The sequence below is a fragment of the Ochotona princeps genome, chromosome 22 (genome assembly GCF_030435755.1).
Source record: "Ochotona princeps isolate mOchPri1 chromosome 22, mOchPri1.hap1, whole genome shotgun sequence".
NCBI classification, from domain to species: domain Eukaryota; kingdom Metazoa; phylum Chordata; class Mammalia; order Lagomorpha; family Ochotonidae; genus Ochotona; species Ochotona princeps.
Genome location: NC_080853.1, coordinates 21,924,421 through 22,210,148, shown reverse-complemented (window position 1 = coordinate 22,210,148; position 285,728 = coordinate 21,924,421). Strand labels below are relative to the sequence as shown.

Below are 285,728 nucleotides of genomic sequence, written 5' to 3'. Positions count from 1 at the left end.
GGTTCACTCTTCAAATGATCGAAACAGCCAGAACTGAGCTGATTTGTAGCCAGAAGCTTCTTCTGGGTCTCCCACATAGGTGCAGGGTCCCGAGAATTTGGGCCATCCTCAACTGCTTTCCCAGGCCACAGGCAGGGAGCTGGAAGTGGAGCAGCTGGGACAAGCACTGGCACCCAAATGGGATCCCAGCGGATGCAAGGCAAAGACTTTAGCCACTAGGTTATCATGCTGGGCACTGTCTGGGCATGTTTCAAAGTAGGATTTCTAGCCTTTGGAATAGGCCCCCAATGGTCAATATTGTCAAATTCTTTACCACTTTGTCAGCAGAACTCAAGTGGAGGCCAGCCCAGGTGGACCTGCCTTGGGTCTCTGTCACCTTTAGGACCCTCAGACTGAGGTGTGCAGGCGAGTCATGACGTGGGCTGACCCACTGTCTATATCTGGGCTGTGTGCGGGGCTGACCAAGGTCTGGGCCTCACAAACTTGGGGAACAACGGTGATCCATTGTCTCCTGAAAGCTCTGGACAACTGAATGGCTGAGCCACTCGTGCCAGAGTGAAGGCACCTGGTTACTGGGGTTACCCACGCTGAGTTCCGTCACTGTCCAGGAAGTGATGTCACTTCCTGACCCACTCAGCTGAGCCCCCTCCTTAGAGCAGCCCGCCCCTGAGGCCTGTGGAGCCCTCATGGTCCCTGTCACAGGTGCCATGCACTTGCCTGCACACAGTCACACCAGCGGCACACCCCAGCACTCCCAGTGCAGGTCTGGGACTCTGAGCCCACACTGGGAAGTGATAGTGTCAGACCCAGCCCCTCCTTCCTCCAGGCCTTTGTTGCTGGGCCACTTCTTGCACCTCTCAGGGCCACCCACATCTCCTCTGCTTGGAGGGCATCATACTAGTATCTGCTTTTGAGGGAGCCCCCAGATGTCTGCACCCAAAGCAGCTATGTGACCTTTGATCATACATATCAATGAGATTTGGGGTTGTAGACAAAAACCATGTCTGCAAGTATTGTAATTATTATCTGAGCATGTTTCTTTCATTTAAAAATAAATTTATTTTTTTTAATTATAAAGTCAGATTTATAGAGAGACAGAAGAATCTTCCATCCACTGGTTCACTCCCCAGGTGACCACAACGGCCAGAACTGAGCTGATCTGAAGCCAGGAGTCAGGAACTTCTTCTGGGTCTCCCACGCAGGTACAGGGCCCAAGAATTTGGGCCATCCTCGACTGTTTTCCCAGACCACAAGCAGAGAACTGGATGGGAAGTGGAGTGCCAGGACAGGAAACAGTGCCCATATAGGATATGGGCATTTGTAGAGGGAGATTTAGCCAATCAAGCCATTGCGCTGGACCCTGAAACAAGTTTTGTAGAAATATAGGACAGTTGGGCCCGGCGCAATAGCATAACAGTTAAGGTCCTTGCCTTAAATGCGCTGGGATCCCATATGGGCACCAGTCCTAATCCCTGCAGCTCCCTGCTTGTGGCCTGGGAAAGCAGTCGAGGACAGCCCAAAGCATTGGGTCCCTGCACCCACATGGGAGACTCAGAAAGAAATTCCTGGCTCCTGGCTTCGGATCAGCCATTGAGGTCACTTGGGTAGTGAATCATCGGACAGAAGATCCTCTCTGTCTCTCCTCCTCTCTGTATATCTGACTTTGCAATAAATAAAATTTTTTTAAAAAAGAAATATAGGACAGTGTTCAGGAGCCTCTTCTTCTCGGGTAAGCACCTCTGGAAGCAGCTCCCACAGACATGCTAGCAGGTGGAAAGCCTCACCTTCCAGAAGATTCTTTTATCTCTGGCTGATCATCCTGGCTCCCCTTGAGCCCGGTGAGTGTCTCCAAGAACTTTAGCAGAGCAAGGAGGAGGCCCTGCTGGGGATCTCTGGCCCGGTCTGAAGAAGACAGAATTGGTGCTGGGAAGGGAGGACATAAAGTGAATAAGAGGTCGCCCAGTTCCAGAAAGTCTTTGGCAAGAGCCGGGGCAGCTGGCTGCACCCTGCTGCAGGCCATTGTTTAGCAGAGGAAAACATGTGCCGCTGACCCTGAACCCCGGCACACAGCACCGCCCTTGCCACACACTCTCCTGTCTGCCCCACCTCCTGACCCGCTGTCTTCTGAGTTACAGAAGGAAAATGCTTGTCGTGATCTTGTATCGTCTCCTCAGCATATTTCTCCTTCATGGAACGCATTCCCAAAGCACAGTGAAATGCAATTGACCAATAAAGCTGGATTGTTCTTTGGCCCACGTCCAGGGTGTGGGGAGCGGGTGGGGAGGAATAGAAGAGTGTCACAAGAGAGAGGCCGCCTGGGGCCGACATGGCCGCCTCACCAGACTGAGTGATGGAGAACAACCCTTCAGGCTCCTGCTGCCTGGGTGCCCAGGCCCTTCCTCCTCCTCTCCCTGCTGGGGTCCTATGGCTGACTTCCAGTGAGGGCAGTGCAGGGCACCTCCTGGCCAGAGGTGGTACCATCATTCCTACTTCTGGATTTCCTATCCACTTTAGGGGCAGGATCAGGGCAGCAGCTGAGCTGAGCATGATGGAATTCGGGAGACGTTTTCTGAACCTCAGACAAACCACTCGAGCTTTGGACCACGGGAAATCAAACGCCGATGGACATGGCCTTCATGCTGTGAAAATCCTACCCCTTGCCCAAGGACATACGTGGTCAAAGGTCACAGTGTTGGTCCCAGACAGAGCATTCACCACCCACTGGCAAGCCCATTTCAAGGGGGCCACAAAGGGTGCTCGCAAACCAGGGCCAGGACACACAGAGTGACCTGACTCAAGCTGTTACCCCTGCACTGTCCACCAGCCTCAGCACTGCCCTGTCACTACTCTCCCTCCACCCAGGAGCCCCAGGCTCAGACCACGGGCCTCTGTGCCACCCACTGCCCACTTCCAGAGGGCACCTTCAGCCTCCTGGCTTCATGTACCACCCTATGCTGACCTTTTCTGAATGGCTTTGTCTTCCCCTCAACTGTGCACCTGAACAACTGTGCACCTGCTGCTCGGAGACTTCACTTGGGGGTCAGTGAGCTGCACTGGCTCATCACGGGAGGGACTAGTGACTCCTCCCCATACCACTAATTCAGTCTCCCTACAACTGTTCCACTTCAGTAAATGGCAGCTCTGTCTTGGCCGAAGCTTGTAGTCTTCTGGAATCTCTTTCTCTGACATCCCACATTCAACATCTGCAAACATCTCCCATCACAGCCATTTGCCCCATCCTCATCCTCACCTGCCTGGGTCCACTCTACATGTCCTGACCAGTCCCTTGCCTGGGAGTCCAGTCCACTCCCAATAGCTCAAGCAGTTCTTTGAATCCTGAGCCGGGGGTGCCATTCAACCTAGCATTTAAGATGTCCGTATTCCACATCAGAGGGCCTGGGTTCCAAACCCAGCTCTAGCTTCTCATTCTAGCTCTTTGCTAATATAGGCCTTGGGAGACAGCAGTGATAGCTCAAGTGACTGAGTCCCAGTTACCCAAAAGGGAGATCCTAGCCAAGCCCTGGTCATCACGGGTATTTGGGAAGTGATTCAACAGCTCACTCTCTCCTCATCCTCTCTCTCCCTCTCCTGCCCTCCACCCCATCACTCTCGCTTTTTAAGCAGAAGAAAATAAATGATCATTTAAAAGAAAATGCTGACAAGAGGTTCAGACCAACCACCCCCATGTATCTTTAAGCAAACAGGGATGGTTCCTAAAAGCATGCACTCAGAGAGGTGCCCTTAATAGGATTTTTATCCCAAGCTGCTGGCTGTCTTGGCAGGTACTGTGGTCTGCATCTGCAGTGTGGCAGGTGGGGCTCCACGAAGGTGCTTGGTATGTGTGTGTACTACAGGCTCTGCCTTCGTAGATAGACGCAAGCCACCTGGCAGGATTGGCTCTTGCAACCTGGATTAGTGGCTACAAGGGAAGATGACTCGGAACCATCTGCTACTTGTCTGCAGCAGACAAGTCCCTTGCCAGAAGACAAACAGATACCAACACCCTGCTCTTGGACTTCCTAGAAACCAAAACCAAGGACCAAAATATGTGTTATTCTTTATAGCTTGCCCGGTCCTGGGAATCCTGTTACAGATTGAGACATTGAATGCCGGGTATACTGGACAAAGACACAATCATTGACCCTCAGCCATAATGTAGCCTGCATCCAAACGCTGTCACCATTGTTGTAATAGCTGCACCTTTGCTACGCTTATGCACCCAGGGGTGATGGGGTCCAATCCATCTTTCCTGAATGACTTTTCCTGGATTGTGGGCCTGTGACAACTGGCCTTTCCCTGATACTGCACAGCAGAGCAGAGAACACATGCCCAGGTAGACACACGGACGCCTTCAGCCAGCATGGAACCCAGATGGCTGGGGCAGGAATGAACCATGGCAGAGCAACGTCAAGAGAAATAGGATGTGCTTCTGTACCTGGAACAAGAGCCAAGCCCCCTAGACCATGGCAGTGCTGGCTCCAGCAGGAGGATGTCTCCCAGTCCACCACACCTGCTGTCAGCTGGGACGCCACTCACGTTTTAACTTCTGTTTGACATTGGCTGACAGTTAGTGAACTGTTTGCTAATCCAGCAGCAGAAAACCTTGGAGGACAACTTTTCAAAGGAATGAAGGCCCACCAGGTAAGGGAATTCAAAGAGAAACAGATGGCATCCAACTGCCATTGTGCTCACTTTTGGAGTGCTCCAGTAGATGGATTTCTCTCATTTCCTATCCTTCCCCCCAAACTTTTTCAAGAAAAAGGAATACATCCTTTTTTTAAGAGGGTGCAGTACAATGGTTTGAAGGAGGAGGATTAGCCAATAACAATGGTCAGAGTTTGTCCAGTTCAAAGCTGGGCACCAGGAGCTTCTTCTTGGTCTCCCATGTGATGCACAAGTTTAAGGTCTTAGGCTGTCCTCCACTGCTTCCCCAGGCCATAAACAGGGAACTGGATCAGAAATGAAGCAGCTAGGCCATGAACCAGCACACAAATGGGATGCCAGCACGGTAAGGCAGAGCATTCGCCTATTGAGCCCACACTGGCCCCTGTTTGTCAGAGCCACATTCAGTTGATTGTATGAGGTCCAGCCACCCACACAGGCCCACTAATCTCAGTCACTCACAGGTGCACACCCAGACCCAGGTCACCCTGACCTCTTGGTTTGGTTTCCAGGCCCCTGGGACCTCAGGGAAAGCGCATGCCCTAAGCAGGGCACAGAGCACAGGTTGCCTTCACGTGTTGTGGCTCAGCACACAAACCCTAACTCCTCTCTCACCCCAGTGGGGCCGTGCCTGCTGATTCAGTCTCTAATGCAGCTCATCCATTGCATCTTCTCCCCCTTTCTACACTCATGACCTCCCCTGGCCATGTCAACCCTTGTTCTAAATCTCTTCACTCTCCACACTGCCCCTCCCCTCCAGCCTCCAGTCTCCCGCCCCCGTCCGCCAACCACACACACCCGCCCCTAGCCCATGGTCTTTGCAAGAGCTGCTTCCTTTTTCCCTAAAATGATCTCTCCCTTCTCATCTTGCAGGACTTGGTAATTAAGTCTTTACTCTTCAAGAGGCTTTTCATCATCAATCCTAAAAGTTAGCCTTCCCTTTCTGTAGACGTTCATGATTCATTGATTTACAGATGGGCCAGATACAGTTCTAGATCCTATCTCATTCTCTGCTTCTTTCACCACACTCAAGTGAGCCCCAAACATCATCGTTTCCTTTCCTTCTCTATTTATGTGCATTGCTTGTTTTCACCACCAGGGATGGAGTCACAACATCTATTTCATGCAACACATACTTGTAGCACTAGGTCAATGCCAAGTTAGTATCTGTTGGACACATAAATGGGGCAGCACCAGGACATCACAGGGTCTGTGTGTGTAATCCTTAACCTAGAAGATGATTAAGGATGCAAGCTGCTGTCATCCACATTGCTATTGTGTGTGATTTTTCAAAGACCTTCGTAGACAGGACAAAGATTCAGACACTTGTTAATAACAGGAAAAGAGCAACTTTTGCCCCAGAGACTCTGGGAAGCAGGGCCTTGCTCAGACTTTTGTAATTTGCCTCAGATCTTAAAAAAAAGAGCAGATGCATCCAGTCCACTGGGATTAGATGCCAGCTTGTGCTTTAGGGGTCCACACTGATGGTTGCCCTCACTCTTAGGAGGACCAAGGCAGGGAGAGGCAGCCATTCTACTTCCTGCCCTCACAGGAATATACCCCTGGTATTGTGGCTGCCCCAGATGTCCGTAGACTGACAGCCAGCTGCTGGTGATCTGTGTCACCAGGGCTCTGAGCTAACTATGTCCAGCTTCATCACTTTGGCTGCTTGAGGTCTGGGAAGGGAAGTGTGTTTTCTTTTATGTGTGTCTCTGGGCTGTAAGCTATGCCCAGCTTCATCACTTTGGCTACTTGAGGTCTGGGAAGGGAAGTGTGTTTTCTTTTATGTGTGTCTCTGGGTTGTAAGGCAAGTTGGAAAGACAACTCACCAAGTTTTCTCCAGAACACTGTCAGATTTTCAAAATAATCCTCAGCAGAGAAAGGGGCAGTGTAGGCTTCTCCATCTTTCATCTTTCAAAACAGAAACCATGATCAACATGGGCTATTGTAGAGTACCTGCATTCTGTCTATCAAATATTTCCTTATTGGTTTATTCCAGAAGTGAAGATGGTGGATCAAGCACTAATCTCAGAGCCCAAGAGATAGGAGTGACCATAACACTTGCCCTGCATGAATTTTCAGAGCAACAAGTAAAGAATCCCTAAAAGACAGTGGAAGATGGAGACAGAGATGCTCCTGTGCTCAGCTGGATGAGTGGGTGCAGGAGGCAACTGCATGGGTAGCAGGGAAGAGGGCTGTAGGCAGGGTGGGGTGAAGGGCAATGTCTGGTGCATGCTGGAGGGTGGCCTCTGGGTGCAGGTTGGGTGGGGGTGGAAGGTGACTCCTGGGTGCAAGCTAGAGGGTGATGAGATTCAGCAGACTACCCTGCCCTCTTTGCTTCAGGCAGCCACTGCTGTTGCATAAAAAACCCAAAACATTGGGACTGAAAATAACAACCCTTCCTCAAAAATCTCTGGTCTCCAAGGCAACACCCGTCTTCCCTGGGCTCCCTGGGTGGCTGTGTGCAACTGACAGTTGGGCTGGATAGTTTGGTGGACAGCTGGGACACCACCATCCTCCTGAAGGCTGGACCAGTCTTCCACCCACCACGGAGGTCTTGGAGGCAGGTGTTAGCCAAGACACCCCTTGGTGCTGTCATTCAGAGCCCCACACCCCACTGGGCTCCCACGTCAAAGCTACACCTGCCTCGGGAGTCTACTGAGGCATCTCCTTCCAACTCCAAAGAAAATAAGCATCTCCCTCTAGATTTCAGCCAGGCCCTTTGCTTCTGAGGAATGCAGTGGCTAACACACATGCGTCCCACCAGCTGCTGCTCAGTGAACACAGCCATAAGACATTGTGTTTTCCCAACCTCTCTCTAGGTTGAAGACCAGGTGACTCATTCCTGTTCAAGCAGATAATGGAGTCACACCCACCTGAGACCCCTCTGAGCCCTGATGGGCCCTAACAAACAGGATTGCTCTTGCTGGAGAGCACAATTCCTGCCTCCGCAGGATCCTTCACTGCCCTTGAACATTTCCACGCTCCACCTCCAGACCTGGTCCACGGGAGAAAGTGTTCAAGACATAGAGTTCTGACCAGTACAGAGCATGCGCTCCAGAGAGAACGTGCTCACCTGGAGAGAGGCAGTGTCAGCCCCACCTGCACGTTCTCATCCATTCCCCAGTCCTGCCAGCCCAGGGACATCAGCCCCCACTTCCCATGGAAGCTAGAACCCATCTCCCAGCAAGCCACAAAGAATAGGATCTGGTCCGCCATGGCTCCTTGGTTTCTGGCAGTATTTAATTGCCCAACAGCCCCAGGCCTCACCCCTGCCAGCTCACTCATCAACGTCCCCAACACACCCAAGCCCTGAGCACTGCCAAGTCCTCACAGGCCATTCTAGACAACCTGGAGCAGTCAGGAAGTTTACCTACTAGGCTGTAGGGTCAGAATCTCATAAGCGTGGGCAAAGGAGGGTTGAGGGCACAAAGCTACCAGGGCAGCCAGCACTGGAGGGAAATCGGAGCATCTTGGTCTTGTGTGCTGCTTCGGGCTCCTCTGATAGTCCAAGAGGCCCCAAAAACCTTGCCTGTTCAACAACATCCAAATGAAAACCTGGGGTTAAGCCAGGAGAATGACCCAGCAGTATCCAATCAGCCCCACTCAGTCCAACCAGCTCTCCTGCACTGTGCTTTCATAGTCAAATCAGAAGCAACACAGACTGGCCCAGTAAAATCTGTTCTCTGGGAATCAGGAGATGCACATTTGAGTCCTGGCCCTGCACCCTAACAATGACCAGGGGCTTCAGATGAAAGGAAGCAGTTGAAAGCAGAGAAAGGAAGAAGTTGTACCCCATAACCCTGAAGGTCCATCCCAACCTGAGATTATGGGCACTGGGTTCATTCAATTTCATAGACCCATGGTTCAGCGGAGCAACTGTCTACTGTTCAACCTGTCCCCGCAATGTCTCTAGGCTTCCAGACTCTCAGGGTACAAATCTGACCGAGTCCACTCCCCTACCACTCCGAGGAGATAGGTCTGGGTGAGCCCTCTGTCCCATGTCGGCAGTGCCCATGCAGTGCCAACCATGTCCTCATCTCTGCTGTGACTGTTCCCAGCTGACTTCCGCTATTCCTTAACCACCTGCCCCTCAGAAAGCAACCATTCTAGGCACATCCACTCCACACCCCCGTTCCCAAGACTGTACAGTTGCCACAGCAGGAATGGGTTGGGTGAGGTGCTGGCATCCCACATGGGTTCCACTTCAAGTCCCAGCTGCTCTACTTCCAATCCAGCTCCCTGTCAATGTGCCTGGAAAAGCAGGGAGGATGGCCCAAGTCATTAGGTCCCTACACTCAAGTGGGAGACTGTATGAAGCTCCCAGTTTCCAGTTTCATACCAGCCCAGATCCAGCCATTGCAGCCATTTGGGGAGTGAGCCAGCAGTGGGAAGATCTGTCTCTTCCTCTGCTTCTCTCTGTAACCCTGGCATTCAAATTTTAAAAAATCTCTTTTTCAAAAAGTAAAATAAAGTAAAAAACACACAACAAATGAGCATGACGATCGTAAGAAGGAAGGAAGGAACTCGCCTGCCAGGCAGCAGAATCGGGTGGGTGCCCAAATCTTTTGGCTCTTCCTCTGTTGTTTCCACTCTTCCCATGGCCAAAGCAGCACAGTGGGAGTCATTAGCTCAAGAAAGAGACATCATCTCTTTACCTCAAATCTGTCACCAGGTCAGTGCGACTGTGGGGAACTCATGGCCCAACCACGCCACTGCATTTCTCCAAGTAGTGTGCAAACATCCCCTCCGGGGTCCAGGCTGTGTATGCTCAACTGGAGATCGCACATCCCTCAGAGAAGTCTGGGAACAGCACTTGGCTCCAGACTTGGAGATCCCTGCAAAAACCCAGAGTGCCTGTGCAAGGGACCTGCTGCTTGCCTGAGAAGTGTTTGCAGCAAGGGATGGGGTAACATCCCCCTGCACTCCCACCCGTCCTGTTACTCCAGGACTGCGCTCACCAGGAAGCCATGAACCCATTGGCTGGGAGGCATGTTTAGCAAACTGTCAATTCTCTCCCAGTCTTCTTTATTTTGGTCTTCTGTGTTCCTCTAAATAAACAATAATTAAGCTTAACGATGAGAGAGGAGAAAGCCGGAATAAGCTTCCCCATGTTCTCCTTGCTGCCAGATCTTGCAGGCACAGAGCCAATGAGGCTGCCGGGTTTATTCATCTTCCCCTTTGCCAAGTGCACACGTAATCCCCTGGGGTGAGAAGCGGGTGTCAGGGACGGCTGCTCCACAGTCCCAGGAAGCCCACCCAGAGAGCAGGGCCAGAGTGGACAGATAACGGTCTCTGTTTAATGTTCCCACTAGCTCAAGCACACAGACACACTCTTGCCTGCTGACTGCAAGTGCTCTGACTTTGACCTTGCCAGGGAGTACCCATCCAGAAGGCACCAGAAGAAGGTGGGAGGAACATGGTCACCTGACAAAAACCCAAGAGCCGAAGCTCCACCAAGCACATGCAAAGGTGAAATCATGTGAAGGCCAATTGGATGCTGATGGGAAGTGAGAAAACCACGCGACATGGGTTAGGGTGCACTTGTGACACTAGCATGTGGATGCTGAATCGAGTCCTGATTGCCCTCTCTCAGTCTAGCTCCCTGCTAGATGCCAATGCAACTGGGAGACCGCATAGAGTTCTAGGCCCACTGAGGAAATCTTGGCCCAGCCCTGGCTGCAGATGCCATTTGGGGAAGTGAACTAGCAGGTGGAAGATCTGCTTCTCTCTTTCTAACTCTGCCTTTCAAAAATCCTAAACAAAAAGATCCTCGCCTTAGTTACATCTGTGAAGTCCCTTCTGCTGTGGAAGATGACATGGATTCAGGCTCGGCTTCTGTTCTGCCTCTACACAAGAATTGGCTGACCGCAGCAGACAGGACATATCTCTGATAAGGAGGGGGGTGGGAATCAGGGGCGTTGATGGGCGATCTCCTTCCTGACACCCTGTGCAGAGGGCTAGAACTGGAGGGCAGGTAGGTAAACCTTCAATCGTTCATTTGTTTGTTTGTTTGAAAAGCAGAGTTATAGATAACAGAGAGATGTTTCATCTGCTTCTTCACTCCCCTGATGGCCACAATGTCCAGGGTTAGGCAAGGCCAAAGCCAGAAGACAGGAGCTTTATCCGGGTTTCCCAGATGGGCAGGGTCCCTAGCACTTGAGCCATCTTCAGCAGATTTTTTTTTCCAGGTCATTAGCAGAGAACTGAAGATTGGAAGTGGAGCAGCTGGGACTCAAACCAGTGCCCATATGGGATACAGTGGTACAGTCAGCAGCTTTACCCACCACTCCACAGAGGGGTCAGAAGGCTCAGATGGGGTATGTGGCTCTGCGGTCAGGCAGTGTGGTGGAGAGAAATGACAAGGCAGGGTAGCTGTGGACTCTCCACACCTGCACCTGGATGGTGAATCAGGAGAACCTATCACCTCAGCTGTTGCAGGGAGCTTTTGAGAGCTCCAGAGATGAGTCCTGCCTCCCCCCGAATGGCCCTCACAACCTCAGAGGACTAGACGGGCAGGTTCTTGCCCTGTCTTCTGGGAAGAGAAGCTGTTGTTGAGGTAGACAGGGAGGAGCAGGGCCAGAAGACACCTGGAGTTTCTATGCATCCCAGGACTGGCAGGCATGCTGGAGCAGCCAGGGTCCACCCGCCCTTCATGGCCAGGTATCTCTCCATTGGCTATTTCCCATTCTCAGCAACCATAACTGGGCACCTTTGAAATGAGAATTATGAATTTAAATACAAGGTTTAGAGTCCCCAGGTGATGCCCAGCTCAACCCTGCCCACCACACACACACAGCCCTTATGCACACCAGCGGGAACTGTAGCCCAGTTGGGGTGCCCCAAGCAATCCCCACCGGCAGCATCCCCAGCCCTGGTTCCCACACATGACAGTGTGTGCAGCAAACTGGTCCAGACTGTCCAATCTCATCTTGGCATTCACATGCTGGTGCTATAGCCTGACTCAGCCTGGCCCAGCCTGCCCCAGTTCCTGCTCAGGTTGGTCAGTGCTGCAGCCTAACCCAGCCCAGCCAGCCCCCAGACCCAGCCATAATATGAACTGGATGGTGTTACAGCCCAACCCAGCCTGTCCTGCACCCCACCCTGGTTCTCACATCTGCCAGTGGGTGCTATGACCTGACCCTGCCTGGCCTTCCCCAAGACCTGGGCCACAGGTATGCTGGCAGGTCTGCAACCGGCCTGGGCTGTGCTGCTCCAAGCCTTGGTCTTGTGCTCATCTGTAGGGACTGCATCCTGATAGAGGAGTTCCCAAAGCTTCTCTCTCAAGTAACCTCCCAGTGGCAGGTTTCACACACAGTGGTGGATTCTTGGCCCAGTCTGACTTGGCCCACCTTCTGTCCTAGCAGGTATAGCGGCCTTGCCCCATTGGCCCATCCCAGTACCAAAGCCACCTCTTGTCCTTACTCATCTCTAAGTAGGCCCCAAATCCTTGCCCCTGTTGCCTTTTGTCACACCTGCTGTTAGAACTGTGCCAGTCACTCATGCACTCCTCCTTTGGTTGCAGGTCCTCAGACTATTGGAGCAGGGAAGGAGCCCCAGGGTCCTAGCTCCTGAAAGCTGCCAGCTCAGATCCCATCTTGGAGACCAACCCAACAGCTCTGTCTGCCAAGCCAACAGCACCCTCGTGTGGCGCACTCTTTGAACAGCAACTCAAGAGTCGCCAGTGGAACAGGGACAGCTTCCTACCGAGGAAGGATAATATTAACTTCACCTGCACCTGCAAGCCCCAGAGGCTGGCATCCCTTGCTCAGCAACAGCGGTTCTCAAAGTGTGTGTCAACCAGCAGCAGGGAGTGCTCTGGGAGCTAGTGAGCCATGCAGTCTCCTGAGATGCCGAGGCCAAGGTTTTGCCATGGGTGAGTTCACCAGGTCCTCCACAGCGGATCCACTGCCCAGCACTCAGGCGAGTATGAACACAGCCCTCAGTCCTGGGCACAGCTAGCTGTCAGTCAGCAAAACAGGCAGCTAAAAGCCCCAGCCTTCCCGACACCTGGAAAGTTCCTCTGCAGATGACTGGCACTTGTGTGCCAAGATTAAACCCTTGGACTCCTGCTTACTGGCTCAAGCTGGGAGCCCAGCAGTAAGTCCAAGACAGTCACCCCAGGAGCCCGTCACCCAAGGTGACCCCAAGAGCACCTTGCTATGGTGTGGAGACTCAGCCTGGACAAGGGGAGAAACCCGCTCAGGGTCAGGTGCTGTGGGCAGCTGGGTACAGGTCCTGGGGAGCCCCAGGGACTTAGGGACGCGGGGCACATCCAGAGATGCCTCCTATCCTTCTGAAGGGCAGCACCTGGGTGCTGATTCCAAGACTTCTCAGTCCATCGCCCCACCCCCAGCCCCAGTAACCTAGTGGCTAAAGTCCTTGCCTTGCATGTGCCAGAATCCCATATGGGCACTGGTTCACATCTCGGCTGCTTCACTTCCCTCCCAGCTCCCTGCTTGTGGCCTGGGAGAGCAGTAGAGAACGACCCAAAGCCTTGGAGAAGCAGGGTACCACCATGTGGTAGACCTGGAAGAAGCCTGACTCAGCTCTGGCCATTACAGCTACTTGGGGAGTGAATTAGTGGATGGACGATCCTTCTGTCTCTCCTCTATAAAACTGACTTCCCAGTAAAAATAGTTTTTTTAAAAGATTCATTCATTTGTATTCGAAAGGCAGAATTATGTATAGAGAATGATCTTTCATCTGCTGGTTCACTCCCAAAATAGCTGCCCATGGCAAGCCAGGAACTTCTGGGTGTCCATCCTCCCTGCCTTCCCAGGCCACAAGCAGGGGGCTGGATGGGAAGTGGAGCAGCCGGGACAGGAACCAGCGCCCATGCGGCATGTCGGTGTTTCAGGCAGGTGGAGATTTAGCGTGCTCTGCACCAGTGCCGGCCCTGCAGCTCACACCTGACTGCCTGAGATGCATGATTCCTCATTCAGAGCCTATGCACCAGTCGGCACCTCTCTCGGGTCACATTCTCCTGAGATGTCTCCATGTCTAGACAGTGCAGTCCTTCCCCCATCCCTCCCCTACCCCGGCTCAACCCAGCACCCGGTCCTGCCTGTAGAGTTGAAATCAAAATGGAGTAAACATGGCTCATTGCTAACTGCACTACTTCTCGTTTTTGTAACTTCTGCTTTGCTTGCTTGGCTAAGAAACTGTGTGAGCTTGCAGGCCTACGTGCCCTTTAGTGCCAACGGCACTCAATCCCCATGAATCAAGTCCCAAGCCTAATTAACCCAGAGATGACTCCAAGGCTGGAGTCTGGTTATCTCACAGGTGGCTTCAAGGCTGGAGTCCAGTTACCTTAATCACTAGACCAGAGAAGAACCAGGCAGAGGCTGCCCAGCCGAGATAGGCAGGGAATGTGTGGCCTTTCCTCCCTCACTTTACAAGCTATTGTAAATTGCCCCTTTGGAGCTGTTGTAAACTGCTCCTATAAAAACCCTGTGAATATGCCATTTGGGGCAACATTCCAGTAAGGGGTGTAGGTCCCGGTCCGCCGACCAGCCAGTAGGTCAGTTGCCTTGCCTCTCATTGTAATAAAACCTTGTTGTGACTGTCACTGGTGAATGTAACATTCTGTTTTAGCAGTCCAGTGGACACAACACTGCCCACAGAGCCTGCCGAGCCAGCCTGGAAGGGACAGCCCTTGTCCAGGAACAATGCCAGCAGGTAAGAGGGGCACCACTGTGGATCATCCCAGAAAGCAGGATGGCTGTAGGGGAGAAGGCAGGCTCTGAGTCAGACCCTGGAGATCAGGCAGGGACAGGGTGCTCAGAAAGAAGGAGCCCAATGGTTGCCTCACCTTGATAGGCCTGGTGGTACCCTGCTTCAAAGTGTCTGCAACAGCAAGGGGCAAACTTGGCTCAGCTCTCCCAGGTACCAGTCTAAAAGTAGGCCTTGTCAGTAGCAGGCCTGGGGCCAAGATCCCAGAAGGAACACATGAGAGTGAAGAAGCTTGCCCCTTCTCTTGCTGCAGGAAACTCAGCACCCTAATCCAGCAGGCACTCATGCTGCTCACAGACCTACGACTCGGGTTAGGCTCCTGCCTGCTCCATACCAGGCATGTCACGGGGGCCTGGAAGATCTGTGTCCAGGGGAGCTCACTCCCTCCACTGGGCCCTGAGCACTGGGCGGGGCTCAGCTGGGAGCCAGAGTAGGGGGAAGAGGGGCAGGTGGTTCCATTAACACAGGCCTCATCCATAGGCCTTTGGAATTCCGTTTCCAAAAACTGTGCTGAGGCGATCCGAAGCCAGGAGCCAGGAACCTCTTCCGGGTCTCCCACATGGCTGCAGGGTCCCAAGGCTTTGGTCCGTCCTCAACTGCTTTCCCAGGCCACAAGCAGGGAGCTGGATGGGAAGCGGGGCTGCCAGGATTAGAACTGGCACCCATATGGGATCCCAGCACATTCAAGAGGAGGACTTTAACCACTAGGCCACTGTGCTGCCCCCTCCTTTTTTTTACAGAAATATTTTATTTATTTGAAAGGCAGAGTCACAGAGAGAGAAATCTACCATCTGCTGGCTGCCCCCAAGTGGCCTCAATGGCTGAAACTGAGCCAGCCCAAAGCCAGGAACCAAGAGCTTCTTCTGGGTCTCCCACACAGGTATAGGGGCCCAGGCACTTGAACCATCCTCTGCTGCTCTTTCAAGCCTTAAGCAGGGAGCTGAATCAGAAGTGGAGAAGCCAGTCTTTGCCCCTGACGAGACCTTTGGTTTAGGCAAGGACTGCAGAGCGAAGTCAGCATGCCAGTGGCCCCGAACAGTGTTTGTCGCAAAAGTTACCTGACCTCATGGTATCCCTTCCAGAAGTCCTGCCTCGACCAGGAACTGGAGCTGATTGACAAGTATGGGCTCCGGAACCTGCATGAGGTCTGGAGGGTCAAGTTCACACTGGCCAAGATCTGCAAGGCTGCCCAGGAGCTGCTGACGCTGGATGGATGGACTTGCAGCAGCTATTTGAAGGCAGTGCCCGGCTGTGGCGGCTGGATGAGAGCAAGATGCAGCCAGATTACCTCCTGGGCCTGCAGACCGAGGACTTCCTGGAGAGGCGGCTGCTGACCCAGATCCAAGTCCATCCAGCACGCCGGTCAGTGCCGCATCAGGGTCCGCAAGCAGGCAGTGGACAGCCTGTCCTTCATCCCAGAAGCACACTGACTTAGCACTGGCTTGCCCAATGTGGTTGCCAACCAGGCAGCAGGAAGGGAAAGACTGCCAAGAAGGGCCAGGTTGGGGCCAGGGCAGGCAAGCCCTCCCCATCCCTCTGGGCTGCCAGGGGATGTTTTCCAGTCAGATAACAGAGCAGGAACTCACCACCACCACAAGAAAACAGGAAAAAAAGACGGAGGAAGAGGAGGAGGAGGAGGAGGACAAAGAAAAGCCAGCACCAGAACTAGCTGCCATACGGGATGCCGGCCTTGCGCAAGTGGCCTTTATGTGCTAGACCACAATGCTAACCTCTTCTAAGCAGGGTTGACTGGACTTTCGAAACTGGAAGTCCAAACTTGAAGGCCAGTTAGGCTCCCAAACCAGTCATCCCACAAGGGCCAGCTTTCTCTGTCCTTTCTGTCCATCTTTACAACAAAGCATACCCCATCCAGCTCCCTGCTTATAGCCTGGGAAAGCAGTGGAGGATGGCCCAAAGCCTTGGGACCCTGCACCTGACTGGGAGACTCAGAAGCTCCTGGCCCCTGGTTTCATGTTGGCTCAGCTCCATGCATTGGGGCCATCAGGGAAGTGAACCACCAGATAGAAGATCCTTCTCTCTTCTTTCCTTCCCTCTGTAAAAGCTGCCTTTCCAGTAAATATAAATAAATTTTTAAAAATACTAATAATAGGGCCCACCATGATAGCCTAGTGGTTAAAGTCCTTGCCTTGCATGCACTGAGATACCATATGGGCACTGGTTCTAATCTCAGCTGCCCCACTTCCCATCCAGCTCCCTGCTTGTGGCCTGGAAAAAAAGTCGAGGACGGCCCAAAGCCTTGGGACCCTGCAGCCATGTGGGAGGCCCAGAGGAAGGTTCTGGAACCTGGCTTTGTATTGACTCAGCTCCGGCCGTTGAGGCCACATGGGAAGTGAATCAATAGACAGAGGATCTTCCTCTCTGTCTCTCCTCCTCTCTGTATATCTGACTTTCCAATAAAAATAAATAAATCTTCAAATAATAATAATAACGGTGTTATTTCTTGGAGAAGAGGGAGTGGCTACTGGGAAGGGCTCAACTTAATTCACAAGTGGTAGAGGCATGGTGGAGACCGGGGCTGAATGAGGCCCAGCTGTGGGCCAGGCCGAGGGCAGCTGTTGCAGACACTCACCCGAGAGGCCTCTGCATCTCCCCAGCCTCGGCAGCCCACCGCATCAGGGTCTCACAACTCCCAGGCCTGGCAGTTCCTCGTGCAGGTTTGCATAACACTGGGACTCCAGCCTGCTTGCTTCATTTCCACCTCTCAGTCTCCTCTTCTTCCCGGGACCTTCATGGAGTCTGTGTAAAACAGAATGAGAGCTAAGTTAAAACAGATGAAAGAAAAAAATAAACAAAAGGCTAAGTTTAACAAGGGAGTAAACGATTTTTAAGTCCACGCATACTGAAGGGTTTTTACGAAGTTCAGGGAAGATTAGGATCATGGATAAACCAGGTGTGGATTTTAAAACTGAACCCAAATAACCTTATGTTTACATGCCATTTTTCTACTAAATTTTTTTTTAATATAAACTTTATTTTTTAGAATGATTACATGGTTGATTAGGGTGGGAAAGCTCAAGGTTTAGGGAAAATTGGGTGTACTTGTTGCTTCCAAATTTGCTATTTCTTCTTGTTGTTTCTGGGGGAAGGGGAGAGACAAAGGGGGAACCGCTCATGACTTTCCACATGTCCCAGTACCCAGGAATGAGGAACCACCACCTCATATCAACCCAGTCTACTAGCTTTTTGAAATAATAATAATAATCCTTGAAAATCAGGGTTGCAAGAGAGAAATCTTCCAGCTACTGGCTGTCTACCCAGCTGGCTACAGTGGCCAAGGCTGGGCCAGGCCGAAGCCAGGAGCCAGGTGCTGCATCCGGGCTCGCATACACTTGGGCCACCTTCCACTGCTTTTCCCAGGCCATCAGCAGGGAGCTGGATCAGCAGTGGAATAGCTTTGACAGTGAGTGGGCACCTTGCTAGGACGGCAGTGTCACAGTGATGGCTCAACTCACTACATCACGATGCCAGTGCTGCCACCATTTTGTTGTTGTTTAAATAATAAGTTCATTTTATTTGTGATGGTGTTTACATAGTTGAGAGGGATTCATGCCCATCAATTAGGGTAGGGAGAGACAAGAAATGGGGGAAAGTGAACGAAACAATGGCCTCCAATCTCCTTTTTAATTCCTGTATCTGGGGAAAATGGGGAGAGAAGGGGAGAGAGTCGTTCCCAGCATCCCAACTGCACCAGTACCCTAGAATGCGGGATGAACACCCGATATCATCCCAGGGTCCCTGGGTGGAATATGTTGCAAGAATACTGCTTAAGTGGTTTGGATAGTTCTAAGGTGCTAGTTCTAAGTTCGTTGCTCCAAGGTTGAGGAAATGCTCCCAAGGTCCATTGGCTGACATAGTTCACCTTAGTCTCAATTCGCACACTCACTGCCAAAGCTTGACCAAGCGAGTTGTCCAATTTGTTCTGCCCGCCATAGTACTAGACGTCCTCCGCAGGCCTCCATAAACTGGACATCATGTCCCCCATGAGCATCTAGGCATGCCATCTACTGCACAGGCCTCAGCAACCATGGAGACCTAGTTCTGACACATGCACTCCACATCCACCGTCATCTTCAACTACCTCTGTATGAAATCAGGAATAATGATACATCCTCCTAAAGCTAAGAGAAGGCATTCACACGGAAAATATGAGGAAACTTAGAGCTGAACAACATCCAACTTGCGGCCAACTTGTTCCCTTTTCCGTGCCAATAGGTTCTGCTGTCAGATTTGAACAGCCAACCATCATATAAGTTCTTCAGGGTTTTGAAAGCCACTTTTTTTAAAAAAAAATCTTTATTTATTGCAAAAATAATTACAGAAAGAGGGGGAGGGAGAGAGAGCTTCCATGCCCTGGCTCACTCCCCAGATGTCACAACAGGTGGGGTGAGACCGGCCAAAGCCAGGAGCCAAGAGTTTCATCCTGGTCTCTGTCCCACGTGCTTGCAGAGTCCAAGGCCATTTTCTGCTGCTTTCCCAGGTGTGTTAGCAGGAAGCAGGCTAAATAGGAAGTTCCATGGCCAGGACTCGAACCAGCACCCAAAATGCTGGTGCTGCAAGTGGCAGCTTAACGCACAGCACCACAACGCCAACACCTACAAAGCCACTTTAATGTGACTAGTCCCCCAAGGAGGTCCATTCACCCTTTCTACTCCAATTTATCTGAAAGATCTAAACTTGCCACGGACTTGACTGAAGAGGGTTGGGGGTGGCCTGTATGAAACAGCCCAGGCGGTTTCTGAACCTGTCTGAGGCCCAGCGGCGAGGACAGTAGATACCATGCCCAGGTCCCACACTGGTTCCAGCTTCCCACCAAGGCATACTCACTCTCTCTCTCTCTCTCTCCCTCTCTCTCTCTCTCTCTCACAGGTGTGGACCTGGCGGACTTCCACCACCATCCCTGTGTCTGGCATTCTTACTGAACGTCTGACTACGTCAGCCACAGCACTTTCCCGCGATTGCATCACGCCTTGAAATTGCGCCAATCTTTGACCTGGATTCATTCCAACACAGGTGAATGGGGCACCGCTCCAAGCAGGCGCCTGACGCCAAGCCTCTCCCCTCAGCCAATGGAGAGTGACTATAAGGGCGGGGCCTTGGAGGTCTTATCCAATCAGAGGTCCCACTTAATCAGTAACCTCAATGAAATTTCGAGCGTGAATGTGCCGAGGAATTCTGGGAAGGGGCCTTCCCGGAAGCCGCTTCTTCTTTGTGCCACACGTGGGCGGAGCTAGCCGTCACGCTCGCGGTCTGAGTGAGTGACCTCGCTGCCTGTCAAACGGGAGGCGGGAGTGGGCGTGGCCGAGGCGCTCGCGGCTGCGCAGAGACCCACGCACTCGGAGCGGGAATCCGCGGATGGCGTCCTAACGTCCATGGGCTCTGGGTCTCCGGCGACGCGGGCGGAGCTTCCCGGAAGAAAGGAGGCCGAGGGACGGCTCTCTGCGAAGGAGACCTCGTCCGAAGCGGAGGGAGGAGGGGCACGGAGCCTCGGCGGGCCCTCCTCGTGGCCTGCGGGGCTGCTCTGCTGCGCTGAGCCCGGACGTGGGCGTGCAGGTGGGTGCCGCTCCGACGTGGGGCGCGGGTGGACGCGAGGCCTTCCGGCCCCGGTGGTGGGCACCGCGGTCCGCGCGGGGCGTGCTGTGCGCCGGGGCCTTGGCCGCCGAGCGCGCGGGCCGGGCCGGGCCGGGGAGCAGCCGCTCGCAGGCCGACACGGTTGGTGCGAGGCCCCGGGGGGGGGGGACGGGCAGCGGGGCGTCCCCGCCGCTCGCTGCTCTTTGCGATCTGGCAGATGCGTGCGGTGGGTGGAGGCGGAAGGAGAGAGCGTTAGCATCGGAGATGGCTCTGGGACCGAGCGAGCAAGCCCTGGCGGAAGAGGACTGTCGGGAAGGAAATGGGGGCCCCCTACCCTCCCAGAAGGACCTCCATCCGGCTGCCTTTGGGCGCCCTGCGGCTTGTCCGCGGGTGTCGAGGATGGAGTGGAGAGCAGCGCCAAGCCGACACACTCCCCTCCGCGGAGATCGACTGTCCTGTTGGCTGGGCTGGTGGCTGGATCCTCTGGGAGGCGTCACCAAGGCCTGTGTCAGCCCTCGACCCGCCCCCCAACCCTGTATAGAATCTTCCGTCTATCTAAGAAGCTGATGATTGTTATTTTGTGGGGTTTTTTTTAACCATTTGTTTATTTGAAAGGCAAGATCATTCATCCCCAAACACCCTCGAAGGTAGGAGTCAAGAGCTTCCTCCCGTCTCCCACTTGGGTGCAGGGGCCCAGACATTTGAGTTATCCTCAGCTGTTTTCCCAGACCATTAGCAGGGAGCTGGATGGGAAGTGGCACAGCTGGGACTGGAACAGAACCTATAAGGGATGCTGGCACTGCCACGCAGGTTCGAGAAGCTGATCATTTTTGAGAGGGGTAGCAGGAACATGTCTTGTAGCACTGCAGGCTGTGCCGCAACTTGTGCCACCCCCGAACTGGGGTACCGGGGATGAGTCGCACCTTGTCTTCCCATGCAGCACTGTGTTCCTGGGAGGCAGCAGTTGATGGTCTCAGGACATGTGGGACCTGGCTTTAGGCTGGCTCTTCTCTGGCTGTTGGCACCGTGGGAGAAGTTAGGCCAGCTAATGGAAGAGAGATGAATTTCTTCTAAAGGCGAGGTCTCTTTTTTAGAATGAGGACCCAGCATTGTGATGCATCAGATGGAGCCACTGCCTGGAACACTGCCACCCGTAGGAGGGGCCTCCCCTTACAGCCCTGCTCCCTGCTAGTGAGCCTGAGAAGGCAGCATGCCCCTGCCAACACCTCTGTTTTGATAACATTGTTGTCTGCTGTTGATGGGAAAAAAAAGTAACAGGTATAACTGTTCCCTAGAAACAGTATTTGGCTTTTGGATGTTTTTTCTTTGTTTAAGGAAATGTGGCTTTTCAGCTACAGCTACTTCCTTGTGCTGGTCCCTTGTGGCTGCACGGGACTGGCCAGCTGGGTGTCAGTCAGGCGGCAGTCTGCTCTCTGCCTTGGCACTGGGCATTGTGGTGTTGGTTCTCTTAGGCTGTTGAGAAAGCAACTTCCCTCTGCCCCAGCTGACCTGTGGCTGAACACTGCCACCTCGGCCAGGCGCATGCACAGCCCAGATGGCTCTGCCACCATCAGGTGTGCACGCTGTTGGCCCAGGACTTGATGGGCACCTTGCCGCCCACTATGATGTCTGCATTCACACGTGATCTCTTCACCCTTCCTGTCCCACAGCCCCAGGAGCCCTGAACACAGGGGGTCGCCCTGGCAGGAGCCTGCACCCACAGCAACAATGGCATCCGTGGACTTCAAGACGTATGTGGACCAGGCGTGCAGGGCCGCCGAGGAGTTCGTCAACGTCTACTACAGCACCATGGACAAGCGGCGGCGCCTACTGTCCCGCCTATACATGGGCACCGCCACCATGGTGTGGAACGGCAATGCCGTCTCAGGACACGAGTCCCTGAGTGAGTTCTTTGAGATGCTACCTTCCAGCGAGTTCCAGATCAGCGTGGTGGACTGCCAGCCTGTGCATGATGAAGCCACGCCGAGCCAGACCACGGTGCTTGTGGTAATCTGCGGCACGGTCAAGTTCGAGGGCAATAAACAGAGGGACTTCAACCAGAACTTCATCCTCACCGCACAGGCCTCGCCTAGCAACACCGTGTGGAAGATAGCCAGTGACTGCTTCCGCTTCCAGGACTGGGCCAACTAGCGGGGGGGCCCAGCAGGCCCTCGGCTTTGGCCCCAGATCTCAGGAAGTGGGGGACCCCGGTTCCCAGCTGTGCCGAGGACCAGGTTGGCCTCTCCCGACGCCAGGAGCCTCTCCAGAGCGTGTTTTGACGGGTCCCTGTTGCCTTTTAAGCAAACTTTTCTATTTTTCTACTTGCTCAGTAGAGTTCCCAGTTCTGGAAGTGCTGACAACATAATATACACATCACTATTGTTCCTTTTACCTGATGTGTTGGCCTGAGTTTCGGGGCAAGGTGGGTGGGATAGAAGATGGCGCTGCATGTGGGCAGAGGCCTAAGCTGCTGGCCTCCCGCACCCCTCCTGGGCACACGGTGGCCCTGTACTATGGTGCCCGGCCCCCTGCACTGTGGAGGTGTCCTCTCTGAGGACAGAGCCCAGCCACAGCGTGTTTCCTGAGGCCCTTGCGGTCATGCACTTGGCAGGGCCTGGAGATCCCCAGGCAGGGGACCAGGCCCTACCTGAGCCCCTTACTGTTAACAGACAACAAGCTCACAAAGGAGGTGGCCGAACACACTGCTGAGGGGAGGACCCGCCGAGGATGGGGGGCTCGGGATTGGGCACTGCTGTTGCTGGTCCTGCAGACCAGCCCTCACAGCATCCACATGCAAAGGAGGAAAACAGAACCCCGTCCAAGGCTGCTTGAGAAAGTCCGTGAACCATGAGTGTGGCAGGAGGCCACCCCATGATGAGCCTGAATTGTTAGCTGTTTTCCCATCGAGAAAACCTCATCTTTGAATCCCATCTTTCCGTAACACTCTCAGGTGCCCTTCTAAGTGGTTCTGTCATTCTTGGACCAAAGGATAGTATATCGTGATCACGCAGCTTCCGCAGTTAATCTCTTCCTGTGTGCCAGGCGGTTAGAAGAGGCTGTGTGAAAAGGGAGGGGGTCGTGAAGTGTCCCAGGCAGCAGGCTTCCCGCCCCCCGAGGTGTGTTGGAGGGAGACGCCAATGAAGGGGCGTGGCTGGGCTCAGACAGTCCTTTGTCACCTCCTCTCTCTGCTGCTTGGATGCAGCTCACAACCCCCAAAGCCCTGACCCTGGTTCAGTCTCAGCCACGAGGAAAACCCAACAGGACCCTCAATAGGGGCAGGAATGCAAAGCCAGTGCATTCATTTGATCTGGCCCAGCCAAGGCAGCTGCAGCCAGGGTTTAATGTTCAAGAAGTCTCTACAGCTTGTCTATATATAGTCCATTTTGAACCATTTGCAAGTTGATCACTTTGACCCATTAATGATACTACAAATACCCACATGGCCCTTGGCAGAGAAAAAGATTCCTCAGGCCTGTGCTAGAATGAAAACCCTGTTGAACTCAGTAGGCCCCTAGATTCCTCCCTAGTGGCTGCAGTTCCTCTGGTCCAAGCCTTTGTGACTTAAGGAAGCAAAGCCTTCCTAGGCCATCTTGAGCTTAGAGTGGGTGTCACTGTGACAACTCTCCTGAGTAGGGACTGGACTTGGGGGACCGGTGGCTCCCCTGTAGCATGCTGGGAAACCTGAGAAGGCTCGCATGTTTGGCAACACCATGATTGAAAGGGTGACTTACAGTCATATCCCCACACAATCAACATTAGACCCATATACACCTGTGGTCCCCTAAGGTGGTCTCACCAGGACTGGTGGCCCCATCCTGATTTGTGTAAGGTGTTCAGCAGGTTCGCAACCTGATGAAACTACCTGCCAATGCATGTGAACCAAAAATCTCATGAACTGGCTGTTAATGCAGTCAGATGCAGGTTCAAAGCCACATCTAAGCAGTGGTCAGACACGCCCTGCAAGCTGGTGCAAGCAGCTCTGCTGAGGCATTAAGCCAGTAGGGCATTTGAAAAACTCCATGGAAAAACAGATTTGTCCTTCACCTTCATGCATGCCTGTGTGCGTGAGGGGCCAAAGTAAGGATCCTCTGACACCCTTGTCCACAGGAAGACACAAGGGGCTATGGGTGGGAAGGGAACTGTGTAGGATGATGGGAGGGGAATGCTGTGGGGCTAACACCCCACGCCCCCAGCCCAGAGACACCACCTCTCACCTCCAACCTGGTTGGTGGGCAGTGGTCTTCGGTTTAGCCCTTCCAAGCCTTTCACAGGGGCTCCCTGAGTGTTAAGAACCACAGTAGCCTGAGGAACTGTGGCCAGCAGGCTTGCCGGGCCTGCCATCCAGAGTCCTCAGCCACAGGAAGGTGTGGGTATGTGCTGTGTGTGCTGGGCTCCATCATACAGAAACTGCTAACTGGCCTGTCACCTGCCCACATCCTAGGAATCACCATCACAGCCTTGCTGTGTCCCATCTCGCACATCCCTCATTCACCCTCGCCCTAGACCCCAGCTCTTGTGCCCCTAGGCTTCTCACATCAGGGCACCCCCTCTTCTCTGTTCTATCAAGCCAAAGAAACCTCCTTCGTTCTGCCAGTGCCTGGCTGGCCTGTGCAGCCTGGGTTGGGCGTCATGTCAGAGCACCTGGGAAAGTAAGACAAATGAGACTGGAAGGAATCTGCTGTTGTCACATATTCTAAAAGTTTTTTTTAAAGATCTATTATTATTTGAAATGCAGATTTATAGAAAGAAGGAGAGAAAAGATTCCATCCACTGATCCACTCCTCAAATGGCCTCAATGCCTGGAGCTGAGCTGAGCTGATCAGGAGCCAAGTCTCCCAAGTGGGTGCAGGGACCCAAGACTTGGGCCATCCTCCAACTGCTTTCCCAGGCCACAAGCAGGGAGCTGGATTAGAAGTGCTTGAGGTAAAGGATTAGCCAGTTGAATCACCGCACCAACCCCAATTCATTTTATTTGAAAGGCATATAACTTTCAATTCCCCCCAACCCCCAGTACTTGCAGCTGCCAGGGCCAGGCCAGTCCGAAGTTACGTGCTGAAATCCACCCAAATGTCCCCTGTGGGTGGCAGAGGGCCACAGTCCTGGAGCATCACCCGCTGCCTTGCGGGGTGCAGAGATCAGAAGCAAAGCAGGCCCTGGCATGGGGCACTCTCGGAAACCTTATACAGAAAACTGTGCAACCCAGCCCGGCAAGGCAGCCTAGTGGCTAAAGTCCTCACCTTGCATGCGCCGGGATCCCATGTGGGCACCAGTTCATATCCTGGATGCTCTACTTCCCATCCTGCTCCCTTGTGGCCTGGGAAAGCAGTGAAAGACAGCTGAAAGCCTCAGGACCCCACACCCACGTGGGAGACCCAGAGGAGGCTCCTGGCTTTGGATTGGCTTAGCTCTGGCAGGTGAAGCCAGTTGGACAGTAAACCAGTGGATGCATGCTCTTTCTTCTCTCTGTAAATCTGAAAAAAAAAAAAAAAGGAAAGAAAGAAAACTGTAACAGCGTTTGGGTTGGCATTCTTGGGTGATAGGCCTCAGTATACTTTGTAACCAAAATCAATCCACCAGGCTGCCTGCAGATACATGGTTACATGTGCTGGAACTGCAACCTAGCACTTGGGCAAACACATTGTTTCAGAGTTCTGCTGTTCGCACATGTGCCCTTGAGAATGACCTTAAACGCTTTGCCTGGCTCTCCTTCCTCACCGCAGGACTCCCTCAACGTCCAAGGGGTCCCTTTGTGGCTCGTGTTCCCCAAGCCCCTTGCCCTGGTCGAACCAGGTCTCTGCCTGCAGGAGCTGTGGGGCAAAGCCTCGGACTGCCGCCACCCGCAGCTCTTGCCTCTACTGCACAAGCAAGCCTTTTGTAAAGCCCCTGCTCCTCCCACGGCGCGCAGTCTCCGGTCTTCCTGGGGCTTTCATTGACAATGTCATGGAGAGGATTAGGAATGTGATTCCAGATAAAGGATGGACACCCGCCTCCCGCCACCAATGGCCGACAACTGAGAGGTCTAGGGGGCGGAGAGATTGTCCGGGCGTGCCGCCATCAGCGCCCGCAGCAGCTCGCAGAACTTCCGCCTCGGGCCAAGTGCCCAAGTGGGGGAGTCGGCCGGCAGGGCGCAGCGGAGCACCGGGGACACCAAACCCGCTGGTCAGGCCGGAAAGGCCCGCCGGTCAAGCCCGAAAGGCCGCCCGGCCGGAAGCCCCGGGACGCGGCTGGCGTCACTGCCTCGGGGCCGCCATGGCTAATCGGAAGCCAGCAGACGGCCAGCGGCGCGAGACGCCGCCCAGCCTCCGTCTCCATGGAGTCCCGGAACCAGCCGTGTCCGCGGAGGCCGGACACCCACGTGACCTGGGTGGACGCGGGTGTCTGCGGTGGGCAAGGCGCTGGGGTTGCCTCGCCCCCTGTGCGTTTTGGATTTTGTAGGTTTCCTTCTAGTCTGTGGACACCCAGAATCTGGGTAGAATAGTGTTGCCCTTACATCTCCTGCAGGACAGCTAGAGCGCGGGGGCAGTCAGAACCGCCTGCCTTGCCCTGGTGTCCTGGGCTTCTCCCGGTTTCCAACCTCACGTGCGCCTGCACACTCTTGGAGGTGACCTTTAATAGTGGCAAAGATAGACAGACCACAGCCATGTGAAACACATGGTTTGAAATCCTGCCGTGAAAACTGATCCACTGATTTTTGAAAGGTGACATAAAAACATTTGTGGCCCACTTAAATTCATCCAGGTGTGTTTTAATTATTAATAAAATCTAGGCTTTTTTTTTTTTTCAAACTAAGGTGCCTTTGTGAAACATGTTTCTCATCTGTCATGACTTATAATACAGGCTTTGTCTTGAGGATGTTTTATTTCGGCTCCCCTGAACTGCGGACTATTGATGACAAACTGGCAAAGGAGTGGGCATTTGGCACAGCTGCAAGGTTGTCTGGGATGCCTTGGTGCCCAAGTTCCTACTCCAGTTTCCTGGAGGCAACAGATGATCATTCTAGTATGTAGGTCCCTTCACCTGCTACCTCTTTCTCGTCACATTTTCAGGTAGATTATCTGAAATGACGCAGTGAAATGAAAAAACTAGTGAGTGTTTTGTTGAACATGAAGACCCCATGTCTGTGAATTTCTTGCTTAAAATACTTCAGTCCATTTGGAGACTTGGGAAACTGTAGCCATTCTATGTGGCTGGTGGGGATATAAAATGGGACAGCTGCTGTGGGAAAGATTTGTTGGTTCCTTGAGGAAGTTAAGCAGAGAATTACCATGTGATCCAGCAATGCTACTTGTAGGTGCACACTCTGAAGAATTCAGAGCAGGAACTGGGTTACTTGCCCAAAAATACTCAAATGAGCAGTATTCACAATGACCAAACATGGAAACTGCCCCCAAGTAAATCAATCAGCAGATGAATAGATAAGCAAATGGGATACTGGCACACAATGTAATATTATTCATCCTTAAAAGAGACTGATTTTTTTTCTCTTTTACAAAAGTATCTAACTATATACAGTACTTTAATTTTTTTAAGTTTTCTTTTGATTTAACAGGCAGATTTACAGAGAAAAGGAGAGAGAGAGAGAAGGTCTTCCATCCACTGGTTCACTCCCAAAACTGCAGTAACAGCAAGAGCTGAGCCAATCTAAAGCCAGGAGCCAGGAGCCTCTTCTCAGTCTCCCACATGCGTATAAGATCCCAAGGCTTTGGGCCATCCCATCCTGCACTTCTTTCCCAAGCCACAGGCATGGAGCTGGATGGGAAGTGAAGCAGCTAGGACATGAACAGGCAACCAGATGGATGCCAGCAGCTGCATGGCAGAGGATTGTCCTTTCAAGCTATGGTGCTAGTTCTGGGACTGAAATTCTGATACACACTGAACCATGGATGACTCCTAAGAGCATTAGACTAATTGAATATTCAGAAAGAAAAGGCCACGTGTGGCAAGACAAAGTACATCAGTGGTTATCAGGGACGGCAGGCACAGGGGAAGGCGAGCAGTTCCCGCTTGATACGTCACATAGATCTGCTGGGGGGCCTGCCACAGCCTAAAGGCCAAATCCTCCCCTTGCATGCACCAGGATCCCATATAGGCACCAGTTAATGTCCCATTTGCTCCACTTCCTGTCCAGTTCACTGCCTGTGGTCTGGGAAAGCAACAGAGGATGGCCCAAGGCCTTGGGACCCTTCACCTGCAATGGAGACCTAGAAGAAGCTCCTGGCTCCTGGCTTCGGATCAGCTTTAATCTAGCTGTGTGGCCGCTTTGGGAGTGAACCAGCAGATGATGCATAAATCTGATCTGCCTTCCCAATATAAACAAATTAATATTTAAAAAATAGTTAAGGGCCCCGGCGCCGTGGCCTAGTGATTAAAGTCCTCACCTTGGGACCCAGTGGCGTGGCCTAGCAGTTAAAGTCCTCGCCTTGAACGCACCGGGATCCCATATGCACGCCGGTTCTTATCCCGGCAGCTCCACTTCCCATCCAGCTCCCTGCTTGTGGCCTGGGAAAGCAGCGAGGACGGCCCAATATTTTGGGATCCTGCACCCACGTGGGAGACCTGGAAGAGGTTCCTGGCTCCTGGCTCCAGATCAGCACAGCACCAGCCGTTGTGCTCACTTGGGAAGTGAATCATCGGATGGAAGATCTTCCTCTCTATCTTCCCTCCTCTCTGTATATCTGATTTTGTAATAAAAATAAATCTTTAAAAAAAAAATAAAGTCCTCACCTTGAATGTGCTGAATTCCCATATGGGCACCGGTTCTAAGCCCGGTAGCTCCACTTCCCATCCAGCTCCCTGCTTATGGCCTGGAAAAGCAGTTGAGGACGGCCCAAAGCCTTGGGACCCTGCACCCACGTGGGAGACCCGGAAGAAATTCCTGGCTCCTGGCTTCGGATCAGCGCAGCACCAGCTGTTGTGCTCACTTGGGGAGTGAATCATCAGATGGAAGATCTTCTTCTCTGTCTCTCCTGCTCTCTGTATATCTGATTTTGCAATAAAAATAAATCTTTTTAAAAAGCAGTTAAACCAGTACATTTTATGTTATGCATATTTTAGCAGGATTAAAAAAAAGATTCCATCTACAACTATGGTAAGAAGATTTAGGAAAATCATTTAGAGAACAGTATTTACAACTTCAAAAATATTTACTTATTTGAGATTTGCCATGTGCTGCTCCACTCCCCAAATGCCCACAATAGCCATGCCTGGGCAGGGGAGAGCCTGGAGCTGCAGCTTCATCTGGCTCTCGCATGTGGTTGGAGGAAACTGGTGCATGGGTTCCAAGATGCACTGCTGCCTCCCAGCACCTGCGCTGGCAGCAAGCCAGAGTCAGGAGCCACAGCCCTGTCACCCTCAGCCATGGGCTTTAAAGTGCTTCTCCAGCATTAGCGCTGTGAAACCAAAGTATGCAGTGGGAACTTTGCCTCTCCTGATTCAGTGTATGTGGCAATGTGGACTGAATTCGACCAGGGAGAGCAGGAAATATTGCACTTGGATCCCTGTAGATGCCTACAACCTGTATTTCCATCGTGTGCGATAGCAGCTCCCAAACCTCAAGTCGTCACAGACAGGACAACACCGAGAGGCAAGGGCACCATCGGGTCGGCAGAGGAGGGAGGGGCTTGCTTGGCGGAGCTGCAGTGGCTAGGGAGGCGCATGTTTGCACTGGAAGCAGCTAGCAACGCATAGCTGGGCACCTGATCCAGGAGACAGTCAAATGACTCATGCCCTCATCTAACAAGTGTGCCCGTGGACTTCGTCTGGTCCCACTGATGGAGGAGGATCAGAATGGGTGTGTGACTGGGCCATGTGACCACCATGGCCCCAGGCCAAACACAATGGCTCATGAAGAAGGTGCCAAAACTGCCTCTCCTTCTGTTGTGTTGCCTTTCAAGTAAATAATTTTTAAAAGGCCTGCTACTTGCTCACCCAAATTCTTGCTACTGGCTTTATACCTTTATTTTTTGTTTGTTTTTAGATTTTTGGAGGTGGATGGGAAGTGGGGTAGCCTAGACATGAACCAATGCTCATATGGGATACTGGCGCTTGCAACTGGAGGGTTAGTCAACTGAACCATCGCATCAGACCCTATACCTGTATTATTTACCTGTTAACCCTCTGCTACACTTCTCTTAGCTTCTTTCTCCTGCCTCCCATCCTGCTTGGCATTCGTGGCCAGTTCCTCTGCTCTTACTTGAACCCTGACTGGTCTACTACTGAGCAGGGGCTTTTATTTTCAGTGAATATAGTTTAATTTTTAGAAGTTTTACTGAGTTTTTTAAGGTTTATTTGTTTTTTGTTGGAAAGTCAGATTTGCACAAAGAGACAAAGAGTGTGCATCCATTCGTTCACCCCAAGTGGTCACAATGGCTGGAGCTGAGCCATCCGAAGCCAGGAGCCAGGAGCTTTTCCTGGTCTCCCACATGGGTGCAGGGTCCCAAGGCTTTGGGCCGTCCTCGACTGCTTTCCCAGGCCACAAGCAGGGAGCTGGATGGGAAGTGGAGCAGCGAGACACGAACTGGCATCCATATGGCATCGGGGCTCCTGGAGATTGAGAATTAGCCAATGGAGATATTGGGTCAGGCCTAATGACTTTTCTTCAGCGCTGCTAAGCTAGGCCTCAGAGGATTTGAAAAAAACATTTCAAAGCATGGAGCAAAGCTTCCTAAAAGGCCAAGTAAGGGGAGAGTCAGGAACACGAACGCATCTTAAATTCTGGCTGCCAACATTACCTGGGCACAAGAGGCCGAAGCTCGGCGTCCCCTGAGAAGAGTCAGCAGCGAAGACCCCCGCGTGGCCCACCCCGGCCGTCCGCCCTCGGGACACGGGTCCCCCGCGTGGCCCACCCCGGCCGCCCGCCCCGGGACACAGGGCCCCAGGTTCCCGCGCCGGAGCAGCACCTGCCACGGAAGACGGCGTCTGCAGACCCGCTCACGTGACCCCTTGCAGTCGGCCCCGCCCCCTGCCTCGCAGCGCTACTACCGCCTTCTGCGCAGGCGCAGCTCCGGCCCCGCGGCGCGTGACGCAATCCGGCACGGCTAGCGAGTCGAGCGGTCCCAGCAAACGTCAGGACACGTACCTCGGCACGAACCGCCTCCGCAGCTCGACGTGCGCGCGCAGCCCCGGCGGCAGCCCGAGCCACGAGGGGCGGGACCCGATGGGCGGATCCTGCGGGGCGGGACGGGGCCCACCGCGGCCAATCGGCGGCTCCCGCGCCTGGCGCCGCGCCGCGCCCCGCCCCGCCCCGCCGGCCGGTAGTCGCTGCGGGCCTGGTCCGGCGGGCGGCGTCTGCTGCGGGGCCGCTGGCTGCGGGGTGAGTTCGCGGCCTCCCGGGGCCCGGGAACGTCGCCGCCGCTCGCCCGGCCGCCCACAGGTCCCGGAAGTGCTGTGCTACCGCGGGGTCAGGGCCAGGCGGGGCCCGGGGGACAGGCCACCCCACGCGGCCCGGGATGCCTGGGCGTCGGCGAGGAGGGGCTTGGCTCGGGTTCTGAGGGGCCGAGGCTTCGTAGCCGTGGGCGGGGGTGCAAGGAGGGTGGCCTGGAGCCCGACCCCCACCGTCCTTGCAGAGGGCTACAGAGGGTGGCAGGCCGGGCGCCTGGAGCCCAGAGCTCGGGGGGCCGCGGCGTGAAGCTCTAGGGGGTCGCGGGGCGCCAAGTCCCCAGCGGGCGCCCGAACTGGGAAAGCGGCTCCATGGCGCCCCTGTGGGGACGCGCGTCCCCTCGAGGCCGGTGGGCGGGGACTTGAGCATAGGGCACCAGGTCCCCCATCCTTAAGTCTGGGTTCCACTTTGGCAGAATCCCCTTGGGGTGACATGGCTGGAGGGTGCTGGGACTGTTACAGGGGTCCTCCCGCTTGGCCACAGGTTCGTGTGGGGGTGGGAGGGAAGTCTCCGTGGTACTGGTCCTTTAGCAAACGGGACCACAGCTGCAAGTAGAAGGTTCGAGGAGGGTGGGCACTCCGCAAGCGTGGACTTCAAATTCCAGCTTGTGGAAGAAAGCACGGATTCAGGGGAACCTGCGGGAAACGAGGGGGCTTGGGGTGAAATGAGCATGCCTACAGCAGTTGCAAGGACTTCTGGAGTGGGGGTAGTGAGGACAGCTGTTTGCATTTGGGGAGGGGTTTGCAGTAGGGGCCCCTGGAGGCGTTTTACTTTAAGGCCAAAGTCCGAGTAGGGCCCAGGCTGCAGTCCCCAGGAAGCACTTGCCTGGAACCACATTAGGGTTTCTTGTGGGATGGGGAGTGTCACGGTTCTTGAGAGGCCACGCCAGCAACAGGCTGAAGAGGAGCACCCCAGGCCCACAGGAGGTCACCCTGGCTCCGTGGGACTCGAGTTATTGCCGTGGCGTTAAGGGTTCTGCACCCTGAAGTGAAGGGTGGTGATGGAGTTGCTGAGCCACTTTCCTTTGTTCCCTCGTGGAAAGCAGTAGTTGGGTTGTTGTTTTGCACAGGCAGACATGATTCTGTGATGTGAATGGTGCTGTGGCACCGTGGGTTAAATTGCCTCTGGTGGGGCTGGCATCCCTTCTCTGAGAGCTGGTTCCAGTCCTGGATTCTCTGCCGATGAGCCCCTGCTGGAGTGCTGGGCTCCTGGCCTTAGCCGGCCCCAGTTCTGGCTACTGTGCCCTTGTAGGGGAGCAAACCAGGGGGTGGAAGGCCTCTTTGTACAAATCTAAGGTTTATTCCAAGACAGTGGCTATCATGTTTCACTTTAATTATCTGGTTCCCTGGCCAAAGAATCAGACATTGTTGCCAAAGATTCTGTGGCAGCTTTAGGACAACTCTAAGTGAATTGATTAGAAAATGACCCTAGGTCTCGTGCTGTGGTGGGGTGGGGTTAAACCACTCCCTCGGGTGTTAGCGTAGCATCTATATGGTGCTGGTTCAAGTCCTGGCCGCTCCACCTGGGAATGCAGAACATGGCCCACGTAGGGAGTTCTAGCTGGAGTCCCAGGCTCTTGGTTTCTGTCTGCTTCTGCCTGTCAAATCAGTAGATCTTTATAAACAACATGACCTTGATAAGCAAATTATTGGTTTAATGTATTTCCCCTAATTACAGATTTGGTTATATTTATCATGGGAGGAAAACTTAGCAAGACTCTTATGTTCACACAGTGGCATACTCTGCACAAGCACTGTGAACCTCCTGGCCGTGTGCCGGGACTGGTTTGGCGATGTACTGGAGAAAAGTGCACCTATGATGGGCTAGCGTCCTCTAGGGAACAGACCAAACGAACGTCTCCTCAAACCTCAGCTCAGTGGCTTCGGGGGCGCCTGACGGGGCTGTTTGTGTCTTCCCAGGAGGAAGATGGAAAGTGGCGCTGTGCTGCTGGAGTCCAAGTCCTCGCCGCTGCACCTGCTGCGCGAGATGCACAAGCTCCGTCTCCTGGGCCACTTGTGCGACGTCACCGTCAGTGTGGAGTGCCAGGGCGTCCGCGAGGACTTCATGGCCCACAAGGCGGTGCTGGCAGCCACCAGCAAGTTCTTCAAGGACGTGTTTCTGAATGAGAAAAGTGCGGGCGCTGGCGCCAGGACCCAGGTCTGCTTGAGCGAGGTGCCGGTTGCAGACTTCGCCTCCTTCCTGGAGTTTGTCTATACTGCCAAGGTCCAGGTGGAAGAGGACCGGGTGCAGCGGATGCTGGAGGTGGCCGAGAAGCTCAAGTGCCTGGACCTCTCAGAAACCTGCTTCCAGCTCAAGAAGCAGATGCTGGAGTCCGTGCTCTTGGAGCTGCAGAATTTCTCAGAGTCCCAGGAGGCCGAGGTCAGCAGCAGCCCCTGCCTTGTCCCTGCTGGCTTGGAGCCCAGGGCAGGTGAAGTTGGCGGCGGGGAGGGTCCCCAAGCCAGCAGCCTGGTTGGGTCCTCAGAAGACCCCCCAGGTGACAGGCTGGGCAATGGCCTGCCCAGGAAGGCCAAGGAGAAACTAGACAAGAAGAAGGATGTTAAGCCGCCTTACCCGAAGATGAGAAGGGCCAGCGGGAGGCTGGCTGGGAGGAAGGTCTTTGTGGAAATCCCTAAGAAGAAATACACGAGAAGACTGCTGGAGCAGCAGACAGGGGCAGAGGAGGAAGAGGAGGAGAGCGCTGCAGAGCCCGGGTGCTCCCGGGGCCAGGGTGCCGAGAGCGCAGGAGTGAAGGCAGAGGTAGAGCCGGCGACACCGACGAAGCCCGAGCATCTGGCGGCTGGCAGGCAGTTGGTGGACCCGGTGCAAAAGGCAGCCGGGGAGGAGGATGACGAAGAGGATGAGGAGGAGGAAGAAGAGGAGGAGGGGAAGGAGAAAAAGAAGAGCAACTTCAAGTGTGGCATCTGCGAGAGGGCATTTCTGTACGAGAAGAGCTTCCTGAAGCACACGCGGCGCCACCACGGGGTGGCTGCCCAGGTGGTGTACCGCTGCGACACGTGCGGCCAGACCTTCGCCAACCGCTGCAACCTCAACAGCCACCAACGCCACGTGCACAGCAGCGAGCGGCACTTCCCCTGCGAGCTGTGCGGCAAGAAGTTCAAGCGCAAGAAGGACGTGAAGCGACACGTGGTGCAGGTGCACGAGGGCGGCGGCGAGCGCCACCGCTGCGGCCAGTGTGGCAAGGGCCTGAGCTCTAAGACGGCACTGCGGCTGCATGAGCGCACGCACACAGGTGACCGGCCCTACGGCTGCACCGAGTGCGGAGCCAAGTTCTCGCAGCCGTCAGCGCTCAAGACCCACATGAGGTGCGCGCTGGTGGGTGGCCGGCTTTCCAGGGAGGCACTGCGGGAAAGAGCCCTTGGGTGCCCCAGGAGCATTGTTCCCTGCAGCCCAGGGACACTGCTGGTGTGCAAGACCCACAGGCCCACTGCAGTTGAGGGTGAACCAACTCCGGGCTGTGGGAGACTGTCAATGGCACCTCAGGAGGCCTCAGGGCCCACCTCAGCTTGGGGACTGCCTCCTGCTGGTCACCATGGGCTCCCTCACCCCTCTCATTTCTTCACGCCTTAAGTTCGTGCAAGCAGTGATGGGTATTAACTCTTAATTCTAGGCAGGTCCCTGCAGCACGGTGCCCATGTCCACCACCGTGTATACACTTGAGCGTTGAGATGTTCAGCCCCGGAGTGCACAGTGAAGCCAGGCTGTAACTCCCATCCCAAGGCTGCAGCACAGAACTGGTGGGACATTGCTGATCCTGAGTGAGAATGGCAGGGAAGCCTGGGTAGAGCTGCCACTTCCCCAGGCAATGAGTTCTCACCTGTACCCTAAGGTGCCCTCTGGATGTTGGGGCAGAGTGGCCAGTGCCTGGGCTGTGAGCTCTCACCTGCACCCTAAGGTGCTCTGAATGTTCTTGTTTTCAGAATTCACACAGGGGAAAAACCTTTTGTCTGTGATGAGTGCGGTGCAAGATTCACGCAGAACCACATGCTGATCTACCACAAACGGTGCCACACAGGTATGGACTCCACGCCGTCGGTCCTGTGCCGGGGAAGGAGACCCGCCGTGAGCGGCAGCAGTGCACACCAATGCCGGCACTTTGCTTTTGCTCCTGCAAGCAGGCACAGATGGAGTGTGCCTGTGGCCTGCTGCAGCAAGCCACCAGGCAGAAGGGGACCAGGTGCCTGGGTCTTAGGTGTCGAGAAGTATGAAGCAGTTATGAACGTTTTAGCCAAAAATCTTACTGTCAAGTAAGATCTTACTGCCCAGTGAAAATCGTACGTCCAGACTTGGGTGAAAGCTCATAGCAGCACAATTCAGCATCCATTTACTCCCACCTCAGTGTTGAAAGCCAGCATGTTAGAGACCAGAAAAAAAAGCCATGTGCTAGAGGAAGGTGCTAGGATTATCTTGCTTCGTTGCCCAGATTTGGGGGATTTATTTATTTTTTTTATTTTATTTTTGTTTGAAAGGTAGTACCAGGGGCCCGGCGGCGTGGCATGGTGTCTAGGGTCCTCACCTTGAACGCGCGAGGATCCCATATGGGCGCCGGTTCTAATCCTGGCGGCTCCACTTCCCATCCAGCTCCCTGCTTGTGGCCTGGGAATGCAGTCGAGGACGGCCCAAAGCCTTGGGACCCTGCACCCACGTGGGGGACCCGGAAGAGGTTCCTGGCTCCCGGCTTCGGATCGGCACAGCATTGGCCGTTGCGCTCACTTGAGGAGTGAATCATCGGACAGAAGATCTTCCTCTCTGTCTCTCCTCCTCTCTGTATATCTGACTTTGTAATAAAAATAAATAAATCTTAAAAAAAAAAAAAAAGGCAGTACCAGAAAGGAGGAGAGAATTTTTCTGTGTACTGGTTGGCACACTCTTCAGATGGCTGCAGTGACCACAGCTGAGCCTATCCAAAGCCGGGAGCCTCCTCCAGGTCGTCTGCGTGGGTGTAGGGGCCCAAGAACTTGCTCCGCTGCTTTCCAAAGTCAAAAGCAGGGTGCTGGATCAGAGGTGGAATAACTGGGACCCAAACTGGCACTCAGAATGCTGGTGCCAAAGGCAGAAGCTTGGCCTCCTACACCACAGTACCGGCCCCGACATGATTCCTGTGTGGCCATGCACTGCCCTCCAGTCTCGGGTCAGTGATGAGGCATCTCACGACATGACCACAGTTCTCAACAAGCAGAACTGTGTCCCATGGAGGCATGCAGGCAAGGGCACCAGTAGGTCACACGGAGGGATTCAGCTGGGGCTGTCCATGTAAGCACAGATTCCATTGAAGCCAGTAAGGTGACTGATAGGAAACTGGGGTATGCCCCTGGTGGGACTGAAGCCGTAGGTTCTAGGAAGGCAGAGATCTGCTGTGCGTGTTGTCCCATCTTCATACCGGTAAGAGGTACTGCCTGGAGAGTCACACACCCCAAAGTGGAATTCCCCTTCTAGGAATTCTTTCAGACTCATAGAGGTGCTTCTTTGCACACAGAATTTGGCTTTGGGGGGTTAGGATGGGGGTGGGGGATGACTCCACTTCCAACATGCATGCTGGTCTCAGCCCTGCAGAGCTCCTCCCGGGTGCTTCCGTCATTCTGCACGTGTGGGACCTGGCAGGTGGGAAACTGCTGTGTGCTTTATGGTGTTGAGGCTGGCACCGCGCTGACCTTCACCTTGCCTTTCCCGTGCAGGTGAGAGGCCTTTCATGTGTGAGACGTGTGGCAAGAGCTTTGCCTCCAAGGAGTACCTGAAGCACCACAATAGGATCCACACGGGCTCGAAGCCCTTCAAATGTGAGGTGTGCTTCCGGACCTTTGCCCAGCGCAACTCCCTCTACCAGCACATCAAGGTGCACACAGGTACAGCTGCGGGGACCCAGACGAGGGTGGGTGGTGGGCTGGGCTGGCTGGGAAACTGGATTGTGTCATAGCAGCCTCTGTTTCTGAGTTTCTGGTTTTTGGCTCTCTGACATTGAAATGAGGAGTGCTTGCATATCTGCTGATGGAAAAGGCTGGCCAGTGTATGCACGATGTGAACAGTTATGACATGACTGTGAGCAGTCACAAAAATAATCATGTACATGCCCACACCACACACATGCAGATTGTTAGGAGGGGCCCTGCAGTGGCAAGACGCTGTGAAACAGCCGTCCACTGCCAATACAGTGCAAGCCACAGGTGTGTCTGTCTGTCCCCCAGCACAGCCTGCCTTCGGGTTAGATGAAGGGGCTTCCCGTGGCCAGCAGACAGCATTACTCCAGCAGGTGACAGACACCCACCCACTAACTGGCATTGTCCCTGTGTTCTGTCACAGGCGAGCGGCCCTACTGTTGCGACCAGTGTGGGAAGCAGTTCACCCAGCTCAACGCCCTGCAGCGTCATCACCGGATCCACACGGGCGAGAAGCCATTCATGTGCAATGCCTGTGGGCGGACATTCACGGACAAGTCTACGCTGCGACGGCACACTTCTGTAAGCAGTGGGACGTGGGCTCCAGGGACAGATGCAGACCCCCAGGGCCTTGAGCGGCTGTGGGACAGCAGCCATCTGCACAGAGGTCCCCTTGTGAGTGAGGGTGTGTGCAGGGGCAGGCAGGGAGCCAAGCTCAGTGACATGTCTTGTGTTTGATTTGTAGATACACGATAAGAATACTCCATGGAAGTCTTTCCTTGTCATTGTAGATGGCTCCCCCAAGAACGACGAGGGGCACAAGATGGAACAGCCAGATGAAGTGTACACGTCACCCAAGCTTTCTGATAAATTGCTGTCTTTTGCAGAAAGCAGCCACTTTCCCAGCCTGGCCACTGTGCCAGGCAGTGCCACAGCTGCACACGAAAACAGCACAGTGGACCCAACGTGCAAGTCCGACAACACTGTGGCGTCCCACGATGCCCTGCTGGCCACCACCATCAGTGAGCTCAGTGGGCTGACCCCACAGCCGGACACAGTGCCTGCACAGCTGCACTCACTGACCAACATAGAATGAGTCCAGAGTGGCACTGCTGAGACTCGGCGTGCATGCGGTGGCTGGACCAATCAAGTTAGAGCCAGGACCCAGGGACCAGGAGCAAAATCTGTCCCGGGCAAGGTGAGAGCCAGGCTAGCCCCAAGGAGAGCTCCCCAGTGGGTGTGACCGTGCATGTTCTCGTTTAAGGTGCCCTGGGCCATCCCGCTCTGCATGATCTTCACCCTGCTCGCCCACCGCACAAGACTCTCCCGTCACCTCACTTACCCAGTGTGGAGGCCACGCCCTGTCCCAACACGGGCTCCGGTCCAGCTCGGGGACGTGCTGTCGGCCTTCCCCACCCTTTCACCCTGCCTTACTTCCTCCTCTGTTTACTTCTCTGATACTTCTAATCGCCTCTATTTTTCTACCAAGCCAGTTTCAAAGGGGGACCACGTATTTTTCAGCAGTTTCTTCCCCTGCTTGAATGAAAGCCAATCAGATGAGCTGTAGGAACCCCCTTGGGATGGGATTGAGGCCATGGATCCCTGAACTCATTCCTCCCCCATCACCCCATCAGCAGGCACAAATAAAGGACTGGCAAAGTGAACCCTCACGGACCTGCCCAGTAGAATCCACCCATAGCACAGATGCAGCTGGGAACTTGGGAACACAATCCACCTTGGAGGGAAGATATGGTGTTATTCATTCCCAAAGATGCTATTAGGTACTTGCTGTCCTACCAAAGAGTCTAGAGAAACAGTGTAGTGTGTTTGCAAAGAGATGTGAGACACTCAGCATGCGCGGGCTGGGTGGTGAGTCTGTTCCCGGGGAGCAGGAGGCGAGCACAGCAACCACAGTGTTTCTGCCCAGCTTTCCACATCCAACTTGTCATTCTCATGGGAACCCAGGTCTCCTGACCTGCACACCAGGAGGACGGCTGGGAGAGGCTAGTCACTGCAACATGTGTGTTTCCTCGGGGGTGTCATGAGGATACGGAAGGAATCAAAAGCCTGGACATTGTCATTTGTTATGCCTTAAAGAGTTAACTGGGAGAGCTGTAGCTGGCTGCCCTTCCTGCTGCTGGATGGAATCAGGAAACACCGCCAGAGAGACGCTCCTGCTGGATCAACCAGCCACTTGTCTGGTGCAAGGCCTGGGCCCGTGGCCTTGTGTCAGAGGGGCCAATTCACATGAAACGCTTCAAGGCCTTAAAACGGAATCCTTTTTTTCTTACTAGTTGCTTTCCCTGTGCCCCATCATCCTATTTATTAGATGTGCCGAGAACACTGCCTAAGAAGAAGGTACTTTATCCGTGGGGTCCAAGATGACGTGGCCACATGAGGCCAGAAACTAGCAGAGGGCTTCTTTCCCAAACGCTGACTTTGACCTCAATCACAGTGAACAGTGAAGCCACTACAAAGTGACCGGTATCAGCCTGGCTCTCCACGGTTGAAGGTCACAGGATTGAGCTACTGCAGATTCCCTGGGGACACCATCACTGTACCCTGGCTATGTTTACAGAGCAGAAAAACTAACAGCTGTTGCACAACCACCTTCAGCTCAGAGGGGACGGAACCTGCCAGCTGACGTATTTCATGGAATAAAGTCATCCTGATGAGAAGGAATTTAAGCGATAGATTATTTTGTTACCTCCTAGAATAATTTTTGTCTTGAATTTGTTCATTTAGAAGTTCTACAGAAACACTGTTGAACATGTTAATAAACATTGCTTTGTTACAAACAGCCTGGCGGGTTGATTTATTTACTTTATGAAAGATTTGAAAGTTACACGAAGTTATTCCCTTGTTTTACTCCTTAATGGCTGCACCAGCCAGGGCTGGGCCATCTTCTACTGCTTTTTCCCAGACTTGGTGGGGAGTTGGACTGGAGCAACCAGGACATCAACTGGTACATGCATGGGCCACCATATCGCCAGAGGTGGCTTCTCCTGCCATGCCATAATGCAGGCCTGAACAAGGGTGACCTGTTGGCTGTGTGATGGATGAGGTTTACAGTCGGAGTTGCATCCTTTAGTATGCACAGGCTTCGGGGAGTCAGGTGGGTTCCAACCACGTGGGAGACCCAGAGTTCCTAGTTCCCGTCTGGCCGCTCCAGCTCTAGTGCCTGCAGCCATCTGAGGAATGAACCAGCAGATGATGTCATGTCTGCTGTCATTGCTTTTTAAATACATAAACCTTAAAGACAGAGTACATGTTTTCCATGAATTATTTTGAAGAGCTCCATATGCTACTTCAGCGGGAGTGGTGGGGAGAACACTCATGCACAAAGCCTTGGTGCACCTGCAACCAGCCAGGGGCAGCTGGTATGTGGGGCGGCCATGCAGGCCAGGAGGGCCCACCCTCCTGAGACTCATCATAGGGGACAAAGCCAGGTGTTCAGGGGCCAGCTGAGTGACTGCAGTGTCTCCAATTCTTGGGCCTGGTCTGCCTGTTGCTTCTGTTCCACGTGGTTCCATGCTGCATGAGAGTGGTCTGCACTACCCACCGTCTTGTTCCTGGAACATCTGACCCGTGTCCGTGAGTTTCACTGCTTCCCAAAGGCACTGCTGACTCTGCAGACGCCCACAGAGGCCTCCATAGGTCCAACGGCCAGCTAGCACTTCCTGAGGCAAGGAACTAGCACTGGGCTTCTGGCCAGTTCTGGGCCTCTCCCCCGACCATAGGGCCTCCCAGCAGCCACTCCTTTGCACAGCTGGAAGGCCACAAGGGTTGGGAATGAGCTGGGCAGGTGGTTACCATGCACACTCAAGATAGTCCCAGTGGAGAAGCCCAGGGCTTCTTTCCAGACCCTCTGCCCACAGCCCTGCAGCAAAAAGCCCAGAAGACACAGACTTCCACTGCCTCCCACAAGGGTGCAGAAACAGTGTCAGGGAACAGCAGCTGCCGTTGATGTCAGCAAATCCAGCAGAGACTGGTCAAAACAGTTACTTGTCATTTCCACTTTATTTACTGTACAGGTTCATGGGAAACATTCTTTCTGCTAAGGGAGATCTAGTGTTTCATGGTTTGTGTTCAGGAGGCCCTGCCGTAACAGCGCAGGGGCGTTTGCCCCTGGTCACGGCTCACACCACACAGGCAGGGCGTGGAGGCATGCGGTGCTACCAGACCCTCCAAGGGAAGTCACGCGGGTTGCGTCTGGATGTTGGTAAGTGCCTAACACCACAGGGAACACGAACACAGGCTGTGGGCCACGGCGACATCACCACACACGGTCACAACTGTGCAAAAACACTGTTTTCCAATCATGAAATAAAAAAGGGGCGCCGCACAAGCTATAAAAATGTTGCCACAAAATCCTGTAAGAAATGGTCACCAACTCTGATGGGGCACTGAGCCTCGGTGAGGTCCGAGACTCCTCCCAGAGGCTGCTGGCAGTCCCAGCCATGGCGGGAGCCGAGTATGTGCCCAGCAGTCTGGGCTTTCTCCCGCCCTCCTCCCACCCTCCAGCTCTCATTCAGCCACTGGGAGGACTTTGATTCTTTCCTTGTGAAACGTTCAGAAACTCCATTCTTGCCTCAGGCCTTGATCCTGGTGTTTCTTGCACTGGAAATGCTGACCCAGCACTATGGTGCCAGGGTCTGTTTTAGAAGGCCACCCATGGTCTTGAGACAGGGATTGCTCAGGGCATCTGACCGATGGCCGACAGATATACCATCCAGGAAGCGAGTGCTGCTGCTCTCCTGACGATCAGGCTTCTTGCTGTCCCCAGGTACGTCTGGCTGGCTGCCAGACAAGGTCCAGGAACGAGGACAAGTTCCTCTTCCTGCTGAACTTCCCCTGGTGCTCCCCAGGAGCAATCTGCCATACCCAGCCCTCCCCTCCCAACTGCACTAGGCTGGAGGGAGAAGGGAATCCCCCCTGGATCCCAGGGCCCATTCCTTCCCCCACAAGACTTTCACATGCTCCCCAGCAGGACCCGCCTAGCGTGGCCTCCCAGTTCCAGGGCCCACCACCTTTCACTCTACACTCGCCCACTTGCCCATCCTCCACAACCTTCCTCGCTCAGCCCTTTGTCTGGACTCACTCTACTTCTGTCATACAAAATCCTACCAGTTCCAGCCAAGCTGCCACACAGCCTGCTATTGCACAGCACGGCAGGTTTCATGATACAGCATCAGTGATGACAATCTACCAGAAAGAGCTGTGGGCAGTGTTGGCCACAGGAGTGCATCACACACACATTGTTCAGGCACAGCACAGGGAGCAGCCTTAGGAAATAGGACTCTATCTGAGGAACCATGCTAGCGCCTACGCTGCTAAGATCAAGTTCACCCATCCATACAGCACACCTGTAGGATCCAATTCCCCTGCAAAACAAGGCAGGGTCCAAGCAGCGCACTCAAATCATGCCACCAGCCACCCCCAACTCTCCATTTCTCAGGGCTCTTTCGTTTGCGTGACAGCACAGATCAATCAAGCCCACCTACAGCCACCCATACCCTGGCAAGCACTGCCAGGAAATTCACAGTACTGACATCAACACACCTGAGCTGTTCTAATTTTCCAGTACACACTCATCAGCCCTCGGAGCGATACATAAGAAGGTGGTCTCTAGCCCATCCAAATCATCACAGGGCAACCAAACCATGAAGGGTTTCTGACAAGGTTATCAATGCATTGCTATTAGCTATCCTAGATTAAAACATACATGTTTTACAGAACACAGCCAGATGTGAACGTATACACACTCTGCCAAGCATGTGTGTGGACTGCTCTCAGGGGACACAGAAACGTGGCAACACTGAAGACAAAGGAGGAGCAAGGGTCTGCAGCACAATTCTCAGAGAGCCAGGGCAGCCTGCAATGCACGCCACAGCCAACCACCCGCCCAAGCTCGTGGGAGCTCCCACAGACCCAGCTCGCAGGGCTCACAGGCAACAGAATGAAGCCGTTCAATGGGCGTCCCATGGAGATCACGCGGTCCTAAGACAAAACTAAAAAGGAGTCAGCTGCATGCCACGAAGGGACGATGAGTTCACTTGAGGTCGCCATCTCCTTCTCCATCCCCTTGGATGGACTTTTTGATGCGCAGCAACATGGTGGTCAGCCACTGATCCAAGCGAGATATGGAGTCAAACTCCTTCACCTAGGGGCAGAGAGGACAGGGCAGGGTCAGGCTGTGGAAATTCACTCAAACCAGCCGGGGGAGCCCAGCCCGGCACACGGTCCTGGGAATGGCATGGCACCATCTCCTCAAATGCAGCTTTCTCAGCCTGTGACTGCTGAGGTGGTGTCTGCACCAAGTTCCTCTGTCCTGTTTACTGCTCTGCATGCAAGGGGATATGTGCAAGCACTCCTCACAGCCACCGTAACTGCCAGAGTGTGTAAGGTGGCAAGGAACTGGATGCTGTGCACAAACATACAACACTGACAGCCACGCAGCCTGGAAAAACCTAGCGCAGGGTTGGGATGGATCTGGACGCTGGCGAGGCATCTAGTTAAACAGGAAAATCTCCCGCTGCTCCTTCAGGAACACAGGCAACACATGAACAAAAGCCACTAGCTGAGGAATCCACTCGATCCAGAAAGGAGAAGTGTGAAGGAAAAATAATCTTTCATTTATTTTATGCCACAAACAGCAAACTCTCACCACCTACCATTTATATTTTAAATCGCATCTCAACTAATTTTATTTTCCAATTAACTACGGATCATGTATTTTCTTTTTTTTAAAAATTTATTTCTTTATATTGGAAAGTCAAACATACAGAAAGACAGAGAGGAAGATCTTCCATCTGCTGATTCACTCGCCAAGTGGTTGCAATGGCCAGAGCTGAGCCAATCCAAAGCCAGGAACAAGCAGCCTCTTCTCCCTCCCACATGAGTTCAGGGTCCCAAGGCTTTGGGCCGTCCTCAACTGCTTTCCCAAGCCTCAAGCAGGGAGCTGGATGGCAAGTGAAGCTACTGGGATTAGAACCAGTGCCCATATGGGATTCCTTTGCATGCAGGGTGAGGACTTTAGCTGTTAGGCTACTGCACCAGCCTGGATCATGTACTTTTCAAACTAAGATGATACAATAGCAAATTACAAGAGCACTTGTGGTACCTACTGTGGAAGGAGCCTTGTGGCTACTTTAGTTTTGAGCCTAATTCAGTACAGGAGCTGCATTCCAGCAGGGCCTGCAGAGCTATCTGCTCAGCGAATACAAAACATGTCTGTGTGAAAGACTACTTAGGCCAACAGGAAATAATGGCCACAGTGACATTCAGGATTCACCCCATAAAAGGGTGAAAGAACTTCTTGGAAACTGAATCCTTTGGAGTATATCCCAAAGGTGTGACTTACCGCCTCAGTGTAAGCTTCACTGTTCTGCTCTTCATGAGCTTCTAGAAGTTTCTGGCAGCACAATGTTAAAAAAATAAATAAGTAAAAGCTGGTGAGATGAAGTCCCACTCCTGATGGATACGTTAAACACTAAGGCCACATACATTGATGCTGACAAATCACTCAAAAAAGTGGGAAAATGTTCCAGTGGAGTCAGGATCTAACCTTGTGCTAACATTTCCATATCACCCCTCCAAGAACAATACACCTATGGACTTGGAACCAAGGTATTTGAAAAACCAAGGAAGTGTCTGTCCCCAGCTCATGGACCTGACCTATGCCACCTCCCTTGCCGCCCGTCCCCCAGTCCAGAGATTGACCTATGCCACCTCCCTTGGTGCCCATCCCCCAGCCCAGACACCTGACCTATGCCACCTCCCTTGGTGTCCATCCTCCAGCTCAGAGACCTGACCTATGCCACCCCCATGGCGCCCGTCCCCCAGTCCACAGATCTGACCTATGCCACCTCCCTTGGTGCCTGTCCTGTGATGACAAAGGCCTTACTCCCCACAGTGCACATGTTACTCACTTTCAATAGCTTACATTCTCTGGAATCAGTAAATGCTGGGAACATTTCCTCATACTTCTCCAGGGCCAGCTGAGAGAGAAGGACATCTAGTCAATGCCAGACTTCCTGAGCTAGTACACAGCACACACCAGCAAGGTTTATCTGGATTTGAGCTTCTTAGTGCCTACAAGTATGCTGTGAACAACAAAATCAATATAGAAACCCTATTTGGTTTTTTTTTTTTTTAAGATTTATTTTTATTGCAAAGTCAGATATACAGAGAGGAGGCGAGACAGAGAGGAAGATCTTCTGTCTGATGACTCACTACCCAGTGACTGCAACAGTAAGAGCTGCGCCGATCCGAAGCCAGGAGCCAGGACTTCCTCCAGGTCTCCTACCACGGGTGCAGGGTCCCAAGGCTCTGGACCGTCCTCAACTGCTTTCCCAGGCCAGAAGCAGGGAGCTGGATGGGAAGTGGAGCTGCTGGGATTAGAATCGGCATCCATATGGGATCCTGGTGCATTCAAGGTGAGGACTTCAGCCGCTAGGCCATCACACCGGGCCCAGGAACCCTATTTGTTTTTAACTTTCAAGTTATAAATTACTAATCCAACATTCTTCACTGGACAAAATCTCACTGCTAAAAATTCTCACAGAGCAGGCACTTATGTTTGTCCATGAAATGCAGGAGCGCCTTACATGGTCCAGAACAGCTTAAGAATCTCACGGAAAACAAAAGCAACCAGCAAGTTCACCTCGGTGCAAAAATCATAGAACTGTGCCTTATCAGAAAGCCGACCTCTGGATTTCAAGCTGTTCCCCTTATTTATTTTTAAATCAGAGAGAGAATGAATGAATGAATGAATGAGTAACAAAAATTTGCCAGCCACTGCACGCCTCAAGGGCCCGGTGGAAGCCAGGAGCCTGCACTCCATCCTGGTCTCCCAGGGAGGTGTCAGGGCTCGGAGTATTTGATACACCACCTGAAGCCTCTCCCAGGACACGTTAGGAGATAGGATTAGAAGCCAAGTACCGTGCCTGGGAAAACAGAGCAAGGTAACTCATGTGCTTGGGACCCTGCCACCCATGTAGGAGACCAGGACAGAATTCCAGGGTGCTGGCTTCAATCCAGCTCAACCATGGCCATTCTAGTCAATTGGGGAATGAACCAGCTGATAGAAGATCTCTCTCAATCTCCTCTCTGTAACTCTGCCTTTCAAAGAACTAAAATAATTCAGGAAGCAAGAGAAACAAACAAAAAGTGGAGTAGCTAGGATTCAAGCCATGTGCCCTAAGCAGTGACCTAGCCTACTGTGCTAAAACACTTGCTTCCTATCAAAATTTCTTTGCAGACTCAGACGGAGGATATGGCAGTCCATTGGAGCCTACAGAGGACACCTGGTATCACAACAGAGGACAGAGCAAATCGATCAACTACCCCAGCCACGTGTTGGCAATGAAAATCTGGAAAACAAAGACTCTAAGGTGGATTATGTTAGCCAGCAGATTCTGGAGAGATTTCATCGTGCTTGGAACGCTGAGATTGGCAGCAATTCAGAATTGCTGAACTCTCAAAACCACTTGAGCAGGACCCTCGGAGCATGCCCCACATTGGGGAGCGTGGGATGGTTGGGAGGCTGGGTGGGGCTATCTCCCTCTTTCCCCTAGATAACAGGAAAAAAAAGAGAGAGAGAGAGAGAGAATGTGGAAACAATGGTCTTACCCACTTTCCTATAGCCCTTGACCCTTTGCACCCCAATCTACTATGTAAAGATCATCAAAATAAAATTGTAAGAATAAAGAAAATATAGATCTCAAAATAATTTCTTTGCAGCAAAAACATAAACTTCTTTAAGATTCACTCATTTATTTATTTGAAAGGTGCAATTATACAGAGGGAGGAAGGGGCAGAAAGACTCTCATCTGCTGATTCACTCCCCGAAAAGCCACAAGAGCTGCAGCTGGACCAGAGCCAGGGGCCTCCTTTGGCTCTGCCACGTGGATGCAGGGCCCAAGCACTTAAGCCATCCTCCACTGCTGTCTCAGACGTATTAGCAGGGAGCTGGAATGGAAGCAGACCCCTGGCCTGGGTTTTGAATCAGCGCTCCGATGGGAGCCTGGAGCTTCCAGGCAGTGGCTTCATCCACATCCCAGTGCCAACCCCTGAACTTACCTTTCAAGTGCATTTTTCATAGCCTTGCCGTGTGTTAGTCACAGGCAGAGCACTGTGTGTGACTGAGAACGGCGTCTTCCCACAGGGGCTCCAGTGCTGTTGCTGACACTCAGGCAGCCCAGCATCCACCCCCTCCCGGCTTTCACTCCTCTCCAGCCCTCACTCTAGCTCCATTTCTGAGTTTTGTAAAAAAAAAAAAAAAAAAGGATGCTATTCTGCTTTTACCTGCTGCACTGAGTTCCCTAAGTGTGCTTAAAGCACAGCCATGGAAGGAAATGTGGCTACGGGGAAATGTCCAGCAACTTCAAGGGCACAGCTCTAGCAGCTGCTCAAGCACACAGCTGGGACACCTACCACAGAATTACTATTTTTAATGTTCTCACTCGGGGATGAAATGAAACAAAGTGAGATAAAAATGACAAAGCACCTGTACGTGAGATCAAGAGCCAACCAGGACATGAGCAGTGGTGTCCTCCTCATCTTGACATTCAACTCGTTTACTGTGACCAGGACTGCTGGGAGCCGTGCAGTGGGGGTGGACGACACAAAGGTGTCAAGAGAAGGCTCCCTGTCAGCAAGGCCACGAGGAGCTTCCAGTTGTATGGCAAGGCCTGGCAGAGGTCTCTCCAACCACCTCAATCTGGCTCCACCCCATTTGCATGGACACTCAGCTATCCCTTTAAAACCCTCTGAAATCTGTTGAGGCATTGTTGTTTGCCCCTGTGAGATGGTTTCTGTAACTGATGTGAGCTTAGGAACTAATGTTATTGATAACATTTTAGTGAGTGGGTTATTAGCAATTTATGAGAATTAATGCACACAGGAGTATAGCTGAGCCCACAGCATTCCTGAACACCTCACTGTGTCCCTAACTACTGCCCAGAAACCTGGCCCAGACATGTAGCATGCCTTTTTAGAAACAGCTTGGTAAGTATCTCAAAACTGATGAAAATGATGGTAGTAAGAGAAATCCATTTATCGCATGCCTGTGCCCCCGCAACTATCGTGATAATAAATACAGTCACTGTAACCTTAAGGGTTAGCCTGCTTTTGCAAAAAAAAAAAAAAAAAAAAAAAAATTTTTGAGCATAGAAAATGTATCTGTCTTGCCTATCTCATGACCCTTTGGCTAGAGGAACTAAAAGATGTTTGTACTAACAATATAGAACCATGTTTTTAATTATTTTTTGACTGTTTATGGGGGTTGTAAAGCCCGTAGTTGTAGTGGGATTTAAAGTTTGAAGTTTTTTGTTTTTGATTTTTACATTTTTTCCCTTTATGATATATATCTTCCTTAAAATGACAGATAAGTTGTAGAAAAAGAAATGCAGCACTCAGGTGCTGCCAGCCTTGGAGTTCCTGGCTGTAACCCAGGAACTGCAGCTGGAGAATGAGTGACGGCTTGCCTTGAGGGGAAATAATTATAATATTTTGCAAAATTATCTTTGTAACCACCTGTTTAATCATGAAGTAAACAACAGAACAATCAAATGTTTGTGCAAAAGCCTGTGATGATTTCTGTATAAACAAAGAAAACAGCTTTCTGAGTTGTCCATTATGAACACCAAGTCATGGTCTGTTGTCTTCTTTTTCCCCAGTTCCACAGATCATTCTGGAACCTGCAACTCCGCTGGAGCTAGTCTCCAGCACAGGACACAGTAGTGGCATTCTCCTCACCTTGGCACTCAACTCGTCTACTGTGACCAGGACACAGCACTAGTGTCCTCCTTACCTTGGCATTCAACTCGTCTACTATGAAGTGACACAGGGCTGCTTTGAAGAAGTAATCCTTCGCACTGTACTTCAGCAAAGGGTTATCCATGGTGTTTGCCCCAACCTAGGCACACAGAACAGAGTAAGATTTAAAAAGTCCATCTTCTCCTATCAGGCAAAATAAAAATTCCCAGATGCTTGTTCTTAAAGGCTTCAACAATGGCTGAGAACGGGGCTAAGCCTCTGTGTGTGGTGTCAGTTCACATCCAGGCGGCTCCACTTCCCTTCCAGCTCCCTGCTTGTGGCCTGGCAAGCAGTGGAGGATGGCCCAGGGCCTTGGACCCCTGCACCCACATGGGAGACGCAGAAGCTCCTGGCTCTGGACCAGCCCAGCTCCAGCCATCACAGCCATTTGGAATATCTCTCCAACTCTCTTTCTCATTCCTTTCATCCACTGCTTCATTCCCCAAATGGCTCCAGCAATGGCCAGGGCTGAGCCAGGACCCTGAAATGTCAATTAGGTCTCCCAAATTGGTGGTCCGAACACTTGGGTCATCTTCCACTCCTTTCCCAGGAACATTAGCAGGGGGTTGGAAGGAAAGTGGACCAACCAGGCCTTGAACTGAAGCTCTCACAGTATGCTGGTACACAGGCCAGAGTGCTGGTGGGGTGGGCACCTGCCACAGTGGGGAAGAGGTTACTGGGCATGCCCAGATCCTACACTGAAGTTTCTATGTTTGAGCGCCAGCCTCCTCCCAGTGTGGCCCCTGGTGATGACTGCAATAGTGGGGTCCCTGCCATTCTCGTGGCAGACCCAGACTGATTCTTTGGTGCAATCACTGCAGAAAACAGTTTTGAAGGGTCTTAAAAAATTGAGCACAGGTTCTGAGACATAGGCCAAAAGAACTAAAAACACACCTCTCAGAGGGGTTGGTGGGGTGTTACAGTAGGTTAAGCCTCTGTCTGTGGCACTGGTATCCCACGTGCTGGCTTGAGTCCTGATTGCGCCACTTTTTTTTTTAAAAGATTTATATATTTTTATTGCAAAGACAGATATACAGAGAGGAGGAAAGACAGAGAGAAAGATCTTCCGTCCGATGATTCACTCCCCAAGTGACTGCAATGGCCAGAGCTGAGCCGATCCAAAGCCGGAAACCAGGAACTTTCTCCAGGTCTCCCATGTGGGTACAGGGTTCCAAGGCTCTGGACCATCCTAGACTGCTTTCCCAGGCCACAAGCAGGGAGCTGGATGGGAAGCGGGACTGCCGGGATTAGAGCTGGCGCTGTCTCAGCCATTTGGCCTGGGCTAATAAGGTCCCCAACATTTCCTCAGCTTATGTATAATGGGGAAAAAATGTGCACACAATCTAAGTGCTTATAACCTGGGAAAGCAGCGGAGGCTGGCCCAAGTCCATGGGCCCTTGCACCAATGTGGGAGACATGGAAGAAGCTCCTGACTCCCAGCTTCAGACTGGCCAGTGTGGCCATTTGGGTAGGGAACCAGCACATGGAATCTCTCTCTTGGTCTCTCCTCCCACACCCCATCCATAACTGCATTTCCAATAACAGTAAATACATTTTAAAAAAGAAAAACACCCCTAAAAAACCTGAACACAAATATCCACAGCAGCATTTTTAGCAACAGCTCCAAAGTGGAAATGATTCAAATGCTGACAACTGATGAAAGGATCAAATGGAAGATGATGAAGGCATGAGAAGCAATGAATGGAGACATATTACAACCTGGATAACCTTAAGGATAGTCTGCTAGATGCATGCGCTCGATCATATGTATAATATACATAAAAGCCTGGTAGCGCATGCCCTCAGAGGCAGCGGGAGCGTCCTCACCTGCTCATAAATCTCGATGGCTTTCTGGTACTGCTCCAGCTGGGCAGCATACGCCGCCACCTTCAGCAGACACTTGTTAGCGGAGCTGAAAGGATGAACCAGAGCACCGTCAAGGGGACAGGAGGACAGGAGGGGGATAGGAGGGGACAGGAGGGGGACAGGAGGGGGACAGGAAGGGACAGGGGGAGGACAGGAGGGGGACAGGAGGGGGACAGGAGGAGGACAGGAGGAGGACAGGAGAGGGACAGGAGAGGGACAGGAGGGAACAGGAGGGGGACAGGAAGGAATGGGGAAGACAGGAAGAGGACAGGAGGGGGACAGGAGGGGACAGGAGGGGGACAGGAGGGGACAGGATGGGACAGGAGGGGGACAAGAAGGGACAGGAGGGGACAGGAGGGGGACAGGAGGGGGACAGGAGGGGACAGGAAGGGACAGGAGGGGGACATGAAGGGACAGGAGGGGACAGGGCAGACAGAAGGAGACAGGATGGGACAGGAGGGGGACATGAAGGGACAAGAAAGGATAGGAAGGGATAGGAGGGGAACAGGAGGAGGACAGGAGGGTACGGGGGGGACAGAAGGGGGACAGGAGGGGGACAGGAGGGGGACAGGAGAGGGAGAGGAGGGTACGGGGGGACAGAAGGGGAACAGGAGGGGACAGGAGGGGGACAGGAGGGGGACAGGAGAGGGAGAGGAGGGTACGGGGGGACAGGAGGGGAACAGGAGGGGACAGGAGGGGGACGGAGGGGGACTGCACCTTCATGGACGTTACCGAACACACTCAGAGGATACAGAAATTTCATTGTGTATAGTAAAACAGGAAAATAATACTTGCCTGTTGGATTCTTCTCCTTTGTAATAATCAGCAGATTGTTCATAATGTGCAATAGCCTGAAAACACACACATGTGATGCATGAACAATCTGCAATTAAAAGCTATTTCTGCATAAACATTTTTTTATTTAAAGATTTATTTATTTTTATTACAAAGTCAGATATACAGAAAGGAGAGACAGAGTGGAAGATCTTCCGTCTGATGATTCACTCCCCAAGTGAGTGCAACAGCCAGTGCTGCGCCGATCTGAAGCCGGGAACCAGGAACCTCTTCCAGATCTCCCACGTGGGTGCAGGATCCCAAAGTATTGGGCCATCCTCGACTGCTTTCCCAGGCCACAAGCAGGGAGCTGGATGGGAAGTGGAGCTGCTGGGATTAGAACCGGCACCCATATGGGATCCTGGCACGTTCAAGGAGAGGACTTTAGCCGCTAGGCCACGCCGTCGGGCCCATAAACATTTCTTTTATAGAAATGAAGCCATACCAATAACAAACTTCCCACACTGTAGCGACTGACTCTGACTTCGGGAAGCAGGAGTGCATGCCGCACCAGAAGACTCCTGGTGACAGACACCTGCTGTCCATCAAAGCCTGATCATCCTTCCGCCCACAGAGCAAATGCCCAGCTGCCCTGTGTGCAGCCCCCATGTGCCCAGCTCTTCAGTGGAATGCAAGCAGACAAGGTGTGGGCCTCTCTCACTTCCCACAGGCCAGTACAGCAATGGCCAGTCACACTGATGACAACACAGTATGACACAAACTGAGGACGGCAGGACCCTGTCAGCCTGGAGCTGCAAGAAAAACACAGGGCAAGGCACCCCACGCCAGAGTTTCCACCACGGCCAAATCCACAGCAGCCACACCAGAATATTTAGAGGGACCAAAGCCCCCTGACATCTCAGGTCTGGAGCTCACCACAGCAGGCCAGACTGTCCTCATTCACACCCCAAGGGGCAGCCAGCACGAGGGTGCTCCCCGTCCTCCACATGCTGTGGAGAGGAGACACAGAAACTCTGGTCACGCTATGCAGACTTAGCGAAGCCAAGCCTCCGGCCACTCAGAAGGAAAGACAAGGTCTGGGCAGAGCCTCCACTGCCAGGAAGCCACTGGCAGCAGCCAGGTGCCACCCTGGAAGGAATCAGCTAGGGCATAGGCAGTCACAAACGGGAACAGGAAAGGCCAGGAGACAGGCCTTGTGAGACTGGAGCAATCTGTGACTTCTTACAGTTCTACAGCTGTGTGCACAGTCCGAGACTGCGGAGACAGCCCTATGCCGCCTCATAAGCCATGAGTGGCTCTCGTGTCTTAAGACCCTCACTGCCACCTCCTCCACCAGCCCACCCACACACATCCCAGCGAGGCCTCATGGCTCCACTCCAGCTGGCTGGGACAGCAGCAGGTTCCTTAGGGCAACCCCTCCTGATGAGGCCTCGGGCCAGCTTACCTTCTCAATGTCCACCAGCTCTGTCTCGTAGATCTCGGCAATGGTGATGTGGTGCTTAGCTGCAATGGTAAACCTCCCCTGGTGGAAAAGAATGAGCGTCCGTCACACACACTGAGCCCCTAGCACGCCAGTCCAGGAGGCCCCAGAGCTGCGCGAGCAGGCCAGCATCTTACCATGTCTGTGTAAATGTCGATGGCTGCGTTTAAGCAGTTGATAGCCTCTGCCACGAGTGCATTCAAGAGAAACAACGAGAGATCCATTCAGTCAAAGGGGGTTCAGGGGCCTGCCTTCCCAGCTCTCACAGGACATCAGTGAGGTGCCCCTTGGGAGCAGAGGGTGGCCGGAGGAGGGAGTAAGCAGCAGACAGAAAGCCCGCCTGTGTCCCACTTCAAGAGCCCGGCTTCGTGCCCTGCAGCTACAGTGCGGTTTCAGGGAGTGACACTACCTCAGGCACTCGAAGCCTCGAAGCGGGGACTCTGCCCAGAGGACACTGGACCACAAAGGAAAGCACAGCCAGGGGAACTGAAACCAGCACCGGCAGAATCCATCTGCTACAGTGCAAATGTCAACGTGTTCAAAGCCTCCACCTACAGTGCTGGCATTTCAAAGAGGCACCTGTTCGAGTCCCTGCTATGGTCTGAGAAAGCAGTGGAGGATGGTCCAAAGCCTATGTGGTAGACCTGGAAGAAGCTCCTGGCTTTGGACTGGCTGGACTACGGTCATTGCAGCCATTTGGAGAGTGAACCAGTGAATGGAATATCTTTGTCTCTCCTTCACTCTGCCATTCAAATAAAAATAAATTAATTAAAATAAATAAAAAAAACCCTCACAGGTTTGTCTGTTAATTTGGGAAAAATTCCCTCAGAGGATGCTAATGAGGGGGCGCTAACCTGTGTGAAAGAGGAAGGAACCCCGGAGAGTGACACTGCCCCTGTGGGGCACTCTTTCTGAAGCAGGGAGCCAGCGCACAGCCCTGCCACACAGCACTGCCATTTGCAATACTGCACGCAGCTAACAGCTCCAGAGTTAGGGTTTTTGGCTGGGAAGAGGCAGCTGTGTGCAAACATCTGACTCAAGGACCATGAATATAAACAGACCAATGAAAATGAAAAGCGACTTCCTCCCAAACTCTTATTAAAAGTGGGCTCCCAGTTGCCCTTTGACCAGCAGAGTGCGCAGGAGAGCAGCGGCTGGCCTGGGCTCCCGTGGACCCACTGCTGCACTGTCCTTCTACAGGTGTACACTTGTTCCTGCTCTACCGAGCACACACCAAGGAACTGCATGTAGCTCTCCAGCGACCCCAGGGACATGAGCAGGCCTCTGCAGACCCTCTGAGACCAGAGACTGCAGCGCCTGAATCGTACTCTACAATGCTGACAGGACAGAGGCCCGTCTACTCAGGTGGTCTCTACGCAGGTTCTCATTTGGGAAATTAATCTTGATAGAAAAGCCCTTGAAAATACCTTATTTCTTTATGACATTTTCATAAAAGTTGGGGGGCTGGTGTTATAGCATAGTGGGTAAGATTGCTACCTGCAATGCCAGCCTCTCATATGGATGCCACTTTGTGTCCAGGCTGCTCCATTTCTGATTCAGCTCCCCGTAATGGCCTGAAAAAAGCAGCAAAAGGTGACCCAAGTGTTTGGGCCCCTGCTGGCTGTTGGGGTCATCTGGGGACAGATCTCTGTGTTCCACTCTCTCTGCTGATAAAAACATCTACTAAAGAAAAAAAAGGAGTGGGAGATCACGCTAGGCAGAAGGGACTACTGAAGAAAAAGTGGAGTCACAGAGTGATTGTGCACGTGAGTGCGAGGATGGAGTCACTGCAGAACCTGCTCAGCATACTCTCCCAAACAAAGCAATCTGCAAAATGGAACCACTTCAGATTTCCAATGTCCTCTTTTCCTCAAAACCAATACTTAAAAAACATGTGGGTACTGTGAGACTACGAGGCGTCTTTGTAACCACCGGCATTACAAGCTCATGGTAACTGGATCTTGTAAGAATTCACAAGGTATGCAGCAGCAGGCACCAATTCCCTCTCCTGGGCAGTAACACGGTCCACACACACAGGATGGAACAAAGTCAGAGATAAAATTCCTAGGAGTGTAAGTTCAAGAAAATGCTGCTCACGGGCACCAGGATATATTTAAACCTTGCTCCACCCGTGAAGCCTCTAAATGACTTAGCAAGAGAAACCACTGCACACACCCAATTCCCTCAATCGTCTCAACACCCACACTCCTCCACTAGGGCTCGGGAGGACCCACTTGGCCCTGAGATGAAGGAGACTCTGTCCAGGCCGGGACAAGAGCAGCACAGGCGCTGCTGGGTGGCCTCACCTTGGGGGTCTGCCTTCTTGTAAGCGTTGCCGGCGTCCACGAAGCTGGTGGCGGCGTCGTGCTTGCTCTGCAGCTGCATGTGCAGCTTGGCGGCCTGACAAAAGGCGTTTCCTGCAGCTGGAGAGGAGGAGCCCGGTCACACACAGGCACACACTGCCTGCCGATCGATCCACGCGGTAAGTGCAGGGCCTCCTTCACCGAGAAGTGGCATTCCCACCGGAGAACACATTGGTCAAGAGCCTCTGGGCCAACACAGAAACGACCGGCCGGCAGCTCATGTCAGGCAGCGAGGACTCCTCGACACACCCAGGCCTCCACAGCAGCCAAGCCCTGGACTGTTCAGGTGTACCACACAAACACAGAATGGAAGCTGCAAGTGGTCAGAGGAAGGTAAAACGCCGGGTCCAAGGTACTGCCTACTCTTTCTCTATCTTGCACGTCCACCACACTCGGGCTGCACTGTGGAAAGTGGAGGCTTTAAGGAGAAAGTCTCTTATTTTGACCCACAAGTCTTAATCTTAAAAAAAAGGGGGGTGTTAACAATGCAGTTGTTCCCTCCCACTTAACAGCAAAGCCTGAGACTGACGGGTGACACAGGTGCTGGTTGGTCCTAGTCAGTGGGAGCATCTGCGTTCTTTCCTGCAGTACCCACACTGGTTCGAGGTTCAGGGTGTGTCTATGAGCGCTGCTCAGATCCCTGCTGGGACAGGCTTTGTGACAGCTGTACACTGTGTACAGAGAAGGCTCCTGGACACAAGGGCCCAGAGTCTGTGCTAAGAGAGAGGCACCCAGGAACAGGTGGGAGGCGCTGCAGGTGGAGGCAACTAGCACCTGTGCTGTCCACAGGAGGCCAGAGCCCTGGCCACTCTGCCTCTAATCCAGCTTCCTGTTAGTGCACCTAGGAAGCGGGTGGTTGCCACAGTCGCAGGAGAACCCGACAGAGTTCCTGACTCCTTGCTTCAGCCTGGTCGGCCCCAGCTGCTGTGGGCCTTTGGGGAGTGGACCAACACATAGAAGGGCTCGCGCTCTCTCTCTCTCTCTCTCTCTCTGCCATTCTGCTTTACAAATAAGCAAACTGATCTTAAAGCACGCACACGTGCGCACACACAAAGTTCAGCCTTGAAACCAGATGGAGCCACCACAGAAATATGCTTTTTTTAGGTTACTGACTTGTTTTGCTTAATGGTGACCAGAGACTCAAAGAAAACTGCTCCTGTTACAGGGGAGCTGAGGGCAGGCATCACTGAGATGACTATCCCCAAAGAGACCTGTTGGAAGCAGGGCAACAGGCACACGCTGTCTGGGGGGAGTGTACAGACAGAGAAACAGCGCAGGTAAAAGCTCCATGCCAGAAGGGGGTACAGAGCACCAGCAGCAGACAGCAGACAGACTCAGAGAGGACGGGTTGGTCCCTGAGGACCCCATGAGTACAGAATGCTATGAGCTGACTTAACTAGAGTTATACTGCTTCATGAAAACACCCTTGGGGGTGCACAGGGGTTTAGATGCCCTCTAAGTTACTCATATCTCGCGTCTGAGTGCCTGGGTTCAAGTCCCAGCTGCACCTGTAGTTTCAGCTTGCAAATTGTGTCAGACTCCAATACCCATAGAAAATGCAAGACCAGAGACTGGAAGTGGTTCCAGTAGGGAAACTGCCACTCTTCTGCTGGGCTGCAGCTCCCACTGGTGGGCATGAGCCAGGACTGGGGGCAGGCCAGGATGAACAAGGCAGTGGCATCCACCAGCATACGTGTGGACTGGGTGGTAGGGTGAGCTAAGCTAAGTTGTAACACCCACAGGTGTATACAAGAGCTTAACTGGGACGTAGCATGGACCAGACTAGTCTGTTGTACAGATTGGCACCTGTAGGAATTGGGGTTAGGGCGGGCCTGGTAGGGGTTATTGGGAGTCACCAGAACTAGTTCCCATTGGTGGGTGTAAGGACCCAATCTGTGGAAGGCTAGGCTGGATTCAGCTGCAGCACCCATTGGTTTGCACAGGACATGGGGCTGGGTGTAGCAGGACAATTGATTAAAGAGAGGCCATTGGGAAGCCTTGCCAATGTGGAGCCATGGCTAGTTGCAATCCTGTCAGGAAGGCTCTGGACTGTTCATATGGAACAAGCCAGAAACTCCCTAGTTCTCAGGTTTAGGTAACAGATCAAAGAGAGGCGCTTCCTCCCTCAGGCAGAGGTGTGGGAACTCCCATAGTTTCAAATCAACTCCCACTTGCTGTTGAAATGTAAATTCCTCAAACACTCCTCCCCATGCCTACATGACCTTCAATCTTTAAAAAGTCTGATGCTGTTGATAAACTTCAGCTACTGATCATCAGTCAGTAGTCCATGGTATGATTGATTACTGGCTCCGTGCACCAATATCACAGCAAACAGCTGGGGACGGAACTGACCAGACAACTACAATCACTGGTGTGTGCGCAGGCTGATACAGGTGACGGATTAAACCAGACCCTGTTCTGGCTGGCACATATAAGAGTCAGGCCTGCGGTCACCCATGGTGAGATTTCTTCGGGAAGTCCCAAACTGGACCACTTGGCTCAAAACTCGAGGCACAGGGAAAATCACAGGATTTGTGGTCTGACCTTGGAGTGCCTATATCTGGACTGGGCCTCCTTGATTGATGATGCCTGTGCAGTGGATGGCATGCCCAGGTGCATATGGGGGACACGATGGCCAGCTCACTTAGGCCTGCAGAGGACAGCTAGTGCCATATCAGCAGATGGAGAGCAGAACAAGCTGGACACCTCTCCTGACCAAGCTTTTGCAGTCAGGGTGTGGGGTGAGTCCACTGGGGTGGACTCTGTTAACTAAGGAGCCTGGGAAGCAACAAAGCCAATGGGGTCATGGAACTGGCAAAGCCACTCAAGCAACAGCCTTGGGACATTCTTCTCCACACTGGCATTCCTAAGATGACACCAAGTGGATATCCCTCATTCCTGAGTAATGATGTAGTTTGGCAGCTGGGCGTGGCCCTGACCCCATACAGCAGAAATGGAAGAAAAGGAAAATTAGAAGCATTTGTCCCACCCACCTTCCCCCATGTCTTGGCCCTCCCCACCCTAATCAGTGTTCCTCATGGGTGTACACCCTTGTCAACTATGTAAACATCAAAATTAAATTAACTTAAAAAAAACAAACAGCAAAGATTCCTTGTCCTGACTCCAGATAACTTTAACTCCTTTAATTATCATATGCATCAGAGAGCTCACAGGAACTAAAGGAGGCCCTCTGTGCTGTGTTCACAAGGTAACCTTAGCGCTGGGCCTTCAAGGGCCATGGTAGCCCTATCAGCGACCTCCCAGCACTGGCCCTGCCCCGAGGCCACTGCCTCCCTCTGAGCCTAACAAGCAAGCTGACAGAAGCCAGGTACATACCGCTCCAATTTTTGGCCATCTTGAACATGTTTGCTGCTCTGGTATACATTTCACAAGCCTCTTCTATCCTCGTGTTTCCTCTGGGAAAAATGTAAAAGCGACATTCAGTTTATTAATAACAGACACCCACATCCTTAACCCGCCCTCCCTCAGAGAATATACAGGGAATGAGCACTTGCCACCTGTCACTCAGTGTTCAACAATCTCCACGCTGCTCAAGGTAGTCTCTTCCTAGCCCCGTTTTCCCAGACAACCGGTGCACGATGGTGATGTCACAAGCCCAAGGTCACACAGCAAAGATACACGGGACTGAGCTCAAAGACAGATCTGGCTGAACCCCGAACACACGCCTTTCACAGGGGAGTTTTGTCGGTCCCAGCAACTGGAACTACACCTTTCAAAGGGAAAACTGCTTTCAGAGCTAAGTACTTCCATGCCCCACTGGCGTGTGCTTTTTTTTGACTTAATAAGACAAACCAAAGCTCAGCAGAGCAGAGGTGAGTGCCCCTGACCTCAGGAAGGACCTCACCTCCGGCAGCCATCGCATCAGCCTGACCTGAGCTAGCTCTTCAGTTTCAAAGTGCCTTGGTTCTTGCCCTTGACAACAGTACTGTCTCTTTCCTCTGTGCTACTACAGTGAGGATCCAAAGAAATAATCCATGTGTAGATTCCGTATCGCAGCCTGACCATGAGCCTCAGCCGAGATTGTAATCTGTCACTGAGGCCAGTGTTACGATGTAGTGGATAAAATTGCTGCCTGCAGTGCCAGCATCCCATAAATGCTGATTTGTGTTTTGGCTGCTCCACTTCTGATCCAGCTCCCTACTAATGGCCTGAGAAAAGCAGTGGAACATGATTCAAGTGTGTGGGCCCCTGGCTTCTGGTTCCAGGCTTTAGCCTGGACCACTGTCAGAACTTGTAGTCACTTAGTGGATGGAAGATCCTGACATGTTGCTCCCTGTAGCCCCCTCCCCCTTCCTGAGAGTGGTCTGGGGACATTACTTAAGCCAGGCCTCAGCCACACCTCCTGTGTGACAGTGCAAGGCAGTCAGCACCTGTCAGTCAGCCTGTGAACATAACATCAGTAATGGCACCCAGAAGTCACTTGTGAGAAAAGGAATGGCCAGATGTGACACTCCTGCTCGTTGATGCTCCTCTCTGACCCTTTCATAGGCAATTACAGGTTCCAGTTTTAAAAACCAATCCCTTGCCACTGCTCAGGGTCAAAAACTTTAGCGGCACAAGCCCTCTCTAGCCTGCTGGTGATAAAGGACTCGTCCCAGATTTTCAGTGTGCAGTGTGTAGTGTTCCTGCAGGTGACTCACTCCAGGTACAACATATCTCATAAGAAACTCGAGGCTAGCGTACATAAAGAACTCTTACAGCCTAGCAATAAAAAGACCAACAACTAATAAAAATGCATAGACTCTGAAAAGATGCTTCTCCCAAGAGCAGAGGCAAACGACCATGAGCACATGGAAAGAGAAGGCATCAATAGCCATCTGGGAAATGCCACTTGGCTGCCTAGGACACGCAGGAGCAAATGACATGCAGTAACCAGTGTCCAGGGACCACAGAGGAACTGGACCCCCTGCAGACCTGGCAGCAAGGCACGTGGTATAGCCACCCAGGGATCACTCCAACAGTTACACAGGGCTTTCACATGACCTGGCATTTCCACTGCTGATACCTACCTAGAGAAATTAAAACATCTGCCCAGATTTTCAAATACATACACTTCTGGGAGCCTCAGTTATCAGAGCCAAAAAAGTACAAACCGACTGAATGTCCATCAGCTGATGGCCAGACTGGTAAAACACACACACATGGGGGGGAGGGGTTTGCTGAGCACTATGAAGGGAGTGGGTGCCCATATGTGCTACCCACACGAGTGAGCCTTGGAGAGGCTAGCCTAAGTGAAAGAAATAGTGACGTGACAATTGGGCTCATATCAAGGTTCCCGGGGAGACACAGCCAGAGCCAGAAGCACGTGACTGGTCACCTACAGGCTCAGTGTGAGTGCCTCTGTCACCTCCAAGTCCACAGATCGCTGCTGCTCAAGAAAGGGCGTGGGGAAGGCGGTTCTCTCTTACTCCTCTGCCAACCAAGGACACAGCAAGAAGGCACCCACCAGCTCCCACATGCCAGCTCCTTAGATGTCCCACCTCCTGAACTGTAAGAAAAGATGTTCTTCGTCTCAGGTCCTGCTGCAGCCATCCCCAAAATAGACTTAAGACGTCTACAGCCAGGAGTGCTGTGGGGAAGGGTGGGGGCATGAAGATGTTCAAACCTACCGAAGTGCACATTTAAACAGGTGAACTGGGACAAGTTTTGAAACTAAGCAGCTGCCTGAGACACCTGCATCCCATATCAAAATGTGGGCTGAAGTCCTGGCAGGCAGCAAATGAGGGCTCAGTGCATGGGCCCCTGCCACCCACATGGAAGACCTGGGTGGCTATGTGCGTTCCTGGCTTTGGTCAGGCCTTGTCCTGGCTATTACTGACATTTGGAAAGTGAACCAGTGGACGGAAGCCTTTCAAGTAGATATAAAAACACTAAACATCTAAATGGGTGAACTACACAGTATATGAAGTAAACCCCAGCAAACCTACTACCCACTCCCTACACTCCAACAAACAAAAAAAGAAAGCGAACTCTGAAGACCACATCTCAAAGTGAATGCCAAGATGGCAGCAAGCCGTGTAAATGGAGGGTCTGAACTGCCAAGCTTTCTCTCCCACTTCACAGCCTGTATCTACACCTTTCCCCAAACAAGCAGCCAGCAGGCTCCCCAGTAGAACATTCCTCATGAGCACACTCTCAGCCTTAGCCACAGCTCCTTGTCATTTTCTTGTGTTTTGTTTTTTTCTACAGTGTTCCAGGAATCCTGAACTGCAATTACAGTGCAGTCATTAAAGGTTTCCAAATAAAATCAGCTCAATCAAGATGCACTTTGCTCTATTATTATGAGGCAGATGTGGTTAGGGGTAACACGACTCCTCCCTTAGGCTAGGTTTACACCAGATCTTTCCACAGGTATCAGTTTTATTATCACAGCAACTGCAACAGACCACCTGCACTCCACAGAAAAGAAGACATCATCGACAGCAGGCAAATGGCTCCCAAGGGCACCCAAGGTCAGTGGACTTTATAAACACTAAATGAATACTGCGAGACCACATGCCTCTAACAAAATCACACACACAAAAAAATTCCCACTTAAAGCAAACAAAAAAACCCACTGGAACACTGGACTAGAAAAACCCTAACTTCAAAACTTCATGAACGAGGGCCCAGCAGCGTGGCGCAGCGGCTAAAGTTCTCGCCTTGAACGCACCAGGATCCCATATGGGCGCCGGTTCTAATCCCGGCAGCTCCACTTCCCATCCAGCTCCCTGCTTGTAGCCTGGGAAAGCAGTCCAGGACGGCCCAAAGCTTTGGGACCCTGCACCCACGTGGGAGACTTGGAAGAAGTTCCTGGCTCCTGGCTTCGGATCGGCACAGCATCGGCCGTTGAGGGTCACTTGGGGGGTGAATCATCAGATGGAAGATCTTCCTCTCTGTCTCTCCTGCTCTCTGTATATCTGACTTTGTAATAAAAATAAATAAATCTTTAAAAAAACTTCATGAACGGGGTGGCTTTGTGGCACAGCACATAAAGCTGCCACCTGCAATGCTGACACCATGTTCAAGTCCCAGCTGCTCTGCTTCTGACCCAGCTCTCTGCTAATGTGCTTTAGCACCTGGGGCCCTGCGCCCTCGCTGGAGACCCAGGTGTTCCTGGCCTTGGAGCAGCCCAGCTCCAGCCATTGCAATCATCTGGGGAGTGACCCAGCAGATGGAAGATCTCTCTTCTGTCACTCTTTTTAAAATAAAATAAAATTTAAAAAAGATTTAATTTTATTTGAAAGGCAGATTTGTAGAGGGAAGAGAGAGAGATCTTTCATCCATTGGTTCACTCCCAAATGGCCATAACTGAAGTTAAGCTGATCCAAACCCAGGAGCCAAGAGCTTCTTCTTTTTTTTTTTTTAAACATATTTTTATTGCATTTCATTTTTTTAAATTAATTACATTGCATTATGTGATACATTTTTTATGCACTGGGATTCCACCCCACGCCCTCCCCTCACGGCAGATTGCTCCACCTTGTTGCATTTCCATAGTTCAAATTCAGTTGACATTCTTTCATTGGAGGTATTTACCAAGCATAAAGTCCTGCATCTTATTGTCCTGGTAAGTTCAATGGTTTCTTGGTGAGACCATCTCTGGTCTGAAGGTAGAGCCGGCAGAGTATCATCCCAATCAATTAAAAAGAGCTTCTTCTAGGTCTCCCCCACGGGTGCAGAGTCCCAAGACATTGGGCCATTCTCCACTGCCCTCCCAGGCTGTAAGCAGGGAGCTGGAAGGGGAGTGGGGTCAGGCACGACTTGAACAGTTTCCCATATGGCATGTCAGCACCATGTCTTTCAACTAAATAAATTAAAAAAAAAAAAGGTGGATAATCTTAACTCTCTGCTGGTGCTTTCTCCACCATGAAAGGCAACACGGACCCACCGCCACCCTGCTGAAGCAGCCACAGCAGCCATGCAGCCTGACCGTGCTCATTCAGAAACACTGACCCAGACCAACGCACCCCAAGAACCGTAACAAGAGAAACCGCTTGCCTGTGGGAGGCAGGAAAGGATGGCGCACTTCAGGGCTGCAGACTGACGGAGAGCATCGAAGCAGCCAGGCCAGCCAAGGACCTAGAGACAAGGCTGCGAGCCCCGAGCCATCCCACCATGATGGTGAAAAGCAGCCATGCCTTGGAGAGTGCCGCCCCCGCCCCCAATCCCACCCCGATGCTGACTGTCCCAGAGCACTGTGCAACAATGGCAGCAACACACACGCTACTGTACCCAGTGGGCGGGGGGAGGGGGAGGCGGGATCCCACAGCACCCGGCCCAGCAGAACGAGACAGAGAGCCAGCTCTGAATCACAAGCCAGGAGCAGGAGCGTGACAGTGACTGCGCTGTGAGGACCCATGTGCTCTACAGTGGGGATGCCTGGAAGCTGCAGGCTGGGGACAGCTGGGGACAGCCAGGAACCTGCAGCAGGGCTCAACCACACGAGACAGCTCCTCCTAGTTCTGGGGTGGGGACACCAGTACAAGGGCCTGGCACACAGGCCACAATGACAACACTCAGGGTCTGCATGGAAGAAACTGGGCACTGTTTCCCCCAAGTTCTTCAAGTCATCAGGCAAGTATATGTAGTACTCAAAAAAGAGAAAGAAAATCCCAGGTCTGGGTAACAACACCTCTGCCACATCTAACTACCACCTCTGTGACATGATCTAGAAACCACCTACATTCACAGGATGTTTCCCTCTAGGTTTAGTCCAGTTTCCTTCACGAGATGGGAGAAGCAGAGACTTGAGCGCCAGGGAGATGCAGTCAGGCGATGCCATCCAGAAGGCAGTGGGGACACACTGTAGGGTGCTGCTGTGAGGTCTTCCACCCCAGACCCACAGCAGCAGCTGCCAGAGCTGGTGTTCCCAAACAGTCATAAGGCATCAGCTAGAAAGACCCCAGGCTTGAGCATGAGTCCCAGGAGAACCACAAACACATTGTCACTTAGAGCGAGAAGCATCCTGGCTGGGGACAGGAATCCAAAGGGCGCTCTGCCAGCAAGGTCAGCTGCCCCTGGTGCTCTGCCTCAGGCTCCTAGGTTCATTGCCCAGTTTCCCACTTCATTATGATCAGAGGGTCTCAGACACAGGAAATGACCTGAGACATCTCAGGGCTGTCTGATGGAAGTGTCCGCAGCTCCCCATGAGTTTTTGAAATATGGTTTATGCAAGGTGTACCAAACAAAGCTAGCTGCACTTTATTCTGACAACAGTACCTATGCCTCCAGTGACAAAGGGGAGTAGTTTACTTTTAATGATAAAACAAAAATATTCAAGCACATCAGAAAGCTAAGAGCAGTAACTACTAGAAAAAGCCAGAGATGACTGTTAACACAACCTGATCTACCAAGAATAGTTTTTCGCATTTCTGTTTTTCTTTGTTTTTCTTTTTTTTTTTTAAAGTGTTCTCTTCCATTTTGTTTAAAAGGCAGAAAGACGGAACCAATGGTTCACTTCCCAAATGCCTGCAAACAGTCTGGGCTAGGCCAGGACTCTGGGTCTCCATCCCGCTCTCCCAGGTAGGGGGCAGGAGCCCAAGCCCTATGCCCTCACCTGCTGCCTTCCATGGTGCACATCTGTAGAGAGCTGGTTTGGAAGGCTAGACACCAAGACTCGAACCTAGCACTCATGGGACCCATGCATTTACATTGCTATGCCAAACACCAGCTCCCAAGAGCAGTTTTTTATTTTTTTTAATCAAAATGGATAGTTTATTTGTTTGAAAGTCAGATTTACAAAGGAGAGAGAGAAAGAGAAAAGACATCTTTCATCTGCTGGTTCACTCCTCCAATAGCCATAATGGATGGAGCTCAGCTAACCTGAAGCCAGTCAGGGGCTTCCTCTGGGTCTTCCACATGGGTGCAGGGTCCCAAGCACTTGGGTCATCCTCCACTGATTTTCCAGGCCATAAGCAGGGAACTAGATGGGAAGTGGAAGAGCCGGGACACAAACCAGCACTCACATGGGATGCTGGTGCCACAGGAGCCAACTACACACGGCACCAACCTCCAAGAGTTGCTTTTAAACAAAACTTTAAATCTTGATCTGCCATTTCCAAAAGCAACTATCTAGATAGGAATTTGTTTATACACCCACCCCAAACCATACACATCAACAGATAAATACAACCACCTATAATTCATAAACCATACCTAAGACACAACTGGGAGACCAAATTCAAAAGCTTTCATTCCAAAAAACTGGGGAAATAAAAATCCAAAACTAGCAAAGCCAGCAACATGGCTACTGCTGGAAGCCAACAGGGAGCCCAGCACACGGGGAAGCTATAGCAACAGGGTCAAGCGTGGCACCCAGAGAGGAAGGGGCCACCAGGACAGGGAAACAGGGTGGGATGCAGGTGTGGGTGCTGGAGGGCAAGAGCGCTGCAGCAAGGACTAAGATGAGGTGCCTGGCACTGAGGCATCTGGGCAGACACGGCTTCTGGGGTGGGGAGGTGGCTTTAAGGAGGCTGGCAGCAAGAGCATGCAGCAGAGATGCATTCCATCTTCCCCCAGACACAGGAGCATCACAGAACTGGAAGTCAGCCCCGGGTCCAGCTCCTCTGCACAGCACCAGTCATGACCAGAACTGCTTTGGACATTCCCAGGCGAGACAAGGGAAGTCCGTCCAAGCCCTCATCTCCCATCATGGCAGCACCTGTTACGGCAGGCCTCAAGCACACCAGACTCTCCAGCTAAACAGGTGAGGGCAGCATCACTCACGCCAGGCTGGCAGCTAGAACTGCCGATGAACACGGATAAAAGCACATGTCCAAATGTAGCAAGGCAGGGGAAGCCTGAACTTCACATGGCTTAAATACAACAAAAACTCGTGCAGAACTGTGAGAATCCAGAAATACACAACAGGGCAGTGTACTTCCACTTCAAGTTTCAGAAGGAGGGCCTCGTGCCATGGGTAAAGCTGCTGCGGGTGACACCAGCATCCCACATGGCTGCTGGCTTGAGTTGCAGCTGCTCCACTTCTGACCCAACTCCCTGCCAATGTGACTGGGAAAGCAGTGGAAGATGGACCAAGTGCTTGGACCCCTGCACCTATGCAAGAGACTAGGGCAAGCTCTGGGTTCCTGGCTCCAGCCTGGCACAGTCCTGGTGGATGCGACCATTTGAGGAACAAACCAGCAGATGGAAGACCTCTGTCTCTCTCTAACTTGGCCTTTCAGATAAATTCTAGAAGGAAAAAAAAAAATGACAAAACCACCTCAGAAATGAAATCTTCATTTAACACAGCTGGAGAGAACAGATTCTAACAATGAAGAAAAAAAGAATGAAAAAAAAAATGGAGTGGGGCACGGTGGGGTGGAAATGAACATAGAATAAGTGACAGGCTGAGCAGGGAGCCAACCACTGTGCAAGTGGAGTCCCTGGATGGGTGGAAAACAAAAGCACTGAATCTGAGGAGGTTTTCTAGACTCCGAAGACCTGAGTTTGCTTATTTTATTTTTATTGTTTGAAAGGGAGTGAACTTTCTACTGGTTCACATTATTGGCCAAGCTTGGTGACAGCAGTTCCTGCTACACTCCAGGAGCTACTGCCCAGGTGACAAAAGTCAAGGGCTTTCAAGTTCTCATTCTCCAATCAGATTCAGAGGGGAATGGTACAAAGTTTCCACGGGAAGTACAAAGTACAAAATATTCAATTATCTAAGTGGCAGGAGGAAGCTGACAGAGCCCAGAGTTTCCAGGTAGTTAACTTAAGAAATTAGCACGGTAGGAGCCAGGAAGGGTGGGGTGGGCAGAGCCTGGCAAGCAGGTGCTAACTCAACCAGCTACATCCCATCACACCATATAGTAGGCTCACCAGCTGCACCCCAGACCTGCTCAAAGACTGCAACTGAACTATTTCACAGGCTTCCCAAGCAAGGACATCAATAGTGACCCAGAGCAATCCACTGCATTGTACACCGAGTATGCAAAACCAATAAAATTAGGCAGTACACACATCAACAGCCATATATAAAGAAACCAAGTGTGGGAACAACTTTTTTTATGATATAGTTCCATAGGATCAGAGACTTCCTCTTCCTTCCCACTGTTAGGAACAACAACTGAGAGACTGAGAAGAAACGTGATGAAGGTTCAGGCAGCCAACTGAGCCACCGTCAGGCACCACTGAGACTGCTACACACAAATTCCTTGGGCAACAACGACTGAGAGGTATTTCCTCAGCTCTACGCCAGAAACACACAGGGACGAGGGGTGCAAATATGGACAGGTTTTTATGTCTGATGAGTAGCTCATCATAAACAACATAGAAAGCACACAAGAGGAAGTGGGGGGTGAGGCAGGCTACAAGGGCCATGGGTCTGCAGCATAAACGCAGCACGCTGTGCAAATCACCGGAAAGAGATCACAGCAACAGAAATCCTGCATAAAGTCAGTGTAACAGAAAGCAGTAGACAGCTTGGAACTTAGCACGTGCCTGTCGTTCTCACATCTGCTCACCAGACAAAAGCCAACTCCATCCTAAGCAGGAGAAACACATTGAAGCAAAGCTCCTCTGGAGGCTTAGAATAATGAGATGGCCTAAAGCACGCCATGTGGATTGGCCAGATTTCCTCATCTTTGCCACCAAAACATTCCCAGGTCTCCTGCAAGTGGCAGACGCATCTCTTGCTCACTGGACCTGCTCCTGCACACTGCTGTGATCACTTTTCTTTCTCCAGGTGTTCTTGTCCACTGGTGTGGAAAACAGCGCTTATTTGGAATGCCATCCTATTTTTTCATCAATGAAAACAAAAACCCACGATGCCACACCGCCCTGTCCCTGGGCTGGAACGAAGCACGCATCCCCTGCACTGACTCCTCCCCAATGATGACTGCACGGCCAGGACTGGCTCCGAGAGGCAGGGGCACCACAGCCCAGGGCCATGGGCAGAGAGCAGATTTGCTTACATAACATAGCCAGACGCAGGCAAACACAGACAACAGGAAAGCAGGGACTGCAGGCTTGGAATGAGATGAAGATGTTACCTGCAAACAATGCCTGCAGTCCACATGCAATTTATATTGGTTTTGATTGTCTACCAAACCCCAGAGCCATCTTTACAAAATAGAAACCACACGATAAAAGAGAAATTATCCTGAGAGAGGATGTTAATACTTCAAAGACAATCAAGTGTACTAAAGAAGCAGAATGAAAGACTCAAACAAATTCATCAACAACGAGATCTTAGAGATCTCCACCAAAGCCCTGGTAAGCGAGCAGCCACTTTTCCCAAGGCACACATGACCCAGGCATAACCGGCAACCACACAGGTGGCAGGCCAATCCCAGCAGGCCAATCACAGTCACAGTGAAATAAAACTTAAACATCCACCGGAATCTATAAAACAGTCCTTCGGTGAGAATGAAGTCTCTAAATGAACTAAAATGACAGGGTCTGGAGACACAATTAAAGCAACTTAACGGGAAATCCATGGTCATGAATGGCTCCAAACAAGTACAGTAAAGAAAACAGTAAATTAACATCCCCTCCCTCCACAGGAAAGAGAGCAGAGGGTGAGACAAAGAAGGGGGAAACATGAATCAAACAGACACGATGGAAGGAAATAACTACCGAAACAGAACACTTTATGTCAGGAAAGAGCACGCTGCACACGAATTTTTATAAAATGTGGTCGAAATGACTAATTTCCTGGGAAGACAGAATTTACAAAGACTGATCTCAGTAGAAACAAAAAACTTAAAGATTCCAAGTTCCAGGGGAAAAGAAGAGAAATTCATCAGAGAACCCTCCAAACCAAATCCCCAAGGTTTCACTGCAAGTGGATTCCATCGGAACTTTCTGAGAGCAGAGACAAGGGTGGAGTCGGGGCACCTGCCCATGGCCCTTGGGCCTGGCCCTGTCACAGCAATTGCGGGAAGAACTCAAAATTCAGCGCACCTACAGCAGCCTAGTTTTTACTTTAATAACTTTCTATGGCTTGCAAAAATTGTTATAATTATTCAAATGGCCCTTGGCAGAAAAAAAAACATTCCCCACCACTGGCTAGGAGAAAAGAAAAACTCCCAGATTGTGAGGCACCTGTAGGTTCCATCTGACAAAATATACCCAGAAATGGAAACCAAACAGTGCTAAGTAACATACAAAACCAGACCCCTACTAAGCCATTAAAAATCATAGTCCAAAGAAATCTAATCCAGAAACACAAGGACCATTCAATAGCAGGATATTCAGTAATTAAGACATTATTAGCAATGGAGAAAAATCATGCTCATCTCCACAGATAAGGCAAAGGCTTTCAAAACGCAGCATCAGTCTTCATGAAATCCCCAACAAGACCGGAATCAACACACTTTCTTTTTTTTAAAAGGTTTATTTATTTTTATGTGAAAGGCAGATTTACCAAGAGGAAAGACAGAGAGAGAACGAGACAATCTTCCATCTGCTGGTTCACTCCTCCCAGCTGTTGGAGCTCAGCTGACCAGGAGCTTCTGCCAGGTCTCCCAAGCACTTGGGCCATTCTTCACTGCCCTCCCAGGCCATAAGGAAGGAGCTGGATCAAAAATGGAGCAGCTGGGACAGGAAAAGGTGCCCACATGTGGAAGATTAGCTTGTTGAGCTGCGGCACTGACCCCAATTTACTTTCTAATCATGAAAAGAATATATACTTTAATCTAGGAAAGCACTGCTCCATTAATTTGCCAGAGGATAATGAAATCATTATTTACATTATGCTCACTTTAAGTACAGAAATAGTAAGCGTCTTTACTATGACCTGTCTCAGTCACTGAAATGTCTTTCTCACCACAAGCGCTTGTATGAGCTTCCCACTGAATGCTGTGAACACACTGTGCCAGCCCAGCAACAGACTCCCAGCTAAGTCTCCTGGGAGCTCGGGACTCTGGGTCCTGGCTGGAAGGGGCCTCTTGGTTTGCAACCACTTCTGCACACACACAGGGATATAACTGAAAATATTTTAAGCTAAAAAATGACAATAGACAAACATTTAAATGAAACGTCAGAAGAAAATGGCATAAAATTCCCTTTAGTTGGCCTATCTCTGCTCTTGAAAAAGACAAAAAGAACCAGCATTTGCATCATTATTAACACCTTCACTTTCTCCATCAACTTAGCAAGTGACTGCCAGAAGCCATGAGCTTCCCCAGGAGTTGGGACAGCAGCAGGACAAACCACTCCTTAACCCGTGTCTCCCGAGCCACGCTGTCCCTCACAGACCCCACAAGAACACCGCATAGCTGCCCAGAAGATGGCCACCCAGGAACATTACTTCAGCGGACACTTCAAAGGTGTCAGGACCTCAAATCGGAAAACGAGATGGCTTCCATCAACGGTAACACTCCGGGTGGCCCAGCCAACCCTTTCAGACCTGAGTACACGCCATCTCTCTGCCCGTTGAAAAGCTCAGGGTACAGCAATGCCAAGAACCGTTCACTTGACTGTCTCACCAAAGATGGGAGTGACCCACAGCCGGTGCTTGGCCTACCCATTCATAAAACCACACACACTCCTGACAGACCACATGGGCAAACGCAGTAACCAGGGTGGTCTGCGGCTACTGGAGGAGGCACCCACACCCCACCCCTGATGCCAGCTTCTTGCTGGTGTGTATGGTGACGGAACATGGGCGCTGTGGATTCAGGTCCTCACTCACAGCCCACTGTCAGCTCTCACTGGCACTGAGGATAAAAGAGGAAGGGAGAGCGCTCTCCTTCTCTCTCCATTTCAAATAAAATGAAAATCTTATAAAAGAAATATGCAGGGCCCGGCGCCGTGGCCTAGCGGCTAAAGTCCTAGCCTTGAACGCGCCAAGATCCCATATGGGTGCCAGTTCTAATCCCGGCAGCTCCACTTCCCATCCAGCTCCCTGCTTGTGGCCTGGGAGAGCAGTCGAGGACGGTCCAGAGCCTTGGGACCCTGCCCCCGTGGGGGAGACCTGAAAGAAGTTCCTGGCTCCTGGCTTCGGATCAGCACAGCACCGGCCATTGCAGTCACTTGGGGAATGAATCATCGGATGGAAGATCTTCCTCTCTGTCTCTCCTCCTCTCTGTATATCTGACTTTGTAAAAATCTATAAATAAATCTTAAAAAAAAAAAAGAAATATGCATATATAGTTTTAAAGTTTTCTGAAGTAAGATTAACAAGTTTTCATTAAATATTTATTTTATTTTATTTTATTTTTATTGGAATTGCAGATTTACAGAGAAGAGACAGAAAGATCCTCTATCCACTGGTTCACTCTTCAAAAGGCTGAAACAGCCAGAGCTGAGCGGATCCGGAGCAGGTCCAGAGCTTCTTCCTGGTCTCCCATGCGGTCACAGGCTCCCAAGGCTTTGGGCCATCCTCCACTGCTTTCTTAGGCCATAAGAAGGGAGCTGGTTAGGAAGTGGAGCAGCCCAGACACAAACTGGCACTCATAAAAGATCGGGGCACTTGCAAGGCCAAGGATTGGCCATTTGAGACATCACACTTTGCCCAAAATTAGTAAGTTTTAAGACTACAGGGCAAATTTTAAATTTTTCTTAACTGATGAAGACTCGAGTGCTTTACCAAATATTATCGTACGATCCCACTAATTTGACAAAACTTAAACACATGTAAGTATTTGTTGAAATGAAGCTGAATGACGAATACAGGTAATTAGCAGTGTAGTGGGCATTTATGTTGTAGCAGAGCGAGTTAAGCCTCTGCCTGCAATCATGGCATCCCAGTTGGTGCCAAAACAATTTGCAGCTGCTCCACTTCCTACCCCGCTCCCTGGTAGTGTGCCTGGGAGAGCAGTGGAGGACGGCCGAAGATCTCTGACTCTCCATGTCCCTCTGCGTTTCAAATAAACTGAAGGTAAGTTTAAAAAGGCGGGCCAGTACCATGGAACACTGGGGTAAGCCATCACTTGTGATGCCTCCATCCCATTTCAGAGTTCTGGTTCAAGTTCTAGCTACCCTGCTTCCAATCCAGCTTCCTGCTACACTCTGGGAGTCAGTAGGCGTCGCCCAATCCTGGGATCCTCCTCCCACACAGGAGCCCTGGCTGGAGTTCCTGCTTCCTGGCTTCAGCCCTGACCCTCCCCAGCTGCTTGGCAGGTGGGGAGTCAACAGGAGGACAGAGGCTGACCTCTTTTTCTGCTACTATGCCTCTCAAATAAATAAAAATAAGCCTTAAAATAAGTAAAAAAAAAAAAAAAGTACATTGAAACAGACTGACAGACCTTTTGTAAGATACATAAGAATATCAAAATGCAAGGAAACACAGTATTAACCATCAGAAAGAGCATCCTCCTGCCACCATGCCTGTTTTGCTTTTTTGTTCTGTTTCTTACTGTTCATGAGCACCTTGAGTTTGTAAAACTTCTCAGGCAGGCAGAGCTCCCCAGCACGGCACACTCCCCAGCTGCAGACAATGGCAGTAGGGGTGGTGGTGGTGGTGTACGTGTGTCACGCACGTGTGCACAGTGGGGGTGGGGAGGAGGAGCCGCTGCAGCTGGGAGGCAGGCACTCAATGCAGGTCTCCCAGGCGGCTTGTGCACACCCACTTACACGAGACATCACTATGGCTGGCTGGGGTCTACAGCAGCAAAGAGGTGGAGTCAGGAGTCCCAGCCAGGAACCAGAGCCACGCATGCCCAAGCGGGCCAAGAACATTTTTACCCCGAGGCTCAATGCCCACTCTTCCTCAGTCCTTGTTCAGCAGCATTTCCTTTGAGGGACACTGGGCAGTCCATCCCCAGCTTGGGCTTTCCCAGCAGTAAGACTGAGAGGACGGCGTGAGGGCTTCTCAACGCAAAACTACCCTATTTTAGTCATATTAAGATCACAGCAGTTCATTAAGATTCTAAATGAGAACTTGCAATCAGCTACAAAATTCAGCCGCAGCTACTCGTCTCTGGCAGTGAACTAAATGGCAGTTCTCTTGGTAGCACCTCGACCACACGAGGCTCTTCAGCAAGGACTATTTAGTTGACTCCACAGCCACTGTGCAGCTGCAGGCAGTGCCCCCCAGGCACCAGGGCAGGGGCTCCTGCCAGGTTTGCAACTTCGGCCAGCTCTCTTCTCGTGGGGGACAGGGGACAGATGTCACGGGGAGAACAGTGATCCCTGCGCAGTGCAGACAAGGCAGGAGCCCTGCGCTTCAAACACCTGCGGAGGAAGTGATCACCCCTTTCTCACCAGCACGCACACACGCCTTCATCCCATTTCCTGAGCAAGAGAAACCAAGAGCCACGCAGCAGTACTGAATACAATGCTGGCGCAACATCTGGGGGGTGGTGGCGATGCTTTGAGTCAGGAGGTGTGAGCTCACGTGTCTACTGAGAACACGGAGCAGGTGTGTGACTCCTGGGCACCTTGCAACGGCCCCTGTCCTCCTGAAAGCATTAACAGGTCACCAGCAGGACTCAGGCCGGTGTGTTAACTCTGTGCTGTGTCAATTCAGGAGTCTGACACGGCGCTGGACGGTCCTTTAAATACAGGAGAACACAGAGGCCTTTAGGACCACAGATGCTTCAGTTCTTAGCAAAGGGAGGAGGGGCGGGGTGGCCAGACAGGTGAAGGTGCTAAGCGTCTTCAATAGATATAAATCTCAGTCTTCCCACTATAATCCTCAGAGAAACTATGCCAGCTTTTTCTTTCAACTACAGGAAAGTCCATGACAGTATTAAAGCTCACGGAGCTCGGAGCCTTCTTCCGTCAAGCCTCCCTGGAGCAGAGGACGTGGAGAAGCAAGGCCCTCACGCAAACATGAGCAGGGCACTTTAACTGACCAAAGCACCCACGGGCATCTGATTCCATCCAACGGCCAGTCCCGGCCAAAGGGCCTTGCTCACAAATCCTGGAAAAGCCATTTACTCGGTGCGGCTGGCTGCCTCCTTGGTGGGACTCAGAATGTACACGCTGATCACCAGTCCAAACGTTCCACAAGCAAAATCACCAAGCCCTCACAGACTGAGGTGCAGTACTGTCCTCTCCGTTAATGTCTTTCATTTGAGAGGCAGGGCGACACACAGACCGACAGGACGATGAGTCCAGTTCAATGGCTCACTCCTCCAGCGCTGGTGTCCCATGGGGGTGGCAGGAACCCGCCCACGGAGCCACAGAGCCCAGGAGGGTCTGCAACCCCTGGCAGGGGAGTCAGGAGCCACAGCAGGAGGCCAAGTCCTCCGATGTGGGACACAGGCCTCTGGAATCACTAGGCTACCAGCCCACTCCTATCCCTTCATGGCAGAGGAAACCTCCACAGCTAGTCCCATGTCCTGGGGCTGGGATAATGAACTGGGTTAGCCTGCGGGTTAGTCTTTCCAGCAAACCAAGAGTGGGTGGGTAGATGCCAGTCTTCTTGGGCTGGCACTGTGGCTAAGTGGGTTAGGCTGTAGCTCAGGATGCTGGTAACCCACAGCGGAGGGCTAGTTGAGCCGGGCTTGGGCAAGCACAACATTGTCCACAGCATGGCCCCTGTCACTCATGTGAGACCCCCAAGAACTTGTTGGCCTCACCCAGGCAACAGTCTTTGGGTTGTGAACCAGCTGCTGAAAGATCTGTAGCTCTGCCTTTCCAATTATTAAATAAAAGCCCTCTGAGGGGTCCTCCAGGACAGAGACCATGACCTTTACATACCCCTGCAGCCACTACCGTGCACAGCAGGAAACCTACCCCAAAGTACATCCAGATGAAATTCATGTGAGCAACATAATTTGTAGTCCAAGAACATAAGCCAGGAGCTCATACCCGTGTTTTCTAGAATACGAGTCCAGGAAAATTGCATTAATAAGGCAACATGGCATGTATGCAAAGTCGGCTCTGAGGGACAGGCGCACCTCTTCCAAAAGGGAAACACACACACACACACACACACACACAAAATACACTCGCAAAATCGCTGCCTCTCCCGACGGAAATAGCTGAATCATTCAGATCAACAGCCCAGAATTCTTCCAGGGCTGTTGCACAGGCTCTGCCTCAGAGATCCAAGCGAAAAGCCTGCCCTGGGACAGCGCGTGAGCTATACGCCTTTAACACTGGCCTGGCTAGAAAGCAACCCCTGGTCGAGGAAAAATACTATGCCAGGAACACGCATTTCTTCACCCAGACAGTACCTGACAAAGTCAACCTCGAATGGGCGCAACGCCAGCCTGCATCCCCGGCCCAGGGCGAGGTTCTCCAGCCGCCGGAGACCCCCACCGCACCCCGGGCACGGAAGTCCGGGGCCAGGCGGGCTCTCCACGACCGCTGGGACCCAGCACCAAAGGTGGCCCCCGGGGGCAGAGGGGCTGAAGGCTTCCCTCTTGGGGGCGTGTGGAAATCCTAAGATGGCACGAAGAGGAGCGTGTCCTGGTGACCCCACAGTCTCCCCGCGGGATGAGAAGCCCCTGAGAGCGCCCTGGGCGTTCGAAGGAGTCCCCCGGGGGTGGAGAGGGGAGCCGCTGGAGGCTCTGGAGGGCGCGTCCTGGGGACACCACAGGTTCCAGAGGCAGTGTGGGGCGCTGAGGTCGCCAAGCGCGCTCTAACAGACACCCGAGGTCCGTGGGGCCCCCGGAGTGGGGGAGGGGAAGCAACCGGAGACGGAGGGGAGCCAGAAAGGGGACCCCCTTAGGATACGCGAGGTTCGGCGCTCACCCAAACAGGCCCCGGAGGAAGGAGTGGGAAGCCTTGACTCGCTTCTCGGCCTCCGCCATCAGCTGCACCGCCTCTCGCTCTTTCCCCGCGCTGTCCATGTCTGCCAGGATACCCGCGCCGTCCGCCGCCGCCGCCTACACTTACTCCGGTCGAGCTTACGACGCGCCGGGAAACCTCCGTCTTCCCTCGCGTGCGGATGCGCAGGCGCGGCGCGCGAAGGCTATCGGGAGTTGTGGTCCTTGGCCTACGGCGGCAGCGGAAGCGCTCTCGCCAGGAAAACTACAATTCCCAGAAAGTCACAAGCAGGGCCCGGCAAGTGAGGGACCGTTCTTGCGGATCCTTGACTCCTGGGGTTCCAAAGCTGGAAGCGTGATCCCTGGGGAGGGGTCTTGGACCGGGGGAAGCGGAGGATGCAGTTTAAGTGTGCGGAAAGGAAAAAATGGTCGGTGGCTCCCAGAAAGGAGTCATTGAGAATACGCAGCGTGAGGAGTCCCTGCTCCACACGATTACCAAGGAAATGGGATAGACAGAGGTGCAGGGATGGGAGCTCTCCAGCTGGCAGATTCTGCAGCAGGCTGCAGGCTGCACCAGCCGAAAGGGATCGCATCCAGGCGTGATGCCCCATCCAGCGACAAAACGAGCCATTTTTTCCCCAAGAGCAAGGTGTTTGAGAATGAATCGTCTTCCCCCATAGAGAGCCAGTTAAAAAAAACACACACACCTTTTAAACACATTATTATTGGGCCCGGCGCGATAGCATAGTGGTTAAAGCCTTAGCCTTGAACGCACCAGGATACCACATGGGCGCTGGTTCGTATCCTAGCAACCCCGCTTCCCATCCAGCTCCCTGCTTGTGGCCTGGGAAAGCGGTCGAGGACAGCCCAAAGCCTTGGGATCCTGCACCCATGTGGGAGACCCGGAAGAAGCTCCTGGCTCCTGGCTTTGTATCTGCTCAGCTCCAGCCATTGCGGTAGCTTGGGGAGCGAACCATCGAACGGAAGACCTTCCTCTCTGCCTCTCCTCCTCTCTGTATATCTGCCTTTCCAATAAAAAAAATAAATATTTTTTTAAAAATAAAATTATTATTTATTTTTATTGAAAAGGAACATCTACAGAGAAAAGGACAGTCAGAGAGAACGATCCTCCATCGACTGGTTCCATCCAGTGCTTACTGCCACTTATATCCCCAAGTAGCAGAGCTAAGCTGCCAGAGCTAAGCTAAGTGGCTCCAAGGCCAGGAGCCAAGAGCTTCTTCCAGGTCTCCCACGTGATGCAGGGTCCCAAGGCCATCTTCAACTGCTTTCCCAAGCCACAAGCAGGGAGCCAGATGGGAAGCAGGGCAGCTGGGATTAGAACCGTTACCCATATGGGATCCCAGCACGAAAGGCCCTATTTTAAAAACATTTTTAAAATATATATTTATTTCCACTTGAAAGGTAATGTTACATAGAGAGGGGAGAGATCTTTTACCAGGTGATTCACTCCCCAAATTGCCACAACAGACTGGGGCTGGGCCAGTCTGGAGCCAGAAGCTTCTTCCAGATCTCCCATGTGGGTTCAGGGACCCAAGCACTTGGTCCATCCTCCACTTGCTTTCCCAGGCACGTTAGCAGGCAGCTGCATCAGAAATGCAGCAGCTGCGTTGCTGGAGCCACAGCAGAGGCTTAGCTTGCTATGCCACCATGCTAGCCCCAAATTGGGTTATTTTTTTAAGTCTCCCAGAACAGGAACTTTCTGTTGGTCCTTTCTTACTGGGTTATATCAAATGAGCTTGCCTCTGTGATGCCAGTGTGATTCACTCTTCTTATAGACTAAGTTCCATTGAAGCAAATTTCATTCATTGAGCTAGCTCCCACTTTGCATAATGTTAGCACTCCCAAGAACAAAGCCTGGGCTGCCAGGAAGATTTTTAATCTCCTCAGAGAAGTATCCATAGACAGCTGCCATGGAAGGCCAGTGCCTTCCAGGCACGTCTTAGAGGGAGATACTTATTAAAGCGATGTCTGGACCATCAATTCTTGGCAGTGCTGAAGCAGTAGTGACGAAGCAAACAGGAGAACCTGCCAAATACAATTTATGACAGTTTTGAACTCTGAAGGACACTGTGAGCTCTGGCAAGCCACGCTGACCTAAGGAAACAAAGTCTGTCTTTAGAGAACAAGACAAGAGGGGCCAAAATCCTAGAAAGAAAGTTCACAAAAGCAGGTCACTAAGTTCCAACGCTGCCAGGTCTCCTAGAAATAGGAGACTCCAGCTGCTCCTGCAGGGTGCCTCAATGTGATGAGCACATTGGGTGCTTGGAATGACACAGGGTAGGAGGGCAGAAGTGAATTCAGGAGTGAAGGGAGAGAGAGCAGGAAATGGATTGGAAAAGCTGAGCAGTGAGCAGGGGCAGCTCTTCACTCCTGAGTGTGTTACAGTGTTGAGCAAGCCAGGGCTCAGCCTGGCTCAGCACAGACGCTGAGGAAATGATGCATGAGGCATTCTGCACCTTGGGAATCTGTGTTTAGTGGGGGTGGGGGCTGGAAGGTGCATTCTTGTGTAAGAACTGCACGTCTGTTCTGTCATGCACAGTGGTTCGAGATTCCCGAGTGTGCAGGCAGTGAAAGCAAGCAGGAACGGACCGACTCCTCTAAACAAGGACTTGCAGCAGGTGGCACAGTCTGTGGTGGCATCCTCACTTGCTTCTCATTGTTGCCCTCATTCTTCTCTTTCTTAAAGGGGTGAGCACGCCCACCCCACCTACCTCACACCCGAAGGGGAGGACAGTGCCCCATCTTCACTGTTGTGGAAGGCAAGTGTTTTCTTCTCCCCAGACTGAGCAGAGGAAGGAGAAGGGCAGATAGACAACCTCAGAGTTGGGAATTGGGGTGCAAGCGACATATACATGGCTCAGGAATGGGGCAGGCCAGGCTGGACCAGTTCACAACACCCATTGGCAGATCTGAGAACCAGGTTGGGGTGCTGGACAGGTTAGGTCTGGCCGCATTACCAGCCAGTTCACATTAGGGCCATGACTGGGGACTGACTGCAACAGGTTGGGCGGCAGCTCCAACCAGTGTGACTTGGAATGGGGGGCAGACTGAGCCAGGCTAGGCTATGGCACCCGCTGGCAAATGCTGAGGTGGGATGGGCCACACCACCCACCAGCACACACAAGACTGGGACAGGGGGGTGGGCCTGGTAGGAGAGTAATGGTAACTCTACTGCTAGGTCATCACTCATGCTAACGAACATGGGAGTTGACTGGGGGCAGACCAGGCTGGGCAGGGCTACAACACCTGTTGGCCTACATGTGAACTGATTAGGGGAATAGCCAGGCTGTGGTAGCCAATTGTATCCACAGATACAGGCGTGAGCCAAAATAAGGGCAGATGGGTTAGGCTTTGCCACAGCATCAGCTGACAAAATGCTGGGGCTAGGTCCTGTCAAGTTAGACCACAGAATCACCTGCAGAGTGCAAGATCCAGGGTGGGGAGTAGGTCCAGTGGGCAGGTTGTGGGTTCCTCTCTACTAGGTTGCAACTCCCACTGGTAAGCATGGAGAACCAGGACTAGGGACTGGCCTGGCTGGACAGGTGGTGGCACCTGCTGGCATGAGTTGTGCTGGAGGGTGGAGTTGATTGGGTTGAGTTAGGCTCAATGTCCAATGATATATACAAGATCTCAATGGGATGTGGTGCAGACCAGACCAGTCCACTACACATGCTGGCAGGCATAGGAACCAGAGATGGGGGGGTGGTCCAGTGGGGGTTATTGGGGGTTACTCTGATTGGGCTGCAGCTCCCCCTGTGGTACATGAGGGTCGAGTGTGTGTTGGGCAGGGTTAGGTTGGGCCACAGCACTCACTGGTTTGCTGAGGATGGAGGGCAGAACAAATTGATCAATTACCCCAGTGAAGTTTGACAGCAAAATTCTGAGCCAATGGAGACACGGAGGTGGACTGTGATAACCAATTGGCCTTGGAAGGATTTCCTCATCCTTGGAGCAGCACTATCAGCAGAATCTCAGAACTATCAAAAACACACGAACAGAATCCTCAGAAAATGCTCCAAGATGAGGTACCTGGATGACACTGGATCAGAAGTGGAGCAGCTGGGACTCAAACAGGTGCTCCTATGGGATGCCATGTTACAGGCACCACCTTTACTTGCTACACCACAGCACTGGCCCCTGCTGACATTATTCTAAAAAGCTAAGACCTAGACATAGATGATGTGACATTGAGTATATAAATTAATGAGACATAAATATTACAAATAGAAATATTTACAGCATATAGGTAAGATTAAAATAAATATAACATCAAAAATGCATCTAAGGAAGTATATGTCATTCATGTTTTTCATAAATGTAATCCTCATTAGTTGTTAGGAAAGTCTCCAAACACGTTTTGAAATTAACTTGATGCTTTAATTATGGCAAGGGGGAAGAAACCAAGGTGTTAGTTTTTATTTATAGGGTAAATTCCAAGGTCTTTCTCATCTATGATTAATGTAGGTCTTCTCAAAGTTACTGTTCTGAGAGCTGCAGGCACAGCTGCTGGAAGGGAATTGTGGCAAGTATTTTTTTTCCTGCATGCCTTTTGATTTCACCTTCATTATTATTTAATGATACATTAACAGAAAGTATTGGAAAAAGCATTCACCCACAGATCTATGTACTCAACGAGACTGCTTTCATTTATGTGTGAGTATTCCTCCTTAATCATCTAGTAAGCTCAAATATGTTTGCTGCACCTTATATTTTTATTTTATGCAACATGTTTTCTATATTGCTATGAGTCTTCGTAATTAAGAGTTAATGGTGGTGGTCAAGCGCACTGAATTTGACATAACTCCCATGTGGCATATTTGGGTTGTACCAAACGTGGCTGCCCTGGAAATAATTAAGTCTGTCCTGAAAAGCGACTGTCTTCCAGTCCCTGGATTACACTGCTCAGGTTGCTTAGACGTGCTTAGAGTGGGGATAATAATTAGGTGTCACAACCCATTGTGCATTGTAGTAACCAGCACTGCACACATGGCCATTCCGGACCACAGCAACTACACTGAACATACGGCCATTCCGTTCTGCCCTGCAGTAACCAGTGCTGCACACACAGCCAACTGTGGTGAAAGGCTTGGGTGGACATTTGGCACAGCAGGGGCCAGCGGCGACACCTACGTCTTATGGCAGAGTGCCTTGGTTCAAGTCCCAGTTCTGCTTCCTTTTTTTTTTTTCCAAAGATTTATTCATTTATTCAAAAGGCAGAAGTACAGAGAAGAGAGGGACACACACACACACGCACACGAATTTTCACAGAGGGACAGAGAATCTTACATCTGCTGGTTCAGTTCCTAACTGGCCACACCAGCCTAATGATCCTATGTACCTGATTTTGGAGAAGAGGTGGTGGCTTAGCTTGCTGCACCACAACGCGAGCCCAGCTCTACTTCTGGTTCCCGCTTGCTGCCGATACTCACTTGGAGAGGCAGTTCCAGTAGTTGAGTCCCTGCCACTCAACTGGGAGACCTGGGTGGGATTCCTGGCTCCCTTCCCAGTTACTGCTGTCAATGAGGGGGGCAAACCACTAGAGCGCAGCTCTGTTTATGCCTTTCTGCCCCTCCTATAAGTAAATAACTTCTCTAAAATAGTTCATTATTCATACTTCCTGCATTTTAAAAAATTACTCTCTGAAAGGCAGAGTTACAGGGAGGGAGAGACAGTGTGCGTTCTTCCATCCCTTAATCTGTTCCCTGAATGACTGCAATGGCCAGACTTGGGCTGGCTGAAGCCTGGAGCCAGGAACTCCCTCTGAGAGTCCAATCTGGGCAGCAGGTGTCCAAGACTTGGGACCACCCTCTGTTGCCTGCCCAGTGCATTAGGAGGAAGCTAGGTGGGAAGGGAAGCAGCCGGACTTGAAGGAGCACTCCTATGTGGGATGCTGATGTCACAAGGCTGGCTTACCCTGTGCACCACGATGCCAGTCTGGCCTTCCAGGGAGTTGGAGCAGCATCAGTGCATTCAGTTCCCAGACAATTCCAGAGCCACGAATGGGAACCCACCCAGACCCCCACAGTGTGTTGGGTTGCTAAGGTAGAGCGTTGGCTGGATTAGGTAGTATTGCATACCTTTTCAACACTCTATCATTTCAACTCCTGCCAGTCTATCTGCACTTAGTTCAAGGAGCATCTGTGCCTGTTAGTGTGTGTCTCTGGACAGCCCTGGACAATGCACCTTACCTGTGTTACTTGCTACCCTAGGACACTAGTCAGTAGAGACTCCATCCCTAGAGCCCTCATGCCTTGAGACCTCTGATGATGTTTGCTAGTGAGTACCTGGCCATGAAGTACAGGGTAGAAAATGATGAGATCATAGGGTTTGGTGTGTCCCCTTTCCTCCTGGTCCCTCCCTCTACAAGGTGGCCAGCTGATGACTCCCTGCTCCCTTTCGATTGTTTCTGATTCTGTAGCTGCTCCCATGGTTCCTTTGGCACATGCACCATCGAACAACCTGCTGTGCACAAACCTTCCTGAGCTCTCCTGCTGCCAGTATGCCTCCACTGACCACAGAGACCTTGACTGACACACTCTGTGACTTGTCATATGGCACCCATGCAACCTCGGAGCCCACCCTGGCAATATGATGAAGGGTGATGATGGCCCAGTCTCACTCATGGACACAGATACACAAATGCTAAACTGAATATCAACATGTGTAACACACATGAGACAATCTAGAAACACTCAACTGGAAAACATTAAGAACACAGGAAAGGAGCCCTGTGACCTTGGTTTACTGAGTAAGACACCACACAGGCCAACCAGAAAAGACAGAGACCAATGTATCGCTCCACTGAGGTAGAATTGTGTTTCACCAACGCACCATAAACAAAATGAGAAGACAAGCCACAGCCCAGCACGTGTGCTTGGAGGAGCAATTGAGTGAGGAAGAATAAAACCTGCAAACCAATGGGAGAGCAACGGTGAAGCAGAAAAACAGATGGAGACACAACTGGAAGATCAGCAAGCACCTGCTTGGCCATCCTCGGTTCTGGGTATCCTTGCTTGGGTGGAAACTCACCTGCTCACAGAAGCACAAGCAGCAGGACCAAGTGCCCACAGAATACATCTGCTTTAGAGTTGCTTTTGAAGTGCAGCATCCTCTCTCCTGGCCACTCTACTGCACCACAGAACGCTGAGATGGATGCTTCATCCTAGCTGTACTTGTCTGCCACTCATCGTTCTCCCTCCCTCCGCTGAACACCCTTCTACCCTCCATTGCTGCAACACCAACTTGTTTAGCACCCACCCAGGAATGAGATCATGCAATTCTTAATTTCATGTAGTACAATTTCCCCCAGATTTTGGGATCCCTGAAACAAAGAAATGAGAAATGTTTGAGATGGTAGAAATCCTAATTGCTCATTTTGATTGCTACACATTATGTAATGGACCAAAATCTCACACTGAATTCCATAAATATGTGAATACGTGCAATTTTTGTCTGCTAATTAATTTTAAGAAAAGGAAAAGCACACATGAGATCCAGGAAGGAAGGGGCAGAGCTGGCGGGGGCATTAAGGGGCTGGTCCCCTTACCAGTCAGCTACTCCCACTGGAGAGTTTTGGCTGGGATAGAGACAGACCCGACCAAGCAAGGCTATAACACCTGTGCGCTGCATGTGGACTAGATCAGGGCCGCAGCATCAGCTGGCAGAAGCTGGCACTGGGGACTAATTCTGTCGAGTCAAATCTCAGGACCACCTAAAGAGTGCATAAACCGGGACAGAGAGACCTGGGAGGGAAAAGTGGGTTCCCCCTTCTTGGGTCACTATTCCCGTGGGAGGGCATGAAAACTAGGACGGGGGCTGGGATGGCTAGATAGAGAGGCACTCAACAACATCTGTGAGGGCTGGATGGTTGAGTTGGTTAGATAGAACTAAGCTTTAATACCCATTGACAAGTACCAGAGCCAAATGGGATGGGGGACAGACTGGTCTTCTGCTATACATACTGGCAAACCAGGGTAGGGGGCGGGCTTGGTGGGGGTTATTGTGGGTCGCCCCTACTAGGCTGCAGCTCCCACTGGTTGATGTAAGGGCCGAACCAGACTGGACTGCAACACCCATTGGTTCCAGTGCAACTCTGGACTGAAAACAGAACCAACCCAGCAATTGCAACCACCAGCTGATCGGGGTGATGGACTGTGCCGGGCCCTGTGCTTGCTAGAACATATAAGAATCTAGTCTGGGAATACCTCAAAGTATCTTTGGAGATCTCCCCAATCGAACTGCTGGACTCAGAACTCTAACCAAGAAAAGACAGAAGACAGAACGGGACAATCATTCATCTCAGTTATATGTTGGCAGCAAATTATGGGGCAAATGGAGACTTTATGATGGACCATATCAATTGGTGGACGACCTCATCGAGCGAAACTGGCAGCGATTCATAACTGCAGAACTATTAACACCACTCGAGCACATATCTCAGAGCATGCCCCACATCCGGGACTTAGGGTGGGCGGGAAACCGGGTGGGGCTTCTCCCTCAATATCCCCCTTTACCTCAGATACGTGATGGAAACAATATGGACATAATAGCATTACCCACTTTCCTATCCCCCTAAACCTTTTTTTTTCCTTCTTTTTCCTTTAACTGTAATTAACTATGTAAAGATTGTCAACAATACAATAAAAAGAAAAAAAAATTAAAAAAAAAAAGAAAAGGAAAAGGGGGATTAGTGGAGCAGCCAGAGCATGAAGCAATGCCCATATAGGATGCCAGTGCTAACAAGACTTGTGGAGCCACTGCACTGGTCCCAGGGTGTATTTCTCATAATGGCACCTCTCAGGGTGTCATTATTGCTGTCTGAGAGCCTAGGTCGACATCTCAGATCCGTTTCTGGCTTCCTCCCCACCCTGGGTGGCAGTGGGAATGATGGCTCCAATGGTTGGGTCCCTGCCACCCACACAGGCAGGAGACCTGGGTTAGTTTCTGGCTTTCAGCTTCGGCTTGGTCCCGCCCCGGCTGCTGCACACGTGAGGAGAGTAAGCCCATGGAGAGGAACATCCTCTAACTCCTTCCTTCCTCCTTTCAGAGAAAGAAAATAATTTCTTTTCTTCTTGGTACAAAAGAGGGAGCTGATGGCTATTGACAGTGTCTGTTTCAGGGCGGCATCTGCCAAAAGGAGACCAACCACTGTGGGTGGTGAGAGGGATCAGAGGGATCTTCACCTTGGGTGTCCTTCCCTGCGGTACAAAATCACCAGGTGGAAGATACATGCTGATAGTGTTCTCTTGTCCTGAGCCTGATAATATGAGGTACTCTGAGCCTTGGATCTCTTAGAAAATGTGGCATCCTCTCCTGGGGTGATGCCAGCTCCAGCCATCTGCGGCACCACCTTGTCGCAGACATGCTATGTGCATGCTGCCAGCCTGCTCTCCAGGACCATAGGATGTTCTCAGCCAAGGTCTGTCATGTCCTAGCACACTAATTCAGGGCTCAGGGTCAGAGCTCAGGCTCAAGGGCTCAGGATCAGGGTTCTGGGTTCATGGCTCAGGGTCAAGCTCAAGAAAACTAGGTTTCCGTGAGAGCTGCTTGGAAACCCAATGGTATGTGAAGTTAGTTACCCAAATGGAGTTGTTCTGCCATCGGAACACCTATGCTATATGTTCCGGACTATGCCACTCACCAACATGCTGAGTTCCCTATGTGTCACATGCACATTCAGCAGTATGTGGTGCCAAAGCTGTTGTTTTCAATGCTAGCTGAAAATTACTTGGGTGCTAAAGTTCTCTCAGGGTATGGAGTTCGTGGCGAGTTTAGAGATGTTCTCGCACCTTCTGTTGTGTGGGGTACTCAACATGCTTCATTTCAATACAATACGTTCTGTGAGTAAAAATCCCATTGTACAGGAAAAGTGACAAAACTGGATTTCTGTGAGATCTGCTTGTAAGCCCGACGGGATGGGATGTTACTTACCCAAATAGAGTTGTTCTACCCTCAGAACACCTATGGTTTTTTTTGTCAAATACAGGAGGGGAATATATATATAGTTAAATATATATTATGTTAAATATATTATATTTTATGTATATTAAATATATGTATATTTAAGCAGGTAAAGCTCAGAAGTACGAAATTAAACTGTAATATTTCATGCTCCTATACCATGGGAATAGCTATAGAGATCTGTGGAATTTTGAAATTAGAAAATAATGATGAAAACATTCAGCATATATCTACAAGAACCTGTTATCTATGGCTTCTCAGAATCACACATTTAGGGCCTGGCACCATGGCCCAGTGGCTAAAGTCCTCACTTTGCACGCACCAGGATCCCATATGGGCGCCGGTTCTAATCCTGGCATCTCCACTTCCCATCCAGCTCCCTGCTTGTGGCCTGGGAAAGCAGTCAAGGACGGCCCAAAGCCTTGAGACAATGCACCCACGTGGAAGACCCAGAAGAGGATCTGGGCTCCTGGCTTCAGACTGGCGCAGTACCAGTCATTGCAGTCACTTGGGGAGTGAATCATCAGAAAAAAGATATTTCTCTCTGTCTCTCCTCCTCTCTGTATATCTGACTTTGTAGTGAAAAATAAAATAAAATCTTTTTTTTTTAAAAGAAAAACATTAGAAGAGTTTCAGTGAACAATTGCTGCTTTCTTTCTAGCATGTAAATAGGCCGAGTGGGGTGTTAGACTGTGGAAGACCCTTTATTGGCAAGCACACACAAGAATCAGGTCTGAGATGGCCTCAGATGACGTTTCTTTGGGGATCTCCCAAATTAAATTGATGATCTCAAAACCCCAAGCATGAAAAGAAGTGTAAGTGCCATGGTCTCTGTGGAGTGCATGTGTCAAAGTCAAGACTCCTCAATGGTTCAGACAGAACAGTGGACAGCATATCCAGGTGCACATGGAGGATATGGCAGTTCACTGAAGCCTGCAGAGGACACCTAGTACCACAACAGAGGATGGAGAAGAGAAAAAAAAAATCAATCAACTACCCCAGCCAAGTGTTGGCAGTGAGTCTCCTGGGGAAAAGGAGACTGTAAAGTGGATTATGGCAGCCAAGGATTCTGGGGAGATTGCATCATATTTCAAATGGCGAAACTGGCAGCAATTCAGAACAGTTGAACTATCAAAACCACTTGAGCAGTGCCCTTGGAGTATGCCCACATCAGGAACCCTGGGATGGTTGGCAGGCTGGGTGGGGCTTCTCCCTTTATCTCCCAACTTGTCCCAGATACAAAAGGAAAAAAGAGAATGTGGAAACAATGGTCTTACACACTTTCCTCTAGTTCTAGACCATCTGTGCCATATTCAACTACATAAAGACCATCAAAAAAGGGAATTATTGTATCTTAAAACAAAATGGATGTAAGTGAAAATCATTATGCTCAGCAAAATATGTACCTATCCAAGAAGGATATGCAGCAGCTAATTCAGAATATGTAAAAATGACAGGTATTTGGAAAAGATTGCTATTTTTTCATGTTTATATTCCAGTAGAAATATTTTACCTTATGCTTACTGAATATTAGTATTAACTAATACAATATGTAAATACTGCAGAAAGAAACTATGTTCAAATGCTGTTGAAGCAAAGTGCGGAATGATCCTAGAGCAGAGCAAAGGAGAAATAGCTATGGTTTTATTTTCCTTCAACTTGTACGCATCAAATACAAAAATTGGTTTTCTTTATATTAACCACCCAGAAAAATGTTCACATTCATTATACTGATAAAACTTTTATTTTTCGTGTACTTCTACATGACAGGTTTTAGTTGCAAAAAATGTATTATTTTTGACATGTCAATTAGATTCAAAGATTCTCATTTAATAAAATTCTACATCCATGGAGTTGCAATTGTAGGAAAATATTCTTTTGCATATTTCCTTCAAAAGCCTTCTGTGTAGTGTTGATTTTTTTAAGAGGTGTGATTGCCAGAAAAAACTGCTATTAGAAACACATTAATTTAAAAAGTTTCACTTTGTAGGAGTCCTGTTGCTTCATGAACTGTGACTCCCTTAGAGACATCAATTTTTACAACATTTGCTTCTCTTCCTCACATTTTATGCTTTCTTCCTTATGAGAAATTTCTGATGTGTGATTTCAAAGGGAAGTTTGCCACTCATTGACTATATTCAAACGGATTTTGTCCCACTGTGCATTTTTTACCTTCTTGACATATACCTTCTGAGAAAACGGATTTCCACACTCACTTCATTCAAAATATTTTCCCCTGTGAGTTATTTGATGAATATTGAGGTGTGACTGGCAGGAAAAGGCTTTTCTACAATCACATTCGTAAGGCTTCCCCACTCCTGAATTCTTTGATATGTGACTTTTGAGAAAAGGATTTTCACTCACTACACGTACAAGGATTCATCCCATGTGAATTCTCCAATGTCTTAGGGGGTCTCATTGTGGAAAAAGGTTTTCCCACTCTTCACATTCAGAAAATATTTACCCTCTGTGAATTCTGATGGTTTCTGAACTCACACTTGCAGAAAGAGGCTTTCCCACAAACTTGATATTCAAAACCGTTTTATCGTGTGAATACTCTCATGATATATTGCATGTGGCTTGCATGTAAAGAATTTTCCACACTCATTATTCAATGGATTTTCCCCTGTGTGTGTTCTCCATGTCCTCTGAGATATGACTTGCGGGAAAAAGCTTTTCCACACTCACAACATCCAAAAGGCTTTCCCCAGGTGTGTTATCTCATGCATTCTGAGGTAAGATTTGTGGGTAAAGGCCTTCCCACATTTATTACATTTAAAAGGCTTCTCCCCTGTGTGAATTCTCTGATGAGCGATTGCCTGTGATTTGCAAGGAAAGGCCTTCCCACATCCATTGCAATCAAAAGGCTTCTCCCCTGTGTGCATTCTCTGATGCCTGATGAGGTGTGATTTGCTGGAAAATTGTTTCCCACACTCACTACATTCAAAAGGCTTTTCCCCTGTGTGAATTCTCTGGTGTTGCATCACATGTGATTTGCGAGAAAAGGCTTTCCCACACTCACTGCATGCAAAAGGCTTCTCTCCTGTGTGAATTCTCTGATGTTGTATCAGATACGAATTGTAGGAAAAGCCCTTTCCACACTCACTACATTTAAAAGGTCTTTCCCCTGTGTGTGTTCTCTGATGTTCTGTGAGGTATGACTTGTGAGAAAAGGATTTTCCACACTCACTACATTCAAAAGGTTTTTCCCCTGTATGAATTCTTTGATGCCTTGTGTGGTCAGACCTAGAGTAAAACGCTTTGCCACACTCACTACATTCAAACGGCTTCTCACCCGTGTGTGTTCTCTGATGTACTGTGAGGAGTGACTTGTACAAATATGCTTTCCCACACTCATTACACTCAAAACGCTTTTTCCCTGTATGCAATCTTCTATGTCTGATGAGCTGTGATTTGCGGCTGAAGGCTTTTACACAGACACTACATCTAAAAAGCTTCTCCCCTGTGTGAATTCTCTGATGAGTGATGGCCTCTGATTTGCGGATAAGGACTTTCCCATCTTCATTACATTCAAAAGGCTTCTCCCTTGTGTGCATTCTCTGATGTTTCATGAGGAATGACTTCAGGGAAAAGCCTTTCCCACACTCACTACACTTAAAAGGCTTCTCCCTTGTGTGCATTCTCTGATGTTGTATCAGATGTGGATTGCAGGAAAAGGCTTTCTCACACTCACTACCTTTACAAGGTCTTTCCCCTAAGCAAGTTCTCTGATGTGTGATGAGGCGTGATTTGCACGTAAAGGTTTTTCCATAATTATCACATTCTAAAGTCTTATCCCCTGTGTGAATTCTTGGAGTCTTTCTGGGGTCAGATCTCAAAACAAAAATTTTTCCACACTCACAACATTCAAAAGATCTTTCCTCTGTCTGGGTTCTCTGATGGCTGAGGGGGTGTGACTTCTGGGAAAAGTCTTCTCCAAACTCACTCCCTTCAAAAGGCCTTTCCCCTCTGGGAATTCTTTGATGTATTCTGGGGTCTAACAGCCACGAGTAGTTGTTTTGAAATTTACTATAATCATTTTTCACCTTGTGAATCCTGTGATGGATGGCTAGGAAGCATTTATACTTGAAGCAGTTTTTGCAGCAATCACATTCATTGGATTTTGTTCCTGTGCCTGATCTCTGAGTCACTGTTAGACAGGACTTGCAATTCACATCTTTCTCACACTTGAGAGACTCACAGAGATTCACTGTTGGGTGGGTTTGCTCAAAAGAATGTTCATGTAAAGTTTCATCGCCAATCTGAATATCTTTTCCTTTAAGAGTTGACTTAGCAAAGGGATTTCTCGCACAATCCCTCTCAAATATAAAGAACACCTTCTTCTGGACAGCTTTCCTTTGTTCATCATGGTGTTCAAATGGCTTCCGCACAGCCTGGATCTTGTGATGCTGACCAACAGAGTTCAAGCCATGACAAAAACCTCCAGGCATGGTAGGGGCATCTAATTTCACTCCAGGTCGTGGTACCTCACAGAGCACCCTACGAAGACGCATATTGTGAAATGTATTGCAGGCCCCAGAACTCATTTCAGAACAATTTGACTCCCTGATGATCAATTTTGGAACATGGAAATTGAGTGTTTCTCTTGAGTCAACTCCATTGTAAGCGAACGTGCTGTCTGTAATCATATATCTTATGTCTTGGCTTTCTCTGTTGATCTCAATCAAGCCATCATTTTCCTGGGCAACTGAAATGAGAAAAAAAATAGTCATATTCATGAGCTCCTTTAAGTGCTTCCCATGGAACTGTCACATAAAGGCAATAAAGCTTTCTCTGATCGTAGTGGTTTAAAGCTTTGCATTTTTGAGAAATGTGAGGTTTTCTTCCTAAATGAATTCAAACAACATATTACGGCAACGTATTTCTCAATGTTCACCATCAGAATGTCTGTTCAGTACATGAAATGCTATTCATTTATGAATGAATATCTCTGAATGGATATCTTAGGCCAGGGGTTGGGACGTCTATATCCCATATAGTTCCGGTTTTCGTCCTGGTAACTTTGCTTCCAGTATGAGATGTGATTATTGATGCATCCACAATATAACGCAATTATAGATAGGCCTTTGGCTTCAGACTAAACTAACTCTTGAAGTACTCATTTGAATTGTGATCCAATCAATAGAAAATAGTGCTCATTCTTTATTTCTCTCTGTGTCTCTCAGGTTCACTATCACTTGGCCTTTCAGATGTAATGCCTTATCCATATGTCACAAGCACTGAGACAGCAGAAAAAATTAGCAAGAAGAGTTTCAGTGAACAATCGCTGCTTTCTTTCTGGAACTGTCTCCTTAGCAAGCATGTGCTGACTGACCTTTGAGGCTCTGGTTTAGGCATTCTTCCACTATCCATGGCTCTGCTCCTCGTTCCAATTTCACGATCAAGTCAGGTTTGGTCATGCAGTATCCTGCTCATGAGGAACAACATAAGACTTTGTCAAATCACAAACTTGGATTTTTATGAACGTGGAAAAATAATCCTCATCTACTAGGTAGACAACAGAAGGTCTGGTATTCATTATTTCCTAGTGTGTAGATACTCAGATTCTTCATGAACTCAAATACAGGACTCACCCAGAGTTAAACTTGCAACATGCTCCTACAGTAGTCAAATGGGGGAAAATCCAGTTGGGCATGTCAGTGGAATGACACTCACCCAAGGACACCAGGCTGTTATAGGTCTCCAGCATCACATCTCTGTACAGGATTCTCTGGGCAGGGTTCAGGCTTTGCCATTCCTCCCAGGTGAAGTCCACAGCCAGATCTTCAAATGACACTAAAACCTAAAAGAGCACATTTCTTCCCAATGTTACATCTGCCACAAAACTGAAAAACCCAGAACATATTCTTCTCTGAGTCTTATTTACTTGTGACACAGGAAGCAGCTACTTCTGTAATCTACATGGGAACAGAAACCAAAATCACATGAAAATATTGTGTCCTCTAAATATTAATTATACACTTTAAAAATCATATTCCTTTTGATTTGCAATTCATCCTTCTTTGAATAATCAGAAAGGTGATCAGGATGCAATTTATAGACTCAAGCATACACATACTCAGTATCAAGCAGGATAAAGAATTTTTGTTTTAAATAGATATTGTGGGGCTGGAGTGGTGGCATAGCACGCTAATTCTCTTTTGTCCTGTCAACATCCCATATAGATCACGGCTGCTCCACCTTTTATCCAGCCCCTGTTCACTGCCCAGGAAAGCAGCTGAAAAGGCCTAGTCCTTGAGCCTCTGCATCCATGTGGGAGACCTGCAAGCAAGCTCCTGACACCAGACTCAGGCTAGTCCAGTTCTGGGCATTTAAGACAAATGAAAGAGGAAGATTCTCTGATTCTCATTCTCTCTCTGCCATTATGACTTGGCTGGGGGTTTGGGGAGGGGTGGGGGGAATCCCACTGCCTATTAAACTGTGTCACACAATGCAATGTAACCAATAAAAAAAAAAAGAAAAACATAATCACATACATGTATGTATCTACAAATATACTGCAGTTTTATAAGGTTAAAGTTTACTGAAATATAAAAAATATCTCAATCTTCTGCCTGAATGTGTTCTCATGAATATGATGCAAAATAGGTCAAATGGTAAAAGTCCAAGAAACACAGTGCAGTTAATGCATTTAAAAATGGTGCAACCGGAGAATGAATATTACAGAAGATGGTCTGTACATGTTTAAACACAGGAGAATCATTAGCCTGGATGAAGCAGAGAGAGTACATTTCAGGAAATAGAAGAGGACAGGCCAACAGCAGAGGCACCTGGAGACTAATGCACACAGCAAGGCAGCGGAGACAATGGTATCATTCTGCAGTGACCAGATACCCCAGTGGCAGTCAGCGAGCAGCAAACTGAGCTCCACCAAACGCAGGAGCTGCACCAGCAGCCAAGTGGGAAGGGTTTTCTCCAGGAGTTCTGGAGGTAAACCCAAAGAACTGCCCATCTTCCTGATTTTGTTAAATCTGACCAGGAACAGAGACAGAGCAGTATATACGAAGCAGTTGGTGCAGGAACAGGGTGAATTTCACAGTCAGAACTGCCAACACAGCCACATCTGGTGGCACTGTGTGCAGGGAGGCAGTGGCTATAGGGATGGGACTGCACATCCTCATTTCTAGCTCAGTGCACTGCACCAATATGGCATTCTATACGATCCACCCAAGACAGGTCCAGGTAACCCTCCAGACCTAATCACCAGGGCTACACAAGTGGCACATTAAGTGCCATTTTGTGCAGTGTGGCAGAGGCTTTGGAAACAAGAGACAACAGTAATCTGCACATATGCTGAGCTGGGAGCAAACTCACTTCCACCTTAGTGCATTGTACAGGTCTCACAGGGGAAATAAACCCAACATTGGCATCAAGTGGATCAAAATAGGTCAGGCTAGACCTCCGGCCTTCTCACCATGTCCTCAGACTCTATGTCCCATAATAGTTTGGTGAATTTTGCTAACTTTTAATTTGAATTATGTAGCAAATATGCCTGCATTTTTGGCATGACATCAGAATAAACAGAGGTCAACTTAGAAACAGCTGAGATGACTCTAGTGGATTCCAAACATTAAAAAAAACTTGATCTCATTTACATAGTTTCTCTCACACCAAATTGTATTTACTTTCACTTTTTAAAAAAATTATACAATCCTCATGAAGGTCTAAAAGCACAACATACAATACACTGAGCAATAAAAACAGAGAACTTACTGGAGAGGTAGTCATTTTCTTGGTTCTTAAATACATACACAGTGCTCTAGAATCATCTAGAAAAGAAAGTGAATTGGAAAACTTGTGAGAGAACTGGTCTGGCTTGCTCCTAGATTCTACACTGCAAAGCAAGATCATGATGGAAACAAATACAGAGTAACACACACCTTCTCAGAAAAGGCAAAACCAGTGAGCTTTCCTGTTCAGGAACAGTGCTTTACCCGTGAGAAGAGACACAAAAGACATCCTTAAGAGAACACTCACAATTATACTGAGTGGGAGAGATGAAACACGGCCATTGTTAGGTTCAGAGAAACATTTATTTGATACCTTATTTTGCAAACTGTTAATGAAAATAACCAACTGATAATTTTAAAGATGCCTCGACCAGTAGCTTACAGTGTGCTCTGGAAACACAATGGTGGAAAAAGTAGTAAGTATTAAGGTGAGGTGCATCTCCAAATCCTTGTGAAAATATCAAAGTGCCAGTCAATGTTAATTACTTGACTAGAAATCCTGAATTCCATCTGTCAACCCATCCATTTGCCCATAACTACCTAACAAAGCTTAATTCGTTACAGCAGGATCTGCACTTTTAGTCCCCTTTCCAGTTTCTGTCATACGTATTCGGCAAAGCAGCAGCAGGTGGCCCAAGTGCTTGCATCCCTACACCCTTGTGAGAGACTCAAGGAAACTCCTGACTGCTGACTTGCACTCAGCTCAGCTTGGCCATTCTAGTCACTTGCGAACGAACCAGCAAAGGCAAGATCATCTGTCTCTTTCTCTCCGTCTCTGTCTCTGTAACTCTGCTTTTCAGATGAATAACTAAACCTAAGAGACAGACAGACAGATGGAATCGGCATGGTGGTAGTGGTGGTATAGTAAGTAAAACAGCTGCCTGTTATGCTGGAATCCCCCACGCGTGCCAGTTTGAGACCCAGCAGCTCAAGTTCTGATCCACTGCCTGCTACCATGCCTGAGAAAGCAGCACCTACATTACACAAAAGACCCCAAAACAGCCCTGGTCTCCTTTCAAATCTCTGAACAATGAAAACTTTTGTGAGTTTCATTTGGTGAGGGAATCAGTGGTTGGAAATCTCATTGTCTCTCCCTCTCCCTCCTCCCCTGTTAACACTTTCAAATAAATAAATCACAAATGAGGAAAAGAAAAAGCAAAACAGACCCAATGATTACTTTCAGAACCAAAGCATTGTAAGTGCTTGTTCAAGAGCAGAAGATGCACAATGATTTTCCAAGGGGTTAATTAGGTAGATTACACAACAAGAAAATCAGAAACGTTAACTTAATTTGCGCTACAATGGTGTTTAAGATTTATGACTTTGGAAGTGCATCTTCTCATGTACCATTTACTCAAGGTCTAAGCAAACATCTCTCAACTTGACAGTTCTGAAGGACTGTAAGGAACTGTTTTGCATTGTTTAATCTCTCATATATCAGTTTTTTTCTAAAAATAATAAACACCATATAACACACTCACTCACTTTTATCATTCTTTCTACTTAGGATCACATTGTAATGTTTTCTAATGTTTTCTGTGGAACACTATTCATCTGCCTGCATACAGTCAGCAAGCATTTTCTTGGTTTTGTGTGGTTATATGTCCATACTTGAACCGTTGGACAGGATGATTTTGCAAGGGAAACCATTAGAATCTCCCACATTGATTTTTAAAAGAAATATTTATTTTTTATTTGAAAGCTAGAAGCACAGAAAGAAAGAGAGACTGAGAGAGTATCTTCTGTCCAATGGTCCACTCCCCAAGCGGCGTTAATGGCCGGAGCTGAGTTGATCCAAACATGAGCCAGGAGCTTCTTCTGGGTCTCCCATGTGGGTGCAGTGGTCCAAGGCTTTGGGCCATCCTCGACTGCTTTGCCAGGCAACAGGCAAGGAGCTGGATGTAATGTGGAGGAGCCAGGATTAGAACAAGTGCCCATACAGGATCCCACTGTGTGCAAGGCAAGGACTTTAGCCATAAGGCTAAAGCGCTGGGCTCCACAGCATTCATTTTAAGTCCTTCTCAGAGACAGCTGCCTACTGCCAGATACAGGGCCCTTTCTAACTATTATGGACAGAAGCATGTCCCCCTAAATTTTGTATCATGAAGTGCTGACCACCTTGTGACTGTGTTTGCATAATCTTTAACAAGGTAATTAACATTAAATGATTTCCTAGGCTGTGAAACCTTGATTCAAACTAACATAGGCACCCCCAAGGATACATACCCACAGAGGAAATATATGTGAGGGTACAGCAAGATGGTGGCTGTGGTGGAGCCAGTTGAGTGGGAAATCAGGGAAATAAAATTTATTACACATTGCCCTTAAATTTTCAATCACTAAAAGTATAAGAAATACAGTGTTGGGCCCTGTGCGGTAGCCTAGCAGCTAATGTCCTTGCCTTGCATGTGTGGGATCCCATGGGGGCCAGTTCCAAGCCTGGTGGCCCTACTTCCCATCCAGCTCCCTGCTGTGGCCTGGAAAGCACTCAAGGATGGCCCAAAGCCTTGAGACCCTGAACCCATGTGGGAGACCCAGAAGAAGCTCCTGGTTCCTGGCTTTGGATAAGCTCAGTTCTGCCATTGTGGTCACTTGGGGAGTGAATCAGCAGACAGAATATCTTCCTCTATGTCTCTCCTCCTCTCTTTATTTCTGAATTTCCAATAACAATAAATAATAAAAAAAATAAAACCTAGTTAATGATTCCACAACAATTCCATCAAAACACAAACAAAATTCTTCACATATCTAGTAAAAAGAAATCTAAGATTTGTATTTTTTCACATAAGCCACCAAGTCCAAAAAGCAGAAGAAGTCTGGAGGCAAAATATCTTAATTTCAGACATATTTAAGAAGTCTGATAAGGATAGAGGCACAGTGGAAGAGAGTAGAGGCCCCAGGATGGATTTCATGCACTTACAGCCAATGGATCCTTGACAAAGGCCCTGAAAGGTCACTGCAGAAGGAATCCTTTGGTCCGTAAAGGAAAGAGGAAACAAAATGTGCATGTGGGGATGAGTGAACAGAAACACCCTTCCTTTTTGTCCTAAATAAAAACTAATCCAACATGAGTTACAGCCCTAAATGTAAGACCACAAAGGAACAAAGCATAGAGAAAACTCATGGACAGTGGTATAGGCAACGGCTATAGATCCCAAAAGCACAGGCAAAAAAAAAAAAAAAAAAAAAAAAAGCACAAATCAAACATGGTTTTTAACAAACTAAGAAGATTCTTCACCACAAAGGAAACAGTCCCCAAAAGCCATTATCACTGCAGTAGGAGAAAATACTTGCAGAGTTCACTTTAGACTATGATGCACAGAACTGACAACCCAGGGAAAAACCAATGTTAATGGACAAATACATAAGAAACCACAGAATATCATGACTCCCTATTACCAAAAGTAGATGAAATCACACTTCACTAAAAATATAAAGAAATTATCTTGGTAATGATATCAAGAAAACATTAACAGCTTGTCAATGAGAATGAAATTTAGTGCAATCATGCCAGCAATTATGGAGGATTATGCAAGGAATATAGTTATTCCTCAAAAAAAAAAACATGATACATCCACCCAACTCATGTTCATATCATAAAGGTATGCAATCAGTATATCAAACAGATACCCAGCAACTCAGCTGGCTAAAGCTCTAGTGATACTTTAAAAGACTTGGGGACAACCTACGTCTACCAATGGATAGATGGATCATTGAACAGCACTCTGCCATATGGGAAGAATGAAATATCATTATTTGTTGCAAATGCATAAAGCTGCAGATAGTGAAATAAGAAAAGTGCAGAAAGAAATCTCATATGTTTCAATATATACAAGCTAAAGTCAATGGGTACAAACTTAGAATTATGATTACTACAGGTTGGGAAGAGTGATTCCCACGGTTAGAGGTAGCAAAGGAGACAGAAGCAGAAGGTCCAGGATTCTTTAACACAGTGTGTTAACTGTAGTTCACAACTGATGTTCTAGATAAGAAACTGAAATGGAAGAGCTGGAGTGTCTGAACACAAGGAAATGGAGAGCGACTTGCCTGGCTTGCTCACCTGAGTCTGTCTATGTATTCAACTACTGCACCATGCCCTCGAAGAACATGCAAGTGCATGCTCACCAAACTTGCTTTTCTACAATACTGAAATATCAGGAAAGCTTTCAGCTATCTGAAAAAAAAAAGATACCAAGAAAATGATCCAACTTACAGAGCATAAGAAAACCGTCATCATCCAACGCTGGTGGGGATGTTTTTTACATTTAAGTATATTATCTACTTATTTAAAAGGAGAACTACACAGAAAGAGGGATAGACCCATATCCACCCTCCCATCTCTCTCTCTCCCTCTCACACACACCTGTGGCTCACTGTGATTCAGAAAGTGACAGGAAGAGAGAGAGAGAAATAAAATCATCCCTCTACTGATTCACTCCTCACATTGTTGCAATTCATAGTGCTGCAGTGGCCATTCAAAGCCAGCTGCCTGGAACTCTGTCCAGGGAGCTGGAACTAAGACAGAGCACCTGAAACTCTACCTGGCGCTCATATGGGAGGCTGACATTGCTGAAAGTAGCTTAACATGCAGTTTACAACCCCCACCATGGATTAGATAAATATGTATAACTACACAATTAAAACCCATGATTGCTGCCTTTCCCCGTCTTTCCCATTTAATTCCATTCTCAGCTCTGATATAATTTACAATTAGGTTCCCTTGTATCCTGTAAATGCCACTAATGAAACTCTAACCTGGAACCTGGTAGAAAGGATAGTTATCTGCTTTAGTTAGAATATATATTCATTCATGTGAAAGCAAGAGTGCAGGGGCAGAGAGACCTTCCATTCACTGGTTTACTTCTGAAAGCCTGTAACGGTTTTGGCTGTCAAACTGCATCCAAGAGCAAGGCATTCCTTTTGCATTGCCCACGTAGGGGAACAAGGCTAACACCCAAGCTCCTGGGCCATCATCACATGCTTCTCAGAGGCATGAGTGGGAAGCTGCATAGCAAGGGCAGAGTAGTCACTACTTGAATTATGCACATCAATATGCAATACATGCTTTCCTAGCTCACTGTACCACACCCAACATTCCTTACACTGCTTAGTTCATTACTAGTAGTGCTGACAAATCACAGATAACATGTTCAAACCTGAATTCACTTACCTCAGTAGAAAAACAGGAAGGATGGGCCCATCACAATGATTCAACCGGCTATTCCTCCACCTACAATCACTGGATCCCATATGGGTGACAGTTCATATCCCCGCTGCTCTTTCCAACCAGCTCCAAGCTTGTAACCTGGGAAAGCAGTGGAGAATGAGTCAAAAATCATGAATAAACATGTGAAGAACAAAAACCAGCTATGAGACTGTTCCCTAAATTAAAAAAAAGAAAAAAACAAGCAAAATGGACTACTGAGAAACACAAGACTTTAAACAAAAACGATCCAACTCCCTCTTCTGTGGCACAGCAGGTACAAGAGGTCAGAACCTCAGTGACCTGGGCCCCTGATTCATCTGGGTATTCAGACTACAGGTCTCTACATCCTTAGCAAAAACAAACAAACAAACAAATACATACATAAAGAAAAATCACCCTCTCCTCTTCAGATCATTGAATAAAGTCAAACTCCAAGCAAGAAAATAAAAATACAACATTCATACTGTGGCTCATAATTCCTTCCTAAGTGGGCAAACAGTGAATAAAAGGCGGCAAGTTTCTGCACAGCCACAGAGGGACCTGGCGGCACACGGAAGCAGCCTGCTGCCACTTCCCAAGGGGACTCGCACTCAGACCCGAGTTCCCAACGCCACAAGTCCCCTTCTACTGCAAGTCTGAATTCTCCCTGCGGACACTCCCAGCCTCACCTCACAATTCCTAACGACTCCTGGCAGGAGCGTTCCTCTCGCACAGCGCACCAAGGTCCCGGCTACCCGGCCAGTTCTCCTGCTTGGAGTCACACTCACCCGCTCCAGCTGCGAGTGTCCTGCTCAGGCTCCCGCGGCGGCCGGGGTGGCCAGCTCACACAGCAGCCATGGCTGACACCCTCCGGCTTCTGAGGAGCGAGGCACAAACGTGAGCATGCAGCCGCCAGCAAAGATCCCACGTGCTTCTGCAGGGCCCTGATGCACCCAGTGTGGAGGAGGGCGGTCACGGGACTTGGGCCGGCTGGGGGACTGAGGGCTGAGGCCTGCCTTGGGGCTGAAGCCACCTGATCTCTCAGCAGCCCTAGGCTCGCTCCTTCCTGCTCCTGTCCGTAGACCTGTTAAAAATCATGAAACCCACAAAACAGGGATGAGCTTCACAAGCGTTACAATGTACTGGATGTTTACTGGATTCTGGGACTTCTTTTCTTTCTATTGGCATTTTGCAGTTAGATCATGTAGCTTTAAAACACCTATTTGAAGAATAAACATACCAGCATGCCTACTCCTGATGTAAAACTAGTACTTAGCAAAGCTCTCATTCAGATATGATCATGTCTCCAGGACTGAAATGTTTTGGGTGAGCACTAGAGGGATGAAAAACGCAAATAATAATGTGTAAAACAATGAGCACAACCTGATTTAAAACACAAAATAGACACTTCTGGTGCAGAGACACAGGTGCCCTTGTAATTGAGAATAAGGACAACAGGGCCCAGCGCGATAGCCTAGCTTCTAGTGTCCTTTCCACGCATGTGGCAGGATCCCATATAGGCACTGGTTCGTGTCCCAGCGGAAGCACTTCCTATCCAGCTCCCTGCTTGTGGCCTGGGAAAGCAGTCAAGGACGGCCCAAACCCTTGGGACCCTGCACCTGCGTGGGAGACCTGGAAGAAGATCGGGCTCCTGGCTTCGGATCAGCGCTGCACCGGCTGTCGTGCCTGCTTGGGGAGTGAATTAATGGACAGAAGATCTTCCTCTCTGTGAATCCTCCTCTCTGTATATCTGTGTTTCCAATAAAAATAAATAAAACTTGAAGAACAAGAAAACTGCATGTCACTTGTGCTTGATGGAGAATATTGTCCAATAAAAGCTAAAAGAACATGAAAAATGATCACCTGAAATGTTGCATAAGTTCACCTTTTTACTATCATTTATCTTCCTGATGTTCATTTCCCACACCGTATCTTGTCCTTTAATTTTGTTCTATATCTGTTGCGTACTGGTAAATGGTAACACACTTGATTGTATGCATTCATGTACACAATCTGCTTCTTCTATTACTTTGCACTTGATTTTCAATTGTGTTGGATTATTTCTATATATACCATTCATTAACTGACACTGAATGCTCTCCTGCTTGAAGTTAATTCTTACACCTAAAAGTTATTTTTGCATTACTTTCTCTAACTGCACAAGCAGCACAATGTTGCAGAGAATAAGTGAGAAAAGCAAGCCTTGAGCAGATTGACTCCCAAGGAATAAATTTTCAGCATTCTATGTTAGCAGTGTCAGTTATTATAGGTTCCCTGCAAGCAATTCTAATGATTCTATAGGAATTCATACATTGTTTGTTATTCTTCTAACAGTTTCCTTTCATGGCATGAGGCTGAATTCAATTAAATGGGTTTCAACATTTAGTGTCAATTGTCACTTCCAAATGAGTGATTAACATGTTTGAATTTGGACATTTACTTTGAAATCTTTTTGTATCTTCTTATTTATATTTTCTGTTTTCCTATTTAGTTTACCAACAATATTTTACTAAAGTTGTTGTATGTAAGTTCTGCAAGAGAGAAAAACACAACAAAATGGTGGAACTGGTGTCTTGTAAGAACAATTCAAGTGAGCAGAATGATACCTATCAATGAACCAGTGTGTAGGGACAAAGTCTATCAAATGGCCACACCAAGGCCAATTTGATTATTTTTTAAGATCTCCAATCCAATGACCAGAGCTGAGCCAGGAGAGTCTTTCAGGTCTCCCACGTAAGTGCAGGGTCCCAAGGACTTGGCCATCTTCTACTGTCTTCCAAGGCTATAGAAGAGAGCTAGAGCAGAAGTGAACCAGCTGAGATACAAATTGGCACCGATAAGGGATGACAGAGCATGTGGGTGGAGGAGAGCAGTGCTGAGCCCTCACACTGGCCCCAGAAGACCACATTATTTTCCAATATTTCATTTTTTTTTATTGGACAATCACACACAGAGAGGAGGATGGACAAAGAAGTAGATCTTCCATCTGCTGATTCACCCCTCAGGTGGCCACAAAAGCCAGTGCTGAGCCGATCCAAAGTCAGAAGCCAGGATTCTTTTCCAGGTCTCCCACAGGGATGCAGGGTTCTAATGCTTTGGGCCATCCTTGACTGCTTTCCCAGGCCACAAACAGGGAGCTGGATGGGAAGCAGGGATGCTGGGATTAGAACCAGTGCCCATATGTTATCCTCATGCATGCAAGGCGAGGACTTTAGCCACTAGGCTACCATACTGGGCACTAAATTTTTTGACCCATGAAGTGCCTATAGCTGGGCCATTTGGCTGCCCTGGCGGAGGGGAGCTCGTGGGAATCTTTCAAGATTCCCTGTCTGGAGGCTTTTTGAACCCACAGCAGATATGAACAGCTGAGCACACTGGCTCCCTGGGGAGAGAGAAGGTCAGTTGTTCTCCAGGACCACCCCATCCTGTAGGTTAGGTTTTTGACCCTCACGGGTACCTGTAGCCAAATTGTGTGGCTCCCCCCGGGGAAGAGCCTGAGCTAAAACCCTCAGGCCACCTGGCAGCATACCCTCACAATTGGAGGGCCTTGATTTACAGGGGGATGATGGGATCGCGCAAGCAGTAGTGAGAGATGATCCATGGTTTTTATGCCCAGGTTAGTAATTACAACTGAGGGACTTGCGTAGAATAGTCTACAACACGTGTATGTAAGTAGAGGACTGACACCAAATTGATTTGGAGGGGAGAACAAGAGTGAGGGAAGTGGGTCTGAGAGTAATGGTTGCAGGGGCAATGTGGGCTCACCCCTGCGGAACTGAAATCTCTGTGGCTTCCAAAGAATGGTGGATGGGATCACCTTGCTGTGGAGTTGGGGGGACACCTGCTGGGTTGGGGTTACCACTGGTGAGAATGACAGTAGGATTGAGGGCAGCAGGAGTGGCTGCTCACGGCTACAGACTGCACTGGCGTGGGTGTGCACGGGGACTGTGGAGAGACAGGTTAGGCTTGACTTCAGCCCCTCTGATATTTGTGAGAGCCAGGTGGGGTGTAGAATGCGCTGGGTTAGGTCTTATCTACCGCTGAACCACATGAAAGGTGTGTTTGGGCCTGCAGAAGGTGTGACTAGGCTACAACACTCAACAGTAAGAACCAGAATGGGTGTGGCCGGTTGAGCAAGGCCACTGTTCTTGTGAGGACAACAGGTGCATAAAGTCAACCTGGGCCAATGTTCCACTGGTGTCCACATGAACTGCCACTGGGAAACTCGATGGAGGGGCTTGGGAAACTCCTTCTTCAGGATGCAGTCCCTGCAGGTGAATGCAAGAAGCAAGGCAAGGAGCCGCCCAGACCATGCCAGGTTTCAGGACAGGCCGGCATGCATGTGAGTCAGGTCTGGGGACAGATCAGTTTGGACCAGCACATAACACCCACAGGCAGATCTCGGAACAGGGCACAGGGCAGGAGGAGCCAGATTAAGCCACACCACCAGCCAGTTCACATTAGGACTGAGACTGCAATTAGGTTGGGCTGGGATAGGCTTCAGCACCCACTAGGGAGCTGGAAAAGGGGATAGACTAGACCAGGCTGTGCAGTAAGATCGCAGATGCTGAGATGAGGTGAGTCATGCTAGCCTGGGCCCAGCAGGGGCCAGGTACATGAGTCCCTAGGATGAGGGATATGACAGGGCTGGGGTAGCTTGGCTCAGGTCCTGGGGCCCACCTGTGTGGTAAGGGCTGGGTTCCTGAGTCCTGGGGATGGAGGAACTGGTGGGATTTGGATCTCTTGCCCCGATACTAGGTCCCACCTTTTAGGTGGGTATTAGTTTTTAGATGGGTAGGAGATTTGGCAGGGCTCAAACTGCCTGACACGGGTCCAGCGGCCTACCTGCAATGTGGGTGAGAGTTTATGAGCACTAGGGGTGGGGAACCCAGCAAGTCTTGGGTCACCTGGCCTACTAGGTGGGTACTGGGTTTATGAGCCCAGAGGAGGAAGATTCAGCAATGCTTGGGACGCCTGGCCCAGGTACTTGGACTCACCTGCAATAACATGTCCTACTTAATGAAAAAATTGGACCTGTTGTAAAAGGAGAACAGAAGAAACTGGACAACTACCCCAAACAAATGACAGCAAAAAATCTTCGTGAAAGGAGCCAATGGACAGTGGGAGGGTGATGTCATCCTTGGATCAGTGCAAACGGCAACATTTCAGAACTATCAAAGCCCCTTGAACAGAACCCGTGGAATATTTACACAATGAGACAGGAAACACACTAGCTAAACACTATAATTAAAGATGAAGAAACTGAGGCTGACAAAAGAGCTCCAAATTACCAAAAATACCTTGAGTTGGACAGATTGTCAAAGCCAGAGCCAGGACCCAAATGACACATCCCCCCCCCCCCACCAAATACCACTACAATGTGGTCAGGCCATCTAGTATGAGTGTTTGTCCAAAGGGCCTGGAAAATCAGGTTCAAACAGATCTGGAAACCAGATGTGAGGAGCCATCCAACAGGTCTTATGATAGAACCTATATAATATTTACATGAGACAAAGTTGGGGGTGAGACTTCTGTATCACATACTTCCATGCTCCTTTTCAGAATCTAAAAATTGTCACAGCATCAGAGGCACATGCGACCGGGATGTATATGCTGATAATCAGGAAGTATTACAGCATCTGGTGCATGCTCATGAAGAAGGCCCACACTTCTGAGGTTCAGTGAGTGGGTCAATCTTTCACACTGGATATTTATAGCCAGTGAATTCAAAGAACAACGCAGGAGTCAAGAATGTGCTCCGTGTGGCAGCAGTATGGGTGCTGCTGACAGTCCATAACTCCTAGTGCTCATGAGCTATCTGCCTAGGTCATCACCTAGTACTTCAAAATATTAAAGGAGTCAGATTCAAACCAAGTGAGTGAATAAAATTGCAAGAAGTTAATTAGAAACAGGAGCAAATCGCAACAGGATCAAAGGAAAACAACCCAAAACCAAACAGAAATAACTAAAGGCACAGACTCACTGTCAGGAAGACATTCATGCCATGAAAACACCCAACTCACAACACCTCTTCACACGATAATGAGCAACTCCAGGATTACACAAACAGAACCTTATAATTCCCATGAGTATTGAAGTCATCAGAGAATCATTTCTCAACTTAGAGGAAGCATTCCTAATCTAAACCAAGGAAATAGTATCATAGATAATCAGGAAATATGTCTATGGTCAAACCCAGATCTATAGAATAACAATGTCAGGAAAGGATCATCGTTGATAAAAATCAATTAAATTTGCAATTGATGAGGATACTTCAAATGTCACACGACAAAAACTTAAGAAAATGTAAAAACAAAGTACACTGTCATGGTCCCTTCCAAAAAAAAAAAAAAAAAAAAAAAAAAGGAAGACAGAAATACAGATTATATGTCAAAGTAAAAAAGTAGATTTTTAAAAACATACAGCCAGTCTTTGACACCTAATGTGTTTCCCTGTGGGTTTTCTAATACTTACTGAGGTGTGATACAAGTTACAATATACATTACATTTTCAGTACTTTCTCTGTGTGTTTTAGCTAAACCTTCTCAAAGTTTGCCTTATAGAAAAGCTCTCCACTTCCATTACATTCAAAAGTTCTTCCTCTATGTGAATTCTCTGTTAGGCAGAAAAACACAAATAATGCTAGAACATTTTTGAACACACGTATGTTTTCTCATATCTCAGTTCCTCAATGGATACTGAAGAGTGACTGCTGGCAAAAAGATTTCTCAAGAACTCAAAATGGCTGAATAGGTAAACAATGGGCTGATTTTCACTTGACTGAAGCTAATGAGAGCAAAGTGGAAGAGCTGTCTTAGAGGAGAGTTAGAAGATTGTAGTGCAAATTCTACAGAAAGTGGACAGACACCATGGAGAAGCATCGACAGTGTAATCATACAGCAAAGAATGGGACACCATGACAGCAAGTAGAGAAAGTGGCAACTAGGGAGCAGGGTGGGTGCAGGGTACTGCAGCCAGGCTCACTAACAGTGCCTGATAGAATCTTGCAGAGCACACTGAACTCAGGATTCAGACGGAGCCAGAATCATGGGAAGAGTACTCAAAGATCATTAAAGGAGACGAACATACTTCTTTCCAGCACATTTCCCTACTGAAGCCCTCAGACCAGCACGGAAGACACATTTTGAAGGGCTCCCAAATGGTCACAAGAAAGCACAGTAAGACTGGCAAGGTTGCGGCAGCTGTAGCGCATGCCTTCAACTGTATGGACACATACGATTAGGGGATTTCACCAAAGAGATAAATTCACATTCCCTACTGAAATCGAGTCCGAAGGACCTCAGCCAGAGCCATGAGCCAAGGAAACGATACAAATTCAAAAGGAGGAAGTCATGTTACTCCCTTTTGCAGATGACAAGATTCTCCATATACAGAAGCCAAAATCCCACTAGAGAAAAATAGAATGCAGAACAGACTTTGGAAAACTTGTAGGATATAAACCAAAACACTGACATTCTCTCAGGTCTAGCAAAAATAATGGAAAATTCATTTGGAAGCAAAGAAGTTCCTGAACAGCTGATGAAAGCTGGAGGTATCATACTATATAATTTCAGGATGTACTGCAGGCAGCCTGGCACTGATCAAAAACTTTATATGCAGGGCTGTGAAATGGAATAAAAATTTCCCAAATTAATCCAACCAATATTTACAAAGATTATTTATCTTTTATTGTTTTATTATCATTTAATGACACATTTTCAAAGGCTATGGGATTTCCCTTTCCTCTCCCCAAATGCCCTCTTGCTCCAATTTAACCTACACTATTACAATTATATAGTCCTTCATAAACAGTCCTAAGTGCATCATTCTGCTACTTAAGTGCATCCTGACATTGCAGGCATGGACAATGGCAGAGAGTGAAGCATGACATTATTAAGATACATTTAAGAGTTTCATTGGGAGTCCACCTTTGATTTGGTACTAGAAACACACACCGTATTGTATCTTCACAACTGGATATGAAAAAAATCCTTTCAATGATCTAAGGATATGAAATGAAGCCATGAAATATTTCTAGAGGAAAACATTGGGTAAATTTTGTAAGACACAGGCCTGGGCAAGACCTTGGATAAGACACAAACAGCACAGACAAATGTTTAAAAAAATTTGTTTTAATGAAATGGGATGACTTTGACCTAAAATGCATCTGTTCTGCAAAAGAATTAGTCAAAATTACACAAAATTACACAAATGAGAGAGTCATCTGTACATCCATACTTAATGCAGCACAAGCGCAATATAGAACATAGATTCCATCTGGATGTCCATCAATTGACTACTGCATGAAAAAGTCTAATAAACACACTTACACAACGGGTATTATTCAGATAAAAAGTGTAATCTTGTATTTTACAACACGGATAGGAGTGAAACCATTATGCTTAGCAGAATACATTAACTACCCAAGAAAGATATGCAGCAGCTCATTTAGAACATGTAAAAATGTAGAAATTATAATTATTGGGGGAAGATTGTTATTTTTAGTTCATGTTTATATTCTAGAAGAAATAAATTTTCCTTACTATCATTATTAGCAAATGAAAAATGTAAATAGTGTGGATTAAAACTATATGCATATATCCATAATGCTAAGGGAAATGAGCCAATCCCAAAAGGTTAAATACCACATGTTTGCCTTAATTTAAGATGATATGATGTTATGTATAACATGTTATGTTATGTATGTTATATGTTGTGTATAAACTAAAATTGAAATGTCAATGAGGTGGTCACAGAAGGTGGTTAAGAACTCGCATTTACTTTTAACATATTGGTTACTCATTACTATGTCAATTAATTTCATAATGATGTATATTTTTGCTGATGGTATGTTGGAGCTTTTAATTGATCAGGATGATACTCTGCTGGCTCTGTCTTCAGACCAGAGAGGGTATACCTAAGAAGCCGCTGAACTTGACTGGACAATAAGATGCTGGATTCTGTGTTTGGTATATGCTTGCAATGGGGGAATCTCAACTGAACTTGAACTGTGGTTATGCAACAAGGTGGAGGAATCCACCATGGTGGGAGGGTTTGGGGAGGGGTGGGGAGAATCCAAGTACCTATGAAACTGTGTCACATAATACAATGTAATTAATGAATTAAAAATAAATAAATAAAAACTATATGCAAATGCTGTTGAATCATAGTAAGGAAAAGCTCCTAGAGCAGAGCAGAGGAGAAATGCTTGTGGTTATTCTTCTTTCAACTTGTGCCTATGGAATACAAAAATTGGTTTTCTTCATATTAATCATAAAGAAAAATGTTCACCTAGGGCTGGGGCCTGTCTGGCTGGGCTAGATCCCAGTACATGACAATGAGTGTCGGAAAAGTGGATGGGTCACATTATGCTGGACCATAACAACAACCAGCATGCAAGAAAACCAGGACCGGTGGTAGATTCTGCAGGGGATATGTGGGCTTAAACCTGTGGAAATACAAGTCGCACTGGTTAGCTTAAGAGTTGGACTGGTGAGGGGATGAGCTAGGCGTGACCATGTAATCTGCCCACCCTCACAGGTACTGGGGTTGGGAACAGGCTGGGCAGGTACAGACTGCAGCACCTGCATGCACAGCCTAAACCAGGGTGTGGAGTGGGCAAGGTCACATTATCCACCAGCTCACAGAAAGCCTGGGATGGAGGGGGCAGGCTATGCCGGGTGGGGGCCTGACACCTGCTGGTATGTGTAAGATCTGGGTCTGGGAGTGAGCTATGTGGGGGGACCTGGGCAACTCCGCCATTGAGTCATAGCTCCTGCTGGTAAGCACAGGGTCCAGGTCTTGTGTTGGGCAGGCTGGGCAAGGCAGCTCTCTGTGTCAGCAAGTGCGTGGGCTGGTGGATGACCAGACAAGGCTGAGCAAACATTAACCCACTGACAAGTGCAAAAACCAGGCTGGAGTGCAGAACATTCTGGACTAGGCTACGCAACACCTGCTGGTCTGCAAGAGCCAGGGATGGGAGAAGGCTGAGCAAGCCCAGGTGGCAGCACCCACCAGCGAAACTTGCCAGGTCAGGCCACTGGTTTGCATGAGGGCCAAGCGTATGGTGGGTGGAACCAGGCTGGGCTGCAATACCCATTGGTTTGTGTAGAGGACAGGCTGGACACAGAACTGACCCAGCAATTGCAACCACCAGTGTGAGTGTAAGCTGTTTGGGGCGACAGATTTTCCAGACCCTGTATTGGCAAGCACACACAAAAACACACAAAAATTAAGTCTGGGATCACCTCAGATAAGGCTTCTTTGGGTATCCCCCCAACTGAATTGCTGGACTCAGAACTCCAATCATGGAGAAAATTGGTCCATGGTCCAAACGTGGAGTGCTTATGTCAGACCTAGGCCTCCTCAGTGGCTTAGACAGAACAGTGAACAGCATAACCAGGTGCACATGGAAGATACAACTGTACATTCAAACCTGCAGAGGACATCTGGTACAATAACAAAGAATGAAGGACAGAACAGATCGATCAACTACCCCAGCCAAGTGTTAGTAGTAAAAATCTGGGCAAACGGAGACTCTAAGGTGGACTATGCCAGCTACGGGAATTGCAGAGATTTCATCATGCTTCGAGTGGTGAGACTGGCAGCAATTCAAAACTGCTGAAGTATCAAAACCACTTGAGCAGTGCCCTGAGCATGCCCCACATTGGGTACTCTGTAATTTGAGAGGCTTGCTGTGGCTTCTCCCCTTATCTCACTCCTCCCTCCAGATACAGGAAGAAAAAAAGACAATGTGTAAGCAATGGTCTTACCGATTATTCAACCATGTAAAGATCATCAAAAATAAAATATAAAAAGAAAAACATTTACATTCATTATACTGATAGAACTTTTATTCTTCATCAACTTGTATAGGACAGATTTTACTTCCCAAACAAGTTTTCTTTTTGACATGTCAATTACATTCAAAATTTCTCATTAGAAAAAACAAACAAACAAAAAAACCAACTATGCCTATTGAGATCACAATTGTAGGAAACTTTTCCTACACATATTTCCTTCAGAAGTCTTCTTCTGTGTAGTTTTCTGATGTATTCAGAGGTGTGACTGCCAGAAAAAAAATGCTATTAGAAACAGATTAGATTAATAAAGTTTTAACTTTGCAAGTTCTCTGGCACTCCATGAACTGTGACTTAAGGATGTTAATTATTACAGCTTGTGTCTCCTTCTTCGTGTTTTCTTTGTTTCATTTCTGATGTGTTACAAAGTGACTTCATGGGAAAGCTTCCCACACATTGACTATATTCAGATGGCTTTTGTGCCAGTGTGAATTCTTTAGTTCCTTGAGACCCTGCACCCACTTAGGAGACCTGGAGGAAGTTCCTAGGTCCTGACTTTAGATTGGCTCAGCACCAGCCGTTGTGGTCCCTTGGAGAGTGAATCACTGGATGGAAGATATTTCTCTCTGCATATATATCTGACTTTACAATAAAAATAAATAAATCTTTAAAAAATCAATTTTCTAACGTCTTAGGGGGTCTCATTGTAGGAAAAGGCTTTTCCACTCTTCACATTCAGAAGCCGTTTCCCCTCTGCGGATTCTGATGGTTTCTGAACTCACACTCGCAGAAAGAGGCTTTCCCACAAACTTGATATTCAAAAGATCTTTCAACTGAGTGACATCTCTGATGTCTAACGAAGCATGACTTGCTGGAAAACTTTTCCACTCACTACATTCAAAAGCCTTTCCCCGGTGTGACTTCTGTCATGATATATTGCATGTGGCTTGCATGTAAAGAATTTTCCACACTCATTATTCAATGGGTTTTCCCCTGTGTGTGTTCTCCATGTCCTCTGAGGTATGACTTGCGGGAAAAAGCTTTTCCACACTCACAACATCCAAAAGGCTTTCCCCAGGTGCGTTATCTCATGCATTCTGAGGCAGGATTTGCGGGTAAAGGCCTTACCGCATTTGTTACATTTAAAAGGCTTCTCCCCTGTGTGACTCCTCTGATGAACAATGGCCTCCGATTTGTAGGCAAAGGCCTTCCCACATTCATTACATTCAAAAGGCTTCTCCCCTGTGTGCAGTCTCTGATGTGTGATGAGGTGTGATTTGCTGGAAAATTGTTTCCCACACTCACTACATTCAAAAGGCTTTTCCCCTGTGTGAATTCTCTGGTGTTGTACCACATGTGATTTGCGAGAAAAGGCTTTCCCACACTCACTGCATGCAAAAGGCTTCTCTCCTGTGTGCATTCTCTGATGCCTTGCATGCTCGGACTTAGTGGGAAAGGCTTTCCCACACTCAAGACATTCAAATGGCTTCTTCCCTGTGTGTCTTCTCTGATGTTGTGTGAGGTATGACTTGTGAGAAAAGGCTTTTCCACACTCACTACATTTAAAACGCTTATCCCTTGTGTGCATTCTCTGATGCCTTGTGTGGTCAGACCTAGAGTAAAACGCTTTGCCACACTCACTACATTCAAACGGCTTCTCACCCGTGTGTGTTCTCTGATGTACTGTGAGGAGTGACTTGTACAAATATGCTTTCCCACACTCATTACACTCAAAACGCTTTTTCCCTGTATGCAATCTTCTATGTCTGATGAGCTGTGATTTGCGGCTGAAGGCTTTTACACAGACACTACATCTAAAAAGCTTCTCCCCTGTGTGAATTCTCTGATGAGTGATGGCCTCTGATTTGCGGATAAGGACTTTCCCATCTTCATTACATTCAAAAGGCTTCTCCCTTGTGTGCATTCTCTGATGTTTCATGAGGAATGACTTCAGGGAAAAGCCTTTCCCACACTCACTACACTTAAAAGGCTTCTCCCTTGTGTGCATTCTCTGATGTTGTATCAGATGTGGATTGCAGGAAAAGGCTTTCTCACACTCACTACCTTTACAAGGTCTTTCCCCTAAGCAAGTTCTCTGATGTGTGATGAGGCGTGATTTGCACGTAAAGGTTTTTCCATAATTATCACATTCTAAAGTCTTATCCCCTGTGTGAATTCTTGGAGTCTTTCTGGGGTCAGATCTCAAAACAAAAATTTTTCCACACTCACAACATTCAAAAGATCTTTCCTCTGTCTGAGTTCTCTGATGGCTGAGGGGGTGTGACTTCTGGGAAAAGTCTTCTCCAAACTCACTCCCTTCAAAAGGCCTTTCCCCTCTGGGAATTCTTTGATGTATTCTGGGGTCTAACAGCCACGAGTAGTTGTTTTGAAATTTACTATAATCATTTTTCACCTTGTGAATCCTGTGATGGATGGCTAGGAAGCATTTATACTTGAAGCAGTTTTTGCAGCAATCACATTCATTGGATTTTGTTCCTGTGCCTGATCTCTGAGTCACTGTTAGACAGGACTTGCAATTCACATCTTTCTCACACTTGAGAGACTCACAGAGATTCACTGTTGGGTGGGTTTGCTCAAAAGAATGTTCATGTAAAGTTTCATCGCCAATCTGAATATCTTTTCCTTTAAGAGTTGACTTAGCAAAGGGATTTCTCGCACAATCCCTCTCAAATATAAAGAACACCTTCTTCTGGACAGCTTTCCTTTGTTCATCATGGTGTTCAAATGGCTTCCGCACAGCCTGGATCTTGTGATGCTGACCAACAGAGTTCAAGCCATGACAAAAACCTCCAGGCATGGTAGGGGCATCTAATTTCACTCCAGGTCGTGGTACCTCACAGAGCACCCTACGAAGACGCATATTGTGAAATGTATTGCAGGCCCCAGAACTCATTTCAGAACAATTTGACTCCCTGATGATCAATTTTGGAACATGGAAATTGAGTGTTTCTCTTGAGTCAACTCCATTGTAAGCGAACGTGCTGTCTGTAATCATATATCTTATGTCTTGGCTTTCCCTGTTGATCTCAATCAAGCCATCATTTTCCTGGGCAACTGAAATGAGAAAAAAATAGTCATATTCATGAGCTCCTTTAAGTGCTTCCCATGGAACTGTCACATAAAGGCAATGAAGCTTCCTCTGATCCTTTGAGGAGTGTGTGGTCTTCCTCTTAAATGAACTCAAACAATACATTATGCCAATGTATTTCTCAATGTTCACCATCAGGATGTCTGTTCAGTACATCAAATGCTTTTCATTTATGAATGAATATCTCTGAATGGCTATCTTAGACCAGGGGTTGGGACATCTATATCCCATATAGTTCTGGTTTTCGTCCTGGTAACTTTGCTTCCAGTATGAGATGTGATTACTGATGCATCCACAACATAACACAATTATTGGCTTCAGACTGAACTAACTCTTGAAGTACTCATTTGGATTGTGATCCAGTCAATAGAAAATAGTGCTCATTATCTCACTCAAAATTTGTTCTCTCTGTCTTTGTCTCTTTCTCTGTCTTTCAGCTTCAGCATCACGTGGTCATCCAGATAAAAATAAGACATGTATCGAATCTGATTGTTTTATAAAGCTGAAATAATTAGTAAAAACTGTTCTGCACTAACTTTCTCAAAAGCATTTAGTTTTCTTTCAATTTTTGTTGGATTTGTTTGGCAGCAACTGCATTTATATGTTTTTCTTCGCCAATCGTTCATCCTCAAAACCGAAGCTCAATATGGCTCTCTGGATGTAGCTACTACTCAAAGCAGTAACATCTATAAGGCTTTAAACAAGAGTCCTGGTTGCTGGACTTCTGATCAAACTGCCTGGTAATATACCTAGGAATATAGGAAAAAATACGAAATGGAGCAGCAGATAGAAGTATCTCTACACCTCATAATCTCTTTATCTACCTCTTTCTCTTTGGTTAGTCTGGTATATGACATGCATATATGCACTTAGTGAAAAGTCAGATTTACAAAGAGCAGGAGAGACAAAGACTGCGTGTTCCCTGGTTCACTGCCAAAATTCCAGCAGTGGCTGGAGTTGAGCTATTGCAAAGCCAGGAGCCATGAGCTTCTTCTGCATCTCCCACATGAGTGCAGGGCCCCAAGACTTGATCCATCCTTCCTTCCTTGTTTTCCCACACAATGCAGGGTGCTAGATGAAACTGTAACAGTTGGGACAAGAATCATTTTCCACATGTGATATTGGCACTTGCAAGCACCGGATTAACCAATTGCACCATCACACTACACTGCTAATGTCTGATTTTCAAATACAATTTTAAATGGGAATCTTTTATTGGATTTGCTATTTTCAAGTATAGGAGAAGAACATATATGTACACTTAAGCAGGAAATTCTCAGAAATAGGACTTTAAAGTATAATTACCTCAGGTTGCATTTATCAGGGGAATAGCTATAGAGATCCATGGAATTTTAAATTAGAAAATAATGATAAAGAACTCACATGCACTGATTCAAGCCTCAAATGTTTCCTTTCCATTTGAATTCAGAGGCAGTGGAAGAAGGAGGATTAGGAGGAGGAGGAGGAACATGATCATAGAAGAATGTGAATAAGGAAAATAAGGAGATGAAGGAGATATATTTATTGGTTTAGTACTAAAATGTTTGCCATACTAAACTCGACACTTCATCTTAGCCAAAAAACCGAGAAGCGATTGCCATACTAAGCTCTATGCTGCATCACAGCTAAAAGTGGGAACTCAATCAGAGCAAAAGATAAGAAACCAATTTCATTTGGCTCCCCAAATATTAGAAATGAAACGATTAATAAATACAAAAAAATTCCTGAGGAAAATCAAAGAATGAAAGTGGAGAGAAAAATAGGTTAGAATTTATGGACAGTAAGCTAGGAAAAAAAGAAAAAAAGCATTCCTAGAGCAAAGAAGTAACTGCTTTTGAATAAAGACGCTTTCCCCAATAGCAAAGAGGTGTGGATATGCTAATGACAACCTTCCCTGGAAGCGGTGGAAAGCCTATATCTAATGTCTTATCCAGATGTCAAAAGCACTGAGACAGCAGAAAAAATTAGCAAGAAGAGTTTCAGTGAACAATCGCTGCTTTCTTTCTGGAACTGTCTCCTTAGCAAGCATGTGCTGACTGACCTTTGAGGCTCTGGTTTAGGCATTCTTCCACTATCCTTGGCTCTGCTCCTCGTTCCAATTTCACGATCAAGTCAGGTTTGGTCATGCAGTATCCTGCTCATGAGGAACAACATAAGACTTTGTCAAATCACAAACTTGGATTTTTATGAACGTGGAAAAATAATCCTCATCTACTAGGTAGACAACAGAAGGTCTGGTATTCATTATTTCCTAGTGTGTAGATACTCAGATTCTTCATGAACTCAAATACAGGACTCACCCAGAGTTAAACTTGCAACATGCTCCTACAGTAGTCAAATGGGGGAAAATCCAGTTGGGCATGTCAGTGGAATGACACTCACCCAAGGACACCAGGCTGTTATAGGTCTCCAGCATCACATCTCTGTACAGGATTCTCTGGGCAGGGTTCAGGTTTTGCCATTCCTCCCAGGTGAAGTCCACAGCCAGATCTTCAAATGACACTAAAACCTAAAAGAGCACATTTCTTCCCAATGTTACATCTGCCACAAAACTGAAAAACCCAGAACATATTCTTCTCTGAGTCTTATTTACTTGTGACACAGGAAGCAGCTACTTCTGTAATCTACATGGAAACAGAAACCAAAATCACATGAAAATATTGTGTCCTCTAAATATTAATTATACACTTTAAAAATCAGATTGCTGTCATTGATTTGCAATTCATCCTTCTTTGAATAATCAGAAAGGTGCTCAGAATGCAATTTATAGACTCAAGCATACACATACTCAGTATCAAGCAGGATAAAGAATTTTTGTTTTAAATAGATATTGTGGGGCTGGAGTGGTGGCATAGCACGCTAATTCTCTTTTGTTCTGTCAACATCCCATATAGATCACGGCTGCTCCACCTTTTATCCAGCCCCTGTTCACTGCCCAGGAAAGCAGCTGAAAAGGCCTAGTCCTTGAGCCTCTGCATCCATGTGGGAGACCTGCAAGCAAGCTCCTGACACCAGACTCAGGCTAGTCCAGTTCTGGGCACTTATGCCAAATGAAAGTGGAAGATTCTCTCATTTTCATCTCTTTCTCTCATTCTGACTATGAAGTAACATAATCACATACATATGTGTATCTACAAATATATATTGCCATTTTATCGGGTTGAAGGTCACTAAAATATGAAATACATCGCCATTTTCTAACTGAATGTGTTCCTATCAAATATGATGCAAAAACAATTAAAATGGTAAAAGCCCAAAAAACAAAGTGCAGTTAATGCATTTAATACATTCTGATCTCAGAACCCCAACCATGAAGAGACTATGTCAGCCAGTGGATTCTGAATAGGTTTCGTTGCGATTGGAACAGCGAGACTGGCAGCAATCCAGAACTGTTGAACTATCAAAACTGCTTGAGCAGGACCCACAGAGCATGACTCACATCAGGAACCTGGGATGGGTGGGAGGCTGGGTGGGGCTTTTCCATTTGTTTCTCCACTGACCCCAGACACAGGGGAAAAAAGGATAGTTGTGTGGAAACAATGGTATTACCTACTTTCCAGTAGCCCTTGACCCTCTGTACCCTAATCAACTAAGTAAGATCATTTAAAAATAAATTAATTTTAAAAATGGTGCAACCAGAGAATGAATATTACAGAAGATGGTCTGTACATGTTTAAACACAAGGAGAATCATCAGTCTGTATGAAGCAGAGAGAGTACATTCCAGGAAATAGAAGAGGACAGGCCAACAGCAGAGGCACCTGGAGACTAATGCACACAGCAAGGCAGCGGAGACAATGGTGTCATATTGCGTGACCCAGATACCCCAGTGGCAGTCAGCGAGCAGCAAACTGAGCTCCACCAAACGCAGCTGCACCAGCAGCCAAGTGGGAAGGGTTTTCACTAGGAGCTCCGGAGGTAAACCCAAAGAACTGCCCATCTTCCTGATTTTATTAAATTTGACCAGGAACAGAGACAGAGCAGTATACACGAAGCAGTTGGTGCAGGAACAGGGTGAATTTCACAGTCAGAACTGCCAACACAGCCACATCTGGTGGCACTGTGTGCAGGGAGGCAATGGCTATAGGGATGGGACTGCACATCCTCATTTCTAGCTCAGTGCACTGCACCAATATGGCATCCTATACGATCCACCCAAGACAGGTCCAGGTAACCCTGACTTAATAATGAAAACAAAATAAAACTTAAAAAAAAAAAAACTTTGAAACATCTATTTAAAGCTTCTTGTCAAAAATGAGAAGCACATCCAGGAGACCAAGAAATTTGTAACACAGGAAATAGCAACACTAAAACAAAATCAAGCACAATTACTGGAAATGAAGCACAAAATGGAGCAAATTGAAAATTCAGTGGAAAGTCTGCATAACAGAATGCTTGAAGCAGAAGAAAGAATCTCAGAATCAGAAGATATTTCAGGACAAAAGGATGAAACAATCAAAAACGCTGGAACAAGAACCAATTCAAAGAAAACGATCCAAGTATTAAGGGATCTATTAAAAGGCCAAATAAAATACTTACGGAAGCTGCAAAAGATGAAAGATGAATAAAAGAAAATCTGTGTTAAAAAATATATTTAATGAAATAATAAAGACAAATTTCCCTAACCTGGAGAAAGAACTGGGAAACAGAAAACAGGAGGGCACAGAACTCCCAAGAGCATTGGCCAAAAGTGATCTTCACCACAACATGATAATCAAACTTTCTTCAGTCAAAAAAAATATATATATCCTTAATTGTGCATGTGAAAAAAATCAATTGACATACAGAGGGATGTCAATCAGATTCACTACTGACCTCTTACAGGAAACTCAACAGGTCAAAATAAAATGGAGTGATATATTCCAGATTCCTAGTGGAAAAAAACCTGTCAGCTCACAATAATATACCTAGCAGCTTTCCTTTGTCTTTGAAAATGAAAGAAAATTCTTCGATAATAAAGTAAAACTCAAAGAATATTCCCCTTCCAGACCTGACCTATAAGCCGCAACACCAGCCAGCACAAGCTGAAACTGGGGGCAGGTTGGCTCGAATTGGGCTGAAGCACCCATTGGTGGAAGCTGAGGAGACATGAACCATGTCAGTCTGGAGGTGCTGGGACAGGGTCCGTGAGCCTCAGGGACAGAGGACCACTTGGGCCCACCTGTGAGGTGGTGCTAGGTTGGTGTGTCCTGGGGGTGGAGAGTCCAGTAGGTCTAAGATTGTATGTCAGAGTGCCTTGGGCCCACCTGCACAGTGGGTGTTAGATCCATGAGCCTAAAGGGTGTGGGGTCTGGAGGGGCCTGGGTCTCTTGGCCCGGGTCACTGGGTCTACCTTTTGGTTGATGTTAGACCCATAAGCCCCAGAAATACTGGGTCCAGCAGAGCTTGGGTCTCCTGGACCAGGTCAGCAGGCCCATGTGAGTGGTGGCTGCTGGGTTTCTGAGCCCTGGGGGTAGGAGTCCAGCTGGTCTCAGGTCACATGGCTCAGGGTCTTGGGTCCAACTGCTCAGTGGGTGCCTAATGCTTGAGTCCTGGATGTGGGGGATACAGAGGGGGCCAGAGGTGGGGGTGAAGCATGGCCCAGGTCACCTAGCTCAAGTCCATGAGACTACCTAGAACTGGCCTCCTCAGTGTAAAGAATGGAGTGCTGGACGGTACACCATGGTGCACATAGAGGACATGGCAGTCCACTGGGGCCTGCGGAGGACATCTGGTACCGTGGCAGAGCATTGAGAACAGAACAGATGAACAACTACCCCAGCAAACGATGACAGCAAATATCTGGGCAGCTGGAGACTATAAGGTCAATTGTGTCAACCAATGGACATTGGAAGGAATTCTTCATCCATAGATGGGCAAGCTTGACAGCATTTTGAAACTTCTGCATACACTTGTGCAGAATCCTCACAGCATGTGCCTCATTGAGACTCGGGGTTGATATTGGGTGTCCTTTCCGCATCCTTAGGTACTGGGATGGTTGAGAGGCCAGGTATGGCCTATCCTCTTATATCTCCCCTCCCCTCAGAAATGGGAAGAAGAAAGAGAAAGTTTGGAAACAATGATCACACACACTTCTCCCTAACCCTAGATCCTTCCCACCCTGATTCACTATTTAAACATCATCTAAAATAATAAAAAATGAAAATAATTTTTTAAAAGGAAATATTTAAAAAGATGTTTTTTAAAATTTTTTATTGCATTTCATTTTATGACATCGTTTCATAGGCTCTGAGGTGCCCCCAACCCCTCCCAGTATCCTCTGCCCATGGTGGATTACTCCACCTTGTTGCAGTATTACAGTTCAAATCCAGTCATGCTTCTTACATTGTAAGCATGTACCATGCATAGAGTCCAGCATCTTATTGTCCAGATCAATTCAACAGTTTCTTGGGGAGACCATCTCTGGTCTAAAAGCAGAGCTGGCAGAATAAAAAAGATGTTTTCTTGGCAGAGCAAAGTAATAGCACCCACCAAAAGAACATTCCATTAAAATAACAAGAGAAGAATAAATGAAACAATAAATAAAACATTGCTAAAACGACAGGACCAACATACCGCCCATCGTATTAATCCTGAATGTAAAGGGCCTAAGCTCACCAATAACAGGCCAGAGATTAGTACCGATTTAAAAAAACAAAACCCATCTATCTGTTGCCTACAGGAGACACATCTCACCAACAAAGCTCAACAGAAACTGCATCTCATGGATTTTGATGTTTTTGTTTTATTTTTTGAAAAATTTTTTTCTCATACTAGATTCTTCAACAACTCATAGGTAATACACCAGCATCATTTTCTCAAGAATGTTCTTGATTTTCTTTTTCATTTCTTCAGTGACACATTAGTCATTCGGTACCATGTTATTTAACTTTATGGCACTGTAAATTTCTATTTCTCTTCCAACTGTTGCTTTCGTTTTGTGGTTTTTATAGTAACTGTGTATGGAGACGACAGATCCAGATGTGAGGACACAATGCAGTATGCATCTCTACTTCCACAGCAAAGATAGACTCCCAATGAAACTGTTAAATATATCCTGACAATAGGATGCTGGACTCTCTGCCATTGTCCATTTCCACAATAAGGAATTAGATAACTGTTAATGAAACACTATAATACAGTAATTGTATGGGCAAAATCAGTTAGTGGGGCCTGGGAGGGAATTTTGGGATCGGTATAAGGGAAATCCCAGAGCCTATGGAACTGTATCATATAATAATAATAATAATAATAATAATAATAATAATAATAATAATTTAAAAAGCTGTACAACCTGACCATAAGTGAGCTGATGTTGTGAATGTTGTTCAGGTGGACAGAAAAGGCAAATGAGGAAATGATAATTGATGAGCTCTTTATGTGCAAAACTGAATTAATGAAACAAACCTTTTCAAATGCTTACTATTTTATCAAGAGCAATTTGGGCACAGTGGGTGAAACCTCATGGAACAAGCTTACAGAATCAAGAACAATCTTATGGAAGTCAATGATGATGTTAAAATAAATATGACCATGAGAGCCATGGTCCACAAATAAATTGTTAAAATTGTTCATTTGCTTAAAGGTGAAGAAGTAAGTACATCTCCGAACTGTTTTACATAACAAGAGAGGTAGACAATAAGTCAATATTTAGAGCCCAGCGCAGTAACCTAGTGGCTAATGTCCTCTCTTACACACCCCAAGATCCCATATTGACACCCGGGGGGGGGGGGGGAACCTTGCTATTCCACTTCCCTTCCAGCTTCCTGCTTGTGGCTTTGGAAAACAGTAGAGAAGAAGCCAAAGCCTTGGAAACCTGCACCCACATGGGAGACCCAGAAGAGGTTCCTGCTTCCTGGCTTTGGATTGGCTCAGTTATCCAGTGGATGGAAGATCTTTCTGTCTCTCTTCTATGTAAAACTGACTTTGCAATAAAAATAAATGAATTCAAAAAAAGCCAAAAAGTCATGCTTTAAAATACTTAAGCCTAGACATAGTCCCAAACATTAAGGTAAAGTACAATGTTTACAGATCCACTCTCATAACCATCCAAATGAACTTTAAAAATGCGGCATTTTGACTGTGAGGAGCCATGTTAGGTTATAGACAGAAGCATGGAAACAGAACAACTCAGGCATGGAGTGCGTGCTCTGAAAGGTCTATGACAGCGAGTACAGCATGGACAGGAGAAATGAAAGGCATTTCACAAGGCAGACAGTGGTACCTTGAAAAGAAAAAAAAAAGGTAAAAAACTAGAGGTCACCCCAATATCTTCTCTTAAGCTGGGCAGATTGCCTGAAATGATGCTCTTGTTCTCTGAATCTTAAATCTTTTCTTTTTGAAAAGAGAAATAAATAATCCTTTAAGCAATGCCCACTGTGGTAATTTTCATCCTGCTGGATGCACTGACTTTGCACATAGAAAAGGAGAGTGCTCAGGGCCAGTTTTCCTGCTTGGGACACAGGTGTATGCTTCAGCAGAAACCATGCCTCAACAGTTCACCAATTCCTGGTGCCATCCAGATATTCAGGATTGGAATGGAAAGTGACAAAGCAAAGAGAACCTAAGGCTTGTCTCCCAGTATATGGGATGAAGCTAAGAGGAATTCAATGCCTACTCATCTTCCATACAGTTGCTTGTACAAAGATCACACGCATGGGATCACACCTTGTAGCCTGGAAGAACCTGGACAAGGCCAATGCACTCTGGTCAAGGAAATGCCAGTAGAAATCAACTTTATCACTTCTGAGAAGAGCTCTGGTTGGTTTAGTGCCCTTTCATTTCTTTTTCCACAAACACAATGTGCTAGGAAAGGCCAGTCTACCAGCTGAGGAGAGCAGGAAAGTGGATGCACATCTTGAATGTGGAAATGTGTCAGACGCCAGGAGCCACTTACTACCTAATAAAAACCAGGCTCACTGTCCCTGAGATTCTGACTCCCAGAAAAAGTACACGAATCACATCAGCCCATCCTCACACAGCTGTCATTATAAACATTATAAACAACACTAATGTTTTTCATTCTGTCCAAAATACAAATCAGTAGGTGTCTTGGTATTCCACAATTGGGTAACATGTTCTGTTTCATGGTTTTCCAAAATTGCCTCAAAATCAGTTTGCTTTTTTTAAACAACCACAGTACACTTACTCAAGGGCACACATGAGACCCCTCAACAGCTATGCCATTTTGCAAATCTTGCAAAGATACTAACTATATAGACCTTTCAACTGAGACCCAGGTACAACATCACGTAAATCACATTCTTTCTTAATGAGGTCCAACTGACACACTCAGAATTCAGCAGTATAATACCTTATTTGTCTTGGAATTTGGAAGAAATGTACAATTTGCTTATTACAGTTCATTAATCTTGACACTGCTACTTTACAAATCAGTGCATGCTAAATCGTGGCTGCCTTCTCAGAAACAATGGGAGGATATTCACAACACATTAAAGCAAACCATCCTTTTATCCCTGATACTATATCCAACGGAATTATTGTAAAGTATGAGTTGAACAGGGGTACATAGTAAAGCTCCGTGGGTTAAGTCTCTACCTGGGATGCACATCACCTGCCCTGCTTCTGCTTCTGCATGAATTCACGCTCAGGGAGACAGCAGGTAATGATCAAGGTTCTTGGGCCTGCACCAAGCACATGGGAAACCTGGACCAACTGACTTCAGGGTTCTAGGCTTTTCCTGGTCCTGTCCCACCTACTGAGTGCATTTAGGCAAACAAATAAAAAAGAGATTTCTGTCACATTTTCACCCAAAGAAATGTATCTGAACATTAATGTAAAGAAGGATACATTGCCCAACCAATGAAAACCTAGCATAATTAATCACAAGCTGAGCTATACTAGAGAATGCTGAAAAGTTCACCGGGATGGCAGCAAAGAACACAAGATCATTACTCCCATAAAGAAGAATCATGATCCTACAATAATGATCAGATCAGTGGGTAAAAGTGAAGGACATGAGCCTTTAATGTGCTCAACGTCTTCAAAGGAATGATTATTTGAAGCACAACATATCACGTGCGTCACTCATAAGTCGATCACTGTGGAAATATAAAAATATAAATGGTACAGCCTGGCGCGATAGCACAGTGGTTAAAGTTCTCGCCTTGCACGCGCCAGGATCCCATATGGGCGCCAGTTCTTATCCCGGAGGCCCTGCTTCCCATCCAGCTCCCTGCTTGTGGTCTGGGAAAGCAGTCAAGGACGGCCCAAAACCCTGGGACCCTGCATCCACTTAGGAGACCTGGAAGAAGCTCCTGACTCCTGGCTTCAGATTGGGTCAGCTCCAGCCATTGCAGCCGCTTGGGGAGTGAACCATCAGGCAGAAGATCTTCCTCTCTATCTCTCCTCCTCTCTGTATATCTGACTTTCCTATAAAAATAGATAAATCTTTCAAAATATATATACACATATATATAAATGGCAATAATTTAAAGAGGCCATACATTCAAAGTCCATATATCGCATGCCGGTTCTAATCCCAGTGGCCCCACTTCCCATCCAGCTCCCTGCTTGTGGCCTGGGAGAGCAGTCAAGGACGGCCCAAAGCCTTAGGACTCCCATGTGGGAGACGTGGATGAGTCTGGGGAAGAGCTCCTGGATCCTGGCTTCAGTTTGGCACAGCACTGGCCATTGTGGCCACTTGGGAAGCAAATCAGCAGACACAAGATCTTCCTCTCTGTCTCTCCTCCTCTCTATATATATCTGACTTTGCAATAAAAATAAATACATCCTTAAAAAAATACTACAGAGGAGTGACATAAATAACAGCAGTTCATTTTCTCACAGCCTGTACAACCAAAGTTCAAACACATGCTGCATGCAGATTTGACTTCTTCTGAGTTCTTTCTGATAGTTTCAAGATGGTCAACTTCTCACCATGTCCTCAGACTCTATGTCCCATAACAGTTTGGTGAATTTTGCTAACTTTTAATTTGCATTATGTAGCAAATATGCCTGCATTTTTGGCATGACATCAGAATAAACAGAGGTCAACTTAGAAACAGCTGAGATGACTCTAGTGGATTCCAAACATTAAAAAAAAAAACTTGATCTCATTTGCATAGTTTCTCTCACACCAAATTGTATTTACTTTCACTTTTTAAAAAAATTATACAATCCTCATGAAGGTCTAAAAGCACAACATACAATACACTGAGCAATAAAAACAGAGAACTTACTGGAGAGGTAGTCATTTTCTTGGTTCTTAAATACATACACAGTGCTCTAGAATCATATCTAGAAAAGAAAGTGAATTGGAAAACTTGTGAGAGAACTGGTCTGGCTTGCTCCTAGATTCTACACTGCAAAGCAAGATCATGATGGAAACAAATACAGAGTAACACACACCTTCTCAGAAAAGGCAAAACCAGTGAGCTTTCCTGTTCAGGAACAGTGCTTTACCCGTGAGAAGAGACACAAAAGATATCCTTAAGAGAACACTCACAATTATACTGAGTGGGAGAGATGAAACACGGCCATTGTTAGGTTCAGAGAAACATTTATTTGATACCTTATTTTGCAAACTGTTAATGAAAATAACCAACTGATAATTTTAAAGATGCCTCGACCAGTAGCTTACAGTGTGCTCTGGAAACACAATGGTGGAAAAAGTAGTAAGTATTAAGGTGAGGTGCATCTCCAAATCCTTGTGAAAATATCAAAGTGCCAGTCAATGTTAATTACTTGACTAGAAATCCTGAATTCCAACTGTCAACCCATCCATTTGCCCATAACTACCTAACAAAGCTTAATTCGTTACAGCAGGATCTGCACTTTTAGTCCCCTTTCCAGTTTCTGTCATACGTATTCGGCAAAGCAGCAGCAGGTGGCCCAAGTGCTTGCATCCCTACACCCTTGTGAGAGACTCAAGGAAACTCCTGACTGCTGACTTGCACTCAGCTCAGCTTGGCCATTCTAGTCACTTGCGAACGAACCAGCAAAGGCAAGATCATCTGTCTCTTTCTCTCCGTCTCTGTCTCTGTAACTCTGCTTTTCAGATGAATAACTAAACCTAAGAGACAGACAGACAGATGGAATCGGCATGGTGGTAGTGGTGGTATAGTAAGTAAAACAGCTGCCTGTTATGCTGGAATCCCCCACGCGTGCCAGTTTGAGACCCAGCAGCTCAAGTTCTGATCCACTGCCTGCTACCATGCCTGAGAAAGCAGCACCTACATTACACAAAAGACCCCAAAACAGCCCTGGTCTCCTTTCAAATCTCTGAACAATGAAAACTTTTGTGAGTTTCATTTGGTGAGGGAATCAGTGGTTGGAAATCTCATTGTCTCTCCCTCTCCCTCCTCCCCTGTTAACACTTTCAAATAAATAAATCACAAATGAGGAAAAAAAAAAGCAAAACAGACCCAATGATTACTTTCAGAACCAAAGCATTGTAAGTGCTTGTTCAAGAGCAGAAGATGCACAATGATTTTCCAAGGGGTTAATTAGGCAGATTACACAACAAGAAAATCAGAAACGTTAACTTAATTTGCGCTACAATGGTGTTTAAGATTTATGACTTTGGAAGTGCATCTTCTCATGTACCATTTACTCAAGGTCTAAGCAAACATCTCTCATCTTGACAGTTCTGAAGGACTGTAAGGAACTGTTCTGCATTGTTTAATCTCTCATATGTCAGTTTTTTTCTAAAAATAATAAACACCATATAACACACTCACTCACTTTTATCATTCTTTCTACTTAGGATCACATTGTAATGTTTTCTAATGTTTTCTGTGGAACACTGCATACAGTCAGCAAGCATTTTCATGGGAGTGTGTGTGTGTGCATACACACGTGTGGTTATGTGTTCATGCTTGCACCTATTTGGACAATGATTTTTTATTTATTTATTTCATTGCATTTGGACAATGATTTTGAATAAAAGGAAACCATTAGAATCTCCCACATTCATTGTTTAAAGAAACATTTATTTTTTTTGACAGGCAGAGATGTATGCACTGATTTTAAGGATTATTTTGAAGGGGAAACTATTAGAAGCCCCACTATTCGTTTTTTAAAAGAGATATTCATTTTTATTTATTTGAAAGGTAGATATACACAAAGGAGGCTAGAATGAGAGAAAGATCTTCTGTCCACTTTCATTCACTCCCCAAGTGGCAGCAACGGTTGGAGCTGAGACGATCCGAAGCCAGGAACCAGGAGCTTCTTCTGGGTCTCTTACGTGGGTACAGGGACCCAAGCTTTGCGCTGTCCTCTACTGCTTTGCCAGGCCACAGGCAGGGAGCTGGATGCAACATGGAGTAGCAGGGATTAGAACCGGTGCCCATACAGGATCCCAGCACGTGCAAGGCGAGGTTTTTAGCCAGTAGGCTACTGCACTCAGAGAGATAGCTGCCTAGCGGCAGATCATTAGGCCCCCAAAAGTTGTATCACAAAGTGCTGACCACCACTTTGCCTTTATTTGCAGGATCTTTAGGTTATTAACATCAACAAATGATTTCATAGGCTGTGAAACCTTGATTTGAATTAACATAGGTTTCCCCCACAAAGAGATGCATACGCACAGGGGAATTAACGTGTGAGGGTGCAAGACGGTGACTGCTGCAACCAGGGAACGAGACATTTGGGGAAATAAAACTTACTATACGTTGCCCTTAAATTTTCAATCACTAGAATATAAGAAATAAATTGCTACGATTTAAGACATATATGCAATGGTTTCTGTTGTGGCAACCTTAGCCTTACATTTATTTGTGCCTATCTTTCCTGCAGCCAACAAGAAGGCAGCCACCATTATTATGGAAGTCCAGATATTAAAAGTGACGTCATTATGTGTCCAAACATCTATATTTGATCTTGGCCAAAAGGCCAAGAAACGATCAAACAAAAACATCAAATAAGAACCAAAGTTCTCATCTCTAGAACCCAAAGAAAAAACAATCAGTGAAAGAAACAACAAACAAATGAATTAACAACAAAGCAAAAGCCAAGGAGACAAATCCAGGGGAGGCACAATAAAATAACCAAGATGGGCACTGCGGCATGGCCTAGCGGCTAAAGTCCTCGCCTTGAAAGCCCCAGGATCCCATATGGGCGCCGGTTCTAATCCCGGCAGCTCCACTTCCCATCCAGCTCCCTGCTTGTGGCCTGGGAAAGCAGTGGAGGACGGCCCAAAGCTTTGGGATCGTGCACCCGCGTGGGAGACCCGGAAGAGGTTCCAGGCTCCTGGCTTCGGATTGGCGCGTACCGGCCCTTTGCGGCTCACTTGGGGAGTGAATCATCGGATGGAAGATCTTCCTCTCTGTCTCTCCTCCTCTCTGTATATCCGGCTTTCCAATAATAATAAAATCTTTAAAAAGAAAAAATAACCTAGATGAATTGAAAGAATCTTATTATGAGAGGTAGATACATGCAATTCTGTCCTTGTCTCATGTTGAAAAATGCCGACATGGTCGAGGACAGTGCGCAGAACATGAAATATTAAAAGTGAGAAGCCACCTGCCACAGCATTCAGGATGGGGAGCCAAGGGAGGAGCTGCCAAAGAGACTTGTCACTTTTTGCCCTTTATAAACATGAAGTGACTCTCTCTGGCCTCTTCTGGAAATCCAGTGTAGCTTTAACAAATCAGAGAAGCAGAATAATAACAAATTGAAGGGTAGCGATTATATTCTTTTCTAACTCTCAGAAAAACATAGAGCATTAGCTGACCTATCTGCCTTCTAGCTGGCCTGAGTGCACATTAACTTCTCATACCCTATCTCCTTCAACATAAAAGATAAATAAAATAAAAACACTGTTTTTTTAAGTCAATAAATGTTTAGCCAGATTAAGAAAATGTAGACTCATAACTAAATCAAATCCATAAGGAGAATATATTACAATTGACATAACAAAAACAAAATATCTCTAGGGACTACTAACAGCAACTATTAAACCACAAATTTGAGGACAAAGGTAATTTACAGAAATACATAACCTGCCAAATTGAACCAGAAAGACATTGAAAACCTGACTAGACCAATAGGAAGTCACAACACTCAGTCAGGAGTACACAACATCCAAATGAAAACTCACCACCTAATGACTTAAGAGTCAACCACAGTAAAATATTTTTTTAAAAAAGCAATACAAATCTTTCTAGAATTGTTCTAAGAGTTTGACGGTAATCCTTATAAACTTATACCACAGGGACAGCAATGTTTAGATTCCAAACCCAGAAATGAACCTGAATTTGAAAGATTTCTGACTCTGCATGACGAGTATAGACACAAACATAGATGTAAAAGCATTTCAACAAATCAAAACTGACACACTATAATCAAGTCAACTGTAACCCGGGGATGTAGGGAGTCAATATACACAAATCAATAACCAAACACATCACAGTCAACAGGAGAAGCATCATTAGAATCACCTCAAGTTGTACACGCTTTCAATACAATTCTTTGGACATTTTTCAGACAACTTTGAATAAATAGTTATAGAAGGTACATATTTCAATAAAATAAAGCATATATATGAAAAGCCCATTATGCTATTTGATACCTCCCACCAAAAAAAAACACATTTTCTGCAAGATTTGGAAGCAGACAAGAATGCTCACTCTTCATGTTTTACAACTGAAGACTTACCCACATAAAATAGTCTAGAAAAGAAAATAAAAGGTATAGCAATAGCAAAGATGTTTTCTCTTGTCAAAAAATTTAATTCTATTTAAAGAGAAACCTAATGGATCTATCAAGAATTGGAAAATAAATTCAGTAAAGCTGTAGGATAAAAATGAGCACAAACAAATCAGAAGCACTTTTACAAATAAACAGGGAACTGACTGAGAAAGACATTTTGGAACACTCTATCCTGATAATAGCTATGAGAACATAAAATATCTTGGGATTAACTCAGGATGTAGAAGAACTCAATATTAGAAATTATAAAATACATTTGGGAGGGTCAGGCAGCTGCTCAAGCAGTCACCGGTTACATCAATGCTCAGGGAACTCTCCCGTCCGGGTCAGGCAGCTGCTTGGGTTGCCCGGGTGCCAACGGCACTGGATGAAGCCTTCAGGTCGCCCGGTGGCAAACTCTGAGGGCTTGGAGGTGCTGATCTGCAGAGGGACTGCGGGACTGACCAGGTCAAGAATTGAGGGAGATCCATGGATGAGACCACTATATATGTGGGTAAGCAAGGGGCTGAGACCAAAATGGTTAGGAGGCAGGGAACAGAAGGGAATTTAAGGGTCATGCCAAATCCCAGCACATGTGGGAGACCTGAGCTGTGGTAATTAGCTTCAACCATCTATCCATCACAGAGCACCACTCACTGGCACACACAAAAGCTAACATTTGGTATACCTGGTAGAGCAAGACCCAGTACCCACCAGTGAGAACTGGAACAGTGGAGTGGTGATTTTATTTTTTTTTTAATTTATTTATTATTTTTAATTCATTAATTACATTGTATTATGTGACACAGTTTCATTGGTACTTGGATTCTCCCCACCCCTCCCCAAACCCTCCCACCATGGTGGATTCCTCCACTGGAGTGGTGATTTTAGATGGGCCATGAAAACACCTAGCAAGTAAAAAATCGGGTCTGGCAGCAGAATCTGTGGGGGATATGTGGACTCAGCCATGTGGAACTGCAATCTCTACTGGCACGCCCTAGAGCTGTGGATGGGATTAGGCCTGGCTGGGGAGCTAAGGGAACATCCCACCTGAGTCTGGGCTGGACATGGCTAGAGCCTTCCTCGGCGAGGGTGAGGATGGGGTCTGGGGTGCAACAGATTGGGCTACACTCCAGCACCCACTGGTACTCGTGAGAGCCAGGGTAGGCGTCCAAAGTGCTGGGCTAGGTCTTTTCTACCACTGAACCACATGAAAGGTGTGTCAGGGCGTGGAGCAGGTGTGACTAGGCTGCAACACGCAACAGTAGAAACAGAATGGGTGTGTGCTTACTGAACAAGGCCACTGTTCCTGCCAGGACAAGAGATAGACAGTCAACCTTGGTTAAGGACCTACTGTTGTACATGAGATCTGTCACTGGAAGGAGACTCAACAGAGGAGCTTGGGAAACTCCTTCCTCAGGATGCAGTCCCTGCAGGTGAACGCAAGAACCAAGGCAATGAGCTGCCCAGACCATGCCAAGTTACAACACCCACCAACACATTCGTGGGTCAAGTCTGGGGACAGATCAGCCTGAGTCTGTTCATAACACCCCTGGCAGATCTGAGAACCAGAACAGGATGCAGGGAGCCCAGGTTGGGCAGCAACACCAGCCACTTCACATTAGAGCCACAATAGGGATCATGTTGGATTGGGCTAGGTTGTAACACCCAACAGCAGGCACTGGAACTGGGGACAGACTGGACTTATACAGGATATGCAATGGCAACAGAGGATGCTGAGGTGAGGTGGGCCATGCCAACCTGGTATTTGTGGGTGCTGGGATCATTAGCCCAGGGGGTAGGCAACCCAGCATACTTGGGTCACCTGACTCAAGCCCTTGTGTCCATCTGTGAAGTAGGTGCCAGGTTCATAAGCCTGGGGTTGGTGGATCTGGTGAGGCTCAGGTCACGTGGCCAGGTCCTGACGTCTACCTGCCAAGTAGATGTGAGGTTCATGAGCTCCAGGGGCAGGAGATGTAGCAGGGCTCAGTTCACCTGGTCCAGGCCCTGGGACCCACCTGCGTGGTGGGTGCTAGATTCATGAGCACCAGGTATGGGGATCCAGCAGGGCTCGGGTCACCTGGGCTGAGTCTCTAGACCTGCCTTCCATTTAGGAAATGAACCAGCAGACGGAAGATCTTCCCTGTCTCTCCTGCTCTCTGTAAATCTGCCTTTCATAAATCTTTAAAACATAAATGAAAATGCATAAACGATGTGTGTTTAGGCTAGCACTTAAAAAACTTGTGCCTTACACTGAACAATCAATAAAACAGAAAGACATATTATTAGGAATAAAATATGCATAAGGATAGTTCACTGTAGCATCAATCCAATGAGACCTGGAACTGCAACATTCAGACTCTTCAAGATTTAGAACATGAAAGTAACACGGGGTATGTGGTGAAACAGAGGACAGTTCTCCAAGAAGTCATCACAACGCTTCCTACCAACACTCCTAAATAGAGCATCAAACTGTGAACAACAACAGAAAATGCTCAGAAAACTACAAGGACAAGTACAAACCCACCAGCAGTAACAAGTACAAATAAGACAACCCTAAGTACGCCACCATTGTGACTTAGTGTCTGTATGCTATCACACAGATACCAGTTAATAACAGATGAAGAACAAGGCCCAGCCGGGTAAGTCCTCGCCTTGCACACGCCAGGATCCCATATAGCACCGATTCTAATCCCTGCAGCCCCACTTCCCATCCACTTCCCATCCAGCTCCCTGCTTGTGGCCTGGGAAAGCAGTCAAGGACAGCCCAAAGCCTTAGGACCCTGCACCCACGTGGGAAACCTGGAAGAGGCTCCTGGCTCCCGGTTTTGGATGAGCTCAGCTCTGGCTGTTGCAGTCGCTTGGGGAGTCAATCATCGGACAGAAAAAATTCCTCTCTGTCTCTCCTCCTCTGTGTATATCTGACTTGCAAATAAAAACAAACAAATCTTTTTTAAAAATAATAGAAGAACAAATTCACTCCATGTGTTAGAAAAATTACAAAATAAGAGAGTGTACATGCACAAAGATTAGACACTCAATTCTACCAACACCTACTCCAGAATCAGAATTTAACCATAACCTGAAGATATTTTAATTATGTAAAAATTTACAATGAATAAACATGTGAAGAACAAAAACCAGCTAAGAGATTTTCGCCTAAATTAAAATTAAAAAAAAAAAAAAAAAAAAAGGAGCAGCAGCCAAGCAAAATAGACTGTTGAGACACACAAGAATTTAAGCAAAGGGAATCAGACTCCCTCTGTGGCACAGCAGGTACAAGAGGTCAGAACCTCAGTGACCTGGGCCCCTGATTCATCTGGGTATTCAGACTACAGGTCTCTACATCCTTAGCAAAAACAGACAAACAAATACATACATAAATAAAAATCACCCTCTCCTCTTCAGATCATTGAATAAAGTCAAACTCCAAGCAAGAAAATAAAAATACAACATTCATACTGTGGCTCATAATTCCTTCCTAAGTGGGCAAACAGTGAATAAAAGGCGGCAAGTTTCTGCACAGCCACAGAGGGACCTGGCGGCACACGGAAGCAGCCTGCTGCCACTTCCCAAGGGGACTCGCACTCAGACCCGAGTTCCCAACGCCACAAGTCCCCTTCTACTGCAAGTCTGAATTCTCCCTGCGGACACTCCCAGCCTCACCTCACAATTCCTAACGACTCCTGGCAGGAGCGTTCCTCTCGCTGCTCGCACGGACAGCACAGCGCACCAAGGTCCCGGCTACTCCTGCTTGGAGTCCCACTCACCCGCTCCAGCTGCCCGGCACTCGGCGTGTCCTGCTCAGGCTCCCGCGGCGGCCGGGGTGGCCAGCTCACACAGCAGCCATGGCTGACACCCTCCGGCTTCTGAGGAGCCGAGGCACAAACGTGAGCACGGCGCCGCACGCCCCGCGTGCCTCCGCTGACGCACCCAGTGCGGATGACGTCAGAGAGGACGCAGCCAATCAGAACCGCACTGGGGAGGAGGGCGGTCTCTAGACGGGCTGAGTGCTGAGGCTTGTCTCGAGGCTGAAGCCACCTGATTTTTTAAAAATCTTTTCATTATCTTTATTTCAACTGATTTAAAGAAATTTTTGTTTTATGACACAGTTTAATAAACATTGAGATGTCCCATCTCTCTCCCCAACTTCCCCTTGCCTCTCCACTGATTTCCCCTTCGGTTTTACAATGGGTGTCTTTCACGAACAGTGTAAGTCCGCTTGAAGTATCTCGTGACAAATTAGACATGGAGAATGTCGGAGAGTTCAGCAACCTGCTGTCAGGACATCTTGGGCCATTTCACTGGGAGTCCGTCCCTGTTCTGTATGCACAGGGACATAGCGGTCTCTCCACGGCTGAACAAATCAGCTTCTGCTACACTTCCTTGATGCATCCCCTTAAATACAGAGCCAGTGTACACAGTCCACAGGGGGAGAAAAAAATGAACTTTCATTCACATGAAGTTAATAAGCATGCAATAAAAATACCAATGCATCACTAGAATGGTGAAAAAAAAGCATGAAGAACCTTCATGTAGGAAGAGATGCTAGTGTGTGACCCATGTGGTGCTAAAGGAATTAACATAAAAACTAGAACATCCTTACTCTTGAGATGTGGCAATAACAGCGATAAAAGGGACATTAGGGCCCAGCGTGGTGGCCTAGTGGCTAAAGTCCTTGCTTTGCATGTACCTGGATCCCATATGGGCACCGGTTCTAATCCCAGCAGCCCTGGGAGACCTGGAGGAAGTTCTTGGCTCCTGGCTTTGCACCGGCTCAGCGGTGGCCACTTGCGGCGTGAATCATTGGACAGAAGATCTTCCTCTCTGTATGTCTGACTTTCCAACAAAAATAAATAAAACTTTTAAAAATTAGATGTCTATCTCCATTCCTTAGTAGAAATGCATTCCATTGATTTTCCTTGATTCCTGGTAGTCTGGTCTCCGTTACATCCATCGATTGGGGGATTACATATGTTCATTTGTTCTCATTTTTGTTGTTGGTATTTATTTCTAATGGATGTTATCTTATATTAGAGCAAACATGATATCTGACCTTTTGGGATTGGCGTATTTTCCTTAGCTTAATGGTCTCCAGTTAGGCCCATTTGGCTGCAAACAATTGTATTTCATTCTTTCTAATAGCTGAATAGTATTCCATAGAGTAGATGAACCTCAGTTTCTTTCTGTTTTTCTTTTAAAATTTTATTTTTTATAATTTTTACGTATTTGATTAGGGTGTGAAGGGTCAAGGGCTAGAGGAAAGTGGGTGTAACCGTTGTTTTGACATTCTGTTTTTCCTTCCTGTATCTGGAGAGAAGGGAGAGCTAAGGGGAGAAGCCCCACCCAGCCTCCCAACCATCCCAGGGTCCCTGATGTGGGGCATGCTCTGAGGGTCCTACTCAAGTGGTTTTGATAGTTCAATAGTTCTGTACTACTGCCAATCTTGCCACTCCAAGCATGATTAAATCTCTCCAGACTCTGCTGGCCAACATAGTCCACCTTAGAGTCTCCATTTGCCCAGATATTCACTGCCAACTTTTGGCTGGGGTAGTTGATCAATTTGTTCTGTCCTCTGTCCTCTGCTATGGTACCAGGTGTCCTCTGCAGGCTCCAGTGCACTGCCATATCCTCCATGTGCATCTGGATATGCTGTCCACTGCTCCGTCGAAGACACTTACACTTCATAATCAGACAATGGAACCTGCAATTTCCTACATGGTTGGAATTCTGAGTCCAATGGTTCAGTTGGGGGATTCCCAAAGAAACTTCATCTGAGGTGACCCCAGACCTGGTTCTTTTTTAAAATATTTATTTTATTTTTATTGCAAAGTCAGATATACAGAGCGGAGGAGAGACTGAGAGGAAGATCTTCCATCCACTGAATCACTCCCGAAGTGACTGCAACGGCTGAAGTTATGCTAATCCAATCAGGAGCTTCTTCCAGGTTTCCGCGCAGGTGCAGGGTCCCAAGGCTTTGGGTTGTCCTCCACTGCTCTTCCAGGCCACAGCATAATGTGACCCATCCTCTGATCTGACACTCACTGTCAGATACTGAGATCCAGCCCTGCCAGACAGGCTCCAGCCATAGCTTGCATGTGTGCTGGCATGTGGTAGGCAGCCATATTCCATGATATCAAGCCCAACCCAGGACTTCCATATGGACTGGTACATCAGTCTGACCCATAAATCTCTTCAGGCCCCTCCCCTCCAAACCGCCACGTTTCAGTCCCCTCGCTTACCTGCAGGTACAGAAGCCCTGGGGTTTATTCTTCACCTACATGTATGGTGGCCTTATCCGTGGATGTCCCCAGGCAGTAATTTCACATCCCTAAGACTTCAGAGCTTGCTGCCCAGCTGCCAGTGGGTGAAGCCCAGCTCCATTGTTGCTCTAGTCGCCCCCAAGCCCAAGACCCTCCCTCCCGCCTAGCAGTGGTGAATGGGGAACTAGGATCCCCAGCAGGAAGCCTGGGTGGACCTGGGGATCCCCAGCCACAGCTGCATGGCTGGGGGATCCAAACACCCACGCCACTGCTCAACTGCCTTGTCTTTCAACAGTAGGAGCCTCTGTTGCCTTCCTGATCATCTCAGCTGTGGGCTCGCTCCTTCCTGTTCTTGTCCGTAGTCCTGTTAAAAATCTTGAAGCCCACAAAATAGGGATGAGCTTCACAAGAGTCACAATGTACTGGATGTTTACTGGATTCTGTGGCTTTAAAAGATCTATCTGAAGAATATGTGTAAACATACCAACATGCCTACTCCTGAGATAAAACTACTTAGCAAAGCTCTCATTCAGATAGAATCATATCCCCAGGAATGAAATTTTTTGGTGAGCACTGAAAGGATCAAAAATGCAAATGATAGGGTCTGACAAGGCAGCTGTCAGATTTGCCACTCGCCAAAATGTTAGATTCGCTGCTCACCAGGGAAAGAATAACTCAGCTGAATATATGAAAATAATTTAGATGGCCTTTATTTCAGGGAACCACGGTCACGGGCTCCCGTTCCTCATGCAGCAGAAAGACAGGAGTGGGTTGCAGGGTAAGAAGAGTGAGGAAGAGACAGGAAGGGTCTTTTTATTTCTTTAAAAAAATTTTTTTTTAACTTCCATAATATTAATAACAGTAATATAATATTACTCAGACATCCTCTTTCTCAGACACAAGACGACTGTGCAGGTTGACGACAGGAGGGGACCATGCGGTGGGTCTCTACAGGCTTGGCGCTGGAAAGGGGGTTTGTGTAGCCTGGCTCTGGGGCAGGAGGGAGGGGAAGGGGGCTGACAGTGTCCACCCGATGCGCTCTAAGTGAGGACTTTAGCGACCAAGCTGCCACTCTGGGTCTCATAATTAATTTTTTAAAGAAAAATGCAACCTTCAAGGGGATCATCCCTCTCATGTTGACATACACACCAACTGAAGGGTGGTAGAGAAAGGAAAAGCTATTCGGAGACCACTTGTGTTGATCCAATGGTTTGTGTCAAAATCTTGGGAGGGGAAGAACCAACAAAAGGCAGAAATCTCTCTCTAGTTAGAGAAACAAAAGGGCGGCAGTGGGTGGGTGAAGGGCAACAGTGCCCCCGGGAGGAGGGCTGTCACATATGGGGTCCTGCTGGCAGCATAGGCTTTCCAGCAGGTCCCTGTGCCAAGTGCACATCCGAACCACAAGGTGGCAGTGTTGCTCGCATTTTCTCATTTTCTCTGACCAGTTCTTAAGGCGGCTGGTGCTGTGCCATCAGTCCACCATGATTTCCCTGTTAACAGAGAACTCTGGTTGTCATTCAGACAGAGTGTTCATGGCAGGTCTGCTACTGGGTAGCTGGGTGGGCACCAACTTCCCAGGACAGCCATGTACCCATGCATCACTGGGTCTTTTGTTGAGATCCCCAGGGAGAGCCTGGGAGGTGGACAGGGAGTGAGGACTGCCTCCCTCAACTCCTAGTGCTCCCTTGGGCCTGGCAGCGTGTCCCCCACTCCTGGAACTCTTGGCCCATCAAGGGTCTCCTGACCTCAGGGTGCTCAGAAGATAGCTGAGGGTGAGAGGGGAGTCCTCAATGGAGCGCATGCAGAAGAATCGGCTGCTACTGTGACGAATCCTCTTCCTCCTCAGCCCAATCTGGTCATGAGCAAGGACAACCCCTGAGCATTCGCGCAACATGGTAGACTGAGGTGTGGGGACGTATGACAGGATCCTGTGGTGTTGAGCGTGGGGCTGGAGTCTCAGCGTTTTCCTACACACACAGTGTGATGACTAGCAGCAGGACTGGAGCCTGGCACAGTCCCACGTGATGCCTGGGTGGGAACAGTTTTCTGACCCAGAGCAGGGTGCACCTGCTCCGGAGGACACTTCAGTGGATGCCGGAGTTGAGGTTTCAGCACTGAGAGAGAGAGAGAGAGAGAGAGAGTGCTCCCAGGCACCTGCCCACTGTGCAGATGCCTACAGCTAGGGCTGCTGCCGGCTGGTCTGAGTACTCAGTGTCTCTCACAAGGGGCAGGGGGCAGGAACCCAAGGCCAACAGTCATGGTGACTGCCTCACTGGACCCACATTAGCAGGAATCTGGAGTTGGGAGCCAGAGCTAAAAACTGGACCTTGGTACTCCCACATGCAATGTGGCATTTTAACCCCTAGCATGCCCAGCTGGAGCCAGGACTCTGATGGGGACGGCAGGTCTCCACATTCTAATTTCAAACGGTGTTTTCAGTTGATTGGGCTCACATTTTCCCTCTAAGCCGAAATGTCAAGCCCAAGAAGCGGCCCTAGATCAGCTTTCCCCAAGGCACAGTTAGTGCAGGCAGGTTTGTCCTACCAGCCAGGTGGTCACAAACACACTGACACATGTGCCCTCCCCCAAGGTGGCTCAGACTCAAAGCACCAAGCAAGGTGAGGTGAGGGACTCTGTCCATGGCTGTATTTTCAGGGGTGGCGGGGGAGCTGTAGGTTTGTCTTTTACTGCAGGAAGTGAAATGGGAGAGAAGGCGGAGAGTCACGAGTTCTGGGTATACAAGTTGCAACAGTCACTGCCTGATACAAGCCAGAAGCCGAAGCACAGGGTGGCTCTGTCCTCGAGAAGTACAGGATATAAACTTTGTCCCCCTACACAGGACTGGCCACCTCTCTAAACAACACACTCCTCACACCCTCAGCATTGTCCCAGGAGCAGAGAAACCTCAAAATCTGAGGAGGTGAGGATGTTTCTGGAATGTTGAACATGAAGAGGAATTGCAGTGGAGCAGTGTTGGTGTTAGTCACTTTTGCATCCTTTGTTTCTGAAAGTCATGCGTTCTCTCGCTCCCTGCTAAATTGTGATGTGAGGGACGTTCCTGTGTCCCACGCAAGGACACTCCTGTGTCCCACACAACATCAGTGGTGTTTGCTCACTGGTCAGTGAGTGTACATCCACCCCCTCCTTAGCTGGCCAGTTCTTAACTGTGCTCCTGCACAGCCAGCTAGTGGCTGAAGGACAACAGAGCTGGCAGAGTCCTTCTGTGAGTTGAGCATGAAGTTCAAGATAGAAGTAAGCCGAGACCCATCCTGGCACTTGCTTGCCCAAACTGTATCTTATATACACACTATACATATTACTGAGTATAAGATACAGTATATATACACTTCTTGCATATGGTCTATTTCTGTACATAGTACATACACCCAGTGACAGAGTTAAAGCATGAATGATCTTTGGCATTCTGTGTGCCTCAAGTTCAAATAGGGGACCGAAGTGTAGAGGGCTCAGGTCCTTTAAAGCAGCTGGGATCAGGGTGTCAGCAGAGGTTCCGGGGTGACTACGGAGCAGGCCAGGCATGCATGATCCGGCGTCTGGTGCCTCCTGGACTGTGCTCTCAGCCAGAGGCCTTGGCTCCCCACTGGCTGCTCTGGGAGGACACACGTGTCTGCCCACAGTTCTGCTCCACACAGCAGATGCCCAAGGCCAGCATGGTCACCAAAGAGAGAGCAGGAGTCAGGTGGAGAGGGACAGGAAGCTGAGACCTAGAGGAGCTGGGGCCTGAAGGGGTTACTGTCTCGCTCAGTTCGGTGCTTTAGGGAAGTCAGGTGCAGGTGCTCCCCAGCACCACCAGACTCAGCCCTGGGAGGTGGAGGCCATCAGGGTCCCTGGGTGTGTCCTAAAGCCACTACAGGTGGAGAGAGAAAGATGTGATAAGCGGGCAAAATAGCCGGGGTGAGGCAGTCCAGGAGTGCAGAGTGGACCTCAGGGAAGATCAGTGAGGGCTCAGGGAAGACGGGAGGGCGAGGCAGAGAAACCCTTTCTTTGCAACAAGGAGCAGGGGGTGTTACGAGGAGTGCAGGAAGCAGGCAGGTGAGGAAGGATGGGAGACAGGGAAGGGACAGACATAGCTTAGGGACCCCTGCAGGTGGGCCTGAGCCTATAGCTGCAGTGTCCCTGGCACAGCCCAGGCCCTTGAGGTTGCCTGGCCCCAGGCCTCCATCCAGAGCTCTGCAGGTTCAGTGGGTGCCCCAGCCCTGCCCACAGCTCCTTCCCACCCTTGCTCCTGAGGCCAGTTCCTCCCTCTTGGGCAAGAAACAATGTTCCCATGCTGGCTGGAGGAGGCCATGCCACGTGGGAGCAGGAACACAAGGAGGAGGCCCAGAAGGAGGAGCCTTCGACCAACCGACAAGCTCAAGGCCAGAACCAGCACAGCAGGCTCTGTGTGTTGCGGTCCTGGAAGGCAGAGGTACCGGCTACTGCACGATGTCTTGTTGGCCTGGAAAGAGGGCCCTGCTCTGCACCCTGGTGCCCCTTCTCTTTGGCTGGCATCTCCCAAAGACCCATTCAGAGCAACAAAATGACGCTGCTGACCAGCAGAACCTGCATACTTACCTGCCTGCCACAGTGGAGTTTGCCTTGTACACGTTTAATATGCAGAGCCAGGACAAGCAAGCCTACAAGCTAGAGAAGCTACTGAAATCCTGGAAGGAAAAGGTAGGTGAGCCCCCTTCTCCTGCCTGCCTTTTGCCCTTGCTACTCAGGGAGGGGCAGAAACAGGTAGGGGATTGTGACCTGGGGTCTTGCTTCACCATTTATGTGCAAGCACAGTACAGTGTGTATCGGGTTCTAGAAAGCATTTACTTTCCAAAGTCTTGGATGTGAGCCCAAATCCACCGGCATCCCAGGTAGCGTTAGCCATTGCTGATGGTTTTAGCACATTGTCTGCCAGAACCGGAAAGTCTAATACCTGACAGCTAGGGGCCCCATGGCACAGAAACAGAGAACTGTGGAACATACATGTACGGAAGCCCAGGAAAGTGTGTTGAGGAGGTAACATGTTCAGAAAGAAGCTGAAAAAGGCAGGGGACAGAGGGGGAGGCTGGCAGCCGGGCTGGGGAAAGATGTCAGGAGCAAAATATCCAACCCCCTCCCCACTCCCACAGGATTCTGAGAACCCGGGGTGCTCAGCACTTCTTCCGGGACCTGCACCTGCCCAGGTTCCCTGGATGTCTGCTCCGTGAACCCAACATGGTCCCCACTCCTGCTCGCAGTACTCAGGCCCTGACTATCCTGTGTCCACATTCAAGCATTCAAGCGTAACTGGTGTATTCCCTCAGGGTTGGGGCAGGAACGAGGGCTCCACCTGCCTGGTAGGGACCTCTGACACAGGGGACAAAGGCACAGGGCTCTGCCTGTACATGGGCTAGGATCCTGAGGGAAGCATGGAGGAGCCCAGCACCACCTCCTTCTGCCACCTCCCCCCCATACACATAACCTCTGCACAGTGTTCCATGTGTACCCTCGGGATGATCTACCAGGCGCTCCCTGCTCAGAGCCTGCTGTGTGGTTCAGGTTCCTGAGTCAGCTGGGTGGGTTGGGGCAGTGGAGGGGAAGTGCCAGATATAAGGCAAGTGCACTAGGGTGGAGAAGAAGAAGGCCATAAAACATGACAGTGCCTCAGAATAAGGGCCAGAGTGGTTTCCTGACACCAGATGACAGCAGCTGACTTAGTCCACCACCTGCTTGTAACACACCATGGGGTGACCTGCTCACTGTGGGCCAGAGTGAGCGCCAATCAGAAGGATGCCCCTTCTCAGAGCCTCGTGCAAGTCAACGCTCTTGGTCCTAGGCCTCAGGCAGTGAAATGTGGGTGAGAGCAAAGCCAGGGCTCACGGTGTGGAAGCTGGCTCAAGGAAATAAAGTGCCAGCCTGAGACTCAACCTGCGTGTGCCTGGCCCCGTCCACCAGTCTCACCTGCTTTTTGTATGAGTGCCATCCCCTCCTTTCCAACTCCATAGAGAGGGTCGCCCCTCTATGTACCCTCGAACACTGTTCCCAGGTCAAGGTCATGCTTCCCAGTGGAGGAGTAGAGCCCTGAACGCTGCAGTTCCTTATTGGTGTCTCGAGCTGTGTGGTGACCTGAATCTCTTTATGTACCAAAGAATGACCAGTATATGGCGTTCTCCATGGAATTGTTGGTGCGCCGAACCAGGTGTGGCAAACTGGAGGAAGACACGGAGAACTGCCCCTTTGAAGACCACCAGGATCAGAGACGTGTAAGGACTGACCTGTCTTCCCCAATTCCCAGCCCTCTGACGGTAGCTTGCCCCTCACTGGGACCCACAGGAATGAGCCCAGTCAGCGCAGTCAGCTTGCACACCCAAACCTCAGAGAGTTGCTGGCTGGGAAGCTGCCCAGGGTATCCCTCGTGGGCCCACGGCCAACCTGAACTTGCCCCTACTCCTATTCCTAGGGAGGGACCTACTTGCTCACTGGCTTCTTGGCCTCCATCTGCTACTCTTGTGTAGCTCCAGAAGAGAATGCTCCTTGCTGGTCCAATTTCCTAGCTCCTGGAACCTTCTGTACAGGGAGCCTGGGAGGCCCAGGGTCAGTGTCTCTGGGGTCCCTAGGCTGACCCAGACCCAAGAGGGCACAGGTTGAGGACACTGCCTTCCTCCAGGACCTGTCCTTGGAAGGCCAGGAGCAGGCACTGTCTGTATCAGCATCAGCGTGTAGTGCCTGGGTTCTGACTCGCTCCTGACACCCTGGGCATGGCTCTGGAGCCTGCTGTGTAGGATGCAGCCTAACACGTGTCCTTGGGTCTGCAAGAGCTTTCTTGAATTCTGGAGAGAGTTGGCAGGTTTCTGGGGTTCATGCTGGGCTTCCACACCTGAGGTCCCGGGCCAGTAGCCCAGGGTAGGCTCAGGTTGAGCTGAGTGACTTGGTGTGTACCCCATATCCCCTGAACCACCTAAATCCATCCCTCCTGCGCTGGCTCATCCTCAGGCTTTCACCTGCTTCTTCACCATCACTACCAAGCCCTGGAAAACAGAGTTCACCCTCCTCAACAAGACCTGCTCCGAGCTACCTCCGTGACAGCGCCTGAGCTGCAGGCCTGGTCAGCGCAGCTCCCTGCCTTCTGGGGACACCAGCTCTTCCCTCCAGGCTGCTCTGCCATGTCCAAGATCTCCCAGCCTCTGTGCTCCCAAGGATCTCCACATGGGCACCTGCATACTGCCCCTGCGCTGCCACACTGTTGCTGGGGACAGGGAGGGGAGTATCTTATTAAACTGTCTGCATGTCCAGGCTACTGTGTGCTGAGATTTGGGGCCAGAGCTGAGCTGCACGGGAGCGGTTCTCATCAGGGCAGCCAGGGGGCAGCTGGGCTGGGAGATCTTTCCCCAGTGCAGGCTTCCTGAAGGGTTCTAGGTACACAGCCAAGGCCCTTCTGAGCTCCTTACTCAGAACTTGTAGTGACAACCCTGGCAGCCATAGGGACAGTGACCATAACTCCTTAAGACACTCCATGGACACCAGCTGGCATTTACAGCCCACCCATCCGATGAGATCCATGTGCAAAGAATCTTTGAGATATGCCAGTGCCTCTAGCCGTGGGCAGTGTTGGCCCTGTCTTCTGAGTCAGGCTTTCCTGTGGACAGTTGAAGAGTAAACCTTGTGGTCTTATGTAGCCTGCTGAGTTCCTCTCTGCTTCATGACTTTGACCTCCTGCACTGGGTGCCAGGAATGAGTGAAGGCCATGTCCCAGTGAGACTTGTCTCCAACAAGCAGGCCAGGCTTGTCTGTCATGGCCAACCCTCACCATTCAGCCTGTGCACCTGCAGCTTGCACCCAGAGCCCTTTCTGGTGGGGACAAGTCCTAGTTTGGAATCTGAAGGAAACAACACCTTCCTTCCTTGTACAACTTTCCTACGAGCTGGCCCTACCCCAGCCTTGGTGCCTGAATGTGATTCCATGCTGGGTGTTTGTCAGTTCCTGTACTACAGAAAGAAGGGGGATGAGGAGGAGTTGTTTCCATCATGTTGACATGGGTACTGGTCCTCATCACTCTCCAGGGTCCTGAATCAGCCACAGGCTCCCATGAGGCCTCCAGGGAGCCCCACCTCCTGGTTTTCCTCCTCTGTGTGGCCCCTGTCCTCAGGCAGTGAGGCCTGAGTGACCAGAAACATCTGCAGGAGGAGAGGCTGTGTATGTGACAGCTGAAGCTCAGTCTCAAAGGACCTTGTGGCTCCCATCTTGGTCTTTGGGACCACTCTGGAGGAGATCGGCTACTATACCGAGCTCCCATGCAGTTTGATGAGAGCCTCCATCCCTCCCCCACCCCTGGAAAAGGACAGAAACCTGTGGTCAGCAGCTATACAGGGAGCAGATGCCCCAGGGGCAATCAAACCTTCAGACAACAAGGCAGGGTCCATGTCTTAGCATAAGCTCATGAGAGGCGCTTCTGCAGGCATGGGAACAAGCCAGCAGGAGACACGAGACACCCAATTGCAAACACACACTTATGTCACAGTACACGTGCACATACACACTGGGTGACTAATCTTGTGGCATTAGATAACAAACATTCAATTGTGAACACACACATGCAACCTACATACACCTACACACACACACACACACACCTACACACACACACACTCCTCTCTGCACCGTTCCTTCCGCCCTATTTTGTGCCTCAGTTAAGAATCACCCCAAGCCTCAGGCAGGCCGCACTCTGTCTCTGGCTGCATCAGACCTGGAAGCTCCACTTGCATCTCCGCTTTCTGGGCCGCATGTCCCCAGGAGTGCTGGGAAGCCAGTTTTCTGTGGAAACCCAGGAAGGGCAGCCAGACTCTCCTCCACCCCCACCCCTCTCCCCATCAGAGGCTCTATCGAAAGCACCCACCACGCGGAGGTCCTGAGATCGCATGTTCCAGAAAAGGGGTGTCAGAGGAAAGCAATGCATCCCTGAGTTGGGTAAGGTGTATAAGCAATTTCATTTATTGGCAGCAGCAAGTTGTTCCTCCTTAAAGATGTGACACCTTTTTCTGCACAGAGTGAGTCTGCCCGTCCCGTGCAAAGGCCACACATTAGGCCTGCAGAACATGCTGAGTGAAGTTGTTCCAAGGTCTTTCATGGGCCATCACTTCTCTGTAGTGGGAGTGAGTGTGGCGGAACACGCAGGGAGACAGTTAGATGTCTCGGCACTTTTGCTTCACCACATTGAGTTCGAATTTCCACGGTTTGGAGCTCACAATAAAGGTGCAAAAAAGCATCTAGAAGACACAGAAAGAATCATCAGCTTGTGTGCAGACAGGCAGGGAACCAAAAACTTGCCCCCTGGCTTCCCTGCAGCCCTGAGGGAAAGGTTGGGTAGCATGGCAGGCTCAGCCAGATGCCTCCCAGAGAAGGCAACACAAGAATAATGCAGGGTTCTTTGCACACCTCAGAGGGTAGCAGAGGAATGTGGCCACAGATGGAGAAGGAAGTGGTCCAAGGGAACGTGGGAAAGACACACAGATCTGGCCCTCAAGTCCTGCAACCATGAGCAGTGTTTCAGGCTCACAGCTGGGACTGCACACATCTGTCTCTCCACACACCTGTCTCCATCCACAAATCACACAGGAGATGCAGGGATCCCCCCATGGCATCAGCAGGAGAAACGAGGGCCAGGGAAGCTCAGGTGAAGTTGCATGAGACAACAGGTGTAGAGCCAGGCAGAGAAAGCAGGCCAGGCACCAGGAAGCCTGAAAAGCCACTGAAACACAGTCCAGGCCTCTGTTGGGGCACCCCGGGAGGGTCACCACAGTATGCTGGGAAGAGATAGCATGCATGGGCTTTTGGGAGGTATGTGGGCCTCAGCCAATGACATGGGGGACCCAGGTGGAATTCCTGGCTCCTGGCTTCAGCATGGCCCAACACAGGCTATAATGGCCACTTAGGTAATGATCCAGGGGATGGAAAATCTCTCTCTCCCTCTTCTTCTCTGTCGCTCTTTCTTTTTTTTTTCTAAAGATTTTATTATTATTGGAAAGCCAGATATACAGAGAGGAGGAGAGACAGAGAGGAAGATCTTCCATCTGATGTTTCACTCCCCAAGTGAGCCGCAACAGGCCAGTACGCCCCGATCCGATGCCAGGACCAGGAACCTCTTCCGGGTCTCCCACGCGGGTACAGGGTCCCAATGCATTGGGCCGTCCTCGACTGCTTTCCCAGGCCACAAGCAGGGAGCTGGATGGGAAGTGGAGCTGCCAGGATTAGAACCGGCGCCCATATGGGATCCCGGGGCTTTCAAGGCGAGGACTTTAGCCGCTAGGCCACGCCACCGGGCCCCACAAGTACTTTTCAATAAGCCTCCCCTAGAATGTCTTGTAAGTATAGATAACCTGTACAATACACATTTTTTTAAGATTTTTTTATTATTATTATTGGAAAGGCAGATATACAGAGAGGATAAGAGACAGAGAGGAAGATCTTCTGTCTGTTGATTCACTCCCCAAGCAGCCGCACTGGTCAGAGCCACACCGGTCGAAGCCAGGAGCGGGTGCAGGGTCCCAAGGCTTTGGCCTGTCCTCCACTGCTTACCCAGGCCACAAACAGGGAGCTGGATGGGAAGTGGGACTGCTGGGATTAGAACTGGCACCCATATGGGATCCTGGCATGTTCAAGGCAAGGACTTTTGCCCCTAGGCCACCGCGCTGGGCCCTCCTTCTCCATCTTTAGCATGGAAAGGCTCACATTCTAACAGTCTGCTCAGTCATTGGGGGAAAACCAGAGACAACTGGTCACCCTCCAAATGCCCCCTACTCCTGGAAAGCTTTTTCAGTCATCCCGGGTGAAGTCTGGGCTCTGTGAGTAGAACACCCATCTGGAACTTACTCATCCCTGCCCGCACCATAGAGACCGACAGAGCAGTTCATAGCCCAGACAGAAGTGCAGTGGGAAATATTATCCACAGTCCCAAGCACGTCGGCAGAAAGAACATGGCTTAAGGAGGAAAGTAGGAAGTTAAAGCAGGATTGGGCCTTGGCAGTTTTCTCTACCTGGTGCACAAAATCTCTCTCTTGATCCCACTCTATAATGTACTTTCTTTCTTTTTTATTCTTTTTATTCATTTATGTTATTGCATAATATTTGTATAATTTGCACTTCTAATTTATTTATTTATTTAATTCTTTAAAAAATTAGTTTAGCTCGTGCTATATACCTTTTGCATTTGGGGATCCTGTTGGAACAAGCAGTTTTCGTTTTCTCCTGAAATTTTCTTGCACATCGTTCGGGCAATCTTAACTTCAAGAAGGTAGTCCAAACTATCTGTGACCTGTTGGTGATCAGTTTTACCATTAGACATCCTAAAACACTAATGTCACCGATTAATCTGGGGCTGTTGTGGAACTTGGGAACAAGAGTGTCTGTGTGCACCACGTATGTAATTTGCTTGCCAGCCGATTGGGACAATCTGGTGTGGTATTTAGACCTTGGTGTGTTTTAATTCTGTTGTAGTCCTTCAGTTTAAAGGGTAGTCTTCCCCAAGTTAAAGGAAATGATTCCAGAAAAAATGTCCCAGAGCTACGCAGCTACTAACTGGTTTGCCTACTGGAGCTGGGAAAGCAATAGCAGAGCTTGTTGAATCTTCCGAGTTAAACCACAGATATGCAGAGAACAGAACTGCCACTTGCTTAGAAGGTACTCGTTCTCTCCCGAGTCTTCCGTTCAGCAGCGGTTTTGGGAACCCTCGGCCTGTCCTGTCCGATGGGCTGCCGCCTTGCAAAGCATGCTCTAATGGGGTGCAGTCGTTTGATCGCTAGCACCGCGTAGCAGCCTGCAGGCTTTCTGGATTCATTGACAGCGAGAACACAGCGGAAACTTCTCCCGAGGCTCAGCAGGCCTGCCCTTCTACCTCCAACCGCACCCTTCTAGATAATTGACAGCGCTGAAGGGGAACTCGGAGGGCCCCGCCCCTCCTGCCTCAGGCACACTGCTCCCTAAATGCGGGCACAGCTCTCTTCCAGCCGCCTGTGGCTTTAATTAATTGAATGTTTTGTGCCTCAAGGGGGATCTTTGTTTCAGATGCCTGCCTCTCAAGCTAGAGACCCAGCAGAAGCTCCCGCCTTCCGATCAGCTCAGCTCCAGCCTTGCAGCCATTTGAGGAGTGACCCAGCAGATGAAAGATATCCTCTCCACCCCCTCTCTCTCTGTCTCTCTAAAAAAAAAAAAAAAACAAAAAAAAAACACTGACTCAACACAGGTGTGGCTGTGGGCCTCTCTGCACATCACAACCACGGGTTCCTGGGAAGCCACCCGGAGAGTGAGCTGTCTGGCACCTCTAGAACTGAAATCAAAATGCAGTCAACATGGCTCATTACTAATGGCAATACTTCTCACTTTTGTAGCTTCTGCTTCATTTGTTTGCCTAAGAAACCTTGGGAGACTGTGTGAGCTCGCAGGCTGAACCATCTACGTGACCTTCAGCACGGATGGTTCCCAGGTCCCAGGAATCAAGGTTCGGTATCTCACAGATTTCATCAAGGTCTGAGTCTGGTTATCTGAACTGCCAGACCGGACGGGAGGCAGGCATAGGCTGGCCAGCTGAGATAGGCCGGGAATGCACTGCTCCTCCTCGCCTGCTACACTATGCAAGCCATTGTCAACTGCCCCTACTTAAAAAAAACAACTCTGTTAATGTGCTGTTCGGGGCAGGCTCCGGTAAGGAGTGTCGGTTGCCTTGCCACTCATTGTAATTAGGGCTTGGTTGTGACTGTCACTACTATATGTAACATTCTCTTTTAGCAATCAAGTGGATGTGACATAACCTCATCAGGGATTCCTGTGGAGGCTACAAGGGTCAACTTTCTAGGGCTGCCACTTGCATGACCCAGGAGCTGGCATTTTCCCCTGCAGTGGGGAATATCTGTCTATCCTGGTTCCTCTGCTAGCATTCACTGGGCTCGGTTCCCCAGTGACATAACCCACTCCTGTCATGGCTCACGCAGATGGTACTCAGACAACCCTAAACTAGCCCGTTCCAGGCGCCATCATGGCTCCTTGATGGTTTCCATTTGGCTGCTGCCTATTTGAAGTTATTTTAATGGACTTATATCTCAATGCCATGTCAGAATGCCAGAGGATAAAATATAACTTTCTCTCTGAAACCCCTAAGATAAAATTAATGTAGCTTGCAACTATGAAGTAAATGGAAAATGATGTTATTATAAAAATTAAAAGGAAAGGGGTCAGTGCCATGGTATAGTAGGCTATTCCTCCATCTGCAACACTACCATCTCTTATGGACAACGATTCAAGTCCACTTCCAATCCAGCTCCCTGTTTATGACCTGGAAAAGCAGAGCAGGACGGTTCAAGTTCCTGGACCACTTCACCCTCATGGGAGACTTCTGTGAAGCTCCTAGCTTTGGACCAGCTCAGCTTACAGGTATCATTACAGCCATTTGGGGAGTAAACCTGTGGTTGAAAGATCAATCGATTGATCGATCAATCTATCTATCTATCTATCTCTATTTCTCCTCTCCCCTCTGTAACTCTTCCTTTCAAATAAAAATTTAAAATAAGTTAAAAGAAAAAAAGAAAACAGGAAGGAGGAGAGAGAGCAGGTGAGGGAAAATGTCCTTATGAGATTGAAATTGTATACATTAAATAAATAAAATCTGTTCTCTTTGCATTAATTTAAAAAATTAAAGATGCTATAGAAGCCCTAAGGTTTTTTTTTTTAAGATTTATTTGTTTTTATTGGAAAGGTAGATTTACAGAGAGATCTTCAACTACTGGCTCACTCCCCAAATAGCCATAACCACTGGATCTGAGCTGATCTGAAGCCAGGAGCTTCTTCCAGGTCTCTCACACAAGGGCAGGGTCTCAAGGCTTTGGGCCACCCTCCACTGACTTCCCAGGTCACAAACAGAGAGTTGGATGGGGAGTGGAGCAGCAGGGAAGTGAACTGGCACCCACATGGGATCCTGGAGCTGCATAGCAAGGACTTTAGCCAATTGAGTCATTGCCCAGACCCAACCTCAAGTTTCAGTCTTTGAATTCTGCCCCTGTGTACCGCAAATGACAAAAAACTAACAAACAAAACCTTTGTTTTTAGTTTGAAAACAGTTCCTATGGTTTGATTGACAGCAGTTCTAAGCTTCTGTTCACTTTTTATTTCAATGGCCAGCCTGTAGACAATGGGTCCCATCCTGACTTCAGCCCAGGGCTTGGGATGGGAGTGAGAGGACAGTGAAAGAGTGAGGGGCAAAGCCTCCACGAACCTGCTCCTGAGTCTTGAGAGTCTCCATCACCTTGAAGAAGTACTTATCGTTGCTGGCCTTGTTGTACTCCTGCATGGCGAACCAGAGGGCCTGCTGCACGTACACATAGCTTGAGGAGATGTCTTGAAATTCTCTCACCACTTTCACGGAGCCCCAGGCTTGCACCCTTGTGCACACAAGGGCCACCACAGTTGCCACCAGGAGCAGCAGGGCCTGGTGGTGTTTGGCCATTCCTAGTGTGGCCGAAGGGGACACAGGCTGGGTTCCGGGTGTCCTTCCAGGGCTGGGGCTGATGGCTGTAGGCTGGGCACCTGCCACTTGTCCCCGCAGATCTTGGCACCCAGCCCCTCTCCACACAGCTGCAGGTTAAAAGGAAGCAATTCCCTGAACACTTCAGTGATACTGCTATGTAATGAGAAACACATGTTTTTTCCTGACACTTGATCTTTTTCATGCTCATGTACTGCATGATACAAACAGAACAGCTGTAACATCATACACGGATCCATTTTTAGTTTGTATTCCCCATTTCTGGCACAGAATACACAAGCCCTTAGAACATCCTGAGGGGAGAGATGGGGTGGAAGCAGTGCTTTGGGAGTTGCCCAACCCCTGCCAACCACCCCTGGATGTATACTAATGAAGTGATTCCTGGGGAACTCCTCAGGGGACCAAGCTTTTGTTCACTGGGGTCTGAGGCCAACTTGGCAGCTGGTGTCAGAATTTAATGGGATTACAGAGCAGCCAGCTTGTGTCTGCAAAGAATTGAAGAGAGCTGGCATGGAAACCCCACACGCCTGGTGCGAAAAGTGATGTGATCATCCCTGCATATCAAGCAGCTGCACACATCTGGATTCACATGGACTGAGGGGCAACAATGTTCAGAAACAGCCTGAACGTGTACAGATTACCATACTCATTATACAAGTAACAACCACTCACGTAGCACTTCCTCTGCCTTAAGTCTGCAGGAGGCAGGCAAACAGTGCACTACCATGTCAGGGACTTGAGCACCTTGCAGAGTCAGAACTTCACAGAGGACCCTGGAACAAGCCCACCTCGGGGGTCCTGCCATTGTCACAGATGAAAAACCTGCAGCTGGAGTACAGCCATATATCCATGGTGGCTGTCTGCTTTTTAGAAGGAGCCGCAGCTCCACACATGCACACCACACCCACACATGTGTGCTCTTCCTTCCTGCTGAGTTACTCCATCACCTCATCTCCAAGGTCCCTCTGTGTCCAGCAAAGGTGACTGCCCCTGTGCCAGGTCCAAGCACAGCACCAGGACCCATGGCAGAAGTGAGGTTCCTCGCCAGTACCTCTGTGCAGATCTCAAAACTGCCCTGCCTTCTCTCCCTGCCTAATCAGTTCTGAAATAGCAGCTTTAGGCCCCGGGCACTGATGCTGGTGGGTGTTGTCAGTGCCTGCATGCTTCTTATGTAATCGCACATCCCCCATAGGGACCCACAGAATAAGAAATCCCTTTGGGAAGGAGGAGATTAAAGACTGCTAAAGAGGCCAAGCAGGGTCCAATGTTGTGGCTCAAGCTGGTTACACTGCTGCTCGAGAGGATGCCAGTTTGAATCTCAGCTGCTCCGCATCTGATCCAACTCCCTGCTAGTGCACTTGGGAAAGCAGCTAAAGATGGCACAAGTGTTTAAGCTCCTGCCACCCACATGGGAGTCTCAGACAGATTTCCAGGCTCTAAGCTTTTGCCTGGCCCACTATTGGTTGTTGTGGCCATCTGGGAGTAAATCGGCAGGTTTAAGAACTCTTCCTCTTGTTCTGTCACTCTGTTTTGGAAAGAAACCATGTAAATGCCCACAGATTCTTGATAAAAGAATGGCTAAGGGCTTGGCAGCGTGGCCTAGTGGCTAAGGTCCTCGCCTTGATCCCATATAGCCGCTGGTTCTGATCCTGGCAGCTCCACTTCCTCTCTGTCTCTCCTCCTCTCAGTATATCTGACTTTGTAATAAAAATAAAAAATAAATCTTTATTAAAAAAAAAAAAAAGAATGGCTAAACTCACTGTCTGCCCTACCCCTGCCTTTTAACTTACCTTGTGTCAACAGCTTGGAATGGGCAGGTGCTTTGAGGATCCCCACATCTGCTAAGAGGAGGAATGAAGCAACAAGCCAGGGAGGAAAGAGATGCCCAGTGCAGAGTGAGTCAGCTGGAGAAGCAAAGGTAGGAGTCACAGAGAAAGAGAAGTGGGGAAGCGGAGCCTATCTAAGCTGAACGTGCAACATGACAACAAAACCAAGCGGCTCCTATGAGCCACCGGGTGCTGAATGCAAACAGAAACCCAGGCAGCCCCATGTCAGCTTCTCCCCCACCAAGCACAGACATCAGGGTGACAGATTTGCCCACGTCTGTCCTGTAAATGCATGTGCAGTGACATCTGTTGGGCAGCAGTGCTCTGCCTAACCAGCAGGAAGCTGACGCAGCCTAGAGGAATGAGTTGCAGCCCAGAAGCGTGGGGAGGGGGCAGTGGGGAGGTCAGGAAGTGAGCAGGAATCTGCTCCATACTGTGGCTTTGCCTCTCGCTCCACACATTGCACTTAGTTGCTGAAGGTGCCATTGAAGCAGCTGACTCAGCTGTTCCATGAGGAACATGGCTTGGATATATGGTTGATAGGTTCTAACCTTGGTCCCCACAGTGAGGCTGTGCTGGGAGGTGATGGAACCCTCAGAGGTGGGGCTGGTGGAAGCTCATTAGGTCAGTGACTAATGCAGTTCTCAGGGGACCACAATCAGTTCACCCAAGTGCGTTGTTACAAAGGGGCAAGATTGGCTGATCCTTCCCATCAGCTCTCAGGCTTTGTGTCTCTCCCTATGACCCCTTCCCCCACACACTCCTGTCACAACATCCCCAGCCACCTTCTATCACAGCCACAGGGGCTGCTCCATCTCAGACCTGGTCCAACCTCCAAAGCCAAGAGCTCAACAAACCCATCTTCAGGTTGCCCGGATGCAATCATTCTGCTAACAAACACACCTGGTTCCTGGACTCCTGCACCTTGCCCACCCCTGCCCCCTGGCACACACTCCACAGTCAACTGCGGACCCACCTTGGTGCGAAGGTCCCAGTCACACCCCTGACTACTGGCTCCCAGGTGGGCTCTCCTTCTCCAGGAGGACTTGAGCAGCCACCTGCCTGGCTGACCTGTCTCTTGGTATGGCCAGTTGAAGCACCAGGTCAGGAGTCCCCAAGAGCCGGTCTGCTGAGAGGCACTTGTTCCCAGGTGATCACAGTCACTTTGTGAGATCAGCACAGCACCTCTGATGCTGCTCAGTGAGGGCCTGTCTGAGTGACAGGCAAGACCCTGGGCTTCTGTAGAGACCCTCAGGCCTAGTTCTATGTCTGCTGGCTTCTACATTTCTGGGCTTCAACCAAGCTGGAATTTGAATCATCTCTGGATCATTTCCAAAAGTATCCCTTTCTGTGACTCCCCCCACCCACTCCCCAGTCTTAGTGGCAGGACAAGGCACCCAACAGACAGGCTCATTGACCCTGGGACTGAGAGGCCCCAGAAGGGAAGACCCATGGGTGTGGTACCTGGGCCAGAATCTAGACAGGGGGCTGCCACCAGAAGTGTCAGGTGGACTGTGTGGGCAGGCAGCGACCATGCTGGCATAATGTCCCTCTCTCTGCAAGGTGAAAAAATGAACAAATTGGTGAATCCAAGAGCCAGCTTGGCCCGAAGTATCCTAGCAACCACACCTGCTGCCTTCTTTCAATGTGTCTCAAGAACCCCTTTCATGCTGTTCACCTGTCCTTGTTGGACTCTGTTCTCTGGTTTGCGAATCTAGGTCCCGACACCCACCTGGTTACCCAAGCCAGGTTCCTCTGAGCCTTTAGCACCTGCCATGGCAAGAGGGAGGGGCCTCCCAAGAAACCAGAAGCATAGCTTTTAACATTTTGGTTTCAAAGATTCAAATACCTGATTGGCACAAAACACTTGGGACCTGAGTTAAAATTCCACATAGAAAACCAAACCAAGAATCCACAGGGTTGAAGTGAGAGTATTTGAAGCAAATTGCATGTTTAAACTCTAATTTTTACTTAATTTTTATTTATTTGAAAGAGAGACAGAAGGCTCCCATGCACTTGTTCACTCCCCAGATGCCTCCATCAAGTCCAGACTGGGCCAGACCAAAGCCAGGAACCAAGAAGTCAGCACAGGGCTCCCATAAGAGTAGCAGGAACCCACATACGTGAGGCGCCACTGCTGCCTCTTGGGTGCCCATGAGCAAGAAGCTAGAATCAGGAGGACAGTCAGGATGCAAACCCAGGCACTCTGGAATGGGATATGAGCATCCTAACAGCCCGGCCACCTGCTCTCTAAGAAGATACAAAACACAGAGGACAATGGGAAGGAATGATTGATCCAACCTTACTTATTGTGGAACACATACATGACCCACAAAGTCACAAGAGGAAGAAAGAACATGGTGTAAGGTTGTTTGAACATATTTGGCAAAGGGCTAACTTTCCAGTTATGGGGGAAAAAAGCTTTCTAAAATCCATAAAATCCAAAAGTAAGAGATCCTTTGCCCAGTTGACCTGTCTCCCTTGGAGAAGACCGCATGGCCAAACAGAACTGACCCTTGGCCCTCATGGTCACATCACTGCTTTAAAAGCCACTGGCCTCTCTGCCCCTGTGACATCACAGCCCACCCACCCCATCACTGTCTTATATTGAAAGGAAGTTCTGCCGCAGAGAAGAGAGGAGAGAGACTGCCACAGCCTTCACAGGCTCTATGAGCCAGGTCACATTCTGGGGAGGAGAGGCAGGTAGGGAAGGGGGTCTGAGTGAATGAAACAGGGAGAAGGTAAAGTTGGCTGGAGGCTGTATTGTGTAAGGGGACCAGCAAGCTCAAGCAGCCAGTGCCTCCCCTGGGGCTGTCAGCAAACCCTGGCAGAGGTGTGGGCCTTCTCTCCAGTGAATTAGGGCAGAGGAAGCAGCTGCATGGGCTCCTGGGGAAACTTCCCCATCAGCTGTGTTGCCCTCAGTAACCATGGCTCTTGTGGCCGCAGAAGTCTTTTCTTGTACTCATAACTGTAGGCATCATGGAACCCTCAGGAACAGCCCAGCAGGTGGATTTCATTGATGGGCTCTTCCAAGGGACCACCAAGGACTGGACGAGAGATTACAGAATGCCGACTCACTTCACGTACTATTTCATGCTTTTCATATATTCAAGGTTTCAGGTCCAAACCACACCAATTTTTAAAAAAAGATATATTTATAGAGAGAAGGAGAGAAGGAGAGACAGGGTCTTCCATCCCCTGGTTCACTCCCTAAGGGGCAGCAGTGGACAGAGCTGAGCCAATGTGAAGCCAGGAGCTTCCTGTGGGTCTGCCATGTGGGCACAGGGTCCTAAGACTTTGGGTCATCCTCCACTGCTTTCCCAGGTCACAAGCAGGGAGCTGGATGGGAAGTGGAGCAGTAGGACATGAGCTGGCCTGCCCACAAGGATCCCGGTACAAGGTGAAGATTTAGCCACTAATCCATCGTGCAGGGCCCAAACCACATCGATTTCTAAACATTTCCATTTTTCTTATTTCATTCATTTAAAAGGCAGAAAGAGAAAGATTCAGACAAATGGGGAGAGATCTCTCATCCTCTGGTTCACTTGCTACATGCCTGCGAATAACCAGAGCTAGGCAGGGCTGAGAGAAGCTGAAAACTCAGTCCAGGTCTCCCAACACGGTTGGCTTTGTGTCATCTTCCACACATGGCCTCTCTCAGTATGTTTTCAAGCTTCACCTACCCTGCAGGGCAAATTTCATTCTCTCAGTAGCCAGGTAACACTGCCTTGGACAGACAGATGGCATTGGGTTCATTCATTCATGGTTTCTAATGAGTAACGCTACTTCAATGGTCCCATGCCAGCCTTTGCGTGAACATGTGATTTTTTTTGTTTCTCTAAGGTTCCTATCTGGAGTGGCATTGTTGTCTCATGTGATAACTCAGTGTTTAACATTTTGCAGAATTCCCAGGTGCTTTTCTAAGTAGCTGCCCAGTCTGCATTGCCAGCAGCACTTAGGGGAGTAAGCCAGGATGCAAGACCTCTGTGCCTTGCTCTTTCTCCGTAACTCTTTCAAATAAATAATATATATATATATAAATATATGTTATAAATATATGTGTATATATGTATTTAGTGAAACTGTCCTACTGGTTTGCTCATTGGTTTGTTTTCTACCCCTCTCCCTTCCATTCCCCATCCTGGTCGCTTGAAGAGGACCTTTTCCACCTGTGAATAACGTTCCACAACTGGCTTGCCCCCACCCCTGTTCTGAGTGACAGGTGTCATGTGTGTGTCTGTTGTAGTTGTCAGCCGTATCACAGTCACTGCATGTGTACCTTGCAGTGCATATACACTTTGTCACTAGGAAAAACTCCAAAAAAGGTACGGACACAACAGCCAAGTCACAGTCTTCTTCAGGTCTGTTTATTTATCCGTGGGGAGGGGGACATGATGGAGCCGAGACAAGAGGGGGCAAGGGAGCAAAGACTCCGTGCCTGGACTGACCCATGCACCTGCACTTGGCTCCCACACCAGAGTGGAGAGGAATGCAGGAATAGAAAACGTGGTAGGTGTAAGCCTTTTGGAGGTATTAGTGGCAGGGATTGAAGTCCGGTAGTGAGACAAAATAGGGGGTGAGACACAGCCTACGCCTCCCTAAGGCAGACAGCAGAAGAAAGGAAAGGAGGAAGGAAGGGCCGCCCACACCTGGGGAGGCTCCTGGGTTGTGGGCTGCTTCTCCCCTGGTTGAGCAGCTGGACACCTGGCCTTTTATCTTCCTCCTCCTCCCTGTCTGGTTGTCTCTTCAGTGTGTGACTAATTCCTGTTTACAGAACTCATTTTTTCTAGGAATCAATTTTTCACCCTTTCAAGCCTGGCCAGGTCTGGGTGGTAGGTATCCTGGGTAGTCACCTGCCCAGGCACCCGTGGTTCAAGCATGCCCCCTGTGAGTCCTTCCTTTCCCAGCCCTTCCTGATGGAATGCTTGCTGATCCACCCTCGGGATGTCACAGAATCCAGCACACAGAACATAGTGTGAGGTCAGAGTCCCTTTCCCTGGCAAACCAGAGCAGGAAGCCTTTGTGACCGAGATGGTCTCATGCAGAGGTTCTTCTTGCATTAATGTGTTCAGACACAGGTACACACATGCATATAACATGCCGACACTTATAAAGAGATACATTCATGTGCATACCTACACACACATGCATACATCCAGACTCATATGCACCTACACATGCAAGCACACACACACACCTATACATGCGCACACCCAGACACAGGTACACAATGCAGTTCATCGTTCAGGCTCTCACCCTTCTCTGTTTGTGACTATCACGTAAGAAGAAACACAAATATTTCAGTTCACAGGCAGAACACAGGGGAGGGCAACTGGCTCTGTCACAGGAACTTATCTGTCTCCCCACTTGGAAATCTCAGGAGGGAGCCACAGACCCAAAGAAGCATCTAGAAGAACCTTTTGAACAGTTGCCCCCGAGGGTGGATCAGCAAGCTTGCCAGTGCTGAGCAAGCCCCGTGATTCTAGGAATGAAGAACTAAAACTTAGAAACAAGAAGCAGGCTGCTGAAAAGTGTGTGGGTGGCAGCTTTGTGCCTGTTATTGCTCCTTTTTCACTGCAGGAGTGGCCGGCATGGATGGAGGGATGCTCCCAGCACCGTTTGTCACTCATCCCTGCAGTGTTTCTTCAACAAGGTGAACTCACCATTCCAGGGAAGTGCTCCTACCCAGAAGTTGCATACTAATTTCTGAAAGAGATGAAATGAAAATCAGCGATGGATCCCTGTTTGGGGCTGGGGGGAAAGGACAAGGAAAAAAAATTCCCTAAGGCTAGATCTTGTATGAAGAATATTCTGGAAGATGCGTCACCAGCCACCAAGAAGAGCTTCCAGAAGCCTTCAGAGCCGAAGCCTACAGCCCTTATGGCCATCAGTCTGGAGGGACTTCTGTTCACACAAACCACAGGGAGACATAGCAGGTTGGTGTTAACTGGTGTGGCCTTCCAGGGTAAGAGTCAACATAAACTTCATTTTTCATCTACTTCCAAAGCTGCAAATAAGGAACTGCTTCAGATATACAGAAGCAGAATTCCTAATTTTAAAAAACGGTGCATTGAAACCCACTGTATCCTCCATGACAAGTGCGGACATGATCTTTCGCATGCCTGCTTCCCAACCCTGCGCAGCTACACTGCCTGTGCAGAGCAAAGCGGTGATCAGAACCACAGGTGCCCTCCTGGAGTGGCCTCATTTGGAAGTGTGTCCCTTGGGTCCTCAGAGCACCTGGGAAGAGCAAGGCTGATGTGTGCATGTGTGTGTGTGTGCAAACAGCAGGTGGAACAACACTGGCAGGGCCAAGGGAAGCAAGCAATGTCACCTCTGTACTCATGTGGGTTGCGATGAAGGTGACGATTCTCTAAGTAAGCTCCAGTCCTGGGGACCTGTGTGCTTGTCCCTGCTATCAAATCCTAGATGGCTGACGTGCGTGAAAACTGACCACTGGCAGTTACCACCTGCCATACACACACCCCAACAAGGGCAAGTTCACCACACTCCAAGACACAGCATTAGGGGAATCTCTTAACTGATCACAGGGACAGGGCAAAGAAATATTAAATACCATTAATAGGCACCGAGAAAATATTTGATAACAAATCATATTAATTTGAAAAGTAAGTCCTGGTTCAAGAGAATTGAAGAAATTTCAGAAATCAGCATTTGGCAGAAAATGAAACAGGTCCGGTGAAACAGCCTAGTAGCTAAAGTCCTTGCCTCCTGGCTCCTGTGTTCGAATCAGTTCAGCTCCGGCCATTGTGGCCACTTGGAGAGTGAACTATTAGTGGGTGGAAGATCATTTTCTCTATTTTTCTTTCTCTCTGTAAATCTAACTTTCCAATAAAAATGAGTAAAATCTTTTTTAAAAATTAAAGAACAAGAAAAAGAGTCCAGTCTGATTACTCTTTAGCTGAATTTCAAAAGCTTAGAATGTCATTTTTTTCAATATAAATGTATGCCTAAAAACATATGCCTAAGGCCCAGCATGATAGCCTAGTGGTTAAACCCTCATTTTGCATGCATTGAGCTCAGTTCATTCCTGGCTGCTCCACTTCCTTTCCAGCATTCTGCTTGTGACCTGAGAAAGCAATAGAGGATGGTCCAAAGCCTTGGGGCCCTGCACCCATGTTGGAGACCTGAAAGAAGTTCCTGGTTTCATGTCAGTTCAGCTCCAGCCATTCCTGCCATTTGGGGAGGGGGGTGAACCAGCAGACAGAAGTTCTTTCCGTCTCCTTCTCTCTGCAATTCTGACTTTCCAATAAATATAAATAAACCTTTACAAACATATGCGTAACATAGTACACGTGGGTGCAGCCACCACCTGTGGCACCAGCATCCCATGTAAGTGCCAGCTTGAGTGCCAGATGCTCTGCCTTAAAAAGGGGGTTTTTTTAGTTATTATCATTGGAAAGGCAGATTTATAGAAAGAAAGAGAAACAAAGAGAGAGATCTTCCATCTGCTAGTTCACTCCCCAAGTGGCACCACAGCCAGAACTGAGCCAATCCAGAGCCAGGAGCCAGGAGTTTCAAATGTCCCACACAGATGCAGGTTCCCAAGGCTATAGGCCGTCCTCGACTGCTTTCCCAGGCCACAAGCAGGGAGCTGGACGGGAAGGAGAGCAGCTTGAATACAAACCAGAACCCTTATGGGATCCTAGCACTTACAAGGTAAGGAATTAGCCCTTGAATCATCATGCCAAGACCAGATGTTCCACTTCTGATCCTGCTCCCTGTTTGCAGCCTTGGAAAGCAGCCGCAGATGGCACAATTGCTTGGGCCCCTGCCACCCACGTGGGAGACCTGGATGAGGCTCTTGGCTCCTGGCTTCAACTTGGTGTATTCCTGGCCATTTCAACCATCTGGAGAGTGAACCAGCAGATGGAAGAGCTCTCTCTCTCTCTTTCTCTGCAAGTGTGTGTGTCTTATTCTCCCTCTCTCTCTCTGCAAATCTGGGTTTCAAATAAATCTTTTTTAAAAAATGTGGTCCCAAGGCCAGCAATAGCATCACTCGGGACCCAGCTTTGTGGATTTGTGAAAGTCTCCAGGTGATCCTGATGCCTGTCCAACATGAAGAATCACCTGCAGGAAGGGGCACCCAAGGTACACCTGCTGGGAAGCCTGCAGCACACCATGGGCTCGCCTCAAGTCTCGCACTCAAAGGCCTCCCCCAAAAGACCAAGAATTATAAAACTCAAGCCCAAAGCCCCAGGGAAGAGTCTGCCCTTCAGTGTTGGTCTCCTGCCCCCAGAGATGCTCTAGTTGAGCCCAGGAGGGCAAGGGCAGCTTCTGGTCAAGTCTTTGCTTCATTTCCAGCACCCAAAGCACCAAAGATCCGGTGCAAAGCAGCTCCCTTGAGCAGCACGCTCCTGAGTGGTGTGGAGGAATTAGTGAACAAATGAATGCATGTCTTCTTGAGAAACGGGATCCAAGAGGACATACACTCAGTGGTCAGGTGCTGGCAAGGTTTCCTACACCCAAACTCCAGAGTGGAGAGGGGTGATTCCACCAGAACTCCAACAAAGGGCATGGGTACCCCCACGCTCCTCCAGCCCCGCCCCCAGGGAGGTCTGGATCATCCCCCAGTCGGTGCTCGAGGCCGCGTGGCTGAAGCAGATAGCATGTGCAGGGCTTACCTTTTCCAGGTTGGGGTCCCCTGCAATCACGCAGCTTTCATCCTCACTGATGGGCTTTTGGCAGTTGCTGCGGGCAATTTCCACGTCGATGTCGTACTCCAAGCGGTTTGTGATCTGTCATCAAGCAATTCAACACTGATCCATCCCAAACTGCCAGATCTTGTTTTCAACAGCGTTGCCAAGAGTGAAAATCCCTCCTGCCCTGTTCCTCCATGCCTTCCTCACTCCTCCCCAATCCAGATATAACTTATGGGGAAGGGTTACAACCACTGTCCCATAACCTAGGGGGTAAAGGCTCCTTTCCATTTGGGAGCACCTTGAAGTCCAACTTTCTAAACCCATTTCTGTCTCCAAAGTTCACGGCTTGCTGCATTCTCCGAGAAACAGGGCGAGAAGAGGCGGGAGCGGACATTGGGATCATCAAAACCTCATCTTCATCCTCGGGGGGGCACAGCCCCTCAGTCACACTGTGCCCACTCCCCTTTGAGTCTCCAAGTCTCTATGAAGTTGGATTGGATTCCAGCTATGTTCTCAAGTACCAGCAGAGGTCACTGTGGTTTGTATGGAGCAGAGAAATTGGCCAAGAAACATCAAGAAGTGACCATCCAGGGTTGCTGTTACGACACAGGGAATTATGCCATTTATAGCTGTGTGTGCCACATGAACACAAGTTCAAATCCCTGCTGCTCCACTTCCTATCCAGCTCCCTGCTAAGGTGCCTGAGAAAGCAACCCAAGTGCTTAGGCTCCCTGCCACTTACTTGGAAGACCTGAATGGAATTTCTGACTCATGGCTTCAGGTAGGCTCGGTTCTGGCTATTGTGGCCATTTGGGGAGCGAACCAGCAGATGAAATCTCTCTCCACCTTCCTCCTCCCCTGCACCTTGTATAACTTTGCTTCCAAATAAATATGTGTGCGTGTATAAATAAATAAAAAAAAAAAGAAGAAGAAAAGCACTTTGAAAAGCTTGTGGATAAATGGAATTAAAATCAAATTGATAGGGCCCGGTGGCGTGGCCTAGCGGCTAAAGTCCTCGCCTTGAAAGCCCCGGGATCCCATATGGGCGCTGGTTCTAATCCCGGCAGCTCCACTTCCCATCCAGCTCCCTGCTTGTGGCCTGGGAAAAGCAGTCGAGGACGGCCCAAAGCTTTGGGACCCTGCACCTGTGTGGGAGACCCGGAAGAGGTTCCAGGTCCCAGCATCGGATTGGCGCGTACCGGCCCGTTGCGGCTCACTTGGGGAGTGAATCATCGGACGGAAGATCTTCCTCTCTGTCTCTCCTCCTCTCTGTATATCCGGTTTTCCAATAACAATAAAATCTTTTAAAAAAAAAATCAAATTGATCTTGTGACCAAACACACATTCAAATTCCATACACCCCATCTCCCAGGAGCTTTGTGAAGGTCCTGCGTGTGTGCAAAGTGCTTTGATGGCTCAAGCATTCACAGACAGTGCTGCTTGCGCTACTGTTGCTGCAGGTGCAGAGTGGAAGTGAGTGCTCTTGAAGCTTTTAGGTTCATGGGTGTTTTTCTCACCTGCTCACCTCCTCACCTCCTCAGGCTGGCCTCACCCATGCACAGCTCTGGTTCTCTGCTGAGCAACCCACTTACCTGCAGCTGGGCTTGCAGAATCTTGGCCACTAGGAAAATATGCTTGTCCTCACTCTCCCTGTTGTACTCTTGCATGGCGAACCACACACTCTGTCTCACATTAGCATTCGTGGTGTTGACAGGTTTTAACATTCTCAACACCTTCACCTCGTTGCCAGTGTGCTCTGCACTGGCCACCAGAGCCAGCGAAAGGGCCAGGAGGAGCAGGGAGAGCTGCCCAGGTCTGATCATGGTCCTTCCGTCAGGAGGCACTGGTCCGTCTCAGGCGGGAGCTGGCAGAGGAGGATGTCGCTGCTGCTGCTGCAGGATGCCGAGGGCTCACCACGCTGGCTGCCTGCTCTCTGTGTTGGTTCAGCTGGATCCTAGGCAGAGCCAAAGGGTCAGCTTCCCTGGTCACCTCCCTCCCGCAGAGATAGCCACCTTCCCGTGCCTGCCTTCCCCTTCTTTGTGCTCTGGCTGCACCTGCTCCCATGGAGTTTCCTGGTCCCAGCCTACTGTGACCTTCCCAACCTACCCAACCTGCTGGGCTCCTTCCTTCTCCCTGCGCCCACCCCCACACTGGTGAAGCTGGGCTCTGAATTAGCCATGCCAGTCCTGGCTTCACCTGAAGTTCCAGCACTTACAGTTCGTGCCTGAGCTCTGTGGGTTCTGACCGCTGGTCTTGTTTGAACTTTCAGAGTCCACGCCTTCAGGAGCACATACTTTGTGATGTAACCCAGCACTTGTGACCCTGAGGGTGGGCACCTCTCACCAGCTGGCATCTGGTTCTGGGCCCCCAGCCAAGCTGAGAACAAACTCCACAGACAAGCACCCCACCCTACCCCACTCTGCCCTCTGGGGCTTCTTCCCACGAGTGCCAGGAGCCCCGACTTCTGGAATGTCTGGCTCTGGACTCCATCAGCTTGGGCCTTTGCTCTGTCCAGGCAGGGGTCAGCCAGTCCATCCTGAAGCCTGGGTCTGAATCCCTGGAGGGAAGAGGGGCGTGCACCCCTGGATTCTCAGAAGTTCTGCTTTTCAGTGAAATAACCCAGTCCTAACTCGGCAAGTTCCCTGAAGTACAGACAAGATGAACTCTGATTCCCATATAGAGCATCTTTTAAAAAGTTCACAGAAATATCTACTGTGAAAAGAGTGACATGGGACACTCCCCCTGCTGTGACTGATGGAGAGCGTCCACCCTCATTAATGCAACCATGAGCTCTCTCAACGATTTCCCCTTTTTAGTCAAATGGCTTTTTGTAGCTGCTGAGTCTTTCCAAATACATTCTCCTGGTGGTCAGGTGAGACCGCCCAGCGAGTCTCCCAGACACGTCCGAGATTTCTCTTAGCAGACTGACAAACAGACTGCTCTGCTGCATTCTAAACCAGCTCTGTCCTCACTGAGCAAGGCAAGGGTTCTTCAAACTCACGGGTCTGCTGCTCCTCACCCGTCCGTGGATTGGCTTTTGCCTAAACCCTCATACCTCGTCCTCTGGGTTTTGATTTGGCACTGAGCTTTGGGTAACACCACCAGAGCCTCAAGCAGGCCAGGCACGGAGAACACACCGATAAATGTGGAGTGAGCAAACCACAGCTTTGCTTGGATGTGAGAAAAAAAAAAAAGATTTACTTCTTAACTCTCCTTCTACTCGTATTTGCTACACGTTCCATGTTAAACACCCATTCCTTCAAGACCTAGAAAAAAGAAATACCTAATCTGGGGGCTCCTATTCTCTGAAATGAACTCTTGCGCCAGACTCTAGTAGACTGGCCACAACTTTGGGCTTCTGATTTCATCCCTACATTGTCCAATTCTAGGAGGCGTCAGGTTAGCGGGGCCCTTTCCGCTGCCCCTCCATCATGACCGGTGTCTGATCAACCTGATCTGTCTTCTGTACCGATCCTGCCAGGTCCCTGCAGACAGAGTTCCTCAGCGCTGGGGCTTTGTGTCTAGCCAGTCTCTACCCTCCGACTCCTCTCCCGACACCTGCCTCCAATTGTCTGCTTTTCGACCCCAGCACAGTGATTCCCTTAGCTTTCTCAGGGAGCAAAGTTAGCCTTCCCTTCCAAACCAGTGTCATAAATAACCTTTATTTACTTAAAAGCCAGAGTTACAGAGAGGGAAACCAAGAGATCTATCCTCTGATCACTTCCCAAATGGCCACAACAGCCAGGGTTGGCCCAGGCAGAAGCCAGGAGCCTGGGGCTCCATCCAGGTCTTCCCCTGTAGGTGGTAGAGGCTCAAGCTGCTTGGGCCGACTTCCTCTGCCTTCCCAGGTATTTAGCAAGGAGTTGGATCAGAAGTAGAGCAGCCAGAACTTAAACTGCTACTCATATGGGACGGCGACATCATGGGCAGTGGTTGAGCATGCTGTCCCACAACAGCCCTGTGAATAAGTTTTTCTTTAGCAGTTACCCCTACACAAAGGTTCCCATGTCCTCTCCTGCCCTCCTATCATCTGGTTTCTCTCTTTCCTATTTCCTGATCCCTTCTGTGAAAACCACGCTCAGGCAGGTCGTCCACCTCACTTCCTCTCTCCATCTGGCTCCTTGACCCATTCCTCTGCTCTGTTTCTCCCTCCCTTGCAGTTTCTCTTAATCATCACACTTTCGATACCCAGACACCCCCCCGCCCCGGTTCTTGTTGGCAACTTTCTGCACTGTTTCATTTAACCCAGGCCTTCCCTTATCTCCTGAAGCATTTTATCTGGCTTCATTGGAACTCTTTGACAACCCTGTCTGAGCACTGTCCGAGAGCAAGGACTGACAAACGTTACAGATAAGTCATAGTTGATGTTTTGTAGCCCCTGCGGGTCTGACAGTTACTCAGCTCTGCCAGGGCAACATAAAAGCAACAAAAGACAGCATTTACATAACATCCCTGACCCACAAAACTATAACAACCCACAGTGGTTAAGATTGGATCCCTGAGATGTGGGTAATACAGTCATTTCCAATCCAGGTTCTTGTTTGGAGACCAGAATGCAAAGCAGAGGGTTTCTGATATGCACAGAGAGAACAGGATTTATTTAACAGGGAGAGAATAAGCACCCCCCACAGAGAAACACCATCATGGGTGGGCCAGAGAGCTTCCCATGAAACAGAAAATGAGAGTGATGTCTACCTCCTTCTCCACCTCTTTTCATGAGGGGGGAGGGGTGCCATCCTCCACAGGGTATACACACAGCTTGAGGTCGTCACACAGGCCCGGGTCTCGGATGAGACAGGTTTGTGCCGGCAAGCTGGTACATCAGGCTGACAGTTGAACCAAACATCACTTCACATGGATATGAGAATTGCAGCGCACTTGAACTCTTAGGAATTGCCTAGTTACATTGCCCAGCTCTGCCCCCGACTTGGGCTTGCCTGGCTGTGTGCCCTGGGGCCAGCGTGCTGGCCAGGTGCAGCTGCAAGAGAGACCCGGTGTAAAATCCAGTCACAAAATGGAGTCACTATGTTTCAGACCTGCGTAAGTTTGCTAACCTGCTCTTTATGCTTCTGTACAAATGCTTTGCCAGTTTCCTTCTTTGGGGGTCAGATTACAAGGAATAACACACCCTGCCAGCAACTGTAGGTTCCAGGAATCAATGTAGTATGACTTATTCACCCACTGTCCCCATGGGAGCCTGCTGCAGTTGCTATGGCCCACTCATTGTCCACCCACTGTCTCCATGGCAGCTTCCTGTGGCTGCCAACTCACCTGGCTCTCATGGCTATATAACTCACTCTTTCTATAAAAACCCGTCTTACTCTCACCGTGGAGTCACTCTGAGGGAAAGGAGAGCTGACCCCTGTTGGTTGGTCTGTTTATTTGCCTCCTCAGTAAACTTTGCTGCTCAGCAGAGCTGTCTGAGCTGCATTTCTCGGGCAGAGGCTCAGGTCGGATGCAACACTGCTGGGGTGCTCTCCATTCTGCAGGTGGGGAGCACTGGCTCCCCCACCAAGTCCCAGCCAGGTCCCCAGCCCAGGGTATTTTGTGGTAAGAGGGGACGGCCTTTCAGCCTGGGACAAGCATTCTGAGACCCACAGCGAACTGCGGGTCCCCAGCCGGGCTCAGGGGAGACCTCACAGTGTGAGAGAGGCGTGGAGGGAGGCTGCGGACTCAGTCAGCCCTCCTGGCACCCAGCAGGAAATTAGGGTTTTCTCTCCCTGGATGGGGTCCGTGTTCACTCCCTGAGCTCAGTGAGGCAGATGTGGCATGGGCCCACTGGCAACCAGGGAGGACCACAGTGGATGGGCAGGGCCGCCAGCACTGCACCGGGAGGGGCTCGGTCTGGACTGTGCTGGACGCTGGCCCCCAGACAGCAGGGAGGCCCTCATGCTGCCCCCACGAAGTTTCCTCTTGAACCTGTCACCTCCCCCTACTTGTTCTCGTGCCCCTTCCAGGTCTGAAAGAGGAAGCAGGGCCCAGGACCCCAGCCAAACAGGGAGCCCTAGTCTCGGGAACTTGGGGAGCAGGCAGCTGTTGGTAACAGCACACACCCTGGCATGCACTCACCCTCCATGGAGCCTGCTGCTCACTCCCAGGCCAGGGTTCGCCCTTGAACTCCACATCCTTCCAGCTCCCTGCAGGGAGCAGGTCTGGCGGGCCCCCACCTCAGCCCCATGCCCCTTCTCGACCAGGTCGCGACCCCTGATGCAGGGCTGATGGCCAGGAGCTTCTGGTGGAATTACACAAGAACCGAAGAGTCCCAGGCTGAGGATCCGTGTGGAGGGGTGTCGGGCAGCAGGACCAACGGGGGCCCCCAGAGAAAAGCTGCCTGGGGTGGAGAGAGCCCTGGACGGAGTGTACGCTGCAGGAAAGCCCTTGTGATCCCCTGGAAGCTGACTGTCGAGGCAGGGTCAGCCTCCTCTGGCTGCAAGTACCAACCGCAGCAGGAGCCTGAGGTAAGTGGCGCCGCCTCGTGGTGGTTCTTAGGATCTGCGCCCGGGTGGTATCCTGGATTAAGGAGCTGGGCAGTGAACTCTGGAGACCCAGGAAGGCCAGATCTCAGAAGGCTGGGTTAGATTTGATGTCCTGGGGTGGGACCAAAGGTTTGGAGCTGGTGAATGAGCAGACAAAGCAGTTCAGAGAGTGGAGTTGGAGCCCAAGAAAGAGTCTGCGGTTTTTTTTTTAAGTCTATTTTTTATTTATCAACAAGGCAGAGAAACGGAGAGAGGGAAGAGACAAAGCATTTCTATCATTCTCCAAATGCCTCCAGCAGCCAAGGCTTCGCTAAATCAAAGCCGAAGGCTCGGAACGTTAAACAGGTCTTCCATGGGGTGCCATCCTCTGCTACTTTCCCAGGTGCATTAACAGCAAGCCAGAGTCAGGAGCAAAAGGCACTCCCACGTGAGGTGCGAGTGTTCTGGCCAGCGTCACACTGCTAAGCAGGCCAAATGCTGCTCGTGTCATTGCGTGAGTAGTCTGCATGGCGCTGCGGACGTGACCCCCTTTGGCCAGGCCTACCTGCCGGAGTCCAGCTCCAGCCTGGATTTCGGAACTCGGGAAGGGTGCGTGGATGAGGCGCAGAAAGAAAGAGACGGACCACTAGGATTCCATGGTGATAGTGGACTATGCAATAAAGCCGTCCGCTTTATTTATACAGAATCAGTCAAACTCTGGCTCAGACTTTTTACGTCATGATCAAATGGGTGTTGCTAAAGATAATTCTGCCGTTTGTCTCACCTAAGGAAAGCTCAATCAGTAACACATACCTCTTGAATCAGCTAAGGGAGGAATGCGTCCGGAGGCAGGACCCAAAAGATCAAAGAGAGAGAGAAAGGAATAGATTCCCCCGGCACCTGGAGGGTTAGCACCCTTGATTAGCATATGGTGAATGGTGGCAGCTGTAGCAGCAATAGGTAAAAACCTTTATGCTAAAAGCGAATATCAGTAACATCAACTTCCAAGCTCGCACAGATACCATACGTCAACTGTTAACTCCGCAGGGGCAGACAGTGCCTAAATAAATTACAGAAATCTCAGTGGGATAGTCCGGTGTCCATGCAAAGGGAGGCGGAGCTGCATTCAGGTGATCAAAGCCACATCCCGCCAAAGCCTTGCTCGGCGGCGCGGGGAGTTCCTTCGCGGCCTTGCCTGCAATAGAAGCAATGCTCCTCACACCTTCCTGTTTTCCACATCCATCACACGGACCCCGGCACCTACCCATTCGGTGCCACCTGCCCCGGCCTTATGTGCGAGCGGGCAGGGCAGGAACAGAGCTGGAGAAACTGCGGGGTGGGTGGGAAATGCCTGGGAGGAGGAGAGGCCGTGGGTGCCATCTGGGGGTCAGGAGGCTGAGGTGCAGTTGGGTTTTCCGGAAAGCCAAAAAGCTCGGTGCTTTTGGAACGGGGTCCTGCTGGGAAGGCTGGGGAGAGCTGTAGCCTGCAGGTGGGGCCCTGCTCCTGCCCTGCACACCTGAGCAAGCGTCTCCATTCCCTTCTGCCTAGACCTCAATGCAGTAAGGCTGGGAAGGATGTGAGGCTGAGAGGCTGAGAGATCTGAAGGATATGGGTGAGCAGAGAATGGGAAGGTTGAGCAGTTGCACTGCAAGGATAGGCAGCAGATCTCCCCTTCTTTTCCTTGTTATTAATCTCTGGTCTCAACGGTGTTTCCCAAGTCCGCTCCTCATCTCGGGTACCAGCTGCTGACCCCACACACAGGGCCACAGACCCTCCCTCTGTGTCTCAGGGCTGGACTGCCATGTCCTGCAGCTGGTGCAACTCAAACGGGCAGACAAGGGTGAATTCAGCCAGGCCCTCCTGCATGCTTGCAGGCCTTTGTCTTCCAGGGCTGGCTGGCTGGCTGTTGGCCGAGGCCAGGGGTACTGGGCTGGTGCCGGTGGTTTTTCAGCAGGCAAAGCCTGAGTTTGTTCATGTGACAGCTGGGGAGGGTTGGGCGAGAGCAGGACCAGGATGAGAGTGGAGTGAGCAAGCAAGGCAGTTAGTCAGCTGTGTAAGGGTACCCCAAACAAACAATCAAGATAAATACTATCTGATTGCAATATTTCTTTTTTAAGAAATTTTATTTATTTATTTATTTTTATTGCAAAGTCAGATATACAGAGAGAGGAGGAGAGACAGAGAGGAAGATCTTCTGTCTGATGACTCACTACCCAAGTGACTGCAACAGTAAGAGCTGCGCCGATCCGAAGCCAGGAGCCAGGAACTTCCTCCAGGTCTCCTACAGGGGTGCAGAGTTCCAAGGCTCTGGACCGTCCTCAACTGCTTTCCCAGGCCGCAAGCAGGGAGCTGGATGGGAAATGGAGCTGCCTGGATTAGAACCAGTGCCCATATGGGATCTCGGCATGTTCAAGGCAAGGACTTTAGCCGCTAGGCCACCATGCTGGGCTCCTGAATACAATAGTTCAATCAATCAAGATCAATGAAAAAATTCATGATGAACAAATCGTGAAACATGTAACTGGATTCGAATCAGTGCCAGTGCCTGGCCTGGCCATGTTGGAGCCTGAGGCAAGAGGAAAACCGGGCAGGGATGTGGAGGCCTGCGCTTTGTTTTGTGATGCTGTTGCCCTCATCCTCGTCCTGTGGGAAAGGGGGTAGGGGGACCCCGCAGGGCTGTCTGTTGAAATCCCACGTATTTCTGTGCCAGGATGCTGGCCTAAGGAAATCACAAGTCAGGTTGGATTCTGGGGATGGGGTAAGTCACTTGATTTTGGGGGAGCAGTAGTAAAATCCTGTCTTAGAGGGTATGAAGAACTGGAGAACTTTTTGCCTCTTTCGCTTTTCCCACTGATAGATTTGTAATAATTCCAACAGGCCAGCAATACAGCCTAACGGAGTAAGCTGCTGCCTGTGTGTGACACCAGCTGCTCTACTTCCGATCCAGCTCCCTGCTGACCCAACTGGGAAACACGGAAGACGGCCCAAGCACGTGGACCCCTGCACCCATTTGAGAGACCCAGGTGAGGTTCCTGGCCCAGCCCCAGCCATTGCAGACATTTGGGCAAAAAACCATTAGATGGAAGATCTGTCTCTGTCCCTCTCATTGTAACTCTGCCTTTCACATAAATCTTTTTAAAAAGAAATTTTAATAAACATCCCAACCTGTTTTTAAACAATTGACAGACTGCTCCTAAAATGCATATGAAAGAACAAACCTCCGAGACAAGCCCAAAAAACAAACTAGGAGGGAGAAGGTGGGAATACCCGCACCTCCGATACCAAGGTTTCCTGTACCTTGGCAGCAAGAGGCTGAGTGACTCCAGCTGCGGCAGTGACCAGTGATGCAGAGAGGCCACGTCCTTGAAGTGACCACTCTGGTTCGTTAGCAAGAGGGCAGTTTGTGGCACACAGGGCCAGGGAGATCTGCAAGCAGAAAGTCCAAATGTGGCCTCTGCATTCTGGACACAGGTCAGGAAATGAACCTTCACAGCACACAGAGCTGCATGGCACAGGCTGCCACATTGTGGCTCTAAAGTGTTACATGCTGGGGACTGAGGGGTTGGAAGGGACAACAGAAAGTCATGGTCTTCTGATTTCAAGTGAGGGATTCAACCACATGTGGACATTCAGGCAAAGGGAACGAGTGGGCCAGCAGAACTGGGATATGGTCAGATCTTCTTGTCTGTTGCCTGGACTCTTCCACGGCATTGTCTTGCTCTGGGGCAGCTTCTGACTCGGGCTGAGTTCCCCCCCCTTTCCCCTTCCCCAGAGGTACTCCTGGTAGCTTCAGGGGCACCGTCCCCCAGCAGCATCAGGCAGGTGCTGAGAGCTCTGGCTCTGACAGCTTGGGGCGGTTACTAGGGGCGGGGACTTGTTCCCATGGCGCAGGTGCCTGTTGGAGGAACCCTCCCTGCACAGACAGCTGCTGGGTTTCCACTGCCATCCTACTCGGGACACACTAGGAAGCGGACACCTGTCCCTTGGCCTCCTCACTGCCTGGCATGGCCCACTGCTTGGGGGCTACACTGTTGCTGCCGCTGCTGCTCTGTAAGCCTGGCTCCCTGAACCCTGGCCTCTGTCCCCACTCCTCTGGGTCTGGTGTGTGGGAGGGGGGAGGCAAGCAGGAGATTCCAGAAAAAGGCTGGGATCCAGCAAAAGCTGCTGGTAAGAGATGCCAGTGACCAGGGACATCGGGCTACCCTGCCACCCTCCCCAAGCCTGGCCTTGGTTTACTGCCCCAGGAACTTTTTCCTATGTGGGAGTGGCAGGGTCTGAAGCTATAGCAAGAACCACCACTGCCCCACAGAGGTGTCCATGCTGCCCCTAGACAGGAGCCTGTCCCCGCCACCCCCACGCACAGTGGGACTAATGGGAGACCACGTTGGGTTCCCCGATTCCGGCTAGGATGCCAGAAAGCCTTCTGGATAGAGTGAGGCGCTCCCCAAGGCTGGGAGCCCGGAGCAAGATTGGGGTGGGTGACCCAGCTCCTGGGAGGAGTCTGGGAAGTCCTCACTTGCACATGCTCTGGCAGGTCTAGGTTTCACCAGGTCAGTGACAGCCCACCCTCCATCCACCTGCCCCTTACCCCCAGCCCAGCACCTTCCCTCCCACCCTGCGGCTTGGGACAAGACCCTGTGGCCCTCGTCCAGCGACTTCTCTGAATCCGTACGCTGCTGCGTCCAGCCCTGAACAGGCTCTCCACTAGGCCAGAGCCCTTGCTGGGGACCCCCGGCCTTCCTCTGCCTGGTGGGAAGCAATGAGCTCGACGTGTGAGAGGACGAGTCAGGAAAGAACAGGGAGGGGATACCAGGTCAGGAAGGGAGAGCGCCGGAAATCTACAGACCCAGCCAGAGCATCTCCCTGCGCAAGGGACACAAGAGTAGGACACAAAAGAGAGGAACGGCCGCGCTCCCCGGAGCCATTTCTGAGAAGTTCTTAGCCCGATCCCGTCAAGGCCGTGGGGGTCGGAGGAGGACCTCCCACGCGCCCCTCTTAGGCCGCATGTGGCAGTTCCAGGGGTGAGGGGGGCGAGGAGGTGCTTCCTGCAGGCCCAGCCTCGAGGTCCCCTTCCACCCCTGGAGTGTCCCCAGGACCTGAAGGCTGGTAGAGTCCTGCGGCCACGTCTCTTTGCCCCCTGGGGGGATGCCATGGGGGGATGCCACGGGAGGGTGCCCGGCCATATGGCGAGCCACAGCCCGCACACCCCTCCCTCAGGCTCAGCGAGCTGGACCGCGGGGAACCGATGTGTGGACGCGGCCGAGGCCTGCACGGCGGACTCGCGCTGCCAGCAGCTCCGCGCCCAGTATGTGGCGCAGTGCCTGGGCCGCGCTGCGGAGGGTGGCTGTCCCCGCAGCCGCTGCCGCCGCGCCCTACGCCTCTTCTTCGCCCGTGGGCCGCCGGCGCACACCCTGGCTCTGCTCTTCTGCCCGTGCGCGAGCCCGACGTGCGCCGAACGCCGGCGTCAGACCTTCGTGCCCACGTGCGCCTTCTCCAGGCCCGGTGCAGCTCCGCCCTCCTGCCTCGAGCCCCGCAACGCCTGCGAGCGCAGCCGCGTCTGCAGGTGCGGGGCGCGGCGGGGGGCGCGGCGGGGCGCGGCGGGGGGCGCGGCGGGGGGCGCGGCGGGGGGCGCGGCGGGGGGCGCGGCGGGGCCAGGGCCGCTCACTCCCTCCCTCCGCCGCGCAGGCCTCGCCTCCTCGCCTTCCAGGCCTCCTGCGTCCCCGCCCCCGAAGCGCCCGATGGCTGTCTGGGTGGCCAAGGGGCCCACTGCCTGCGTGCCTATGCCGGCCTAGTGGGTAAGTACGGAGGGCTGCGAGGCAGGGCCGGGCTCTCCCAGGGACGCCTCCGCCGGTCGGCGAGGCCCCTTGACCCTGCCCTTGGGATCCTCGTAGGCACTGCCGTGACCCCCAACTACGTGGACAATTCGAGTGCCCGAGTGGCACCCTGGTGCGACTGTGGCGCCAGCGGAAACCGACGTGAGGACTGCGAAGCCTTCCGGGGGCTGTTCACAAGGAACCCCTGCCTGGGTGAGGGCTGAGACGCCTGGGTAGGGGGTCCATTCCACAGGAGAGTAATGAGGCCGATTGTGGCCACCATATAGGCACCCTGCCCCTCCCCCCCCATGCTGTTGCCTTGCTTCCAGGGGCTTCAGGGGGACTTGTGCCCAGTGGTCTTCACTGTCCTGGTTGGCGCAGACCCAAAGGAGAATCCTAGGGGCGTCGAGGCTGCTGGCCCCGTGGGCAGGAGAGCATGCGAGTTAAGGCCAGCTACTGAGGACCTGGAATTGAGCCAAGCAAGGCACCTACTGTGGTGCCTGTGAGGAGCTCCACCCCACAGACTCTCCCTTGACTGTCCTTGGGAGCTTGCCTTTTCGGGTCTGAGAATTAAGGGCCCCAGGATGTAGGGGCTCAAGTTTGAAGTCTGATGCTGCCACTTCCTAAGCCCTGTCCATCTTTCTTTGCTCCCCTTGGCACCTTTCGTTGAGAGGACAGACGACTGCTTACAGTTTGTGTGTCACTCTGAGCACAGCTTTCTGCATCTGCTACCCCTGGAATGCAGCCTGTTTGTTTCCAGGGAGCTGGGTCCTGCCTTAAAGTTTCCCAGCCAAGCCTACCCTGGAACCTTCCCTCCTTAGATGGTGCCATCCGGGCTTTTGATAGAATGTGGTCTCCAGTCCTGCAGAGGAAGCTGGACTCCCACCAGGACCCCAAGCCCAGCTTCAAGCAGGTAGGAAGGGCTGGCAGGCTGGCCACTTTGGTACCACTTCTATGCCCTTCTGGGTCTGGGAGGGAGGTGTGGGCAGGATGCAGAGAAGTCAGCCTGTTCCCATCCACAGGTGCCTTCTGCAGGGGGGCCACTGGCAGGGAGCCTCCTGTCTGCCCTGCTTCCCACCTTGACTCTTCAGGACCTGCTCTGACTAGGCCAGCAGCCCTCAGAGGACACAGCCAACTGTCCCACCTGGCCTGGACAGGGCCAGGTCTGTGGCCTCTTACCGCCCCACCAGCAAGGGATTGCCACTGCTCCCAGGCCGGACTCCTTGGGTGCCTGTCTGCAAAGTAAAGCCTGGTGGCTGCAGCTGACTGAGATGCCCCTGGGTTCTCCTATCAGTAGGTCCCTTCCTGCTCATACCTGGAGACAGCTGGGGTCCCCCACAGCACGGGGACAGGAGACCATGCCCCTTTACCCCCAAACGCACCAGATCCCCTAGAGGAGCCCAGGACCATCCACGCTCCCAGAACCTAGGGGATGGAATCAACCTCCCAGCAGGTGGCACCTTCAAGAATGCCAAGACTCTCTTCCACACTACAGCATTCAGAGCATCCCCTCAGCTAAGTATAAGCATCCCCATCACAACAACCACCCGTACCCAGGATGAATGTTACCAGGTGCTCCCCATCTGTGATAGGGTGCTGCTGGGCACCACCTGGCATGAGTGAGCAGACAGTCCCCTCATTGTCCCCACGTTGGCTGGTCATGAGGCCGTCTTCCCCATAGTTCACCCCAGTGCAACACACAGCACTTAATAAACCCCTGTGCATTGAGACTGACCTTACCGTCCTGTGGCTCAAGGTCTGCTGCAGGGTATCTGTGCTGGGCTCTGTGCCTCGCTGGCCTCTGCACCCCACTAGGCTCTGTACTCTGCCGCCTGGGCGCTGTCAGCTTGCCTGACAGTATGCTGAGTGAGCCCCTCAGGTCCTGCTGGGAGAGTTTGCATTGTCATCTGTCCTCTGCTGGCTCTCAGACTGCTTCTCTTGTAGCCCGCCGTGTGCTGTCCAAGACTCTGTCCTGAGCCCTCTGCCTGCTCTCCCTCCCTGACCAGTGAAGGGTCATGGTGTCTCAGGACGGCTGTGCCGTGGGAAAAGTCCGGGATTGCTGAAGGAGCCAGTGCTGGGGAGGAGGCCACTTGTCCCAGCTCACAGCCACCTCCTTCTCCAGGGGACCCTCTACAGCCTGGCTGCCTGACAAAGGGGACCAAGGCCAGGCCTGCCCAAAAGGAACTAATGTGGGCCTCTCAGGCCCCAGCAGTTCTCCAGCACTTCTGGGTGAGGTCGCTCCCCTTCCTCAGCTGCTTCCCTCACCTGCAGGCTCTCAGGAGGGCATTCTCTCCCATCAACCCAGGTACGACCGCCTTGGGCTTCTGGAGAGGCTGACCCTAGTTAGACACAAAACTTAGGATCACCCTTCCCCAATCTGTAACAGAATGGTCACCAGCATGAGAGTTGGGGAGGCAAAGTGTGTGTGGGGGGTAGTATGGGTGTGTGGGGGGGGGTTGTATTGGGGGAGCTGTAGGTGTGGAGGGATGCTGTGGGTGTGGGAAGATGTTATGGGTGTGCTGAGGGTCCTATGGGTGTATGTATAGTGGTGCTATGGGTGTAGGGGGTGCTGTGAGTATGGCAGGGTGCTGTGGATGTGTATGTGGGTGGTTCTGTGTGTTAGGGGGTGCCGTGGATGTGTGTGGGGAGGTACTGTGCATTGGGGGAGTTGTGGGTGTATAGGAGTGCTATGTGTTGGGGGTGTGGTGGGTGTGTTGTGTTCTATAAGTATGCTATGGGTGTGGGGGATGCTGTGGGTTTGTGGGGGGTATTTGTGTATGGGTGATATGGGTGTATGTGGGTGCTGAGTGTGCTGGGGGTTCTGTGGGTGTGTATAGGGGTGCTATGGGTATGGGGGATGCTGTGGGTATATTGGAGGTGCTGTGTGTAAGGGTGCTATGGGTGTGGGAGTGTCTTGGGTGTGTTGGGGCTGGGAGGGAGCAGTGAAAGCATTGTCTTCCTGCTTCCCATGATGACATGATGATTGAAATACAGAATCAAGTGCCTGCTAATTGGTTTGCTTTATGTAAGAGTAGGCTAAACTCTGTAATTTTTTTTTTCTTGTTTGAGAGCACTCCCACATACTAGTTCACTCCCCAGACAACCTGTAATGACAGGGACCAAGCTGGGCTGAAGTTGGGATCCAGGAGCTGCATCTGGGTCTCCTGTGGCTGGCAGGAACCCAAACACTTGGGGTGTCATTTGCCACCTCACAGATGCATTAATGGGTAGCTGGGTTGGAAGCAGAAGAGCTGGATCTTAGCATACTGGCACCCCAACAGGAGGATTAACCTGCTTGTCACACAGCCTGCCCCTCTACTTCATTTTTGACTTAGAAAATCAGAGTAAACTATAGGCATAGGGGCAAGTGCTGAGGCACAGCAGGCTCAAGCACCTGTTAGGGGGTCTGTGTTCCTACCTCAGCATGCTGGCCCACTCTGTTTCCAGGTTCCCGCTGATGTGCCTGGGAAAACAGCAGATGATGGCCTGAATACTTGGGCCCCTGCTACCCATATGAGAGACTTGGATGATGATCCTGGCCCCTGGCTTTGGTCTGGCTGCTACAGAAAGGCAAATGGGAAGTGAAACAGTGGATGGAAGATCTTTCTGTCCCTGTCACTCTGCCTCTCAAATAAGCAATAAATAAATCTTCAGAATAGAAATGGATCCAAATAAAGTTAGAATTCTTAATGAAAAATATAGGCATATACTTGCTAAAATAGTGGGATGATGGAAGTTAACAGATGTATCTGAAAAGATTGAAAATGTTCCATGGCTGCTGGTGGTCCCAAAGACGTGTCCTCATCCTATTCCCTGTAGCCTGTTAACTCTGTCTATAAAGCAAAAGGTGTGCCTACATAACAGGTCTCAAAAGGAGATGCTAGTCCTGAGTTATCTCAGTGGACCCTAAATACAGCCACATTGTCTGCATGGAGAACAGCTGAGACACCAAGCACAAGACACCCAGAGACAGAGATGTGAAGACAGGCCAAGATCCCTATGTGACACAGCCACGAGCCCAGGATGCCAGGAGCCTGCAGAGGCTTTAGGGGTGAAACGCGGGCTCTCCCCGAAAGCCTCCAGGAGAGCAGTCTTGCCAGCACCTCAGGTTCCAACTTCAGACCCAGAGGAACACATGTGTGTTATGTCACCATTGCTTGTTAGGTGGTCCTTGTTAGGGCAGCCCCAGGAAACATGCATTGGTTGAGGGTTGCTGGAGTTTGGCTGTATTCCTTCTACCTGAAAAGGTCCCGAAGTGAACATGGTACATTTGGTGTTTGGCCAAATGTCTCCAGACTGAGTCCAGCTCCCCCACAGCCAGGAGCCATGCAAGCATTGTTCCTCTGCGTCGGAGCGTGTTGGCCTGTGTGGTCTGACGGGTAGCTCTGTGTACACACACTGGCCCCAGAAGGCACCCCTGCATTTCTGACTTGTTGCCAACTTGAGACCTCAGTCAGCAGGTGGCTGGGGGTGGAAGTGAGGCAGAAAAACAGGTGCTTTCAGTGTTGGTGGACTTATGGGTAGAAACCACACGGCTCATTGACTGTGCACTCTGGCATGAAGCCCAGCATCCAGGTGCAAGGGTGATTTTGAAACTGCTCACTGCCCACCTCCTCCAAGTGGGTCCAGTGGGCTGTGTGCAGAAACGCCTCATTTGTGCTACAAGGATGGACACAAGCTGGTAAATGGCCCGAGGGCAGGGGCTATGCAGCACCCAGAAGTGGTTTCCCAGAGGGACAACAGCCTGCATGGGAGCCTGGTGGGGGTGGCAGGCCTGGGGCAGCCTGGATCCAAGGTGGTCTCAGGAAGCTGTACTGCCAGGGGCAGGTCACCACACAGCCAAATGAGCCTCCAGTCCCAGACCAACGATAGAAGCAGTGAGACTGGATGCAACTAAATCCACACCTTTGGAATCAGCCCTGTACGGTGGGCTTGCGGGAGAGATGAGTGGACCCATTCCTACAGGCCCAGGGACAGTCTGGGCTGCCCCCTTTCTTGGGGTGGGGACACAGGGTGGGAGGGACTTTTTGCCAGGTATGTCTTTTCTTTTTCAGATTTTTTTATTTTTATTACGAAGTCAGATATACAGAGAGGAGGAGAAATAGAGAGGAAGATCTTCCGTCCAATGATTCACTCCCCAAGTGAGCTCAACGGCCGGTGCACGCCGATCCAGAGCCGGGAACCAGGAACCTCTTCCGGGTCTCCCACACGGGTGCAGGGTCCCAAAGCCTTGGGCCATCCTTGACTGCTTTCCCAGGCCACAAGCAGGGAGCTGGATGGGAAGTGGAGCTGCCAGGATTAGAACCAGTGCTCATATGGGACCCTGGTGCGTTCAAGGCGAGGACTTTAGCTGCTAGGCCACACCGCCGGGCCCCGCCAGGTATGTCTTACAGCCTGTAGGACTGGGCTTCTAGGAGTGTCTGTTCAGATGTGACTCATGCAGGTGTGTCACCAGATGCAACACTAAGAGAGTGGAGGAGACACATTTGCTGTTAATGGCAAGGAGGGGCCATGACATTGGTGATAATGGGTTACACAGTTCTGCCCAAGGGCAATGCTGCAGAAGCCAGGGGCTTGGGAAAAGGGAACTGTGGTTGAGCATACCGCCAGGCTCTGGCATACTTTGCCATTCTGATCACCAAGTGCCACCTGTCTTTTCTTCGGCAACATGAAACACAGACCCCACATCCAAGGTCCCAAGCTGCCCATACCTCCCGTGTTGCAGTGCACCTTGGAAGGGGGTTGAGGAATGCTACCTGTTGGTGGACCCCACACCAAATCGGGCCAGCATGGAGAATGCACAGAACGTGCTCCGAACTGCCCTGCAGGTGGCTCCCACCTCCTGCCAGCCCTACTCCGGCTCTGGCGGGCAGGCTCCTTGCCAATGCCCAACCTCCCTAGGCTGGACTGTGCTCCCTCTTCCTTCTGGAACTCCCAGAGCTGGGCAGCAGCTACACTATGCCTGTTTGGAGGCCCATAGCCAGGCTCTATAAATGGAAATTAACTCATCAAAACTTCAAGACCCAGAACAGCGCAGTGGCTGGGCAGACCCAGACTGCCACCATGCCCGAGGCTGTGCAGTTTGGAAACCAGATGCAGCATTCAAGGGCCTGAGAGGTAAAAGCCCGAGGATGAAGAGGTCCTGTGGGAGCAGGAGAGGGTCCCTGGGGGGCAGTGATACAGGCCAGAGGTGCAGGATTCCTGGCAGGTGAAGTGCAGCACCTAACTGTGAAACCCAGCTGTGCCCATGGACTGCGCAGCTCTGTGGGCCCCTGCAGGCCATCCCGGGACAAAGGCCGTCTGTGCCTCCCCAGGGCTGAGCTCAGGTGCCCTATCCTGTGGTTCTGCACCTTCTCTCTCCTCTGGTGACACTGACTGTGCACTCTGGCACATTGGGATGAAAACTGCTGAACATTTTTCCCCTTCTTTCTTAAAGTTCCAGTAACCAAAATATGCAAATACAAGCAAAACAAAATAAATACTCAGAACACCACATTTTTACCAGATCTACTTTTATTTCAGAAGGAAGTTTATATAATAGGATTTACTTTCATTTATGTACAAGTTCTTCACATTTGTGTTTAAAATGCACAGACCTCCTTAATTGTCTTGTTCCTGCTTAAATTAGCTGTTATTTTACAATACAAAAAATACCAAAAATTGCAGTCCTAAATGTATGTATAACACCCACAACCCCCAGCAATGAAATAGTTTACAATACTTACTCCATATTTACATGAGTGCAATAGATGCTAAATTATACATATTAACAGACTAAGCTTGAATCCAAATAAACAAAAAAACCCAACGGAACAGAAAAATAAAAAACAACCGTAAATAACCAAAAAACATTTCCAGAGCCAGAATTAGTTCAACGCAACAGGCTTCACTAGTGTTTAGAATGTTTGTGCACAAACTGAGTTACTGAGAGTCGATTCCATTATTGCCTTTAGAAGGGGAGGCGTCAGCTCCCCACGCCCCTTGCAGGCAGGACAGGCTGGTAGAGAAGGACTCATCACCGGGCAACATCTCTTGCTGGACTGTGCTACCTGGAAACCCATGCAGTGATCGTTATGGTTGGAACTGACTTTGGTCACCCCGGTAAACGGTCCAGATTTCTTCAGGAAAGCAAGGGCATGCATGTCCCGAGGACAGGGGGCTTCTGCTTTTCTGCTTGTCCTCGGGGTGGTCGGTTCTCACTGGGAGAGAACTCCTGGAGTGAAGGGAGCTCGCTTGATGGGCTGGATGCTCTCATGGCCCGGGATTTGCTGAGGTTACTGTTTGGTAACTGTTGAATGAAGTGCAAGGATCAAAGGTGTTCATGAAACAACACTATCACCCAAGGAAGTGTCACCCTCACTCTGGAAACACCTCATGAAATAGAAGGAGCAAGCCTTGTATGGAAGGTGTATTCTCTCTGCCTTTGTCCCTGGTATCCCAGTGCCTCTCCGACCTCGCCCACAGCTGGGCAGGGAGTCCCTGTGCCGACAGTCTTCGGTCCAAGGCGTCCTCTCCTCCTGGCTGGCTCCGGGCAGTACAGGTGCCCCTTCTCCACACCTCCTCCCACCTGCTCTGGTGATCCCCCACAGGGAGGCACAGGCTTTTCCCCAGGCTGTATGGAGGGCAGACAGGGACAGGAGTCCAGGGGTTGTGACATCCTCCAGGAAGAAACGGGGGCTGTTTATTCACAACCTTGCCTCTCCAACTCCCACCCTTCATTTCAGTAAACTATGGTTTTTTGGGGAAAAACACAGCCGAGAGCCCCTCTTTGGAAAGTGTGATTTCTAGAAGTTCTAGTCTTTGAACTTCTTGGGATAATTGGTTTTCTCTCAACACGCAGAGCACCATGAGGCTGCCACGAGAATTCCAAGTGGCCCTTCTAAGCCACAACGGCGACAAAGATCCGCCTCCTGCTCGCATCTCCCTGTGCCCATACGCTGTTTGGATCAGCTCACCCTTCACATTTCTTCTGAAGGATGAGTTGCATTTGAAGGCTTAGCTGACATGTACTAGAGGAAACTCTTGGCTTTGTTCTTACCAGATAGGGGCCTGACAAGAAGACTTTTCGGAACATGGATATCCAGTGTGTGGCACAACACCACTGCTGCCAACACTCAGATTCAATGTTGAGCAAAAATATGTTCAGATACTTTTCTGTTTGATGTATGGTCCACATGTCTGAATATCCTGGACATCACTATGTGTAAGTGCAAGGTGGATGCTTCTATGACTATCTTAGGTCCAGGCTCTTCCGAGACACTCAGCAACCAGCAGACGGCACCCTTGGGAACTGGCTCTGAGTTTCTCTCGTGCCTGCCACTCCCTTCTCCTGCCCTGTGGCCCAGAGGAAGGGTTTTGCTCGGTTGGCTGCAAAGGGGAAGTGGGAAGCAGGTGGATTCAGTGGTTCCTCCGCTGTTGGAGCAGAGTTCAATTTCATTAGCTCATCTTTCATTTTAAAAAATAAACATTATTATCTACAGGGGGAAAAAAGAGCTAGCCAGGAGGCTGGGGGTCCTGGTGCATGTTATTTCAAGGCATGGAACTAACATGGGAAGAGACTTCTTTGGCCAAGGAGAAACTGGTCTTTTCAGCAAACAGGAGAATCTTCCCTATAGGAGAGCAATTCCCCAGTAGCCACCTGAGGCCTGATGGAGCAGTATACAGCATGCTCTCTGTGGGAGCTATGTTCTAGGGTTGGCATGTGGGGAGCTCACAAAAGGAGGGGACCTTTTTCTAGAAACTGCTCTTTGACCGTGATGTGAGGAAGCTATTTGAGAGGTGAATCACGGAGTAGAGGTGCTTTGTGCATTGGTGTTTTGTGGTTCGATTTGCTTGCAATTCTTGTTCCAGATGGTTCTTCTTCATCGGAGTCAGGGTGTGTGAGGGAAGAGATAATACTCCCTGTCTAGGCACCACGTTTTAAGGTGAAATATCAGTTTTTGCTCATGAATATTTCCTTCAGATTCTCAAATTCGAGCACCTGTGTTCAGAAGCCATCCAAATGAAGTCAAGCTGGAGAACCCCAGCTTGGGGAGTGGGAGAGTATGGGAAGTCACTGTTTAATGCCAGAACACAGAGCAGCACGGCCGGGGAAGTGTCCTTGGGAAGGAGAGTGCCCCCTCAGCTGACGTTCGGAGTTTCCCTTTCTGCTCTGTGTTTCCCATGTGCTTTTCATCCTCAGCACCTCCTGCCCTCCACACAGGCACACCTGTCTGGGAAGGAGGAGGGGTAGGCTGAGCCCGTCCTTGGCTCCTGCCCCAGGCGCGGACTTCATCCCTAGCCTGAGAAGGATCCCCGAGTTCTGAGCAGGCTGCAAGGACACAGGATGGCTCTGACCCAGGTGTCCACAGCGCTCGGTGCTCTTCTCTGAAGGAGACATGTGTCACAAGCGAGTCCTCTGCTCTGTGGGGCCCCACGTCAGGCCCATAGGGTCGTGGGATGAGGGTGGGAGGTGTGTGGAGACCGCGTCTTCTAGACTGACCTTTTTGACAAGAATATCAACTGGAGCTTTCACAGTTAGCTTATTCTGCTTTCTTCTCAGTCTCTGCTTGCTACTGCTGCTGCTAGGTCATATGTTCCTGGGGGTGAAAAATTTTCCTGGCTGCAAATCAGATTTTAGAAAAAGAGCGGATTGCCAATGGTAGCTATTTAAATTTTTACAAGAATGTAGGAATGTAATTATGTAAAATCTCAGGCTTACTAACTTTCCAATTGCTAGATCTATTGAAAGTCTAGGCACTTAGTGTGTGTGTGTGTGTGTGTATAACACAGAAAGGGAGGAAGAGGAATTCAAATGGATTAAGACTAAATTAATCAAATTGCTATAGAAAACTACATACTATGTCCTTGTACGTCCTAAGTAACACTGCTGACCTTGACATTTAAAATAGCCCCCTTCTACCCTAGTTTGTTATGAGTCAAGAGATGGAGCATTATTAATTCTCAACTAGAAAAAAGCTACTCCCTAGAAGAGAGATGCCTGTCTAAACCGTGCAAGAATAAATAACACATCTTTTTAAAAAGATAGCAGGCTTCAGATGCAAACAAGTGAATTCACCTGACTGGCTGTTAAAAGACCATGTGCAGAACGCCTGATGCTGAAATGTCTACGTGGCAACTCTTGTTTTCCGCACAGTTGAGGCAGTCCCAGGAATGGTTTTCCACAAGTGAACCTGAGTGTCATTCCTAGCTCTCTCGCTGGCTCTACACCGGCCTCCTCCAGCAATAAGTTGGATTTATCCCTGGACCTGGGAACTAAATCAGTTATTTCCTATGCAAACGTAAAAGGTTAGGTGCTGGAACACGGATGGGAGAAACCATCGAAGAAAGCATGTGATCATGCAGATGAGTCGGATGCTTCAAGGGTCTCCAGGCCTCCAGCCACACCACACAGCATCTTCCTGCCTGCGCCCTCCCCTGCAGACGGCTCTGGGGTGCCAGGCCCGGGAGAGTTTCTGATCCCAGCATCAAATGCAGGTTCCGGGCTGTGCAGGGGGCTGCTGCTTCCGGTTTCTCACTGCTCCCGACTTCTCTTTGTATGCTATTGGCATCTGCTGGGATATGTCCACCAGGGCGCTGGCCACAGCGAGACCTTAGGAGAACCCCAGAAGGGACACATGTTAAGGAGAAGCTTGCTTTTGGTTTTCATGGTGCCAAAAAACAAAACCCCAAAAAACTAGGTATAGGAAAAAAGTCTTACTTCCATCATGCCCCTCTCCTGCCATCTTTCCTCTTCCATCCCATCAACTCCTTCAGTACTTTTTATCGATTCTTTCAGAGCTGATCTTGACAAATACATGTACAGACTCTTCCCCCTTTTTATCTGCAGCACGAAGAGGTAGCTTGCTTTCAGCAGATCAGTAAGGTGGGCCCAGTGCTCTGCTGCTGAGCAAACACCCATGAGTGCAGACAGGCTCCCAGCCCTCGGTCTCCTGCTGGCCTCTAGAAGGGTGCCCAGCTACAGCACAGGCTTTCCAGTGAGACCCAGAATCATCTCACGTTAGTCAGTCAGCCCGAGTCACTTTAACGGACAATATAGGGCAGGTCAGACTTGGGACCAGCAAGGTTCTATGCCGACTGGAAACTGAGGCTGCTGACAGTTCAAGGCCAAGGCAAGGAAGGGCCAGTGAATGGACAATAGGAAGCACGTGTTTGCTGGGACAGCACCTGCACTTGGCAATGATCAGAAACTACCACATTTCCACTCTTCATCCCCACCTTCACCTCCACAGCCCTATCCTCCCTTTTCCACTGGTAGGCAATCAACCTGGCCTCCATGTGGGAAAGCACCATTCTGGGGGAGCTGGCCTCTGAACACAAGTGGGTCCCAGCCAGCCTGCTCCTGGGCTTAGCAGCTGTGCTGAAGATCTCAAAACTGTACTCTACTGGACCCACAGAGGGGACACTTTTAAGAGCTTGATTTGGGGCTTGGCATCCCTTGGGCATATACATCCTGGTGTTAGGGCAAAGCAGAGCCAGGTACCCTGGGAGTCCAGACAGGAGCACCGTTTCAAATAGCAAGTTCAGAGGGGTGGAAGGATGGCCCCAATGTGGGGTATGGTGCATCAGGCAAAGGCTGGGACAGGAAATGCTGCTGGCCCTGTGCACTGGCTGACATCTGCTGAGTGGCACACATATGTGGTGACCCCATCCTGCACAGGCAGGGCTGCGGCAGGGGCTCAGGCAGGAACCTGTGAGTGCAGTGAAGACAGCAAGGCCCAGCCTCTCCTCTCCAGCCTTCGGATGAGAAAGCACTGGTCCACCCGCTGTGGCAGCGGAGGGCATGTGAGTTCATGCTCTAGAAAGATCCTGCGGTGTACTCTCCTTAGTCTCACTGTTTTCTACAGTTAAGGTAGCCCTGACCTTCTAGAATTATCTAAACTGCAATGTGTCAAACACAGTCACATTCTCTGAGACCTCCCTAAAACACACCCATGATTCACGAGGACACTTCCAGAACTACATTCCATGTTTCCTATATGCTCAAAATATGACTTAAGGTAGATTATTACTCATGTATCTGATGGAACTGTGTAAAAGACATAGGTAACATGTTATATGGAAAGCTACAAAAGTATCTGCCATAATCATGTGAAAGAATAGAATGAGGTGCATATAGTCATCATCTCCATGCAGTTGCTGGCAAGGGGTGGAAAGGAGTGAGCACAATGAAAATGGGCAGATGCCAGGGTAGAGCTGTGAATGTCTCTGTTACGATGGTCGCTTGTGTCTTGTACTTAAAACAGTGATATAAGCAACAGAAATACCCAGTGACAGTGACCCGCTCCGAGGGGACAGCTGCAAGCCAGGAAGTGAAGCAGATGATCAGAATGAAAAGGAGAGAAAGACAAAATGTGGAGGGAAGAACGAGGAACTGGAGGTGGGAAGGAGCAGTGGAGCCAGAAGCATCAGTGACAAATGGAAGGTGGTCTGAGGCCATGCAGAGGCTGAGGGAGGCGGCTTAGTCAGTGACCAGAGGACAGTCACCTCATGTTGCCCACGCCACAAGGCAGGCACTGTTCAGGACGGCCTCTGTCCCCAGCTCTCCACCATGCAGGCTACCCATCATTTAGCTCCCTCCCAGCTTCCTGCACTGTGTCACAGATCTAACTACTCACCTGACTGCCCTGGGGGCGGGATTCCGCCCAGGCCACGAGGGAGCCTCACAAACACAGACAGGACTGCGGCTTTGTTGCCGAAACAGGGCTCTAGTGCAATGGGCTTGGGGACAGTCTGGGGAAGAAAACAAAGAGTTACCTAGCATGATGCTTCTGAAGGGTTCACTCAAAACACACAGGTCACAGCCACTAGCATTTCTTACAAGTACATCAGTTTGAGGCAGGGACAGGATGCATCAGGGTCCTGACAACAGCAACACTGGCCCGGGAGAGGAGCAGTGCTCCTGAGCAGGGACCATGATGTGCCTGCTGCCTCCATGCAGGCTTCCAGTTCCGCCTCCCCAGGGCGTTGTCTCAAGTGCAGGGAAGGATCTTCCCCAGGCTGCTGTCTCTCATGCCTTTTGCTGTACTTGTGCTCAGCTTGAAACCCCCACTCAGAACCGCAGAGGTCACAGGAAAGGCCGTGAATGCATGGCAGATCTGTCAGATGGAGACATCTGTTCCTTAGGGACGAAGTTGGCTCGCTGGCTGGGAAAGCCGATGGAGTGCAGTGGTCAACCAAGAGCATCCCTCATCTATCATGTGGTTTGGATTATCTAGCAGTCTTTGGATGCAATTTGGAAAGATGCTCCATATTAGTGCCTTACCTCTCCTCTCCTTTCCCCTTTACTTTTTTTTTAGAGATTTATTTATTTTTATTGCAAAGTCAGATATACAGAGAGGAGGAGAGACAGAGAGGAAGATCTTCCGTCTGATGATTCACTCCCCAAGTGACCACAATGGCCGGTGCTGCGCCGATCCAAAGTCAGGAGTCAGGAACCTCCTCTGGGTCTCCCACGCGGGTGCAGGGTCCCAAGGCTTTCGGCCATCCTCGACTGCTTTCCCAGGCCACAAGCAGGGAGCTGGATGGGAAGTGGAGCTGCCGGAACTAGAACCGATGCCCATATGGGATCCCGGCACGTTTAAGACAAGGACTTTAGCCACTAGGCCACGGCGCCGGGCCCATCCCCTTTACTTTTTAAAAAGATCTATATATTTGAAAGGCAGAGAGGCAGGGAGATAAATCATTCATCTGCTGGTTCACACCCCCAAATGGTCACACTGACCAGGGCTGTGAAAGCCAAAGTCAGGCGCTGCATCCAGACCTCCTATGAGGACGGAGGAGCCCAAGTACTTGAGCCATCTTCCACTGCCTTCCCAGGTGCATCAGGAGGGAGCTGGATGGGAAGTAGAACTTCGTCTGTGTCTCTTGGGTGACGGGCCCCAAAACTTGGGCCATCCTCTGCTACTTTTTCTGGGCATTAGCAGGTAGCTAGGTGAGAAATGGTGCAGCCAGGACCCAAACTGTTGCCCGTTGGGATGGCAGCTTTACAGGTGGTGGCTTTATCTGTTAGGTCTAACAATGGCCCCAATTATTTTATTTCTGTAAACATTTCATGCATGCTTATGGTCTTGAGCTGTCAATACTAATATCTGAAGTCCTGCACCAGTCCAGTCTGGGGCCTGCTGCTTCCACCACGCTTACTCACATTCATCTGTCTCCTCCTGACCTTGGTGAACTCTTAGCCAGATCTGGACCCGAGGAACTCTTACAGGACTGACCTGGGGACAGTTTTCCACATAGAGGACTGACATTTCAGTGGCAGGTCACATTGTGAGGCCAACCGGGATCACTTTAGACAACCCATGGTTCTGGTTTTGCTTCATGGTTTGTTCTTTTAGAGGGGAAGAGAAGTAATCCCTGGGCTTGGACTGACTTAGCGAGCCCTGTAATGCTTTCATAGGTATCTTCTGTTCAGGATATATATTGCTTCCTCATTTTGCTAAGAGAAGACATGCATCATTTGGGGAGAAGTATCATAAAGATCTATTTTCCAAAGAACACATATTCTCACCTTTATATTCCCCCAATAAGATGCTTCTAAAAATGCCAAGTTAATGACAATGGCTATACTTATCTACTTGCAAATACACTTTTTAAAGTGCTCACATTATACTACGGAATAATTACAAGAATATCAGAAAAACATTTTGCAGTTCAGAATCTCCTGAACACAAAGCTACTCAAGGACAGGGCCTGAAGACTGGCGGGCCGAGGACATCTGACAGCTTCAGTGTTCAGTGATGAAAGGAGAGGTGAGGGAGAAACCAGACGTCACAGAGTACAGCTCACATGCTCTCTGGGATGCCAGTCACATTCTCACCTTTATACTCCCCCCAATAAGATCAGGAGGCTCCTCATCTGTTTCCAAGGCAACGTTTACAGACGCAAAGGGACGGCTGGCCATCTGCTGCATCTCTCGGAGAAGTTGCTGCAGAGTAACACAGTGAGCAGTGAGACAACCAGCGCTGAGGGAACTGTATCAGTCAACGTTTCAAAGAAAATCAAGTCCAAAATGACACTTCAGTGATGGTCCGGGAAACAGGCACAGACTATCAGATAATGAAAGGAACCATTAAATGTTGCTGGGTGTGAGGGAAACTGAGTGAGCTCTTTGTTTGCAAGGGCAGTGCAAACTAGGAACCTAACAGTGAAGCTTCACAGGGCAGACAAGTCAGAGTTCCTGATGTTGGAAGATTTCAGCTGTGCATCCTTCTTGAAGACGGTGTCAAGTCTCTGGGCTTCAGGTGCCTCCTTTCTGAGATGGGTTATGATTCCATGAGACTGCCACTGGGATCACAGGAGATGCCGCAGCTCGGCTCCGGCCACACCGTAAGTGCACATTCATGGGCCACTGATGGCACCTGCTGGACTACCTGCTGAGGTACTGAGGCCAGGAGTCCTTTTTAGCAAATTTTTCTTCTACAATGTGTTCATCTTATATTCCATGTTGTAAATTATTTTCTAATCAATTGTATCCTGAGTCATTCATTAAATTTGATAAAATTAAGTTAAATCTTATGTAGATCCATCTCTATTTTATCTCAGTAGCCTTAGATAGCAATTTTTCTTCTTTCCAATAATAACAAAACTCACTTCTTTCTGTGCAGAGTCCAGAACCAAATCAAGCACTTGGATGCTCTATGCTGATTGGGACACTAGTTATCCAGAGTTTCCTTCATAGTGCTAAAAAGTATACTTTCAAGCTCACTAAAAGTTTTGTTTTTAAATAGAAGGTGGTACTGAATTTCAATACATGACTAAATGATTACTTGTCCTGTACACTAAAAAGTTAGGGGCCATTTTTAATGCAATGATAATGTGTACTCTAACAGGCTGATGTTAAATGATCTTTTTATCACATTGGCAACCCAAGGGCTGCTCATACAAGACTATTTTCTGATGCTATGTTTGTCAGGACATGGTATCGGGGCTCTTTCATTTATTCATTCATTTTTCTTAAAGATCAGTTTATTTGGGGCTAGCATGATGACTCAATTGGCAAACTCCTCCCCCTACAAGCACCAGCATACCATATGGGTACCGGTTTATGTCCTGGTTGCTCCACCTCTGATCTAGCTCCCTGCATATGGCCTGGGAAAGCAGTAGAGAATGGCCTGAGCTCTTGGACCCTGCATCCATGTGGGAGGCCCAGAAGATACTCCTGGCTTCAGATCAGCTCAGTTCTGGCCTTTGGGGTCATTTGGGTCCCAAATTTCTATTTCCTTCTCTGTAAATCTGCCTTTTCAATAAAATAAATATATCTTCCTTAAAAATGAAGATTTGCTTCTTTATTTGAAAGGCAGAGCTAGAGAGAGATCTTCCATCTTTGGTATACTCCACAGATGGGCACAATGGCCTAGGCTGGGCTAGGCCGCAGACTAGAGCCAGGAATTCCATCGGGGTCTCCCACATGGGTGGCAGGGGCTAAGGATTTGGGCTGTCTTCTGCTCCTTTCTCAGGCCATTAGTAGGAGGCTGGATTGGAAATGGAGAAGGTGGCACATGAACTCGTGTCCACTTGAGATGCCAATATCACAGGTGGTAGCTTAATCTGCACAGGCCCCAATATCAAGATTATTATGCATAAAGTCTATTAAGCATCTTTTAAGCGTTTCACCTCTTCCTTTGCTCTGAAAAAAGTTTACAGGTTTGGAAATAGCACCCAAGGAGATGAAGGCTGTCATTGGTCCCAGCAGCTCATCTCAGTAGCTAACTCCCTGAGCCTCATGCCCTTTTCTTACGGAGAGCAACAAGTTTTTGGGCCCTTATTGCTTACTGGCTTATGATGGCTTTCTACTTCCTTCTTATTCCATTTTGATAACTGTATTTCTTCCAGTATCATATAATTAATTGGTATGTTAAAACATATTAAGTAACAAAACTTTTTAAAATGTCTAAATATGTCATCCCTTAAATTATAAAAATAGTTGCCAAAGAGCACACCACTGATGTTTATGATCTTAAATGCCTGAGCACTTCCATTAGCAACTGTGCAAGAGTGAAAGCTGCAATACTATTCTTGTTGTAATTTTTATTTGAATTTTTCAATTATAAATATCTGCTTGAGTTACTACTTTTCTGATGGGAGCTCTGGAAACAAGTCAAGACTCATTAAAAAATAAAGTAACCTCAAAATTCACACACAATCCTGTACTGTTGAGTAATGGAAATATTGGAGCTGCTTAAATGGCTGACTTCACTCTCATTCTTATATGAAAGCTCTTGTGAAGGTCATGCCAAGTGAAATGGTGCCCACGGCCATGATAACAAGCCCTCAGAGCTCCCCCTGAGTCAGGACTCCAAGACTGGAGGAAGATGGCAAAATTGTCCTCAAGAAGTCATCACTGCCATGTCCTTGGAGAAAGGTAAGACAATGTGGGGCAGAATTCATTCTAGTCTAGAGAGCACACATCTTAGTCTTCTGACCACATCCAGTAGAACCTGAGACTGCAGAAAGAGAAGCCTTCTTATCGTGGCAGTGTCTGTTTAAGTAGCTAAAACAGACTTGTTGTGTATAAGAAAAAGACGAAAAAAGCTCTGACAGAGAGTCTCTCGTTGTACCCAGGTGGCTTACCTCTCTGCGTCTGGAAGCCCAGCAACTCTGTTTGATTTTCCAAACCACAGCAGCCACCAGGAGCAGAGAGAGGAAACAACTGTAAGGAAGCAGAGCACTGAGTTAGCATCCCAAATCCCAGAGTCGGCCCCACCATCGTCCACACCTCAGGCCAGGCAGCAAAGCAACGCCCAGCCCAGTTTCCCAACCAGCTGCCCATTCCTTCCTGATGCTTCCTCACAACAACGTCCTGTCCTGGTTCACAGGAAGTGAGATGTGAGGAGCCTTGGGTGACCTGAGCGTCCTGCGCCCCCTTGGGGCCACACGATTCTGACCAGGCATCCAGAGAAGCCACAGTCTCCCTTCTGGGTCTTCATCAGAAGGGCCAACGGGGCTTATCCCAAGTAAGAAAATTCATCCTAAGAAAATGTTAACAACTAACAAGCATAATCATTACTCAAATTAACAAACATTTACTGGTCAACTCTAAAACAATGAGAAAAGTTAATTATTAAAGTAACAATCAGCTTTTCATAAGAACAGGTAAAACAAAGGAAAATAGAAGCTTATGTGTATGACTAATGCATATTTTACAATATTTTTCTGAAGCTTTTACATATTTTTAAAAAACACAAATCATAAAGATGCAAACTTAGGCCAACAACTTTCTTGAAAATATTAAGTACTGCAAACACTCTCATCTGCAAGTAAAATAGGCACTAATTGGTTGAAAGCTTCTGTGAGAACAGAGAAAGGTTAAAAGGCAGAACAAGTTGAGCAAACCTCTTAGTTAAGTGCTATAGATAAAGTAAAACCCACCATTTATACATGTGAACTCGTGAAAGGAGTCACTACAGAGCATTTCCGCAGAGAGCGGCATGCAAACAGCTCCCGGCTTACACTGGGCACTGCTTGCAGGCTCTACCTTAGCAGGCATTTCAGTCAACTTCCTGAATGGCACCTCAAGGCACCCAGTGCTGACACCAGGAGAAAAAGCATTATAACATGCTGGATGAGTGAAGTCCCTTCCTTCCTTCCTTCCTTTCTTCAGATTTATTATTTATTTGAAAGAAGAGAAACAGAAAATCTACCATCTATTGGTGATCTCCCCCAAATGGCTGCAATAACCAGGACTGGCCAGGAACCAGGAACAACTTCTGGGTCTCCCACATGGGTGTAGAACCCAATCCCGTGGACATCTTCCCCTGCTTTCCCTTATAATTCTAACAGCATTAACCTCAATATTAACAGCACAATGCCTTCTGATTTATAAGGGAAAACTATTTCCAGTTTAGAATCTTTTTCAAGCTTTTCATCACTGTGTGAGGACACAATCTCTGACAGAGATTTCAGTCAGGGAAGTTCATAAAAGGTGTCTCCCAGATAGTGTGCTTGAGTGAAAGCCAGAAGACACAGGAAGGTGGAGACAAGGGACCTGGGAAACAGACTTCAACAAGAGGAAGGACTAAAATGATATTCCCATGATGAAAGCTGTGTGGCAGGCATCGAAGACAAGGACACTTGAGGCAGGAGGTTCCTGGGGTGGAAATCTCCGAGAGAGACTAAAGCCATCTGGAGAAAGGTGTGTCAGTTCTGTCACAGGACAGGAATAAATCATGGGTGGGTACACAGAAAACTCAAAGGCCCTAGTTAGGATAAGCCAGGAGTGTTTCCTCTATCCAAATAATGGGGAGGGATAATCACAGTTGCAGTCAGCTGTGATGGGGGAGGACCTTTACTTTAACTGAGCCTGTGAGCAGGAGGAAGGGGACTCTGTATGCATTGTGGAGTGGGGGCAGCTGTTGAGGAATCAGGGCAATTCAGTGGATCCTCATCTTCTATGGCAGGACACGAAAGGACAACTGAACTCTAAAGTCAAGGGTTCGTGAAAATAGAGAAGTAAAAACCAGCAAATGCAGTTTAAAATGGCAGGAAGTTAAAGTGGGAAGCTGTGAGGCAGCCTATTGCTATTTTCTCTTAAAGCACTTGTCTTTTTGTTAATTTTTAAAATATTTATTTATTTACTTAAGTGCAAAGTGGGAGAGATGAGATTTTTCGCTGGCTTGTTCAATCTCTAAACGCCTACAACAATTAGGGATGTGCCAGGATGAAGAGCCAGGAGCCCCAGCTGGGTCTCCCATATGGGTGGCAGGAGCCCAAGCACTTGAGCCAACACCTAGTGTCTCCTAGGTGCAACCTGGCAGGAAGCTGGATATGGGAGCAAAGCTGGGGCTGGGGCACCAACTCAGGCACCCCAGTATGGAATGTGGGTGTCCCTAGCATCATCTTAACCACCATGCCAAATACACACCCTTACTTGTCTCTCTTTTTCAAAAATATTTATTTAATTATTTTTATCTAAAAGGCAGGATAAGAGAGAGAGAAGGGTAAGGTGAAAGAGAGAGAAAGCTTTCATTTGCTGGCTCCCTCCTCAAACGGCCACATTAGCTGGGTAGAGGTCAGGACGGAGCCAGGAGCCAGGAGCCTCACCTGGGTCTCCTATGTGGGTACAGGTGCCAAGGAATTGGGCCATCCTCAGCTGCTTTCCCAGGTGCACCAGCAGGGAGCTGGATTCGAAGTGGAGCAGGTAGGACTTGAACCAGCACCCATATGGCAGCAGTTCAAACTACTTTGCTACAGTGCCAGCCCTCAGAATAAGCTCTTGAACAAGAGGAAGCATATTTGTGGTTCAGGTCAGTAACCATTATTAATTAAATGCTATTTTAGTCCAAAATTCTCCTCATTTGACAATCCTAATTACCTACAATTTAGTATATACTACAAGTTATCACTCTCAACCCCTCAAAAGCCAGAGAACACACAAACCAAACATTTTTCTCAAATCAGAATGAATTAGACATAGTGTAAGTGACATGCAACTTTTGCAGGAACACACAGAAAAGTTAGTAAAGTCTGATCTGTTGCTTACGAGCTGACGTTTGATGGGATCAAGTACCTGAGTTGAAAAAACAGACATAGTTTGTAATAAACAAAGTTACCTGAAGAAAGTCACGAAGAACTGTACCAGGTCCATAAAATTGCTGTGCTGGGAGAAGGCGATCTGTGACAGAAAAAACACGGAGGTGGTTACGCAGGTCACCCAAAGCGCCATGGGCTCAGCCTTCTCACTTCAACAGTTAAGCTGGAGGACAGACCAGTATCTCAAAGACCTTTTTTTCCCCACTTAAGGAAGCCTGCTTTTAGCTACTTTGCTCGCTTACTGAGTGGCCAACCCCGGGGTAGTATCCTGTCTCTGAGTTTTGGCCCACTGAATATCATCAGTGAGCCATGGTATCAGTTGACACTTTATTCTATAAGTAGGTCTTTATACCAAGAAAATAAAAATAATCCCATACGTATTTCTTCAAATTTAAGGTATCACTGACATGAAAGAGGGATCAATTTGTGAGGAAAACTATACTGTGATTTTTTCTTCAATATATGAAATCTGTGTCACTTTGTATTTCTAAGTATAAATAGGATTAAAAAGGGGGGACCTTAAACTCCAAATTTTGGGGCCTAGCACGATGGCCCAGTGGCTAAACCTTCACCTTGCATATGCCAGGATCCCATAGGGGTGCCGGTTCATGTCCTGGCTGCTCCACTTCCCATCCAGCTCCCTGCTTGTGGCCTGGGAAAGCTATCTATAGAAGATGGCCCAAAACCTTGGGATCCTATACCCACATGGGAGACCTGGAACAGACTTCTGGCTTCAGATCAGTTCAGCTCTGGTCATTATGGCCAGTTGGGGAGTGAAATAGTAGACAAAGGATCTTTTTTTTTTTTTTTTAAAGATTTATTTATTTTTATGGGGAAGTCAGATTTACACAGTGAGGAAGAGACAAAGATCTTCCATCCACTGGTTCACTCCTGAAGCAGCTGTAACAGCACAAGCTAAGTCGATCCGAACCCAGGTGCCAGGAGTTGAACCGTGAAAGCATTATAAGTAAAAGATCAATGCCAAATGTCCATAATCGGCAAGTCCACAGATACGGGGAGTGGGGAGGGACAGACTGGTGGCTGCCAGGAGCAGGCATGGCAGGCATGGGCAGTGACTGCTAACAGGCTTCTTCTAGAGCTGATGAAAATGTTCTAAAATTGGTTGTGGTGATGGCTGCAGAATCCTGAATATATTAAAAAACCACTCATTTGTGCACTTTAAATGGGTGAACTGTATGGCATGTGAATTATATCTCAATAAAGCTGTCATTAAGAGAAAAGCATATCCCAATGAACAAAAACTTCACACATTCCTTGCTCAGCTCAGCAATCTTGGTAGGACTCAAACATAACTCTAAAATCTAAATGAACACCCAGTTCTCAATAAAAATTCTGTGTTGCCTTCACCAGTGAACACTGGCCTTTTACATAAAACAGATCAAACAGCCAGGATGGAGAGGGCTTCACTATTGGTTCTACAGTAGAATCACAACTTTAGTAACAAGTTGTTACCCCTAGGTCCTGGCTCAACCTTCCCACTCACACATCTGCTAGCCCAGTCTCAATCCTGAATACATACCCCCTCAAACTTCAGGCATGGCTGAAGCCAGGGGGTCCCCAGAGGGGAAGGGAGAACAAGCTTTCAGAAAGTCAGTTTTCAGAAAGCAAGGGATTGTAGGTAGGTACCCACTTACAGAACAACTAGCCAGAAAACAGGAGTAAATGCCCCAACATACCCACTACCCACACATACAGGTCTTTTCAATGTGGATGTTTCTAAAAAAGCTTCTAATTCCTTCAGCTTGCAATTATAGTTTTGATCCGTCCCCAGTCATAAAAAAGTATTTGGAGATAGGTTTAAAGAGCAGGAGCTGGAGCTTAGCAGTCCCATTTCACAACACCACGTGTACACGAGTTGCCGAGTAGACAATCAGATTTCCTCACTTTACTAACGAGAATCAAAGGCAAAAAGTCTTTGCCTGCATTGAAAGCTACAGTGAAATTTAACTGAGTGGCCTTTAGTGCACTAGTTAGATCTTTCCCTACTCCCTTCCTTAAATGCTTACTCAGCTTGTATAGTTGTGAGCACCTATGTGTGTAACAGCCACATCACAGCTAGGAAGCCAAGGCTCCAGAAAAAGAGAGCAATAAAGACCTGCGAGGCTCCGTTTGCAGAGAACATGATGTATCTGCCCAGCAAGATGCCAGCTCAGTCCACACAGCACTCAGCCCGACACTGCCCCAATGCAGAGCGCCAGTGTCGACTGTGGGCACACGTCGATGCTACAGGCCTAGTGGCACTGTCTGTCAATACTGCAGTGATTTGTACCAAAGAGCAGAAAGACGCATTTTTAATAAAACTTACCTGCTTTTTCAAGGAAAGCTTGGCAAACTAAATGGTGAGCATGCCATCATTTATTTTCACAAGTGCTCCTGTCTGCAGCTTTCATGAGCGGATCTTATTCAAGTGATCCAGACCAGGCAAAGAGTACCAAAAACACCCGCAGAAAATCAACACAGTTTTGATTCTTAAAGTTAAAATTACTACTTTTTAAAAAAGAAGCATGGGGAAGAGCTCCCTCTAGAAAGAAAGCGCTAAAGGCATTGCAGCGACTTTCAGGGGGTGGAGCAACAGGGCACTGGGAGGAAAAAAACTAGAGCTCCCGTGGCCAGACCCGGGCTATCTCCAGCACAAAAGCCTACTTATATGCACAAGGCCCTCCTTCCAGAGGAAAAAACAGCGGCAGTGAAAGTCAAGTTTTTCACCGAGAACTTCAGAAATATTAGTCAACTTACTAGTGAACTTTTCAGCTATAAGCAAAAAAGTTTTATATATTCAATTAGATTTAGATTATGATGGGGTATACCAGGATAAAAATAATCTCAATTTAAATAAGCCAGTAGTTTTTACTTACTAGAACCTAAATCAAGTATTTTACATACAAAATATCTAACAAATAATAACTATAACTCACTGTGTTAGAGGCTGCTACCCAAGTTGAAATTGTGCTTAGTGCAGCCTAGTGCTCAACTGCCCTGACGTCAGAAAGACAAGTGCCACCACTGCCTGTAGCCTACTGAGAGTAGGGAAAATTCTCTGGAGATTCCCACCTTGTACTATGCACACCCTGTGTACTCCTCTTCACTGCTATAGGTGGGCCTGCCCTAACCAGGTAAGTCTTTTTAAAACATGGTCGACAGAACAGAATGAGAAGTTAGAGACTGCCCAGCTGGAGGCAATGGCCTAGGATACCTTGTACCTAGGCAAGTGTTACACTGCTGGGAGAAAAGCAGCGAGTAGCTGGTGGGCATTCCGCACACGATTAATGCCAAATTTTGTGTTAATTACAGTGTGCCAGCATAGTTAGCTATTTTTTTTTTTTAAGGATACGTGAAGGGGAAAAAAACCAATACACCAGCAGAGAATCTGGGGACCTGTGCGTGAGTGTGCATGGAACTTAGGCAGGTGAGCAGGGCCCCACCACACCACTGGAAGACCAGGCTCAGGGACCTGTGTGCACGTGGGCAAGGGGGCTATGGATTGCTCATGGAAGTGAGTGTTGGGATGTGTTGGGATGTGTTGGGATGTGTTAGAGGGAGGACCGCAGAGGAAGAATGGTATGGGTGAGGAATGACTTATGACTTCTGGGGGACTTCCACCAACCAGGCTACTGCACTTGCAGGTAAACAAGGGGGATGAAACCAGGTGGTCTGGAGGAGGAAAACTGGAAGACCTTTCTGAGACAGAGCAATGCACCCACCCATGTGGGAAACCTAAGCTGGACTAGTTGTTATTGCCCACTACTGCACATGAAAGCTAGGACTGAGGGCCAGCCAGGCAGGACTGGCCCACAGTACCCACCAGTGAGTGTCAGAACAGGGGCTGGGTTACGTTAGGCTGGGCCACGACGCTAACCAGAACACAAGAGAACCAGGTCTGAGGGCAGACTCGGAGATGTGTGGACTCACCCCTGAAGGACTGCATTACCCACTGGTTTTCTCAAGAGCTGGGGGTGGTGGTGTCAGGCCAAGCTAATCATCACCATGGAACTCACCAACACTCATGGGAACTGAGTTTGGGAACAGGCCAGGTTGGTCCAGGTTGCAGTACCCACAGGCGCACCCAGGAATTGGGTGTGGAATGGGCAAGGCTGCAACATTCACCAGTACACACGAAGGCTGAGACTTGAGTACAGACTACGTCGAGTAAAGGAGTAACACCAGCTAGCATGGGTGAGATCTGGGTCTGGCAGTGGGACTGAGGCAGGCAGGGCTGGGCTGTAGCATCCAATGGTTAGAGCCAGAATGGGTGTGGACCAGTCAGGCAAGGATTCTGTACCTGCCAGTGAATGCCACAATAGAAAGTGGGCCCAGTAAGTGCCCAGAAAGTGGGCAGTAAGCACCCACTGGTGTGTGTGAGATCTACAACTGGAGGTAGCCACACAGCAGAGATTAGGGAGCTCCTTTTGTCAGGTGCTATCCCTGCTGATGAGCACAAGAACTGAGGCTGGGAAGCAGCCCAGACCAGGCCAGGTTATAGCATACACGTGGGTCAGATTCAGGGATAGGCCAGGCTAGGCCAGTTCATAATACCCACTGGCATATGTGAGAACTAGGACAGGGTGTGAGACAGGGTGGGTTGGGTCACACCACCAGCCAGTATACATTGGGGCTGGGACTGGGGACTGACTGGGCTGTGCTACACTGCTGCACATGCCAACATGAGCTGGAACTTCACGCAGGCCAGGCCAAGTTAGGTTGCAATACCCTTTGGTGAATGCTGAAGTGAGGTGGGCCAAGCCAGACTGGGCTGCAGCACCCACCAGTACACGTAAGACCTAAAGAAGGGGTGGCGAGCCCAGGAAGGGGGCTGCACTGTGGGGGCTCTCCTGCTGGGCCATGGCTCCTGCTGATGAATGTGAAAGCTGGGATGGGAGCAGACCAGACTGGTCAGGACTACAAAACCTGTTGGCCTGCATTCAAGCTGGGTTAGAGGGAGATCTAGGCTGGGCTAAATGACCATATCCACTGATGCACACATGAACCAGAGTAAGTGCAGCCTGGTCAGGTTTTGCCACAACATTAGCTGGCAAGTGAGTGCTGGGACTGGGGGCAAATCCTGTTGGGCTGGACTGCAGTACTGCCTGGAAAGTCCAAGTTCCAGAACTGGGAGAAGACCTAGTAGGGAAACTGTGGGCATCGTTAATGGGCAGCAGCTCCCACCAGTGAGCATGAGAACCAGGGCTTGGGACAGACCTGATTGGAGAGGTGGTAGCATCAGCCGGCATAAGTGTGGGCTGGATAATGAGGTTGGTCAGACAGAGCTAGGCTGCAGCACCCACTGGTATATGTGAAAGCCAAACAGGATGTCAGTAAGACAGACTGGATCAGTCTGTTGCACACAAGAGCATGTGCAGGAACCAGGGTTGGGGGCAGGCCTGGTGGGGGCTATTGGGGATCGCTCCGACTAGGCTGAAGTTCCCACTGGTGTGTGTTTAGATTGTGTGGTGGGCAGAGTTTGGCTGGGCCACAGCATCCGTTGGTTTGTCTATGAGATGGGGCTGGGGACAGAAATGAGCTGGCACACATAGGAGTCAGGTCTGGAGCAACCTCAGGTGAGGTTTCTTTGGGGACTCCCGCAACTGGATCGCTGGCCTTAAAACTTCAACCACAAGGAAAATCACAGCATCTGTGGTCTGACTGTGGGATACATGTGTCAAAACGGACCTCCTTGGTTGCTGAAGCCTGTGCAGCTGATAGCATGCCCAGATGCACCTGGGGGAATATGACAGATCATGGAGGCCTACAGAGGACATCTAATACTATGGATAGGATGGAGGGCAGAACAAGTTAGACAACTCTCCCAGCCAAGCTTTGACACCAAGTATCAGAGAAGAATGGAGACTCTATGTCAGCCAATGGACCATGGAAGGAGTTCCTCAACCTTGGAGCAATAAAATCACCAGCATCTCAGAACTATCACAATCATTTCAGCAGTACCCTCAGAACTCACGCCACTTGAGTGGCCATCCCTCATCCTCAGGTACAGGTGTGGTTAGCCTGCTGGAAGTGGCCCTCTCCTCACTCTCCCCCCAGGAACAGGAGGAAAAAAAAAAAGATTGGAAACAATTGTCTCATCCAATTTCCCCCATTCCTTGGCCCATGCCACCCTGATCAGTGATCCACTTGGACGTACATCTTCTCAACTGTGTAAACATCATCAAAAATGAAATAAATTTCTTAAAAAAAAACAAGTCACAAACATCTGAAGCTTCAGGGTGTGTGTGTGTGTGTATATTCATATACATAAAGACCCATGACATTTCAGTCGATGGCAAACCACACAGATGATGGTGGTCCCATGCAATTAAAATGGAGATAAAAATGCCTGACACCTAGTGATGTCACAGCTGTCCACTGCAGTGCAATTCATGCTCATGCTGGTGTCAACTACATTACCAGCTGAGTCAAGGTACAGACACACAATCAGGTACAGTATACACTGCTTGATAATAAAGGACTATGTTACTGATTTATGTATTTATGTATTTTTACTGCTATTTCAGAGGTAATTCCTACTTATAAAAAAATTTACTGTAAAACAGCATACATTCAGGCAGTAGCTGCAGACATCTGATGTGTTCTGTCTCTAGGCTGTCACAAGAGGCCTTGGCCTACTGTATAGGTTCATTGTCAGGACTCTCTGTGATGTTCACACAATGACAAATTACCCCCGTGTTTCTCAGAATGCATCCCTATTGTTAAGCAACACATGAATGTACAGCAAATAGTATATAAATAGAATCATACAATGTAGATTTGTAAGACTTCTTTCAGTCAGCAAAATTTCCTTGCGATTTATTAAAGCAGTATACCAATAATCCATTTCTCTTTATTGCCATGTTTTTCCACAGTGGATGTGCAGCACAGCTTATTTAACCATTCATCCGCTGAGGAAAGTTTGGGTTGTTCCAAGTGTGGCCTACTGTAAATAAAGCTGCTAAATTCTGGTACCTGGTTCCCAGATGCTAGACACACTGGTGTGCACGTTTCTGTGTGAACATGAGTTTTCATTTCTCTGGGATAAATAATCTGGAATGCAACTGCTGGGTTACAGAGCAAGATAAAATTTAATTTTATAACAAATTTCTGAACTATTTTTCAAGTGGCTGAACCACTTCACCACACTAGCAGCCATGTACAAGAGGTCTGGTTTTGTCCCACATGGCTTTGGCGTTTTAACTGTTCTTGGCTTCAGTCATTTTGAATGCTGTGCAGTTTTAATTTGTACTTATCTAACGGCTATTGGAGCTGAACATTTCTCCATCTAGTTATTTGCCATATATATTTACATCCTCTTTTGTGAGGGTCTTCTATTTTATTTACTATTGAATTCTGAGAGTCCATATGTTAATATAACAAATTCTTTGTACATTAATTATATACATACCTAGAAAAAATTATTCAAAGTGACCCAAATAGAAAGAGATAATCCAAAACCCTGTAACTACTAATGAAGCTGAGTTGGCAACTAAAAAAAAAAAAACCTCCTAAAATAAAATATTAGAATCGATGATTTTAAGTACTCTTATTCCAATCTTACAGTCTTTCAGAATATGAGAAACAGAAACCTTCTCAAATTATGATCAGTAAAGGTTAATTAAATCTTGATATTAAAACCACACCAAGGACAGAGAGGAAAACTGTTAGACATTTTTGTTCATGAAATGGATATCAAAATTCTAGTCCAGCTGTCAGCAAGCCAAATCCAACAATCTATAAAGCTAGGAAACAGCACATTAGGCCTAGGCTGGCTTTATCCCAAGAATGCAAATAATTTTTCAGGCCCTCACTGGGTTGGCCAAAGTATTAGAAGTGAATGGAATTACCAAGGAACCCATACAAAAGTAGACAAGATCTGAATCTCAGACAATCCTAGAGTTTAAGAAGGGGCCTTCTCTAAAATGTCTGGTCAGAGAATCAGGAAAAGAAAGGACCATGAAGGCAGGTGTGATTCGTCATGAAGAGTTGGGTTCCACAGGGCAGTTTCTAGATATGCTGAGTGAAGAAGGGAATGTGCAGCAGCCGAGGGGACAAACTAGAAGGATAAAATCACAGGCCCTCTAGATTGGAAAAGGAGACAGTGGTGTGAAACATTCCAATAGTTTCCATCCTCCACATTCCAGAAAGAAAAGGACCAATAGGCATTTAGTCCTAGTCCAAAAGATGAAGACAAAACCACCAGAATTAAGTTCCAATCCCACTCTAAGCGGTCAGGGCTGACTTGCTTTGGAAGTTGATTGTGCTTCTGCAAGTCAACATACGCCAACAGCCCAGTCCCATCACCACTTTCATGGCCACCACAGTCACCTATTCCTGACCCCCACACAAATTTAGGAGATGAGAAGTAGGAAGTGTTGAGCCAATGCCCTCCCAGAGGACAGGAGTATAAAACCTTCAAATGGGGCTGTGAGTTTCCCTTGAGAGTGGAGGACAGGGGAATGCTGACAAGAATGCAGGCTGCATCAGAGAACATGAATCGCATAAGCAGCAGCCTTCCAGTTCACATACAGAGAACCTGAGAAGCAGAGATGCTCCATAATTTATACAGGAGCCAGAAACCAAACCTTTCAGTCACCAAATTTGCTATATGCCAACGTGCTTTCAAAAAAAGTCACAACTTCCTTCAGAAGTAGTTCCTTCTTTACAGTATTCATATACTCAGCTCTTCCTTGCTACTCAACATTACAAAGGCAAAGCAGCATTACACATCTCATTAGCTACAAGCTCTGATTTAGTGAATAAAGACTTCTCTAAAGAGATTCCACCATCTGTGCAGGAATGAAACTAATAAAACATTTCCTACCTGAATTTTGATGGGCCAGGTGAAATTACTGACATAAACAAAAAAAGTGATATTTGGGTGGTTGCGAAAATCAAACTTCTCATTTGAGAAGCTATCTTTGTACTCCTTAATGTTGGTTTTTGAAACAACAGGCATCTCTTCTCCAGCCTGGGTTCCAGCTGTTAGGAAGGAAAGAATGAAATAATTAACATTTACTGAGCAAGCCATTACGTCCTAGGAGCAGCCTTTAAGAACTCAGCAACCCCCTAACTGACCTCATTTATAGGCAAGGATACTTGAGGCGCAGGGAGACTACGTAATCCACCTCATGTCATGTGGCCAGCAAGAGGTGGAGTTGGAACCTGAAGTTGGGCTGGTTGATAAGACAAGCCTGTGCCCTTGATACGAATGTTTTATCAGGAACATCTACAACTTCACTTTGCTCTAAAATATCCTACATGGCTGTGAAACTAGATACTACAGGAATCCCATTAACAACAGTGGCAATTTATCTGTAATACTTGAATTCCTCTGCATTCCCCTTTATAATGGTTGGCAATGCTCTAGACTCCCACACAAGGGACAACAACTCACCCCTCATTTCCTAACCAACAGTGGCCTCAAACCCACTGGTAGCAAGATGGAAGGGATTCTTCAAGCTGCCCAATCTGGAATAACTCCTTCCTACTCCCAGACAGTCCTACACTGTTTCACTCTCCTGCAGCTGGGAACTCCAGTTTCAATAAAGATCATGAAATGGACTTTGGCCCTCGTCTGAGCTGCTCCATGACAAGTCTTCATTGAGACAGTCACTGCACATCTCTCCTGGGGTCAAAGATGCTGCCTTTTTCCAGACAGCTGCTCTCACAATTCAGATTTTCTCTTAAAAGTCTCTCTTCACTGCAAATTCCTGAACATATTTCAAATGCTGCACAATCTTTAAGCTATGATAAACAAAGCAGCATGCAAAGGTAGTGGTTTGTGCTCTGACAAAAACAAACCTACTGTAGCAGTAAAAATGATGATGATACATGGTTAACATTTAGTGACAATTTACCATGCCTCAAGTATTGCTTTGTGTACTCCTTTTTTTATCTCACTTAATGCACCCAGCACTCTACTGAAAGAGCTGCTTTCCTACCTCACTTCACACATGAGTAAACTGATTCAGAAAGCACATGCATCTTGGCTCAGCAGCACATGTGATGCAGGTAAGCTAAGGGGCAGGATGGAAATCCAGGTCTGTCCATCCAGTAACCAAGTTATGCAATGGTTACCTGCATTAACCTTCATTCAGATTTTCTGCCCAATGTATATTTAGAGAATCACAGCAAGAAAAACAAGACAGAAAATTATGTGCTTTGGGGGCTTTATCTTATTTCCAAGATATTTTTCGCTTTATCTATAAAATCTATTTATTTAAAATGTTCTCCTCTCTTGAAACTACAATCATTTGGATTTTTTTCTCCTGAAACACAGATGTGAAGGATGATGGCAGAGGAGAAGCAGTGACCACAATCTGAGCCAGATGCTGGAGAGCCTTGGTAGATATAACCTAATCTAATGTATACTACGTTATCACTTTCTGGAAGACTAATTCTTGAGAGGGTATTAGACACTTGTTCAAGGTCTCACAGCAGGTTCAATGGTAAAGGTGGGTTTCCAGCCCATCTGTCTCTCACCAGAGCCCCCTTTCCCTACTCTTACATAAAATTTCTCGCCCACCACCTCCACCTGGGAGGTGTTCCCTAGGGGAATATTTACCTGAGAAGCTGGCAGCCCAGGTGATGTTGAGGTTGAAGTTTTTAGAGGCATTGATGAACATGTCCAAATCCCTGTTTTGCTGATGAAAGGAAAATATGGAAATGAGCTATTTCTAGATTTTAAGAGGTAAAAGAATAGCTAAATTTAAAATGTTCTAAAAGTCTTGAGGCATTTTATAACCAAAAATATTCTATAATTTATGCAATATACTCACTAAACAAAATTTCCTTTTCTTTCCTATGTCTAACTCCATGAAAGAAACACCATTTCTTTTAAATAATGTTTTATTTGAAAGGTGGAGTGACACTGAGAGACAGAGAGATTTCACCTGCTGGTTCTCTTCCCAAATAACTACAATGGCTTGGTCAGTGCCAGTATAAGCCACTGGCTATGAACTCCTTCTGGACATACACTTGCCCCGAAAATGGCCCAGCACAACGATTCAGTAGCTAAATCCTCACCTTGCAAACCCAAGGATTCCATACAGATGCCAGTTTATGTCCTGGATGCTCCACTTCCCATCCACCTCTCTCCTATGGTCTGAGAGAGCTGTAGAGGATGGCCCAAAGCCTTGGGACCCTGCACCCTTGTGGGACACCTGAAAGAAGCTCCTGGCTCCTGGCTTCGGATCAGCTCAGCTTAGGCCATTGCAACCACTTTAGGAAGTGAATTTTATTATAACAAAAAAAATACTAAACTGACATTTTAAAAATATTAATTGGCAGATTTACAGAGAGAAGGCAGATGTACATATAGAAGAAGAGACTGAGAGGAAGATCTTCCATCCACTAGTTCATCCGCAAGTGAACACAACAACCAGAGCCAAACCAATTCAAAGCGAACAGCCAGGAATTTCTTCCTCCCTCCCAAGCCACAAGCAGAGAGATGGATGGGAAGTGGCACAGCCAGGACATGAATTGGCGACATATGGGATCTTGGCAATTGCTAGGTAAAGATGTAGCCCTTGAGCTGTCACGGCGGGCCCTGCTCGTTTTATTATTATGATATTCATCCTCAGACTCATGTTAGATAAATCAGGTTCATAAGGGTCCTCTGGATAGCTATTTCATAATCTTTAGAGTTCACTTTTCTCAGAAAAACCTTGAGTCAGTGTCCCAGTTTATATTTCTTTATAATTTAAACTCATGCACTTCTGAATTTATGGATTACCTGAATTCAGTGCAAATTTCTCCCAAACCAGAAATTGTTAAAAAAAATGCATATAAAGGAGGACTGCACTGTAAAGCTGCTGCCTGCAGCAACGGCATCCCACATGAGTTCCAGTCTCACTTCCCATCCAGCTCCCTGCTAGTGGGCCTGGGAAAGCAGTGCAGGGTTGCCCAAGCACTGGGGCCCCTGCACTGGTGTGGGAGACCCAAAGCAAGCTCCATGCTCCTGAATCTGTTTCTTGGTTTTAGCAGCTGGAGAAGATAGCTCTGACAAAACCACTGAGCCAAATAAAAGAATACTATGGTAGGTAATTAACAACACTGAGTTTAAATTTTCACTGAAATTTAACTAGTAAATCTCTTCCATGAGATCAAGTAATTATTTCTGCAAACTAACCAGATGCTGTATTTTATATTTAACAAAAGGATTTAACCATGTGCAGATTCGTCACTTTAAAAGATCTTAAAACAGGTTAGAAGATCGAGATTTCGGGGGCTGGTACTGTGGTACAGTGGGTTAAACCACCACCTAGTTAGAAGATTAAAGTGTTTGGAACAATTTTAGACAGTGCTTGTAACAATTTAAATGGATTCTGGCCAACTTCATGATGGATCCAATTAACTCTTTGCTGTTTTACTTTCTAACGAGGCCAAGAATCATTCTAGGAACTGTAGTGTCATCTCTTCTGCCTCCCCACAGTAATATTAGTCAGCAGTTTCTCAGCAAATGCTCTAAGCCTCTGTTCAGTTTCTGTAACATTTTAAATCTGGGTTTTGTCATTTGCCATCTGAAGGTGGAGCTTCACTTACAATCTCCTCTCCTTCTCCACACAGGGCTGTGAAGGGCTGGCAGGTAAACCACATATGTGTGTAAACAGTGTCAGATCCTGGTCAGTCTTATTTTTAATACTATTTTCCCCTGGTAGATGGAAAAGACATATCCACTCTAACAATGTTTTCCTGCACCTCTGAAGATCATCTTGGACTCGTTCCTCTGGAGACCTCTGCCAAGGCATGGCTTCCAGCCATAATGATCAAGAAAAAGATATGTACACATTGAAAACAAACAGAAAAACTTGAAAAAAGCTTACCTCATCAGGAGTAGCCACAAAATTGATGGCTGTGTAATAGCGGTCATCTTCCTGGGACAGGCTAAATGTGAACTGATAGTCAATAAGAAGAGTATCTACAGAGTGAAAGAAATGTGTATTTTAAAAAGAAAACCAAACAAAATACACAAGTTTCTAGACATACAGACCACTAACCTTATAAACTCAACAAGGAAGCACCACCTGTAAGCATTCCGTCAAAGCCAATCAGGTTTGATTTGGGTTAACCCACTATACCCTCTGTAGATTATGACTCTAGCTGAGATTTTAGGCTCCAACTTCCCTCACAATTATTGACCAAACATCTATCAAATGCTAGGTTTTGTTTAAGGACACAGATGTAAATTAATGATGTAACAGAAACCAGGACTCCACTGGAAAATGTCTGGTATCAGGTCTGAGGCAAGGAATGTATTCCTTGGTTATTTTATTTCAGAGAAGAAAGTACCTAAAGACTAACGTGATGTGGCAAAAGAACAGAGCTTTCCAGAGAGCTTACTGGCCAAAGCTGGTACAATTTAACTTTAAAAAGCATATTGCACAATTCAACAATAACAACAATACTTCAATAAAAAACGAACAAAGAATTTTAACAGACTTTTCTATAAGAATTATGTACATAGGCCAATTATTATCAGGGATATGCAAATTAAAGCCACAATGAAATAACATTTCACATCCATCAGAATGGTTATAAAAAAGCCCAGAGAAAATGATAAGTACTGGTGAGGATAAGGAAATCTGTTTGTGGCAATGTAAAATGGTCCCACTGCTACAGAAAGTAGCATGATGGGTTCTTCAAAAAATTAAAAACTAGTTACAAGAATACAATGATTATGTGATTCCACATAGATAAAGCTCCTAGGTTAGTCAAATTCATAGAAACAGAAAACAGGGGCCCAGCGGCGTGGCCTAGCGGCTAAAGTCCTCGCCTTGAACACCCCGGGATCCCATATGGGCACCGGTTCTAATCCCGGCAGCTCCACTTCCCATCCAGCTCCCTGCTTGTGGCCTGGGAAAGCAGTCGAGGACGGCCCAAATGCTTTGGGACCCTGCACCCGCGTGGGAGACCCGGAAGAGGTTCCTGGTTCCCGGCTCTGGATTGGCGCAGCACCGGCCCGTTGCGGCTCACTTGGGGAGTGAATCATCGGACGGAAGATCTTCCTGTCTCTCCTCCTCTCTGTATATCTGACTTTGTAATAAACTGAATAAATCTTTAAAAAAAAAAAAAAAAAAAAAACAGAAAACAGAATGGTTGTCGCCAGGGTTGCTGGGACAGAAATGAGGAGTTGCGAAGTTTATTTTTAACCATCTAAGAAACCGCAAATGGTTTTCCAAAGGGTAACAGCATCTCACACTTCATGAGCAATGCAATAAAGGTTCCAGGTTTTCAGAACCCTTTCTAAAACATGGCGGTGTCTTTTTGTTAGATGAGATAAACAGAATTTAATAGGCTCAATTACTAATATTCACTGATGTACTTTCTGCTTCTACATTTCAAATAACCTGTAACAAATGTCCAGCTGAATAATTTTGGTATATCAAAGGTTAATATCCATAATTACCTGAAGAGGTTGAAGAGCCCTTTTTGTTTTAATAAACCTCTACCCTTGCCCAACCACATGTCTGGTAAGGCCAACTCTGTGTGTGTGTGTGTGTGTGTGTGTGTGTGTGTGTGTAAAAAGACAAATTGGAAAAGACTGAATGGATAAATGGACATGAGATTACAGCTATCTTCTATAAAGTTCTGGTGTTACCTTTTCATCCTAGTCATTTCCAGGGCTCCATATTACTATAGTTTTGATGTGCTAATCCCTAATAACTCATGATGCTAAATATTTTTTAATGTGTTTACTGGCCATTCATACCTCTTCTTTGTTTAAATACATATTCAAATCTTTGCCAGTTCTTACTTGAAATTTTTTTAATGAAGAGTTCTTTATAAATTCTATATATAAATTATTGATCAAATATGATGCATAATTCTTTTGTCTATTCTGTGGGTTTTGCTTTTATAATCTTTCATTTAATTTTTCATTTTTAAATATTATTTTAGTTATTTCAAAGGCAAAGTTACAGGGGAAAGGGACATAGAAAGTTTTTCCATTTATTGATTCTCTCTCCAAATGGCAGCAACTGGTCACAACTGGGACAGGCCAACGTCAGGAGGCTGGAATTCCATTTAGGTCTCCTATATGGGTGGCAGGGGCTCAAAAATTTGGGCCACAGGTTGCTTCTTCCCAGTCCCATTAGCAGTGAGCTGGATTGGAAGTGGAGCAGCTGTGACTCAAACCAATGCTCATACAGGATGCTGCCATTACACAAGGGTGGCATAACCTGCTGCCTCAAACACTGGCTCCAAATTTCATTTTCAAAATATAGGTTTTAAATTTTGATAAAATCTCATCAATAAACTTTTCACTTAGAATTGTGCTTTTGGTATCACATTTGAGAACTCTTTTTAGCTACCTAACAAGAAGTTTTCCTCCAGAAGTTTTTACCCATAAAGTCATACTCATAGGTTCTAGGTAGACTTGAATTGTGAGGATGCCATCTAATCCAATACAAGTGACACATAATTACACTACATTATTAATAACATTAACTCCTCTTCTCTAGCTCCACAATCTGGCCTACCATATGGCTTCTCCTACAGGAGACAGATGTATACCCATAATGACCTAGCCACCTTGTTATAATAATTTTGTATTTTACTTTATATATACATTTTTAAAGAGATAGCACAAATCAGTTGCAGAGAGAATAATAAAATAACAAATTTTCAAAAATTCTACTTTCCTTTTATATCCTGAAATAGAAAATATGACGAACCCCAACCAAGTAACGGCAAAAAAAGGTAAGATTTCAAGAGAATTCAAACAAGAACAGCCAGCGGCACATACTTCTGTGATTTATCCTGCCCTCTGCTATGGACACACTAACACAAACCAGGACTGCAACTAAAACACAGCTTACAACAGTGTTCATGAATGTAGTGGCTGTCACAGAAGATAAGCACACCAAGTCTGGGACATTTCTGTGAGTGGTTCCTATAGATTCTGATATCACTTAGCCATTTTCAAATCACATTAATGAAAACAATGAAGTCATACTCAACCACTGTGCTTTTAGAAGTAAGAATTGCCAAGACACTTACAGTAACACGTTCCCTTAAGAGGGTTTCCCTGGTATCGGTTTTCTACCTCACACCTACAGGGAAGAAATAAAGATTATTTTCTATTTAAAGCAGAATCTATGTTCATTTTAAAATCAAGCAGATATTTTAATATAAACTACAAACACTTTCTCAGTCATAATTACATATTTCACTATTATTCATATCAGAGGGCCTAACGAGAGTTTATAAGGATTCTCAAATGCTAATTGCCTGGCAGTTCATATCACCAAGTTACAACTGACAACATCTGCCAAGGCACACAACATAAAACCAAATGCAAGAAATCTAGACCCTGTTAACCAAAAATATACTTTTGCTCTTGTGTGGATTACACATTCTTCTAAAAATGCAGTTAAAAATTCACTTTTCAAATATTCATTTCTTACTTCCTTCCTATTCTCCCTGGATAAACTGACCCCATTCTTTAAATAGAAGTGAGAGAAAACTAAATATCACAAATCACTTCAAAAAACACAAAAGCAAAAACAAAAAACAAACAAAAAAATCCTGAACTAGTCTGGAAAAAAAAAAAAAAAACAACCTCCACTCAAAAAGATTCATGAATTTCCTCATAGATGTTCATCTGTATATATCAGCAAAATCCAGTCTCCCACTTCACAAAACCATCTAGGCAAGCCCAACAGCCATGAACTAGAAGAGGAAGAGAAAGGTGAGGGGAGAGGGGACACTGTGTCCTTTCATCTAGGATGACAAGGGTCCCTACTTCCAGCCACAGTTTCTAGACAGGACTGGAAGGTCTCTCACTAGAGCTCACTGCATGTCTTTAAGACGTGCCCTAACTGATGGTAAGAGGTTTGCTTTTGCTCCATCACATTTTTGTGTAACAGGACCTGGATCCAAAATTTTATCTTTGATTAGACTTTTCTTCACATATCAGATGTAAGGCAGCATGAGACTAGTAAACATGTATGCTGATGAAAGCTATAAAATGTTACAAGCCTATTCTTTGCTGAACACTCCTACCAATGACTCAGTCACTGGTGATGTTTTTTTTTTCTATTGTTCTTTAAAAAAAACATTTACCAATGCCATACGTGCTTCTCTCAGTTTAATGTTTTGATATGAACCACTTCTTAAGTCTACTCCTGAGAGAATGAATAAAACTGGCTACAAGTGTTTTATGACGTTTTCCAGTTAATACCTCAAGTTTCAACTCACCAAGACACCTCAGGCATGGCTACCCCTCATACTGACTGTGGGGAAAGTGAAGTGAATACAGTTCAGCTATTTGCCTCAAGAGCATCTTGCTCAGTGGAGGCATGGCTGGGTCTGAGCCCCAAGTCTGCCTGATACCTGCATTCTCAAACCCTCCCCTGGAAGATGCTGAACACCTTTCACCAAGGACAATGCTGGAACAGGAGGGATATGTTAAAGGCAAGAGAACCATCTCTCCTACTAGTCTAACAAAACATTAAATAAATGAATACCGTTACTGGACACCATCTCTCTCAATTATCTTTTGGGTATGAGTGCGATCTCCTGCTGTGTCAAGCCTTGAATAACTTCAACTCAAAGCAACAAATCCAAATGACCCATCCAGGAAATGTCTGTGTCAAAAGTAAAAACTGCTACCCTGACAATCTTCTGGGGTTGGAAGGTGACCTGCATTAAGCAGAAAGGCTGAAATTTCAACCGAATCAACTTGGGGATCCCTAAGCACCCACAGGAACGAGGTATGAGGAGAGGATAGCTCCCGGGGTAGCCATCTGGCAGCTTCCCAGCCCTCAGCCCTCAGTCCTCACTGGTGGGAAGGAAGCATGCTACTCACAGCTGGCACTCGTCCCCTTTGACGCCCTTGGTGGTACAGAAGCACTTGCCCGTGTTGGTGTTACACAGTGATGCATGTCCGTTGCACTTGCATGCTGGGGAGAAAGAAACGGAATGGAAACCACACTTGGCTTTAACAGACATTGACAAAAACAATTTCATCTGAATTGGGTTTAACAGGAAAAGCAGACTGAACTAAGAAATTTACATGAGTAGGATTCACTATTTTTCAGCTAATAATTTATCTCTAATAATTTAAGGGCAATACTCTGGGAAGCAAGGTCAAAGGACTGGAGGAAAAAGAATGCTGGTTCCCAGGGCCAATTGACGCAATCACTACTGCTCTTTCTGATAGGCTCTGTCACTTGATGATTTTTTCTTCATGTTTTCTTCCATAAACATGAATGCAGCTCTCTAGTAAGCCAGGTACTAGATCAGGGTACAAACCGGTTTCCGCTGCCTGAGCTGAGTGGACCATGTCACAACCATGTTTTGAGCTCCACCAGGGCCCCTGCCAGCATAGGTTCCCTAGGAAGCCCATTAGCACTCAGCTTTGCTTCGTCCGCCCATTGGCTTCATGGAAAATGACTCTCCTTTCTCCTTCCTCTGGCCACCTCATCACATCTCTACCTTTCTCATTCAGTATGAGCTATAACAAATTCCACACTCCAGTTGGAATAAACGAAGACTTCTTGTGCTCAATATTTTTCACTTTATACCCTGTTTTTCTGTGAATAGATAAAATTATTAGACTGGAGAGAGGTATATAATTCTAAAAAAAAAAAAAAAAGCCTGCTGGGGGTGGGGGAAGAAACACCTCCAAAGAACAGTGCAGGGAAGAACAGAATGGATGCCTGATTCAGAAGAAGAAATGTTCATTGTTTGAAGAGCGCTAGGGTGGGGTGTGGTTTATTGGTGAAAAGGAGAGGCTTGAAGTCTGGGGTTGAATCTTAGCTTGTATGTACCTTGGGCCCACTACTTGTTTCCTTGTCCATATAATGTAGATATCAAAAGTACTGATCTCATAGAGTCATTGTGAGGATTAAATGAAGTCATACATGTATGATACCTGAAACACTGTAAGCATCCAATAAACCCTGGCTATTATCCTTAGCTAAGGACTATGCAATTGTAAGGGGAAAATACTCAAGACTTAATGCCAGAGCACAGAGAAGCAGAATTATGGGATGACAATCAGAGATCCAGACCATTTCTGATCGTCCAGTAGATAGTGAAGCTGACTCCCTGGATGTAAAGGAGCCCAAAGAAGAAAAGAAGGACCAACAGGGAGATACGGTGGATTCATGACTGAAAAAGACAAAGAACAAGAAAAATGCAAACAAGAAGAAAAAATCACCAGCTCCTGTAGAAACCCATCAAGATGTAAAGGAAGAGTTAATCTTTCAGGACACAAAGCTAAGTGAAGTTAGTAAAGAACAAGTAAAATCTGGAAGCACAAAATGAGGTAAATGAATGTCCAAAACAGGCACTTGTGGCAGGAAGCAGTTAAAATATGAATGTCCAGAAAAATCCTGAAGTCGAGATGGACGAAAACTTAACCAAGATGATAACACCTAAACAAAGGTAGGAAAGGTAATAGTCGATGGAAGCACGTTCAGTTTTGAAAATCATACAATCCAATCCTCAGGCACTAGTCCTAGTCATAGGGACTCAGATCAAAGCGTTAAAAAGGTAATGCTAAGAAGGATGGCATGGCTCAAGGCAATTCTTCAGGAAGAGAGAGCAGGGTCAGCAACAGCAACATCCTGCTCAGGAATGAAGGTCCTTCCAAGGACATCAGGAATGCCTCCTATGTCATGTGATGTCCAAACACCAAAGTTAGATAGTGGAGAAAACTTTAGATGGCACTAGTCTGGGAAAGCATGACCTGTCCACCCCAACAGTAGCAATGGGGGCCTTGAGTTCAGAAAGCAGAGCAGCTCCAAGAGGGGATGAGCAGGACACAGGCAAAGCTAAGTGCACCCTCTTGGAAAGTGGGCAGAAAGCAGAAGGCAGATCTGCTGTGGATCGGCCTGTAGAGAAGGCAAAGGCCCACAGGTTCTAGTTGTCTCCAATCTTCACCAGTAATGTTTACGCACAGTTCTGTGTCTGTAGAGATGTACTGACAACACCAAGGTACCTGAGACTTTAGGTTACAGACTGTAGTTGACTAACAGGTTTATAGTTAATCATTGAGATCATCACCTGATTAGAAAAGACACATCTGCTACCAGGCTGTTATCACTGACAGCAATCCAGTAGTATCAAACAGTAATATATGGGCCTGGCGTAATGGCCTAGCAGCTAAAGTCCTCGCCTTGAAAGCACCGGGATCCCATATGGGCGCCGGTTCTAATCCCAGTGGCTCCACTTTCCATCCAGTTCCCTGCCTGCAGTCGAGGATGGCCCAAAGCTTTAGGACCCTGCACCCGTGTGGGAAGAGGCTGTCCTTTTAACGGCTACTCTGGCACTTAGCAGTGCAAGTATGACTCTATAAGATCTATACTACCCAAAATAAAGCAGCTCTTTTCCTCTGAGCTATCTAACTCCAAATCCACCTCATGTGCCTGACTTACGCTGGCATTTTCCACCATTGGTCGGATCGCCATAGAAGCCAGAGATGCAGGTCTCACAGTGCTTGCCCGTGGTCAGGTTCTCACACTTCTCACATATACTCTGGTTGATGCATTTGCTGTGGCCATTACACTGGCAAGCTGAAAGAAAAAAGAATTTCAAGGAGGCATGGTCCATGGCAGAACCTGGAAGAACAACTGTAAGTTGTTCTTATAATAATCAAGTAAATTAAGAAACACATCATAGCAAGGTCAAAGTCCATAGTTACATCAAAAAATAATTTTTGCTGTTTTACTGCAGAAAGTAACAAACACACAATACTGTATTTTATACTTCTTTGTAGACATGTACATTTAACCCCTTTATCCATTTAATTGCCTTACTTTTTCATCACTGAATTTAAAGTTACACATACAGGACATTAGATCATTTTAAATTTTATTTTTGATACTGTTTGCATAATTGAGAGGGATGCATGCCCATGAGCCAGGTGTGGAGGAAGGTGGGTAGGACACATGTTTCAGTCTTGTCTTTTTTTTTTTCCTCTGTGTCCACAGAGGAGGAAGGGGAGAGGGCCACTCCTTGCTGTCAAACTACATCAGCGCTCAGGGATGGGGGACAGTTCTTTGATGACATCCCGGAGACCCTGATGTGGGCCAAGAGTGATTTGAGGGTGTTACTTCAGTAGTCTTGATAACCCTGAGACATTGTTGGTTTTGTTGCTCCAGGGTTAGAAAATCTTTCTAAGGTCTACTGGTTGACAAAGTCCACCTTAGTGCATCCACAGCCCCAGGAACATGTTGCAAAGCTTGGCCAGAATTGTCCAACCAGCTCTGTTTTCCATCATCTAATGAGGTAGTTGAAGTTCCCTGCTGGCCTAGATGAGCTGGCTGTCACTGGACATTAAATTCTTACCGGATAAATGATTTATAAGTATCTTCTTTCACACTGTAAGTTGTCATTCTATTTGCTTCTCTGAGAACAGTTTTTTTACATCATTTGCTCACTTTTTCTGCTGAACTAACATTCAGCCTTTCCCCCAACCTGTTGGAAAGTGGGGGTTTACAAGCTCTGGTAACAACTGCTGTTCTATCACAGCATGTAATTTCCCTCAGTCTGTCTCTTGCCTTTTACCTTTGTGGACAGAGGGCCTCACAAACAGCCTGTGAATACTCCTGTCTGACAAGCTCGTGCAGAAATTCTTGTCCAATGATCCCTTGAGAGTCTTGTATCTGTTCACCCTTCTCAACTATTCTTTCTGGAAGCACACAGGCATATTCCTCAGCCATTACTTCAAGTCTGAATCAAACACCAATCTCTCATAGTCCCTTGTCAGGAACAATTGCCTCATCTCACTTTGCCCACCCAGCAGGTCCAGGTCCAGGCTTGGGCCAGCTAGTGATCTACTTCTTGCATTGACTTAAAAGGAGAGGAGAAGAACTGAATTTTTCCTCTTGACAAAAAAAGAGATCCTTTCCCTCCCCTTTTATTTTGAGCATTTTGGTAAAACGACTTGCAATTATAAGTAAGCGTGTAAGCGAATCATATTGAAAAGTTTAAATAAGCCTTGTCATTCTTATAAACCAGGATAGTTTTTCCTAAGGGCCTAGAAGCCACCTCTTTGAAATATAAACATCAAGAGAGACAGAGTCTCTTGCCCCTGTCACTTAGGGAAACTAGCTTAGGAATACTGTACCAAGTTGCAGCCTCATCTGCTTGGTATAAAGATAACAGTTTTATTTTCTTTTGGATAAATAGAAATAGCCAGCCTAACTATCAGCTCAACTTAAGATGAACCATGAAAGAATGCATTGCAAATGGACTCATCAAATCCTTGTGCATGAGGACAAGCTATTGTTTGTCTTGAGAAAATGTATAAAATAGATTGCTGGTTAACTTTGATTTTGAAAACTCATTAGTGCATCAGGATCTGGTTTAACATTTATCTAATAATAAAATTATTTTCTTTCTTTCCTATGTCCGTGAAGAGGAATTTCTAAATTGACAGATATTACTTTTAATTTTTTTCTAACAAAGGTAATGATGCATTTTAAGTAAAAGACAAACTGTAGAACAGTTTACAGTAATATGCACATATAGCACAGTACTGCTTATTTTAAAAAACACAGATTTGCATGTGTAGAGCTATCTTTACCTTTGTGAGAACTGGAAATGAAAAGAATTTCCATTTTCATTTTATATATGAGGATACTCTTAAAACTTAATTGAAAAATGAAACAAATAAATATCTTGGTGGGAATATGATTGGAATGAATGTATGGATTTTTTTCATAGTGTACATTCTCCATAAAATTTTTGCAGTCTCCTACTATATCTGTAATATTTAATTTCTTATAATGGGCATATATTTTACAGTAAACTAGCTCACTTGAGGTTTTCTACACTTTCACTAATTGACATTAAAATATTTTTTACATGAAAGATTTCTCCTAAAATTATCTATAATTTCTATTACTTTTCTTATAAGAAATCCATATAGGCAATGCCACTTTCAAGGTTTTATGCTTCAGCAATAGGTAGTAGAATACTTGGACTGGATACACCAGATCTCAGATCTCTTACCTGGACAGTGAATGAATGACCAGTTGTATCTGCTGTCTTCTAGACACATGCTGGAGTTGAGCAGGGGCTGTGGATAGAAGTTTCCCGTAGGGGCCTGGGAAGGCATCTTCACTGGTCCTTTGTAAGAGCCTTCTATGCATTTCCCTTTGCCAGTATTGCTGGGATCAGTACACCAGCCACAGCCTGGTTGCTCCAAGCAATGACTACAGGTACAATATCCTGAACAGTTTTCAGCTGTTAAAGAAATACACACATACAAATTTTAATTCATCAGCACAGGTAGATTTTAACTCATTGCAGCTAAGTCATCCTTTCTTTTTTTTTTTAAAGATTTTATTTTTTTTATTACAAAGTCAGATATACTGAGAGGAGGAAAGACAGAGAGGAAGTGGAGCTGCCAGGACTAGAACCAGCGGCCATATGGGATCAAGGTGAGGACCTTAGCCACCAGGCCACGCCGCCAAACCCTAAGTCATCTGTTCTTTAGCAGACTATTTAATTGCTGCAAATCAAAATTAGTATTAAATCCTAATCATTTAATTGAGATAATGAATTAAATAGTTTAGTATTTTGTATGACACACAATAGGGACCCCCTCTTCCTAATCCCAGGAGGCTGGAAGTGGAAAGGTGGAGAGGATTTCAGAGGTCATTTACTAGAAAGCAATTACTCTCCAAATCAAATTAAGGTGTGAAGACAGTGCATGGATTGAACAAAATGACACCAAAGTTGGACAAGTCATTTTTGTACTCCATGATCTATCCTACAGTTAGTGACTCGTGTCACTGTGCGCAGTTCTGCAGGAAGTTTGTCCTCAGGTAGCAGCCTCTGGATATGTGAAGTAGAAGGTCAGGTGAAGCTGAGAACATCCCCCATAGCAGCAGTCGGTGCCTACATCCAGGCCCCTTCTAAGTGACTAGCACTCCTGTTTTACTCACGGGGACAGCTGCTCATCGTATACCACTCCATACACTGGCCAAAAGGGAAGGAGGCCACATAGGCATTGGAGTCCACACACTGCTTCATGTTGCTGCACCACATGCACTCAGAGCTGCCGCTGGTACACTCTCCACATGCTGTCCGCAAGGCACACGGGGTCCGGCACTGCTTGGCACTGTGGTTCGCTGGGAATTAAACCCAAGAGAGACACTCAGAGTTCCTCCTATGTTGGCTAAGGGCAAAGACTTCACAAATATGTATTGTGACCCACTGGGGTGTCATGAAATCAAAGGAGAAAACTAACAGAGAACATGAGAGAAATCTGAAAAGATGAGTGCATTGATACACTTGGAGGGGAAACGGATTTTCTTTCCAAAAAGCACTAGGGACAAAGATAGTGGATAAATATCTATATTATTTTATTCTTTCTTCCACAGCATTTCTGCTAGTACCAAGAAATTTGTCTTTTACAGAAATTCTCAACATTGTGTGTGTGGGTGACAAATCAATCAATTTCATTGTTATTTAGACTATTAAGCTATTTTGCTAAGTGTTAGTCATTTTGGGTTTGGTTTGGCTTAGACTTTTCAGAGCTGCGGACTATTTCTTTTGACTTTTGTTCATATTCTGCTTCATAGGCTTGAAATCAATACTTCACCTGTTTCCTCGGCCACTTCACACATCTCAGTACTTAATGCTCCCTATGGTTTCTCTCTCAACACAAACTTCCAACAGCACCTAATTCACCTACGTCCTTACCAGGCCTTTCACAGACGCTACCATTGAGTGGGTTGATGCAGGTTGCTGCCTTCAATCCCCGAGTACTGGGTTCTGACAAGATTCCACAGAATCCAGCATCGCTGGGCTCCGATGGCATCCACTGTAGTAACGTATTTGTAAATGGGGACATATCCTCCCAGCACCAGTAGGATACATTGATCTTCCGAAGGCCAACCCAAGGTGTTAAGGTCAGTTTGGACTATGGGTAAAAATCAGACATAACCATGAATGCAAACAAGGCCTTGTCCAAAATAAGCTTCTAGAAGAGAACCATTAAATTAGGTACCATGCACAAATGCAGGAAAATGTCCAGATCACCAGTCAGCCATGGCAGATGAGGACAGATCATCACTTAAACAATGGTTACTTTTCAAAGAAAACACCCATGGCTCAGAGAACATACCAAAGTTTTTAAAGATTAAATAGCAAAGTGATAGTAAAGTTCTGAAACCCTTCTGCCATCTACAAATGCTATGGAGAAATTACTACTCCTAGGGGTGGGCTTTTAGCACAAAGTTAAACTGCCACTTGGGATGCCTGCATTCTGTAATGGAGTACCTGAGTTAAGCTCCCGGTTTGCTTCTGATCCAGCTTCCTGTTAATGTGTTTCTTGGCAGGCAACATTTGATGGGAAAAAAGAAAATATAGTGCATACCTCCCACCCAACTGGAATGGTGGTTTAGGCTGTACACAGAACCCAAGGTTAGCCAGGACACTGGCAACGCTTTCAGTCACAAGAAGAGGGCTGCATCTGGGAAGACACGACCCTCAACTCCTTTCTGCTTCACAAGAATCTGCCCCTCAAAGCCCTTCAGAACATTGTCAGCACTGCCAGAAGTATTTTTCCCCTGAGTTTTTATTTATATGAGGGTAGAATCACAGGTCTAGGTCTTTGCACTAAAAGTAACAAAAGTTCACTGTAAATATCAACCACAAGCCATTTGAGAGCCTGGACAGAAAGAGAACCGAAACCTTTCTAAGCTCAGCCACTCCTGATGAGGAGGTGCTTTCTTCCTATGGGCTGGCCTGTCTAACAAAGACCCCAACTGAAGTGTACCTTATGGTGGTCCACCGTAATAATACCTCAGCTCTATGGGACTTCAGTGGCTTAGTCCAACTTAGATTATTAGCAGTGACTGAATCCCCCCTACACACATACAGAATCTAGAGGTAAAACGAGTATGAAATAACCTACTGCGATCACCTGAATTCATGCAAAAAAAGTTACTAATCATCTAGCACATATTATTCACACATATTACAATTTACTAAAAAGGTATGAATAACAAAAGTACAGAAAGTACTGAAGTTTTAGAAGATAATTAAAGGAAGACTGTCACATAAACCCACAGTCTATCACACTTGTATGCTAGCATGCCTTCATTCCTCTAATCATAGGGCCCATGCAGACTTCCCCATACAAGTCTCTGTCACACATTCAGTAGCAAGATGAATACCCAACACTTGAGTTCTGAGGATTTTAACTCACCAAGCTCTGTGATGATTGCATTATTCTCAGCTGCTTAAGAACAAATTCTACCTTCTTTTGGGTTGTGAGAGAAGCCAAAAAGGCATTGTGGTTCCTACAGGACAATTTAGCATTGTCATAATTCTCCTTAGCAGTAGTGATTTTCAAACATGAGTTTCCAACCAAATGCCATCCAATGCCACAGATGTTTTCTTTTGTAAAAGAAGAGAGAAAAAAAGCTTTAGAAACCACCTAAAACTATTCTACTACCTATTCAAATTACTGAGCAACTAAATGAACTTTATAATTTGAATTCCAGGTACTTCATTGGGCTATAGTTAGTGCAGGTATCACATACACCACAAAGTATAAATATAGAATATAAAATTTTTAAAATGTTTATCAGTCATATTTCCTGGATTTCCAAGACACACTCAGTAGTCACCTCTCTCACATCCTAGAAGAAAACATCCACTTGGTATCAATAGTAGATTGGTACATCCCCTGTGAAGAACAGTAAGAAAGAAGACTAAAATCCCAAGAGCAGACAAATTAATATACATACCAGATGAACGGAGTACGAAACTGCAAGAATGGAAATGATTGGGGAATGAACAAATCTACAGTCCTCAAAAGCTGTACTGTTTCTGTATCACCAGGCACAAGGTATAACCAAGTGCACAAAGCAACCTCAAAATGAGGTGACACAGCTGTAGCATACACAGCAAGCGTGCAGCCTCTCCTTGGGATCATCCTGACCCACATATGGTCCTGAAGGGAAGCTACGCTTGCTTCCTAGAAGACTACAACCAACAGGGACACCACTACCTGTGTCCACCAATAACCGTCATTAAGATAAATGGAAGGTACCACAGCAAAAAGATCCCTTAAAAGCACATAAAAGATTTACTCCTCAAAATATAGTGTCAGTGACCAATTATATAAAGACTCCAGGGTCCAACCTCAGATTTGCCCAACTAAACACTTGTTTTAGTAAGATTCCCAGGTGTTTTGCTAATCATTAAAGACTCAGACATATTGAAAGAAAAAACAGTAAATCTGCAAGCTGAATCAAGCACTAGCAAAAGATATGCCACGGGGCTCAGACTAGCCCATCTGCCCTCGACATGCCTTAGATACTGCAGAAAAACACAAAAGTTCCCCTTCCTGGATATTCTGCTTGAGTAAACACATCCTAGGGATTCAGTCATGGCCTTAGGACCCCAACTCATCATCTCAAATCTTAGAAGGGCCACAAGTGAAGTATTCAGCCTAGAGATCAGCCTAGGAGGTGCTGCGCAAGGACACGTTTCTCCTCTTGTTCCCTCAGAGCAGGAGTCCCCACAGTAGGTGGTGGCAGCCAAACCTTTATTGTCACAGCTGCATTCCAGTCCCAGGTTACCACAGCAAGGTGGAGGATGGACTGTGGAACATACTCAACAATGCAGAATGAGTTTCACCCCATTCTGCAGACAGCAGGTGACACTTCATTTCAAACAATAGCAGAAGCAAAAAATGAAGAACTATATTTCAGTGCTTGTGTTTTTGCTTTTGTTTTGTTTTTAAAGTAACAAACATAATGGTAGCATGGGAAGAGGGTAAAGTTTTAGACAAATGTACACCAAGATGCTCCCACAAGGCCTACCAGGCAGGGCAATGCATTCCTGATTCCGGGGCTCCCACTGGCAGTTCTGGTCCAAGGCACAGCTCCTACAGCTGGTCTTCTTATTACAGTAGTACATTGGGTTATCCTTAGGGCAATTATCATACCTGAAAATGGAGATCTAAAAGACAACGGACAAGAACTTTTTCTCTGATACCCACGGATAGAACGCATGATGAAGATCAGCAGGGTATAAAGACAACTAAAATTTGAGGAAAGCAAGTTGCAAATAAAAGAGATAAATAGGCAAATGAAACAGCACTGCAGTGGAATGTTCTGCTTAGGAGAATGGCTTTAACGGGGAAATGAATAACCGACTCTTTCAAACACTACGTTTCAATCTGCTCATCAGTAAAAGAGGAATGTTGAACTTGCTGTTTCTCAAATACCATTTTCCAAACAGTCTAACAGTTTCACACTTCACAAATCAAACTAGATGGACACAAAATGCCTTATACAAGTGGCTGTTGAGCATCTGGTTCAGAAGCCTTTTGGGATGCCTGTATCACCCATGGGAAGTGTTAGGGTGCAGGTCCCAGCTCTGCTTGACATTCCAGCTTCCTGCTAATGTGCATCCTGGGAGACAGTGGTGGTGGCTCAGGTAATCAGGTCTCTGTCACCCAGACCAGACTGGCCTGGCGCCAGATGTTAAACGCAACTGCAGAATGAGTCAGCAGATGGAAGATCCATCTCTTGCTCCTTCTTTTTCCCTGCCTTTCAAACAAGCAAGAATAAACACAAAAACAAATTTGCTTTTAAATTGTCTCATAAACTATCAAAAAGTATAAAAGCTGAGTCATTTATATTTTTACTCTTTCATTATAATATAATTTTTTAAAGTCTCATGTGGTATGCACTGCAGTCACACTGAGCCAAGATACACCACAGGGAGACTTCACAAAGTTTATTATTGCAGAACTCAATATGAGATGCTATATACCTGCCTCAGCCCTCAGCCTCAATTTCAAGCTCGCACTTGCTCCCGAAACCTTGCACAAGTTGAGTGAGGTTACCATTACCTGCCTCAAACCAAGGATCTAGCACTTACCATAGCTATGCCTAGAGAAAAGAGTCCTACCTTCCTCTAAACACCACATACAAAACCCTGCTGTCTCCCAAGTCCCTCAGAACAAGGATGGAGCGTGCATCCTTTCCTAAAAAAAAGCCTCAACCATGTAAAATCCCAACCTAGACCCTGCTTTAAAAATAACTCTGAGCTATTATTCATATGATGTACACTATAAACTAAGCCTGAGCAACATTAGGATTTTTCTATCTTTTGAAACCCTTCCAAAACAGCCCCTGACCTGGCCTTCCGTGCAGCTGTGGTTCACTGGGACACAATGGTCATGGCACCAGTGGCAGTCATTGGTGTTGGCTGTGCAGCTGTAGCAATCCGTGTGCTGGTCACATCTGTCATGGTCATGAGCTATAAAGAACAGAAAAACTCATCAACAGGGAAAGTTGCTGTGGGACACAATTTTTGACTTAGATAAAAATAAAACCAAATGATGGAAGCAAAATAAAGAGTGAAACCAGCAGGAAAACATACTGGGAATGTTCATGTTAGAATAGGATTAAAAATGAACATGCTGAAAAAAATACTGTTTTATTAAAAAGTACACATAATGTGAAAAATAGATAAAAATGAACAACTACCAGCTATTCATGTAACAGAAGTCAGGTCGGATTCTTTGAATGGTTTCTTGCCCTCCCCCCACACCAAATCAACCAGCAATAGAACGAACAAACAGGAGAAGCTGTGTCAGGGGATCGAGCCATTTCTCCTAAATTGAAGGCTAACAAGGGCCAAAAAAGTAGATGGCCTCACAGAACCCCACAAGAGGTATGGGGCTGAGCTGTAGTTGCTGCACATGAAGGTAATTTCAAGAGTTCAAGCTGAGAACTTTCGGGCCACTGCTGATCTGTTTCAGCTCCTGTTGATCCTAAGACACCAAAGCAAAACCATGTGGCCCCAGCTGCTGAGGCCCTTGTCCATGGACACAGCACCTGGTGGAACCCAGACACAAAGAGGCAGGGCTCGTCCTCACAAAGACCCCAGAAACCGGCTCCTTAGCTTGTTCTTCCTGTCCTGGTCATCCTGTTTCAGAAAATTTCACTGAATAATACTGAATTATTTCCTATAAGCTTATACATTTAACTTAAACTATCTAAATGTGGCAAAACAACAATTTCATGCCTTGCAGGAAACAGGTTCTGATTGTCTTGGTTCTCCAGCATCTTCCAGCCCACCAATAAACCTGGGAGGTTTGCATGGGTGTTCTTGCTAAAGATTATGTTCCAAAATAGCTTAATTTGGAATACTCTAGAAATGTGAAGCCAGCTTCTAACTCTCAAGGTAACTGTAACACCTATCCTTCAGGTGAAGAAATTTACTCAACACACTTTAACTGCTGTGAACAAATACTTTGGATATATTCTTCTTAAAATTTTTTTTTTAAAGATTTATTCTATTTGAAAGGCAGAGTGATGACAAGAGACAGAAAAAGAAAAAGATCTTTCATGTGCAGGTTCATTTCCAAATGATCTAAACAGCCAGTCCTAGGCTGGGCCAAAGCCAAGAGTCAGGAATTCCATCCTGGTCTCCCATGAGTGTGGCGGGGGCCCAAGTAGTTGGGTCATCTTCTCCTGCTTTCCCAGGCACATTAGCAGGAAGCTGGATAGAAAGTGGAGCAGCCAACTGGTGCTCCAATCTGGGATGTTAGCACTCCAAGTGGCAGCATCTTGCTGCAATATAACACAGGCCCTTCTCTTAATTTTAAAGTACCTTCTCACATATTACTTCACTGCAGTGCACTGCAGTGTAAAAGGGCATGACAGGCAGGCTAGGTGCAAACATGAAGGGGGGGGCTCTCAAAGCACAGATCCCTGCTCATCCTCAGCAACTGTACTGCTATAACTGCCATAGCCCAACACTTTGCCAGGACAGCTATTCTATCTTCAATCACCAGAACAGTTTCCTCCCAAATGGCTTCTCCAGGTTCACTCTCAAATCTCATCCTTAGCATGAGATCTGTGCAATATTGAGAGGTGACAGTCACATGTAGTTTTTAATTAAAATTAAAACAGGAGAGTGCTGTGGCACAGCAAGTTAAGTTGTCACTTAGGATGCCAGCATTCTATCTCAGAGTACTAGTTCCATCCCCAGATCCTTCATTTCCCATCTGGATTGAGGAGAGACCAGATGGAATTAGGAGCTTCTGGCTTCAGTCTGTTCTAGCCTCACTGTCACGAGAATTTAGTAAGTGAACTAGCCGGGAGAAGACTCTCTCTTCCTCTCTCTCTGTCACTCCATCTTTCGAAAAAACAAATCTTTTAAAAAATTAAATTACACTGAAATCAAGCAGTTGCAGCCAGGATCTGGAACTAAAACACAAAGTCCATCCATTGCCAAGATCATTTTTTTATAGTATTTTTTTTTAAAAGATTTTATTGTTATTGGAAAGCCGGATATACAGAGAGGAGGAAAGACAGAGAGGAAGATCTTCCATCCGATGGTTCACTCCCCAAGTGAGCCGCAACGGGCCGGTGCGCGCCAATCCGAAGCCGGGAACCTGGAACCTCTTCCGGGTCTCCCACGCGGGTGCAGGGTCCCAAAGCTTTGGGAGCTCAACTGCTTTCCCAGGCCACAAGCAGGGAGCCGGATGGAAAGTGGAGCTGCCGGGATTAGAACCAGCGCCCATATGGGATCCCGGGGCTTTCAAGGCGAGGACTTTAGCTGCTAGGCCATTTCGCTGGGCCCCAAGATCATTTTTTTAGGAGCTACATCACCTGTCAACAACCAGTGTGATGATGTTTACCAACCAATTCTCAAACACTCAAAAAGGCTTACATAAGCCATTACTGGAAAATTTTTGATAAGAAGTGAACATGAAAGGTATAAATATGCTAAATCCCTTCATAATCCAAGATAAAAGAAGATTTCAAATTAGTTGAATTCCAAGTAGAGAAAAAACAAACATACTTCTTTTGGGAAAACATTCTGATTTTAACTTTTCTGCTTGTTCTTCCGATGCCAGCTCCAAGGATAAACACTGAGATGACCCTGTGTCCCACACACACCGGATGCCGGGTCCTGCGGCAGAGCAAGCAGCTTCGCTCCGGTGCGCTCCACACTGCTCCAACGTGAACACCAAGATGTCACTGAGAAGGAGGCTGTTGAAACCGCCGAACACATACATGGTGCTAAGAGGAAAGAAAGTGAGAACCAGAGTAACAGATAAATCTTAAGGATCACAAGTCCTCTAAAAAATTAGTTTTTAAGTTCGCAAAAAAAATTCTTATTCCCTTCCTTCTGCAATCTGATAATTTCATCCTGACTGATGGCCACCCGAAAGAGTTCCAGCAATCCACCTGTACAAGTGAATGCGGGATTTAGTTCCCAATACAAGTGACATCTGAAATCAGTGAGGAAAAAAGACTTTTCAGTAGGAAAAAGATAAAAAGAAACAACACTCAACTGAACCTGAACTGTGGTAATGCAACAAGGTGGAGGAATCCACCATGTGGGGAGGGTTGGGGAGGGGTTGGGGGGAATCCCAGTGCCTATAAAACTGTGTCACATAATGCAATGTAATTAATTAAAAAAAAGAAACAATAAAAACAAAACACGCCAAGTCCTAGAAGAATGAGTGAACAATTCTAGCCTAAGAGCAGAGAAGTATCCTAATGACTTAAAATCCAGAAGGTGGGGGGAAAAGATAGAAATTTTGATTATACGATTTTAAGACTTTTTACATAGAAAGCATAGTAAAAGGACAGTAATACACCACATAAAAATTATTTACAAGTTGGTTACAAGAAAAAGGATATTCCTAATACAAAGAAGGATACAACAAGTATACAGGGAAAACCGCAAATAAGCTTAAGTTCAACTTCAATCATTAGGAGAAAAGGAAACTAAAACTAGATGGAGACAGCAGTCCTCACCTGTCAAACTGGTAAAGGAAAAAATCTCGTGACAGTGGAACAACACTCAGATTGTGGGGAACAGGCACTTCAACACATGTTGCTAGCCAGTAAAATGATGTGGGGGATCTGGCAATATCTAACAAAACAATAACTTGCCTTTGAATTTTAAATCACATCTCTAGAAATCTCCTGTAAATACACTATAGCAAAACTATAAACAGAAGCATACCTGAAACCTCAAGCATTAAAAAGACTCAAACAATCTAAAACGGCACTCAATTGAGGATGTGATGAATTAATTAAGGTATTTCCATAGAATTAATAGGCTGGTATGAAAAGAAATGAGGGAGACTTCTATATGTTGCTATCCAGTGAGATCCACGGTATCGGGTTACGTGAAGGAATATAAAAATCAAATCAATGTGTGATCATTTACCCACTGAAGGAAGAAGGGGTTCAAAAACACAAACATATTGAATTCATATTTTTTTTGAACTTTATTCACTTGATAGGCAGTGAGAGACAGACATATCCTACAACAACTGCATCACTCCCCAAATGTCCACAACCACCAAGGTTGGGGCAAGCTGAAGGCAGGAGTCAGGAACTCTATCTGTATCTCCCAGGGGGTGGTGGGACCCAGGTACTGGAGGAATCACCTGCAGCCTCAAAGAGCATGCGTTTAAAACTGGCAGCAGAGCTGGGACACAAACCCGGGAACTCCAATGTGAGACGCAGACATACCCTGAAGTGCCCTGATGACTATGTAAAACACCCATTCTCATCTTCTTAAACAAGAAACTACTGTTTTTCTCTTATACTTGTCTTTTTAAAAGATCTAGAAACATGAATAATCCAACAACGATCAGTAGAACCATACTTAGATTGTGGTATCTAGAAACTAATCTGCTTCCTTCTCGAACCCTTCAAAACTAGAACTTCTTAGAGAAATATGTAATTTCATGTCTGGGTCAAGAACGGTTTGTAATGAACCTATCATGGGCCCGGCGGCGTGGCCTAGCGGCTAAAGTCCTCGCCTTGAAAGCCCCGGGATCCCATATGGGCGCCGGTTCTAATCCCGGCAGCTCCACTTCCCATCCAGCTCCCTGCTTGTGGCCTGGGAAGGCAGTTGAGGACGGCCCAATGCTTTGGGACCCTGCACCCACATGGGAGACCCGGAAGAGGTTCCTGGTTCCCGGCATCGGATCGGCGTGCATCGGCCCGTTGCGGCTCACTTGGGGAGTGAATCATCGGACGGAAGATCTTCCTCTCTGTCTCTCCTCCACTCTGTATATCTGGCTGTAATAAAATGAATAAATCTTTAAAAAAAAAATAAAATAAAATAAAATAAGATAAAAAAAAAATGAACCTATCATAAAGGAAGAAAGTGCTAGAGTAGTAACAAAAAGTCTCAAAAGCTAACATGAAGATCCATACATGAATCATACATGTACACTCTGCTCCCCCCAAAGTCTAGGTTTACGTAGATTAGAATTACAGAAAAATTAATGTGATCAGGATGAATAAGCTCTCAAAAAACCTTTAAAGTATACTGTAATATGCACGTAAAAGTGGCCAGTTTAGGCATGAATATTTGGCATAGCGGTTAACATGCCACCTGGAGTACACGCATTCTACACTCAAGTTTTTGGGTTCAATACCTGCCTCTGGCTCCTGACCCCAGCTTCCTGTCAACACACAGCTTGAGAGGCAGCAGCAGGTGACGGTTCAGATATGTGTGTTTCAACAAGCCTAGAGACTGGAACTGAGGTCCTGGTTCCTGGCCTCAGGGAGAACCAACCCTAATCATTGTGGGCATTTGGAGAGTGAACCATCATATATGAACAATCTTTCACTCTATCTCTTCCTGTCTTTTAGATTAAAAATGAAAATAAAAAATAGGTTAAAAACTTAAAAAGCGTGGTCACTCAGAAAGTCCTGTGTCCAACTGAGACATCCCCAGGGCAGATTCATCGAGACATCTGGGCCTCAGGACCAGGCATTTTTGAGAGACAAGGAAGAATGTGACTCAGACTTCAGATCACTCAAGGACTGCAAATGCAATGTGCAGCAAGCTTCGCAGCCTCTCAATTTCTGTTCCCCTTCCGTAGTCTTTCTATGAAGTGCCTGCTCTTCTTTCAAACCTCTTTTTATCATGCAGATACAACTACTAGTTACTTGATGACATAAGTGCAGCAACTAACAGCAGGAGACAGACAGTAACCTGAACAAAGGAGATGGTTGTTGCTTTGCGCATTCTGACAGCACCAAACAGCATATTCCTGCATGTCAGCAAAAACAGGGAATAAATATACATTTGAAATAACTCATACTTCCCATCCAATATTTTAAACATAAATCAGGAAATTCCCACCTGGAATCAGCATAATTCCAGAAAAAGCTGAAAGGATGAGCGGTTCCCAGAAACAACACTAAGCCCAACACTAAGCCCAAAAGATTGACTTCATTTACAAGTACCAAGGGGCAAGCACTCCTTGTTTGATTACCTGTTGTGTAAGACTGCTGAATGGCCGAATCTGTTGACATCGCGGTGGAGGTCAGGTCTGGGAAGCACTGACCAGCGGTCACAAGCTAGGAGCAAGAAAAACACATCTCAGAGAGGACTGCCACTCAGAATCCACAAGAACCAATGCTGCCTTAGGGAGCAAGGCTACCACAGACAAACCCTGCACAACAGGTGTCTGCAGGTGCTTGGCCAGACCCTTACGTCTGGGGTAAATGCAGGCGCAGCCAAGCAGTGGGGCCTAGAGGAAGGCAGGGTCACAGGCAGTTCATCCAACAAGTGGATCACCCAGTGTCCCCGTCACTCACCCTACCATCCATGAGTCGTACCCACTAGAATGGTTTTTAACTTCAGCAATTTCCATTTCACAAAGTTGATGTGAGTAATATATATGGCTTCCATAAAAAAAAAAAAAAAAAGGTGGACAATTAAATTTTTTAAGATAAAGTTTCCTTTTTAGTCTTTCATCCTGGATCTCCTGAGGTTCCACTGCCATGACCCACCCTGCACCTTCTCTTCTGGACCGAATGTCTCCTGGTGCTATTGACCACCTCCAGCCTTAGACTCCCTGGCACACCACCCAAGACACTCACCGGGTGCAGGTTATCGCTGGACCTAGCTGCATTCAGCCTGGTCGACTGCCGCCTTCATTTGCTTCTCCCACCTACCTAGACTCTTCACTTCCTCACAAGGAAAACTAGGTCACCAACTCTTCTGGCTTCCTACCTACCTATCTTGCTTGCTTCCTTAAAATCAGAGTGTGGTAGTGACTCCTTCCTCTTTTTTGTTTTTTTTAAATATCTTTTCTTCCCCCTGTGATACATTTTTGTAGATACAGGAATTCATCCCTTCCCTTTTCCCCCTGTTGTCTTCTACCTCCACCCAAATTATCACAATAGTATATACTGTTCATTTTAGTACCAGTTACAAGTTCAACTTTCTGACGTTTAAATGTATCATGACATAAGTACTAGCAAGAGTAGAAAACCTAGTATTATAATATACAGGTATATTTATAAGTTGTATTGGGAGTTCTCCTTTTTATTGGGGGCTCTCCTTTATTTAGAAGTAGAGCCAGCCACATACTGCTTGATACCTTTACTTCCCAGTATGCTAGTCTCCTTTGAATAGTTCATGGGTATTAAAATCTACCTGTGTGTGTACTTGTGTACACATATATTTGTTTATACACACACATAGTACTTTGCATATCAGCTATCTTATATTAGGGACAGTATGTGATATTTGTCCTCTGGGGACTGACTCATTTCACTCCTTTCTTTTTCTATCCCTAAAGGGCCCTCCCCTAATTCTACACACCCTCTCTCCTTGGGCTGTTTGCTGGCTTTCCCTATGGCATTTAAATGTGCCCAGGCTAGCCCCACCACCCACTGAGGCACTCAGTTTACTCCCTTCATTCCCTCTGTTGATGCCACTTCTCAGCCTCCTGCAAACTGGATTACTTCTCAATGACTAGAAGGCAATAATTGATCCCTCAGCTACTGAATCAGGTCTCAGTTCTCTGTCACTCAGTCGCCCCGCAGCCACTGCTACCAGCTCCCTCAGAGGTCCCCACTCTGTCTGGCTTCAGACATGTGCTCATTAAGTCTTCAATGTCTTTCAGCTTGTCTCTCTGTGTCCTCTGACACAAGGCCTCCAAAGTCCACCCCTTCTACTTCTTCCTAGTGGCTAGCTTCCTAGTGGAAGCCGCTGAACAGACTTCCGCACAGCCGTCACCTTCACCCTCCCAGGTCCCATTGCTCCACCTCTGTTCCCAGCCTTGGCAAAAGGCATCATCTACTACACCCTTGCCAGGTCTCAGGCAGTAAGGACACTTAATCTCTGCACTCTAGGCCAGGGGTGGAGAATCTTTTTTCTGCCAAGCACCCTGTAGAGATTTGTAACATCATTTGAAAAACTGAAAACTTAAAAATTAGCCTACTATTGATCTGTTAAATTACGAGTTCCACTTGTGGTTACCCAGGCAGGGGCACACCCAGTGGCTTCACAGGCCCTATAAGTGCAACCAGTGTGCCAGAGGTTTCCCCCCTCCCATCCCCGCCACACCCCTGCTCTAAACATTCTTCACTTGCTGGTTTTGGTAAACCCAGCTTCCCAGTCCCTACCACAGCCCAATCCCTCACCAGGACTTACTCAGCGCCTCCTGCTGGCCAACCTGCCCTTTCCCATGATGCTCCTAAACAGATCTGCTCAAGACACCAACACAGTTTCAGCACTGCTTCAAAAGCCCGCAGTTCACCCATGGTAACCCAGGCTTCCTGAGATCTCAACAGCTTTGTCTGACAGCTGCCTATCTCTCCAATCTCATGTGATGCCACCCCACATGATAATCTGCCATGACAAGGCCAAAATGAACTCCTTGTGGGCCAGGCATGTGCCAGGCTCTCTCTCTCAGTGTCACTGCCCTGGAGCCTCCTCTGTCATGTCTCTCTCTGTCCCTGTGTCTCTACTTGGGGCCTCTTCTGTCATGGTCTCTGTGTCTCTGCCCGGGCCTCCTCAGTCATGGTTCCCCTCTGTCCCGTGTTTTTGCACAGGAACTGCCTTGCCCAGGAGGTTCTGCCAAACCTCACTGAACTGGTTTTTAGGGCTCCTTAGGACATAGGGTAAAGGTCCTCCCTCAGGAAGAGGGGCTATTTCCAACCTCCGTATTCCATGATTTATGGGTGGATACAGAACCCCACTTATTCACATAATCCTGCCAGCCAGAAACATTGTAAATTTCAAGGAAATCCTCTGCTCATTTCTCTGCCTCCACTATATTGAACCAGGGGCTTCACTGGTTGATCTTCTCTCCTTAATGTGTAAGCTCAGTGACTCAGCACATATATTTGTTTATGTAAACCCTGCTTAGAATAGCTAAAATCATATAGATAGACAGTGGAATGGTGGCTGCAGGAGTTTGAGGAGAGGGGAAAAATGAGGAACTATGTATATTTTACCATATTGTTTTTTTAAGTAGTAATTTAAAAAAAATTAAACATGATATTACAAGACATAAACTGCTTTCTGTTTTGCACAGAGAATTACTACCCTCCTCTGGTCAACAATATTAATACTCAAGACTAGATAAAAGACTCGTTTTTTAGAAAATCAAACAAAGCTAATATTTAGCCAACAATGCTGGTAGCTTCAACTATGAACACTTCTATGTAGGGCATTTCAAATATTTCCAATGACAAGAGACCAATTATTTCCTAAATGCAGCCTCAAAAATTAACATTTATGCAATTAATGCCAGTGACTTCAAAAAGAATTTAATGTAGAAGTGACACTTTTTAACAGACATGTATTATTAGTTAAGTCAATTTTAAACAATGCCATTTGGATTTCTTACAATGCCTGACCATGTTGAATTAGTGATATTTTGGGTTACATTTTAAAATACTGTCAACAGACAAAAAAGATTCCACATACTAAAATGTTTGGGGTACTTACCAATGTCATAAGCCATGAAGTCTGAAGAGAAGCATTTGGCGCCATGGCTCATGGATGTGTCATTGTGTGTGTTCCCTCCAAACACCAGCATAGTTCCGCTCACTATCACAGCTGTGTGCAAGTAACGGAAAAATCGGCTGTCCTTAAGAATGGTCCTTTTGAGTTTATTTAGAAATAATAAATACAAGGTTAGTTTTTAAAAAATAAGTATCTGCTAATGCAAATACAACCATTTCATTAACTTGACTAAATGTGCAAATACTTCCAGACTTTTTTTCTTTACCTAAGTTATTTTTTCAACTGTAAGGATGTAAAATTTTTAAGATCTCTTAAAAAGTCTGGCAAAACAATACGGTTCTTCAAAGTGTTCACAGAAAACAGAATTAAAAGATCAGCTTACTTTGATGCAAAAATTTTTTAATTCATAATACATTCCATGAATTTCTGTATATTCCTTCATATGCGTGGATTTTGAAATTATGTACACCAAATCAAATTCGTCTTTTAGTTCTACTGTCTGAAGACATTGTGAGGCATTTTCAGATATTAGTCCCTCTGACACTATAATTCCAGATTCTAAAAAAGGTTATGTGACATACTGACAGAAGCTTACACATAATCCTTTATTAATAAGACAAAAATGGCAAACCAAAACTTCCAGCTGAAAGGTTGTTTACCTACACGATGGAGTATACAGTCAGTAAAAACAATGACTTGAAAAAGAAGCAGAATCTAAAATGGTATCCATAGCATGACTCATATTTTGAGGAGACAGAAAAAGAGGGGGGAATCACTGCTTTACATCATTTCATAATTAAATCCGCTTTACAATTGTTAAAATCACCATAGCTTCTACAGACTGATACAGCTGAGATTAAAAAGAACTCGGAGAGAACATCTTGTGTGATTTCAAGGAACGACACTAGTAACCGATCCCAGAAATGACACTTGGGCCACCAAGAAGTTAAAAAGTGGATATGTTCTACTTAATTAAAAGTATGCACAAACTCAGCTATGTAACTTATTCCTTAGGATTCTGAAGATCTACAATTTCGCAGTTTTCAGTGAGTAAAAAGTTGAAAGTTTCCCCTAAAACATAATAGTGCAAAAAAAAAAAAAAAAAATAGTAGGTACTTAATTAGTCTCTCTTTATTTCCCCATTTCTCCACATATCATGCTGAACAGAATTATCCACCTGGTCTGAAAACAAAAAGAATGCCTAGCATTTTCCAATAATTGCCTCTGTGTGACTCACACCTTAAAGTGAAAGCTCAAAAAAGTACCCACCACATCTGGGTATCCACATCGTATCTGTAGAGATCATCTGCAAGACGGTATTTATTGGCACTGAAGGCCTTGTAGCCACCATGTACATACAGGGCTCTGGTCCTGTTATCATAAACACTGCTGTGGCCATAGCCCCCTTGCACAAGGGCACCCTGGGTGTGTAATATACTCCACGTATTCTTATCTGGAGGGGGAAAAAACAATCAAGGACAAACACTGCAGGTTCTCCCTTAATATTTAAAATATTCAAAGAGCTTAGAGGAAAAGAGGAGATTTCAGGACATCTGGTGTATGTATAACTTTCTTTTTATCTTTTAATATATTTATTTATTTATGTTTTAAAAGGCTTAGAACAAAGCCATGGCCAAATTCCAATTGTTAAATGTTCCAATACACCATTCAGGAAAAGAAGCTTACTAAATGTAAAAATCAGCTCCTATAATAATTAGTGAGCAACATAGAAATACACTTCATAGACCTACTACTGTCTCAGGAATATCCATTATAGCTGCTGTTCCTATTGCATAAAGAGAAAATGCACTTTAATCAAAGGAAGATTATACATTAAAGAGAAATCATACTATTGAAATTATCTCTAAAGGGCTACCCAAATATTGTTTTTGTTCAGAACATTTGTCACTTCAAATCATTTTTATTTACTTATTTTATGTTTGACACCCAGAGCATTAAGTGCCTCACTCTGGCTCCTTGCCAAATAACAAATATTTACTACATGGGATCAAAAATAATCTAAATTTCCCTGGTGACACATTAACATTAATTTTGTGTCAAGATAAATGCTAGGCTAACTCTTGCTAAAGAGTTATAATAAGGGTAGAGATTTTAAGTCTTACATTGAAAAAATCTATTGGAAAAATAATATACATACCCAAGTCATATTCCTGCACATTGCTTATATACCCATACAGAGGACAGTGACCAAAAATGACAAGCATGACCACTCGGCCACTTGCCAGGGTAACGATGTGTGCCGAGTGCCCAACCACTGCGTACTGCTCCTTGGCCTTTGGCGTCAGCAACACCCATGACTCATTATGGATATGAAACACTCGCAACTCATTGGTCACATTTCCTGTTGAATCAATTTTTCCTCCATACATGTAAATTTTATCCTATGGAAAATAAGTACGAAGAAAATTAAAAAGCATTGAAAAGATAAGATTCTAAGAACACAAAGGGATCTGTTCAAAATCTCAGTGTTCTTAGCTTGGCATGTTAGTGAAAAGAACCTCACAATGAATAAGAAAAGTATGGCAAAATTTATAAAAGGAAAAAACATCAATCACATTCTATGTCTCTGACACTGCTCCACTTGCCTTTTTCTTCCTCACATGAGATTTTTTCAGTATAAAATTACTAGGAAAAATAGTTGCTGCATGCTACCATAGAAGCATAAAAACAAAGAAAAGAAAATGATTACTCAGTCACATTACAATGTGGCTATTATTGGTTAAATTAGCTAATGAGCATAAAAGCCCATCTATATTTTTCACCATTTAGTTTCATAATTGCAATACCCAAATGCAGTTCAAATTCATTTAAATATCTTTGAGTTAAAAAGTTTCAACTTTTTCACTTAAATTTTAGCCAATTACTTATCCTCCATCACCATTAAAACACAAAGTTTTTCCCAACTAAAAACCAACAATAAACAGCTCAACTACATAGCTCATAAAGTAACTAAGGAAGAACTAGTTGAGCTTCTTCTGCATACATAGTAGAGATACTTTACCTTGTATAATGCCAAAGAATGACCATATCTAACCACCACATTGTTCACAGAACGGTTCAGTGGAAGCCACTCCCGAGAAGCAAGATCAAACCTATGAAACCAAACAGATCATCTTTCTACCAAATGACAAAACACAACACCTTGTACTCTTACTTGTGAAGAACCCAGTGTAGAGGTGTTCACTGTATCTACCATGGACACAGAAAGGCACATGCCACCTTGGTAAATAAACCTGACACCTGTGCCCACAGGGCACACTGCAAACTCAGGAAGGGAAGCTGGACTATGGACAAGAAACAAAGAATCTACTGGAAGCTTCTAACCTTCCTAAGCAGCCCATCAACATAGTCTGAATCCCTAGAAGGTTGCATTATCCTCAAGGGCCTTAAGTTTTACTTCACTAACTCGTCATATTTAAACATGAGAAACTAAAGATTAAAAAGAGGGATAATTAAATAGAACACCCAGGTTTTTCCTTTAAACTAACTTGAGCATATTTTCAAGAAAACCACAATAACATTGTAACATTTAAAAAAATATAGATAAATCCAGTATTTATTTATCTGAAAGGCAGAGTAACAGAGAGAAAAAAAGGAGAGGGAGATAGAGACAGACAGATCTTCCATCCATTAATTCACTCCCACAAATGGTCATAATGGCCGGAGCTGGGCTATTAACTTCTGGAGTTGTTAAGCCTCCCACATTTTCTTTAAGCATGTGTAAAACGATGTAGAGGCTGAATTCACTCTATTTCTTTAATGATATGCAATTTTGGACACAATCCACTAATTTCCTGCTTTGAAAGCTTGAAGACCTTAGCAGTTTCCCGTCTCTTCTTCCAATTGTTATCATACTAAGATTACAACATCCTGGTTCACTACTTCCACATTCCAGTCTGAAAGTGTAATTCTATACACAGTTTTTATAGTGCTGACTCTATATTTTAGCTGAGTTAATCACCTCATAGTCTGCTTACCACAACTTCTCCTTCTTGATTATTCTGCATTGTTAGATTTCACTATCAAGTGGCTTTGTTTGAGAAGACCTTCTACATATTCCTTTCCCTGAGTTATTTCATGTTTAGAAATATCTGCTTCTTGGGATGAGTGTCTAGCCTAACAGTACGCTGGAAAAGCTCCCATGTTCCATGTCAGAGAGGTTCAGTACGCTGCTCCAGCTTCCTGCTAATGCAGACCCCCCAAGAGACTGTTGAAGAATCAAGTAATTGAGTTCCTGGCTCCTGCCCTCAGCCCAGGCCAGTCCCCAGCTGCTGCAGGCATTTGAGGAGAGAACCAGTTCAGTAAACCCCTCTCCTGCCTCTCAAAGACACAAATTTATATATCTATCCATATATCCATTTTCCATTTTACAACTGAATGACATACTTGCAGTGTTGTTCTTCCCTCCAGAAAATCAGAGATGTAGCTTCCTTAAATGTTGTTGGTATTCAAGGTTGCTATCTAGTAGTATGAGACCAGCCTGATTCGTTCTTCTCCCTTTCTGTTGGTTTGCTTTTCTGCCTTAAGCCTGAAGAAGTCCTAATCATCTCCATTCTTTTATGCTCTCCATCTCCCACTTCTTGTTCTCGTTCCTCCATCCCATGTTATCTATCTATCTATCTGCCTACTTACCAGAGAGACAGCATGAGTGAGAGCTGAGTGAGTTCTCATCTACGAGAGAGACAGTGTAAATGAGAGCCAAGTGAGTTCTCATTTACTCGTTCATTCTTCAAATGTCCACAATGGCCACAATTGGAGAAAAAATCTCAATCCAGGCCTCCCTTGCAGGGACAGGACCCCAATCCCTTGCACCATCTCTCAGGGTCTGTGGTAGCAAGAAGCTGAGGTCAGAAGCCAGAGACAGGCACAGAATGCAGGAACTTCAATATCGGATACACACAACTTAACCAGTCTTAACCATCAGACCAAAAGCTCACCACCACTCCTCCTTTTTTTTTTTTTTTTTTTACAATATAATACTGCATCTTCATAAAGAAGAAATAACTTAAATCCATCCAGAGAACTGTTTTCATTAGATGGAATGCATACCACTGCAACATTTTTGTAGAAATCTAACTATGCAAGATGTTTCCTCAGAAGGACCTTCAGGCTTCTAACCACCGGTGTACACTTATGGTCAAGCCATAGGGAAGTTTTGATAGAGAGGAAAGCATGAAACAGAACAAGCACAAAAAGGAGTTCACAGTTGATTCAATCCAATGAACATCTTGTCCAGGGGCATGGAGAGTGCTTGATCTGTATCTCAACGAATCTGATGCTTCTCATGCAATATATCTGTCCAAGAGTTTATCAAAGACACCTAGGTGCTGACAGGTACCCATTACCTGGCTATTGGAACTACCAAAAGATACTTACATAACAGACTGCCAACCTTCTCACAAGAAGCAGACAAAAAAAAAAAAAAAAAACCAAAGTACTAACGCAAATAAACAAACAAGAAATCCCAGCACAGTAGGTTAAACCGCCTCTCAACAACATCAACTCCCATATCAGAATGCTGAGCGTCAGGCTAGTCCACTTCTATGGGAGAGCTGGATGGAGTTTCTGGCTCCAGGTTTCAGCCTGACCCAGACCTGGCTGATGTGGCCATTTGATAACAAAACTAGCACATAAAAGATACCTCTCTTTCTTTCTCTGCCTTTCAAATCTATAAAACTTAAAAAAAAAAAAGAAAGAAAGAAAGAAAGAAAGAAAAAGAAAGAAAGGAATTCCAAGTACCAAATAAATGAGAGCTGAGTCCTAGATAGCAAACTATTGAACAACTAAATTAATTCTTGAATGAATGGATAAGCAAAGACATGTCAGGAATTCAGAAACATGTGTCTCCTAGAGCGACCACCATCTCCCTTAAGAGACCCTCGGTGATGGCCAGCCACCCAATAAACATAATGTGACAGGACACATGCTCCACTTCCTTAGTAGCCAGTAAGCCAATCACAGCACAGTCCAAACACCAAGGCAACAGCTTGGTGGAAACTGAACTTGACCCCAGCCTGCAAGAAGCCTGGACCTGAGACTCAATTTCTGTGTCATCCTAAAAATGCAAAAGCTTGGTCAAATCAGATCTTGCCAACAATGAGCATAAAGACCATATATAATGACTATAAAGATTATAAAGTTCCTGAAATGTCTTAGGCTGTGTCGATACATTTGTCTAATTCTTTCCTTTAGAGATAACAGATCACGTGTCTTTCACACATTCTGGTGTCTATATTTTTTTCAGTCTTTTCAACAATACTGAAATTATTTTAACGAACTTCTCTGTCAATATTGAGTATTTTTTCCAGGTTCTGACTAGCTAATATACTTCTTTTTCTTTAGGTCTATCATCTCCCATTTCATCTCAGTATCTTTCTGTCTTCCAGGTTATTTACTTCAATTCTAATTAAGTTGCTTTACAACATGAAGCAGTTGAAAAAAATTTCTTCTCTCAGAAGTTCACCTTTCTTATGATGGATTCCTGTCAGATTTTACTTATTGTATTTCTTCTTCTTTATTCTTCCATCAGAGACTATTTGCATGAACTTTAATGTCACTTCATTCATCTTGTTTGTGGTTAGACATAGCTTTCCCAGTATTTCACTTCCAAAGTATAGGTGATAAACATTTTTACTTCAAAATCAGGATTAGAGAAAGAAAGAGGGAGAGAGAGATCTTTCCTTCTTCCGTCCACTGGTCCACTTCCCAGATGGCTGGGCCAGGCTGAAGCTGGGAACCAGGAACTCTTTCCATGTCTCCCACATGGGTATAGCCATCTAAGCACAAGCACCATTCTCTGATGCCTTTACCAGGTGCATTGATAAAAATCTAGACTGGGGCCCGGCGGTGTGGCCTAGCAGCTAAGGTCCTCGCCTTGAATGCTCCATATGGGCGCTGGTTCTAATTCCAGCAGCCCTGCTTCCCATCCAGCTCCCTGCCTGTGGCCTGGGAAAGCAGTCGAGGACGGCCCAATGCATTGGGACCCTGCACCCGTGCGACAGACCTGGAAGAGGTTCCTGGTTCCTGGCTTCGAATCGGTGCGCACCGGCTGTTGCGGCTCACTTGGGGAGTGAATCATTGGACAGAAGATCTTCCTCTCTGTCTCTCCTCCTCTCTGTATATCTGACTTTGTAATAAAATAAATAAATCTTAAAAAAAAAAAAAAACAACCTAGATTGGAAATGAAGCAGCAGGACTGACCTGGCACCCTTAGGTCAGTGTCACAGGCAAAAGCTTTATCTGCTACATCACAACACCAGCCCCTATGTGTGATTTCTTAATTCACTTTCCAGTGTCTCTAAGAAAAGCACACTGAATTTCTATTCAAGCCTTAAGTGTGAAGGCTGTATATGTCCTGTACTATACACTTCTCTGAGGAAACGCAGGGATTTGCAGAAGACAGACTCTGCTATTTGTCAGACCAAAACACTGAGACTGCCCTGTCAGAGGCAAAATTGTGTTAGATGACCGTTCAGTTTAAAGAGAAGCCCCGGTTTCTGGCAGAGAGTTAGTCAGTTGGTATTTTTCCCACTCCCTCTTTACCTGATCCTCCCCAGGAAGGATTTCTTCTGCTTTTCAATTTAAACAGTAAACAGAAATGCCTACTTAAGTTTGTGTCTACATGAGCTCTAGATGAGAACCTCGGTATCTCCACAGGGTGCTCCCTGCAGGGTACAGAGGGGCCCCTAAATGTTTCTATGGGTATTTTACTCTTTTCCTTATCTGGCTACCTGTTGCTCAGTACTCCACATTAAAAACAAACAAAAAAACCTCCTTTTTTTGCTCAAGGGGGAGGAAATTCAATGAGAGATTTCAAACAGCAATTTCATTTGTTTTGCAAGAGAGCCACAAACAGAAATTACACTGCAACTTAAAATTTTGGGGCTGTTTGGGAGCAGCTTCTGAAATATGCCTATCTATGAATATGAATGACTATAAAGATTAAAGCCCAAGTTCCAAAAAAAGTTACTTCTAAAAGGAATTGCTGTAGTTACTTTCCCCCCAAGAAAAGCAAATTATTATTTGAAATAATACTAATATTTACATGAGATACATAAAGCTATGAAAATCGAGTTTTAATCAAGAACAAACAGAAAATGATACATTCTAAAAAAGTAAATACAGAAGCCTAGGCACGAAGTCCTTGCCTTGCATGTTCCAGGATCCCATACAGGCACCAGTTCGTGCCCTGCATGCCCCACTTCCCATCCAGCTCCCTGCTTGTGGTCTGGGAATGCAGTCGAGGACGACCCAATGCTTTGGGATCTTGCACCCATGTGGGAGACCTGGAGGAAGTTTCTAGCTCCTGGCTCCAGATCGGCACAGCACCCAACCGTTGGGGAGTGATTAATCGGACGGAAGATCTTCCTCACTATCTCTCCTCCTCTCTGTATGTCTGACTTTGTAATTAAAATAAATAAATCTTTAAAAAAGACTTACCCCACTTTAAAATATTGCTTTAAAGAAGGAAAACATAGCTCATGAGCCACACTGGCTAAATAAAACCAACAGGTAACATTAACATATCCAGGAACAAACATGTGAGTTAAACAATTCCTCCATTTATTTAATACATAAGTATTTGGGCACCTTCTAGAAGCCAAGCCATTAGCTGAATAAGGAAACAAAGTTCCCAGCCTTAGAGAACCAAGAACAGAAAAACAGAAGATGAGCAGATATAATTATGAGCACAGCTACAATTAAACATTATGATCACAGCTCCAAAGGAAATGAGAACAAGGAAAACCTGTCTGAACTGGACAGTCAGGAAAGACCTCTCTGTGGGACAATTCACCTGAGATCTGAAGGAAGAAGTCGGCCCTGCGGTCCCACAGCAGGAATAGACTAGGAACAGCAAGGGCCAAGGCCCTGAAAGCTAAGGATGCCCAGGGTTGATTTTTGGGAAAAGAGAGAAAGACACTTAAAAAAACAAGATTTATTCATTTATTTGAAAAGCAGAGTTACAGGGAGAGAGAAATAAAATACAGAGATCTTCCATCCACTGGTTGATGCCTCAAATAACCCCATGGCATGAGCCATGCCAGACGCAGAAGCCAGGAGTCTGCTCTGGGTCTCCCACCTTGGTGGCAGCGAGCCCAACAACCAGTGACATTCCTTCCTGCTTTTCCCATGCCATTAGCACAAAGCTGAATCAGAAGTAGAGCAGCCAGGACTCTTACCGGTGCCCATATGGAATGTTGGCACTGCAGGTGGCCCAGTGTGCCGCAGTGCTGGGACACAGGCCACAAGGCCACTTTTGGGTGGCAGGGGGTATGGGAAGGAAGGAGAAAAGATTGTGGCATTGCCTGTATCTCATATGGACACCAGTTTGAGTCTTTGTTGTTGTTGTTGTTGTTGTTGTTGAAGATTTATTTAATTTTATTGGAAAGTCAGCCATAAAGAGAGGAGAGACAGAGAGGAAGATCTTCCATCTGCTGATTCACTCCCCAAATGACTATCATGGCCAGAGCTAAGCTGTTCCAAAGTCAGAAGCCAGAAGCTTCTTCTGACTCTCCCATGCAGAAGCAGGGTTCCAACGCCTTGAGCTGTCCTTAACCTACTTTCCCAGGCCACAAGCAGGGAGCTGGATGGGAAGCGGAGCTGCCGGGATTAGAACCAGTGCCCATATGGGATCCCAGCGCATTCAAGGCTAGGACTTTAGCTGCTAGGTCACTGTGCCAGTCTCTCAGTTTGAGTTTTGATTGTTCCACTTCCAATTCAGCACCCAGTTACATGAGCCAGAGAAGACAGAGGAGAATGGTCCAAGTGTTTGGACCCATGCCACCACGGTGGAGTCCTGGATGTAGCTCCTCATTCAATGTTCCAGCCTGGCCCCAGCCCTGGCCACTGTGGCCCTATGGGGATGGAACATTTCCCTTTCTCTCTGTAGTTCTGTCTTTGAAACGAAAAGAGAGAGGGAAGGGAAGAGGAGAGAAGGCCATGACATCATATGAGATCACCAAAAGTGACTATACAGGCAGACCAAAGACTTGGCCCTTATATAGCACCACTGTGAATAGTTACTGAGGAGAAACCAGTTAAAGAGACTGAGAATGAATAACCAGTTAGGAAAAATAACAAGAGGCAACCCAGACGCCACCTGAATAAATTGTTTGAATAAGGAGAGATGGATTAACTGCACTAGAAATTGTTGCAAGCTCAGGGAAGATGAGTACTAAGAATAGGAAAGAAAAATCCAATTTCTTCAAGAGCTTAAGAATCACACGTGGTTTGGGATCGGTGCTGTGCAACAGCAAGTAAAGCTGCTGCCAGTGGTGCCAACATGCCATAAGGGTGCTGGTTTGAGTGCCAGCTACTCCACTTCTGATCCAGTTTTCTGCTGATGTGTTTGGGAAAGCAGCAGAAGATGGCCAAAATCCTTGAGATCCTGCATCCATGAGAGAGACCCAGAAGATGCACTGGGCTCCTGTTTCTGACCATTGTAGCCATTTGGGGAATGAACCAGCAGACAGAAGATCACTCTCTTTCTCTCTTTCAAATAAATAAAACGTTGAAAAAAAATGGGGAGGGGAAAGAAAAAATTGATAGTTATTGAGTTTATTTTCCTTTAAACCATGTGTTTTGGGAGAGACTTTACTGCTATATCAAAGAAAACTTACACAGGAAATGGTATGCTTCCAAATTTTTTTAAGGTTCTATTTAAATTTTACATGTTTCAGGAGGTCATATTTTTTTGTTTACAAAAACAATCTATAATAGGAGAGGGAAATATGCTTTCAGATTCTCTCAAAATATTTCATTTAATCTTTTTATAAATAAGATTTATCTATTTTTACTGTAAAGGAAAATTTATGGAGAAAAACAGAAACAAAGATTTATCCACTGTCCGCTGGCTCATTCCCAGCAGCCAGGATTGAGCTGACTCAAAACTGGGAGCCAGGAGATTCCTCTGGGTCCCCCATTTGGGTGTGCAGGGTCCCAATGCCTCAGGCCAGCCTCTACTGCTATCCCAGGCCACAAGCAGGAAGATGGATGGGAAATGGAGCATCCGGGACATGAATGGCACCCAGATGGCATCCTGGCATGTGCAAAGTAAGGATTTAGCTACTGAGCTATCAGGCCTGGCCCTGAATGTCATATTTTTGAAGCAGGAAAGGAACTTTAGCATTCGGCACAGTGGCCTAGCAGCTAAAAGTCCTCACCTTGAAAGCGCCGGGATCCCATATGGACGCCAGTTCGTATCCCAGCTGCTCCACTTCCCATCCAGCTCCCTGCTTGTGGCCTGGGAAAGCAGCCAAGGATGGCCCAAGGCCTTGGGAACCTGCACCCATGTGGGAGACTCAGAAGAAGCTGCTGGCTCCTGGCTTCAGACTAGCTCAGCTCTAGCCATTGTGGTCACTTGGGGAATAAATCAGTAGATGGAAGATCATTCTGTCTCCTTCTCTCTGTAAATCTGACTTTCCAATAAAAAAAAAATTAATTAATTTTTAAGAATTCTTAAAAAAAAAGAGAGAGAGAGAGAATGGAGGGAGTAGGTAAAGTCACTGCCTATGATGACAGCATCTCACCTGGGTACCAATTTGGTACCCAGTTTGGTCATTTCCCTTGCAATTCAGCTCCCTGCTAACGGTCTGGGAAAAACAGTCAATGGGCACTCCAAGTGGTTGGGGCTCTACCTATATGAGAAAGCTGGATGAAGCTCGTGGGTTCTGACTCTGAACTGGTGCCATTGTGGCCATTGCAGCCACTTGGAGAGTGAACCAACAGACGGACGACCTCTCTGTGTAATTCTGACTTTCAAATAAATAAATAAATCTTTTTTAAAAAACCGTGATTCCCTATTTATCTAGAACCTACTGTATGAATCTAAAGCAATGTATCAGAGATAGTATTTGCAAAACATAACATTCTTTATCATGATAATGAATTCTTCATAGCTCTCAATTTCAAAAAACTCAGCATTTGCCAAAGTCTGGAAGCCTACCACCAAAGTTTTAAAAGGAATTTTCCTCAGGTAGCAGACTTCTTTGTAATTTTTTTCTCTTGCTTATGTGTGCTTCATAAATTTTCAACGTAAAAACCAAGCTGCTTGAAAAAAAAATGTTTAAAACAACTTACGCTAGAACCATGTTGTAATCTGAGTGGTTAAACATGTATCCTCCAACAACCCACATTATGTTTCCATTGACCACAGCTTTATGAGATGCTCTGGGAAGTTTTAAGTTAGAATATTCCTCTTGAGTCCAAAACGACTGGTTAGCCGGTATGGGAACTGAACATCCAGGACCTAATAAAAACAATAAAGTAACTTCACACAGTGTAGCTTTAAAACATACTGTGTTTCATGTTCTAATCATCTAAATGTTACAAATATTTATTTTTAGCATCAAAATAAACATCTTTAATTGCTTTTAATTTTTTCAGCATATTAACCAATGGTAATCCTTACTAAAATTCAAAACATATATTTTAATGATGGCCTGATCACCTCAAAGTTAGGTATTTTTTAAATATTGAAATACTTGCCCAAATATCTCTCAAAGAAAAGAACACAAAAAAAACCCTACTGATCCAAAACCAGATGAAAATATTTAGAGTTAAAACGTAATGACTAGGGCCGGCGCAGTAGCCTAGCGGCTAAAGTCCTTGCCTTGCACACCAGGATCTCATATGGCCACTGGTTCGTGTTCCGGCAGTCCCACTTCCAATCCAGCTCCCTGCTTGTAGCCTGAGAAAGCAGTAGAGGACGGCCCAAAGCCTTGGGATTCTGCACCCACGTAGGAGACCCAGAAGAAGCTCCTGGCTTCAAATCGAATAGCTCCGGCTGTTAAGGCCACTTGGAGAGTGAATCATCGGACAGAAGATCTTTATATTTGTCTCTCTTCCTTTCTGTATATCTGACTTTCCAATAAAAATAAATAAATCTTTAAAAAAGAATGTAATGACTAGACCTGGGTGTCATAATAGAAACTACCCATCTTCCATTACTTCAGGAAATTTGAACAAATGCAAGGGACAGACCCCACTCCGGAGAAGGTATGGCTTTTGCTCCCACCTTTGCATGGCCACAATATTTCAATATTAACTCCTTCATGTTAGTCAAAGCCAAGAAGTTACAGCATTTAAACAAACATTTCTTTCTAAAATGAAAAGATTCTGAGGGATTATTAATCATATATAGAAAAGCACTATATCAGTAACAGCTGTTATCACACACACTTAAAGAACTCTCTAAAGCTTCTTTAACAAGAATCTATTTCTGCAGATAAAGCCATTAGCTAACTGCTTTAGAATTCTAATGTATAACCTACCCCAATTTTCTCTGAACTTAGGGAACATTTCTACGTATGTATCAGTATTGTTAGCTGCTACCCCATCTCCCAGCTTGGTGCTTTATATTCTCTCATACCTAAAATCAAGTTCTCCAGCTTTCATGAGTGAGCTGCAAAGGATGCCAAACCCCTCCACAGTTCCAAACAGACACACGCCAACAAGCACATGCATGGGTGAAATGGAAAAGTTTCTAAGAAGCTGGATAAAGGGGTATAAAAGCTTAACTGCCATCTGACATTTGATTAACACAAATTATATAGATGCTAAGAACAAAGTCCATCTACAGCTCATGAAAATGAGATAGTTCTGCAAACTCAAAGAAAAATAAACATGCAAGAAGCTCCTACCCTGCCACCCTGAAAAGCAGGAGCAGCCTCTGGCCTCGCTGGAATTGCAGATGCCTCGGTGAGGGAACCCACAGTCATCGGGACAGTGGGGAATGTCACATGATTCACCTGTCCAGTTTTCAGAACATTCACACTTAACAGTGTTGCTGACATTGCTGATCTGACATTCTCCTCGGCCTGAGCAGTTATTCGGACACATGTCAAAACTATGAAGACAGCGGGGAAAATTCAGTCAGCACAGAGCAATGCTTTGATTAACGTAGCAGAACATCCTCCTACACAAGCTTCAAGTCTATCAAGGGTGCTCCAGGTCATTTCCAAGGACAACTACAGTACTTACCATGCAGCCCAAACAGGATCAACTTAACATTACACCATAGCTACAGCCTAAGGTACAAGTAACGAAACTGAGTCAACTCCATTGGATTCTCATTCCCGAAGAAGAATCAATAACTCATAAGGAAGTTCAACCAGAGAGACTTAGTTCCTGGTGCTTTATCATTCCCCTATAGTTCCTGGTAGCCTACCAGCAACAAATGATCCAAAATTGCTAACTCCACACTTTAAAGTTTGGAAAAGAAGATAAGGGGACTACTAAGATACTTTAATAGACTTCTGGGTCTGGCACAATAGCCCAAGAGCTAAAGTCCTTGTCTTGAACGCACCGGGATCCCATATGGGCACCAATTCTAATCCCAGAGGCCCCGCTTCCCATCCAGCTCCCTGCTTGTGGCCTGGGGAAGCAGTGGAGGACAGCCCAAAGCTTTGGGACCCTGCACCCGTGGGGACAGCCAGAAGAAGCTCCTGGCTCCTGGTTTCAGATTGGAATAGCTTCAATCATCACGGCCACTTGGGGAGTGATTCAGTGGACAGAAGATCTTCCTCTCTGTTTCTTCTCTTCTCTGTATATGAGAACTTTCCAATAAAAATATATAAATATTTTTTTAAAAAAGAGTATAGATTTCTTCTACTATGGAGTACAGGACAACTACTAAAATTTGTTGTACTATACTTCGCAAACATCCTCCGTGTTCTTAATCCATTGACAGAAAAATGCCTTGGTCTTTCAGAAACTTGGCTGCAGCAGGACTAGCTTGAGGTTATACTCCCACCACTTACTTTGCCTGTTTATTAACTGTTTCATGTCAGCTTCCTCAAGTTTTGAGCAGAAAAACAGAGCCCATATATCCCTGACTTTTAAAACAAACTTTGAGTTAAAAAAATTCCATGCAAACTTTACAATGCTGTAAATCTTCAATATTTGTTAATCACCATTACTGTTAAAACAAAATATATACCCTTTTAAATAAAATCATAATATTAGATTTAAATATCTTACTTGTAAGTGATATTAAATCCAGTCAAATTATAAGCAGCATCACTAAAAAAATGCAGCAGGGCATAACCTGATGTGGCAACCACCTCAGGGACAGTCTCGTTGCCATCTCTCTCAGGAACAATGAGGCCACTGGAATGAAAAGACATTCCTTACAATCACACGCATGTCAGACTGTGGCAGGTGCACACACAGCACTCAAAGCCATCCTTATCCTTTCAGAAAACTAATCCAGGAACTTGTGATCACATGCACATAGCTATTCTCTTAGCTCTGGTTTCCAGCTGCTGCTGGACCCTCTGAGGAACACATCTGGATCATTTGCTAATCTCCCTTCGATGGGGTATTTTTCTCTCTCCCCCCACCCATGAAATTTAACAATCATGGCTCTATTCCTTTATTCTATAAAACTTTTACATGGCTCCTCTGAAAAGCTTAATAAACTTCTACAATCACTCAAAATAACTTAATGAATTGAATAATGTCAGATATTTAGCATTAAAAGACATGACGTATTTTATATAAAAATATAAAATATTCATTGATATAAAAACATAAACAAAGCTAAGCAAACACTCACAGCTCCTCTACTGTTAGCATTGTGATGTACCTTCTGGGCCTAATAGCTGCATTTTACCTTCTATGTTACAAATAACATGCCATGAGCATTTCCTGTCACTAAAAGCAAGCTCAGAGCCCAGCACATATGAGATTTTTAAATAAGCACTTGTTCACTGTCTAGTGAGGGGAAGAATTAGTCAGTCAAAGAGTTTTGAGATTCTTGATCCAGCACTGAAATCTTTTCAGAATAAAACAATCCACCCCCCAAAAAAAAAAAAAGTCCACCCTGTCTCACTTTGCCAAACTAGTTCTACTCATTTAAAAAGCACATTTTTAAGCTGTCATCTGGAAATGTATAAGAGATCTGAATAGAATGGAAGACAGACTGGACCAGTCCACTGCACATGCTCACAGGAATAGGAGCCAGACATGAGGATCAGTCCAGAGGGGGTTTTGGGGGTTTACTCTGACTGAGCTGCAGCTCCACCTGGTATATGTGAGGGCTGAGCATGTGGTGGGCAGGGCTGGGCTGCGCTTGAGCACCTAATGGTTTGGAGAAGAAAGAGGGCAGAAAAAAAAGATCTACTACCCCAGCGAAGCTTGACAGCAAATTTCTAGGCAAATGGAGACTCGGAGGTGGACTGGATTAGCCAACTGACCTTGTAAGGATTTCCTCATCCTTGGAGCAGCAAAGTCAACAGCATCTCAGAACTATCAAAACCACTTAACCAGAACCCTCAGAAAATGCTCTACCATGGGGACCCTGGGGTAACATGGTAGCTGTTTCCTATCCCTGGGTACTAAGGTGGTTGGCAGGTGTGGCATGGTTTTTCCCCTAGTATCCTCCCCTACCCCAGTGTAGGAAGAAAAAGAAAATATGCAAACAATAGTCTCGCCCACTTTCCCCTGATCCTCAACCCTTCCCACCCAGGTTAACTATGAAAACATCATAAAAAATAAAAAGATTTACTTTTTTAATTTATTTTTTTTATTAATTATTTTGCATTTTGTGACAGTTTCATAGGCTCTGGGAAAAAAGATTCACTTTTAAAAACTATTGTCGGGCTTGGCAGCGTGGCCTAGTGGCTAAGGCCCTCGCCTTGATTCCATATGGCCACTGGTTCCAATCCTGGCAGCTCCACTTCCTCTCTATCTCTCCTCCTCTCAGTATATCTGACTTTGTAATAAAAATAAAATAAATCTTAAAAAAAAAAACTATTGTCATCTGGAGGGGATGGTGGTTGGGAGGTGTCATCATGCCTCTAAATTTGCATCATGGAACATGTGAAACAAATTCACCTTATGTAGATAAAATTAATTTAAAAATTATCAGTTTGTGTTATACTCTCGATGCTAATCCTATGTTTATTTGCCATTGGCCTCTTCAAACACATCACAGCTAGAGCCTGGCATAATGCCTTAATGGCTAAATCCTCACCTATAAACATCGGGATCCGATATGGGTGCTGATTCACATCCCAGTTGCCCCACTTCCCATTAGTTTCCTGCTCGTGGCCTGGAAAAGCAATAAAGGACAGACCAAAGCCTTGGGACCTTGTGCCTGCATGGGGGATCCAGAAGGGGCTCCCAACTACTGGCTTTAGATTGGTTCAGCTCTGGGTATTGCTGCCATTCAGGTAGTGAATCAGCACACGGAGGATCTTATTCCCTGTCTCTCCTTCATTCTGTAAATCTTATCCACCTTCCCAATGAAATTATAAGCTTTAACATAACCAATACAATAATTTATAATATTAGTTAATTAACTTGAAAAAAACTTCCCGAGCCCAGCGCAATAGCCTAGTGGCAAAATCCTTGCCTTGTATGTGCTGGGATCCCATATGAGCACCAGTTCATGTCCAAGCTGCTCCACTTCCCTTCCAGCTCCCTGCTTGTGGCCTGGGAAAGCAGTAGAGGATGGTCCGCAGAGTTGGGACCCTGAACCCACGTGGGAGACCCAGAGGAAGCTCCTGGCTCCTGGCTTTGGATTGACTCAGCACTAGCCGTTGTGGCCACTTGGGGAGAGAAACAGCAGATAGAAGATCTTTCTGTCTCTCCTTCTCTCTGTATATCTGCCTTTCTAATAAAAATAAATAAACATTTATTTAAAAACCTGAGAGTTCACCTATCTGTACATATGCAAGTACTTCCAAACACCTTATGGAAAACTGAATGGAAAGATAAAATCGTGCAATTTTTTCATAATGTGTAATTTCCATCAAATTCCTGAAGATCCCTTGGACTTTGATTTCTCCTACAAGTCACTGGTTAGAACCATTAGTGCCTTCTACTTGTGCTGCTGCTGATCCACACGTCAGCTCATCAAATATACAGGCTAGGAGAATCATAGGGCAAGAGGTTTGCTCACGTTCCCACCAATGGCTGCTACTAGCAAACTGATGAATCCAAAGTGCCTGGCACCAACAGGGCTCCATAAAGCACAACTAACAAACACAGTAACAAAGGAATACCCAAGCAGTACTATCATGGCAACTTAGTGCTTTTATTTGTAAAATTCTGCAGTGCCTCTTGCTTTAATGCAAGGTACGTTTCAAATGCTGGCATAAAAATACGCATACCTAACGTATAGCCAACATCATTTTAAGCACCTAGAATGATCCATCCATCACCCTGCACTTTGGCCCTGTACATTGAGTTTTTGGTTCAAACACACCTGAGAGATCTTTAAGCCAAAGCAGGTGGAGAAGCACCGAGGTGAAGCAGTCTCCGACCTCCTGTCCTTCAGGTATTCAGGTATTGCCTACTCCTTGTTATTTCCCCACCCACACGGAACAGCATTAGACTACCCCTGCGTGATATATACACACACAAAAATAATTATCAAATAGGAGGTGGGTGTGTGGCACAGAGGATAAAACATATACCACCGAGAACACTGCATCCATGCAGTGCCTGGGTTGAAGCCCTGGCTCTGCTTCCAAGTCTAGTTTTCTGCTAATATAAACCCTGGGAGGTAGCAGGTGATAGATACCTCAAGTACATGTGTTCTTGCTGTCCAGGAGAAACCTGAGCTGAGTTTCTTGCTCCTGGCTTCAGCCAGGCCTTCCCAGCTGCTGTGGACATATGGGAAGTGAATCAGTGGCTGGAAGCCCTTTCTATCTATCAATCTCTTCTCTGTCTCTTGTCCATTCAAACAAATATTTTAAAAAGTATTTGTTGAATTTATTTCTTTTTTATTTTATTTTGATAATCTTTACATAGTTGATTAGGGCACAAAGGGTCAAGGGCTACAGGAAAGTGAGTAAAACCACTTTTTTTTTCTAGATCTGGGGTAAGAGGATGAATTTATTTCTTTTTAAAATCAGTACATAAAATGTCTAAATGAAGTTGCACTGGTGATTATGGCTCCCTAACAAGACACATATTTTTGAAAAACATATTTTTAAATCTTTCATAGGTAAAAGGGGGGGAACGGCAACAATTTTGAATTCCCATGTAGCCAGAAACTTAAAAAAATACAACTATTTACTGTTAATAAAAATTCAAAATATCAAAACAATTCAAATATGCCATACATGTAATATCAAATTATTTTGCAATATGTACCTGTTGGAAAAAACTGTAACATACAACAGATATATTCTCCATTCCCTATAGATAATAATTATTATTCATTTCACATGTACCATTCCAAAGTTTCCCTAACTTCTAATACATTAAAAAACACACGTACATATACACTCACCCCATACGAGAATTCATCCAAAAACTCTTAAAGGCCTCTGCAATGAGGTAAGCATAAGGAACAATGGTTCTGACTTAAATTTTTCACAGGAAAAAAAAAATTTTTCACAGCAACATTGCTATTCACTTTATTATTGATAAAATACTTTGAAAACATAAACTTCACCACTACTGTGAGGAGTATGTAAACTTGACAGATGAGAAAATTGAGAAGACAGGTCAACTACTGTGTCGACATACTTACCCAGGGGCTGCAGAGGCCACATCTAGTGCACAATTAACAGGACTCCTAAACTAGAACTCCTTCCACACAATAAACGTGTTAGCTGACAGCAAAGATGAATCCAGTAAAAACAATCAAATTTAGAAGTAAAATAATGACTAAGCAGTATTTACATGTCCAAGCTTACCTAAAGGCAGCAATTAGCGGTGCATAAATTGAATCTCCATCATAAACGTATAAATGGTCCCAACTACATTCTGTAGCAAAATGATTAAAACGAAGCCTCATTATTCTATTTGGCCTGAAAATAATAAAACAAAATACCTTAAACTAATCATAATAATGGTCAAACTTTTGAGAAAAATAGATGGAGTCTTTACGAATTCTCAGGGAAATAAGAAATAATCAAAAAATAGTACTCTTCCATTTGTCAAATATTTATTTAGTATTTACTATGTGTAACAGACCACTAAACACACAATACGAAGCAAAAAAATCCCAAAGCAGCCTGTGACTCCTGGATTTTAAAGGAGGCATTTGGTAGCCAACTGAAACAAGCCCTTAGCCCTTGTGCCTTTGTCTGTTGTTCAAGCTAAGATTCCACACAGCATCGCTTCACAAACTGCCTACACCTCTACCTTTACCTGGCACTGTCCAACAAACCCCTGCTCTGGAGGAAACCATTTACCTGCTTTGACACTGATCACATCTAAAAAGAACTAAGCTGTACTTCAGAAGAGTCACACAGCTCAGCACGTGGGTTCCTGTACTGACCTCTGGTCACCAACTGTCAGCAGCTCTAATACCAACTCTCCCTCCCTCCCCATCTCCTTCATTGTTTCTCTCAATGACTACTTCAAACCATCCAGTCCCACCTCTGTGTTAATGATCAGTATACAAAACTCCTGAAATTTCCATTTTCCAAAGTAGATAAACATCCTTACTTGTGTTTTCATGTCTCAACTACTTAAAATCTCCCTCTGATCTAGAACTTTTCACCCACATTCACATTTGTTTTAGATTTACAAATTTTACCAAACAAGAAAACAAAAATTTTGGTACTGACAGATATCAAAGAAATTTGCAAAATATCAAGTCATAACATTCTTATTACTAAACTGCTTTAAGAATATAAGGGTTTTTCACATATTTTTGATAATGTGTAGAGGGCTAATTATTGCTATTAAATAAACTAATAACATTCCTGGCTTTGATTTCTAATATGACAAACAGATATAAACCACTTAAATCAAAAAGTTATTTGGAATCTCAAGGTTTATGATTATACAAAAGTCCAACACCAAAAAATTTGAGAGCTAGTACTTTAAAGGTCTGCCATGAATGGAAGTGAAAAAAGAAGTTTAGAAGGACACACTGGGTTCAGACCAGGCAGCAATTACTTAGACAATATTAACTCTGATTTTCCTACTCATAACAAAAATAGACTTAGAAAAATGACAGAGTGTTATACTTTCAAATGCTTTACACAATATTAAGAATTCTAATTGTTTTTTAATATTATAGTTTAAAATATAAAAATGAATGCTGGTTTCTCTTGCAGGGAAAGTAATGCCACATTGAGCTCCATCCTGAAAACAATAGGAAGTCAGTCATTACTACTTACTGTCCTTCAATGAGCCACGTGCACTTTGTTTTATATTTATAATTCCCAGGTCCATCTGTTACAAACCCAGAAGATCCAGTTAATCTGTAGTTTAAATTAAAAGAAGAAATGTAAGCGCCTCAGGATTTCATACATTAACATCTCATATATTAATATCTCATAAAAGAGTAATGGATATATTACAGCACACCAGTAGAAAATGACTGAACAGTTACATCATGATGAACCTATTTAAATGAAATTAAGAGGATACAAGAACATTAAAACCAACTGGTATAAACCAAAACATACATGAAAATAGCCAAAAGAACTTATCTGTATAAAATAAGTTCATCTATAAAAGATAAAAGCACAGAGTCTCACCTGTAACACACATTTACAGTAGCAGCACTGTGAGCAGTATGATGAACCTGCCCATCAAGCCACACACACACCAGAGCCCCGTGGCTATGTGGCAGCTGCTGCTGAGACAGTGTCCACCATGCTCTCAAAAGCACGCACAGCAGCACCTTTTTCCCACGCTTGTACCAACCCTGAAGTTTAATAATATCCTTAGGTCTCACTAACATGGCAAGCATATTCTGGTATCTCACTAATATTTTCCTTGTTACTAACACTGATGATTGATTATCTTCCCACATGTTTTGGCCAAGGTGTCCCTTCAAATTAATATTTAGGAGCCAGCATTTGCTGCAATGGTTAAGTTGTGGCTTCAGATGCCTCCATCCATAACAGGTACAAGGCCTGACTCCATTTCTAACCTCAGCCAATTCACACCCTGGGAGGCAGCAGCTGCTAGTCCAAGTACAGGAGGGGAGTGTTTCTGTGACCTACCGAGGAAACCTAGATTGAGTTCCAGGCTTCTGGTTTCAGATTGGTCCAGCCATGTGGGCATTTGGGGGAGTGAACCAATAGGTGGAAGATATGTCTGTTTCTCCCACTTTCTCTCCCTTCTTCCTTCTCTCCTTTCAAGTAAAACCATAATAAATTCTTTAAAACAGTGTCAGGAGCTCTTTTTATATTAAGTACATCTCCCTTCTGTATATTAAATGTACTGTAAGTATAGTTTCTCAGTTTACATTTTCCTTCATACTTTGTGTCTAGTATTTTTTTGCTACACAGAAATGCTTAACGTTTAAGAAACATGCTGTTTCCTTCCTTGCTGCTATTTCCACATCATTTTTTCTCCCTCTCCCATCAACAATTATCAGCCTCCCTGAAACAGATGAGCCCTTCTGGTACTGCCTCCCTCACTTTCTGAGTCATCTCCTGCATCCCTGTTCCTCCCTCTGAGTGATCAGCGGATTATTCACTGTCTTCCAGCCATCTGCAGCAACATTCAAGATGGCCCCTCCAATATCTAGTCTCTCCATTTCTTAGCCTCACCATCAGCAATCCTTTCCTCCATTCGACTCCAACTGTTGCTCATCCGGGCCCTGCCACTACCATCAAATTCCTACTTTAAGCACCCTACTCCCTAACTACAATCTCTTATCTCTCCACTTACTTCAGCACAACTCCCTCACCCTTTCCAACAAGTCTTCATCCCCACAGAGATAATCAATCCACTGAACCATATCGCTGACCCCACCACCAACACATCTCACTGTCTGATTACCTAACTGGTATTCTAAAATCTATTAGAAGTGTATCCAGCAAATCCCTCTTTCTTGGTCTTCTCTCCTTCTGCAGTATGAATGCCCGATATGAATGCCTCCATGCCTTATTCAATATCCATTCCACCCCCAAAATGTTATTCTAAACCAATCATGTCTTTCTCTGCCCTTGGAGTTAAGAGTAGGGGATGAGAGGGAGTTGGGAAATACACCAGCATGGCATGATCGATTAAGGTGTCACATCCTGTATCAGAGCACCAGCTCAAGTCCCAGCTTTCTTTTCTGATCTAGCTCCCTGCAAACGTGCCTGAAAAGGCAGAAGATGGCCCGAAAACTTGAGCCACTACCACCCACATGGAAAGACCTGGATGAAGTTCCAGGCTCCTGGCTTTGTCCTGGTCCTTGCCCCAGTCATTCCAGCAATTTGAGGAGTGAACAGGCAAATGAGAGATTCTCCCTCTGTCACTCTGCCTTAAAATAAATAAAACGATGGGGATGGTGCAATTGTTCAATTTGCTAATCCTCTGCTTGCAAGCCCTGGCATACTATACGGACACGACTTCCAATTCCATTTCCTGCTAATTATCAGGAAAAGCAGAAAATGATGGCCCAAGTCTTTGGGCCCCTGCACTCATGTGGGAGACCTGGCAAAAAGAAGCTCCTAGTTTCTAGCTTCAGAACAGCTCATCTCTGGCCATCACAGTCATTTGGGGAGTGAACCCGCAGATGGAAGATCCCTCTCTCTCACTTTTACTCTATAACTTTCCCTTTCAAATAAAAACAAATCCTTACAAAATAAATAAAATGATAGGGCCCAGTGCAATAGTGCAATAGCCTAGTGGCTAAAGTCCCTGACTTGCACACACCGGGATCCCATATGGGCTACAGTTTGTGTCCCAGCTGCTCCACTTCCCTTCTAGCTCCCTGCTTGCTTGTAGCCCGGGAAGGTAGTAGAGGATGGCCCAAAGAGTTAGGATCCTGTACCTGTGTGGGAGAGCTGGAGGAAGCTCCTGACTCCTGGCTTCAGATCGGCTCAGCTCTGGCCACTGTGGTCACTTAGGGAGTGAATCAATGGATAGAAGATCCTTCTGTCTCTTTCTGTCTCTCCTCTTTAATTCTCCTTTTAACACTGTTTACATAGCTGAGAGGGATGCATGCCCATGTGGGCCTATGGTTAGGGTGGGGAGGCTCAGATTTGGAGGAGGGTAGGTAGGACGCATGTTTTAGTTTTGTTTTTTTCTTCCTGTGACCACAGGGGAGGAGTATGAGGGGGCTGCTCATTGCTATCAAATTAAATCAACAGTTCAGGGATGGGGGACAGTCCTTCGATGCTTTAGAGACCTTGAAGTGGGGAATAGTATTCCAAGGGTATTACTTGAACGGCTTTGTTCTGAGAAAGTATTGGGTTTTTTGCTCCAGGGTTGAGAAAAATCTTTCCAAGGTCTACTGGTTGATAAAGTCCACACTGGTGCACACACAGACCCAGGAATACGCTGCTAGCTTGTCCAGGAGAGATGTCCTGTACTGCTTTATATCCTCTGATGAGGCAGTCAACATCCCCTGGCAGCCTAGATGAGCTGGCCGTCATGTCCCCCCATGTGCATCTGGACATGCTGTCCACTGCACAGGCATCAGCAACTAAGCAGGCCCAGTTCCAATACACACACTCTAAGGATGAATCACATCCTGTGATTTTCCATCCAGTAGTCTAGTTGGGGAGTCCCCCAAGAAACCTTCCCTGGGGTGACCTCATACTTAATTCTTGTGTGTGCCAACCAGAACAAGGCCCATCCCCAGTGTCAGCTCTCACACTCACCAATGGAAAGGAAACAGTGACTCAGTAAGGAATACCCCAAGCTCCCCTATCACACCCACTCCAAGCGCCAGTTCTCGGCTGTGGCAATGAGTGCTGTCGCCCAGACTAAGATGGCCTGCCTGCAGTCTTGGCATCCACCAGCAGGTGCTACAAACTTGCTCAACCAGGCTCAACGCCCAAGCCCAGCTCTGTCAAGTGTGGCAGCCTAGCATAGCCCGACTGGCCCCAACCCGGCCTGGCCCCAGCCCTCACGTGAACTGGTAGGTGTTGTGCTCCAACCCAGCCTGGCCTATATCCTGCCCTGCCTCTAGATTACCCCAGTGTATGCAGCCCACCCTGCCCCCAGGCCTGGCTCGAACATATGCTGAGGAGTGCTGCAGCCCAGCCTGTCCTGGCATGGCCGCAGCCCAGGTTTCTGCACCACCCAGTGGAGCTGCAGCCTAGCAGGGGAGTTCTCCAAGTTCCTCTACTAAGTCTGTTCACAGTCCCAGAAAGAGAGAGAGAGAGAGAGAGAAAGAGAGAGATAGTCCACCCTGGTTCACTCCCCAAATGGTTGCAATGGCCAAGGCAAGGCTAAAACCAGGAGCCAGGAGCTTCTTGCAGGTCTTCCACATGAGTACACAAACCCAAGCACTTGAACATCTTCCTCTGCTTTCTTTTTGTTGTTGTTGTTGTTTGTTTTTTGGTCCTCTGAGGTCAGTTTCTTTTTTATTTATTTTTTTTTTAAAGATTTATTCATTTTATTACAGCCAGATATACACAGAGGAGGAGAGACAGAGAGGAAAATCTTCCCTCCGATGATTCACTCCCCAAGTGAGCCGCAACGGGCCAGTGCGCGCCGATCCGAAGCTGGGAACCAGGAACCTCTTCCGGGTCTCCCACGCGGGTGCAGGGTCCCAATGCATTGGGCCGTCCTCAACTGCTTTCCCAGGCCACAAGCAGGGAGCTGGATGGGAAGTGGAGCTGCCGGGACTAGAACCGGCGCCCATATGGGATCCCGGGGCTTTCAAGGCGAGGACTTTAGCCGCTAGGCCACGCCGCCGGGCCCAGTTTCTTTTTTAAAAAAATTCTGTGCCACTCTGATTTAGGCTAAACTCAAAAACATGTTAGCTTGGGAGGAAAAAAAAAGGTTTATAGCAGCCAGTTGTATATATACTAAAATTGATACATCAAGAAAGGAGTTACAGGATGTGGTTTAAGAACCTGCATTTTCTAACATATTGGTCATTCAATACCATGTTAATTAACTTCATGATGTTGTTAATTTCCATGTTTCTTCCTGTTGCTGAAGTTTTGTAGTGACATCTCATTGAAGGGGATGATATTCTGCAAGCTCTACTTTCAGACCAAGGATGGTCTCCCAATGAAACTGTTGAATTTATCTGGACAATAAAATGCTGGACTCTTCACATGGTCCATGCTAACAAAGAAGGAATCATGACTGGTGATGAACTGTACTACAATATGCAGGAATTCAATATGGGGGAAAGGGTTGGGGAGGGGCTGGGCGAATCTCAGAGCCTATAAAACTGTGTCATAAAATGATATAAAAAATTCAAAAAAACTCGGGCCCGGCGGTGTGGCCTAGCGGCTAAAGTCCTCGCCTTGAACACCCCGGGATCCCATATGGGCACCGGTTCTAATCCCAGCAGCTCCACTTCCCATCCAGCTCCCTGCCTGTGGCCTGGGAAAGCAGTCGAGGACGGCCCAAATGCATTGAGACATTGCACCCGTGTGGGAGACCCGGAGGAGGTTCCAGGTTCCCGGCTTCGGATCGGCGCGCATCAGCCCGTTGCGGCTCACTTGGGGAGTGAATCATCGGACGGAAGATCTTCCTCTCTGTCTCTCCTCCTCTGTGTGTATCTGGCTGTAATAAAAATGAATAAATCTTAAAAAAAAATTCAAAAAACTCAATAAAACAACTCAACAACAAAATTCTTTTTCTTTCTTTTATTTTTACCTTTATGGTACAATTCTATAGGCTCTGGGATTTCTCTTACTCCCTCCCCAGATTCCCTTCTCCTAACTGATTTCCCCCATATTATTACAGTAATATACTCTTTCATAAGCAGTCATAAGTCCATCATTCTGCTATTTAAACATTTCCTGACATTTCCAGTACAGACAATGGCAGAGAGTAAAACATCCTATTGTCAAGAAACATGCAACAATCTCATTGGGAGCCCTTCTTTGATTTGGAAGCAGAGATGCATACTGCACTGTATTTTCACATCTGGATATGACATACTATTATGTAGTTACTATATTTTCACTATATATTCACATATATTTTCACATCTGGATATGATATACTATTATATAGTTACTATACACTCACTTATATGAGAAGCCAAAGAACAAAATCAATAACAGGAATAAAGTTTAAAAAAAATTTATAGCACCACTGAATTAAGTAAGTAACATGCTACTGAAAATCAATGTGTCAAGAAAGAAATGAAAAAGAAAACACAAATGCTTGTTGGAGAAAATCATTCAATTGGGTGATCTGTAAGTCAGTGAAGAATTTAATAAAACTATTTTGAAGAAATAAAAATAAAACAAAAATATGAAAACCCATGGGTAGCAACAAAAACAGTATTGAATGGAGCTATTGATCTTATAATTTGCATTAAAGTTGTCTTATATCAGAGAGAACAGATGATATATGTCCTTTTGGGATTGTCTTATTTCACTGAGCATAATCATCTCTAGCTGGGACCATTTGGTTATAAATGGTATAATTTCATTGTTTTTAATGGCTGAAAACTATTTCATGGAGTAAATACACCACAATTTCTTTAACCGCTCCTCTTCAGACAGGCATCTGAGTTGTTTCCATGTCTTTGCTATTGTAGATTATGCTGCTGTAAATACAGGATTGCAGATCCCTTTCTCTTATGCTGTTTTCATTTCCTTTGGATATATTCCTAAGATCAGGATAGCTGGGTCATATGACAGGATTATTTGGAGTTCTCTAAGCACTCTCCATACTGATTGCCATAACAGTTGTACTAACTTACATTCCCACCAACAGTGAAGGAGGGTACCTTTCTAACCACATCCATGCCACCAGGTGGTGTTAGAGTTATAAACGCAGACCAACCTCACTGAAGTTAGGTGGAATCTCAATGTGTATCTTCCTGGTGGTTAGGAAGCCTGAGCATGTTTTCATGTGTCTATTACCCAACTGAATCTGATCTTTTGAAAAATTTGTGTTCATTTCCTGCACCCATTTCTTCACAGGGTTTTGCTGTTTGTTTGTTTGTTTTGCTTTGTTTTGTTTACTGTCGGGTTTCTGAAGCTCTCTGTAAATCCCAGATATTAGTCCCCTATCAGTTGTGTAGTGTGCAATAATTTCTCCCCCAGTGCTTTCTCAGGCACATTAGCAGGGAGCTGGACTGGAAGCGGAGTAGCCAGGACCTGAACCAATGACTATACAGGATGTCAGTGTAATAGGTACCAACTTTAACCACTCTGTAACAGCAGCAGCCCCTTTTGTGTGTAAAATAATTCTGAAATCCATTGTTTTGTGGTTTTGTTTTTTACAAAATACACATTTTTCATGAGTATTTTAAATGCCCTTTACATATCCACTGAAAAAATAGATCTCTTCACTAGAGAAGTGAAGAAAATCTAAAAAGGGCAATCACTAATCCTTACCATGGCACCTAATTGAATACCTAGAAGAAGTCTGATGGGTAACTTCTAGGAAACATTTTCTCCTTCTTAAGAAAGACAGGGAGATAAGTCATCTATAGCATCCTTCAAGGAAAGACTTGCTGTCCACCGCAGCAAGGAACAAGGCTATCAGACAATTGTTAGTTCCTTCAGGGGTGGCCTTGTCCCAGATCATGCTTTTCCTAGCGACAGCCCACACCACAAGGATTATAAAAGCCCAGGTATTTAAATTTAGTATGAGGCCATCTCTGATATTCAGTCCTTGTGAGGATACAAACAGAGCTCAAACACTCAAGCCCCTCTGGATCCAAACACTTCTCCATCTCCAGCCACAGGCAGCTCCACACACTCCAAACCAGACTGGGACATGGTACATCTAGACCCCAACCAAAAAAGATTACCAACAGGCCCATTAGGGATTTTACCAACCCAGTAGTGCATGCTCAGAATAGTCCAGTTTGATCAATATATAATCCTCCTGGGGAGGTACTGATAAACAACATAGACATTTTAAACAGCAGCACGTGTAAAAAGTATGACAGTACCTTGCAGAACACCAAGTCAGGTACAAACCAGAGGCTGAGGGGAGGGAGTACAGCCTGCCTTCTCAATCTGATCAAAACTGCTGTTCTAAGGCAGGTGCTGTGGCAAGGCAGGTTAAGCTGTTGCTTGGGGTGCCTACAATCCATACTACACTGCCCACTGGAATCTAGCTCCTCTGTTTCAAATTCAGCTTCATGCTAATGTACTTGGAAAGCAATAGAAGACGGCTCTCAAGTACCTGGGATCCTGTCACCAATCACATGAGAGGCCCAGATGGAGTGCCTGGGTGTTGGGGCAGGCCTTGGGACAGCCCTAGCAGCTGCAGGCTTTCGGGGAGTACACCAGCAGATAGAATGTGTGTGTGTGTGTGTGTGTGTGTGTGTCCCTCTCTCACACTCTGCTTCTCAAATAAGTAATTAAATAAATACACAAGAAAGCCATGGCTGGGGGGCCCGCCTGACAAGACTGGACCACAGCACCAACCAGTGAGTGTGAGAGCACGGTATGGGTCACACTAGGCTGGGCCAAGACACTAACCAGGTCACGAGAGAACTGGGTCCGGGAGCAGATTCTGTAGGGGATTGTCGGCTCATCCCTACGGGACTGTCACACCAGCTGGTTTGCTTGAGGGCTGGGTGTGGTGACAAGATGAACTAGGCACTACCACAGAATTCACTATCACTCATGGGCACTGGAGTTGGGAACAGGGTGGGCCGGTCCAGGCTTTAGCACTCACGGGTGCACTCAAGAATTGGGTGTTTGGCGGGCCAGGCTGCAACAGCCACCAGCTGACACACAAAAGCCTACACTGGGGGGCAGACTGTGCCAGGTAAGGGACTAGCACCCACTGGCACATGTGAGATCTGGGTCTAAGAGTGGGCCTGGTGGGGGAAACTTCCCTGGTAGGCTGTAATTCCCATTGATGAGCACATGAGTCAGGGCTGAGTGTTGGTCAGGGTGGAGAGGGCTGTTTCATTGTGGGCGGGAGTGCGGGCTGACGTTAGGAGAGTCAGATCACGCAGGGCACTGGCATGCACGGGAGCCAGGCTGGGGTGCAGGCCACACTGGGCTAGGCTAAGTCATCACACCACCAGTTTGCATGAAAGCCAGGGATGGAGGCAGGCTGGGAAGAACTAGACCCCAAACTATGTAATCAGCTGGGGAAAGTTCAGAGAGCTGTTCTGGAATACAGAAACCAGGTTTTGCCAGCACCTGATACAGAGAGAACTTCCCACATACAAACTCAGTTAGGGGACCAATTTTTCCTTAGTATTTGGCAAGAGGTCTTGCCCACTCCTTTAGCAGTAAAACTTGAGAGGGTTCCCAGTTTGGTTCACCTGTCCTGATTATTCACCTATTCCCGTGACCCACTGGAGGACAAGAAATGTATCTTCAAAATAAACAAGACATGTATGCGGGGAATAGGTCTCCTGCTCAACTTCCTGGTGACCAATATCATGCTTGCTGTTGATTTTCTAAACTGGCACTCCCTGGGAAGTACCTGTTTTGCCCTTGCTGGGTCTACAATAGTCAAGTTATCAGCACGCCTATTTTTCTGGTTATGAACACACCTGCTATTCTGGCCCTGCTGTGGGAAATTCCTGGGAAACCAAACCCCCTGTCAATTTTTCTAGTATAATAGCTGTAGAAAACAACCTAACTGTTAGATATAGCACACCCATGCTCAACGAGGACATAGCTGGTCATTTTATTTCGCCGCTCCTACAGCCTAACCTTTAATCTTAACACTGCTTAGTGGGGATCCAGTGGGTTTTTTTTTTCATCCCAGTTTTCCCCCTACTGTTGAATTTTTTAAAAAATTTATTTTTTATTTTTATAGCAAAGTCAGATATACAGAGGAGGAAACAGAGAGGAAGACCTTCTGTCCACTGATTCACTCCCCCAAGCAACTGCAATAGTCAGTGCTGAGCCAATCCAAAGCCAGGAGTTGGGAGCCTCTTCCAGGTCTCCCACTTGGGTGTAAGGTCCCAATGCTTTCAGTTGTCCTTGACTGCTGTCCCAGGCCACAAGCAGGGAGCAGGATGGAAAGTGGGCCTGCCAGGATTAGACCGCTGCCCATATGAGATCCCGGCGTGTGCAAGGCGAGGACTAGCCGCTAAACTATCATGCCTAAATTTTTTCCCGTTTCCCAGCATTAGCTTTATTTGAAAGAGCTACACTTGAGAAGGAACCTTGTCTGCACATTCACACTGCATCAAAGAACCCCAGAATGAGGTGCTCAAAATAAACAGCCCTCGTCAAGATAGGCACACACACAGAGCTCAGTCCAACAGGGCACTGTGAACTGAGTGTTAGGGGTGAGAGCCGTAATTCAGATACTGGGAAATAAACCTTTTAGGGAAAAAAAAGGAACCAAAATAAAACCAGAGACTTCCAATTCCCTCCTCCCTTCCAGGGAGAAGGGGATGATACAAATGGAAGTAGACACACGGCTACCACCCTGCCTAGTTCCGGAGATCCCATTCCCACTGAATAGCTGTGAACACTGGCTTTTCAAGCTGTGCACCCCACAACTGCCCAGTTGTAAGCTGCAGCTATGAGTGGGTTGCCTATAACTAACCAACAGAAAAAGCCATTCTCTTCCCATGCTCTACCAGGGATCCTGACTTCTGAGGGTGCTGTGGAACACAACACTGGGGACTGGCAGGGGTGCTGGCTTTCAAGAGGCAAGGCTACATTTTCACCCTCGTCCTGAGGTGGATGAAAGGTAGTGAGTTAGCTGCCTCAGCTTGACCCCGTTTCATCTCCTGAGCCAGGAACTCAGCAGGAGCAGAGGATGTGACGTGGGCAGGTGATCATGGGCCTGCAGGTGATAGCCAGTTAGGCTAAGGCTGGCTCCAGTGAGACCTGACCAATAAAGGATGGCTAAAATTCAAGCTAAAAAGCTTTAGGCAGTACTTCTGAGGAACCACAATGCACTGTCCCACTGAACAAGGTGCACATGGAGACTGGTCGGTGCAGACACACATGTGTATGAATCAAAATATGTGTGGGTACACGCACATATATACATGTAAACACACAAAGAGAATTGCACACTCAGAACCTGAATGAACCACAGCTACAACTCCCTAGATACCTAGCACAGGGGTAAGAGCTGGTGCTGAAAGAGAAAAGCTGTGTGTGTGTCTGTAATTTGGAATTTCTGCACAATCCTTAGTCCTTAAGTCCCAAGGTTTCTTCCTGTGTATGGCTTGAGCTTATAGGTTCCAGCTGGAACCCTGGCTAATTCTCGCTCACTGGAAGGCGTTCTAGGCTCTTCAAGACAAGCCACTCTCTCAGTCGTTAAGAGTTCCAGTAGCCATTCCCATCTGGCCTAGAACCCGACAATGTAAAAACCCAGTGGGAGGCTGACTGTCCCAATGGTCAGACTGGCTCTGGCCCTGTAGCCCAGATGCAGCGGGGGCCGCAGAGCATCTCCTCTCTCAGGCTGAGGAACTTAGGTTACAAGAGACAGGGCTGAGAGCCAGAAGTGACATTCTGACCCAAAGGAAGGGGAAGAAGGACAGATACAAACGTGTGTGTGTGCATGGACACACACATTCCGAGGTTGACAGACCAACACGTAGACATGATGACAACCACAAGCTGGGTGGGACTCCACACACTGAATGCAGGACTTTAGCGAAGCAGAGAGGGCAGGTGTTGGAGCACAACAGGCAAGGATAAGAAGTTCCTCTGATGCCAGCCATGGTCCACTTCAAGGTTTCAGCCCAGGGCATCACACTGACAGACAACCAAAGGAACTCTTCTTTTGCCACCATTATCCAGTGAGCAGCATCACCTTCTCTAGCACTGACCCACAGGATCACAGATGGACCAACGCGGACGGAACCACCTCCAAGATCTTCGGTCTCGTGGCCAAGAAACCGGGAAGCCCCTGGGAGAATGTGTGTCATGTCTTTGCAGAGCTTGATCCAGATCAGCCTGTGGGTGCCTTTGTTACCTTCATCACCAGTTGTGCTGGGCCAGAGGAAATGAAGGAAGGCCACACGCTCCCAGCCCATGTCAACACTGCACCCTCCCTACATCCCACAGCTCTCGCCTCCCCCTGGCCTGGCCCCAGGAGACCTGGGCACAGTGCCCTACCTCAGGAGTGAGGAGTGGGAGTTGGCCTGGGATGATGATCTCCTTCCCACCCCAGCCTGCTAAAGCTAAATGGATGGGCACATGAGATGACCTTACACATGAGCAGATGGCAGAGATGGGCATGTGATGGGCGAGGAGGCATTGGCAGCTGTGCCCCACCTGCGGGAAAATATCAGTCCTGGAGGGCATTTGGGCCCTGCCAGCTCCATCCAGCCTCAGATCCCAGCGTGGCAAGGAGAGGGTGATGTATGGGGGCAAGTTATTCCCCGTTCTGCCCCCTCTGAGCAGAGACCACAGTAGGATCACAGAAACATGGAAGAAGAGTCTATTTTTGTCTAATAATAAAGAGTTTCAATATACTTTGGTTGGAAAAAAATTTATTTTCATTGGAAAGGTAGCTTTACAAAGAGAAGGAGATACAGACAGAAAGATCTTCCATCCACTGGTTCACTCCCCAAATGGCTACAATGATCAGAGCTGAACCAATCCAAAGGAGGAATACAGGATATGGATGTTTGCAAGGGTAGTATATCAGGAAACTGAGCCATCACGCTGGGCCCTACTGTTGAATCTAGCTCCCCAAGTACTTCCTTCCTATGCTTAGGCAGCACTTTTCACGTAATGAGACCTCTTTCCCAGATGTTATAACTAGCTTACGTCCCAAACTTCATCTAAATAAATGCTTGCAAAAAAAAAAATCAACCTATGATGTATGCCTAAGAAGAAGCCATGCTGGATGTATTCAGCCATCAGGCTACAGGTCTGAATCATCCTCAACTAAGATAACCATGTAACAAAGCATTTTTTTTTTTAAGATATATTCATTTCATTTAAAAGTCCGAGTTACAAACAGGGAGAAAAAGACACATAGAGAGGGAAGGAGAGAAACTCTTCCATCTGCTGGCTTAACATATTCGAAACGTTTACTAAACATCTAACAAATATACTTAAATATTTTCTTCATAAAAATTTTGGGTTAACAAACCGCACAATCTTGTTGGCAGCATTTTTCTTTAACAAAAATCTTGTATGAGTCTTTCCAACTAATCAGGAATTATTCTAATTCTTCTGTGTGACATAATATTCCAACCTATGAAAGCTCAACTTACTGCCTTCTCCAACTAACATTCTTTCTGTTTTCAGTTAATTGGCACTACACATTGTTGTCATGAATATCCCTAGACAAACGGCCTCACCTACTTACTTGTGCTTTTACTTCTAAGAACAGAATCTTACAAGGAGGAACAGGACCAAAATGAATATGAATTCTCATCGCTAATCAAGCTGACAAACTATTTCTTTCAAAGAAAAAAACACTTTCACTTTGATGAAGTCCAATTTTTCCATTTTTCTGCTCTAGGGTTTGTGCTGAAGTTCTGTAAACCACTACAAATTCACCTATATCAATTAAATTTATCCACATTTTTATGCTGATCCTCATTTTGATAAATCCTTGTATTTTCTGTGATCATTTCAGCCATTATTTTTTTCAAATATGTTTTCAGCCTATTCCTTCTTTTCCTTCTGAAAAAAAAAATCCAATGATACAAATGTTGGAACTTTTTTTTTTTTAAACACCTTTATTTGCTTTAAAAACATAAGACTTCTTGTACAATAAAGCATAAGCATGTTTCATCTACAAAGTCAGAATATCTTCCTCATGGAACACGCAGGAAGAAAGGAAACACACACACATGGCAAAGTAGTCACAGATTACCTCTAAAATAATTAAGACTTTCGGCCAGAAAAATTAATCTTTTGAAAACAAAAGTATAACAATAACAAAAAGCCGTATTTCACACCTGGTACTAACAGTAAACATTCATAGTACAAAATTATCTGTTAAGCTTGTAAATTGCTTTAAGTACGATGGGTATTTTGATGATATAAACACTTTCAATATATAAGAATTTGATTTTAACAGTTAATTTTGTACTATGAATGTTGGCACTCTTGATACAGTTCCTTAGATCCTTTTTTCTAATGAGTAGATGACATGAAATCTACCTCTCTATATTCAGTGACTCTATATTCAGTGACTCTGTCACTGCTGCTGAACCTATCGAGAGGCCTTTTCTTCCTCCTGTTATGCTATTCAGCTCTAAAACTTCAATTTTGCTCTTTTCGTAATTTCATTTCTAATTTGTTTCTAAATTTCACATGGTTCTTTGCTGAAATTCTTGTTTTTAATTTGTTTCAAGATAATTTTTAATTGATTTTGAAGTTTTGGCGACTGCTTTAAAATCCTCGTCAGGAAATTCCAACATCTGATATTTTGTTGGTGTCTGTTATTATCCTTTCAATTCAAGTGCGGTTTCCTTTGTTGTTGATATGACAAGTGTCTTCCTATTTATTGTAATCATTTTGGCTATTATGTTAGGAATCTCTTCACAGGCTTCTATTTATTTAACCTTTAATTTTACCAAGTAGTAACCCTTCTGAAGTATAGTATGTGGGTCTTGATCTGCTTCTCTGTTACTGTTTTAATGGCAATTTTGGTTTTAGAGCCTCTGCAGGGTTACTTGACCTGTTTTGTTTATCTGTTGCCAGTGGATTCCAGTGGTACCATTGGTGCCTGCTGGAGCAGCCTAAGAAAGGAGTTTCCCAAGCTGGGCAGCCAGATGTCTCTTGGTGGGAGGGAAGTGTGGTTGTCCCTGGTTGCCCACCCTCCATCTTCTACAGAATCTAAACGAGAAAGGCAAACCTCAAGTACACAGAGACAAAGAAAATTCCCAGGATGGGCCACTTGTTATAGATCAGTTCTTGCATTCAGTTCTACCGCTCAGCTGTCCACATCTCTTGGTATGAAGGAAAAGGTTCAGCTCCACAAGGCATTTCCTGGGCCAGTACATTTGTTATGACAACGTCTACATGCACAAATGCTTTGCAGAATCTCTCTCAGCAATTATGCCGATCTGTCTTGGTATCTCTCAGCAGAAAAGGAAGTCTAAAGAAAGGAGACTGCTTTCTGTCACCAATTACATATAGTTAGGTCTTTATGATGTGTTTTTTTGTTTGCTTTTAAGTGGAAAGGCAGATTTACAAGGAGAGACAGGATCTTCCATCCACTGGCTCACTCCCTACATGACTGCAACCGGCTGGAGCTGAGCCAATCCAAAGCCAGGACTCAGGAGTTTCTTCCAGGTCTTCACGCGGATACAGGGTCCCAAGGCTTTGGGCTTTCCTGGACTGCTTTCCCAGGCAACAAGCAGGGAGCCTGAAGGGCAGTGGAGCAGTTGGAACATGAACCAGTGTCCATATGGGATGTCATTCTTGGAGCCACTGCGCCAGCCCTTTCATGATGTTTTCAGAGGAACTTGCATTTGAGTTAGAGTACAAGTAAGCCTATTTGGTCATGTTGTGCTGCCAAGCTGAAAAGATCAGGAAACATTGTGTTTTCCTAATCTGTATATGCTGTTCTTTGTTATGTGATCCCAAGACAGCTGACTGTCCCCTTTCAACTTTCTAGGATTCTTTTACACCAATTACAAGATTTATAATTGGACTTACAGGGGAAGAACAGGGAAAATGGGACTATACTATTTCATTTATACTTGAATCAACTCCATGAAATTATTTCAATGATCTGTTTTCACCCTTGATTGTCAGCCAATTGTATTTTCACAACTGGTTACTTTTCACTGAATGTTAGACTAACTTGTCTAATTATAAAAATGTTCATCATAAATGATAGATTTCATTCACTATAAATATATAAAAACTACACAAATAACTTGAGGCAATACTTGATGCCAACATCCCCCACAAAAGATTTACAGTTCCTTCTGGCAAGCAATACAGCTAGCAGCGAATCTCTGGAATCCAATCAGGGATTGAGGTAAATTGGAGTTTAGGCTTCAGCCTTTGAGAGAGCTTATCTATTTTGAGTTCACCAGTATGCATGCAACACAGCCTGCTTGGCTTGCAGGGTTCCTAAGTATAAAGGCCTGAGTATAATCCACAGTACCCCTCTTTCTTCATAGGGATTGAACTCCAATTTTGTCTCCCCAATCCTGCATGACTATCAGCAACCTATGGAAAACGAGCAACCACTTTCTGGTCACAGTCTTGGCTAGGCAATCCAAATGTGCCAATCACCCCCAGGGAACAGCTATACCAAACGGCAGTTTCATCCTTCACAGTCTACTTTTTCTCTAGAATTTTGGTCTCTTGGCTCCTTTCTCTGCCTTGCTTTCACTTCAAAGCCTTCAGACAGAAATTTCCACAGAAATATTCTCTGGGTTTTTTACTTCTCAGCTGGCTTACAAAAAAAAAAAACCATTCTACCATTGACAGAGTGAAAATGCCACCCAAATAACTTGTTTTCTGCTATGAGAAGATGTTCCAGGCTCATCCTATAGAAATTTCCAGTCCTAACATGAAAGATGCCAATTTTCTAAGTTTTTCGACGTTTTTTCAAGTCAGAATTATGATATGGAGAACAGAATCCAGCACTAGAATTGCTCACATGCTCCCTAGGCTGACTTTAGGAGCTTTCAAGAGAAAATCAGAAAATGTGTTTTTAAAAAACAAAATACATCATGAGTAAATACACACATTTCCAACTCAAATTTAGGATTTTACATCTCTTAGTCAATTTCTCTAATTCTTCCTATATATTCTCTCTTTTGCAGACCAAACCCCAGGACCTCGATCCAATGTAATTATCCACTTGCTTTCCTCCTTGGGGAAATATCCCACTACAAATATGCACTTTCCAATATTTTTTAAAAACATTTATTATTATTTTTTATTGCAAAGTTAGATATACAGAAAGGAGGAGAGACAGAGAGGAAGACCTTTCATCCATTGATTCTCTCCCCAAGCAGCCACAACGGCTGGTGCTGTGCCGATTCAAAGCCAGGAGCCAGGAACTTCCTCCAAGTCTCTCATGCGGCAGCAGGGTCCCAAGGCTTTGGGCCATCCTCTACTGCTTGCTCAGGCCACAAGCAGGGAGCTGGATAGGAAGTGGAGCTGCCGGGATTAGAACCATTGCCCATATGGGATCCCAGTGCTTTCAAGGTGATGACTTTAGCCGCCAGGCCACTGCGTTGGGCCCAATTCCTACATTTTAAAGTTACTTGAAATATTCTATGTGTTAGCCTCAAATTGATACACAATTAGTTTCATATTCTGCACTTTATTTTTAGGGATTGTTTATCATTTTAATTTAGTTTTGACTTATACTATAAAGAACTGGCATGGTTCTAAGCTTAAATTACAGAACCAAGTAATCAGAAATCTAGCTTCCAATATTTTTTTAAATTACAAAGTCAGATTTACAAAGAGAAGGAGAAACAAAGAAAAAGAGCTTCCACCTGCTGGTTCACTCCCCAAATGGCCACAACAGCCAAACCTGAGCCAATCAGAAGCCAGGAGTCAGGAGATTCTTCTGGGTTTCCCATGTGGGTGCAGAGTCCCAAGGGTTTAGGTCATTTTCTACTGCTTTCCCAGGCCACAAGCAGGGAGCTGGATGGGAAATGGAGCAGCCAAGACACGAACCAGCACCTGTAGGGGATCCTGGGCACGCAAGGCAAGGATTTACCCACTGGGCCACTGTGCTGGATCCTATCTTTCATTCTTGTTTCTTCTACCCATTTCCGTCACTCCCCTTAAAGCAGTAATTTTAAATTTGGTTTACTGGGCCTGGCCGCGTGGCCTAGCAGCTAAAGTCCTCACCTTGAACGCCCCAGGATCCCATATGGGCGCCGGTTCTAATCCCGGCAGCTCCACTTCCCATCCAGCTCCCTGCTTGTGGCCTGGGAAAGCAGTCGAGGACGGCCCAAAGCTTTGGGAACCTGCACCAGTGTGTGAGACGGCTTCCTGGTTCCTGGCTTTGGATTGGTTCAGGTCTGGTCATTGCAGTAACTTGGGGAGTGAATCATCGGACGGAAGATCTTCCTCTCTGTCTCTCCGTCTCTCTCTAATATATCTGACTTTGCAATAAAAACAAATCATTTAAAATAATAAAAAAATAAATTCTTTTTATGCTTTATAATTTTAAGCCATCTATCATCATATACCCAATCTTCCAAAATGTATCCAAAGTATCAATACTTTCTCACTCCACTCCCATTTTTGTCTCTCTTCTATTCCATGATCAACGTCCTAACTCAAATTCTCTTTATCCTGGCCTGGCCTTCTGCAGCAAACTCTTTCCTGGCAGCTCAACCCAGCTCTCCAGACGGCACAGATGCCAGGGAACCCCAGCTTGTGTCTCCTGCTTTCACTCACTTCTGTTCCCTACATCTAGCAGCCTATCCTGCAGCAATACTGGATGTCACTCTCCTCCTTCAACTCGCCTATCTGTAAATCCCCATGCCTCAGTACCTCCTGACTTCTCTGTCTGGAATGACTTCTCTTCCCTCCTTCTTGCATCCCCTTCTAAACTCAGAACCTCCCTTACAGATCTCTACCCTCCCTCTGCAGCTATAGGAAGCTGGGACCAGGGGTTTTTTTGCTGACCTAACTGATGCCTTCTCTGTGGTCAAACACAAATGTGGTCTGATGACAGTCAATACAGAGGCCTCTCTGCTCTCTTAAGCTACCATGATTTTCAAGAACATATCTTCTGGGCCTGGCGGCGTGGCCTAGCGGCTAAAGTCCTCGCCTTGAACGTGCCAGAATCCCATATGGCGCTGGTTCTAATCCCGGCAGCTCCACTTCCCATCCAGCTCCCTGCCTGTGGCCTGGGAAAACAGTTGAGGACGGCCCAAAGCTTTGGGACCCTGCACCTGTGTGGGAGACCTGGAGGAGGCTCCAGGTTCCCGGCTTCAGATTGGCGCGCATAGGCCCGTTGCGGCTCACTTGGGAAGTGAATCATCGGACGGAAGATCTTCCTCTCTGTCTCTCCTCCTCTGTGTATATCTGGCTGTAATAAAATGAATAAATCTTTAAAAAAAAAAAAAACACATCTTCTCCTCTAGCATCTAAAATATAACAAATGTTCATGTAATGCTAATTCTCTAATTAATGATAATATCAACTGTAAACACAAAATATTATTAAGCTATTATGAAGGGCAATAAGAGTTTACTACAAAGAGAGCTCAGAACAACTCTCACACATCCATGACAGTTAACAGAGAAGAACACTTCAGAAGCTAAAGAACCGGAGCTGGAGCTTTTCTTCAGATATCTTACTCTACCAGGCACAGATGCCTGGTACATGCCTTGTTTGTGTCAAGAACCAACGAAGTCCAATAGTTTATGTAAACATTATCAGTCACATGAAGGCTATGCATTTTATGCTTTTCTGGATGGAAAATTCAGAGTAATAGAGCAGTGCGGCTGCAAAACAGAACTCCAAAGCTAACAAAACTCAGTCGTCATCTTACAACTCATGGTTGAGCTCTTTCCACTCAACCATGGTTCATCCAAATATCACAAAATAGCCTTACTCTCCAGTCTAAAAATGTGGATGCAGGGGCCACCCCTGTGGTATGCCATACGGACAATGGTTCCAGTCCCAGCTGCTCCACTTCCAATCCAGTTGCCCACTACTGTTCCTGCAAAAGCAGCAGAGGATGGTTCAAGTGATTGGGCCCCTGCAACCACAATGGAGACCCAGACGAATCTGGCTCATGATTTCACCCAGTGTGGTCAGGCTGGTGATGTCATTTGGGGGAAAGAACTAACAAATATAAGATATCTCACTTTCTCTCTTCTCTCTGCCACTCCCTGTCTCTCTGTAACTCTATCTTTAAAATAAATGAATCTTTCTAAAATGTGGTATCACTTTGAGGACACACAATCCTCAAAGGCTTCCTCTCAGGCATATCCTTTCATCCTTTTAATCACCACTATGCCCTATCTTAAGCTCAAAACAATCCATGGTAGCCTTAACCGCCAACGCCGCTGCCTATGGTTCCACTTTGAAGACCTGCTCACAGGTCTAGTGAGCATCCTACAACCAGAACAACATTCCTAAAGCCCTGATGTCACCAGGTCACCCCGTGGCAGTGTTTACTTTAACTCTGCACACACTACAGAATGAAGTCTAAATTCCTGATTCAAAGTAATGACTACTAAGACTGTCAGCCTTTCCCTCACCCTGATAAGTCAGCTCCCTTCTCTCCCCCTCAAACACTCAGTGCCTATTCTTACCTCTCCTGTGCCTTCCCTCCTCCAGATTCCCCATTCCATCTTGGCAAACTAACCTAGTCACCTCCACACACTTCCCCCTACAAGGAGTAAGCTCCCTACCTATCTTGGATCACAATCATCACTGTCTTATACAAGGCCTTCAATATTAGGCAAAAAAAAAAAAAGCACAAATTAGGGTTATATTCAACAAAGACTAACCCTGTTGTCTATCAGTTCTCTGAGATGACAATCCCTTTTAACAGTCACTATAAATATTCAACAATAAGAGGAAAAGAATATGAAGGAACAAAGCTAAAAAACTAAAAACCTCCATTCAGTATGATGCTGGCGTTGGGTTTTTCATATATTGCTTTGATTATGTTGTGGATTTTTCCATCTATGCCTACCTTGGTTAGGGTTTTTAGCAGGAAGTGGTGTTGGATTTTGTCGAAAGCTTTTTTTGCATCTATCGATACTATCATGTGATTCTTGTTTTTCAGTTTTTGGATGTGGTGTATTACATTTATGGATTTCCTTATGTTGAACCACCCCTGCATTCCAGGGATGAATCCTACTTGATCTGGATGAATGATCTGTCGGATGATTTTTTGAATTCTATTGGCTAGCATTTTGTTGAGTATCTTAGCATCAGTGTTCATCAGAGAGATAGGTCTGTAGTTTTCTTTCTCTGTAGGATCTCTGTCCGGTTTTGGGATTAAGGTAATGTTGGCTTCACAGAATGAGTTTGGAAGGGTTGCTTCTTTTTCTATTGTTTTGAAGAGTGTGTAGAGGATTGGGGTTAGTTCTGTTCGGAATGTTTTGTAGAATTCTTTAGTGAAGCCATCTGGGTCTGGGCTTTTCTTTGTTGGGAGATCTTGAATCACTGATTCAATCTCTGCTTCAGTTATGGGTTTGTTCAGTTCGTTTGTTGCCTCTGGGCTAAGTTTTGGCAGGTGGTGTGAGTCTAAGAACTTTTCCAGAAAGCACCATCAAGGGATGTTACTGTTTTGATTCTTTTTTTTTTTTTAAAGATTTTTATTTCATTTTTAGTACAAAGTCAGATATACAGAGAGGAGGAGAGACAGAGAGGAAGATCTTCCGTCCGATGATTCACTCCCCAAGTTACTGCAATGGCCGGTGCGCGCCGATCCGAAACCGGGAACCAGGAACCTCTTCTGCGTCTCCCACACGGGTGCAGGGTCCCAAGACTTTGGGCCGTCCTCGACTGCTTTCCCAGGCCACAAGCAGGGAGCTAGATGGGAAGTGGAGCTGCTGAGATTAGAACCGGCGCCCATATGGGATCCTGGCACGTTCAAGGTGAGGACTTTAGCCACTAGGCCATGCGGCCAGGCCCCTATTTTGATTCTTAACAGCATCTGACGTAATTCCGGCCCTTCATGCTTACTGACTTATAATAAGCAAATTAAAAAATTCTTGGAATATAAAAAGGGCCAAGAGGAATTAACTGGAAAAGTCAGTCACTTAATTAAATACTACTAATATCAAATCCTAAAAAAAGAAATTAATCCATAGCCAAAATGAATTTCTTGAGCCAGCCTTATGGCTGCTGTGAGCTAAGCTGCCACCTGCAACGTTGCCAACCCATATGAACACCAGTTGAAATACTGGCTGCTCTACTTCTGATGCAGATTCCTGCTAAGGTGCCTGCAAAAGTAGTGGAAGATGGCCCAAGCACATGGACTCTGCCACTCATGGGAGAGACCCAGCGAGAGCTTCCGGCCCTGTCCTGGCGCTGCCACAGTCATCGGGGCAGCTTGGGGAGTGAGCAAGCCGATGGATACCTCTTAAGCTCACACTCTCTCTTCTCTACCTTGTAAGTAAATTTTTAAAATATATCCTTCTATAAATGAAAAGGAGAATTCTAAATAAGTAAATATGTAGAGAAGTAGCTAGAACTGAGCCTCACTGAACATGAAATACAAAAAAATAAAATAAAAATTCAAAGAAAATCATATGATCCCAAGCATTAAAAGAAAAGCAGTTAGGGGCCCGGCCGCATGGCCTAGCGGCTAAGGTCCCCGCCTTCAACGCCCCGGGGTCCCATATGGGCGCCGGTTCTAATCCCGGCAGCTCCACTTCCCATCCAGCTCCCTGCATGGGGCCTGGGAAAGCAGTCGAGGACGGCCCAAAACTTTGGGACCCTGCACCCGCGTGGGAGACCCAGAGGAGGTTCTGGGTTCCTGGCTTCAGATTGGCACGCACTGGCCGTTGCGGCTCACTTGGGGAGTGAATCACCGGGCGGAGGATCTTCCTCTCTGTCTCTCCTCCTCTGTGTATATCTGACTTTGTAATAAAATAAATAAATCTTAAAAAAAAAAAAAAATGCAGTTAAACAAATGGAGAATAAAAGGCAAGACAATCTTAAGAAAGCGATCCTAAAAAGAAAAAAAAACTAGAAAAAGGTAATAAAGGACTAGAGAAAAAAGGAGAATTGAAGAAATAAAGGAAAAAGAGGTCAGATTGGTAAACTGTATTAGAAGTCATTTTTTCCAAATTGTGCCTGAGAAATCAATAAAAATGACAGTGTTATTTAAGTAGAAAACAATTTTTACAATAGGTAAGTGGTTGATAAAACACTTGATACAACTATTTCAGAAAGTACAACTTTAGGGCCCGGCGGCGTGGCCTAGCGGCTAAAGTCCTCGCCTTGAAACCCCCGGGATCCCATATGGGCGCCGGTTCTAATCCCGGCAGCTCCACTTCCCATCCAGCTCCCTGCTTGTGGACTGGGAAGGCAGGAGAATACGACCCAAAGCTTTGGGACCCTGCACCCGCATGGGAGACCCAGAAGAGGTTCCTGGTTCCCGGCATCGGATTGGCGAGTACCGGCCCGTTGCGGCTTACTTGGGGAGTGAAGCATCGGACGGAAGATCTTCCTCTCTGTCTCTCCTCCTCCCTGTATATCCGGCTTTGCAATAATAATAAAAATCTTTAAAAAAAAAAAAAAAAAAAAAGAAAGTACAACTTTAACTTTCTTTCAGCTTTAGAAACAAAATTCTGTTAAAAAGAAAAAGCAATGTAAGATTTTTGTTGGGCCCAGCACGATAGCCTAGAGGCTAAAGTCCTCGTGTTACAGACACCGCTAGGGTTCCCATGAGCGCTGGTTCACATCTCGGCTGCTCCATTTCCCCTCTAGCTCCCTGCTTGTGGCCTGAGAAAACAGCCAAGGATGTCCCAAAGCCTTGGAACCTGCACCTATGCGGGAAACCCAAAGGAAGCTCCTGGCTCCTGACTTCGGATAGGCTCAGCTCCAGCCACTGCGGCCCCATGGGGAGCAAACCAGCAGATCTTTCTCTCTGTCTTTCCTCCTCTCTGTATATCTGACTTTGCAATCTACCTTTCCAATAAAAATAAATAAATCTTTTTTTAAAAAGATTTTTTTGTTCAGTGTATATATAATTCTTAAGATAAAGACAGCCTGGGTGGGGCTTTTCCCTTTGTTTCTCCCCAACCCCAGATACAGTGTGAAACAGATATTACTGTGAAAACAATGGTATTATCCACTTTCCTGTAGCCCTTGACCCTTTGTACCCAAGTAACTAAGTAAGATCATTTAAAAAACTAATTCAAAAAAGACAGCCTACAAATGTATAAAATCAACTAGTCATATTTAACAACAACAACAAAAAAACTCTTTTAATCAAAAACACTGCTTCCTGCTACATGTTTCATCTGTCTTACAAATTGTTGTAAATAACAAGCACTTGCCTATCTTAAGAACTTTCTGGAGAGGTCAAGTTAATGATATGTTATAGTTGCTTTAGTTGACTAACCCTAGTCAGCTAATCTTATCTTGCTCTGTTTGTTAGGAATTGACCTATTTTTAAAAACAGGATATCCAATTATAACCGGGTTTAAAAAAAAAACTTAAAAAATATGGGCAACAGGGCCCAGCGCAATGGCCTCATGGCTAAAGCCCTAGCCTTGCATGCGCCAGGATCCCATATGGTCAGTGGTTCTAATCCCAGTGGATCTGCTTCCCATCCAGCTCCCTGCTTGTGGCCTGCGAAAGCAGTGGAGGATGGCACAAAACCTTGGGACCCTGCACTCACATGGGAGACCCAAAGGAAGCTCCTGGCTCCTAGCTTCGGATTAGCTCAGCTCTGGCCATTGGGGTCAACTGAGGAGTGAATCATTGGACACAAGATTTTCCTCCCTGTCTCTCCTCCTCTCTGTAAATCTTACTTCCCAATAAAAATAATAAACCTTGAAAAAAAAAAAAACATTGACAACAATACTTCACAAACCCAAAACATACAGCTGCAGGCAACACTTGGCCCAGAGATTCACAAAGCCATCATGTCTCTGGCCCCACTTTCTCTGCCTTCCTTTTCTCTGGAAATGGCTCCTTGGAACCACAAGGTGAGTCCAGCTGTGGCAGTTGAGGACATTACAACCTCACAACACAGAAGACAAAGCATCACCTCTGGAATCTCCCCAGAAGCAAAGAGGGCCCCAACAAAACCACTCAGATCACTAAGTGAGTCACATGTCCATCTCAAAACCATCACTGCAGCTAATGCTTGTAATGCTTTGATAGGTTCTCCTAAGTCAAGGGCAAGGGAAAAGTCACGATCACCTTCTAAGCTCATTCCTTTCCACCCCACCTTACCCATCCCAAGCTCTGCTCTACAACATCCATCTATATTCGGTACATATAAGGTGTGGAAAATTCTAACTTAGGGTCCTGTGACTACAAGTGATCTGCATAGTCTTTGCAAATTTAATCACATAAGGATGTATCCTACATTTATCTTTGTACATTCAATATTATGGTGTTTTTAAGAAAAGGATCATAGACTCACAAGGAGAGTATCATGAGAGACAAAGACTTCCCTCTGCAAGCCAACAAATGCCAAGGATTAGGGGTAACTCCAGAAGAGAAGAAACAGTCTTAGGAACAGATTCTCCCTAGAGTCTCTCATGAGAGCATAGGGTGGCCAGGATCTTGGTTTCAGAATTCTGCTTTCAGAACCATCAGAGAATAAAGTTTCATTGCTTTAAACCATCAAGTTGTAGTATCTCAGTAACAGTGCTAGAAAACCAATACACTAAGCAAGATAACCCAATGTACAATCTCTTCATTCTTTCCTGAATGTTTTTTCTCCTCCACACAAGTCTCTTCAGACTAAACTTCTCACATTTGCTCCCAAGTCCTTTCTCTCCCCAAAGATGTCTCTCAGAACCCCCAAAAGAGTTACTCTCTCCATCACGTATAAATCCAGCACCACAGATTGCCTGCATTTTTATTACAAAATTCTAACTGGCAAGCTATCTTCTTGCAGAATTATGAGCTGAGAGGAAGTAAGACCTGATTCTTACACATCCTCAAGGCACACCTAGGACTCTACACATAATAGTCACTCAGAAGGTATCTACAGGGGCCAACATTGCAACTCAGCACGCACACTGCACCAATGCTTGCGATGCTGGCAATCTGTATTAGAGAGCCAGTGTGAGTTCCAGCTGCAATACTTTCAATCCGGTTTCTTGCTAAAAGCAACAGAGGCTGAAGTACTAGGGTCCCTGCCACCATGCAGGAGTTCCTGGCTCCTGGCTTCAGCCTGGCACAGATCTGGTTGTCATGGCAACCTGGGGAGTGAACCAGTGAATGGAAGATTTTTTTCATCTTTTTCTCTTTCCCTCGCTCTGCCTTTCAAATAAACAAACATTTTGAAAAGAAGATAATTATGAATTGAACAGGTTAATGATTCATCTCCAAGATGAAGGGTATGAGCTAAGAGAATTGCCAATTAAATATTTTCAAGAAGTGAAGATGGGTTTTGGAAGATAGAACCTAGATAACTAGGGAAGGGGAAAAAAAAAAACCTAGGGATATGAAAAACGAGAGTGCTAAATTTAGCAAAGATGCAGAAAAACTACAAAGCACAAGGATTTGGTTAGGGAAAAAGATATGTATAAAGGAGTGGGAATCTTCTGAGGATCATTTTATAGTTAAGCAAAGGAATGTTTTTAAAAAGCTTCTGAGTAGGACTGGCACTGTGGTACAGCACGTAAAGTTGCTGCCTGTGACACCAGCAAACTGTATGGGTTGGTGATGATACAAGTGCTGGCTTCTCTACATCTTGAACCAGCTCCATACTAATGGTCTGGGGAAAGCAGCAGAAGATGTTCCAAGTGTTTGGACCCCTGCCACCCACATGAGAGACCTAGACAAAGCGCCTGCCTCCTGGCCAAGTCCTAGACACTGCTGCAGCCACCTGGGGAGTGAACCAAGAGATGAAAAATCTGTCTTTCCTTCTTTACCTGTAACCCTGACTTCCAAATAAATGAATAAATCTTTGTAAAAGAAATATAAAAGCTTCTGAGCAAAACGATGTGGAATGGGCTCTGCAGGTCAGCAATGAAGTGAAGGGCCAGCTCTACCAGGTCAGGGTCAGGTACACTAGGACAGCAGCAGGAGAAATGAAAAGAAACAGGGACCGATGCCATGGCAAAGTAGCCTAAGCCTCTGCCAACAGTGCCAGCATCACATATTGGTGCCAGCTCTTATCCTGGCTGCTCCACTTCCAATCCAATTCCCTGCTTGTCGTCTGGGAAGGGAATGGAAGATGGCCTAAGTCCTTGGGTCCCTGTTCCCTAGTGGGAGACCTGGAAGAAGTTGCTGGTCTGGGATCGGCTCAGCTCAGACTACTGCAGACATTTGGGGAATGAACCAATGGCTAGAGGACCTCTCTGTCTCTCCTCTCTGTATCTCTGTCTTTCAAATTACAATAAAATGAATCTTTTAAAAAATGGAAATGGATAGATTAACATTAGAGAAAAGAGAATAAACAGGTAGAATCTTTACTAAGCCCAAGAATGACTTCTAAAAGTTGGTCTTTGGGGCCCAGCGGCGTGGCCTAGCAGCTAAAGTCCTCGCTTTGAAAGCCCCGGGATCCCATATGGGCACCAGTTCTAATCCCGGCAGCTCCACTTCCCATCCAGCTCCCTGCTTGTGGCCTGGGAAAGCAGTCGAGGACGGCCCAAAGCTTTGGGACCCTGCACCCGCGTGGGAGACCTGGAAGAGGTTCCTGGTTCCCGGCTTCGGATCGGCGCGCACCGGCCCGTTGCGGCTCACTTGGGCAGTGAAGCATCTGATGGAAGATCTTCCTCTCTGTCTCTCCTCCTCTCTGTATATCCGGCTTTCCAATAATAATAAATCTTAAAAAAAAAAAAAGAAAAAAGAAAAAAATAAAAGTTGGTCTTAGGTAGGATTTGCAACTAAAATAAGAAAGCCCAACTGAAAAGATTACCTTTTTTCCAACAATGATAAGAAGTTTAGTAGATATGACTCAATATGAGGTGACAGGAAAACATGCCAATAAAATTGCCCAACAAACAGCAGATACGTCAGCAAAGTTCAGGAGAATATGGAACAAAACATATGATAGTCATGGGTTAAAATGACTTTTAAGAGTCCTGAAATACAAAACTGCATTTCTTCCTTTTTCAAATCTACTTATTTATTTCACTTTTTATTTGAGAAGCAGAAGATCTTCCAAAAGCTGATTCCCTTCCCAAATGCCTGTAACAACCAGGGCTGAGACAGGCCTGAAGTCCATTTGAGTCTCTCACACAGGTGGCAAGGACTCAAGCACCTGGGCCATGACCTGCTGCCTCCCAGGGTGTGCATTAAAGAAATTTGGACCTGAAATATTAAGAGGAAGCTGTATGAAAGCAGAGTAGCCAGGGCTGAAACCAGGGACTCTGTGAGATGGGACATGGGCATCCATCCCAAGCACCTGCTCCGCTGCCCCAAAATCTGCCCCTGTACTTTCTTTAAAGACACCTGTATCGGGTCCAGCGGCGTGGCCTAGTGGCTAAAGTCCTTGCCTTGAACCTGCCAGGATCCCATATGGGCGCCGGTTCTAATCCCAGCAGCTCCACTTCCCATCCAGCTCCCTGCTTGTGGTCTGGGAAAGCAGTTGAGGACGGCTCAAAACTTTGGGACCCTGTACCCACATGGGAGACCCGGAGGAAGTTCTGGGTTCCCGGTTTCGGATAGGCACAGCACCGGCCGTTGCGCTCACCTGGGGAGTGAATCATCGGACGGAAGATCTTCCTCTCTGTCTCTCCTTCTCTCTGTATATCTGACTTTGGAATAAAATAAATCTAAAAAAAAACCCAAAACACCTGTATCAAGCAGCACATTCGACACAATTCTGGGTCCGGAAATATAACACAAAATAACACAAAACAACTATTCCTCTGCAATTTACTTCTCCCAGGGAAGGCAAACAGGGTATACTAGACTCATGACCATAATAAATGTGGGACTTTCAGGTTAATACTTCTTGAGTAAGTACTACATGGGGAGAAAATTTTTACCTTTTTCTTTCTAATTTTTCAGAATTTTCATTTTACTAGTTAGAAATGTATGCATGGCCTTAACAAACAGCAGCCACACAGACTCAAGTAAATTAGAGTTTATTTGTTTTTTAACATACCAGCTTGCCCACTGTAAAACTCTTATTTTCTTTCTTTATATCTCAAAGTGTTTTTTGGAATTGGGTCAGCCCTTCCAAATGATCACAAAGGATGACGAGGCTAGGGAAAAATGACACCAAATGGCACAATGGAAAACGCAGAGCTTGGGGATCAGATAAGGTCTGAGTTCAAATATCAAAGTATAAATTTTGTGATCTTAGGCAAGTTATTCAATAGCTCCAACCTTCGGTTTACCCACCTACGATGTGGGAATCACTTCACTTTAAGGAGTAAAGTGGTAATTTCTAGAAGGCGTCTGGCACAAGGCTTGGAAAAAGGGAGCAACGGGTACAGCTACTCCTGTGACATCTACCACTGTTACAGCTTGCACACTACACACAACAGAAACTCAGGGACGCGGGTGGGGGACTGCCTCTGCTCTTCTCCCAAGTCACTAGGCTATTCCATTCTACTCTTGTGCAGGTTCCGCAAAGCAAGGACTTCAAACAACTGAACACATTAATTTTATAAACAGGTTTAACATCCCTGCTTGGTGGCATGTATTTATGCTCCCAAAGAAAAACATGAATGGTGATGTCATAAGCAGAAGAAAATGATCACTGAGTCATAAAAATTCACATACAAATGAATGAAAATGGTGCTGTCTTAGAAATACTCCAAAGATTCTATAGTTACTTTTGTTAAACTGACACCATTAACCTTATCCTCTGTAATTAATCACTTCTGTAGCAACTTACATTAGGAAAAAAAAAAAATTAAGTGACTAACTTACAAGCACAGAATAACCCAAATTTTATAACATCCTCAACTTTAATCCTTGAGTTGTCCTGAGGATTAAACAGTAAAACACACAGGAACATGCCTGGCCAAGCCCCTGGCTCAGAGTTTGCACTCAGCGATAACTTTAGAGAAGCCTAATCTTGTTGTTATCACATGTTCCTTTCAATTAATGAAAAAGACCTGTAATGCCAATTATGAGAGAGGATTTACAGATCTAAAAATCTTAAAACACACAACAGCTTGATGCCCTTCCAAGCCAGAAAGGGATCCACATAACGCCTTCTGGCTGACACAGAGGTTAATGAGTTACATCAGGATATGTATCACCTGAGACCAGCTGCTGCCTAAGACACCAGCATCTCATCCACACACTGGTTTGGGTCCCAACTGTCCCACTTCCCATTCAGCTCCCTGCTAATGTGCCTGAGACGGCAAGAGAGGATGGCCCCAACACTCGGGACCCTGCATTCATGTAGATGAAGTTCCTGGCTTCAGTCTAACCCAGCCCCAGCTGTTGTGGCCATTTGGGAAATGATCAAGCAGATGGAGGATCTCTCTCTAATTGTGCCTTTCAAATAAGTAAAGAGAGAGAGAGAAAGAGAGAGCGAGAGCGAGAGAGAGAGAGAGAGAGAGAGAGTGTGTGTGTGTGTGTATGTCACTGTGATCAAAACCACCATTTTAACTCATCCAAAAAAATTCTTCAGCTGCAAATACAAGTCTTTTTAAAGGACCAGAGGCAAAAGTTCCTCCTACTTTCAGTTATTAAAAACACAAATTCCAGAAGCCCACAAGATACAATGGCATCGTCAAGACCAAAGTCTCAACTGTTTTCCCCCTGAGTCAGCCTGGACATCAGCTAGTACAGACTCACAGGGAATGTCCACAGTATCAGGGGAGCCCCTTCCCTCACACATGACCCCATCTGAAACAACCAGTTTCAGGATTGCTCCTTCCCCACCACAAGGCTCTTCTGCGATCCTCTGGACTCCCAATGCAGCCACTCGGACCTCTCTCCCACTCGGACCTCTCTCCCCCTCGGAACCTCCCTCACACACACAGGTGGCTTCAGCATTTGCATCTACCAGATACATATCCTGAGAACATCCCAAAGCCACTGTCCACAAAACTCAACTCCAAACTGAACTCACTTGAGACCCGCTGCTCTTGGGTGCCTGCATCTGTGAACAGTATTGTGGTCACCCAAGCCAGGATTTCGTTTTCTTTCCCTCATCACCCTGCTCCCTCTCCCCAGCAGTACACCAGCTTCAAGAAAGACCTGGTTGTCTTACCTCCATAACGCCACACAGCACATCATCACTGCCTATATCCAGGTCTTACTATCACTGTCCTGACCAAGGCCAACACATCTCCCCAGGCTTCTCAACGCCTCTCACACCAAAGTAGGTCCACCTGCTCTGAACATCACACTGCTCTGGCTATGGAGAACCCCACTGCCCTGCCACGTGGTGCTGGATTTTCACAGCTTAAAGGACTCTCATTTCAGTCTTCCTTCCATTCACCTGATCATGGAAGCTCCTTGCATCTGTATGTATTTTTAAATACTCCGGCTCTACCAGCAAGGCCACGTTAGCTCTGACTGCCAATGTAAAAGCCACAGTGTCATGAAAATAAGAGCAAACCAGGTATGCTGTGCCGCTGCTCTTGGGGTCTCCACTTGTCCAGGCTCCTGCCTATCTCCCCAGTCTTGTCGTGCTCCACTTCATTTTACCTGGTCAGCCACCCCCCTGCTCTCTCCAGCCTGCCACGATCAACCCCTAATTCCCAAGCCAATAACTCTGTCTTGCTTACCACTAGTATCTTAGAACCTAAAACAGAAGTGTGCTTAACTAATATGTGTGTATGAATGCAACTCACCAATCAGAATGCTTTAAGTTACACATCCAGCCCCTCCATCCATGGGTCCTCCAGTGGCTTAGTTTCTCTATTCATAAAGCTCAGTGCTAAGTACCCTGAAAGACCCCACCTCATTTGGGTTGCCAACTCTATCATTTCAAACTTCTCTCTCATCACTCTTTTACACACGCAGCAACAAGATTTAGTTTGCATCCTTCCTTCCTTCTGCAGTTTTCCCCCCAAGGAAATGTCCAAATCCTCCGCCTCAAATGCTCGAATCCAAGGTTATCCCCTTCTCATTCACCTTTCTTACACACACCCCACTTCCACACTGAATTCCCACAGGTTCACTGCCTCGCTCAGTTCTCAGATCAAATGTCACTTCAACTAAAGACATCGCCCAAAGTCCCTGGCACTTATAACTCTGTCAGAACACCCCATTTTTATTTTGAAACCATTTACCAATATCTTTCCTGTATTTCTTTGTAAGCTACCTGTCACTCTCGGAAAAATACAAGATCTGTGAAAGCAGGGGCCCTGTCCATCCCTGCTCGTCCAGATCAGCCATGGAAGGCGTTAGCTAAGTACCCACCAAAGGCACGAATGGGTCTGCAACTCTATGACGACGATTACTTGTACACGCGTCTTTCTCCTGGTATATTCCAAACTCCTTGTGGACTCGGCCAAAGTCTGGCTAATCTATTTGTTTGAGTGTCTTATCCAGAAAGCCTTGCACAACTGAAGCCAAAGAACAGATAACTCCTAATTAATTAATTAATGATCTCCTCAAGAGGTCACCACCCGGAACCAGAACCCCACACTGGCCAGAACCCCGCGCACACTCCATTGCAGAACCTGTTCCCATCGACTGCATCCAGTGAGTTCCCAAGGGCTGTTGCTCACTTTCCTCCAGCCAGGAGACCTCACACTCCTGTCCTCTCCCTTCTATCTCTAGTCAACAAATCGCTGCCAGGGTCCAGTTTTTGGTTTGTTTTTTGTTTGTTTGTTTTTTTCTTTTCGGTGAACCCCTAATCTCAAGTTACCTGGAGAGCTCATCGGGCCAGAGGGCACACGGGGATGCTAAAAGGTAGAGCTGAAGTATAACCAAGCCACTCACCTTTTACCTTGATTGGAAACCGACCTGGCCTCACACACCAGCTCTGAGACTCTTAGGGACCCTCAGCAATTCCTCCCATTCAGACTGCAGCACCCCCAAATTCCTCTGGATAGCCTCCACCCCTGCCTCCTACCTTTTCACCTTTCATGACAGGAAGACCCCCGCCCCCAGGCCAGAGATAATGATCTCCCCGGAAACAAGTCAACCACGTAGGGCAGCCCATCCCTCCCCACTTTCTGGGCTGCCCGGGACCACCTCGAGCGCCCCTCAGCTCCGGCCTCGGGCCGGGCCCGACCCTCCACCGCACAGCACCACCCTCTCTCACCACTCACCTGAAGCGGCCCCCGCAGTGCTGGCATTGCTCGCCCACCCAGCCGGCGGGGCAGACGCACTGGCCGGTGCCAGGGTTGCAGCGGCCGCCGTTGACACAGGGCCGGTCACATTCCTTGGCCTCGGCTGCGGCGGAGCCCGACACCGCCGCCGCCGCCGCCGCGGCCTCGGCCTCCCGAGGCAGCAGCAGCAGCCCCAGCAGCGGCGGGAGCAGCAGCAGCAGCCGCGGTGGCAGCGACGGCGACAGTAACCACGGGAGGCGCAGCCCGGTCCCCAAGCCCGGCCTCCCAATCCCGGTCACGTCCGAGCCCCGCTGCCGCCCGCCGTTCCTGCCCGCGGGCGCTGCCGTCGCCGCTGTCCTCCTCCTCAGCCTCGCCTCAGTCGCCGCCGCCGCCACCACCATCTTCCCGGGGCTGAGACGGCGCCCCGCGAACACATACACACACACACACTCACACACTCACACACACACACTCACACACCGCACGGCCGGCTCCGCTTCGCCTGGCCGTGCGGGGCGGGGCTGGGCGGACGGTGGCTCGAGCGGTCAATCCCGAGGGCGGGGCCAGAGCGCGTGGGCGGGGCGGCGTGCGCGCACGCGCAGACCGAGCTCCTCCAGCGCTGGCTCTGTGGCGGTGCCGCTCCCCTCGGTTCTCTAGCAAAGCACCCTGAGCGCTCAAGCTTTGCTTCACCGTCGGTCCCCGATGCGTCTCCCGTCCTGTTTACAAACCGGCCGCCCTGCTAGTTCGGCAGGTCGCGATGCGGTTTGCG

General features: G+C 47.2%; 10 protein-coding genes and 1 pseudogene across 12 annotated transcripts; 5 read left to right on the top strand and 6 right to left on the bottom strand.

The window, feature by feature from the left end:
- Positions 1–15,416: 15,416 nt before the first annotated feature.
- Positions 15,417–15,832, top strand: LOC101516659 (small ribosomal subunit protein uS4-like; annotated as a pseudogene).
- A 4,000-nt stretch (positions 15,833–19,832) lies between these two features.
- NXT1 (nuclear transport factor 2 like export factor 1) lies at positions 19,833–22,377 on the top strand. The gene is made up of 2 exons (XM_004585651.3): positions 19,833–19,968; positions 21,657–22,377. Exon 2 carries the CDS (start codon positions 21,715–21,717, stop codon positions 22,135–22,137), a length of 423 nt encoding a protein of 140 aa, XP_004585708.1. The 5' UTR covers positions 19,833–19,968; positions 21,657–21,714; the 3' UTR covers positions 22,138–22,377.
- Positions 22,378–31,172: 8,795 nt separating this feature from the next.
- Positions 31,173–40,046, top strand: GZF1 (GDNF inducible zinc finger protein 1). The gene is made up of 6 exons (XM_058679623.1): positions 31,173–31,297; positions 33,283–34,686; positions 35,302–35,396; positions 37,057–37,224; positions 37,679–37,836; positions 38,000–40,046. Exons 2-6 carry the CDS (start codon positions 33,290–33,292, stop codon positions 38,348–38,350), a joined length of 2,169 nt encoding a protein of 722 aa, XP_058535606.1. The 5' UTR covers positions 31,173–31,297; positions 33,283–33,289; the 3' UTR covers positions 38,351–40,046.
- A 2,191-nt stretch (positions 40,047–42,237) lies between these two features.
- On the bottom strand, positions 42,238–76,299 carry NAPB (NSF attachment protein beta). Its single transcript, XM_004585653.4, has 11 exons — positions 76,174–76,299; positions 58,915–58,994; positions 55,522–55,638; positions 53,353–53,399; positions 53,180–53,257; positions 51,736–51,791; positions 50,902–50,986; positions 49,070–49,174; positions 45,186–45,254; positions 44,618–44,668; positions 42,238–43,417 (listed from the first exon to the last, which is right to left on the bottom strand). The coding sequence occupies exons 1-11, from the start codon at positions 76,269–76,271 to the stop codon at positions 43,307–43,309; spliced, it is 897 nt and encodes a 298-aa protein (XP_004585710.1). The 5' UTR covers positions 76,272–76,299; the 3' UTR covers positions 42,238–43,306.
- A 12,422-nt stretch (positions 76,300–88,721) lies between these two features.
- Positions 88,722–94,300, bottom strand: LOC101516910 (zinc finger protein 260-like). The gene is made up of 5 exons (XM_058679397.1): positions 94,068–94,300; positions 93,903–93,958; positions 91,845–91,971; positions 91,504–91,596; positions 88,722–90,876 (listed from the first exon to the last, which is right to left on the bottom strand). Exons 2-5 carry the CDS (start codon positions 93,936–93,938, stop codon positions 88,853–88,855), a joined length of 2,280 nt encoding a protein of 759 aa, XP_058535380.1. The 5' UTR covers positions 93,939–93,958; positions 94,068–94,300; the 3' UTR covers positions 88,722–88,852.
- Positions 94,301–110,781: 16,481 nt separating this feature from the next.
- On the bottom strand, positions 110,782–136,798 carry LOC105941522 (zinc finger protein 84-like). The gene is made up of 5 exons (XM_058679897.1): positions 136,650–136,798; positions 132,412–132,682; positions 115,395–115,521; positions 115,054–115,146; positions 110,782–112,978 (listed from the first exon to the last, which is right to left on the bottom strand). Exons 1-5 carry the CDS (start codon positions 136,796–136,798, stop codon positions 110,955–110,957), a joined length of 2,664 nt encoding a protein of 887 aa, XP_058535880.1. The 3' UTR covers positions 110,782–110,954.
- A 2,456-nt stretch (positions 136,799–139,254) lies between these two features.
- Positions 139,255–142,172, top strand: CST9L (cystatin 9 like). The gene is made up of 3 exons (XM_004585980.4): positions 139,255–139,581; positions 141,030–141,143; positions 141,874–142,172. Exons 1-3 carry the CDS (start codon positions 139,351–139,353, stop codon positions 141,961–141,963), a joined length of 435 nt encoding a protein of 144 aa, XP_004586037.2. The 5' UTR covers positions 139,255–139,350; the 3' UTR covers positions 141,964–142,172.
- Positions 142,173–143,840: 1,668 nt separating this feature from the next.
- On the bottom strand, positions 143,841–152,366 carry LOC101517401 (cystatin-13-like). Of its 3 annotated transcripts, none has more exons than XM_058679599.1 (4): positions 152,133–152,366; positions 149,138–149,496; positions 146,075–146,188; positions 143,841–144,143 (listed from the first exon to the last, which is right to left on the bottom strand). In XM_058679599.1, exons 2-4 carry the CDS (start codon positions 149,366–149,368, stop codon positions 144,060–144,062), a joined length of 429 nt encoding a protein of 142 aa, XP_058535582.1. In that variant the 5' UTR covers positions 149,369–149,496; positions 152,133–152,366; the 3' UTR covers positions 143,841–144,059. The 3 variants fall into 3 exon arrangements, with proteins under 3 accessions (XP_058535582.1, XP_058535583.1, XP_058535581.1); XM_058679600.1 differs by having other exon boundaries at positions 152,137–152,366; XM_058679598.1 differs by lacking the exon at positions 152,133–152,366 and adding an exon at positions 151,194–151,236.
- Positions 152,367–156,760: 4,394 nt separating this feature from the next.
- LOC101517650 (cystatin-8) lies at positions 156,761–161,739 on the bottom strand. The gene is made up of 3 exons (XM_004585982.3): positions 161,489–161,739; positions 159,879–159,992; positions 156,761–156,939 (listed from the first exon to the last, which is right to left on the bottom strand). Exons 1-3 carry the CDS (start codon positions 161,717–161,719, stop codon positions 156,856–156,858), a joined length of 429 nt encoding a protein of 142 aa, XP_004586039.1. The 5' UTR covers positions 161,720–161,739; the 3' UTR covers positions 156,761–156,855.
- A 9,795-nt stretch (positions 161,740–171,534) lies between these two features.
- Positions 171,535–173,436, top strand: GFRA4 (GDNF family receptor alpha 4). Its single transcript, XM_058679896.1, has 5 exons — positions 171,535–171,914; positions 172,037–172,146; positions 172,243–172,377; positions 172,986–173,077; positions 173,187–173,436. Exons 1-5 carry the CDS (start codon positions 171,535–171,537, stop codon positions 173,265–173,267), a joined length of 798 nt encoding a protein of 265 aa, XP_058535879.1. The 3' UTR covers positions 173,268–173,436.
- A 5,223-nt stretch (positions 173,437–178,659) lies between these two features.
- On the bottom strand, positions 178,660–285,484 carry ATRN (attractin). The gene is made up of 29 exons (XM_004585654.2): positions 284,960–285,484; positions 252,558–252,641; positions 251,121–251,234; positions 246,448–246,576; positions 245,109–245,314; positions 243,547–243,715; positions 234,470–234,560; positions 233,606–233,849; positions 232,717–232,900; positions 231,430–231,584; positions 227,957–228,041; positions 224,503–224,723; positions 221,825–221,946; positions 220,500–220,638; positions 218,876–219,066; positions 217,366–217,585; positions 216,606–216,791; positions 215,668–215,901; positions 213,087–213,224; positions 210,512–210,605; positions 208,702–208,754; positions 205,527–205,621; positions 203,267–203,345; positions 201,524–201,681; positions 192,717–192,778; positions 189,739–189,817; positions 186,986–187,093; positions 184,782–184,896; positions 178,660–182,755 (listed from the first exon to the last, which is right to left on the bottom strand). The coding sequence occupies exons 1-29, from the start codon at positions 285,358–285,360 to the stop codon at positions 182,631–182,633; spliced, it is 4,281 nt and encodes a 1,426-aa protein (XP_004585711.2). The 5' UTR covers positions 285,361–285,484; the 3' UTR covers positions 178,660–182,630.
- Positions 285,485–285,728: the final 244 nt, after the last annotated feature.

What these genes read in the sequence shown, in the direction of transcription:
- NXT1 (XM_004585651.3), top strand. Translation starts at nt 21,715, where the DNA reads ATGGCATCCGTGGACTTCAAGACGTATGTGGACCAGGCGTGCAGGGCC.
- LOC101517401 (XM_058679599.1), bottom strand. Translation starts at nt 149,368, where the DNA reads ATGGCCAAACACCACCAGGCCCTGCTGCTCCTGGTGGCAACTGTGGTG. An exon ending in CTCTCAAGACTCAGGAGCAG is followed by an intron (nt 146,189 to 149,137) that starts GTTCGTGGAGGC and finishes GATCACCAACAG; the next exon opens with GTCACAGATAGTTTGGACTA. An exon ending in AGGATCCCCAAATGCAAAAG is followed by an intron (nt 144,144 to 146,074) that starts GTATATAGCACG and finishes TGTGTCTTCTAG; the next exon opens with ATGCTTTTTTGCACCTTTAT.
- GFRA4 (XM_058679896.1), top strand. Translation starts at nt 171,535, where the DNA reads ATGGCGAGCCACAGCCCGCACACCCCTCCCTCAGGCTCAGCGAGCTGG. An exon ending in TGCCTATGCCGGCCTAGTGG is followed by an intron (nt 172,147 to 172,242) that starts GTAAGTACGGAG and finishes GGATCCTCGTAG; the next exon opens with GCACTGCCGTGACCCCCAAC. An exon ending in CACAAGGAACCCCTGCCTGG is followed by an intron (nt 172,378 to 172,985) that starts GTGAGGGCTGAG and finishes TTCCCTCCTTAG; the next exon opens with ATGGTGCCATCCGGGCTTTT.
- LOC101516910 (XM_058679397.1), bottom strand. Translation starts at nt 93,938, where the DNA reads ATGTATTTAAGAACCAAGAAAATGACTACCTCTCCA. An exon ending in AGAAAATGACTACCTCTCCA is followed by an intron (nt 91,972 to 93,902) that starts GTAAGTTCTCTG and finishes GTGCTCTTTTAG; the next exon opens with GTTTTAGTGTCATTTGAAGA. An exon ending in TAACAGCCTGGTGTCCTTGG is followed by an intron (nt 91,597 to 91,844) that starts GTGAGTGTCATT and finishes CCTCATGAGCAG; the next exon opens with GATACTGCATGACCAAACCT.
- GZF1 (XM_058679623.1), top strand. Translation starts at nt 33,290, where the DNA reads ATGGAAAGTGGCGCTGTGCTGCTGGAGTCCAAGTCCTCGCCGCTGCAC. An exon ending in CCACAAACGGTGCCACACAG is followed by an intron (nt 35,397 to 37,056) that starts GTATGGACTCCA and finishes TTTCCCGTGCAG; the next exon opens with GTGAGAGGCCTTTCATGTGT. An exon ending in CGCTGCGACGGCACACTTCT is followed by an intron (nt 37,837 to 37,999) that starts GTAAGCAGTGGG and finishes TTTGATTTGTAG; the next exon opens with ATACACGATAAGAATACTCC.
- LOC101517650 (XM_004585982.3), bottom strand. Translation starts at nt 161,719, where the DNA reads ATGATCAGACCTGGGCAGCTCTCCCTGCTCCTCCTGGCCCTTTCGCTG. An exon ending in TTCTGCAAGCCCAGCTGCAG is followed by an intron (nt 159,993 to 161,488) that starts GTAAGTGGGTTG and finishes GCTTGATGACAG; the next exon opens with ATCACAAACCGCTTGGAGTA. An exon ending in GGGACCCCAACCTGGAAAAG is followed by an intron (nt 156,940 to 159,878) that starts GTAAGCCCTGCA and finishes CATCTCTTTCAG; the next exon opens with AAATTAGTATGCAACTTCTG.
- NAPB (XM_004585653.4), bottom strand. Translation starts at nt 76,271, where the DNA reads ATGGACAGCGCGGGGAAAGAGCGAGAGGCGGTGCAGCTGATGGCGGAG. An exon ending in AGCTGGTGGACATTGAGAAG is followed by an intron (nt 51,792 to 53,179) that starts GTAAGCTGGCCC and finishes GTGTGTTTTCAG; the next exon opens with GCTATTGCACATTATGAACA. An exon ending in TAGACGAGTTGAATGCCAAG is followed by an intron (nt 45,255 to 49,069) that starts GTAAGGAGGACA and finishes CTTCTCTCTCAG; the next exon opens with CTGGCCCTGGAGAAGTATGA.
- LOC105941522 (XM_058679897.1), bottom strand. Translation starts at nt 136,798, where the DNA reads ATGTTGCGCGAATGCTCAGGGGTTGTCCTTGCTCATGACCAGATTGGG. An exon ending in GTGCCGGGCAGCTGGAGCGG is followed by an intron (nt 115,522 to 132,411) that starts GTGAGTGGGACT and finishes GTGCTCTTTTAG; the next exon opens with GTTTTAGTGTCATTTGAAGA. An exon ending in CCTAAACCAGAGCCTCAAAG is followed by an intron (nt 112,979 to 115,053) that starts GTCAGTCAGCAC and finishes TTCTCATTTCAG; the next exon opens with TTGCCCAGGAAAATGATGGC.
- ATRN (XM_004585654.2), bottom strand. Translation starts at nt 285,360, where the DNA reads ATGGTGGTGGCGGCGGCGGCGACTGAGGCGAGGCTGAGGAGGAGGACA. An exon ending in GGATTTAATATCACTTACAA is followed by an intron (nt 245,315 to 246,447) that starts GTAAGATATTTA and finishes CTGTCTTCATAG; the next exon opens with TTTTGACATGTGTCCGAATA. An exon ending in CCTGGCCCATCAAAATTCAG is followed by an intron (nt 192,779 to 201,523) that starts GTAGGAAATGTT and finishes TTTCTGTCACAG; the next exon opens with ATCGCCTTCTCCCAGCACAG.
- CST9L (XM_004585980.4), top strand. Translation starts at nt 139,351, where the DNA reads ATGTCTTGTTGGCCTGGAAAGAGGGCCCTGCTCTGCACCCTGGTGCCC. An exon ending in TGAAATCCTGGAAGGAAAAG is followed by an intron (nt 139,582 to 141,029) that starts GTAGGTGAGCCC and finishes TATGTACCAAAG; the next exon opens with AATGACCAGTATATGGCGTT. An exon ending in ACCACCAGGATCAGAGACGT is followed by an intron (nt 141,144 to 141,873) that starts GTAAGGACTGAC and finishes GCTCATCCTCAG; the next exon opens with GCTTTCACCTGCTTCTTCAC.